At 40.3% G+C, this 243,793-nt stretch overlaps 1 protein-coding gene across 1 annotated transcript; it reads left to right on the top strand.

Moving 5' to 3' along the window:
* Positions 1-538: 538 nt before the first annotated feature.
* ABCC4 (ATP binding cassette subfamily C member 4 (PEL blood group)) lies at positions 539-152,168 on the top strand. The gene is made up of 31 exons (XM_034072049.1): positions 539-685; positions 13,793-13,903; positions 16,055-16,175; positions 16,840-17,064; positions 21,354-21,443; positions 21,865-22,028; positions 25,637-25,762; positions 30,252-30,501; positions 31,862-31,966; positions 36,213-36,302; positions 36,638-36,829; positions 38,432-38,526; positions 38,633-38,719; positions 48,542-48,638; positions 49,746-49,961; positions 51,806-51,946; positions 53,323-53,360; positions 53,698-53,798; positions 56,982-57,128; positions 85,963-86,042; positions 104,638-104,788; positions 105,421-105,540; positions 109,169-109,279; positions 110,798-110,898; positions 113,149-113,340; positions 117,622-117,777; positions 121,032-121,121; positions 121,595-121,767; positions 127,950-128,055; positions 143,090-143,224; positions 148,013-152,168. Exons 1-31 carry the CDS (start codon positions 612-614, stop codon positions 148,118-148,120), a joined length of 3,993 nt encoding a protein of 1,330 aa, XP_033927940.1. The 5' UTR covers positions 539-611; the 3' UTR covers positions 148,121-152,168.
* Positions 152,169-243,793: the final 91,625 nt, after the last annotated feature.

Raw genomic sequence — 243,793 nt, 5'->3', positions numbered from 1 at the left:
AGTGACACCTTCCCCTAGACCAGGCTGCTCAAAGTCCCATCCAACCTAGCCTTGAACACTGCTAGGGATGGGGCAATAGAACCATCTGCAACACCTGGGAAGGAGAAGTGACAGCAAGCATTGCTGGTGACGTTTGGTCCTATTACGTGACTCACCCCTGACCCTCTGTTTTTCTACCCCAAAAGGCGCTTGGCACGTGCTCTTTGAGGAGATGCATTCCACCTGGAAAGGACACAGACAGAGGCGAGAAAGCAGGGGCCGAAGAGCGGCGTACCCTCGGCCTGAGGCTGGCACCACGCTGAGCTGCCCCCACACCGCCCGGCGCCGCTGCGGCCCTCGTCCCCCGCCGGTGGAAACCCGGCTGGTCTCAGGGGCGGTGCCGGCCGGGCGCGGCCTCCGGGGCTGCCCGGCGCCTCAGCTCCGCGCTGCGGCGGGAGCCGCGGGCGAGCCGGGCCGGCAGGAGGCGTCCTGCGGCGGAGGGAGGGCCGAGGCGGGGGTGCCAGAGCTCCCGGAAACAGCGCCGGCCGGCGGCACAGCGGCGGGGGCTGCCGCGGTGGGAAGTCGCTTCTGGTCCTGCGCCCTCGCCGGGGCGGGTTGGCGCGGCGGGCGGCATGGAAGCGGTGCCACGCGAGGAGAAGCCCAACCCGCTGCGGGATGCCAACCTCTGCTCCCGGCTCTTCTTCTGGTGAGCGCCCGGTCTAAGGCGGGGGGAAGGCGGCGGTGCCGTGCCGAGGCTTAGCGCCGCTCGGCTCACTTCACCTCACTTCACCTCACTTCACCTGGTCGCTCGGCTGCGGGGCCCAGCCCGCGGGGACGGGGTGTATGTGCTGAGCTTCGGGTGAGGGCAGCTCGGGAGGGTCCGGGCGCCCCGGCGGCGGGCTGGGGGATGGGAGGTGTCTGCCGGCGCGGGTAGTGCCGGCTGCCGGTAGTGACTGTGCAGTCGCGGCTCGGTGCCGGCGGGGCAGCCGTGCCTGCCGGCAGCCGCTCGCACGCAGGTGGCTGCTGGAGCGCGGCGAAGTCTCCTGAGGTGAAGCCGGCAGCCCACGGCGGGCGGTAATCCCCGGCGGCAGTGAGGGGACAGCGCAGCCCGCGGCCTGCCCGCCTCGGGCGGCCCGGGCGCCCCGCTGCAGCACGTGTTCGATTCCCTGGGGAGCTGCGGGAGCGTCCTTCGCCGCTCTCCGCCTCCTTGCCCGGGTCTCCCCGGCCGGGTAGGGGGTGCAGGGCTGCTCCCTGGCACTGCTCCTCTTCCCCGCTTTCATAACGGATCGCGGCCAGGTATTGCTCATCTCGTCAGAGTTTGCTGATCTTGATTTCCGTGTGGGGCTTTCCCCCGCTTGAATGAGGTGGTTTCTGAGCTGAATAGCGGCGTGGGAGTTTCCCGGTGTAAGGAATGGTGGGGCAGCAGCCTCGCTGCTCCCATCCCCACTTCAGCTGCAGTCAGTCTGCTGCCTTGGCTCTAGAGAGGCTTGGGGCGTAGCAGAGCGAAGGCAGGGTCTGCAGAAGTGCTCCACAAACTTCCATGAGACCAGATGACTGCTAGTCCAAAGTTAGTGCTTGTGCTCTTCTTAGTGGAGACCTTGGCATGGGTATGTATAACTCAGAGCAGTGGAGAATTAACAGCTCAACAGTGTAGTTGCTTAGAAATATAACTGGAAAAGAGGTGCAAAGTGAAATGGGAGAACTTCGAGCTTGTCAGTCTTAGCAGATCCTCTTTGGAAGAGAGCAGTTACAGAGGCAGTGTTGATTCTGCATCACCTACATTAGCAGGAGTCAGGGTCATGCTGTGCTCTGTGGTAGAGGAAGATGGAAGAGGTGCATGGCACCTGGGGCTCTTGCAAGCCTCTGAAACACAAGTGAAAACCACTTTGATCCTATAAGTAACTCAGAGCAGGTGCAGAAATCCCTTTTGAAAGGCAGGGAGATTTTAAAAGCTAAATTTTAGCTAAATACATTTTCAGTCGTGAAGATGTCCTTAGAGGTGCTCTGTGCAGAAAGGGGAGGGGGGGGGGAAAGGAAGTTGTAGGTTTGTGCAGAACTCTGTGTTCAGTATTTTGACTTGTAGTTTCTTCTTTGATGCTGGGGTGACAGTGTTGGAAATAGCTTTGCTAGGAATCCTAGGCAGAAGGGGATGGGATGAACCTCAGTTTGCCATGTAGCATTCCAATGCTCCTTCTATTCAGTACCCTTTCCTTTGCTGGAATCTTGTGGTGGTACTGGTTGTTTTGCCAGAAACAGCCCAGCTGGAAGCGAAAAAGGAGGTGTGCAGTGCTCATAGCTAGTTTTCTGACTGATTATATCATCATTTTTTAGTCCTTCTCTATCAGTCTGTATGTTTCGCAGTGAAGTGTTCAACAGCAACAACAAAGTACCTTAAAATTCCCACTTTTTAGGTGGGCACCTGAGAGGTTCCTTTTACTCCAGACATGTTTGTATGTTCTCACTGGGCAAAGGGGAGGGTAGGTGGAAGTCTGTGCTTGCAGGATGACAGGCCTGCTGAAAGTCCAGAGATTGACTGTGACTTGCAGTCGAATGGTAGTCTGTAACTTTAGGGCTTGTGCTTTGAAAAAGAGTTTAGTGGGGTATGAAAACCTTTAAAATGCTCTATGTACTGGTTTCAGGCTTTCACAGCTGTATAATTCATGAGAGTAGAAAAACCCTTTTAAAATCTCTTTTACCTGTGTTGCATGTCAAAATTAAGAATACCTGTATATCCTTGATGTTTACTAGCCAGAAAGCATTAGTATTTTCTTAATGAAAGTTTCAGCTGAAGTGTTGTCTGAAGTGGCTAAAATTGAGTAAGCAGAGGCTGTCACTTTTCTGCAGGTTGACACTGTTTTATATAAAATCAAGGAAGCATTGAAACACCCTGCATGAGCTATAAATCTCACTTTAGGGATACCTTCAGGAATTGCTCTTAATTTCTCCAAAGTATATAGCATCTGACAGCGGTATGAGTACTGCTTTGGTGCTGCTTCATTTTAACTGCTATCTCACACAGGATGTTCAAAAATTTTTTTTTCTGGAGAACTGGAAAAACAGTGCTTGAGGAAGGCTGGCCTGGCACTAGCCACAACCACCATGTGGTTGCTTAAGTGTGCCTGCTCTGCTCTCCCAAATCCCAGGTGTTGGCTGCTTGTTATTAATGAGGGTAGAAAGTAGGGCATTGCAGGTAGCTAGGCAAGGGTTCTTGCGTTTATTTATATTCTGCTTCAGAAGTGCAATTTCGCCATTGTAAGAAAGCACACTCTCATTTGTTGCCAGTGGTGCAGAAGGAAAGCTAAAGTTATTGCCTGGCAGAAACAGGATCAAGCTCACAGAAGAAAAGAAGTCATGTTTTCATTGAATTATAAAACGAAGGTAATGAGTGTGTAGGCTGAAGACACATTCTTCTCCCATTGTTCAAAGCTTGTCTTCTTGCTTTTGGGTTGTGACTTTGACAAGTATGAGCTTGATGAACATTAAACGCTCTAGTAGTACATTCATGGGAAAGAGGAGCATCTGGATTGTGTGTGAATATTGTTATTTTTATAATGCATCCCTTGCATAATATTAGTCTGCATGTCTCAAGAATAAAAAGCTATTTCTGATGGTAATATGAAGATCAGGGCAGTCTCAAAATATTGTTTTCCCTGTATCACACTGAGTTGTCTGTATTAATGCAGGATTATCAAGCTCAGATTGTTGTTCTGGATATTCCAGATATGACTCTGAAGGTCAGTAGTTACTGTAATAAGTTCCCATGCTCACCAGACGTTTTTAAGCTTGGGATAGTAGTTCAGTTATAAAGTTAGCAGAGCTGGGGTATATTTCTGGTTTACTTAACCTATATTTTGTTGTGGGTTGTTTTTTTTTAGTTTTTTAATATATTTTACTTTTTTATTGCTGGCTCAGCTTGCTGGTAAGAATGAGGCTTTGAAGGGTGCATAGGAGTATTTTCTTTTTTTTTTTTTAGGTATGTCCAAGAAAGAGAAGAATTCGATCCAGTGTTTTTCATGTTCAGACAGTTATTCTGTTGTAGAAAGTGTTTTGAGTGCAAAAAGCTCCAAATACTCCAAAAATACTCTATACTTTTTGTTGAGAACAGCATTTTCACATTTTTTTTCTGCTGGGGATGGTGATGGGGGAGTATTAATAACTATACTACTAAATCAATAATAAAAGTATTTATATTTTTTAAACATTAACACATCTTTGATTTTGCTTGTTCATTAAGTAGCAGTTGTATTTTTATTTGCTTATAGCATTTGCTCCCTTGGGTTATCAGAGGTACTCTAACCATACAGCAGTTGAATTTTTATGCACTCTGTTGTTCAGGCTTCAAGTCCACTTCCGTGGAGAGTTACAAAACATGGGCTGTAATTAAATTTTTAGAAGACTTTTGGCCTGTTAATAACATGAGAAGGAGGACAAGCTTGAACACCCTGGAAAGGGTATCCAGTGGTTTTGCTCAGGAAAAGAAATTAAAGTCCTGCTATATTTCAGACATTATATTTTTTTTTAATAATAATTACTTACCCATCACAGACTTGCTGTGACTATGGCATGTGCTTGGCTCCTTTGGAGCACTGAATACTATCAGCATCCTGAAGCTGGGTGCCTTTTACATCATCACTTGACATGTGGCAACTGCCATTAAAGTAGCCGCATTAAAACGTGAACTGAAAACTTACCCCAAGGCATCCATGCAGTTAATGATCCCAAGGAAGAAACGATTGGTTTATCATTACCTGTTGGTGTCAGACAGCGTTGTTCTTGGCTTACTAAGCATGTGTTTTAGGGAAATGACAAAAGCACTAAGTATTCTTCACATCTCTGACTTGGAGTGTAGTGGGAGAAGAGTGAAAAAAATCTTTACCTTTGGATTGAAATGTGAACTGAATGAGGTAAGCACAGGCATACGATTCCAGGGATTTTCAGTGATGGCAGCGCAGTACGTAGCTGTCTGACCAAATGCAGTCATGTCACATACCTCCTGTGTAGCAGAACTGCATACTTCCCTTAACTTCTTCCTCCTCTCTCACTGTATAGCTTAGAACCAGAAGGGCCACTGACTGATTTAGCTGGGCTTCTGAGTAAGCCAAAGTATCACCTGCATTTTAGTCCTGTAGTGTTTCTCTCTTCAAAAGCATGTCTTGCCTTTCACCGAATGAAGTTAGGGAGAGAATTATTCACGTTGCTTGGAAGTTCCAGCCTGAGTCCAGCAGTGCCACCGTTAAAACTTATCCACGTGCCTTACTTTGTCAGTGAATAGATTTGCCTGTGAGATTTTTGGTGTTACATGTTCTTCAGGTAGCAAATGCATATATCAGTAGCATCAGACATTGCAATTTGCCATCCCACCAGTTCTCTGAAACTGGTGATGGTGGTGACTCTGAACATATGACACTTTGTAAAGATCTCTATTGACTTACTGGTGCAGGACGGTTGTGGTACTGTAAGAAACTCTAAAGAAATATGTAAGCATCTTCAGTATAGGTAAACAGAAAACACATTTTCAATACCTAAAGAATGAAATGGCACTTTTTCTCGATTGAAAAAAGACTGAGGATCATCATACAACTTTGTTTAAAGATGATGCCTTGTTTGCTCATTTGTCAGATACTTAGTATCCTATACTAAAATTTGAATCATTCAATCTCTTGAACTGAGATGTTTTTTATTTGTAAGTTTTGCTTGTTTAATTGCAAGGTAGCTGTATTATGCAGAAGAAGACACTGTTGAAAATCATTGTTTATGAGCTAGTGACGTTAAAATACGTGGGTAAAGAGTGCTAAATAGATTATATCATGTACAGTAGGTGTGTATAAACTCATAATGTTAGCACTTGCTATCCACAGTAAATATCTGTGCTCAGATACACAATCTGATCAGCTGTTTTGGGTACAACACCAAACCTGTTTGCCTTTGGAATGCCCTAAGTAAAGCATGGTGTAGCATTTAGGAGAAGAAATGTCCCTCTTAATTCTTGCAAAATTTAAAAATTAGGAGTATGTTGTGCATTGGGGTTTTTTCCCTTTTTTCCAGAAATCTTTTTTTGTCCCCACTTCTAGAAAATTGTTCAAGGCTTTAAGTAGAGTGGAGAAGGAGGTAACACGATTAGATTCTGGGAACAGAAGCTTAAAAAGACCAGTCGTCTGGGTTTTGGGGGTTGTTTTTTGTATCTCTGATTCTAGACCACTTTTAATACCAGTGTGAGTTCACAGGTGATTTTAAATCTCCCATTACTTATCAGAAAGGAAGTTAATACAGAAATTGCTACCCTTAGGTTTTAGTAGTTGTATTTTCTTTTAGATATTGAAATCTGAGACCATTATGCTGAACTAAACTTTCTGCATAACTCTGGTTTCAGGGTCTGAGCCTTTTTCTTGTTGGTTGTTGCTTTTTGCTATTAAACATGTATGGAAGCTGTAACAGTTTTTAGGTGCATTTTTCAAAGGATGAAGCATCTGCCTACTCTGGCTCAGTTGTTTCAGTAGTATCTGCTTTTTTTCCCCCTTTCCTCTTTCCTTGCTCTGTTTGTACTTTTTCTTGCCATCTGGAACATCCGGAAGTACATTAGAGTAATGAAGTATCTCATACCTGGCTGATGCAGGGTAGCTGAACAGCATGAAAATAGCTTGCAGTAAATGCAGTTAAGTACCAATTGAGTTACTGTCAGCACCAGAAAGTGGATGTTCAGCAACTTAGTTGCTTACCCCATGTTGTGAAAAAGCACCAGCCCAGAAGGCGAGATGAAGCTGAGTATCAAAGGTTAATACAGTCTGGCATTGCAACTGGAAGCCTGAAGGGTGTTTTTGAGTTAACATGGCTTTGAAGTAATTTCATTGTATTCCTATTTTTTCTTACTGTAAGCAATGAGAAAATCTACTGTTTAAGCTGCAGTAAGCCAAGGAGGGAAGTTGCAACAAAAGCACCAATTGAAAAACATCTCAAGAAATACCAGAGCTGGTGCTGTTTATTAGTTGTAGGTGACTGTGCTGATAAGGGACATGGGAAAAGACAGCTTACTGAAGAGAGTGAGTGAGCGTGAAACACAGATGGGTTTTAAAAAAATAATGACATGATGATTACAAACTATTGTAGTGATAATTATGATTGTTTGCAAAATAACACTGGAGACTGTCAGTGTGTTTCCTTCTATCTCTACATCCCCCCCCAGCAGTGCTCCCATGGACTGAAAGCAAGTACACAGCAATGTTGGATTTGCACTGCTGGTGTAGAACTTCATGTCACGAAGGTGGGTAATGAGCAGTACAACAAAGCAGGTGGACAGCTGAAGTAAGCCATGGAGGATAATCGATATGGATTTATAATCAAAAGGTCCCATGAGGAAACCCCATTTATTAAAAAAAATAAATAAATCTAACAAACAAACTCCAAAGTAGGTGATGAAAGAGAACAAAATATGTGTTACTCTGCAGATTAATAGTTAAAGTAGTGCTTCCAAGCTGCTTAGAGAAATGAAATCCCAGTAGAGGAATTTGAGTAAAGAAAGACTCTCCTGTGCAACTGTTGAGAAATACCTGCAAATTGAATGATGATGCTTGTAATGTAATGTACAAATAGGCTTAAGAGAGGGATGGGGAAAATGGAGTTCTTAAGCTACTTCCTTAAGGAATTAGTTGATGAGAGTATAAAGGATGTGGCTTCGTCTGGGTGCTGTAAAATTACCCAGAAGTTAAACTTGTGTCTACAATTACAAATAAAGAAGGGCAAAAAGAAACGATTTTCTAATTAGAAAAGTAGCCCATGTAGATTGATTTTTCTGACTTAGCCTGTGATAAAGCAAAGGCTTTTGGGAAACTGGTGAGAGCAACATTTTGCACTTGTGCAGTGGAAGGTACTGAAATGTGTACGTGACTGACTATGGTGATACTGTTGTGTGGCTGGTCAGGGCCATGGAAGCTAGTGGGTCTCTGTCTGCCCAACAAACACATCCTTTGATCTTGGGATGTTTTTTTATTTGTGTCAGCTTTGTGACATAATTCCAAATTTGCGTCTTGGCTGATGTTCTGTGACAAACTTTCTCAAACTTGCAATATATGCCTGCATTTCTGGAAAGCTCTGCAAGCCTGCTCTGCAGTGCAAGAATGGTGCTTTTTTGAGCATTTGCAAGCAGAATGTGATATAAATCCAGAGGTGCAGCAGGTCCTGTCCCTGGGTTAATGAAACAGTTCAGCTGGACACTGCTTTTAGTTTAATGAACTTATGTGTAATGTATATTGGCTGAAAAGAAATTCATTTGGGTTACTAGGAAACCTGATTTCAAAGTTTTCTCATTTAGGAAGTTGTATTTCATGTATGAAACAGAGTAGCGTGACTGTCCTGATTGCATAATGACTGTGCCTTTCGGATAGGGCGTGAGTCTCCCACATGCTATCTCTGTGAGGAAGGGGGTGACTTGAGACCTCCCCTTGATGTCTCATTTCTCTTACAAGGGTATGGAAACACTGAGCTTTTTCTGAAGATCTTAGTGTGGTTCTGAAATTCTTATGGAGTTGCTCTAATTGCAGCTGGTAAAAAATTGCACTTTCCTGAACAACTACGTAAATTGTGGCTGGTTGACTGTGTTGTAATATTACAGGGTGTGTAATCCAGGAGTAAGGAACTGCAGGAAGTGAATGTTTATATTGTGGTCTTTGTGTATCTGCTGGTTCAGAAATGAATCACTTTCCTTTTTTATCAGTGCCTAAGGTACTGCTGTAAAGGTGAAAAGCTTTTTGGGGTCAGAGCAGTGAGTTTTGCAGCTGGCTGTCTCTTGGGTTTGCACCAGGTTACAGGGGGATATTTTAAATTTGTTTTTTAATGTATTCCTAGTGACATCAATATTCTGGCAGTAACAGGGACTAATTCTGGGCTTCTTTCCAAACTGATGTCTTTGATCAGCTAATCATCTTGATAGAGCAGAGGCATTCCCAAGTAGAACAGAAGGTACTCAGGATTCTCCCAGGTACTCAGATTTTTATGTGTAGTTTGTGCTATGAAAAATACGGGCTAAGCTCTTTGAAAAGCATCAGGTGAACCCTGTGTTTTGAAAGAGTGTCTAAAATGAGGTGATGTGTAAAGAACCAAATAATCATGCAAAATTCTTAGCAAACACGAAGATACCTGGGAAAAGAGAAGACACTGGCTAATCGGTCCCATTTTTATTTGGGTTGAACAGCTTCTTCAGAGGGAAACATGGAAATGTGGGACTGAGTTGTGAGTCTTTCCTCTCCGTCATGTTGTTTTTCTTCAGGCAAAAGATTGCTAGCAAGTCTGTTTTATACCCTGTCATTGGGATAAGAGGAGTAGTTTGCATCGCTGTCAATATATTCTCTCAATTTCTCTATGTCATCTTTAATTTTGTTTATTGTTTTAGCTTTTTTATTAAAGAATAATGAAGCTTGCACAGGTTTTGTGTTCATAGCAAGTTCTACTTTTCATGTGGGCTTCCTCCCCCACCTCCCCCTTGAAGAGATCAGTGTTATCTGATGTCTGTTTGGACAAAAGACCACTCTAACAAGTAGTCTTACTTCATGGATAAGTTGAGGTTTCAGGGATATTCTTTATGTAGACAATTGTGTTACTTGCTGGCTTCCTTTAACAGTCCTCTTACAGCACTCTTTAATTTAACTGAGCCTTAAGGCAAGAGAAGGGCTTGGTTCGTTTGCTTGTTAGGAGTGACTCCAGTAACAGCAGACTGTGTGAAATAGGTTGGTCTCAATTCTGCTCTAAGTGCAGAGAATTCCACTGGGTGTAATCTAGATGTAGCATCCTGGTGGAAATTGTTCACTTTAGTGACTGAATATGACCATTTGCTAAGTCTTCTGTCTGAAAGCAGACCTACTGGTGTGAAGTTCAGCGTGCATCAGTGAGATGTGAAACTTGAGATGCTCTTGCCTTACTAAGAATTTGCAATGGACAGATAGAAGACCTCGTTCTTGGACTAAAAGCTCTTCAAGGATTAAGTGCAATTTCAAAAGAAAACTTTTTAACCACCTTCTAAAGATCTTTTTGTATAGTCTACAGTAACACAACATGCTGTTAAAAGCTTTTGTACTCTCAAGACCTCCATAGTAGTAGTACTCTTGAAGATGGGTGTTTTGGGGGAGAGTAGTCAGAAAGCTCAACAATGGGTGATTATTATTGGTTCTTTTTGATTCCCCCCCCCTCACCCCTGCAGAAACGTATGGACTTGTGCTGAGTCTTCGCCATGGTGTCCATTATAATAAATGAGTCACAAAATTAATTACTATGGTTCTCTGCATAATCTACATTCCTTGCCTTCTTTAATATTAACATAGGGGTTATAGTGCAATGTATTACTGTTTTCAAAATTATGGATTAAACTAATGGAAAAATGTGAGAAGCCCTGAATTTGCACTAGGTCTCACTGGAATTAATAGTCTGAAAACCTTCAGATATTTGTCAGTTTTTACCCTGCACTGTTATCTCCACCTACTACTTCATTTGGAAAATCAATCTCATGGTACGTACAGTGCTTAATTGGTGTGGAGATGAGGGGACAGAAGGAATTTGGTACAAATTGTAAGATCTCAATGGAAGTGGGTAAATTATCAGTAAATATTTTAGAGAGTCAAGGCCAAAGGGTTAGATTATTCTAGGAATTCTGTAGACTTGAGGCCATTCAGTTGGCTTCCACCTTCTTGCTTTGCACATGGACTACACTATGGCTGTGGTCAGCACTTCCTGCTGCTGTTGGCGGCAGTGCTGTTTAAAACTGGTATTAGGAGCAGTTGCGCTCAACAGAAGCATTGTTCCTCTTGTGGCTCAGTTTTGTTTTTTTGAAAAGCGAAAGTAAAGGAATGGTGTTCTACTGAGTAATATTAAGAGCATTGGTTTGTTTCTTCAAAGTGTATGCTAAAATGTATTTTTAAGTGTCTTATTCTCCTCTGTGCATTCTCCTACATGCCAGTAATGGACAGCACAATTCAGCACTGATGAGGCCACACAGTTCTGGGCTCCCCAGTACAAGAGAGACATGACATACTTGAGAGAGTCAAAGTATGATGCAGGGACTGGAGCATCTCTCCTATGAGGAAAAGCTGGGAGAACTGGGACTGTTCAGCCTGGAGAAGAAGAGGATCAGGGGGATCTCATCAATGTATTTAAATACCTGAAGGGAGGGTGCAAGATGGGCAGAGGAAAGCTCTTTTTAGTAGTGCCCAGTGGCAGTTCAAGAGGCAATGGGCACAACCTGAAACACAGGAGGTTCCCTCTGAACATCAGGAAATACTTTTTCACTGCGAGTGTGAGCGAGCACTGGCACAGGTTGCCAAGGGAGGTTGTGGAGCCTCCATCCTTGGTCATACTCAAAAGCTGTGTGGACTTGGTCCTGGGTGGCCAGCTCTAGGTGGCCCTGTTTGAGCAGGGGGGTTGGACCAGATAAGTTAGAGAGGTCCCTTCTAACGAACCCCACCCATTTTGTGATTCTGTAATAAATATTTATGCTCCTTGTTAAATGTCAACGATTTTTGTTTTCACCACTCTGGCAACATTAGCTGGTGTAATCTTGTAACCGTTTCTATAGATGTGAGAAGGATTTATGCCTATATTTTCCTGAAGGAGCTGCCTCATCCTGATTTTCATGGTAAAGGAGTTGGGGAGGAGAACTTGGTCTCTATTCTTCTCTGTCAGACACACCTGTGACTTGTTTATGGAGTAACTCTTTAATATTGATGTTGCAAGAGGAGGAACACTTGGTATCAGCCACATGAGTCCACTGAAGTCTATAGATCTTTCCCATAACTGTCTGTCCTGGAGCACACAGGACCTCTTTTGTCCAGCAGGCAGAAATTGTTTGAATGGCCTTGAGGTTATTTGCACCATGTCTACTTTCTACCTGTGGTTGGCTGCAGGAACTGTGGCTGAAGAAGTATTTCAGCGGAGCAGAGTCATTGTGTCTAACTGGGCAGAAGCTCTTCTGCTGGTTGGAGCTGTTGGTCTTTGAGAGACTTTGTCAGGACCTGCAATTGTGGCAGCTGTTTGGGCCCTGGTGCTATTTGACCGTACAGTCCAAGCACCAGACTTGTCTGACAAGTACTTTCTGTTTCTAACTGTGCCTTTAACATACATTTAGGATTTAACAGCTCACATACGCAAATCTTTAGTACTCACTCCAAGAGTTTAAAAAGGGCTGTTAGGCATCAAAGATGCTACTCTAAGGATAGACTCTTAATCTTTGAATGAGTCACACAAACACTGTGTTAACATGCTAATCAGTGAAGGAAAAACACTATCAAATCCCATTTGTTATAAGCGGTTGTGCCATGGAGACTGTGAGAAAGGTTTATGCAACAGTTCTGTCTTCAGAGAAACTCTCTGAGCCTCCTCTTCTAGGATTCAGCCTGCCCCTCCACCCCAGAACTAATCAACAAACTTTTTATAAGCCAGTATACACAAAATGTAATTGGAACATGCCTGAGCAAGAAATGCAAAGCTAGTTGATGAGTATTCATAACCACTGTTGTGGTTGTGAATAAAGAAATGTCCTCATTGTAAACCATCCCGGTTTTGAATTCTCACATGTAGGCTTTCCAGAAAATAATACACTTCACCTAGTGCACCAGGTGCTCTTTTAAAAATTATGTTGATGGAGTCAGGGGATAATTAAGCATCAGATATTAAACAGCAGTTATGAGCTTTCACAGGCAACTGAAATTGCACAAACACCTTGTGGTGAGTGCTAGAATATCTTTCCCTAAACAGGTCCATTCCTGACCTCTTGGTTCTGATCATGTTGACCAGCTGAGAATGTACTTTCAGTAAACAGGCCTGACACCCAAATCTACATTTCTCCTGGAAACCAGCCCATTATGGATTTGGTAGAGAGACAGACTAAGCGGCAAACTGCAAGTTCCCTAATGAGTTGATCCCACTTGACAGAGATGTCATTCTCTTTTGTTCCATCTCGTGAGCAGCTTGGTCAGTTTTGTGCTTTCTGCCATGCATCCATCTGCTTTGTTGAGTGCAACTGAAACTGGATGTTCTTGACCTGTGTTTCAGGCTTGAAGAAGGATCTAGATGCATAAAAGCTAGTCTGACAGTATTATTTGACCTATCAAAATACTGCATCTTCCAGCAAATCTACAGTAGCATCATTACAGTTTGTCTTCAAAGCACTCTCATAAAAATACTGAGCTTTTAAAAATCTGTCCACTAAGGAAACTGAGCTGTTAGACAACATTTTCCTTTTTGGAACCTACACACTCTTCCAAACATGGCTAATATCACTTCTAATAATAATCCATTATTTCCCATGAGTAAGGAAATGTAAAAATCCATTATTTTTACATGAGTAGTTGTCTTTAAGTTGCTGACCTAATGACTGTCAAGATGGCAGTTGAGCAGCAGTTAGTTTTTTTCCTCATGTAAATTAATAGTCATGCTAGTTACAAAAATGTCTTTTAATGTGTATCACTATTTTATTTACAACTCTCAATATTTTAATAGTTGGATTAGGTTCTGTTTTTTTTTCTTGAATATTTAAAGGAATGCTAATTTTCCTTAAACATAAGGAAACACTGTAAGAAAACAGTTGCCTTAAGGCCAAGAAGAATTGTACTGGCTGTCAAATAGGGTGCTATAGGCATAAACAGCTTTAGGAGATGGAAAACATTTTCCCATTTGTGAAAAGGAGGTGACTTAATTCCTAGGTAAGAGAAAAGTGCAGTAAAACATGGATGTTGGGTGATGCAGAAGAAGAGGAGGTAGGAAAGGGGTAAAAGAATATGTAAAGAAACTACTCTTGGTTTGCTGATCAGTTTATTAATAATTTGTATGTAAATAGGTGGTTGAATCCCATATTTATCATTGGCCATAAACGGAAGCTTGAAGAAGATGATATGTATAAAGTGCTGCCAGAAGATTCCTCAGAGAAGCTTGGAGAAGAATTACAGTGGTAAGGAGGAAAATAACTGTTCCCTTTTATTGAGTTTCTGCTGGTGAAAGCAAGAGTTTTATTTCTGTACTAAAATTAGAAGAGGTGGTTGTAAAGTTTAACAAGGTCTGCATTCAAAAATGCTGAAGAACTAACGGCAATATTTAGAACTTGTTTACCATGGAAGCATTTTAATGTTTTTTCAAGTTACACGTAATGAAAATGCATTAGAGTCTTTCAGTTATGTCATTTATAATTAATCTGACACTTCGCAGGATGCTTGGAAAAGAAGACTTTTCATCAGCTGTTACTGCCGTAATCCGTAATAAATTAATGTGAGCCTTCTGTCCATGGGCACAATAACTGTGGAAACTTTTGAAATTTCTCTCTATGAAAGTGGGGGAAAATCATAGGTTTTTTTCTTTGTTGTTTTTGTCTTTGAGCACAAACTGAACTAAGTGACAGCTGTCTACCCTTTATGTATGTGTGTATATAAATGTATGTGTGTTGAAAATATGCCCCTCTTTAGTGAGGTGGATAGGATGCCTTGGACATCTGAAAGCTTGTGTCTAGGAGGTGTTTTTAGTTTGTTATAAATACTCTTTCATGGACGGTGTCCCAGTCATGTTGTTATGAACCCAGGAAGATCTCTCTCTTTTTTAATAGTGAAATATCTTCCAAGAATAACAGTTTGCTGATTGTCTTGAAACTTGCAATAGCTAACATATTTGTCCTCAAATAATCTTTTGTTAAATATAATTGGAGGAAGTGGTGTCTCCTGGTGAAAGGTGGCCTCTGTATTAGGGAATTTCTTGCCTTTACACTGAAGGTAAAGCAAATCAAGTTTCCTGATAGTTTGGTTGGGGTGAGAGACTCTTCAACAAGTAAAAAGAATCTGGGAATGAATGATTATGACAGGTCATGCATCATCCTGCTCTGGATGAGTTAACTGAAGAAAAAGAGTAGGTGATAACCTCACAGGAGTGCAGCTTTTAACATCTCTGTAGCTGGAGAGCTTTGCCAAGTTCCACGGCTGTGTCTTGAAGTTCAAGGAGTTAGCTGTGGAGGAAGATGGACTCTTTCCAGTGATTCTTACAGTAAAAGCACACACTTTCCATGAGTCAGGAAATGGTAGAAAATACAGCATGCCAAAAAAAAAAAAAAAAGAAGAGTGGTTTTTAATTCTGTAATGTACCTGGCCAAGAAGCACACAATGTAATTCATAAATAGCCACCTAAGGAAGTAGCCTTTTCTTTTGGGCCAGCAAACACAACGGAATCTACACAGTTTCAATTTTGATTCCGAAGTATTTAGACAATAACTCTGTAACCCTTCAAGGGGGTTAAAAAAAAAGAAAGTTTTATTATCCATAGTGTATGCCTCAAACTTGTGTGCTGTGTTGCAAAATAATTTGGCTTTCATGCCTTAGAATCATTTCAGCTCTCAAACTAACAAGGTCAGAGGGTCTGGCCTCCAGAAGAAACCTGTCTGGTAACAGCATGCTTTAAGAAGTCTGCTTAAGTTGTGATACTTTCTTCTTAAAATTGTGCTTGTTGTTACTGTCTTTGATTTTAATGTGAACAGATTGTTCCCTCCTTGTGGGTAGACACGTGTTAATGCAGAGGTCTTTGCCACTCTGCTGCTGTAATCCTTGCCTTCAGAGAGACATGTGGAGTGTTAGGTGACAAAACTGCTGCAGAGAGTTGCATTTGTGCTGTATCTGCTTGTCCTCATCAAAGCATGTGGTAGAAAAAAAGAAAGATCCAGGCATGAGAAGGGGTTGTTCATCACAGCCTCCCTTGGGAAGTGCAGTGCTTATGCTTCCTCAGTTTAGTCCATAGTCCGGAGATCATATGGTATTAGGCTCTTAACTAAGTTAAGTGTCTGTCTGAACTGAGAGAAGAAGAAAAAAAGGGTTCCTCATCAGCACGTATGTCAAAGGCAATAGTAGCCAACAGCGATGGATTGTTTGTGGTTGTACAAGGACAAATAGGCCTATAATATACTATGGGCACTACGTGTTTATGTGAATGAGAAAACATGACTATCAATTTTGTGTTGTATAAAAAGTGATTACAGCAATCTGTTTGTATATCTGAAAGTATTTTATTCCAGGTAATTGTCTTGTGATTTTACTTCTGCCCTCCATCTTGTTTGTGTTCTGTTTATCAGGTACTGGGATAAGGAGGTGCAAAAAGCAAAGAAGAGAGGAAAAATGCCACATTTGACAAAAGCCATTATTCTTTGTTACTGGAAATCCTATTTAGTTTTTGGAATTTTCACAATGATTGAGGTAAGTGGAGTAAAATGTCATACAACACACTTCTTAGCTAAGAGCAATGTGAAACTTGGCCTCTTAGATTGCATGATACATCCTGGTGACTTCATGCTGCGCTGTTCATAGAACCTGTAACGTTCATGTACTCTCAGAAAAGTAAAACTCTGTTACTCTCAGAAAAGTGAAAAAGCCATAGTTGGATAGAGAATGAAAAAATTGAGTCATAACTGCAGGGTTATGGATGTGGAACAAAGAGCTGATTTCAGTGCAATATTTTTGAGACGTTACAAGCCCTTGACTTGTACTGTAAGGCTCAGCAGTGTTTTATGTATGTGAGTGGGGTGTGAAATAGAAAAGGGTTTTTCTTGTTATACGTAGATGGCTGTAAAGGACACACTATAATCAGTTTAGTGCGTTCTCATTTTTATAACATAAGTTTCTATTGGCAATTGAGAGTTCTTTTTAAAGAATTTTTAAAGAATCAGCTAATTTTTAATGTGGAACATAGTTCTTTTGAATTACGTGATGATAAAAATTGTCATTTTTGAGCGCAATAAAGATAAAATAATACGGGATGTGACTTGCAGCAGTACTTGGCTCTTGTTTGCCTGGTTACAAACTTGGGTAGCATGGTATGATATCAAATTGTTTATACTTTTTTCCCTTCTTTTTCTTTCAGGAAACCCTCAAAACAATTCAGCCAATATTTTTGGGAAAAATTATTAATTATTTTGAAAACTGTGATCTCTCAGATGAGGTAGCTTTGAATTTTGCATATTGCTACGCAGCTGCTCTGTCTGTGTGCACACTTATTCTAGCTATAATGCACCACTTATACTTCTACCATGTACAGCGGGCTGGCATGAAGCTGAGGGTAGCTATGTGTCATATGATTTATCGGAAGGTAAGCAAACGTGTTTACAGGTATATTTGACATTTGACAGCTTTTTCATTAGGGGAGTTTAAAAATACAGTTATTTGTTATGTTCGTGGTTGCATTTCTGTTGAAGCTACTCATTTGCAAAAATATAATGTATGCCAATATGTATCAGACCTTAAACGTACATATGTGCTCTTGCTCTCTCTTTGGTCATATGGTGTTTGAATGACAGCTTCAGTCCTCCTAGAGAAGGTGAATTAAATAGGCCTAAAGACTAGGAAGAGGTGTTGACTTTTGCCTGCTGGTGCTGTTGGAAAGGGGCACTGCCATTGCTGATTTGTGTGCTGGAGCTGTCAGAAGCAGTTAGGATACAGCAGAAGAGGGGCAGAGTTCTCCCAGGGAATGCTGGCAGTTACTCAGCCCTGTAGGTTCATCCCCGAGGAGGATGTTACACTTGGTGGTCGCCACCTGCTTCAGTTCTCTCAGTTCTCTGGGAATCTCTTCACTGTACAATTTTCCCTGTGGCACTTTTTGTGGTTAGTGGTGGGATTTGTTTGTATTGTTTTTTCAGCAGTGCTGTAGAACTGGTGAGTTGCCTCCTTTGCGGGTCAGAGAGGCTGCCCCCATCTCGAGGCATACATCAGGTTAGTCTGGGGACAGGCAACAGTACTGCTGCTGCCCCCTCCAGTCTGGACCAGATGATCTATTAATTATGCCCTTAGTATCCCTTCTGCTTTGGTATGAGGAAAGAGGGGTGTGGGCACAGGAGACACAGTTCAGAACCATGCTGAATTCTAAAGGCAGGTTAGAGCCATTTTTTTAGTATCAGTTACTGGTTTTACTGTGGGAGCAGTGGAGTCCTTCATTAAAGCCAATGAAGTGCAGGGATCTACATTTAGTAAGCTGTGATTTCTTTGCTCTCTGTGTGTCCTGATCAAAAAATAGCTGTCCTTGACTACAGATCGAGCTGAGGCCACTCTGAGATGGATAAGAGAAGTTACAGGTATTACTTCCAGGAAGGAGTTGAGTGACATCCAGGATGATATGTAGGCCTTTGTGTGCTCTGAGGAGCAGGCAACCCAAGTGTATATATAGGCTTTCCTCTTCTGAAGCTGTTGGCAGTATCCAAACGATTGAGCTGATTTCCACCTCCAAGTGGGAAGTCCCTGTTGGGGATGTTGGAGGGGAAAATGCTCTATTTTTTTTTTTAGCTTTAGTGCTGCTAGAATAGTGACCTGCCAGTTCTAACCTCAGCAAAGATGTTTAATTGAAGGATCAGGACTGCAAAGTTTCTTTAGAATGTGAAGAAATTCATACTGATTTAACCATTCAACATAGCTACCATACAGTTAAGGCAAACTCTTCTACTACTGGTATGGTCATGCAAAGTTTTTGGACAAAGCAGTAAAGTGAGGAGAGTAAAATTGTCCCCATTGTAAGTGGTGATTTCTTTTCATGCATATATTTATTCTCCTCCCTCTTCTGATACTTTGGAAATTATCCTCTGGGAACTCATCTCTAACATGGCACACTGCTTTCTTGTACATAAACATCTCTCTCTAAGGTATTAATTTGCTAAACTGATTATCATAACAGAGTTTGAAGTTCATGAAATATGTATACAGCGCAGTATTGATATTAGCTTAGAAGCTTGGAAAAGAAATGTTCATAATATGCACCCTTATTTCTAGAGATGTGATTAAATAGAAAATTAATCTCCTCTCATCTCATAAGTGTTTACTCCTGAGGGTGGAGGCTGAGGTCACATCAGAACATTGATAAACTTTTCTAATCATTTGTCCTTATTATCTGAGGCTTATAGATAGGTCATACTTACTCTTTATCCTCATATAGACCTTTGAAAGAATCTGGATTTTCAATTTACTAATACTTTTGCAGTGTGTGTTAATTGCTGTAGTAAACACAAACTTGGATTTGCAAGGGTGAATGGTTGGGTGAGAGCATCCTTAACGGAGAACTTATGCTCGTAATTCTTAAGTTTTAAACCCTTTTTCATTTCCTGGAAAGTTAAAATCTCATTTGTAAAACTCCTGTATTTGAGCACTAAGGTGTTTTGTGATCAGTAAGAAGTATTAGTGATGCACACAAGAAGCTTGTAACAAAAACAAAAAACGAATCTGTCTCGTGACTCAGTCTCGTGTGTTAAAACCAAAAGCTGCTTATGGAAGGCTGACTTTTATATATATATATATATATTTTTTTTTTTTTCTGAAGACTTACATTTTAGAAGTTCTCTGAGGCTCAGAATAAACATTGAAGCAGTTTAAAGTGTGGAGTAGTTGGTTGAGACTGAAAGCTGCCAAGAAAGTGTCAGCAGTTATTTGATCAAGCAATTATATTATTCTTTTCTATGGTCAGTTTTCCCTTTTTAATGTACTTTTGAATTAATTTTTTGGGACAGAGAAAGGTTAAAACACTAAGATGGGAGTATGGGAGGCAAAAAAATTGTTAAAAAATTGAAATTAGACCACTGCAATTACCTCTTGGGGGTAAAAAAGGGAAAAGAATAACCTAAGACATCAAGCGTACAAACCAATGTCATTAGTCCATATAACTAAAACCTGTTTTTCTTGAGAGAGGGTGCTTGCTGGGAAATATGTCTGTACAGAAAATTTATAGACAGAAAGTCAAGTAGATCTTTCTGCTGAAAACAGGCAGATAATTGGTAAATGTAAAATAAAATTAAATTCAAACTGCAGTTGCTTTTTAAAAAGGTGCGTGGCTCTAGATTAGTATGTCTTACCTTCAGAGTGAATTTATAAATGTTAAGGTCAAAAGAGTACTTACAGTCACAGTATACTGACTTTGGCTGGGATAGAGTTAATTTTCTTTATAGCAGCTCCTGTGGTACGTGGTACATGTTTCAGATGTAGTAGAAATGGAAAGTACCAAAACAGAACTTTGGGGAGAAATTGGTTATATCAGTAAAACTGCTGCTTTGTGTCTGATGTTTCCATTTCCTTCTGCATCTTTTGCAGTCTAGACAGGTCCATTCAGCCAGGAAAATGTAAGGCTTATTTCACTTAAAAAAAAATAAAAAACATTAAAACCCAGTGCTACTTGAGAAGTGGTTTTGAAGCAGGAAGGGAAGAAAAGACTGAAATTGCATTACCACCTGACAATGGGAAAGGCTGTCTTTTCTCCGAGAAGACAAATCGGTCACAGATGAGCTACCTCCTTTTGGCTCAGGTGCTTGCTGTCTTGGTCAGAATGAACTGGGACAATACATTTTGAAACTGTTTTTGCTGTGTCTGAAATAGCTAGGAAGAAGTCAAAAAGGTGACCCAGGTGATGGGGCCCAGATGGACCCAGGCTGTGGACCACTAGCAGGACACTGGTGCAGCGTTCTCCTGGGGTGACTGGGGCGGACTTGAAACTATTTTGTTACGGGAAAACATGTAACATATTTTTATATTGTTTTTATAATTTTTTTTACTTGTGCTGCAAAACTGTGTTCTCTTTCCAGCAGGAGTAGAAGGAAGCAGGGTCTGTAATCTTTATCTTTGAGCTATTTCAGTTTGGATCTTTGCAGCCATGTTCAGACTGCATATTTCCAGATGCTGTTTTTAGGGGGTATTGTGATCACATACTATTTTCTGTTAATCAACTTATTTATTAATCTATAGAAATATTTGTATTTCCGCTTTTTGCTTTTCATAGCATGTGCTAAACTTCATTTAATGTTCTTTAGAAATCTTACGATTTTACAAGAGTTATTAAGAAGGGAAAATTTTAAAGGGATATTAACTCTCATTTGCAAAGACAGAAAGCACTGTTTGCAGTGTTAGCAAGAACTGATAGTGTAAAAGGAATAACTTGAGATTTTTGTTTCTGTCAAGAATCTCATTCAAAACAAAATTCTTTCAGTTGGTCAAACATTGTCCTGATCTTAATTTGGTCTTCAGGTGGAGTATTCTGCTTCTGTTTTGAACAGATGCTTGTAGTGTAGGGGAGAGCAATGGAAATGAAAAGTTACAGGCTCTTTTGTTTAGTTTTGATAACTTGATATGTTGGTATTTACCCATTTTTAATCTCTTCAGACATGAAAATAGTTACAGCACTTCTGTTTTCCACAGTCCTTCCCTAAACTTTATTTTATACTCTCTTCTTCAGAATATTTAACCTAACCCATGTGTTATCTAAGGTTCTTGAACTGTGCCCAGGTATTCACAGGCAAAAGCTGAGATATGCCTTCAGCTTTTGCCTTGGTATTGTATTTGTGTATCGAGCCTTCTGTGTATAGGTGTACTGTGCTCTATGAGCTGTGACAGTTTTGACTGTTCTTTTTTTAGGCACTTCGTCTCAGTAGTGTAGCTATGGCAAAAACTACCACTGGTCAAATAGTAAATCTTCTGTCAAATGATGTGAACAAGTTTGACCAGGTAAGAATATTACAGGTCTTTCCAAGGGGCTGTAGAAATTGTGGAGTTAAGAAGTTTTTGTTTACAACTGGTGATTGTGTCCTATGAACATTTCCTTTATATGTTTCTTAAACATCATAGAAAGAGAAATACTCTCTTAAAAGACCGACGGAAAACATACTTTTTTCCCCCCTCCTTAAGTATTTTCCCAAGCTCAGAGAAATACTGGTGCATGAAGATAAAACCAAATCAGCGTGGTAATTTTCTGCTTTTCTGGAGGTTAGGCACCTCCATGTACATTAAGGTCTCTGGGGCAGAATTCTCACTGGATGCCTCAGTACCTGTTGCAGGCAAGGGTGTTTCTTCAACTTTGTGTTATTAAGGTTTAATTTTTTTATGTAAGACCAAAAGCTTATTTTTTTTTTCTTAACTGTTTGCCTAGGTAACAATTTTCTTGCACTTCTTGTGGGCTGGACCAATTCAAGCTGTAGCAGTAACAGTACTTCTCTGGATGGAGATAGGCCCATCATGTCTTGCAGGAATGGCAGTTCTAATTATTCTTCTTCCTGTCCAGACATGCATTGGGAGGCTTTTTTCTTCCCTAAGGTAAGGTTGCATGTGTTGGGTTGTAGGTATTTTTTGTCCTGAGTTTTAAAATGGGCATAGTTGATGGAGGCAGGGTACTGCTTCTGTCTGGTGTGGGGTTTTTTTGTGTTGTCTTTCATCTTTGCTTGTGTTTTTTGTAGTTGATAATGTGAGAATTCTGAATTCCTATTTAGGGATTTGAAGTGGACACGCAGAAAATATCTGCTACTCATTAGCTGTTCAGTATACTAGAAGAGCTGGGCTACTTCTGTAGCTTACTTGCTGTAGATGTGGCATAGAATTTTATAACTCCTTGGGCTTTGCCCTCCTGCATTGATACTTAAGGAGTGGTTACTACAAAGGCAGTACTGTCAGTCCTACTGTAGGTTAGATTTAATGGGGCTGTACAGGTGTTGCAAGAGAAAGCTTTGAAAGTTTCATGTTCAAAGGTCTTGCTCTCTCACCCCTCCATGACAGGCAAGATGCAGAGAGGAAAAAGGGGAAGGAACTGAGAGAGAAAGGAAGAATTATGATGATGGTTTTGATGTCAGCTATGAGGTTTCTAACTGTAAGGTTCTAGGCTGTGGAGATACAAAATGAGTTTGCAGTAATTATCCATTATCTGGCAAATTTAATTTGTTTTTTTCTGACTTCCTCCTAAAAGAAATACTTGCCTCAAGTGAGGTTATTGAATTGCTTTCAATGTTCTGGCTTTCAGACTTTCTTGTGTACTTAATCATGCTCTACTTACATCATCAGCTTGTAAATAGCCTTTACATCTAGATGGGAATATGTTTATGTTTGCTGTTTACACACATGTGTAATAGCCTTATTCATCCCTGTTGTGTTTGTATTCAGGATGAACTGGTTCCTTCTAGCTCTTTCAAAAAGTGAAACTTTTTTATGAGTTACGTGTTGTTTTCACGTTGTATTTTAAGGCTGATTTTCCAGAAGTACTGAGACTGGCATTGCTGTTGCATGGCTAGGTATGAAGAGAGAGCTGAGAATTATGAAAGGAGACTAACTTGTAGATTTCCTTCTATTTGTAATCACTGTGATAGTCTTCAGTTACGGGCTATTTCTCAAATAATGAGCCATTCAGTGTTCTCTGTCAAATTCTTCGTGCTTTTTTTATGACAAAATCTGTTTGTGGAACACTTCCAATAAATTCTTACATGTGCATTTTCACTGCATGTGTGATATGCGTGCATAAGTATCGAGCTACTTCATTGTTGGGATTTTTTGAGTTTTAAGTTTTTGAGGTTTTGGGCTTTGAGTCAATAGTTAAAATACTTAGTACTTAACCAGTGCCTTGTCCATGGTGGTAAGCATTATTATCCCCATTTTACAGATGGGAAACTGAGGCACAAAGAGATTAAGGGACTTGTCCAGGGTCAGACAACAAGGTGACAAAAATCTCTTCTTGAAGGTATGTATTTTTAAAGTTAAGCAGTGGCAGTGTAATGTTGTTTGGGGTTTTCCCCCATTCATTAACAGACACTTGTTTGGATGCAGTGCAAGGGAAAGAATCTTAACTAGAAAAGCTTTTGCTTGTCTACACGTGCATAAAAATGTGCAGTGAACAGAAGGAGTTAATGGAAAAGCTGAAGTGGATTCCAGCTCTGTAATGATGAGTGTGTTCACATGGCAGTTGCTGGGAATCTGCATGGATTTAAGGAAATCAGCCTATAAAGAAGTAATTTAAGGATTAAAGCTTTTGCTAAAATCCAGACACACTCAGTGTGGCAGTTAATTTGTGCTATTATTCAGCATTATACTTGTGACCCAGTCCTGTAAATACGTACGTACATACCAGCGTATGATGCAGGCATGAGTTTCAGTGCTGTAGGAATTTGCAGAAACAGACTCAGTATCCTATAGAATGGTATGCAGTGTATTATGCAGTGTTGCTTTTACCTGAAGAGGTACTAGAAATTTTACAAAATACATGACCTAATACATTATTTGAGAAATAGTTCAATTATTGGACTGAAGACCATTGTATGTATATTTTGTCACAAGAACTCAATCCTTTCAGTGCTTAGCCATGCAATTGTAATATTCTCATTTAAAGCCGTTTTAATTTTTGTAAGGTAAAATCTGTCCCTTGTGACAGACATGATTAAAACTGACCAAATATGCCTTGTAAAAGTGAAAAATTGTGCACTTGCTTAATTTAGAATGGTCATGAGTGTCGTAAAGGGAATTTCTCAGGCACGTGCTGAAGTGTGAACAGCATATGTTAAGTTTTGCCTTTTGCAGTGATGGTGAGTGTATGGGAAGGAAAGAATGAGCGCTCTCAGTCTTTGAACAGTTGTTTTTCTTACTGCTGTCCCTTTTTCAAAAAGGGAAAGAGGATTTAGCGAAGATAATCTTGTTCATGTCAGTACAGTTGGTGCAGGCAAAGCTGTCTTCTTCAGTCTTAATAAGAAATCTTGATTGTATTGGGGCCAAGTTTCTACATTGCTTTTGTTAGTTTTCTTGTATAAATATTTCTTCTTGCATAAATACCCTGCTTCAGCCATCCCAACGTTTACGCAATGCTGGATTTCAGAAGTTGTTTTTCGTAGATGGTGAGCAGGTGTCTGAAATTCTTTCTACTTAAGTGTTTTAAACATTGCTATTTCTTCCAGAGCGTTAGAGAAATCTGACAGCCAGGCAGGTTAAGCTGACAAAACCCAGCTCACCCCTTCTGAAGAGCTTTTTGAAAGTTTATTAGTTTATTTTTATTTTAAATATGATTTCTGAATCTTAATTTTTGTTGCTATATACAAAAATAAGAAATCCAGCAGGGGGAGGTGTGTTTTATCAAAATAAGGCCTACCTTAGCTCACTATATGCGAAGTAAGTTTATCTACATGAGTGAATTCAGAATTGTAATAGGCTTTATTAGCATGGTTTGTACATTCATTATGTGGCATCTAACTTTCAATGCTTTTTCCTAATTAAAACTGTGACTTTATTATTTAATTATGTATTTTTTTCCCATTTGTTCATCAGTGCAAACATAATGTGGAACTAAAATAGATTATTTACTTTAGTGATAATTGCGATTAATGCTTAAATAATATTAATTTGTTAAAGCCATATCTAGATTAGCTCTCCTAAATTATAGCTCATGTACTGTTACTAAGTAATCTTTGCTTTTGAGTTAATCTCAAAAAGATACACAGAGAGGCCAAGTTTCTTTAACAACATCAAAAGAGTCTTGTGAGAAGGATTGTTGTTCTGGCTTTTCAAAACAATTTTTAGAAGTAATTCTCTGATTTTTGCTTAGTCCTAAATTCTATAATTGTAATTTTTTTCTTTTGAGGGTTGTTTTGTTTTGTTTTTTTTTATATAAAAATATGTAGTTCAAAGAATACTGTGTATTTGTGCAAGCTGACATATAACCAAGCATTAGATCAACTTAGTTCCCTGAGAACAGGGGATACCAGGAATACAGATACACCAAGTCTCTCTGCTGTGTGTCAGCTTTAAGATGCTGTTTTAGGAAGACTCTCAGTGCAGTTACAATTACATGAATCCTCTATACAAGTCAAAGCTGAGACTTCATTAATATGAATATGTTATGCCATTGTAAATACTCTTTTCAGAATGTGAGAATTTTTACTTTGTGCTATTTACAGAAGCAAGACAGCTGCCTTAACAGATGTCAGAATTAGGACCATGAATGAAGTCATAAGTGGCATGAAGATAATAAAGATGTATGCTTGGGAAAAATCGTTTGCCGAAGTTGTGAATGGTTTAAGAAGGTAATCCTAGAAAGATACAGCTTGGTATATGATCAATATCTGTTTCCATTTTTTTACATGTCAGTAATTGTGTTATTTTGTACTTCAAAGTGCAGTTTATTTGAACTTCTTTGGCTTTTTTTTAATTTTATTTTAGAACTTTCTATAGTTTTAGAGTGGAGTAATAAAAATATGATCTAATGGGACAGAAAAAAAAAGCCTCTGATATTTATAAATTGTGTGTGTTTTTATGCTTCCTTTTATGGCTGTGTTTAAAACCAGCAACTGATAAACTGTAGTAGTTGTAATTAAACAATTTCATCCCCAGTTGTGTAAACTAGTAACAAGTAGCCAAGAAGCAAGACATTTCCCTCCTGAGAAATATATGAAGTCTGACTTTCTGTCCTAAATGATAGCATCTGCAGGTGGTACTCTGCTTCTCTTTCTGTGTTTCGAAGTATTGCTCGAGCTGTCTGGGAAGGTAGAGGGGAGAAAGACAGCAGCTCAGAAATTCCCTAGTTGTTCAACTGGCAAGGACAGCTGAGTTGGTGTCCTAAGACATTTAGTTTCTGACGTCCATCGATATCTGATGAAAATTAATTCATTAAATTCCATTTTCAGTCAATATTTGCACTTTTACTTATCAGTATAAGAGCATACAGTACTGAAGAATAAGTAGTTCAGGTGAATATTTCTCATCATTTAATTTTCATGTTATGTCTGACATGAGTGGAAGATTGTTATCCTGCTGTAGATTCTGCTTTTTTCCTTTTTTTCAATTTGTTTTACTTGGAATTCCTCTTTTTTTAAAGGTTTTTTTTTTCCTTTACATCCGCGTACAGGCTTGCAAACTTGCTAATGTTGCCTGAGACATTTCTTCCCATGCACATAATCCTTTCCACCTTCAGGTATTAGGATCATGTGCTGATTGAATGTTCTTTGTTGATTGAAAGCTTTGCTGTCTTGCGTGGAGCCAGAGAGGATATTTATTGAAAGCTTCCTCAGTGGGCATATTCACATCATTCAAGTTCAACGTCTCATTAGGGTTAGAGGCTCCTTTTTAATGATGGAGAGAAAGAAGCTCTTCCAAAATGTGTCTTGAGCCCTCTTTCTTTTCTTTAACTGTGCTGTGGAAAACTGTAATTAAAAGTCTTCAGCCAGGTGATTTATTGCCCAGTATTACTACAGTGGCCGTTGACAGTTGCTGAAGTGACATCTGAGCACCTCCATTGCTCTTTCTCCTGTGGCTGTCCATATTGGTTTTGCGTTTGTGCCTTAAGGGAGTGTAGTGTATTATATACAGCCTGCAGGTAGGCTGTAATTTATCTGATTTTTATGGAAAGTAGCACAAAGAACTTACTGATTATTTGCAGATAGTAGAGAGGATTATTAAGGATTATTAAAGGGTGGGAAAAGTGTTTCATCCAGGATTGTTGAAGTAATTGAATTAGACCCAATTCAAATAGTTGGCATACAAGTGTTCTTTCACTGTACTCTGGAGATCAGAGATTGTGAGCCCTTAAGCTGAAAAAATGTCTTTGAAACTCTGAAAGTGTGTCAATTCAGCCAGTTTGGCAAGTAGAGTTGGAAAGTTGCTTAACTAGTTTTCCAGTAGAGCATCTTGCATCCTTCTCTCTCTTAAGTAAAAATTTACTTCAAATTGTATCATCATAACTTGAGTTTCTAATCTTACTGTATAGTTCCAAGTGGAAGGTAATCAAAATGATGAAGAATTTCCTTGAGAATTGCCAGAATATTTGGGAAAAGAAATTAGGAATTGTTACAGAATTTTGTATTCAATATTATTTCAAGCACATAAAGTCACAGAATCGTAGAATAGTTAGGGTTGGAAAGGACCTTAAGATCATCTAGTTCCAACCCCCTTGCCGTGGGCAGGGATAACTCACACTAAACCATATCACCCAAGGCTTCGTCCGACCTGGCCTTGGACACTGCCAGGGATGGAGCATTCACAACTTCCCTGGGCAGCCCATTCCTGTGGGCAGCCCACCCTCACAGTAGAGATCTTCTTCCTTATATCCAATCTAAACTTCCCCTGTTTAAGTTTGAACCCGTTACCCCTTGTCCTGTCACTACAGTCCCTAATGAAGAGTCCTCCCCACCATCTTTATACACCCCCTTCAGATACTGGAAGGCTGCTGTGAGGTCTCCACGCAGCCTTCTCTTCTCCAGGCTCAACAGCCCCAACTTTCTCAGCCTGTCTTCATATGGGAGGTGCTCCAGTCCCCTGATCATCCTCGTGGCCCTCCTCTGGACTTGTTCTAACAGTTCCATGTCCTTTTTATGTTGAGGACACCAGAACTGCACACAATACTCCAAGTGAGGTCTCACAAGAGCAGAGTAGAGGGGCAGGATCACCTCCTTTGACCTGCTGGTCACACTCCTTTTGATGCAGCCCAGGATAAGGTTGGCTTTCTGGGCTGCAAGTGCACACTGAAGCCGGCTCATGTTCATTTTCTTATCAACCAACACCCCCAAGTCCTTCTCCTCAGGGCTGCTCTGAATCTCTTCTCTGCCCAACCTGTAGCTGTGCCTGGGATTGCTCCGACCCAGGTGTAGGACCTTGCACTTGTCATGGTTAAACTTCATGAGGTTGGCATCAGCCCACCTCACAAGTGTGTCAAGGTCCCTCTGGATGGCATTCCTTCCCTCCAGTGTATCAACCGAACCATGCAGCTTGGTGTCATCTGCAAACTTGCTGAGGGCGCACTCAATCCCACTGTCCACGTCACTGACAAAGGTGTTGAGCAAGACCGGTCCCAACACAGATCCCTGAGCAATATCTCTCGTTACTGGTCTGGACATTGAACCATTGACCACAACACTTTGCATGTGGCCATCTAACCATTTCTTTATCCGCTGAATGGTCCACCTATCAAACTGATGTCTCTCCAGTTTAGAGACAAGAATGTCGTGTGGGACAGTGTCAAACACTTTGCACAAGTCCAGGTAAATGACATCAACTGCTCTACCCCTGACCATCAGTTCCATAGCCCTGTCATAGAAGGCCACCAAATTGGTCAGGCAGGATTTCCCCTTAGTGAAGCCATGCTGGCTGTCACCAAGCACCTTGTTGTTTTTCATGTGACTTAGCATGCCTTCCAGGAGAATCTGCTTAAAGCTTTTGCCAGGCACAGAGGTGAGACTGACTGGTCTGTAATTCCTAGGTCATTCATTTTCCCCTTCTTGAAGACGGGGGTTATATTTCTCTTTTTCCAGTCATTGGGAACTTCACCTGACTGCCATGGTTTTTCAGATATGATGTCCAGTGGCTTTGCAACTTCATTTGCCAGCTCCTTCAAGACTCACAGATGAATTTTGTTAGGTCCCACGAACTTCTGCTCGTTAAGGTTCTTAAGATGGTATTGAACCAGATCCTCTCCTACAGTGGGCCTAAGGTCTTCATTCTCACAGTCCCTGCATCTGCCTTCCAAGACTTGGGCAGCATGGTCAGAGCATTTGCCAGGGAAGACTGAGGCAGAGAAGTCATCAAAGAATCTCAGCCTTCTCCAAATCCAGGGTAGTCAGGATACTGTGGGAAGGAGTAAGTTGTTACGGTTTTCTTGATAAAGGAAAACTTACTGTAATATGAAGTTAAGACTGATGGCATCCACATTGTAGATAATGCAGTAACATTTTGAGGGTTGGACTTGGTGAGTCATTTCAGGGTGAAAACTGAAATTAACTGAAGTGGAAACAGAGAACGTACACATCAACAGCTTTTCAGTTGCTGGAGGGAGACTCATGCGTCTGTGCAGTACTTCAGTCACATTTAGGGTAATGGTTGGCAGAACAATTGTCCTCACAGATCAGTGTTTCTTGAATTATGATCCTGAATTCCTAGAGAAAAAAAAGCCAGGAGCATGCTGCAAATACTGTGATCCAGTTTGAGGAGCAGCAGCTGAATAATAGCAGATTATTTTTATGGAGAGTAGTACAAGTTAGTGTGTGAAAATCATAACCACACCTGGGCCGTAGGTGAATTCTTGATCCTTTGGAAGTTGCCCTGTTTTTTCAACTCCTGCATATGTGTTGATCTTAACAGTTTTGTGACTGAGCTGCACTGGATTTTGGTACTGAAATAATAAAGAGTTTGTGGGTGCTTGGCTTTTATACAGAGTTTTTTTCCTCTTTGCTCTTACATGCAACCCAGGAAGATTCAGAGCAACATAGAATCAGAATTAAATACTGGTTTGACCAAAGCAGAAGAAAAAAAAAAGAGCATTTTGGTTTTCTGTCTCCAAAAAATAACTATTTTCTATAGCTACTAAAATATTAAATGTCATAATTTCCCCCATTGGTTTCTAAGCCTTTAAAATTGGCTTTGTTATTTACCATATAATATACTTAACAGTTCTTTAGATGTGAGTTGGGGGGGTCCAATGGGAAGAGAAAGGATATGGAAGTAAAATCCTGAGTTTTCCCTCATCCAGTTGTTAAGGGCAACTCTAACGAGAAAGTTTGATGTGACTGTATTTTTCATTTTTAGGAAGGAGATTGCCATGATTATGAAAAGCTCCTACCTTCGAGGACTGAACTTAGCCTCCTTCTTTGTGGCAAGCAAAATCACAGTGTTCATGACTTTCATGGCATATGTACTACTTGGCAATGTTATCTCTGCAAATCGGGTGTTTGTTGCGGTGTCCCTGTATGGCGCAGTAAGACTGACAGTAACGCTGTTCTTCCCTGCGGCTGTTGAGAGAGTGTCTGAGGCAGTGGTTAGCATACGGCGAATCAAGGTACGGTTATCGATTTGGATGGTATGTGGGTTTCTTCTTGTAGTCTAACATTGTTTTAATGTCACAGACAACAGCAGCCTTTAGTTTTACAGTTGGATTTCTAATGAAACAGCTTATTTTGAAAGCTGAGTGTGTTGCTGTGTACGTGTGTGCAAAAACGTGACGTGCACTCTGGGTCTGTCTGAAATGTAGGAGAGAAGTGTACTTGGAAAAAGGTGTTGTAGGCATTTTTGAAGGAAGAGGAACATGTGTACAGATAGTTATATATCCCTGCTCACTGCCAGGGATTGAACTACATGACCTTTGAAGGTCCCTTCCAACCCAAACTATTTTATGATTCTGCTTCCTCTTAGGTAGTGAATGTAGGACTTCGGCAGCTATCTCATGTCTGCAAACTGTTAGCTCAGTTAACTTCTTAACTAAGCTGAGTTAGTTAACTTGTTAAGTCTTGGCTGCTAAGATCAAGATCTTCCTTCTTTTCTCAAAATATTGCCTGCTAGAGCCCGTTTAAGGTCTTTGTGCTTTGTGATTCAAAGCATGATAGATTTTTTCTGGTTTTGGCTTAAAATTGCGTTAACTCTTACCCTTGAAAGTCTTTAGAATTTACCCCCTTCCTTTCTAAATGTCTTTGAGCTGTTTATAAATGAGGCATCAGGAAAGTGTGCCAGGACTGTGGCTGTGGGACAAAAGTGCATGTTCATGCAACTTGAAGCAAAGGTTCTCTGGCTGGGCTAGAATGCAGAAGTACAGTAGTGAAAGTGCAATGAATCAGTTATGCAGATAAAAGCAATTTTTATTTTTTTTTTTATTAATGCTCTGGACTTTGAACTGAGAGGTTGGGTGAGCTGCAGCCACCTTTGTCACTTGGAGAATGCTTAATAAGGGCAGTTAACAGCTTCATACCATGTCCTCATTGTTCTTCTGAGCAAAACAACATAAGGGTTTATCATCAAAGCAGTGGAATGCTAAAGTGTTGCAGTGAAGTTTTCACTTCTTGCATGGAAAGATGGAATCAAGTAATTTTAAGATTTGTCAGTGTTTCAAGGAGAAGACAGGGTGGGTTCTTGTGGCCCGTTTGCTTCAGGAATTCTGTTTTATTGAGTGGGTGGTTTTTACAGTCCTGTAGTACTTCAGTGCTACTAAATCTACAGTTTTGGGGTTTGTGGAGGGGACAGTTAGTTAGAGGTACACTGTTGAAGGAGTTGTGCACTGTTTTGGAAATGCAGTTCCTTGATCAGTTTGTGGTTGGTTCCCCGACTCCCTTAGTGTTTGTATGCTGCTTAGGTTCCCTTTCCTTCCTTAGTCTCACAATAGGCTTTTCTCTGTTCTTTTTTTTTTCCCTGTTTCTCTTTTATTGCAGAACTTTCTGATACTTGATGAGGTCTCACACTTCAAACCACAACTGCATGGTAATAATGAGAATGCCATCCTTCATGTTCAGGATTTGACTTGCTATTGGGATAAGGTAAATTTACTTCGACTAAATGTAAAATATATTGGCACTGCAGTCATTCTAAGTCTAAAACATTATGTCTGTGTATATGTATCGTGTGCTAATATTTTGTATTCCATTTTTTGTATATGAGAATCTATTTAGTGTGTTAAACTAACTCTGTAGAATAGTACTGAAAACACTACCAAGTGCATTTAAAATTAGCTATTCCTGAATATTATACTTAATGAGTATCTGTGTGTTTCTTTGTGAAACTATCTCTTAACAGCGCTGTAATTTAACTGAGGTACTTAAATTGCAATTAAGCACAGTAAGGTGGACCTTAGCGTGTGGTGTTTAGTTTTTTTTTTCTGTAAACTGAATATTGCTCAGTCCATTGGTCTTGAATCAGTTCAATATTATACTACTTAGAATGGAAAGCTTTAGATACTAGACTGCATGTGTTTGTTACTCTGTGTATTTTGAGACTGTTCAGCTACAAATTTTTCTCTGCTTAAAATGCACCAAACCCGTGAAAATGGCTAGAAAAAGGAAAAACACAGAGCTGATAAATCTGTTCTGTATCCTTAAAGGCAAAGGTTGACTGTTGTCTCTGTTTTAAAACTGCAATTTGCTATGGTAAGCAGCAATTTGTGATGAATTATTTTACGTCTTATAAGCTGCCAATATCCTTGCACAAGACAGGCTTGAGTCTCCATAACAAATGCTGGAATCTCTAAAAAAGAATTTTGTATGTAAATGTAATGCAAATAAGACACATATTGCCCTTTATATACTTTCTTCCCATACGTGTGCTGTGTCCCAAGGAAGATAAAGTGTGAAAACATGAGAATCTACCTAATACTGCTGCTCAGCTACAAAAAAAAAAAAAAAAAGAATTGCTGTATTATTGAGCTTTGCTTTCTCAGAGTTGTCTCTTCGACATAAATCTTCGAGACATTGAACGAATTCTTACAAAGTAATTGATATTAAACTTAATGGTGAATACATTCTAATGCAAAATGGAATGTATCTCTTAGTCTCTGTTTTCTTCTCCAACCAACACAGGTAACACTGTTAACAATTTATAGGAAATGGTTGCATAATATGCCCATAAAACTCCTTCTTTTTTTCCAAAACTTGTTTATATTGCATAAGGCAGGGCAGTGCAACTAGAATTACTGGTTGCCTGTAGATTTTAAAAGCGCCAAACCAACAAACCACCCACAAACCTGTTACTGTAACTTTAATTTTGTATTTAATGCCCTGTGCATGGGAGAACAGTTCTCCCGGAACTATTAAGAGCTGCTCAGAAAGTTTCTCCTACATACTCTTACAGTGATGCAAAGTAATTTTATAGAGTTTCTCACCGAAAAGATGATGAGCTCTGAGAGAGAGGAGCTAGTAAAGGAGTAATAAAAATACTCCATCCTTTCTCAAGTAAGTGACTTAGATTGCTACCCTGGCAAGGTTTCTCAAGACTTCTTGGATCTCTGTGCAGCTGCATGGTAATTTTTTCACTTTAAGGATTGTGTGCTAAAAGAGATACTAAAAATAACTCCCCAAAACACAGCATATGAAACCAAAATCACTGGAAGTAAAAAAAAGGATTGTTAGCTAGACTTGTAGGAAAACAAGCTAACATAGTGTATTGCAGTTTATCAAAAGATAAAGAAAACCAATTAATTAATGGTTACACTCTTGTTTTAATAAGACAAGCGTTATCTCGAGTCCCACAGGCTAGTCTGGTACCAGCATGGAACTAGGGATTCTTCAGTAAGGCTTTTTTACTGTTGTGCCTTAAGTTTACAGAACTGTGTCTGCTCAACTGAGCCACTTCAGATTTAAAATTAAAGCATTTGAACAGAGGCCAAATTTATCCCTTGTAATTTTAGTCACTTAAATGTGGAGCCTCAGCCGTATAGGACTTCTGTGCAACAAATGATCTCTTAGATGGAATGAATTGTTCTGTCTCTCTTCAGTTGGATATGTATGATTTGCCCAGGCTCACCTAAGGAGTTGCTGGCCATCAGGGGATCATTCTTGTGTCCTGTCCTCACACTTTGTGTATCTGTCTGTTCCCCCCCTTGTGCTGCTGCTAATGCATGTATTTGCAGTCCTGTGGTGAATCAGTTCAGAGGGAAAATGCAATAGAAAATGAATCACTTCCAACATGATATATTTTCTGATAACTGAGTGCCATGACCAACCTGTCTGCAAGATCAGGCAAGAACAAGTGGCAGAAGGGAAGTGAAAGACGCAGATAGTTGACAGGGCACACGGGAGCTGGGACATTTGTGGTAATGAGCTGTCAGATAACTTGGTTGGAAGTTTTGCTCTAATTTAAGTGCCTCAGTTTAGTGTCTAAAAATAAGTGTGATGAATTCAGGACAAATTTCCTTTAATTATAAAGAATGCTATTTTGCAAAAAATACTGTGCCCCTTGGGTGTTTGCTTTACTTTTGTATAGGGTGTTTGACATCTTGCAATCCCACTTTCATATTTGGGTAATAGTTTAAAAACTTGCTGAAAAATTCTATAATGCCTTTGGGCTCTTAGGATCTGTATTTAAAAAAAAAAAAACCTGAGCATGACAGAAAATATATTTGCACTTTGATGAATACAGAAGCACAACCTCAAGAGTTCTGAAGAAAGACTTGTGTCTGAAAGCTTATTTACTTTTTCCGTATAGACTAACTGATGTAGTTAAGAGATGTTTTTCTCTTCCTACAAGCTTTGCATTGGAAAAAAAAACCCAGCCAAACCCCAAGAACATTCAGCTGTCATAAGCTGGTAATGTTTCCCTGATCTTAGCACTAGCTGAGCACCTCAACTGTGTACTCTGGAGGGAGAAATCAGATTGATGGTAAAATGCTGACTGGGAGGAGGGTCGAGAAAAGGAAAAAAGCCCCGTTGTTGCCACCTTGTGGGCCTTAGTAGTAGCAGCAGAAGTAGTTCTGCAGAGTTGCACAATGTGCGCAAGTTTGGGTTCTCAATGTGACTCATCTGTGAACCCTGTGGTGCTTCTGCGAGGTGGGACCTGTGGTGGGCGACGTGCTCGGGGCAGGATGCTGCTTAACTGAGTATCTATCCTGGCACAGGTGGGCATGTGTTCTAGCCCAGCTGTCCCAGCCATCCTGTGTGTGGTTGGATACTCTCCCTGTGTCTCTCCCAAATAATTTGAAATGAGTTACAAGCTTCCCTTTTTTTGCATTTCTAGACCTCAGTCGTGCAACATCATTCATGGGGGGTTAGGTGGTGGCCTCTTCAGCCTTGACCTGTAAAAGGTGGCTGGAGATTTTAAGCAGTCTGCAAGCTGTTAAGTACACTGAGTATTCTTCACCGTGCTCTCCTTTCTTGGAGCTTAAGACTGAGGTTTGTTTGGAATATTTGTGGCAATAGAAATGCTACTTCATTTATTTTTTTTAATGCATACATTTTCCTGTTTGCATTTTAATGTCAGTCATGCTTAGTGTGGTCTAAGATGCATGTAAAGGCGTATCCTGTTAGAAGGGTGTTTTGCTTTAACAAGAGGGAGCTGCACCAGCCCCTTAGCTATTAAAGACATGAGCATCCTTTTTTTCCACAAGAAAAAGGCATTTTTACAACCTTGATAAGAGAGGTGCAAAATATGTTGGGAAATAAGCTCTTATCAGTAGTGTAACATAAAGGATAAGCATGCTAAAAAAGGAATGTTAAACAGACAATCCTAAGGTAGTATGTATTCACACAAATAACCCACTATGTTGTCCATGAAAAGTCCCTGAGAATCCATGATATACAAGATGAAGTTATGTAAAATCAAACAGCATTTTACTGTTTTCACTTTGGATAGAGCCTTGACCTAGAGCAGGTGCAGACCTGGCTTTCCTAGGGCTCCAGAAGCACTTCAGCCCTCCTCTTTTCCAGCTACTCAGTGTTGCCAGATGTGCCATTCTGGAGCTGTGAATGCCGGTGTGGTGGCCAGCACAGAGCTCTTGTTTCTGAGGCTCCTGCCCGAGCCTTGTGCTGAGCTGCGGCAGGGATGTGTGGGCTTTGAGAAACCACTAGTTCTGCTGCCTGGGGTGCCTTATTCCTTGAACCCTGTTTTATCTGCATTACTTTTTTGTGGTGAAGGATCGGGGTCTTTTGAAAGTGTGAATTACTGAAGAGGCAGAATATGCCTGGAAATATGGTGGGTTGCTAATTCATAATGATTTGTGTGCATTGTGTTATAAAGATTGTTTCGATGGTGTGTATTTCATTACTGAGGAAGCCTAATTTTTTCTCAAATCTATAGAACTTAGAAAGCCCAGCACTTCAACAAATTTCTTTTACTGTCAGACGAGGGGAATTACTGGCTGTGATTGGTCCTGTAGGAGCTGGAAAAGTAAGTCTTAATGTTTAATCCGTTCTGTAGCAGTTTTATGAGTGTTAAACATGACTAGAAACTTGAAAATGCATGGTTCTTTTCTTTGTATAATCACACACTTCAAGATACTGGCATTCAAGGAAGGCAGATGTTCTTATGGGAGTGGGAAGGAGATGGTTCAGAGTTAAACAGTACTTTGTGCGTTGCTTCTAGCCTGCGTATAAAGGGGACAAGTGCTTTTCTGCTAACAATAGTTTGAGTGACACAGTGGAATAGGCCATCGTATCAATAAACACTGCTCAATCTCTGTGATGCCTTTAATGCAAGCTTTTTACTTTTTTAATCTTTTCCAGTCTTCACTCTTAAGTGCTGTGCTTGGTGAGCTGCCTAAAGACAAAGGTTTGATAAATGTTACTGGAAGAATTGCATATGTTTCTCAGCAGCCTTGGGTGTTTTCTGGTACAGTAAGAAGTAATATACTGTTTGACAAGGAATATGAGAAAGAAAAATACGAAAAGGTTTTAAAAGTCTGTGCTCTTAAAAAGGTATGGGTTTCTCTTGGTATGTTTTATTTTCACAAGCTTTATTTTTATCTTGGTGTCCTTTCAGACTTGTGGTACATGCTGGAATATGTAATATATACAATTGCTTATTATGAGTATAATGTGAAATAAATCCTGTCGCTTAACAAATACATGTGTAATTATTTAGGACAACAGTGTGAAAGCAAGGTTTTGTAATTCCTGAAATGTCCATTAGAGGGAGATGTAGCTTGTGTGAAGCACGGATACATTCGGTAAAAGCTATTCCCAATTATTTAATTTCATAATCATGTTTAGCGCTTTTTGCTGGTATTAAGGTAGGTCTGTGTGTAAATGCAATGGAAGGTGGAAAACAAATGATCAGGCTACCACTATTCATGACTGCCTTTCTGTAAATAACCTGTATGTTGTTTAGGGTTTTTTTATGTAAATGTAATGTATGTCATGTATTATGCATTGCTAACAGCTATCAAAAGAACCTTAGTGCTATATATTGGAGAACTTGCTGAGCCATAGTAGTTCTATGGAAAAATATTTTTGAAAGGTCTGTGTGCAAAGGAGTTTGTGACATGAGATATAGAAGAGGATTAAGCCAGATTTGTCAAGAAACAGACATTTTGTTGGCAGCTAAAATGGTTTTATGCAGCATGTTACGATATTCCTGTCAGCAGCTACACAGGTGAAAAGCAGATGGTTACTCTGATGAAAATTCTTTTGCAAGGTTTTCACACATGGTAGGTAGAGTTTTAATATCTCCTGCTGATAGTTACTCGTATGTTGTTGTCTAAACTTAAGGTTTCAGTGAGTTTAAAAGACAGCAAACTGCTTTTAAAACACCCCACTTCATATTTGATAGTAGTTTTGCTTTCATAGTTTTCTTTCAAATTTATGTATCTTAGAAAAGCTGTGAAAAAACTTTCAGAATATGTTTTGTAGCTTGATATAAAAAAACTAGTGTATTTCCTGAATAGGAAATACAATAATATACTATGCCTGCAGCAGGGGGGTGGAACTCAATGATCTTAAGGTCCTTTCCAGCCCAAACCATTCTGAATCTATGACATGGAACAATGTATAATTTTGTTCTGTTACTCATAGTTCTAAGCCCTGGAAATTAACCAAATCAGTGTGATGAATGTTGTGGTTATTTCTCTTGTATACATTGCAGTAAGAATAAATGATACATTGCAGTTCTTAGGGACACTGGCAGAAAATATACTGATAGTAATTAGTTCAGTTTTATTTATTGTGACAGCTTATTCTGTTCTAGCAAAAAAATAACTAATATTCTGTTGTGCATCATAATTATGCCTTCTAACACTGAGAATTAAGTAGTGCACTTCCCTTTGGTAAAGCTGTAGAAAAAGTGAACTTTTAAGATCTCACCTGGTTTTCCTGCTTTCTTAATTATCTTTTGCTGAAGATCCAAAGTCATAAATTAACTGCAGATACTTGATTTAGTATAAATCCTTGTATTTTAATGTGAGATGATAAGTTAATGCATTTCAAATAGGAAAAGGCTATGTTGAAGCAGCTTTTTCAGTCTTTGAAGTTAAAATCAGTAAGAAAAAAAGTATCTTGATATCTGTTCTTTCACATCCACAGGACTTGGAATTATTAGCAAATGGGGACTTAACAGTAATAGGAGATCGTGGAGCTACACTGAGTGGGGGACAGAAAGCCCGTGTAAATCTGGCCAGGTTAGTGCTTTCTGCTGTTTCTAAAACTTACAAACTGTTAGACTTTAGTCACTGAAGTAAACAAATGTGAGACTTCATGATACTGACTTTTCCTTAAACCTTTTAGAGCTGTGTATCAGGATGCAGACATCTATCTTTTGGATGATCCACTAAGTGCAGTCGATGCTGAAGTTGGAAGACATTTGTTTGAAAAGTATGTTACTGCTTCATTTTAATTTAAAATACAACTGTTATGTTCTAATTCCTCATAGAAAACCTTGAGAAAGCATTCCTGGGGAGATGGATCTCTTCACAAAACTTAATGTGTTCACTTTCTGCATTTATTTTTCCTCAGTTTTATGTATTTGTAAGATCTATAGCTTTTAATGTCTTTCATTTTTTCTTTCTTTTTAAAAATCCCGTAAAAGTCTGTTTTGCAGATACAATTAGAATTATTCTTAAGGGAATGTATGCCATATTCTTGAGGAAAACGTCAGATTTCATAAATGAGAGTAAGGGTTTATGAATATTAGTACTGGATGAAGAATAATATTGGGTGGGATTTTAAATCACTTATTAGTTTGCAGCTTTATTTGCATAATAATAAGCACTTAATTCAAGTGGCTAAAGAAAAAGATAGAACGATCTTAGATTCTTGAGTGATTTTTCAGTTTGGTTCTTGAGTGGTTGATACTTCTTTCGGGTAGGTGAAACAGGGAACTGTGGCCTGCAGAGAGTGACTGTGGATAGCAGAAATAGAGGAAAAGAGAATGTATAAACTTGTTATACATGGAAGACAGAGATACTGGACCTTCCTCCATTCCTGAAGAAATAGGGTAGTGTTCATTAAAAGTCAAGTTCCCTTCTCAATGAATTTCCTCTTCTCTGTCTCTTCTTTCAAACTGCCTAGTCTATGGCACATAGTGGGTATGAGAATAATCCAGTTATTCGCAGCCAGTGTTTTGTCCTTGCTCTTCCTAGCCTGCAGCTCTTGATATCCAAAGGTATAATCTGGAATTTATTAGGAGTAGAAGGAAAAACTTCCATTGACTGAATTCAGTGAGGTTTTGTTGAAACCTTAAGTGAGAGCATTTTCTTGAGCATACTTACATCCTTTGAATTCCACGGTCCAAATACATGAATTAATTTGGTTTTACTGTTGTTCCCTCCTCTCCACCCCTAGAGAATCATAAAAACTTGTCTTGCAGAAATGGTTGTAGAGTTTGCACTGACTAGCAGTGCATTTGTGTTCTTTTTCCCCATGCAGGGAGGCTTTTAGTGTCTAAATTTGAAAATAGTACATCCTACTGATGTTTGCAATTTCAACTTTAGCGATCCCTCTGAAACTCTATCCACGTTTTGTTTTATTTTATTGATTTCTTCAAATGGCTGCTGTTTGTTTCCATCAGCCACTATGGAGTAAGAATTTTATGATGCATAGGCTTCATGTTCATTATTCTGTGCAGGATCGTTTTCACCTGCCACAACTGATGGATGAAGTTTATTCTGTAGTTCACATACTCTATCAACTTCCTTTAATGCCTATTGAGGCTATCTTAGGCTTTAGCTGCTGCTTTTCTGTTTCTGCACAAGATCGCTCTACAACTCCAATGTTTGACTGTATCAGTGCCCGAGTTCTTGAAAGTTCACCCACCTGAGATGTTAACCTGTCTCTCCCTTAAGTCTTAAGGTCTTTTCACCTTAAGGAGGAAAACAGGAAAGTACAGTAGTGCCTTGGAAAGGGGGTAGGGTTGCCTTCTCAATTTATTCTATGTTTTATGTGGGCTGTGACTGTGACATCTACATCCTACTGTGGAACTGGAAGTCCGGATTTTTGTATGTGCAGAACCATAGAAGAGCAGAGAAATCATTGCTTTACGAACACATTGTATGTTTTGCTAGTAAATGTATGGAGATGGAGAGGAATAAGGAGATCTTGAAGGATTTGAAACTCTGAAAACTATCTGGGCTTTCACTTTTGTTTACTTTTCCTGACCAACCTTAGATCAGTTTGAGCAAAACAGATAAAAGCATTTTGTGGAGAAAACAGATGGGGTATGTTGGCAAGGGAAACTGAGCAATGCCTCCCTCTTCAAGATCTTAAGGGAGGGCTTTTTTACAAATAGATGTTGTCTTCTGAGGCCTTTGTGGCAGCTACAAAAGGTGCTGGGAGTAGTAGGGAGAGTGTTATGTTCAGTAGCTCACTTTGAAAAGCCGGGCAGGGCATGTTCTTTAATGCTTTCTGAATAGTGCTAGACACATCGAGAAGAGAGAAAACTTGGGCAAGAATGATTTCTTAGAACATGCTGCTGAGGAATGTCCGAGACACCACTTCATGCAAGCCTCCCCCAGGAGTCCAAACCACGAGGCATAGAACAATGGACAAGATGGAAGAAATGGGGGTTTGTTTAATGAGAATCTGAACTGGATATTGTTCAGTTCAATCTCTTTTTTTTTCTTTTTCTTTCCCTTGTTATTTTATATTAATGTTTAATGATTTTAGAAGTGTCTCGTCTGCGTGTTTACATCAAAGATAGGTATGTTCCTAGTAATTTCCTGAGGCTGTGGTCTGTGGATGGCTGGTTTATTACATGTGTTGCTTCTCCCCATTCTGTTTGGCTACTGCAGTAAACATTTTACAGTAAGTGGATACTTTTCAAATGAGAGAGAATGCGAGAGCACAGCTTCAGTAGGAAAGCAGTCCATGGTACTTTTAAGGGGCTGTGTCTTGTGAGAATTTCTTCATAGCACAGACAAGTTGTACTGTGGATGATGAAGCACATAAAGCCAGCTTTCCAATGACTTCCTGTATCCTGTATGGGTGTTCTAAGGTATGAACTGGAGATTCCCTATTTCTGTGTTATTTTTAGCCTCTTTTCTTGTGAGTTCCCTTGATGAGTTAACAGTAGGCATGCTACAGCCTTTGCTCAGTGTGGAGCCACCAGTATAGTTCTATGTTTTTGTATCTATTTATGTGTGTATAGGGAAATATGCATATATATACATATAAATAAAAATTGCTTTTCGTTGACTTTTAAGGTGGGACCTTAAATTTTGAAATGCAGGACAGTCATACAGATACAGAAGTACTTTTCTTTGTATGACAAAGCTTGGCACAGCCTGTGATGTTCTAAGAAAATCATTCAGTTTTGCTTGGTTAGCAGACAAAGAAGTAGAAACAGCGTAGTAGAAGTAGGTGTGGATTTTCCTGTGTCTGGCAGACCAAGAAATTTCCTGCTCTCCCTGTGTATCTTTGTAAACATATGTCTATTAATTATATGGTTTCACGTAATTTTTGGATAGAAATTAAATTGTGTCCCATTATCAGTGATACTGACTCAAAAATGTTGTTTTTAAGAGTGAGATTTGTATTCTCTAAGTCTGTTGAGTCCGATGCTCTTCTCTAGTTACTGTTCTTGTATCTTCTCCGATGACAGGAGCTGTGTGGCAGTCTCAGCTGACGGTCAGCCTGATTTCTTTCTCTTCCTCCTCTGTGCTTGTGAGAGTTGCAGGAGAGTTCAGGAATCCTTTGGAATCAGGCCTAAATTTGTGATGGTACTTGGGAGTGGTCTGCACAGGTGTGTCATTTCTACTGTCAAACAGGATTCTCCAAATTTATACTTGTTTTTATGCAGGAGGCTGTTTTGAATGTGTGGTCATTTGTCTTTCCTTTCTCACTCTTGCCTCTGGAACCAGATAAAAGCTGCAGAAGAAATCACTGTATTTTTCACAGCACAGTAGTGAACTTTATCATCTGTCAGATGGAGCACCTTAGTAATAAGGTGGTGGCTTCCTGTAGGAACTCAAAGGACATGTAACTGGGGAATGGGTCATGAGGTAACCATTGAGGCTGACTGGAGAGTCACCTAGGAAATTGATCAGGTGTCCTGGTACATAAAGTCTCTCTATTGCCATCTGCGGTAACTGAGCATCCTTCTGCAAGAAGGGGAAGGACATGGTTTTGTAGCAACGGTGTTCTTCATAATTGCAGAAAAATGTGAGGAAGAATTGAACTGACATCACAGGAGAGTGACAAATGGTGTCATGAGAAGTTAATGACTTAAGAGGTACTGAATTCCTCAGTGGACTCTTACCTAAGCCCTAAAAATGCTTGAGGGGAGGAGCAAAGTGAAGTAGGGAATATGAGTAAAAGAATTCTTTAATTTTGTTTTTCTTTTTAATTAGATAACACAGATCTGAACATTTACTTTGTCTGTTTAAAGTAATTTGTTCTTTGGAACTCTTACAAGTTCATGAATGCTTCCAGTCTTGTATCTCAAAGAAGGGTATGCTTATAGATCATAGAATCATATAATGGTTTGGGTTGGAAGGGACTATAAAGATCATCTGGTTCCAACTCCCCTGCCATGGGCAGGGACACTTTCCACTAGACCAGGTTGCTCAAAGCCCCATCCATCCTGTCCTTCAATACCTCCAGGGATGGGGCATCTAATGTAAAGCTGCATCTCTAATCATGTTGCTCTTTTTTAGTATCGGAACTTTGAGGAAAAAGTACTATTACAGTGGTGTAGGTGATTAAAAGAAAGCAGAGCTCCTCAGTCCTGTAAAACTAGCAGATAAAACCTAGCATGTCTAGTTTCTGTAGAGGGATTACAGACACAATCAGCGTGTCAAAGGAACCAAGCAAAAGTAACTCTGGCATTTACTTGCTGGTGCCGTGTTTAAAGGTATAGATGTATTACATGCGTCTATGACATACTCTGTCCTCTGATGACAAGTGTACAGGGGAGTTGGTGTGTAAAATTAAGGATTTCACTCTGTTCCCCTTCAGGTAGGATCTCTCTAAATCTGGGGTATCTCTAAGGCTTCCCACTTTGTGTTTCCCACCTGGTCCATGCCCATTATGCCTCTTGATACCACTGCAGTGGTTACAGCCCTAATGCGAAGTATTGGGTAAACTTGCATGCCCTGTACATCTCTTCTTTTGTATTACAGGTGTTGCTCTTAAATACGTATTAGTCATACCTTTAGATTTATATGATACAATTGAAATTCCATGAGCTTTATTGTATATATTGTAGGGAATTAGTATGTTGTAGTAATGTTGCTTAGGGTTGTAGCAATTGTTGTAGTAATGTTGGGGGGGTTGGGCTTTTTGCTGTTATTTTTTTTGCATGGTTTTGGGGTTTTTTTTGCTTTTTGTTTTTTTTTTCAGGAAGTGAAAAGCATAATGGTGATCACTGCTCATGACGTGTTTTCCAAAACCTAAAGTTTTAGGTTTTATCTCACCAAAATGTTTTGAGGTTGTGTGAGGCTTTTTGGTGGGTTTTTTTTTTGTTTGTTTGTTTTGTTTGATTTGGGTCTTTTTTGTTTGTTTGTTTTATTTTAAATACCACAAAGTCAAGCAAAAAAAAACAATAACACCCAAACCCACCTGCAGAACCCATTGTAGTTGTGTGCTTTAATGGTGTGTGAGTGCAGTTGCAAAACAGAATTATGAATACTAAACCAGAAATGGGCTCAAGAGGGAGGTATGCACGTTCCTGTAGGAAAAGTTCACAAAGAGCAACTTAAACACCAAGGTCTCTGGATCAAAAAGTCCCTAATAGATGGACTCTGGAAGCTGGAAATGTATACCAAAGGAAGCATCACTGTATGTTTACATGTATACTTTCTCCAGGTATCCACTGCTGACTGGTGCCTGGCACAGGGTAATGGATTTTGTGGACCAGTTGTCCTGTACATTAGCCCAGAGGAGGCAGGGACTTCTCACATGATGGAGTTAAATGGCTAGTGGGCATAGAAATAGAAACAGCACAGTAGAAGTAGGTTTCTTTGTCTCTAGCAAATATATCACACTCTTTTTTGTAAACTTCAGAATGTTCAAGACTAACTGAGGGATTCTTTTCCCTAAGCCACTTAAATTTAAGGGGAAAGGAGAGGAAAGGAAATGTGGTAAGTATATTAATATAGCAAAGGCTTTATGCCTGTGAGCACTTCTGTGTGCTTTAATTTCGTTTCAGTGGTTACTTCTATTGAAATAAAGTTAACTAAAGTTAAACTGGGATGTGGACTTCCAAAAAGGAGAGGAAAAAAGAATGGCAAGGAAGAAATTAGAATCATTAAAGAGGAGACACTTTGCAGAGGTGAAAGAAAGCTGGTTCTTGAAGATAAAAACTTAAAAAAGATTAAAGAACAACTTGTCTCAAATAAAAGAAAACCTGGTAGGGAAGGAAGAACGAATGAGGATTTATATGCAGGAAAGCACCAAGATGCTGCCTTTGCATAGGAGCACTGTGTTGTTGAAGGCCCCCTTCCGAGAAAGTGTCTTCTGCTGCATGTTCTGCAGTAGCAAAGCTCAAGCTAATTGATGTTTTCTTTCTAATTATAGAGAAGTTTGTTGTCAAAGAGCAATGTTTTTTTTAAATGGGCGATAGTGCAACATGCAGAAAATCCCATCCAGCATCTGTCCGGAACACTTGCGAGTTTAAATTGTTTCTAGCTTGGGGAAGAGGATGCAACTTTCATAGTCCCTTCATTCCCCTTTTTTTTATACTGAAGAGGCTGAAGGACCTTTTGGTCTTCTCTGTCTGGATCTCTTCTGTCTGTGTGCACACTCATGTATGTGTTTGGGTATTTAATAAGTGTGGCAATGGCGACTACAATTTATGTAGTAGCTTGTCCTGTTATGCATTGAATGTGCTGGCAGTCTAACAGTATGCCTCTCGAGAGTAACAGAGAAGTACAAAGAAGGTGAACTTTGTGGAGTTTTAGACAGCAAGTAAAAAGGTGGTGTCAGTCTGGGTATACTCCAGCAGATGTTGGAACCCTTGGACCAGGTATGTAGCCTGCTAAGGCAGGCTTTCCCTGGATTCCCTGTATCCCTGAGGAAAGGTGACACTGTCAGATGGCGTTTCACCTGCAACTGAGTGCTTCACCTAGAATTGATGGTTGCTTTTCTTCAGCTACACAGAGCAGTATTTCTAAAAGTAGATGTATTATGAGCCTAAACCTTAGTGAACCAGTTAAAAATATAAATATTGATGGATTGTTTTGTTTTACCTTTTTTTTCTTTCTCAGTTCTAAGACAATATCAGGTTCTGATAGAATTCATTGATTTCTCTGGGTTTTATGCCATCCCTTTTATCACACTCAGTTTTGCTGAGCCTTTCTTTGAAGTCTGGCTTCAACCGTCGATGGAAGCCAAGGCACTGTACAAACTAAATGCTTACTGTAAACTGCAAAGTGGATGTTGTCAAGTGGGAGGGAGGATATTTAAAAAAAGGAAATAATTAAAAAGGTTTTGAACATAAAACGCAAATAATTCAATGTTTTGAAACAGATGTTAAGTATCTACTTAGTATTTTACTGGATTTGCAACTTCTGTGCTTCATGATGATACAGTATTTTAAATGGCAAAATTTTCTACTGAGCTGTCTGAGCAGTGAGTTGTTTAACTTGGTAATAGATCTGAGTATACTCTCTTTGTTGCGATTCTTCCTTCCTTTGCTCATGCCATTGAATTGTGACAACAATTTTTCTACTCCCCTGTTATCAACACCCTATTCAGGTAGCTGCTTTCTACCCAGGTAGACATGAAATCGAGAGGTGTTGTTTTTTTAAAAGTCTCACTTGAGTGAACTGATGTATCAGTGGAAGTATAAATTTCCACAGAGGTAATTTTTGCCTTCTCTCCTGAGATCAGGATCATGCAGGATGCTGTGCTGACAGCTCTCACAGTTCTGAGTGGTTTGCTCTGATGCTGTGATAACGCACTCTTTCTCTTTTCTATCCCCCCCCTCCAAATGCACACGTAAAGTGCAGTGGACTCACTGTGATTCAGGATCGAGGTTTAAAGGTTTTCAGCCATCAGATTTTCTAGTGGCTAACTTGCATGTCCTAACAGCTTATAGGACACGTGGCACACAGAAAATTCAGTGATGAAAGTAGTATATAGGCTTTGGGACTATGTAACAGAAAGATAGATCTCTTCATGGTGAATACCTGATATATTCTGTTTTGGCAGCTTTCCTGCTAGGCCTTTCCTGTAGCCTCTCTGATCTTTGCCCACTTCTCTGGGTAGGTTTCATTGAAGACTGTTTTGTTGTGTGCCTTTAGCTGGTGCTATAGTCACCATGTGGCTTGTTTCAGTGACTGCTAAGAAGGTGGACAGTAAGCACACCAGAATAATACTCCCTCAAAGGGCTTGGTGTATGAATAGTTGCAGCTGCTGAAATAGTTATGCAGCTGCATATACCTTGATTAATTGTTATCTTGGTTGGCCACCTGAGAATGACATAATGATCTTTATAATTTCTTTTTGAATGCTGCGTAGCCAGCATATAACTTTCTCATGAAGAATGTTGCCTTTAACTTCATTTTACCATGGAGTTTATTTGGAACACTATAATATACTTTCTGCATGTAATTATACTGCCTAGTACTAGTATTGACCACTTTACAATACTCTTATTTCCTACAGTCTTTGTAGGAGTGATAAAATAGATGTTAAAAGCTGTGTGTGGAGTTAATTGGATGTATATGAATGAATGAAACCCAGTAAGCAATATGATATCATTGCTGTCAAGATAATGTTCTTTTTCTGCCTTGCTCCCCTTACTGCTTATTTGCATTTCTGCATTGAATGTCTGGTATTGGATTGCTGTGGTTTTCCTTTTGGTGTTTTTTGAGAACACCAGAAGGGAGAAGATTTGGGAGTGGGTGTTTGCTTTTCCATTGTGGTGAGTGCCACCCTCCTCTGTCATGTTAGCAAATGGAAGTTAGCGTGTTAGCAAAAATAAGCCAACAGGATAGATCTGTGGAGAAAAACGTGGTGCGAAGGACCCTGTGCAGTTCAGAAGATTCTGCTTTGAGCAGGCTGCAGCCTGGCCTTTCAGGCTTCATATCTTGTTGGCTGAATACTGATTAGGGATGCTATTGAAGTGTGTGTTTCCACTTGGTTTTGTCTAGAAGTCCGGCTCATGAGCTCCAATACTACTGAACAGTATGAGCAATGGCAGATTGAGTTGAGACAACTGGGAGATGATCTTCAAAAGGCACTCCTGGTCCAAATAGAAAATGCTAACATGTAAGCTTTGACTGGACAGTTAAGTTGTACACAATATCACTTTTCCATGTTTTCTTAAGAGAGCGAGTAGTTGAGAAAGGGAGCCAAATCTCTCAGAGGGTTCTGTGGGGTGAAGGCAGTGCTGGTAGGTGTAGATGTCAGTTGTGTCTATGCTATTCCTGTTATACATGAAGAGTGTGTTTGCAGGCCTTTGCACTTGTAAACCATTGCTCCACTGCTATGGTTTTGGGTTGGGTTTGTTTTTTTTTGGCTCTGGGAGCCTTTCGAAGCTCTGCTGAAAAGATACACCAAGTATATTTTCTGCTAAAACTGTACTGGATTGAACTGCACTTGCCAACTGGTTCTGCTGTGCCCAGTCCTTATTTATTGCTCTCCTCAAATCCTAGACTTCTGGGGAAGCCTCTAGGCTAAGCAGGTGAGGTATTTGAGAAGGGAGGTAAGCCCTCATTCCATGAGAAAAGGTCAGAGATGACTGAAGGATTTTGCTCCTTTTCCTCAATACATACCTGGGTGTATTTTAAATCAGTAGTACTGTATGCTCCTCCAGAACTCTCAGTGCCTCTCAGTTAACTCTCAGTTAGAGCTGCTCTGAAAGCTCATCTCAAATAAGTTACTTTTATTTCCTGTATTTTTCCATAACTGCCCACAGTGTGCTACCCTGCTTTCTCTATTAGTTTAATTTTTGTTAAATACCGTCTTTGCAATTCAGCTTATGACATGTGCTTTTATTAGGAGGATGTTAAAGACAATTTTAATGAAATTTCTATAAGGTATTTCCTCCTCTTCCATCCAGACCATATGATTATATTTTTTCTGCCTTAAGAGCTTACAAAGTTAAATAAGGAACATGTTTGTTAAGTGTAACTTTTACAAATCTCATGTATATGGGCTTTTTTTCTTATTTTAAACACTGTATAACTGAAGTCAGATGTAGTTAAAATGTTTTAGGGAACTTCATTTTTAATTAATTTTTTCATTTCTTTGCAGATGTATTTGTCAAGCCTTACATCAAAAGATCTCTGTGTTAGTCACTCACCAGTTACAATACCTCCGTGCTGCAAATCAGATTCTAATTCTAAAAGATGTAAGTGATTTCAGTGTCTATACTTTTATATCTCACATACTTTCTAACTACCCTTTTTAATCTAAGAATGAAAAAATCCAATGGTTAAAGGTTTTTGTTTTACTTTGTAAAATGTATTTTCTATCTACTAATGATCATAAATGTTCTTAAATATTTGTAATTATTAAGAAGTTGGTTTTTCTTAGAATACCTTCCCTGAGAAATGTTGCTGAATTCTCATATATATAAGTGTAATCTTATATACTGATTTTTATCTTACATATGTATAATATACTGTGAGAGAATCACTTATTTTGAGACGATGTTAATGCTTTGATTTTATTCTTGTTTCTTAATACTTCTGTGTGAAATAAGAACTATGTTGATTTTGCAGCCAGTCCCTTTTTTAAATTAAGGCTGAGAAATGGTCATAGATACCTTTTGAGAATGCACCGAGAACTGTTTCATTCCAAACTTTGTTGTACCAGATGTTCACAGGCAGGGGGGGAATGCAAGAGCTTTAGCTAGGGTTCTTTTCCTTTTTTTTTTAAGTTTGGTTAATGAAGTGTGTGAAATTACTTCTGGTCCATCACAGTGTTGCAAAAAAGGACACTAGCAGTCTTTTTCCACCCATTAAGTTCTCTTTAAAAGTTACAGTACTTTCTGGAAATGAGTTTGTGATAGAGCTGTAAGAGGTGTGTAAATGTCCTGTGTTGTTCCTTGTAGATATGTGAGGACTGAAAATTAAGTTGCTGTTTCCCCCTAGCCTGGGTTAATATAAAAAGACTGATAGTTATGTATGTAGCCCAACAGTTTGTACTAAAGCTGCATGGCTGTCTCCTGCAGCTTCTCCAAGAAGGTAATTCTGACCTGGCTGGGACTTCTGTCATCCCGTTTATATGCTCCTTAGCCTGGTTAGTTGCCAGAAAGGGACTGATTTAGAGGCTGAAGAGCTTGTTTCTGTGCTTCTAAATGAAAAACTGGTAGGTAGAGGGTTCAGCTCAGTTACTGAAGCAGGATGCATGGCTCAGCAACTGCAGAACCCCAGAGGCAGCAAGGCTAGATAGGAAAAATTGTCATTTATGGAAAGTATATAATGAAGATAATCAAAGCTTATATTAATTGTAGGGTAAAATGGTGGGGAAAGGTACCTATTCAGAGTTCCTGAGATCTGGCATCGACTTTGCTTCCCTTTTGAAAAAAGATGAAGAGGTAGAACAGCCATCGGTTCCAGGAACCCCCAACCTGAAGTCTGCCCGGAGCCGAACCTTCTCGGAGTCCTCTGTCTGGTCCCAGGATTCTTCTGTCCACTCACAGAAAGATGGGGCAGTGGAACAACAACCTGTGAGTGGTCAAAGGATAGATGTGTCTCAATTCCTGGTTGTCTGATTTTTAATGTAAGCTTCAATAAGGACTTTCCTTGCTGCATTTGAGTTTCAGGGACTGTTGGATTGCACTAGCAGGTGAGAGCTTGCCCATGGTGGATCTGCCCCAGCACTGTGTGGCTGGCAGTCCTGTCCCCTGGGCTGCAGAGGGCAGGCATCCCTCAGCAATGCACTGTTCTGTTCAAACCCAGCACAGTGAGATTGTTCAGATTCAGCATCAGCTCTGCCGATTGTTCAAAGACACCATGTTGTGCTTCCTTCATCCTGTCCTCCAGAAGTGGTGCTTTAAAATACCACATATTGGATGGCTTCTGTGTGTTTGCACAGTGCTGGACTCAAATTGACATTTTCCATGAAATCTGGAGCTCTAGAAAGTGGTGGCTTTATGCAAAACCTACATTTGCATGGCTGGCATTAACATACACACATCTTGAGCTGGCTCTCAGGGTGTAACCTTGGAACACCCCTGCATTGCCATCCCAGCCTTTCTGATGGTGAAAACAGAACACTTTGTGTGGTGCCAGCTTGAATTCCAGGTGCCTTGTTTTCTCCTGTGCTGCACAGTGCAAAAAGAGATGTGAAGTTTCTGTACCAGAGATGGCCTTCTGCCGGTGTGTTTACATTTACATAAACCAGTGCAGGAGCCCTGTGACCCTGCTGGGCTTGTGCTAGCATTGCAGCCATGGAACAAATGGAACAAGTAATACTTGTGTCCTCCTGACAACTTTATGCAACAACTTTAAGACTTAATAAAAACAGCAACAAAAAAGGGTGCTACGGACTTTCTGTTACCTTTTTTGAGGAATATATTTATCCCAAAAGCAGTAAACTTAGCTGGCATTATTAATGTCCTAGTGGTGACTCCACTAGTAAATCCACAGAGATGTGACATGCTTTTTAGCAGCATTGGAGCTGTTGGATGGGGGTGGGGGCCGGAGAAACAAGTAACTGAGTTAGGCTTCTCTTTTATGGATGTGTAGGTGGGATTTCTCCTTTCACATATGAGTCAGGTGTGCAAATACTACCACTCTTGTGTCTGCTGAAAACAAAATCAAGTGTTATGTGTCCACTGAATTAGCACTAGTTTTTCTATCACATGTACTGTAAAAAAAAAAAGAATTTTCTGAATTAGAATAATTCTTTTACATTCTTTATGCCTGTCTCATTTTTTCCTTTTGTCTTTCAGTGAACCCCATCTGTTGTTTGCTTAATATGATTTGTCATTTTACTTGTTTTCTCTGTTAATGGATGCATTGTTGGTACTTGTGAGGGTATGGTTAAAGCTTTATGGGTAATTTGTATATTTTGAGTATGTGTTGATTGATTTTAGTGCACACTTAAAGAAGAGTATTTGAATACTTTTCTGAGAAGGAAAGGTTACACACACTTGCATTCTGAAAACAGAATCTTCCCCAGATCAAGGCTTGAGCTTCCAGTGCTGTTATGTCTGAAGGTAGCGAAGAAATAGAAATACCATAAGAAAATAAATGCCTGGTTTAGCAGCCAGTTGATGTAAATGTTTCTGGCTGTAAACGAAGCCATGTTACGTTCTGTGATGCAAGGCAAAATAAAATCCTCACAGTGTCTTTTGCAGAGTAGATTTTTCAGTATTACTGAGACTAATTCTTTTTGTCAAAGCTATAATTCCGATATTCAAAGTTTTTAAATGCATAATCACTTTATCTCCTTATTTAATTGTTTGCTAATTCTGAACCCTGATGTTCCAAGTGGCTTAGTTTGAGTCTGTAACTGGGAGGTTGATGGGTTTTATTCTGAGGTGGTTTGTTTTGTTTTGTTTTTCAGGCTGAAAATGCACTTGCTGCAGTGCCAGAGGAGAGTCGCTCTGAGGGAAAAATAACCTTTAAGATATACAGAAAATATTTTACTGCAGGAGCAAACTACTTTGTGATCTTTATACTCATAGTATTCAATATTTTGGCACAGGTGAGTTGTCAGGAGCCACAAATAGTATTAAATGTATTTGGAGTTTGTATTCTTCCCCCCCCCCCCTTTTTTTAACATACTGTATGCTTGTTACTGTGATGTTTCATCTAAAATGTTTGGGAGCATGGTGTTCTTCCATGGTTTTGTAGTGTATTTGATCAAACTTTCTGTATCAGCATGGAGTTTTGGTACAGCATTGAGAGGTCTTGCACTGGTAGTTAATTCAACAATTTTAATACTTGAATAAAATAATTATTTGACTGGCAGCATAGCACAGAAATTATAAGCCAGTCTAATTTTTGCAGATAGAGGATGAAACCACAAGGTTTCTAAAGTAGTGTTTAACAAACCTGAACATTTAGTGTATTTCCAGTTGAGGGTAGAGAGGCTGCGTATGGGAGGACAGAGTCTGACAAAAGTGTTAGAAGAAAAGCTCATCTGCTGATAGATACAGGTTATGAGAAGGGTTAGAAGGAGAGTCGCTGTTTACCAGAATAAGAAGGATGAGGAAGAAGATAAGCAAGTACTGTGTGTACTATAAACTGCAGCAGGTAGGTAAAAGAATTTTAAAAAGGAAAATGATTTTGAAACTTACTGAAAGAAGTGGTGAGCTGAGGAAGCTGTGAGAAGATAGCTTATTGCCTTTTTCTCTGTTTCCTGCTGGGAAAGCTTAAAATAATTTCATGGAAATGATTGGTCTTGGCTGTAAAATACATTCTGTATATTTAGACACGTTACTTCCTTTTTGCTTGTCTGTGATTTGAGTCTGTTGGAAAGATAGCAGAGCAAGATCATATCTCTGCAGTAGACCGCCCAGCACTTCAAATTCACGTGAACAGAGGTGTATTTTGAGATAAATGACCCTGTTACAAGTTTGTAGTCACCTCTCAGCACAGAAGGAAGGTGGCAGTAGGAGTTTTCCCCTCCCTCTCTTCTCTCATCCTCCTTCAACCTTCTTTCTGGTAATTATCTCCTGTAAACACAAATTTCTGGACTGGTAACATCAGGAACTTTGTTAATCAAAAAGCATTTTGGAATATCTCTAGTGGTAAATTTAGGAACTGAAAAAAATTAGTTCTTTAATGTGCAATTAACATACATTAGGAAGAGCTACTGTATTTTGTTTGCTTAAGTGTAATGCCTTCCTTTAGTTTGCTATCATGCAAGGGAATTTAAGGTAACTTGTTTCTTTGTAGAGGGATCTAATGCATCTTCTAATGTGCTTTGCAAATTGCTGCTGGTCTTGAAAGACTGGATGGCATGCTTTCCTGAATGAGTGATGTTTTCCCAGAGAACATAAAAGAATAGCAAGGAAATTTAATTTTCTATTTTTTTTTCCATGTTGTTAAATGATTCTTGTACTTCTTTTACTCAAGGTGACATACGTGCTTCAGGACTGGTGGCTTTCTTACTGGTGAGTTGATGACAAGAACTGGTCAGTCAAATGCTGTTTGTCTAATAAAAATCAATGTTGTATAGGTGGTCTGTGTGTGTGTAATCTCTTTTAGGGAACTTCAGAGCATGCTTGATCGTTTTATGAACCTCACTCATTTTGTGTGTGTGGGGGGGGAATCTTAAATTTCATGCCTGTGATTGTTTCTGCTTATGGTGTGATGCATGATGGCATCTGTACATGGGATCTTTTGAACTCAAGATTTCAGCAGAGTTGAATCTAGAAACAGTTTAATGTACGCAGGAATATTTGCATCATATGATTTGATGATTCTTATCTTCTGTATGCATTTCCACAGGGCATATCATCAAGAAAAGTTGAATGTCACAACAAATGGAAATAATGGAGCAAATGAGACTGAATATCTAGACCTTAACTTTTATTTGGGAATTTATGCAGGTAATCTTATATGCATGTTTGCGTGTCTGAAGAACTATTTATTGTCTGACGTATCATAACAGTTTTGAGAGGTGTGAAGCAACGGCAGTGTGGGGAAGTGTGATTTCTAGCAGTACTGAGTAATGCTTTAACAGATCAGGAGCCCGAGTCTTGTTTCCTGACTAAATTAATTGGAATAGATAAGGGAAAAATCAAACAGAAGAAATAGGTTGAATGGAGACTGCTTTGTCTGGATTGTGGGAAGTAAACTTCGAACTGAGCATTCAGAAAGTTAGTCACTGTAAGGTTGTGGTTATTGTCTATACTAATAGGTCATTTGAGCTAAATCTTCAGTCATTATATGGATGGGCAAGAGGGATTAGAAATGGATCTTCATTCTGTGCTGTTCTAAAACTTGGCGTGGCTACATTCCTTTTGACATGCCATAGCAAAAGAACCAGTTTTTGAAAAGCATCCTAGATGGGTATGCAAAGCAGGATGTTAAAAAACATTTCAATATATTTCATGAGGTAGCCATATGCTTCTGAATATCCCAAAAAGGACATTGATCCTTGCATGCAGGCATCCAGACATCTTGAAATACTGCTCTGAAATGTAGTAAACATTGGCATAGAAAAAATTGTGTGTAAAGAAACATGCTGTCAGACTTTGCTGTTTAGCACTTCTGGTGATGTACAGTTTTGTATGGCATGGTAATTTCCTGATGGAGATGTAAATAATAGATCTGAGAAAACAGGTGGAATACCAGAAGTTTATGCATTGAATATATTCAGAAACATCTCTCATAGGTGAAAGGATAAGCGAAGAATATTTTTTGTTTGGTTTTGGTTTTTTTGTGGGGGGGGGGAATCCATGTGATCTAATTGCTTGACAGAAAACATTGTGCTTAGCCTGGGAAACAACAATTAAGGAGCCAAACAAACTTGGCTCTTATTTTCTCTGTGTAATGTCTTATTTCATGAGGTGTTCCAGTGGACTTCACAGTATGATTAACTGTGGCAGAGTTGGCTTTCTTTGGACATATAACCTGAAACACCTTATGGAAAGATTTGTCCTTTAAGGCAAACGTTGTTCTAGATAGCAGAACAGCAAAAGTTATCTTTAGATTGAAATGTTCAGGTGGCTTAGTGAGATATTTGCAGTAGTTGAACAGATAGCATTGACTTACCAGCACAGAATTGTAAGTGAAGTTGATAAAGTTATGAAAAGATAGTACATTTCATATGAAGTACATCAGAATCTAACTTACTTTTTTCTATAACCTCTGAAACTGTACAAAATAATTTCGTATTTTTATTTCTGATTATCAGTGTTTGGAAAAAGAAAAATGTCACAATAGTTAGATGAGATATGAGGAAGAAATTCCTTGCTGTGAAGGTGGTGAGACACTGGCACAGGCTGCCCAAGGAAGTTGTGGCTGCCCCATCCCTGGCAGTGTTCAAGGCCAGGTTGGATGGGTCTTTGAGCACCCTGCTGTAGTGGAAGGTGTCCCTGCCTGTGGCAAGGAGGTTGGAACTGGTTGATCTTTAAGATCCCTTCTGAACTATTCTGTGGTTCTGTAGTTCCTTATAGAACATTCTATAGTTCCTTATGAGTCCTTGTTATTTCTAAATGGCAAGGATTTAAAAGAGTAAAATTTCTGTTAATGGGAAACCTTGTCGGCCAGAACTGAGTGAGCACGCAGAGTGCTTGTCTTTCTCATGCTGAGATGGTAAACTTGTAAATGGGGAAAACAAAAACTTTCAGCATGAGACATACTGGATTAAGGACCTTGAAAATAGGTCCCATTCCTCCCCCTCTTCCCTAGCCACTAGGTCTTTTCAAGTGATTTGTTTGGTGACAGTCATGCCAGCAGCTTCCAATGGCTTCTAAGCCTGAGCAAAGTTGTTACAGAAATCTGGGCTTCTTGGGACATGCTCTGTTCCTCCCGTTGCTCCAACAGACTGCTGTTAGGTAGAAGCTCTGCTTAGTATCTCTTCTTCTCCTTTTTTATATGACTCAGCTTTTCTGTTGGGTACATGCAGTCATTCTTGGAAAAATTGTTTTCTTCTCCATGCCCCAGAATGTAGCATTCTGGACAAGGCAAACAAACTCTCATCCTTTTCTTAAAATCTGCACTGTGCAGAACATGGGCAATAAACTGCAGGCAGACAAAGGAAATATTGATACCTTTTCTTGTACCGTGGGAGGATATAGCAGTGAGCAGAATAACTGATTGCCTTAGCCATATCATATGATTTAAAACCTCACTCTTTCCCACTGCTACTATAGTTGTACCTGAATTGCATCCAGTTTTAACCTGTCCTTAGAATAGGTAATGTTAGGGTCTAACTTCAGGGTATCCTCAAGGCCTGAGCATCTGGGCTTGCAGTGCCTATGCTTAGTTTCTGGAGCAGATCACCTAAAGCCTTGGAAGCACTGCCAAATGTAAGGTTGACACCTTCACTGTTCACCTTCATCGACTAGGAATCTGGGGAGCCACACTGGAGATTACACACAGCAAACAGGGCAGCAGCAATCTCATCTTGTTTTCATCTTTTGCTCTATAGCACCCTTGTGTTATAAGTGGAGATGTGCCTACAAGAAAGACAAACAGTGTGCAGACTAATTCCCTAGAAGGGCTCTATTTCACATGGTATAAGTGATGCATCTTATACTGTGTTAAAGAAATACACATAATTTAAATGACTTGATGTGGCTTACAAGGGGAAGAATGGCATGAGTGGTTTGGGCTGATTGAGAGTAACTCAAGGTTGTCTCTAAATAGCCTTGTGTATATTACTTGGTTAATACCTGCTGGCAAGTGTTGAATCTTCACAGTGACCTCTGCAAGCCACAATTATACACAACGCTGTGAAATGAATTTCTTAGCAGAGCTCTTATGCAGAAGGTTTCAAAACAGATTTATTTCATGGGCTAATAGGCATTTCCTGCATTTCTGTAAAGTACCAATTCTGTCAAACTGAAAAGGAGAAATTGTTTCAGTGATATGATAGTAAGTGAAGCTAGAGTCAAATATAAGATATATATGTTCTGTGCTCAGTCTGAGTCCCTAGACTTAAGTTTGGATTCTTGCTATATACAGAAGTTGTCAAAATTTGTTTATAATTTTTTTTTTAATTCTTTTCCTTGTGAAAGATCCACGTTTTTATGTATGCTCTGTCCATCTTGTTCTCATTTCAGGTTTAACAGTGGCTACAATACTGTTTGGCATAATAAGAAGTCTTCTGGTCTTTCAAGTTCTTGTTAATTCTGGTCAGACCTTGCATAACAAAATGTTTCAATCCATTTTGAGAGCTCCTGTCTTGTTCTTTGACAGAAATCCTATAGGTAAGTATAATAGTAAAAAAATCCCTGAATATTTAATGTACCTCATTGATACTTTAACTATACAGTTTCTGGGCAGTTATTTTCTTACAGTACTTTTACACATTTGTGGGTTTGGTTTGGTTTTGTTTGTTGGGTTTTTTTTACTTCTTTTATTTAAAATCTTTAAATTTAACAATGCGGTCTTTTTAGAAGTCAGAATGTTGGCTGCTTGCTGATGGTTGATCTTACCTCTTCAAATACAGCCTACAGAAATATGAATTACCTGTGGCTTTGGTGTTATACATTGACCTGCCAGTTGCGTTGCTGCTCTGATTTAGTTACACGGCAGTGTCTTCTATATACTGAATATATATGCGTGTATTTTGTGGTGATGCCTTTCTTGTGTTTTTCCTTGAAAGCTTAACCTCAACTATTTTAAAAAATAACCTAACCGTAACCCTTTTAAAAAATAGTTGTAGGCATGTGTGCTATTTCAGTTTATAGAAACACTGTAGCTTACTATCCTTCTGGAATGCACAGAAACATGGAACATGCAAGTTAAAACTGCAATCCATATCCAATCCATACCCATATTAACAAATTTTCTTCTTTCAAAAGAAAAAAGAGAGAAGCTGGAGCAGGGTGAAGAAGGTGCTAGGTTGGGGTGGGTGGTACTGATTTACTAGCTAGTTTTACATGAGAAACAGAAATCTGGTGGTCTTCTCTCACTTAAAGAAAAGGAATGTAGGCTTGTTCTCATAGTTTCAGAAGCCATTGAATAATTGTAAGATCATATACTGTTTAATGATGTAAGATAGCGATGGCTTTATTGTTCAAAGAAATCAGTAACATTCTCAGGAAAAAAGTGCTCGTGGAGAAAAGATTCATGTTCGTAATATGGTGAATGAAACACGTATAGTTTCCCTTTAAAAAAACCCTTGAGAATCTAGAACTTCAGAAGTTTAAAGCTGTGTTATTTGGTCTGCTGGTACTATGAGTCTGCTGCAGTGTAAATTCAAGGCCACTGTAAAGCATTATAAGTGAAGCCATAAGCTCAAGAGACAGGTTAGCAAAGAGCTAGTGAGAGCACATGCATCAAAAGAAATCGTAGTACTGATGAGATTTGTTGTCAGATAGTCAGGGATTTTCCTCCTCTATCCCTTTATTTTTTGCATGTGTGTGTGCAGCATATGCAGTTACTGTATTTTTGAGAGAATGCATACTCATCTTGTAAGAATACCCATAAATCTGGCTCATCATAACAAACTACGAACTCCAGAGTAAACATCAGGGGCGATGTGGAGTAATAAATAGTAGGTTGCTTTGTAACATACTGTGAAGCTCAAATTAGCAGTGCTTTCTGAAAGTGACATTCATAAAACCTCCCTGTCACTGGTATTCATACGCTGTTGTGACTTACAGATGTGTTTCTGTTTATCAGCAGATATGTTATAATAGAAGATTAACTTCAGTGTGCATATATTTCTTGTCCTTCATCTTTCTTTTGATCATGGTAGCATGCAAAGGTACTGCTGTTCTGATCTATACATCTTTTGAAAAGGGAAAAGATGACATGCGAGATGGTGGTCTTGTTCAGCTCTGCAGCATGTAGCAGTTTTTAAATTCTGGTTTTAGCATCTGTGTTTCATCGTCTCCATTACACATGGTTTTACTGTGCATTTATCTCCTGGAACTTCAGATGCTATTTTTTTTTACTGGGGTGAAATTTTTTTAAGTAGAAGTATTTTTATTTTTTTCCCTATCTTAGTATGAAAGACATACTAAAAAGAAATTGAAATTATTAAAGGCTCTTTCTTTCTAGGGTTATTCTTGTAATAGTCAAGACAAAATATTAGTTGTTATATCTCATGTTTAGCAAAGCTGGTGTTGCAGTGTCAGATCTGTCATTTAAGCATCCAGCATGTTCTCAGTATTTGCATGAGATTTCTAAGACCTTAGCAGAAGCAGTTGCTGAACTGACTTAGGCTGTTTTATTTACCCCAGAATAATCAGCAATTTAGAAAATGGCATGGCGAGTATTTTGAACACACGGTGTTCCGTATCCCAAAGTTGAGGAAGGAAACTTCAATAAATAGCTATCCCAAGCTCTCAATAGTTCTTTTTGGGGAAGCAGGCTAATGAGCAGCATCAGGGAGTCGACATTAGGAAATGGAAATATGTGGTGAATCATGACATGTCTGTCAGCTCCCCGCAGTGAAGATCCAATCAGTCGTGGTGAATAAATGAGATGACTTATTTCTAAAAGAATTATGCTTTGTGAATCAGTTTAGGCATGAACCCAAGATCTCTCTTTACAGATTACATGAGCAATATATAGGGAGGGGAGGGTTGTAAAAGGAACAGTAACAAGCATTTTGCCCAGATGATACAAGAATTTGAATGTATTTTTGGAACCTGGATTATATAGCAGAGAAGAGGAATATGAGGACCCCTCTCCTTTCTCCCTTCCCACTCTAAAATACTTGTATGCACACAGATTTCAGTTTTCTGTAGTTTGGCACAGGTTTAAAAATAATTAGTATGTTTTGCATTAAGAACCTTATTAATAAATGACTGTCACTTAAGCACTTAACCTAAGCCTATTGATCTGATAATCCTGAGTGACTAAAGCTTACTGTGTCATTCAGCATTCAAAAAGAATGATCAGATATTTATGACTGAAACTCAAATCTTATCAGCAAACAACTATACAGTGTCACTTAAATGGCTGTAGTGAAAGCTAGATGGGAAGTTAGAGATGAAGTGGTTGTATTTTGGCTTTATCACATCTGACTTGTCTGTGTTGTTTATTTTTTGGAGTGTGGAATTTGACTCTCTTAACACTTCCTTTGCTCCTCTATCCATATGCAAGTAAGAGAATTGCATATATATCAAGGTATCTGTGAGGAGGAAAATGTGGATGTTTTCTGCTTCCTAGGGAATGCTTTATGTATTTCTGTTCAAGTGTCACTTGCAGCAATAAAAGAGTTGGTTCCTGTGCATATCTGGCACAAGAGGGCAGCATGACCTGTTTTATCCCAGTCTAGCATTACAACAGCTTGTTAGAAGCATAAGAAAATTTATCTGTTATGTTTTTAGAGGTGATATTTGAGGAATGAATTTTCAACCTCTCCATTGAGCAATAATAATATCATTCTGTTCAGTAGTCCTCATTATCTGCAAGTATAATATTTTCTCTTGATCTTTTTTACACAGTAAGCTTTTCAGCTTCATGTAATGTTGAGTTCAGGAACTTTGTTGGCCTTGTAATTAGGGTTATCTGACTTTTGGCCAATATAGAGTTTGATGCTTTGGTCCCGTCAAGGAGACCTTCTTCTATTATTATTGCTTTTAATTTCTCTTTCAAGATGTTTGTAAGATTTCAAAGCAAATTTGTTAGAAAGCTAGATAAAAGGGACTTCAGCAGCAATGACTTGAATTGGGAGTTCCCTGTTTTGAAATTAGTTTCTTCTTGATGGCTAGTTTTGACAAGCTTCAGGATTTGATTCAAGATTACTTGCTTAGCTTGTAAATGAAGTGTTATTTTCAGGGATCTGGGGACAGATTTCTTAGAGAAGGGATGCTAATGTGTAACTGCATTGCTTTCGGTAATGGTAGTTTTAGTGGAGATAGTGTGTAATTTTGAATTGCATTGAGTTTAGGAAACCGAACCCTGCTGCTGCTGTGTTGCTGGGTGCTGTGAGAGTGAATGAATGAGATGCATTAATTTGTTCAGATAAAATAGGAATCTTCCCCCTCCAGAGATCTGTCTAAAATTCAAATTGAACCCGAACCGCTACAGAAATGCATATGAAAATCTAGCTTTTCTTTTTTTGTATCTCTCCAAACTCTAGGTTCTGACAGTTCATAGAAGGAGGAGATAGATTTTGGCAGACATTACAGCATTTCTGGCCTTCCTAGAAACAGAAAGCGCTGAGTTGTGTCATGATTGTCCTCTATTTGTTAAATTAGCAGATTTTCTTTTGTTTTTCCCCACAAATGCTTCATGGAAGCATTAAATAAATATTGATCCCTTTGGGTGTTTACCTAGATTTTGAGATTTGTCCAGGTTATAAGGAGAAATATTTTCCTGTCTGGTAGCCAGTAATGACATGCTGAACTAGCTAATAGCAGTACATAAAAGCAAACTCCAAATATTAAAAGATAAAAATGTGAAAGAAAGCTGTTGTTATAATGAAGAGTTTGTTTTTCTTTAAGGCATAAGGATTTTAATTATGGTGTTCATAAATCAAGTGTTGAAATGCCTCTAATTTGACAGAGAAAGTTTCTTTATAGGATTCAAAGCATGTTCATCAATGCACAAGTGCCTATCTACATTTTATCTGACAGAAGCTTCAAATGGGCGATGTTGTTGAAGTGTTTAAACCATATAATATTTGCAACAAGTATGATATTTCAGCAGTCTGAAAATTACAATGCTGATAATGAGGTTGTTAAATTATACTCTATCAGTTGGATAGTGAGACTGCTCTAGTTAGTGTACATAAATGTATGCTTGTTCACACAAGTGATTCTGCTGAACAAGTAGCATGTTTAAACAAGAAATACTGGTCTTAAACCCTGTGATTTACAGTAGGTGGTGTTTTGGCATATCATGCAGTTAACAAGGCAAAGCTTCATGTTAAAATATTTTGTTTGTAGTCTCATTCATCACTGATATAAATATTCAGTAGTGATGCCAGAAAATGCATTGTATTCCTATTTGACTCAATGACTCAATTGCTTCCCTTTTTGTTTTGTTTTTGGAAACAAGATCTGTGCTCTCTTTTTGATGAAGTTTTCAGATACTTCCTTGTGGTCAAGGTGAATTCTGCAGGATTGTGAAAAACTATACCAGCTCTTTTGACAGGTTTCGTGTTCTCTTAAGCTAATACAAGAAAATATGTTGTCCTTAAAGCAGTAGAGGCTTTGTTTTTGACTGCCTGTGCCAAGCTCTAAAGCACATTCACGTGTGCGCAGGTTTGTTAGTTTGTGTTGAAAAGAAGTCCCTATAGGACAGCCTTTTGTTGTAAAATAAAAACACACATTCTCTCTTCTGTGTTGGTAATCACTTGCAGTTGTTGTTATTAAGATGGCAACACAATAGATTCCATCAATCATCGAGATCCTTAACAACCGCACAGCATTGTCAATATTATGTTTGGGTGTTTGAGTGGAGCAACTCCTCACTGAAGTAGGTGTGATAATTAAAACCTGTTAGGTTGCCCCATGTGTTTAAAAAAAAATACCCAAACTAAACCAGCTTTAATGTTTTTTTTTTCATGTAACAATGGCGATATGTGCTTTAAACCTTATCAGGCTGTGATTATTATATGATATTTTGTGGGAGTTGCTCATTTACTGTTTGTATTATCGTGGCTTTTGTTAAGAGTTTAAATAGTCTTATGCTTCCACATGTTTTATCACCATTATGATTCTGTCAGGAACCTTATAAAGTTGATTGCTATAGGAGTAGTCTTTAAAGTTAGTAAATAGTACTCTGGAGTTATGTTTACATTTATTATCTATTAGCATAACTCAATTCAACTCTATCCTATTTTTCTCAGCAATAATAATGGAATGAAACTTGGCCGTAAACTGATGAGACAAGCCTATTACATTTTCAGTTCACCGAGTCAGTGCTCACCCTATTTACGCTTAATACGTGAGATAAAATTAAAAGGTTTATGGAAAGGCTGTTTGTGGGAGGGGACAGGATATTATTTGATAGGGAAATAGCGTGAAGCTTGTACTGACAACCACTTCCAAGTGCAGTCCCCTGCCTTGCCGGCACAAGGTTTCGCGTCCCTTCTGAGAGATTTTCTATCTCCTTCACATTAATATCCCCTGGTGGGGAAAAGGGCCTGCTGTGAAACTCATTTCTGACCGTATGCTGACCTGCCCAGATACTGCAAAGTCTAGTTTTTTCATTTGCTAAAGCCACTGCAGAGAGAGCTGCCCCCACCGCACTTCAGCCAAGCAAAAAGGAGGCACGAAGCAGTTGACCAAGACAGAGAAACCTAATTAAAAGTACGGGCTTTAGAAGACTGCACAGAAGCTGTTCAGAGGCATATCTTCCCTTCAGGTGTAGAGGGAGAGTAAAAATTGAGTTATATTTTAGTCTTGCATAGATGGCAGACTTATTTTGATGAGATTTGTGGACGAAGAGGGAAGGAAATACTGTTTGGAGACACTTGAAAACAGAGGGAGAGACCGCAATAATATAAATGGAAAAACCGCAAGGGGCTTAAAGAGGGCCTAGCTGAGGCGATGCAGCTGAAAATAAGCTTTTGGAGATAATCCAAAATGGAAGAGTGTTTTTGGTTTTGATAATAACTATTTTAAATATATGGGGTTGGAGGGTCTTCTATTTCTAATCTGCTTAAAATTTGCTGGATGCTGTAGTGACTGTTGTGGATAGCTGGGGATTGGAGGTACCACATGGATAGGACCTCCTCTCTTGCTGTTCATGGATGCCTGTTCTGGGTGGGAAATGAGCGTTTATGAGAAATGCAGAAAAACTTAATCAAAACCCCACTTCTATTCCACCTTGGAACAAGGCAGAAGCATTTCCATGAGAAGTATTTTGAGGAAGAGCAGGGCAGGTGTAATGAATAGCCAGGTGGTGAGAGCATGTATGTGGAACATAGGGAAGGCCGCACAGATCTTCTCACTTCCTGATTTAATATGGGCCTTGAATATGTGGCTCCCCCATCCCAGGTGAAATCCTTTCACATCAGGCTCTTGGCAACTTTGGGTCCTTCCCTGTGCTGTAACCTTACATCGTGTGTGTGTCTCTTCTGGACACACAGACACAGTTGGACCACTGTGGTGTTTGCAGAAAAAGCAGCCCATTTTGGTGGTTTTGTGTGAGTTTTTTTTTAATCTAAATGGCTGTAATGGAAACAACATAAATACTATCACAGTGCAGACTCATTTCATTAGCACTGTTCTGCTGTATACTGCACAGAAATCTTTCTCCCAGATGATCCTAGGTAATTTGCACTGCAGCATCTGGGTGAATTAATTAGTCATTTATTTATTTATTTATTTAGATTGCCAGCATGTTGCAGATTATGCAACAACTGAAGATTAGTTTGTGCCTGTGGTGATCTTGGAGAGTGTTTGGAAACAAAAGGCACTTCTTGATCCAAAATTAAAATTTTAGCGTAGAAAAGAATGGATATTGTATGTGACTCTGCCTGTTCTGGCATTCCAGAATGAAAACCAAAGGATACAAATTAACAGGGAAGTGAAGGTATTGAATGGAGCTCAACTTTAGTGTGCTGCTCAGTTTGAAAAATACAAACTCTCACAGTTAATTACTAAGCTATTTGTGAATAGTACAGATCATACTTGCTTGCTTCCACCCTGTCGTCCCTAGGTGTTTCCTGGGTTTTTCTTGTCAGAATCAGTAGTTATTTTGTTAGATGCTTTCAGGTTTTGATTTCTGTTGTCATTTTATGCAAGGTAGTGTTACGTTTGGAGGAGAAGCCATTATGACAAACTGCATATGTTGACAGCTACCAGTCTGAAGAGAGCTTTACAAAGTGCTTTAAAATAGCATCAAGCATATAAACAACATTTTTCTTTATTAGTTACTGGACAATAGTCCTGTAATTTTAATAGGAGTATGTAATAGATGTTAATTATTACTTGTGACAATACCAGCCTCGAGGTAGCTAGCTTGAAACTGGAAACTGCAGGTTTGTGGAACTTTGTTATAATGGTCATTTAAATGATGTTGTTGAGAGCATTTGCCATAGCTTTTGATTGCAGCTTGAACAGAATATTTAGTTGTGGTCCCCAGTGAAAGGTTATGGAGTGAGGAGATTTCTGAAATGCCTGGGGATGCTGAGGCTGCTTCAGCTGTTACTCACCTAATACTGGATAGAAAATTGTATTACGGAGCCAGCAGGCGAAGCGAGCTGGCTGGTGTATGGGAGAAGCGTGTCAAAGTCTTCATTCTCAAGTGTTAGGTTCACAATAGCAGTGTATTGTATACTAAGGAAGTAGCTTTGGTTTTGTTGGACTTTTCACTGCTATAAAAATACTCATGAACAACTACTGACCTGCTTGCTTTCTAGTTGTAGTATCCTCTCATCCTTCCTTATTTGCTAGTTAAAAAACATAGGGTTCACTAATACTCCTCAATCTTGAGCTTTTATTACATGCTACTTATGCAACGTTTATGACATTCATAAGCTCAAAGGAAGTTTAAACTCCTCATAAGTTCATGGTTTTTGTCTTCTCTGGCAGGGTCCTTGTCAGTTTTCACCCACCATGTACCTGAATTTGTCCTCTGCTTTCTGTGTCTGGGTACTTTTCCATCTCTTCCAACCCCTTTACCCTGTCTTCTGCACACATCCTGCCCTTTTTCAAGCATAAATCTTCACTAGGCTATGTTAATGTTGAGGCACAGAGTGCAAAGTGATCTGAAGGTGCATGGAAAACTGAGAAGGTGAAGATTTGGATCATGGACATCAGTGCTGGCAATTACAAGGTATAATGGATGGAGGATAGACAGCTTAACTCAGTTTTCTTTTTATCAGATGTCATGAGTTCTCTGTGTGTGGTAAACCTGCTTTTTCTCAATGAAGTTATTGTCTGTTTAATATGCAAATGGTGCAATGCAGAATATTGCTTATTCGTGCGTAGGCAAGAAAAAGCCCTCTGCTTTGTGGTAAGCTTTCCTTCATTGGGAATACATGTTCCTTTGTCCCTGCGTTTATTAATTTCTCAGCATAATTTCGCGTTCTTCAGTTTGTATGTTCACAACCCCAAATACACATAATTCAGTTTAAATTTTCAGATAGTTTCCTACATCTGTTTTTAAGATGTCATAAGTAATTTCTCATACAGGAATACTGTTCCTGCCCCATCCTATCTAGGGCATGCCCAGAGGACAGTAGGTGGTTAGATGCTGAGGCATTTGCTCTGTGTTGGTTTGGTTTTTTTCCCCCTCTTTCCTTTTTAATATGAGCATTTAAAGCTGTAAATAAACTTTATACTAGCTCATTCATCTCTTCTTCCACTGCACTTATTTTATGTTTAGAAACTGTCATGTTAGTCTATAGAGAGAAGGTGGTGAATGTCTCACATAGTGAGATTTGGTTTAGAATGCTGAATGTTTTATATGCAGCGATCTTCTCATTACATGGGATAATGAACAGTTTCAGAAGTACTGTTGCTGTCTGTCACTGGTGTTTGCTTTCTCTTCCCTCCCACTGAAATAGGGGAATATATCCTTAATGCTAGGCAACTTAATGAAAAATCTTCTACTTTTGTTATGATCTGTAAGCATGAGTAAATCTGTGCATTGCCTAATGAGATAGGAGCTGAACTTTCTTTCCTTTTACAGAAGGAGAAACTAAAAGCAAACTGAAGTACTGGGGTTCCTAGGCCTGTTTTCAGACCAAATTTGCTGTATGGCATTTACTTGGTTTAGTTATTGTAAAGTACGAAGTACAAATGGCATCTTTGTTATGGTAAGATTATCCTTTCAGAAATAGAGGTTAAGGGTTCAGTGAGTAAAATAAACCATTTTCTGGCATATAATAATAGAACTTCTTCAAATCCATTATTATTTCTAGTTTGTAGCCATTTAGGATTCCACTTTGAAGAGTATTTATGTTGAGGAATGGCCAAGTAAAGATGGGTATTCATAAAGGTTAACATTAGCCTGGGTTTACCAGGTACATGATAGAGAGAAAGGCTCTTCCAGGGCATTACTGAGAGCACAATGTTAGGTTTTTGCTCTGAGTTTCATTGGGGAAGAGCTGTCTTTCCTACCAGCTACAGTGTAGGAGTTCAGGGTACCTAGCTGTCTGTGTAATTAAACATGGGTATCTTAAAATCTTTAGTGTTCCAAATTAACCACTAAACTAAGAGAAAGGAGTGAGCCATGATATTAAAATTTATTTTTACTTATACAAAACCACACACATGCATAGGAGAAGATCAGGTTTGAGACCATTGAAAGGACCTGAAGATGGACAAGTCCATGGGACCTGATGAGATGCATCCATGGTCCTGAGGGAAGTGGTGGATGAAGTGGCTAAGCCACTGTCCCATCATGTCCAGTGAAATTTCCCCTTTTCCAGTCTAATGACTGGAGAAGTCCCATTTCCAGTCTAATTACTGGAAATGAGGAAACATAACCTTCATTTCTAAAAGGGGGAAAAGGAAGACCCAGAGAGTGTCACCGTGTTGCTTGGCATGATCACGGAGCAGATACTTCTGGAAACTATGCTAAGGCACATAGAAAATAAGGAGATGATTGGTCATGGCCAACATGGCCTCACTAAATGCAAATCATACCTGACATATTTGGTGGCCTTCTATGTCAGGGTTACAGCCATGGTGGACAAGGGAAGAGGCACAGATGCCATGTACCAGGACTTGTGCAAGGCATTTGATGCTGTCCTGAATGATAGATATCCTTGTCTGGAGGGGCATGGATTTGTTGGGTGGACCACCTGGTGGATAAGGAATCAGCTGGATGGTTGCACTTAAACAGTTGTGGTCAAATGCTTGCATCCAAATGGAGACCAGTGATAAGTGATGTTCCTCAGGGGTTGGTATTGGGACCTGTGCTGTCTTTGTCAGTGACATGGACACTGAGATTGAGTGTGCTATCAGCAAGTATGCCAACAACACCATGCTGTTGTGCAGTCAACACACTGGGGGGAAGAAATACGACCCACAGGGACCTTTGACAGTCTTGAGGAGTGGGCCTGTGTGAACCTCATGAAGTTCGGTAAGGCCAAGTGCAAGGTCCTCCTGTGTGTGGGTCACGGCAATCCCAAGCACAAGTACAGGTTGTACAGAGAGTGGATTGAGAGCAGCTCTGAGCAGATGGACTCGGGGATGTTGGTTGACTTAAAGCTCATCATGACCAGGCAACAGGCACTTGCAGCCCAGAAAGACAACTGCATGCTGGGCTGCATCAAAAGAACTGTGAGCAGCAGGTCAAGGGAGGGGATTTCCCCCTCTGCTCTTCTCTGGTGAGACCTCACCTGCAGTGCTGTGTCCAGCTCTGGGGCCCTCAATGTAAGGATGTGGACCTGTTGGAGCAAGTCCAGAGGAGGCCCATGAAGATGTTCAGAGGGCTGGAGCACCTCTCCAATGAGTACAGGCTGAGAGAGCTGGGCTTGTTCAGCCTGGAGAAGAGAAGGCTGCATGGAGACCTTAGAGCAGCTTCCAGTACCTAAAGTTGCCTACAAGAAATTCAGAGAGGGGCTTTTTACAAAGGCATGTAATAACAGGGCAAGGGGGGATGGCTTTAAACTAGAGGAGGGTAGATTTAGATTAGGAAAAAAGTTCTTTACTGTGAGGTTGGTAAGACGCTGGCACAGGTTGCCCGGGGAAGCTGTGGCTGCCCCATTCCTGGCAGTGTTCAAGGCCAGGTTGGATGTGGCTTTGAGCATCCTGGTCTAGTGGAAGATATCCCTGCCTGTGACAGGGGCATTGGAAATAGATGATCTTTTAGGTCACTTTCAACCCAAACTATCCTATGTATTATTATATTATTCTTTCATTATTTTGATTCTATTCTATGATATAAAAATATATACTACAATACATATATATGTATTTTTTTTTAAACCCCATATGCTTTGCCTGATGTTAGTATAACACTTCTTCCTTTTTCCCTTTCCTTCATTCCCGCATCTTCTCTTAGAAGAACAATTCTGCTGCCCCCCAGTCTCAACAACTGTCCAGAACTAAACAACTACTGTTAGTCTTCCAGAATATTTGTGGTGTTTCCTGACTGAAAAATGGTAAAATGGTTTAAGGAAGAGTTAGTAAGCAGTTATCTTTAGTCAGTTGATGTTCTTTATGCTTGGAGAAAAAACGTATTTGATGCTCATTTAGGACAAAAAGTATCTGTGGAAACCTCTGCAGGTTGAAAGCGCCAGAACTGTGAAACATAGTTGGTTTTAGCTTTAGAATCTTTTTTTCTACTGAACTAACAACATAGTGGGAACATTTTGTCCCCAATATTTTCAACAGAAAACTAGTTACAGTAGACTTATTCTAATATTAAGAAATCTTATCTAAGAAGTGCTTTGAAAATAAAACCAAATTGCAGACAAAAAAATGCCTTGAGCTTTTTTGTAAAGCTGACAAGTTTTAATATTCCAAATATCTAGTGACAGTGATCTTTTTTCATAATCAAGCTTCAAGTATGATTTAATATTGAATTCAAACCCATTCACTAAATGCCACTTACATTTAAGCTCCTAAAAATCCCTAACAGAAAAATGGGAAAAACAATCCAAACACTTTTTTTTAAAATGGAGATAAGAAAAAATAAACTCTGCTGCACCTCAGTTTAATAACCAGTTTTGCTCAGACACTACCGAAGGCTTAAGAAACAGTGTTTAAAAGTGATTGTTCAGAAATAAGTGTTTCTCAAAGATTATGAAGGCTTATACAGTTGATTTTGTTCATCTGCTGAGTGTTTGAGTAGAAATGTCCAATCTGACACTTTCCAGAAATGTTTGCTTAAAAAGAAGAAACATTCCTGTGGAAAAATAGAATTTCATTAATTGATTTCCCATCTTAGCAATGCAATAAAGCAATATTAATATGTAATTCCAATAGGGACATGAACAGTTAGTGAAATGCAAAATCCCAAGTTTCTGAAATGGTCTGTTTTTAGCTTAAAATATAGTGCTGTGAGCACTGCTTAATTTGCTAATACCCCTGCTTCTGTTGTTTATGGTTCTTATGAGATACAAGTCATTCAAATGCTTTTGTGACTGCTTTTTTATTCATTATAAAGTAGGCATGGAAGAGTTTTGAATAGAAATCTTACGTATTTTTCAATTAAATGGGCAGCAGAAGAACAAGTTAGTATTATGGTTCCTGGAAAACCAGAAGAATATGTTCTGTCTTTGACTCCATGAGGAGTCAATACAAGAATATTATCACAGCCAGTGACTTACAGCACTGGAATAGAACAGAATTTGCAGACTCTTTGGGTTGTATCTGAATTCCTACAGAGTAAATGTGATTACTTTTAGCATGGAAGAAAAAGGCTTAGAAGGCCCTTTTCACAACTTATGTTTGGTGTACAGCAATGATTAATACTTGTCTTCCATGTCATCTTTAAAGGGATGGTGGTTCCTCATAATGGAGCTTCACCAGCAGGATAGACAAAGTATGCCGTTAGTGTAAGAGGAAGCACGATGGGTGTAACATTCGCTCCTTAGACCAAACTTGCCTCTTACTATGCGCGTTTCTGCTGTAATACCGAAGTAGTTCAGAGAGGAAGCAGAGGAAGGAAGGCAGTTATTTTAATTAGTGGATCTAGACTACCCTCAAAGGCTCTGATACTTCGATCTAATTCAGTCTTCTGATTTTCTGTTGATTCTTCCAAATGCTTCAGACTTACTCAGACAAAAGCCTCTTTCTTCACAATTGTCAAATTTCATTGAATTTCAAGTCTTGGTGATAGAGCTTAATTGTCAGCAAAATAAGTCTTGGTTTCTGTAAATTGTTTGATCCTCAATTGGTTTAGAAGTGACAATATACTTTCTTTTACAGGGTTTAGATATTGTTTCTATGTGGCATATGGAGCAAAGTTGGACCAACTAAAGAAATTATTTCAATTGTTTTCTGTCAGGAGGGCTTAGACAAAGAGCTTAGTCTCACATCCTTTAAAGTTCAAGCATCTGCCACTAGGGGCAAAAAATTATTTTCCTGTAGGCATTCATCTTTTATTGTAGATTTACTGTGCTGCTTCACTTGCTTGTTAATCTAATTTAAACCTCAGAGATGAGTCATACCTCCTCAGTGGGATTCACAGCTAGTTTAAATTCTCCGATGTCAGAAGTTTTCAGTTCTTCCAGGATCTCTTTTCTGAACTCAGTGGTCCTTTGGGTGTCTGAATGTACCAAGGAGGAGCAAATGTGACCCATGCAAGTGGTGACACTTTGGTGATACTGTTTTACTACATACCTCAGAGTTTTGTTTTTTTTTTTTTTCAATATTTATTTGGGGTTTTAGTTCAGGGAATTTGGGATGTCTTGACTTAGTTTAGGTTGTAATTGTACCAAGTGGTGCCTGTGAGGAGATTTCTGTAGGTATGAGGGTGGTACCCCACTGAAGTAAGGAACCTTCTGGAAGGTGAAATAGATCTCACCATATGGATCATGTGTTGTACTAGAGACTTTTGTGAGACCAGCACCTCCTATACCAACGGTGGTATGACAGTTTTCCAGAAAAACACATTTCAGTCTCCTTTCTTTGGAAAAAACAACCAACCAACCAGCCCCCCCATTGTCCAGAAGGCTCTACAACATATTAGAGTGATCCAAACACTTCAGCTTGTCATGACCTCTTCCTGAAAGCATGAACACTGCTTAGCTGACCACTAAGAACTTCAAGGATTGAACTTTCATATTTGGAATGTGAATTGCTATTTAAGGACTTCCATCCCAGAGTCAGTCAAGGACAGAATAGACATACAGAAAGTTAAGAGGCGTTGGAAATACCATTCAGCTGTGATGGAAAGTTTATTGGATGCTTTTCATATGCTTTTGAAAGTTAAGCTACATTTTAAAAACCAACAGAGCCAACATTTGTTCTTTAAGTATTGTATCTACAATGCTGATTGTTACTAATTAATACTCAATAATATTAGTAGTGGTAGGGCTATTGACACAATTTTGCGTTCAATGGTTGTTTTTTTTTTTGCTCGAAGTTACACTTTTGCTTTGTGTATTTTTAACAAGGTATCCACAAATGGATCCAGAATCGAGTCCTGTGCTTATGCTGTTTTGTGAAGAGGGAAGGAAAGCCACAATCTTTCCTCATTTAATTTCATTATTATATGTGTATTTTTCCATTTTAATCCTGAATGCTGTCTTATCAGAGATTTGGTTAATGCCTTTTTTTCACACAGAATAATGGCAGAGCAGTTGTTTTGAAACAGCCTTTCCCAAAATGTCTGGAACCAGATTATCATCAGTGATTATTTGCAAAATTTGTAGTGTTTATTCCAAAATTATAAATTGTGCTTTAGATCCATGAGAAGATTTTATAGATGTCTGTATATTGGATATGAATACCTGAAAGGTATGTATTTTTGTTATAGACTTTGCACTGCTCTTCTAGTTGTCCAGTTCCCTGCAGTCCTGGAACTTCCTTCATTCTGATCTGCCTGATGCAGTTTTAGCAGAGAAGCTGCTGGTTTAAAAAAAAACCCAAAACAACAACAAAAAAATTATGTTGAAAATGGATGTCAGAGAAAGATGAAAGCACAAATAGGTGAACTGTAAAGACTCGCAGTTCTGTAGTTAGAGGAGTGAAATACGCTCCTGTAAGAGTAGTTTAAAGCAAGGAGTAACTGAAATCCTCTGAATTGTTCTCTAAAGGCATGTCTCAATATATAGTTAGTCTTGCCTCATCTGTCTTAAGTATAATCTTGTAAACAACTTGTGAACAACTTACACTTGCATCAAACACGGCTGTGCAGTATGTGCTGGGTGCACTTTGCAATCTCCCTCCAGGCAACAGTGGCCTTTTGATTTCCACAGTTCTAATTTGGGAAATATTTCAGAACATGATCTCTCATTTGCTGTAAGAATTTCCCATGGTTTTCAATGTAAAGCACCCTTCCTGTGGCCTGTATGGCTCATGTGTAGTTATTGTAGTTCCACAATCTGGCTCTTTTTGTCCCTCTGTGTTTCCAAAACATTAATTCAGACACTCTTATGGTTGAAGTGTGGCAAGTGTTGCAGCCATCTTTTGTTCACCTTATGTTCTCACTTGCTTTATCCGAAACTCTTCTACGCTTCCCAGCCTGTGCCTCGTCACATCAGGCTTCATATCTTGGTTGTGTGTGCAATTACATTCTCTCCCCTTTTTCAAGTGTGCTTATTTGTATCCAGAACTTGTGTCTTTCTATGGTGAAAGGGAATGGAAGAAGCAATGTTGAAGGAAGAGGGAGGAGAGGAAGCGGGGAACGGATATGCAGTGAATGAATCAGAGGGTGAAAGAGAGGGCACGTGCAAGCAGCCAGTTTGCACAGGGCAAAAATTCAAGTCAATATGTACAAAGCTCTCTCGATATCCAAACATCCCAAGTTTGCCAACTTCTGCGACTGTTTCTACAAGCTAGCCTTTTGACAGTTCTGTCTTGCAGCTCCTCCCATGGGCCAGATGGAGAAGAGGCTTTTCCTTACGTTATGACCCCAGTATACTTTGAGGCAGTCTACCAAGAGGTGTTGGAAGGAGTGTGGCTTCATTTGAGCATTAGCCTTTTTCCCATGCAAAGCTTTTACTATTTCTGCACCTGGTAACTGGAGCTGTTGGCACATTCCTGTGTTTTTTCCTCCTTCCATCATCATTTTGCTGCCTTATCTCTCATGCTCACATCTTTGTAACTTCCTGCTCTCTGTACAGTAAAGTTCATCCACAAGCTGCCTCTTCCTCATCTTAAAATCATCTCTCAAGATACACCAGTATCATTGTAACCGCAGTATAACTATATGTTGTCAGTAGTTAAACATATGGGTGGAGAAACTCATTAATTCTGTGACCTCTTTGTTTTCCTGTACTTTAAAAAAAAAGGTAAAAAGGCACACATCTTGTCCTGCAACTTTCTGTTCCAACTTACTGCTGCTACATCTTCCCTTTGCTCATTGTTCCTTTTATAGTCAGTTGTCCTGGTTTCTCGTAACTAACACAGCAAACACTTCAGGGCAGAGCATGCTGCTGGCTACGTGATGGTACAGTGTGCATCCTAGTGAGGCTCTGCCTCGCACTTCAGATATATTAATCCACTTTGAGGTGTAATGAATATAACAAATGGCAGTGTTCTCAGGAGTCCCTGGTCATGGGCAGCACTTTCATATTTTTGCCTATTTATTTGTTTAGGAGTTCATAGTGCTGGACAGCTGTAAATCATAGCTTCGCAGTGATGTCTGTCTTTGAATTGAACAAAGACAAAATAGATTGTAAATTGTATTCACTTTTGCTTGAGTTCAGTGAACCCATTTTTTCCTACTGGCTCTGTGTGTTTGGGTTTTTTTTTCTGGTTACAGAAATGTGAAATGTTGCTGTTAACATACTTATCATTCCATGCTTCTTTCTTATTATTTAAAAGCCATGAAAATTAGGAAGTTACAGGGCTATGTTACATTTTTCTTTCATTTTAAGCAGTGTTTATATACTGTGTTTTTAAAATAATTTGACATACAGCATTCAGCTGTCAAAAAGTCTAGGGGTATGAATTTAAGGTATATCTCTGCATGAACATTAAAGGTTCTTTAGCTTCTATTTATACAGTATGAGAGCTTTAGTATGGTCAGCAGCTGCAGCTACTACTGTTTTTTGTTTTTGAGTTAAAGCTTTGTAATAGTTGCCCAGTAGAGGGGGTACAGTGAAATCAGATCCTGTGCAATGACTTTTAAAAATATTCAGCATTTAATAATTATTAAAATTTCTTTCTTTTAATGTACTGAATATAACACACAGTAGAGAAGAGGTCATATTTGGGTTTTTTTATCATTTAAATATATATTATACCCCACATTTCCACTTCAGTGTTGATAATTATAATTTCAATTGTAAAGAAGTTTACATTATAGTAGTATTCTTTTCCCCAGAAGCTGATGCCCCAAAAAAAATGTGTTGTCAGACTATATCTGGATTCTTTTGGATAGCTGTTCTTGCTAGAAGATAATACTTGGGATGTGGTTGCCTTCATCTTTTCTGAGACAAAGGATTGTTAGTTGTTTCTCAGACAAGATTTGCAAGTGGAATTTGGTGCCAGTCACAAAAGCGAAGAGGAGGTGAAGTCATTCCCCCTTATACCCTACAGCCCACTCTGCAGGGAAGGATCCATTCCAGGCCTTAAATCAGGAAAAAAAAAAATAAATAACAACAAGAAAAAGGGGGGTGGGGGGTGTTGAATCCAGCTATCCAGCTGTAGTTTCTCCCATGCTGGTTGCCGTAGCCTTCAGGCACACACTCATTTGCCTTCTTCCGGTGCCGTACTTACTTACTGATTCATCCAAAAGGCAAGCAGCAGAGACTGAAAGAGGCCTACCACAGAATTGCCTCTAGTAGAGCAATTAACACTTTCCTGGAGAGATGGGCGACCCGCATCCAGGGCATGATCAGTGACTGGTAAAAATAACACGTTGCCTTCCATCTCTGCCCAGCCTTCGCCTCTCATGTAACTGTCCTGGCCCATGGGCTTGTCCAAACCTTTGTAAACAATACAGCAGGTTTGCCAATAGCGTATTTTGCAAGCAAATGCTTTGATTATTTTCACAGCAAACTAAGAGATGCAGTTCTAATTTTGTGATGTTTATACTAGAATTTCTCATGAGTTCAGTAGTAATGGCATTTCGTAGGAGACAGGAAAAGTCCCCTCTGAAAATTATACAGTGTCATCCACTGGAAATTCTGGATAGCTAAAATTGTGTTGATGCAGCAGCTTTTTTTTTTATGGTATGACCAGTTAAAAAGGAAAAAGTATTCCAGGAATCATTCTATGGGTACATAATGAATGAACTTTAGAGAGTTCTCCTTGCCAAACAATTCACATTTTCCAGAAGAGAAGAGAAAGAAAAAGAAACTGAAGCTAAAGAAAGAGGAGTGATTGAACGAAAGGGGCATGCCAAGCAGAAGACAAGGGTTTACAAAGTCAGATGAAGACATGAAATGCCTCTGCTATTTGAGCTGCCCAGAGGCTTTATCCTCAGAATGGATGGGCTTAGGTAGAGGCCAGAAGTCTTGGCTTGGCTTTCACAGGAACAGTCTGTATAGAATTCCTTTTCATGGTTTCAGAAAAGGAAGAAAATCGATGGACTACATCAGAATCATGCTCTTCAGTGTGTAGGAGGAGATCTGAATATATATGATCAGTAAAATACGGGATAATAGTTGTTTTCTGAATGATAACTGCTTCAGCCAGATAGCAGTTTCAGCTGCAGAGCTCAGGAGGCAAAGCTTCATATTCAGTAATGTGCTATTTGGTTATTTTCGTCTTAGACTGGAGTGATGATTGAGTCTTTCTAACATCAAAAATAAAGAAGGTAAGAAAAATGTTAGAAGAAAATTAAGATTATTATTCAATGAGTTATTTGGTGAATTATCTTTAGGTGATAGACTGGTAAGAAAATCAGTAAATATGAGTGGATTTGCCAGAGCTGTGTGATATCCTGCCCCCCAGTATTTTCTGAAATACAGTATTTAAAGGCTATTCTGTATCTAGTCTTGATAATATAAATAGCACAGGAAAACTCCTTTTGCTGTTGGAAAAACCTTACAAGAAAGGTGACATATATATATTTTTGTTTTAATCCTTGTATTGAAGTAAAATTATAGATGCCCCCAAATCTGAATGTAGCTCTAAAAGATGGTTTTCTCCTCTCATGTAATAATTCCAGCAACAGAATACTCTTCAGGTAATACAGCCCATCCTGATTTGTAGTATTCAATTTAATTCATTGTTAGCCCCCCCTCCAGCAAAACAACGCTTGGGACGTATTTCCAATCCAAATCGGATTTATAGCAGAAAGGAGAACTAGACTGCACAAATGCTCTTTCAGAAGTGGGCATGTTTGTGGTTAAATAGTTTAGCAAAAAATGAAATTCATAATCTTGCTAGTAAAAGACCAATATGAGATTGTATTTCTTACTTACTATTCTATGTCTCTATTATAGTGATGCTTTGTATTGTGGTAAGGAGTTGAAGCAGGTAACTTTACATCTGGAATAGAAAAAGAAGGTGGTGTAAATCAACAGAAAAATCTGTACATAGTGTACAATTTGACAACTTTCTAAAGGCCAGTTGATAAGAAACTGCAAGTGGTTACTATTTTTTATTTATTTTTTCCCCTTCAGGAGGGGGAAGGGAGCCAGTGTGAACTCTTTATGTACCTCCTCCTTTGTATAAATACTTCTTTTCTTTGGTTCAGTTGCATTATGTGCCTTAAAATCTCTTTACAGCTTATGTTGTAGTATGCAGCAGAAATTAAGTTGTGATGTATTTTAGCACTGCATTACACTTGGTGGCTTGGTTTTAGTTTTTATTTGTTTCAGTATGTTTAAGTGTTTATTAAGCGCAGGATAACTTAAAATAGCTCCAGCGAATAAAAATTAGTTTGAAAAAACAGCAGAAAGGATAACTAGAGGTTAACTTCTGGAGTTGTTAGAGCTTTGTTCTGGCATCTTCATCACAGAATTACTTATCAAAGGTTTAATATTACTCCAGGGGTTGGGGAGGGGGCAGGTGTGTGTTTTCAGTGTCATTCTAATTATAAAGCAGAAAAGTAGCTTTGTACTCAGGTTATGGAGTAGAAAGTTGTTTTATAGCCAGGAGTTTGTTCTTCTGAATTATGCTAATTACTTACATTCACAATAAAGAAAAAAGACTGTGAATGTTAGTTATTAGGGTGGGAGGTAACATTGTGGACACCAGGAATTTGAAAGTTGCTAATGAATATCTCAGATCTATCGTGCTTCTGTGGAAGAGATCTTTTTGTTACCAAGTAGAATACAGCACCAAAGCTAAATTCTGTTTGCAAATTCTATTACAGCTGAAATCGTAGCCAATTTAGTTACTTGGTAATGATATATAATACAAAAAGCATTTACAATGCAGAAGGTATTTCAAGATTTCTCATGAAAGCAGTTTGAGAAAAAAGGAAAGCTATACTTCTTTTTTTTTTCCCCTCTCAATCAAGATGTTTTTCTTTGTGTGCTTCAGTTTTTAACAAAGGCTTTATATAATCCTTCCTATATTGTATCGTAAATGAGGAGATAAACTTTTGTTGGTGATAACTGGTGTTAATACATACACCCTTTTGAGCACACCCAGGGAAAAAAAAGACTAATCAACTGTACCACATAATTTAGCAAAGAGTTAAGTCAGCTTGCATGGAGGATTATCCTGTTTTGATTTTCTACAAGCAGGGTTAATTCGAATCATTAAAATAGGTGCCATAAAAATATGTGTGTTTCTAGTGGACTGTAAAGTTCAAGAAACAACTGTACAGTTAGGACCAATGTATTTGTGCTAGGTAATGTAGACAGTAGAGAGTTTACTAACATCAGTAGTAAAAATAGAAATTAATTTCCAAAGAAGCCTTTTTTCAGTTCTTATCATTGTCAGAGTTATCCTTCTTTCTTTAAACCCTACACTTAAAAATAAGATCAGACACAGTGTTCACATTTTCTTCTCATTCCCTAACTGTTTTCCTGTTTGACAGCATTTGTGTAAAAAGTCCTTTTCAAGTAGTAAATTAATGTGGATAGAAGGCATCCCACCTGAATTCATTACATGCTGGCAGTTTAGATAAATGGATATTATGATCTCAGCATATTTTTGCCAGCACCACTGTGCCCATTTGCAAATGTCTAAGGAAGCAATAATATTCCTGTCAGTTTCAGACGGCTAAGTTAAAAAAACCAGGGTAGATTTTCTTATTTATATTTATAGGATGCCTGTGGGGAAGACAGTAATGCTGTATATGGCAGTTTGTGTGGACTTGTGGTGCTAAACATATATTAAAAAAAGATAACAGACCTATTGACATTTCTTTGTAGAAACATGGAAGAAAAGCCAGAATAGATCAGTAATTGACAGCTATGCAAGAGATGCATTTCCAGATTTCTTTCTGAATAAATATTTCACAAACTACAATTCCTTTCAAAGTTGGTAATCCATCTTTAATTATTTTGTTGATTTCATAGTTGTATTTTACAAGGTTGATGTAATGTCTGCTTCCTGCCAACATTTGATATGGACAATCCACTTTGTTGCTGCTTTGATGAAATAGAAGGCTGCTTGTAGTTGCAGCACTTTTTCCTTTTTTCTATTTTTTTTCAGTATATGTGTGTGAACTGAGCACGGCTGAAGACTTATCAGTTACTGAATGCCATAGCTTAACAGCACAATGTGTGGGGAGCTGTCAATTTATACCACTGAGAGAATGGGAAACATATTTTAGTGTAGTTAAATTGATGGGCATGTAAACGTTCCCAGTTCTGTGTGGCTATTTCTTTTATTCCTACCTTTGAGTATGCTTGTACCACCACATACATGCTTCTGAGCATTATTTTACTACTGTGTGTGCATTTAAAATGTGTTTGGTTTAATAAACTGTAATTCAGAGTGCTAAATTACATGCCCCATCCCTGGAAGTGTTCTAGGCCAGCCTGGATGGGGCTTTGGGCAGCAACCATGTAGGGGGTTAGAACTAGGTGATCTTTAAGGTCCCTTCCAACCCAACTATTCTATGATTCTATTCTGTTCTGTGATTTCTCTCTTTCAGGTAAGTTAATACCTCTGCATATATGCAAAGTAAGGTCTGTTGTAACACATCTCCCTAGGATGGGATGCGGTGATGGCACCATGCTGCTGTGGCCACCTTTGTGCTGATGCTGTGCCTCCATCATGCAGGTTGTACCTCGGTGCGTGGTGTTGGCAGAGTGTGGTGCCCTGGGTGCCTTTCCTCCTTGCCGAGTAAAGTAGGTGGCCATGAGGTGTGTGCTTTTGACTAACTTAACATGAAGCCCTCTAAATTAGAAGAGCATCTCTGTGGCATGACTGCCTTCAAGAAAGTCTGCAATCCCAGTTGGGGTTGCTTACATGTATGACTGACTACCTTCTTGAATTGATTCCTAGGAGTACAAGTAGCTTTCAGATGGGTTTCTGTAGGTTTGCAGCAAGGGGTGGAAGATCACAGAACTGTTAGGGCTGGAAGGAACCCCCCTGCCAAAGCAGGGCCACCTAGAACAGGTTATACAGGAACACGTCCAGGCGGGTTTTGAATGTCTTCAGAGAGGGAGACTCCACAACCCTCCTGGCAGCCTGTTACAGTGCTCTGCCACCCTTAATGTAAAGTTGTGCTTCCTTATTTTGGGATGTAACTTCTTGTGTTTTAGTTTATGGCCATTGCTCCTCAATCTGTTGCTGGGCACCACTGAAAAGAGTCTGGCACCATCCTCCTGGCACCCACCTCTGAGTGGCACGTTAATGAGATCATCGTATTTAATTTATTACCCTTCCTTCATGGAGGCTGGGGAGTGTTCCTGGCTTCACTGTTGCAGAGTAGGTAGGGAGATTTGGAACACTTCCACCCTGGTAAATGCAATGTACTTGTGAAAATTGGTATTTAGGCTAATTGCCACAGAGGAGTTTAGGTTACTATGCAAAGCAGTATTTATTAATAACATTTACGTATTGAACTAAAGTGCGATGCAGTTAGAATTCTGTGTTGAGGATTAGCCTTATCTCAGAGGAGAAAAAGACTCCAGGAGCATGCACCCATGCACACAGAAGTGGCAAAAGCTTTCTATCCCTGGAAGGTACTTCGATCAAACCATTCTTCTTTTCCAAAGAAGCGAATCGGAGAACTAGAGAAGTAGCAACAAAGTATTTCGGCAATGTGTGATGAAGCAAGTGGGTACAAAGGCTTTGTAAGCTCTTTGCGTGGTATATAAAATCAGTCTGCCCACTCTGTTGTGTTAACACGGAAGTATTTCAGTGAATGCACTGACCAACAGAGTATACTAGAAATGCCAAATACATTTAGAAATAATATACTGCTGCTCTTAGGGTCCTTGGAATTTAGGTTGCACAACACTGAATGCTATGGGTGGCATTTGGCTGTTCCACTGGAGGATCCTAGTTTCTTGTTTAAAAAAAAAAAAAACAAACCCAAACCTTTTCTTTTCTGGTGTTTACATCCCAAGTGTTGATTCAATTTGGATTATATTTCTTTCATCATGAAGTATGTATAAACATTTTAAATAGGTGTGGCACACTGTCAAGTGTTTTCATTATTTGGATGACAGGTTAGAACATCTATTCCGAAGTATCAGTAGGCACCTGCAGAAGCAAAGTGGGTATAAAGCACCTGAACACATTCTGATTCATGCAATTAAAGCAGTTTACAGAGTGGGGAAGAAAAGAATATCACATACTGAAGTTTGATGTCTTTTTCGTGGAGAACAAAAGAGGTTTGATTCTTTCACTTCAAGTTTAGCCTAACTATTGTGTAGTGGAGGAGGTTTAATGAATCATTGTTTAACTTTCATACTGCCAAGTATTTGACCATTAAATAGTCTGAAATGTGTACATAGCACTTTGGTGACAGACCCTTATTTAACTGTGATTAATTGGCATTGAATAGTTATTTAATTACTTCGGAAGAAATCTAACAACAGTGTGTGTTCTGATTAAGTTATTTGATATAAAAACAAACACAGGACTGTTGAAGAGAGCACGTTCCCTTTTGCAGCTTGCTACTGACGCTGCACACCACATGGAAGCCTGAGTGATTAAAAAGGCAGATACTATTCACGAGTTCGGATGCTGTTGTAACATCGGCATGCTTAGTTCTTGGTTTCTTAAAAGACTTTTTTGTTAGTGCTTTCTCAAAATCTCCTTTGCCTTACAAGTTTTTGTGTTTTCTTTTTGCTTTTGAAGCCCAGAGTGAAACTCACTGGGATAAGTAAAGGATGCAAGTATTAAGTGAGCCTGAAGAGTTGTGTAAATTGAAAATACTAGACTAGATCTAAGAGTTGCTGTCTTTTGGAATATATCCATACCACAGAATGCTTACTTAAGGAATTTGGGGGGTTTGGAAGTATGAAGTATTGTGAGAAGGTGATGTTGTTTAGTTTCAGAGAGAAGGATATTAAAAGTTCTGGAGATGAAAATATTTTTTCTTGGTGGGGGAATGAGTTGTGCAGGTGTAATGGTTTCTTTAATCTGAAGAACCATTCCCAAAAGTTAGGTTTGCAAATCCTAGTAGAAGCTATAGTCATAACTGTAAGCATTTTGAGTCCTGACTCAAAATGGCTACTTGAACTTTTCTATCTGGAATGTTTTCTCTTGCTTGCATGTTTAATAATGCATAAGCAAGCTTCTGATTTTACTGTGCTTCCAGTACGTGGAAACAGTTGTTTCTTCGTGCCTTGCGAAACCTACTTGTAGACATCCTTACAAATGTAGCAATCATTCTGGATGCAATATCACAATGGCTATGGTGCATTTTGCAGATATTTCCAAAGCACAGCACTTGTACTTGGAGTTGCACACTCTGGTATATGGTGAGTGAACTTACTTTTATAGGTTACCATGGCTTGCTTCTGTGTAGGACAAATGCTGACTTAAATGCCAGTTCAGTTATATCCATATGAACAGGATCTGAAGTACATCTCTCTATACAGTCACTGGGGTAGTATCGTTGAAAACCAGCAATAACAAAAATAGGGCTAAGGCTTGTGGCTCTGTCACTTGCTTTAATGTTATTAATGTTACAAGATGGAGATGTGGACCTCTTAGTGAGAAGTGAGGTATTTTTCTAGGCTAGGCTTCATGACTTCAGGCAATGTTTTCCAGAATTACTATGTGCAAACGCTAAATAGATCGTAAGTACCTTTTTTCAGTAACTTGAAAATCAAAAAAAAACCAAACAAGTTCTGCTACCAGCGATTCACCTGAATGTTTATTTGGGAAGCAGCTGGTTGACGTCACCACTGTTTACATTGCTTTAGTTATATCAGGTAGTGTGTAAAAGGCTCCAGCTGTCAAGGTCTGTTTTTTCATGTATTGTTTCTTTTGCTCACCCATATTTTAGTCTATATCATTTTACAGAATTACTGTATTTACATGTTAAAGAGGATTAGCCAGATTAAAATATGTTTTCATGTTTTATTGATAATGTCAGATTAACTTCCACTTTCCTAGTGGCAGCTCACAGCTCGGTCACAACACAGTCTGTAGAAACACTGTCATACTTAACCATTTAATAAGGTGATTGCCAAAAATACAGTTTTGGCAATTGATTAGCAGCTTGATTAACAATGGGAATTGGAGTCGTTGGTGATTAGTGGAAACACAGAAGAGATAGTAAAACTAGAGGACTACGGAGGCCAGCTCAGGTGAGCTAAGCTTTTCTTTCAGACCATGTTCCTCAAAGAACTTCACTGGAAGAGGTGTTGCTGTGGAGGGAAATACTACTGCAGTCACTCTTGGTGTGCAGCATGAAAGCAAGTATTCAGCAGCTCTCATTTATATCTATACCAGCTTTTTACCCCTGAAAGCACAAGGACAGATTTGTATGGTGCTTGCAGCGTAGAGCTCTTGTTGCAGCACAAACTTTCTCAGGAAATGGTTGGAAGTTGTCACAGCCTTCCCCTAAGCTTTTGTCCTAAGCTCTTCTCCTTGATATCCAGTCATAGAATGTGTGGGAATGGTTCAAAGCTGAACCACATGAAATTTAAACTGGACATTAGAAAGCATTTCCGACACTGGAATAGGCTTCCTAGCGAGGTGGTCAATGCCCCAAGCCTGTTAGTGTTTAAGAGGCATTTGAATAAACTTTTGGTCAGCCTTGAGCTGGTTAGGCAGTTGGACTTAGGTGATTGCTGTAGTTCCCTTCCAACTGAAATGTCGTGTCCTGTCATATCCACAGTTGCTGAAAAATCCCAAACCAAAACCCAGACTCAAAATCAGTAAAATCCTCCTTGAGCAGCTTTGCCAGGTGATTCTTCAATAGAAATCTCAGGGGAGGGAAATAAGAGCTGAATTCTGAGATACTGGTGGAACTGAAACAACCCAAGAGATAAATCTGTTTTCACAGCAAGCAACATTACACGGACTTTGTAATGGCTTCTCTAGCCCTTCAGGCCTTGTCTGTACTGCACAAAATGAGAGTAAGCACAGTGCTTTTCCAGGAACAAGGTTGCATGTGCTCTCCCACCTCTGGGATGATGATGATCGTAAATGCATTGCTTGATTCCTGGAGGTGCTGACATTGACCTGACTTGTGCTATGGCTATGGAGAGTAGCCAGCTTGAGTGACCTTGCTGCCTCCCTGTAGTGTTTCAGATAGTTTGTGCAATAGCTTCTTACATCAGTCTGAAAACACTGCAAATAAAACTTATTTGGGGTTAAGGGATGAAGGGAGAGTCTAAGGCTGAAGAAAGGTGGGATTTGCTCACTATGGGAATCATCTTTTGCCCTTGTGTACAGCTTGCAATTGGTGGGTCTCAGAGCATTTCACAGAGGGGCCTGGCACTGTCGTCTTCCTTGCTCTGCTCTTCAGTCTGTAAAATAAAGTGAAGTCACTCAGGCAAGTAACTACTCTATGATTCCATGATACAGACTGTTAATACTTCGACCCAGTCCAGTGTGCCATTTTGTTTTCCTCCTGGACAAGCTGCTAAGAAAAGTTCTGTCAGAGGGAAGCATTTAACCTCTTTGAAGGATCTTCTGTTTTTCCTGGTGAAGTCTTGGTTCATTTGAAAATAACCTGAATGGGATATTTAGGGATATGCTTACAGCATGCGTGCCGTATGTGCTAGATCACTTGTCCACAGCCAGTTTCTGTGTAAGGAAATCAGAGGAAAAGGAAACATGAAAAAAAAAATTGCCTTGGAGTTCCTTCTGATGTGTGGCTACCCCGACAGGAAATAAGTAAAAAGGAGCATCCACAGCTGCCATTCCCAGTAAAACACATGAAGGAGATGCTGTCTTGTGCTGTTATATACCCTTCCTCTTCCTTGTGCAAAGCCTAAAAATATGGGTAAATTCTACTGTTGTCTGCCTTAAGTAACTGCTTTTGGTGTTAAAGTACTGCAGAACAAGCTGTTAGTCATCGGTATCTCTCTTTGGACCCTTGTCTCAGACCTTAGCAGAGCATGTTTTATATATTGCTTGGTGTGGAACAGAAATTCCCTTAAAAGAATAAGTCTGTATTACGCAACAAAATCCATAATCCTGAGGCAGCCGTGAACAGAAAACTAAAATGATGATTGCTACAGAAGTTACTTCAGTATCTTTTATCTTTGACTTACATCTCCAACACACTCCTTGGAAACTTTAAACTGAACTACTTTCAGTTTAATGAGCTCCTTTGAAAAGAAAGAAAAGTCTTTTGTTGCCAATGCAGTGAATGTTAGTACCAGTTAGAAGTAATAACTGAATCAAGATATATGTAGATAAAAAAAGCAACATGAATGCATGTACAGGCATTACACACCTTAGAAAAGGCCAGATTCCCATCCTTAGCTTAGTTTCTTTCCTGGTGAGTAGTGATATCGATTAATAGAGAAAGACACTAATCCACTTACAGGTGGCAGCATTGTGACTTTAATTGTTACAGAACTCTTGCTATAACTGAATTTTTCACTCAAGTAGAACTTGGGAAAATAGAGAAGCATAAATGCTTCACTGACAGCAGATTAAAAATTGTTTTATTAGCTTTAATAAAGATCAGTATTGTCAGGGTTTTGAATGAGTATAAAAGTAAGGCTGCATGAAATCTCTCTCAAATTTAATTTCAGAAATGCCTGAAATTTGAACCCACATATAAAGGTGGAGGCGTGGGAACAGAAATGCTAAAAAGGATCAGTTAGATCAACTATGATCTATCTGGGACATGTGAGCACTAGTGAGTTTCTGGATAGGAGCAAATTCTGGCTGATGTTACTTGATGAAACTTGCACTAAGTTGTCCGAACTGTAAACCTTTACCTGCACATGCTGATCATATAAAGCATGTTTCACGTGTTAAATTCTATTGAACTATTATCTTCAAAGCCCATTTAATTTTTTTTCCATAGCATTTTAAGCACAGAGTTTATATCTGGGTAGAAGACATTTGTAAAAAAAAGTATTCTTCAAAATGCATTGCAGTGGTTGTAAAAGATTCCCTTCATGGTGGTTTCAGAAATTGTCTTTTTATCTTTAGATTCCAGCTGTTTCCTTTTAACTGTTACTAAAATGGTAAAATGTGGTGTGTTTGAGATATTTTGATCTTTTCTGGAATTATATTTACTTTCTTTTCCTTTTCTTCTCCAACTCTGTCTCTGTAGGAAGAATCTTAAATCGTTTCTCCAAAGATATTGGCCACCTGGATGACTTGCTTCCATTGACATTTTTGGACTTCGTGCAGGTAATTTCGGTTGCTGCTGTCAAAGCCTTCTGCACTGCATTCTGAATTTAGATTCCTGTACGCTTTGGTGAAGATCAGCTATTTGTCACAGATGTAGCTGAGTTAAAAGAAAGTACTTGTTTGTGAAAGAAAGGTGTGGTTGAAATTTAATGTGTCGGTAAAAGCTAACATGAGTAATAACTGGCAGGTAGGAGTGGCTATACACAGCTTGCTATTATGTCAAGATTTCAGTTCATAGTAGCTACATGCTTGGTAAATTGCTCCTGATTTGCCTCCAAGCGATCTGGCAAGCTTATTGCTGTTACAAGAAATATGTCCATAGTAAAGAAACAATCAACTTGCATGAAAAGATAGCACAGATTAACCTAATTAAATGTCTACTTCCACAAAGAATCAAATGCTTACCACACCATTTTGGATTAAAATAGGTGTGGCTATTTACAAAGAAAAGATTAGTAGTAATAGGGTGAATATAATAGCCTTAATAGGAACAAGTGAAATAAGTTGCTGCAGACAAGAAAGATGGACAAAGCACTGAGATTTTGGTGACGATGAAAGGATAAGGGATTATATATGACATCAAGGTAATTTTTCTGTTGCAGTTGCTGTTTAATCCTCCTTATAAAAATGTGGAAGGATAAAGCTGAAAAAAAATTGAGTGTGCTGTACAAAAATAACATGAATCACACACAATCATGGAGGCTAGAGAAAGCAGTGACTTGGATCCACTTAGTGGATCAGAGCTGTCATGCTCAGATCAGAAAGGTTTCTTAAGGCGCTGTTGCTAACTTCTCTTTGTCTCTTAGAGATAACTTATTCAGGATCTAAACCTTGTTCTGACTTCTTTAAAACTAAACCGAAGACACTATGGGTTGAGCAGTTTAATTATGTTAGTGCTGAACTCTTGAAAATCAGAAAGAAAAAGGTGTGTTCCAAGGAGCGAGTTAAAACCACTTTTTAAAATAAAGTTTTTCCTACTTCATTTAAGTTATTAAAGTTGTGTGTTTATTTTGCAGAGCATTACAGTGCCACATGTAATTTTTGGGGAAGAAAGGAAGGTGATGTGTTTTACCTGTCACTTAAAGTCATTGGGTTTTTTTGGGAGTTAGGGAGTGAATTTCAAGATTTTGAGCTCATGGGCTTTTAAGGCCCTGACAAACTCTTTCCTGAAAGTACAATATAAACATATTTCTGTAATATACCACTTGTTTTCTACTGGTTATACAGATTTAACATGTTCTTCAGTCTCTGTCTTATTGGACAGACTATTTTACTTTTTCAGGTCTCCTGGGACAATATATATTTCTTTTTTTTTGGCTAGAAGCTCAGGCTGTCCTGCAATTATTATCCTCTTCTCTTAGCATAGGATTTAACATCTGCAAAGTCAAAACCATCTCTTTTGCACAGTGCTCCTTGACCGTTAGACCAAGCAGTGCAGAGGGATTTGTCCCGTTTACAGCAGACTGCACTATGTATGTTCATACCACGCATGGCCAGAGCATCCTTTGTATGCTGTGGTTTAGAGATAAAATGATTAACCCTTGTCCTTAGTTCTGTGCACTTTCAGTAATGTAAGAGTTGTGTTGCAGCCCACTTGCATGGCGTTTTCTTAGCAAGAAACTGAGTGGGTGTTCTGCATGCCCTGGCATGTGGTTTAAAGGCATGTGGGGTTGTCTGAGGATGCAAAATTTGCTGGGAAAGTATTAGAGAAGTCTGCATAAGCAGAGGGAGACAAAATTGGTGTGGTCTTGTCCATACTTCACTTCTGGAGCAGACCCTGAAGCAAACTGTTTTGAGAATTACACTGTTCTCTTTTTCTGAGGGAATCAACTGTTTTGCTTCAAAAGAAAACTAAGGAAGGAGATGACCTGTATGCATGGCACATACAAAGGACTGAATCATCTACTAGCAGACTGGAAAACTTAGTTATTTGACCAGTATATAAATACTTTAGGCCGTATATGCTTACCAAAACTTAACTAGTTTGGGATGAAAGAATGAAGGCTGTTGCTCTCTGTGTGACTGTTTTCTCCTTTCAGGCTCCTACTGTAATCTGCATTTTTGTAAACATTTATCCTCATGTTGATTAGTTTTTGCATTTCTTTTAAATTGGCTTTGGAATTATTTCTCAATTCCAAACTTTGAATTCTGAGTGAGAAGTTTTCCTTCTTAAAAAAAATAAGTAGATGTTACCTGTCCAGTACACTTAAAAAGATACTATGCTTCAAAGTTTACCTGTTTGGCATCAGAAAAGAAAATTTGTTGACTGATAATATGCTGCTATCCATAAGACAAAAGCACTTCCTTCTTGGCAGGTTTCCTCAAACTTAACTGTTCTTGATCAGCAGGCTTGTTGGTTAGTGGATGCCTTTTGAAATTCAATAGCAAAGATATATTTATTTCTGAAGAAGCATAGGTTTTTACACAGGATAACTGTTATCAATTATGATAGAGATCTTTTGTCACTTGTTTTGTTTGCAGGTGTCTTTTATAAGACTTTATAATCCCTTCAGGAAGAAATATTTTCTCCTTTCTAAAAACAGTATTAGCTAAATATAAAAGCCCTGATCCCAGCCATTGTTGCTGATTCTTTGAGAGACATTTCCCAACATTCGTTGTTTAAATGGTTGTCAGGAGAAATCAAGTGAAACTTAATAAACAATGCAGTAACTGGTTCATCTTACTTTGTGTGTAGAGGCTTTTCTTGAGCGGATTTGCATTGAAGAAGTGGTCGTTTTTCTGAGTTACTGCTAAGATCATTGTGAAGCATTCCACCCTTTTACTATATTGGCAAGTGAGTGTATAATTTCTGCACAGGTAAACACAGTGTGATTGGACACCCAAAACCTACAAGATCAGCCCATTTAAATACCTACAGATAAATAAATAAAATCCTGTAGTTTTAAAATTTTATAGTTGCACTGAGTAGAGATTTTAAGGCAATGCTAAAAATTGATAGTGTTCTTTTTAGCGTGCCTAACAAGATTTAAACACTGCACTGCAGTCATAATGAGCATGATGAGTCTAGACAGCTACACTGGATGTTCTTTCAGCTAAAAGACTTGAACTTTTTGCATCTTCCATTGGGTCAATGAAGAAGAAACAGTTGGTTCTCTTCAAGATAGTAGATGGTTACTGTACACTTACTTGTTAAAAGGCAAAAATAAAGGATACGTGGCAAGCACAAAAATACATAATAGACCTTGTGTATTCTGAAAGTCTGTCTAAAGTTTGCAAAACTGTTGCTTTGCAATAACTCCCAAAGCAGCAGCTCTCACTGCCTTTAAATTTGAATGCCATCCTTTCCTTTTTGGCTTTTAAGTGCACTAAAATATAGCACACCTACTTTGAAGAGACTTGGGGCAGGAGGGGCAGTCCTCACTAGAACAAGGCAGTAATTTTTTAACTTGTGAATTTCAGCAGTGTATATGAGACATGCCAATGTTAGTGCAGTTGACTGTCTTTTTTGTAGAAATTGCTGCTGTAGCCACAAGATTTATAAATAAAAAGTAAGTCTCTTTTATGAGAACACATGTATGGCTATGTTAGACTACATGGCTTTTGAACAGGGCTCTGTGGGTAGATCTAAAGGATAGAAACTGAAAAGAAACCAAAGTTAGGTAATGCAACTGAGATTATCTTTAGTTGTATGTGTACAGTCCAGTTCAAAGGTCACTGAAATAAAAATCTGCACTTTACAGTCCACAGCTTAAGCCTGGGCCTTGTCTTCTGTAATGGAGCATTGCTAGCTGTAAAGTTCCATACCAGATCTCCTAAAAAATAAAAATCAATGCTATGTTAATTTCTTTAACCAAACATGGCACTCAGTATGTTTGTAAATCAGGTAGTAATTAATGTTTATGGGTTGATTCAGATAATCAGAAAGCTGAATGAACTTGTTTGGTGAAGATGGTGTTTAGGTTTCTTTGTGAACTAACATTTTTAGTTACTTGCCATAGTACTGTTAACCTCAGTTCTGCATCTTGCTTTCTTTTTTCTGAGTTAAGGATTTGTGGCAGGTGTTTTCCAACTAAGTTGCCCTCTCCTCAGGTGAAGGAAGGGTCACATGTGTGAAGGCCATCACAGTGCTTTAGAACTTTCTAAGAGGACTTAAAAATCTACTTCATGTAGATACGTGTGCTTTATTAATGTATTTGTTAGCTTAATCAGAGGGCGGATCTGACAGCATCCTCAAAGAACTACCCAAATAATTGCAGAAATGCTCCTTTACTTGTTACAAATTTGATCATCCTGTAAGTCTAAAGGAAGTTAAGGAACTCAGGGGCCATATAAGACAACTGGGATTTTGTTACTTAATTTTCTTAGGCTTCTCTGAAAATACCAGCTGATTTACTCAGTGTTATAACCAACTGTTGTTCCTCCTCCTGCCTTAAACTCTGTGGGAGTACAAGGTTCTGTTGATGTGGACTTTACTGGTAGGTGTGTGGCTTGTAGTTTAAAATATCCTGGTTAAAATGCATAGCAATGTCTAGCTCAAAGCAGCACTAATAAAACACACTATATAAATTCAGGAAAAGGTCAGCTGAGGAACAGAATAAAAGAATTTAACAGGGAAGTATTGGGAATTAAAAATACAGTATCCTTAATAGTGCTTTATGTACATTAGCCCAGATGTTCGTAAGTGACCAGTATTTTAGATGTCCTGGTTTTGAGAACTTATCAGAATGAGGCTTATTTTTAGTCCCTGAATCTCACTTTGACTTGAGATAGATCTGCAGAGGCTTAACATCTTTAAATAGTGGTCTTGGGTGATGCAGGATGAGTACCCAAACTGATAAAACTATTGGTTGAAAATTATGTGTGTAAACTGATTGAATGTATAGGACAGTGAAATATATTTCAGACTTCTTTTTGGTTTTGTTAATTACTATGGTAAATTTTAAAGGGATGGTTTTTTCTCTAGTTTCTTGCCCTTTTTAATTCTTCAGTGATATTATTACTTGCTAACAGAGTTGATTTTCTGCTTTTGTTTCCAGTGAGATTGAGTAACTTAATGTGATGGCCCCTTCATTTTGATTTCTTACCCTATGCTGGACTGAGGGGGGGGAAAAATCATGATCTGTTTTGTTTCTGGAGAACACTGTGAACATGTGAACTATCTTGAAAAAGGGCAGTGATTTATTGAGGAAAACTGAATTGCAAAACCTTTTTCCTCCCCAAAATCAACAGCTTGACTGAGCTTAAATAACTGACTTTTCATATCCTTTCATCACACACAAAGACCTAATCCTGAGACTACTTGAACCACCAATGTAGGCTGCGGCTGAGACCACCACTGAATGTGCCATTCGCTTCTCACTACACACAAAACACATTGACTGCAGCTTTATGAAGTGAAAATGCTGAAGAAAAGGAAAATGTGAAGGAGGTGTCCACAGTCATTTCTTTTTTCAAGGGGAAAAAAAAGAAAAGAAAGGAAAATAAAAGCTGCTGCATCTGGATATTAGGAACAAAAAGTGCCTCAGACTGGAATAATAGCTTGGGTCACTTGCTTTCGTATGTGCACAAGAGTGGAACTGCCGTCCCTTGTTTCAGTACCACTGACCCCTGCATTTTATTGTGTGAAGATGTCAGGGAAAGTGTGTAGAAGGAATTCCAGGATCTTTTAGTTTAACAGTGACGTTGTTATTTTGTGATTTCTGTGAGAGGTGGGGTTCTGGAGGTTTGTTGTGTTGTTTGTTCTACTTTAGCCAGGTTTTGTATGTATGCGTGCATGTGTGAGTTTTAAGAGAGATTTCTGTTCATTTAATAGTAGCTTGTTCTGTGTGTTTGCTTGGGTGCATCTAAAATATGATCATAAATATGCTGTCAGAAAATAACAGCTGTGAGATTTGTGTGGGATCCATGTTCGGTGTCAGCATATTCTCTTTAGCCTGCTACATAGAGCAGACCTGTATCTTGGAGACACCTTTTGGTTTCACTTCTGCTGAATCCTGGTAATTTTATTTGATGGTTAGATCACAAGATTCTGCAGCTGTGCTGAGGTTTAAATAAAAAATAAAATAATAAAAAAACCCTAACAGTTGCCTGGTGGCATTTAACTACTGAAATCTCATGTAACATTCTGTCTGTGGAACTGATGTTCTAACTGCACATCCACAAGAAGCATGGTACAGGGCATTTTGCTAGTGCGTAATGAGAGACCAGTTAAAATGTAAAGAAACATAATGTGGTATATATTTTTCATTGGTTACTTTTGAATTTTGATTTTCAAAAGGTTAAAATTATTATTATTACTAATTTTTAGTATAGTCATTTGATATATTCTGTATGTGCTTACATACAGAAGGTTTTACATGTTATTGTTAAATGAACGAAGTAAAGGCTGTCCATCCTGCCTTCCTGGTTATTACTATCATCCTTCTCCCCCTTCCCTCTCCTTTCCCTCTCCCCAGAAAAAAAAGGGGTAGGAGGTTGAGGAGGAATAGGAGGCTTGGTTTGTGCTTGTGTCTCCCAGACCAACATGTGGAGCTGTGAGTTTAGCAGTCAGTTGTCTAAATAATGCAGTTCTTTATTGACCTTTCATTCCACTGTCCCTGAATGCCTTGATTGTTAAGTCCCAGTGGCCAATTAGTCTTGTTGATGGTGACCAGCAGTGGAGATAATCTGTGCCAAAGCTATTGCTGGTGTTTATACTGTACCTGTCATCGATTCCTTTGAATGTAAGGATCAGTGTCTTGCATCATATGAACTGCATATTTACTCTGATGGTATGTGCATGGGATAAAACACATAAAGTCTAGAGTTGCTGCTGATAGTTGGATTCCTGTTTATATACAGACCTTCATTTTCTAGGGAAGGCTAAAGATCTGTTCTCACTATAGCAGTCATATGTAATCAAGCTCAATCCTTTCCCTCAGACCATTTTTTCCCCCCATTATATTTGTGTGTAGAATTTTTGTAAGAACAAGTATGCATGCCATTCTCCAAGTATTAATGTCAAGGCCATAGGTATCATTTCAGTAACAAAAAGTAAATGTGTAACTTTCTTAGGTTTTGTATTTTCTTAGTATTAATAAGGTTTTAACATGCAACCCCATATCTAACATGGGAAAGCAGATACAGTAATACTGGAAAATGTGGTTTTATTACCTTTTGTCATCTTGCTTCCTTATGTTTCCTTTCCCACTTTTCTGCTTTTCTTGTTTTTCTTGTCTATTTTCCTTTTTGTTTCCATACTTCTCCATTTATAAGGTAAATGTAGATAATACTTTTGTAATTAGGCTATTCCTTCTGTTTTCTCAATGATATGTGGAATACTGGTGTTTTGAATTTAGTACTTGGGGAAAAATAAAGCTAGCTTTCACCTACTGGAATTCTGTCTTCTCTATTTCTTTTTCTAGAGCACATGAGCATTTTGAGGTGCAGCCTTCCTTGTCATTTCTCCAACATTTTAAGCAGATTGTGGCTTAGTAGTAGGAAGACAAAAATGTAGTTGTTCTTGCAGTAGTTTGGTACATTGGCTTGAAACCTGTAAATAACAAATTTCAGTCAGGTTTCAATAGTCTCTTCTCCAAATTGGCTTCTCTGTTTTCTTTTATCAGATTACTCTCAAGATATTTTCAGCTACTAGAAAGCAGGATAGTTGTGTGGAGGTCCAGTGATGTGCCCCCATTCTTTGTGGTTTGGAAATTTTCCCCCTTTTGATTACAGTGGAGAAGTTCCAGAGAGGGACTCCATTTGTCTGGGGCTCTTTGTATCTGTTGGAAGGTATTTTCTCGTTGCCTTTCTTATTCTGAAAGAGGACGAAGAAATAACTCTGATGTCAGTGAACTTTGGTTCTGCTGTTTTCTCCTTTTCTTTTTGGTCCATGTCTCTATATTCTGTTAGTTCCGCTTTTGGTGCCAAAGTGGAAATTTTCTTTACTATTATTGTTAGGTACTTACCTGAGTTTTTTTAGGTGTTATTGCAGCCTTCTATATCTGTAGCTCAAACTGATAATTATTCTTAAGAGTTCTGAAAATCATTAACATTTCTAACACTTCACAGTAACTAGAAATCTTTTAATTCTGCTGTCAGTCATAACAGTGTAACAATCCTGTTACAAATGATGATAAGTACAAATCTAGATTGCCTTAAACTGCTGATATGCTATAGATAGGACAACGTGTGCTTGCAAATTAGGATTTCACTGTTCGGCAAAAGGACTTCCAGAGATTTCACTTTTGATTCAAGAAGGAGGGAGAAACTTGAAGGTAATTTGAATTACTAAGTGATATAGCTGCTCTGTGTGTGTGTGTGTTAAATCATTATGAATATTTATGCTCAAAACAAACATGTGGAACAAGGAATTATTGTTAGCAAAAAAAGGACTGCATCTCATAGGAATGTGCTGCCAGGGTTATGTGTGCATCTCATGCAGAACATAAGAATTTTTTTCTTGCTGAAACTGATACCATGGCTGTCTGGTGAACTCTGCAGCTCATCTGAAAACTCCAGATGAGGCACTGGAACAGGCTGCCCAAGGAACTTGTGGCTGCCCCATCCCTGGCAGTGTTCAAGGCCAGTTTGGACAGGGCTTTGAGCAACCTGGTCTTGTAGTAGGTGTCCCTGCCCATGACAGGGGTGTTGGAACTGGATGACCTTTAAGGTCCTTTCCAGCCCGAACCATTCTGTGATTCTGTGACTTTGTTCTTCAAAAGGTAGAGGCTGCACTGTGAGCAATTTTATACAGCAAAAGATGAAAGTTCAGCTGGGAACTGAATGTCCCATGTCTTTCGGAAGCTGCATTACAGGGTATTTTGTATAATTTAAAAAAAATATATTCACTTTGATTGCATTCTTGAAATAGTAAAAGTTTGTGTGTTAAGAAAGGAAGGATCTTTCACAGGCTCTATAGTAATTGTTCCTGCACTGTAGAAGAACAGGATGCTGAGTGAATCCATTTTCTTCCACAGTTATATCCCTAAATCTTTTTTTTTCTTTCTGTTTTTCTTAATTGGGTTTTGAAATCAGTCTAATGTTTAAATAAGCAGAGGTCTCTTACTATGAAAGCAACTCATGTGCTAAAATAATGGGGTTAGATTTTCCCTTTTAAATGTGCTCACTTTGGTACCTGATGCAGTTGTCCGCCCTCCTCTTAAACATAATACTGGGAAAATATCTTAATACTGAGAAAAATAATTTTTCAGTTTCTCACTGATAGTTTGGATTTTGGGGTCAGACCTGATGTCAGTTACTACTTTGGTGTGTCTTTGTTGATTGTTGGTGTAAAGGAAGGTCTTCCTAATGACTTATTGAAAGTCTTCCTGATGGTCCATGGAGCAAATTTGTAACACATTACCAATATACATGTGCTTGCCACAGTAAATTATGTTTGTTCTCCACCGAGGAAGTTTCTTTTTACTTCTTGAGATGGCACTGGGTTTGGTACCTGCAGACCATGGCTGAACAGGGTGAAACCTGATGGTGGTGGTGAGAAGCTGGTGCTGGTTAGTTACAATCTGACTGCTGAAAGCGTCAGGTGCTGAGTGATCACTGAGCAGAATGTAGTACTGAAGAATTACCAGCTGGGAACTTATTTTGACTAGGAAAGTAGTGTTTTGTAGCCCTATCAGAGTGGCAAAGCTCAGGGGAAGTTAGGGAAAAAACCCAAAGACAGGCTAAAAAGCTTTTTTTGCATATCTGCTATGAAAGAGTATGACCAGAAAAGAACAGAAGGTAGTTTTATTTTTCAGGATAGCTGGTGCTGTAGTCCTTCATTTTTCATAGTTTTTATTTTACTGGGGCAGGAGGGCTGCTGTGGACCTTACAGAAATATGACCATTACTTCATTCCACCTAAAAATAAATATGTGAATAGTGTATTTTAAATAGCAAGAACGAATACTAAAATGCTTAAAAGATTCTAATTGCTGTAAGACTGAAGAGCTGTGTTACTGAAGAGCTGATACTCTTTTTAACAGAAGAGCCCACAGTTCAAATGCAGAACAAAGTTTTTAAAGTTGCTGAAAGACCCAGAATTGACTTCTGGAAAAACAATTAGATTTGGCTGAGCAGAAAAGGTCATGCAGTTGAAAATGAGGTATTCCTGGGGAGGATGCAGGGTTGCTCCAGCATTATGGCCATGGAGGACTAGAGGCCTGGGGCAGGAAAGTGCAAAACTGCAACATATGGGGCAGCAGAATCTGTGGTAAGCAAGATTCTGCCAAACATTTAGAAAAAATGGGAAAAAAATGGGCACAGCGTGAATGAAAAGGTTAAGATATCATCATGAGCTGTAGAGAATCCCTCACAGCAACAGTGAACAGTATTTTAGCAAATAAGTTAATAGGTTAGACCATAAGAACACTGAATAATGTCATGCAGGGTCACAGCAGTATTCTGTCTAGGCCAGTGGTCTTTCTCCAGCAGTAGCAATAGGAGATGCTGTTTGGGGAGAATGTGAGAACCTGGCTGCTTTTTGTGGTCCATTCCCTGTTTGGTACTCCAACATTCACAGTTTTGTATTGGGGGTGTCAAAAGTCCTATCCCTTTCCAGTCCTTTTACTACCCATTTTTAGTGTCATTTTGTATCAGCTTGTAAAATCTCCTGCAATCTAATAGCCTGAAACCAGTGAGATATTTGTTGATTTTTGTTTTGTTCTATGTCTATGTGCCCCTTCTATGGGGGAAAAAAAAACCCAAAATGAAACAAGAATTACCACAGAGAGAAAAACTGCTTTTAGAAGGATTGTCAGTGGGTTAAGACCAAGGACAAATATTGGTGAATTGGCATCTGCTGATAAAGTGCTAAGCGTATGAGCAAAGAACTAAGTAGAGAAGAAACCATTTGTAGTAGTACTAAAGAGAAAAGTACCCATTGTTGAATCAAATGTTTTGATTTCATCAGGGTCTCTGCGCAGTGGGGATGTCTTGGGTTTATGTAGCCTGGGAAGAGTTTTGGAAATGACTTCTAAGAGGTAGGAGGGGAGCAGAAATTGCCAAGCCATTCTTTATTTTCCTTTAAAACGATCAGTTATTTGGCAGTAGGGATTGATAGAGGAGATAAAAAAATGCATTGCTTTGGGAATCTTAAAGCAAGTGGAACAGCCAACGAAGTGGCCACACTTGGCAGTGGTGTGGGGGTTACTGGAGTCGCAAACCCGCTAAATTACTATAATGAAAAGGGATGCTTTCCGCTACCTGAGAAGCAGTTTCTGGGAGGGTTGGGTGGTGCCAGACATTTTTCTGTACTGTTTCAGGCAGGTTCTGGCAGGAGTTGTGCAGAAAGCAGAGCATGTGTGTGTGCATGTTCTACACTCTCTGATTAATGCTGTTTCCTCAAGCAACCATGTAAAATTGTGCTTGGCATCTGAGGTGTTCCACATGTCATGGTACAAAAAGCACTATAGTTTATATGAATAGTTTGTGCATGTGTGCTTTTTTTTCCTTGGGAAAAGAACAGTGTCAGGATATAGCTATAAGAATATAGGGACTACATATATTTACAAGAGCTGACAACAAACTTAGCACTGGTGAACAACAAAAATGTATTAACTTTTTACATTATTTATATAGGCAGATCAGAATAAAGGTATAGCTAACTTCCTACAACCTTAAGAAGAGGAACTCTCACTTTTATATAGATCCTCATTGGAAAGTTGGGCCTTGCTGCCCAAATCACTGAGAACACTTGTGCAGAAGTGCCTAGTGGGCACAAGGTGCAACAGGAGAAAAGCATTTGAGAAAATCAAATTAAAGGTCCTTTTCAGGTTTTTATTGCTCATAAATAGAAAAATAGATTTTCCACAGACATCCATGAGACAGTTGGCACTGTCCTTTTTTGTGTGACAGTATTGGTTTCTATGTACAGTGAGTATATGAACAGGAGCTGCAAGCAGAGATGTGTAAGTATAGGCCATAGCTTTGGTTCTGCTAAAAGCTTGATTTTTCTTGGAAAATCTGTATTAGCTGCAAGTAACTTTTTACCATAACCAAAGGGCTCTGGCAACTAATTTCTTACATGAGTGAAAATAATTCATGATAAAAAAGAAAATAACCTCAATATGATGTAGGAACATAATGCAGAGTTTTAAAGGACAAGTATTTTGAGTGTCTGGCAGCATTAGGAAGTCCTGGGCTTCATTTCTAAAGCATCAATTATCTGGAAGTCTCGGACAACGTATGGGCTGTGAGTTTTGAGAACTGCTATTGGGATTGAGACCTGCATAAGCTAGTTAAGCCTCTTGGCCCAGGGTGCCCAGGAGGCCTATTTCTAGCCTTTGTTGTAGACTTAGATGCTGTTTAAATACAACAGAATAGTGGCAGTGCCAATGTATTAAAGAAAACACCCTTTTTAATATAAGGTCACTTGTTAAAGAACAGTTGGACACAGTTCGCCACAAAACTCAAAACAAATATTAAGGCTTCTAACTTAATGGCAGAATGCATGCCAAGTCAATGAATGAGCATGTTGGTGGCACTGAAAACATTTGCCCTGAGGAGCTAAGTATATGCTTGTTTGCTTGGAAAAACAATGATAGAGAAAGACTATCTTAAAGAGACAAGAGCAAATAGAAGGTACCAGCATTAAAGATGTGATTGGGAATTTCAGATACATTTCTGTGATATATCTGACATGCATTCAGGCCATTTGCAGTGACATATGGATTTAGTTAGGTAACCTCTTGCCAACTAATTGCAAATAGCAGGATGCAGAAGAGGAGAGGGTGTCTTATAGGAGATAAGACAAGCTTGCTGGTTTTGAAGCTTTTAGAGCTGGCAGCATTTAGTTCTTACTTTTTTTCTTTCACTCAGTTTATCTGGAATTACAGTTTTCATTTCTTTCCCAGCTGTGCCTTTTTTTCCTCTTTCAGTTCGTTGGTTGTCTTTTCTCTGTACTCCTAGTTTTCTTGTGGATGCACATTTTCCTAAAGCTGAATTAGCACTGGCTGAGAGCTGCCATTCCTGTCAAAGATTGCTGTCCCTGCTTGCTTCAGAAAAGGACAACATCCTAGATGTCTTTTAAATATTGGAGTTATGTGCAGCATTTCTTCTCTAGTACTCCTGAGTCATTATTGCTTTTTCTCAAGCCAAATCTGTTCCTGCCAGTGTGAGGCAAGCAATAGTACAAACAGCCATATGTCCTTTTTTTTTAACCAGTTCCAAAAGAAAACCCATAAATTTCATTAAAAAGGTAATTTAAAGACAAGACTACATGCATCAACTCAGGCACTTGAAGTGAATAAAATGAAGTAGAGCTGTTTATGTCCAAGGATTGCGGTACAAAGGTAAATGGTTTCTATTTGGGTGTTTGCTGGGTTTTTTTGTAATCAAGGACAAAACCAGCAAAAAATGTCTAGTGTGGTTCGATATGCTGCTCTGGATGCAGCTGGCCCAAGTGAAATGTTTATCCCTCTGATCTGCTCATTGCAATGAAGCTTCTCCCCAGGGGAGCTTGTCCTCTGGTGTGCCAGTGTAACCCACAGCCTGTGCAGTTGTGCTTTAACAGAGCTGCAGGACTGTTAGTCCAGACAGTCCAGTTTGCAGAAGCATGTTAGAAAATACAGTAAAATGTTCAAGGAAAAGGGGAATGTCAGAACTGGATTAGGGATTGATTGTGCATGCAGTTATTTGGCACAGCCAACGAGGAAATAGTTTTAGTAAGGGGGAGGGGAGGAGGAGGAAAGGTTATGCCAAGCAAGTATGAACAAAGTGGGGTTTTGTAGTTTCTTGACCTGGCTTTGCTTCAGACAGCACAGCCTGACAGAGAGTTCCCTAAGTTAACGCAGTTAAGGTTGCAAACTTGAAATCCAGGGTATGCGCTGTTGCTGTTATTAAATCCATATGGCTTCATGCAGTGTCCATGGGCTAATAAGACTTGGGAGTGCATATTGAGGTCCAAGGACTAGGAGCTGGGGGTGGGAGCAGGATTGGTGTATTTGACTTCTGATTAAATACTGGTAAAACCAGTCATGGTACACTGCAGTTCTTGGGTGGGATTTGGCTGCAGACTCAGTCATCAAAATTCAGGTATCTCCTTGTTGGGCTTTAGATCCTTACTTTGCTGTAGTCAGAGTACCTGCTCAATACAATTAGTGGACTCTTGACAGCCATAGGGTCACCAGATATCCACTTAAAGTTTAGATGAATCACTTTCTAAGCTAAACTAGGAGTTTCACTGTGTAAGTCACATGTAGACTCCTATATTCAGGTTTTTGAGTCTCAAATCCCATCCCTTAGCATCTACTTGTTCATTAGAGATCCTACCAGGTCACTGGCTGCAAGTCCAGAATGGTGTGGTTCCTCTGGTAGTAGGTCTTATGTCATAGCTGTCAAACCCATGTGGATGACAAAGCACACCAGGAACTTATAGACACACAACTGTGTTGTACCTTTTATGTGTATATTTTACAATAGATGCTGAAATACACTGTAAAGTCCATTTAAAAAACAGACAAAAAAAAACCCCACAAAACTCCTTTCTTAATTATGGAAGAAGATGGAAGACCTCAAGTATCTGATTACATGGAGCTCATTAGAGAGAAGACAGAGAGCTGTTTCCTGGGTACTTCCATGAGGACATAAAGGACTCTTAAGTACACAGTGGACCAAAATGTCAGCAAACCTGAGGAGTTCAGAATGGGGTTGTACATGAAGGCCAGGTGCCTTTTTCAAAGACTTACTTAAGCCAAATCTGAAATACTGAGCTCAGGGTATAACTGGTACAGAGGGGCAGTGATCTGTGGGATGGAAGGGCAGACATTCTGATGAGACGTCTTGAACTCTAGATCTTGCTTTTGCATTTTTCTGCTGTCAACTTTATTAAATGACTTCAAATGTCTTACAGTTTGTCATAAGATTTTTAACATATGAATGTTAACAGTTTCTGCAAACAAAGGGAAGGGCTTACAGTTTTTGAAATATGTAAGCTTGTGATAAGTGTGTAGCTTACAGCTTTTAATTTCCATGGTTTTCCAGGTTTTTTGTTTGTTTTTTGTTTGTTTTTTTTTTCCTTGCATTAAACGGTTTTCAGTTCTGTGTTTGTGGTACAGGAATACCTTGTTCTCCTAGATCAAGACCTGTTTGAGGCAGAAACTCCAGGATGTCACTCAGCACTTATAAGAATGAGGAATATGTAGGTCATCAGAAGATAAAGGGAAAACACATGTTTCACAACCAAATGTGCTGATCAGAGCATTCACTTCCCCAGAGATTATAAGAGGGTATGTTTGCTCCAGTAAGACAGGAGATTTCCTGAGGAAGATCAAGAACAAAGTGACTGACCAAAGCAGGAGGGAAATCTCTTGGCATTTTTTCCAGCAAGAGGAGGACTTCCAACAGAAACAGCACACGTGTTCTTTTGTACTCTAGGGTATGTGCAGTCTGTGAGTGGGAGAGGATAGTTTCTTCAGGGACACAAAAGCAAATATGAAGGTGGACAATCTGGCTCCATTGGGAAGCAAATTAGGTTTCTCCATCCAGGTCTTTTCAGTCTCAGTACTGTGTGCATCTGTTGTCTTTTGTGTAAGGTGGCCTTGGTTCCAATACTGTGCAGATATCAAATGTAATTAATTGGCTCCCTTTAAAAAAATCTTTGGCTATTAGTTTCTGCACAGTCATTACAGAAGAAGAAAGGTGGAAATGAAGCAATACAGTAAAAGGTGCTCATTCTGTAGGCTGTATGTCTTTTATGTAGGGAATTTTTGCCTGCTTAGCCTTTGGATGCAACTTTTAATTGTAAGCTGATTCTGCTAGACAAGGTCTAGATGCCCAGTCCTGAGCTTTTCTTGCAGTGCAAATTGAATACCTAGCTCACTGCTTGTCTCCTGAGAGAAGAGCAGTCAAACTACTTGTGTGATCATTATCATCAGCCTGCTGATTACCTCGGGTCTTCCAGTTTGCGCACGGGGAACCTGCTCACAGCTGGGGCAGTCTCCAGCTGAAGAGGTTAGCTGTCTCTTGTGAAACTCGGGAGCTAGAACCTTTGCCTTACCTCACACCATAACTACATGATTACAGTCTGCAAATGGTTGTGTCTGGCTTTCAGACTACTTCATTAGGAGTTAATTTGTATGCACGTTTGGTTTTCAAAAAAAACAACCCACATGACTGATCCACCCTATCATAAATTTTTATAATGATAAGGTGGTGCGGGCTCATCTAAAATTCCTTCCAAAGGCGGTGTCAGATTTTTACTTTAGTCATCCTAACCATCTTTTCCTTTCCTGTATTTTTGCTGTAGCAAGGCTTTGTTTACATGAGCTGGATCTTAATACTTCTACTCCCACTCCCACCCCCACCAGCTCTTTGCAACATATTGTAGATTATCATTACTAAAAGTTCAGATTGGCTTCTTTATTTTTTTGTTAAGGAGTATTTATTCTCCTTGAATTCTTCTTAAAGCACCTTCCTCAATGCTTCACTGCAGGTTTGCGGCTGATGGTATGAGGAGTCAGAAGTAATTCAGTGTGACTGTCTAGGATGAAATGGAGGGAGAAGGGGAAGGCAGCAGGTGTATCAATCTGACTGGGGAGTAAGTTGTCAGAAGGAAGGAACAGACTTCAGTCTCCATTTGCTGATGAGGATGAAGGTGAGGGAGTCTTTAGAAATTAGCTAGTGTGTGGATGGTTGACAGGGTTGGTGGAAACAACAGCTAGGGAAAACAGTGATCTAGACAGGAGAAAATTTGGAGGAGGTCAGGAATCGTTATTTCCTTTCTCCTCATCCCACAGTGAAAATTCAATGTTTACAAGGTTTTAAGGAGCGTGGGAGAAGTAGAAGGTAGAAGAGGGCTGACAGCAGTGCTGGTGAGGAGTCAAGGTGCTTTGTTTTGCTTTGTGCTGACATAAGCATGTGCATAATTGATGCAAGTGAAATACCGTGCACTCTTGCTGCTACCTTACCTCCTCATTAAGCAATCTAGGTAAAATGTTCACAATCTACTGCATGTATCTAGAAGGTCAGACAGCATGATGCCATCAGCACCTTAACCCACAGATGAGCAGTGTAGTGGTAATGCAGCTTCCTTGAGAGCTCCTATCCTGTGCCTACTCTATAGCTACTTTCCATAATAGATTTATGAGACCCTATAAAGTGCATTCAGGATCTATGAAATGCAGGGCTTTACACTGATAAATCCTCTATCATGAGCCAAGATCTTGCCTAGAGCCGAAGACTAAATTGTGCTGAGTCATGCAGTTGTAATGGTTAAGGTGTATGGGTTTGCTGTTTTGTCAGGTGAAACTAGGGTAAAGTCAAAGAAGCCTCAAGAAGACTAAAAGGATGTAAACAGATGTAAGGAAAAGAGTTGTGCTCTGGTTTGGCTTTAGGACATGGGGAGGGGGCTGAGGGTGGCTACCAGAAGCACAACAGGAAATGCAGTGTTTCGTAGGTGCTACCACTGAAAGTGTTTGGAAGTCCAGGTAGCTCTCCAGTATCTGACCTTAGCTGACATACAGCTTAACTTCTCCAACTTGATGCACAGAGAAAGGGATGGAAACCTTTTTGCTGTAATACATGCATTCTTGGACCCAGTGGCCACTAGTGAATTTTTGGGATCCAGAAATCAGGCGACCCCAAAATTCACCTGGAATCTACTTATACGTCGTAAGGGATGGTGAAGAAGGTGGCTCCTTTACAGTCCATAAAATGCAGACCCTTTAGAAAATACTGTCATTTCTAAGGAATTTGTTAATGAAAATCATACAGAAACATAGTGTTGAGCTAAAATTTCAGTTGGCTGGGTTTTGTATGGGGAGGGGTTTGTGTGTATGCCTCTTAAAGGGGCAAAAGGCTGGTGTTCTGAAAGAAATCTGTGTGCAGATAATGCTTTTCATAGCGTATTCAAACTGGAAGTTGGATGTACAGGATGTCAAGTGGTCTGCAGGGAATGGGAGATTTAATTCAGGAGAATGGGCCAGGATCCAATGTCTTAAGCCACAAAGCTTCATTCCACATTATATCTAGTTTTCTAAGAGTAAATTCAGGTTTACCCCAGCCTGAATCTCACATGCTAAAGTAAACCTGGCAAAACTAGCTTCTTGTGATGCTTTTTGCAGTGTTTAACACTTTCTGATTTGTAACATTTCCCAGTGCAGGCCTTTGGGATGAAAAAGCCCACTTTCTCCGATACTGGGTTTTCTTTCTAAATGGGATATAGTTTTTTGTACGCAAATTACAAGTCTGTGTTGAAAGCTCTTCCAACTGTCAAGTCTTTCAACTGAAAGTCAGTCTTTGAACAGTTTCTTTCTACTTGGAATGAAAAGCATATCCCTGATTCACTGGATGGCTTGGGTCCATTAAAGATTAGTTGCACGTTAATCATCTATTACTTTGTTACAGCAGTCACAGAGTAGTCCACAAAGACACACGCTAATGTTCAGCCCACTGGTTTTGTAAGGATGTTTCTTAAAGAACAAGTAATGCAGAAGAAAACCATAAACTGCACAATTAGTCAGATTTGGTATTACTGTAAATTCTTCAAGTTGCTTAAAAGTAGATGTTGCTTATATGTTATACAATGTATCAGCTCTTAAATTTGGTTGTTATGTTTAAATATTTAAGTGTTTCAATAGTGTTAAATAGTTTTATACTTGTTCTAAATTAAGTTCTTCTGGCAAAGAGTTTTTTATTTTGTTTCTATTGTGCTCCAGACTCTCCTACAGATTTTTGGTGTGGTGGCTGTGGCTGTGGCAGTGATTCCTTGGATACTCATCCCCTTAATTCCACTATTTATTCTTTTCATTTTTCTTCGGCGATATTTCTTAGACACTTCAAGAGATATTAAACGTCTAGAATCCACAAGTATGTAGTTTGGCGGGACATAATGTTAGCTCGAAGCCTGCTTATTATTATGTGAAATGCTAGTATTTTATAGACAATCCATCAAGGATTTTTTTCTTTTCTATGCAAATAACTTCCTTATTGCTTTGGTTCAACTAGTGAATTACATGCTTAGCTCCTGTTTTGCATAATGATAAACTTTGGGTATGTCAGTTTTACTATCTGTAAGTAAAGCTAGTTCAAAACATGCTAAGTTGCTGGTCATTCAGACCTTGCATGCACATACTAATGGTGTTTCTGACCTAATCTGGCTCTTGTGCTTGACTGTAGCTTCACTATGATATGAAATATTAAGCATTATGAATAACAAACATGGGTGCCTTATATCATTAATACAGCTCATAGAGTTTCTTCAGTGACAGCTATTGTTAAAGGCCTAAGACATTTTTGTATAAATTAATATGCCTGTCTGACTGGTTCTAATTGAGTAAGAGGACTATGGTTAAAAATACTGCATATTTATTCTAAGTGGATGCAGTACAGTAACTTGTGTGGTTAAATAGAAAGTAGTAGGATTAAAGATTAGTGTGGTATAAAAAGAATTAAATGTTGTCCTTCAGCTATTGCTAAGTTATTCTTATTTCCCTTTGTAGCTAGAAGTCCAGTGTTCTCCCACTTGTCGTCATCCCTCCAGGGACTTTGGACTATTCGGGCTTTGAAAGCAGAGGAAAGATTTCAAAAACTATTTGATGCACACCAAGACCTCCACTCAGGTTTGTGATGAGTTGACGTGAAAAATCGAATCTTTGCTCTGCAGGAGGGAAATATCTTATGCCCTCAGCGACATGTATGTAATGTGCATTAAACTCAGTAGGAGCTGTGCATTTGTCTCTTTAGGGTAAAATTCCTCTATTAGAACAAAAATGTTCCTATCTGTGTAGATTTTGAGAGTTTACTTTGGGCTGTAATACGATTTGAGATAGCCACGCACATGTTTTAACAGTGTGTAAGATAAACAATTTAAAGTATGCCTGATAAGAATATTTAAAGAATAATTTTTGACATTTTCTTGGATTCCATCTTTAAAAAGAGAGGGGGTAGGGTGAAGAAACAAGCGCTATTGTGGAGCATTTAATATTAAGTAGAGTGCTAGAAGGAGGCAGAGATGATTATTATAAATCATCTTGGGAAAGTTTCATAAATCTCACTTCTTTTTTACTTTGAGGAGCTTTCAGGGCTCAAATCTAATATATGGTATTAACATGAATAGAAGGTGTAAAATATTAGTATACTGCAAGCATAAGTTATACAATTCAGGTTTGCATTTTGATTCTTTGCCTTCTGTCAATGAGATGTTCTCTCTTACAGTGTTTTTCAAGATGCAGTAGAATTAAAGTTTGCAATAGTGCGTTTGTTAACTAAGATCTTATATTTCCTTTGTCATAAGGCATACAAGTATGTTCTGTGGCTTTTTTTAAATTTATAGATTTCTAAGGTTTCAGACCAGTTGATCTGTTCTGAAGCACAGCTTACCACAGGCTGTAGAATTGCACACACTGAGCTCTGGGTAGAGCTCTGTCTAGAGCTCAGTAAGTTGTGACTGGGGAAGCATATCTTCCAAACAGGCAGCCCTAGCTTTGCATTCCCCATTGCTTATTATGTTCAAGTCACTAGTTATCTGACTAGATCAGTGTTACAGCAGCTGATAGTGAGGGAACACAAAGCTGTTTCTTAAGCTTTTTAATAAAAGTCATCTTTAGTCAATAAACTGTGTATAAAAGCTTCTCTATAAAAAGAGGGCTGTAACCTTTAGAATAAATATTTTCTTGTATTTTAAGGTCAGATCTGAGGAACACAAATGCACTATTTTTTGGTCGATTGTATGTATCTCTCTAATAAAACTGTCAGTATCTCCCCTCCTGTGCAGTTCAGGAACCTGCTTTTGAGATCAAGCTTCAGTGCTTAGAGTTACATTCTTTTGTCTATCAGCTTGCTTCATCTTGGTGTCTTTTCCACCAGGGTATTTGAGATATAATAGCTTGTTTAGCATGTATGTAGTTTATGGTCCTTTGAGGGAATATTGAGCCAGCAGTGTGCCTGGGTAGAAAAAGCAGACAGCAGCATCTGTGCTGAATTAACAGGACCACAGCCAGTGGAAGGAGGAAAGTGATTATCCCCCTCAGCACTTGTTACCCCACATCCGGAGTACTGCATCTAGTTTTGGACCCCCAGATGCAGGAAACACTCTAACAGACTGAAGTGTGTTCAGTGGAGGGGCTACTAAGATGGTCAGGGACTAACAGGAGACATGTCCCCATGAGGAGAGACTGAGGAAACTGAGTTTGTTTAACTCGCAGAAGAGAAGGCTTATGGAGGATTTAATAGCTGCCATCCAGTACCTGCAAGGATGTCACCAAGAAGATAGGCTCTTCACAGTGCTGCATGGTGGGAGTATGGCCTATGACTGTCCATAGACCATATAAAATGACTTGTTTAATTAAACCAACTCCTAAATGTGTGGTTGAGCATATCCAGCCAGAGCTGGTGTAGATTTGACTAAGAGGATACCAGCTCTGGACCTTACGCATCTTGTCATCCTCTCTTCCCCACAGCTGTCCTCCAGAACTTACATGTAGTTCCATTGGCTGATTTGATCAGTCCATTATCTGGTTATCCAAAATGATCTGTCTTAAAATCAGACTTACCTCCTCCATTTATATGTAAAAGGAAGATTACTTTACTTTGAATCTTTCCCGGCACTGGGATAAGAAACATTGAAAGAGTTGAAATAGCACTGATCTTTAGCATGGAGTGTATGACAAGCAATTGTAGAATCACAGAGTGTCTTGGGTTTGAAGGGACCTTAAAGATCATCCAGTTCCAACCCCATCACCACAGGCAGGGACACCTTCCACTAGACCAGGGTGCTCAAAGCCACGTCCAGCCTGGCCTTGAGCACTGTCAGGGATGGGGCAGCCACAGCTTCTCTGGGCAACCTGTGCCAGTGCCTCACCACCTTCACAGTAAAGAACTTCCTCCTAATATCTGATCTAAATTTATCCGGTTTTAAAGCCATTCCCCCTTGTCCTGTCACTACATGCCCTTTTATAAAGTCCCTCTGCAGATTTCTTTTAGGGACCCCTTTAGGTACTGGAAGGCTGCTGTAAGGTCTCCCCTAGCCTGTCTCCATAGGAGAGGTGCTCCAGCCCTCTGATCATCTTCATGGTCCTCCTCTGGACTTGTTCCAACAGGTCCACATCCTTCTTGGCCCCAGAGCTGTACACAGCACTGCAGGTGGGCTGGGTGTAGCCTAGTCATTTTATCATTTGGCTTTTTGCAAACCAACACCTCCAAGTCTTTCTGCTCAGGGCTGCTCTCAATCCATTCTCTGCCCAGCCTGTATTTGGGATTGCCCTGACCACGGTGCAGGGCCTTGAGCTTGGCCTTATTGAACCTCATGAGGTTCACACTGGCCCTTCTCTCAAGCATGTCAAGGTTTCCTCCCTCCAGTGTGTCAACCGCACCACACAGCATGGTTTTTTGGCTAACTTGCTGAGAGTGGACTCAGTCATACTGTCCATGGCGCCAACATGAACAATGAAGAAAGGGTTGTAATGGTAACCTTCTGCTGTGACTAAGTAGCAGCTGGAACAGTTCATCCAGCTGCAGCCTAAGCAATAAATAATGCCATATTTTGTTATGGCTACTTCTGGTTTTGGCCTTGAATCAAGCATTTTGCCTTCTGTATTGCAGTGTCCTTTCCTGCTGTCTCCTGTATCTTGTACTGTAGCATGTTGGTCTGAACTGGAATTTAGCACCAGATTTGGACACCTGGATGTGAATGCCCAATGGGGATGTCCGCGTGTGAGCTTCATTGAGAGTGAATACATGCATTTAGTCACTTGCATAGCTCTGTAGCTCCTCTGGCTGTACAAAGTAGCTCTTACGGGAGCTTAACCAGCTGCAGCTGCCTTCTAAACACTTAGCTCTGATGGTTGTGTTGTGATATGTTTTAGCTAAAAGCCTGTGGACTGTAGTCCAGCTACACCAAATGTAATTGTACTTATGCTTTTGTATGAGGTTCCTGAATCCACTAGAGTTTAAAAAAAGGCTTTCACATCAAATAAATGGACCATACTTCAGGCTGTATTTTTTTTTCCTTATTACTGTATGTTCTACTAGCTGTGGTTGCTATTGTGATTGGAAATAGTGTGAAAACTAGATGAGGCCATTTCAGGAAAACTGAACAATGTTCTGATCACCAGCAGTCCATGGTGATTATGCACTTGAAGATGACAGTGTTGGAGGGTTTTTAACAACTTATATTAACATTAATGATAATTATACAGCTCAGTTTTCTAATAATCCACTGGTTTTATGTCTTTGTAAAATACGCTTTAGAGGCCTGGTTTCTATTTTTGACAACCTCGAGGTGGTTTGCTGTACGTCTGGATGCCATCTGTGCCATTTTTGTAATAGTGGTTGCTTTTGGTTCCCTGATTCTCGCCAAAAGTAAGTACAGATGTTAGCAAAAGTTCATCCAGTAATTGCCATGTATAGTAATGTCTAATTCTTTTTCATAATTTGCCATTTCCAATTGTTTAAGGGCTGTAATTAAGTTAAATGTTTCTTTCTAGATCATGATCTCTTCCTTGGTCTAGGGCACTTGTGCTGTATGTGCTTCCCTGCAAATACTGGGAGGCAGTTCAGACATCTTCTGGGGTTAGGCATACATCTATCATCATCCCCCAAATGTGCAAACAACCTAGCAGATCTGTAGTCTTCACTTCTGAGATTCAGACCAATAAGAACAAATAAGTCTTTTTCCCACCTTTGGTTTGTTGTTATTTTGGGGGGGGGGGGGGGAATTAGGGTTAGGGGGGAGAGAGAGGGGAGGGGCATACAGGGCTTTGCTTTACATACTGAAACACCCACGGAGCTGCTTCTTAACAGCTTTCTTCCTTTCTACACATGGCACAGTAGGCCAAAAGGCAAGCTAAAATTCCTAGGGATATTCTTATGATATCTTGGATCAGCAGGATAGGCCAGTTCCAGAAAGAAAATCGCCTCGTAAAAATGCATTTTATATTCACTGTCACTCATGAACTGTCATTAGTGTATGCATCATCCAGGATGTAATTGGGCTAGATGTACTAGAATGAGATAGTCATCTAAAATATGAAGGAAGACGTAATTATCTTGGACATGAAAATTAGTACTAATTTGCTGGTTTTGTTTCTTTTTCTTTTGGATAAGTTCTGTAAATGCATGTGTGTTTTAAAATCTGAACACTCTGTGCTGCTCAGCACTGCAAATCTTAAAATGGGTTTGATGTTATTAGAATGCAAAAAGACAAGTCAGAACAATGGTCCTGAATCTTTCTTTGCCTCTGAATAAGGAGTAGCTCTCTTTAAGTCAATAGAGCTGTGCCAGGATAAAGTTCAAGTAAGTCAGAGAACAGCCGTGCTTAATATTGGGCCAGACAGAATTCATTTATTTTGGGAGAGTAGACCCACTGAACACAATGGATGCTTATATAAACAAGGGAAGAAATATCCTGTCCTGTTATTTTATCTGATCACTTACAAGAGTGCAAAGTGATGTAAAAATGTTCGTAACTTTGAAATTATTTTACACTAACTTTTTGCTTAAATTTAGGGACTGATCTAATTCTCTTAGAAAAAAAAAGTGAAAAGTTACCAATGTTCAGCCAGGTAGGGACGACTGTAATAAGCTGCGTAAGTATGGTCTTGAGACTGAACCTCAGTTTCTAGGTAAAATGATAGGCCAAGGAGAATTTGGACAATCTTTTCAAATACAGACAATTTCCAAAACGTACCTAAAAAAATGCAGGAAGTAGCTGTTCTGCCTGGAGCTACTCATTGTGCAGATGGCAAGTATGGTGTAACCAAACAGAATCCTGGCTGTGATGCTTCCACCCAGTAAGCAACCTCATGAAAGTGAAGTTAACTAGGATTTTGTGTAATTACCCATGTACTTATTTGATTCTCTTCTTTCCTTGTTGTGCAGCTTTGAATGCGGGGCAGGTTGGTTTGGCGCTATCCTATGCAATCACCCTCATGGGAACATTCCAGTGGGGTGTTAGACAAAGTGCTGAAGTTGAAAACCTGGTAATGTTTATTTCTTTCTTTTCACCTCTTGGTTCATTTTCATGGCTGTGACATGAGGCCTTAAGGGTGGGATTCTTCTTAATTATCTTAAGACATTAATACCTTAGCAAGCAATTGGAGCACTACTTACAGTCCATAAAGAAAAATAGCCTCTTCAGGGGTATAATTTGTCTGGATGAATTTGAATGTCTGTTGAGATGAATTGTGCCTAGTGAGTTTCCCTCTCTATTCATAGTAAGGGAGGTTTTATAATCTCCCTTTACAACAGCAAAACTAGAGACTGTCTAGTTACAGTGTAGACAATTGCATTATGACTTGCTAAAATTACAAGAAATAAATCCCTCTCTATAAATAAGATTTTACATTTAATTTTTCTTTTAGATTGGGGTTTAAATGTATTAAAAATTTATTTATATCCCTCCTGGCATTTTTAGGATCCTGTTAATTCATTGTAAATTCACAACTCTTAATTTGTTGTGAGTTAACAGATACTTGAAAGTGTTTATATTCTGCTGAGAGGACTGTGTGTTTTCCAAACTTTAGCAAGTAAAATGCCTTCCACCAATTTACACTATTTACTAGCATGTTTCAGTTGCCTATTTACTTTCTTAAGTTAATATATAAAAAGACTAAAAAAAGAACATACTAAGCATAAACTGGAGGGGTTTTGTGTTGCTTTGAAAACTCAAGGTTACTTGTAATTATCAGTTGCTGACCATAATCTAGGAAATACATGTAGTCCTTTTGTAGAAGCTACAAAGCCATGTTTAATAACAGATAAAATTCTTAATAATGATAAATTAGTATTTTTTGTTGTCTAGCTCATTACTTCTTCAGAGCATTTGTCAGACATGAGTGAATTAGTGATGACAGACTTTGTTGAGAAATGGGAAGAATGCTTTCGATTTTTTCTTACCAGTTGGGAAGTTTTGGAAGTGTCAGTCTCTGGGACTCTCTTATGTAGTGAGTTGCTCTCTTGGAGGCTGTGATTCAGAAATACTTTGAAGGAGAAAGGCTTGCCATTCACTAAACTGACTTTGATGTGGTATGATGATCATTATATGGAGCTGTGATTAGCAGCAACTTCTTTCACAGGTGGATGTCCACCAAAAAACCCTTGTTATTAAAGTCTGATTACATCTGGGGGAGGCAGGAGCATTACCTCTCTATTCTACTCTGTCATTCCTTCCTTACATGCTTTTCCTTGGAGCTTATTTTGTAGAATGGAAGGGGTAGATGGCAACAAGGTCAGAGAACTTGCTGCCTGGTGACCTCTGCCTTCAAAGCTACTCCAGGCAAAATATGCCTACTGAATATCTTTATGATGGTTCTTTTTTTTTTTCAGTATCCATCTGTGGATGGATACCATTAAAGACAATTAGTAGCATTGAGAAGATGTATGGATGAGGATGCACATCAGAGCCTAAACAGAACTTTTATTGTTTGCCCAATGGGAAAAAAATGTCTAGATAGCTCAACTTCTGTTTCTGTTCCTTCCTGTAAGATTAGAGGCATCAGCAAATCCTCAAATCAGAATAGTTAGGGTTGGAAATGACCTTATGATCATCTAGTTACTGTAATTTCTTTTGTATCTGGCATAAAATACATGGGAGAACAAGTTCTATTGCATATAAGTCACTAACAATATGGTGACAGCAGTCTTGGATTGTGGAGTTGCTTTTGACAAATATTTAGATTTTCTAGGGCTGAGTACAGTGGTAATGGAGAAGACAAAACTGGGATGATGAAACCAGTAACTTGATTCTAGTACCTATTGTGCGTCTGCATGTAGCTTATACAGCAGTTTTATTTCTAGCCTTTGTTTTCCTAGCACACAATAAAATGGTGTTGTCTTGGTCAAGACTGACAGACAACTCATAGCTTGGATTTCTTAATACTTGTGGGTGTACTTAGGTTTGTAAGTAATCCCACTGGTTAGACATGAATGCTTATGTTGATTTATGCATCACGATAGATCTCAGTCTGTAGTAGGCCATGAGATGCATTCTTTCCACTTTTTCAGTTGTATAAAGTATGCATAGGATGCTACCAAATAATCTTATCTGTGATCAAAAAAAAAATCCTCTGTAATAATTTGCATTGAATCTTTATAGTAAAAAATATACACAAACATAATTATATGCATGTAATATTTGCAATATATGCAATAAGCTGAAATTTACATAATATCTGAATATATGAAATTTATTGTGTAATTTATGAAATATATGTTGTCTTTCCTCCCTTTAGATGATATCAGCAGAAAGAGTTATGGAATACACAGAACTTGAAAAAGAAGCTCCTTGGGAGACCAACAAGCATCCACCACCTGAATGGCCAAGCCAAGGAATGATAGCATTTGAAAATGTTAACTTCACTTACAGTCTGGATGGACCTTTGGTGTTAAGACATTTGTCTGTTTTAATTAAACCAAAAGAAAAGGTATGTATATGGCTGTCTGTGGGCATGCACAGAAATTAAGCAAAGATGATAAACTGACATGAGGCTGTGTGATAAAAATGCATTATAAAATACACGGATGTTAGGAAATTAATAAGTGTTCTTTTAAAGAATAAGCCTTAGTCATATTTAAAAACAAAAGTTGGAGCCTATTTATTTCCTGTAAGTGTAGCATGCATGCATCTGGGAGCATGACATTTCTGTGTGTCAAAAAAAAAAAAAGGTTTATTTGATAATATTCTAAAAAAAATGGGTTTCATTGGGAAGTGGCAGACATTCAGAATGCTGACTCAGGCCAAAATGTTTGTTCAAATCCAAAGCAAATGGAGCTGTGCTAGGAAATGGTGGATTCAGTAGAGGAAACATAAATGGAACGATTGATGTCAGCAGACAAAGGTGAGCAGAGACAATTGAAAATAGGGAATGTACATGCTCTTGCACAGAGCCTCATATGGAAGAGAGAAGAAAGAAATATAAATCAGTTGTGTAACTTTAAAATTGGGGATTTTATTTCGATTCCTTTCGGCTACCAATCCAATTAGCTGTTACCATTAATTAGATTGGTAGCCAAAAGAAACATAGAAATAAAACTCTTCTTCCTCTGCAAATTTGACTCTTCCTCCCCAATTTTGACACTATCGCAATTGAAAGAGTGCTGCAGGGAAGGTCTCCCCCACAGATAAAATTAAATTAGAACCTTGCAGTGTTAATTCATGCTTTGCTACGTTTCAAACACGCATGTACTTTTTTGATTAGGATATCTTCCCTAGGAGGCTAGTCCAACTCTCTACAATCATTGCCCTGGCCTCATTTGTAACATGCTTTTCCATTCAGTCCCAAAACTGTTTCATTCCTCAAGTGGACCTTTTAATAGCATGCATGTTACAGCCCAACTTTGCTGCATGGAGATGATCTTATGGAATTGGGTGTGGGTGAGTTAAAAATGGTGTTTAAGAAAAGCAGCAAAGGGTATGTTTTATCTGCTCTCTACTTTTATTGCCTGTGGGCCATCTCTAGCTGTTATATATCATTCCAATGTAATGGCAGACAAGAACATTTGCATTTTTTAGTGAGAGACAGAAACAAAGTAAAATAAAAAATGAAAGCAAGAAATATTAGCAATGTATGACTCAGTCTTTGGTGGGGGCAGAAGGAGGAGGGATGACGGGGGAGGGGAGAGTATTTATTTTTGCTGGGTGGTTATGCTGTGGTTTTGTCACCCTGAACTGAATTGTCCAGTTTGAAACTGTTGCTAAAAACTTCATGTTCGCATTCTGTGATGTTGTGCGTAATACTGCAGTAGACTGCCACTGTGTAAAATAAATCTCCCATGCTTCTGTGCTCCTTATATTGGTTTTAATTACTGAGAAGTGTCTCTTCAGAACCAGGTTTCCAGATGCTCTAGGGATTCTGTCCATACGCCTTTCTTTGAGAGCTCTTATGCATGCTCAGACTCCTGGCTCATACAGACTTCTGGTGGCTGCAGTACCACTGGCAATTTGATTGAGTTTAAGCTTCTGCGGTGCTTGTAGTTGTACCCATCCAGTGCCCACTTTGGGAATCCGTAGATACAGTAAGAACAGAGGAGGTGATTACTAGCAGGACACTTGTGGGTTAGGGTCTCTTTTGTCTCAGCATTCAGGATTTCCCTGCCATCAAAGCAGGCTAGGAATGATCCTCTGTTTTAACCATCTTTGCTCATGTAGCATAGTCTGCCAGGGACAGACTGAGGAGTGTTCACATAAGGAGCACTGTCAGCAGCCGACTGTGATTAACCTCTTCAGCTACTATAGCTGCAGCAGGAAAAGGTTAGCCTTAGGTTTTAAACACCACTATCTTTGTTTCAGGGTGCTTATGAGTACTTATTGACTAAATCATTGTTAAATGCACCTTGTCCTGACAGATCCTAAATCTGAGGGTCTGGCTTCATGAAAAAGTTAGGAGGGTGAGAGTCCAGATTTACGGCATGGCAGCTGTTCGTGTAAATACTGTCACAGCATAGCACGAAAGGGAGGTTGCCTGAGGGATAACAAAGACATGGGCAGTTTCAGTGGAGTAGCTGACGTGCTGTAAATCTCACTCCTGTTTGCTGTGCAGCTCTACTTTGAAGTATAAGTGACGCTTGAGTAATGATAAGGCCAGCATAGCAGGTGTACTTCTGGGTATGCACATGGCTCACAGCAGCCCACAAAATCCTGGCCATGTGATTCCTGTTAGGTAGCTGGGACTTCCATTTCCAGACCATCACTTTATTTGCACTGGCTGTGAACACAGGCCTCTGAAGAATACAATGTATTGAAAAACAAGTAAATATGTATAGTGAGAGCTGTTTCACATTCATGTCAATTTTCAGCAGCCTGTAGTCAATTGGACCAAAAATGCATAGACTCCTCTAAATACTGAAGAACAAAGTCCTTTCATTTGATGCCAAACTGAAAGTGGGATTTTGACAATATGCAGAGCAGCTGCATTTTTATTTTAAGTATCAAATATATTTTTTGTGTTTTTTTCTTTATATCCTTAATACAATACTTTATATTACTGACATTTATAGAGGAACAATTGAACTTTTGTTTTCACAACTGTGGGTGTCTGTGTTCTCCATTCAGCATTTTCTTTCTGAGCTGTAGTGTATCTGTTCAGAACTATTTTTCCTTTGTTTCACTGATAGAATTTAGAATGCTAGACATTTTATCATTTATTGTAGCAGATTTGCTTAAATTAGGCTGTATCTTTAATAATAAGCACTGTATAAATGTTAATTAGTTTATATACAATAGTAAAATAATGAATTGTTGGATGAAATTGTTGAATTGGAAAATGGAAGTGTAAAATGCCTTTTAGATTATGCAGTATAAGTTGCTCCTTGCAGTATACTTTTTATAGTGTTTTGTGAAGTTTTGATGAAATGTGGGCACTGCTGCTTTGTCTGAGCTTAGTGTCTTTGACTGTTAGCAAGTTTCTCCTTGCTGTTCCATGTAGTTTCCTGTGCTTAATTTCATTCTAGCAGTTACATGTCTGAGTCTCAGGCAGTGGGTAGTTGCCCTCTGGTGTCTGTACGTATACTCATGAAGGTCTTCACATTTCTTCCTGCCTTCTGCACCCCAGTCACTTCACCAGGCTGTACTGTACATGCTTAATCCTCATAAATCCTTCCTCATCAAATCAGTATCTCCAACCCATACTAAGTTGCACTTCTCTGAACTCTTTCCAGTGTGTTGATTTCTTTCTGGAAATGTACCGATTAGAAGTGAGCGCAGGAAGTAACAAATCCTGCCAGATCAGATCTGTGTGCAGGGTTACACCCATCACCTTCTCTGGTACAGCTGATTGCTGTACATTGTTTTCTCTAAGAATCCTTTACCTGAAGACAACATTTAAATAAAAAAGTTTGCTGTTCAAGTAGCATTTAATCACCACTAATTATGGGCCTCCTTTCTTCCAAGGGTTGGTTTCAGATGAAGTATTTGTAGGTCTTAACCCCTTGTTCATTAAAGTTAGTAATCCCATATTTTGCATTGTCTCTACATCTTTTTTCTGGAAATCATTATTTGTTCACATTGCATACAGCTTCTGATTTTAATTTGGGAACATACAGAAGCCTGAATCACTGTGAATTTATTATTTACTTTTCCTACAGTTTGTAAAGGAATTGCAGCTTCCTCAGATGGCCTTGTAGCTTCAATACTTATGTCCTCTCTGTTGAAGCTGTCTGAAGCATGAATACAGTTTACAGTCATGCTGGTTTTGGCTTTAGAGTTTGGCTGCTTTAAAGTACTTCACCTTAGTCATGCTCATGAAAATCAGTCTTAGTTATTTAAATTGGAGTTACTGCTCATACATTGTTCCCAAAGTGCTTTATGGGAGTCAGTCCTTTTTTGAGTTGAAAAGTAGATGTATCCTTGACTTTATTTGCCTAACATCACCCAGAAAACCAGGCTTAGTATAAAAACTAGTAGCCTTGAATAGCATTACTCTATATACCAAGCCACTTTATCTTTTTTTCCACGATAAGACACCACACTTCAAGGGAAGACCTTTTAGCTTTTCCTATGTCCAGGAAACTGTTGGGTATCCAAATGTCACCTGAATCCAGACTGATTTTGTGGGGAGATTTTTTCCTCTTGAAAAGAAATGTTAATTATAAAGTTTTATTTGGTGCTTGTTCTACTGTAAATCCTGTGATGTAAGCCTGTTTCTTGACACATTAATTTGTCCTGAAAAATTCGTGGTTTAATTGTACAAGCTTGGCTTGCTCTGTAGGTTGGAATAGTGGGAAGAACTGGAGCTGGGAAAAGCTCCCTGATAGCAGCCCTCTTTCGCTTAGCGGAACCTGAAGGAAGGATTTGGATTGATAAGTACTTGACATCAGAGCTAGGACTCCATGACTTGCGGAAGAAAATCTCAATTATACCTCAGGTAAGAGCATGACGTGGTCTACCCTAAGCATTTTCACCACAGTATTTAGAATGCTTTGTAAGGGTATGTTCCCCCTGCACCCCTCTGTGCAGTAGATATAGAAACTTCAGCGAGGCATTATTCTTACTCGAGTAAGGTTTTGGTTATTTTAAGATAAGCTGGATCAGTACAGGGGACCGTGGCATTTTCTCCCTAATTTTGTCCCCGTGTGTTCCTCTGGAATACCTGTGCATAGATGTTAGCAGCATGCTGTCCTATAGTCTGGGAAAAAGCAGACAAAGTCTGACAAGAATGTACCAGTCTTCAGCAGTCCTCTGGGGTTACTTGATCCTTTGGCAGCAGTTCCCACTTGATGTGTTGCTTGAAGCTTCCTTACTGAGGGACTCTGAGGGCCATCTGGTAAAAATGGTAATGGACAGTGGTTCTAAGCCTCTCTTACCTGCAGCTTTTCTTAATTTTTCCATTCCCAAGAATGAGAGTCAGAGAACAGAAGCAGGTATGCTATTATCAAAACAAAGGTACTCCCCCAGCAACTGGATTGTTGCCTAATGCAGGATGTCTTTTGTTTCTGCAGGCTGAAGGCTTTGTTCTTACACAGTGAAGGTACTCACTGGAACTAGGCATCTTTTGTATATAAAGAGGACTTTATGTGGATTTAAGTTTTATTTTTTGTTTGTGCGCAGTGTTCTTTTCTCCTGAAAGCAGATGATCATCAGTTCATTCAAGGTCTATAGCTTTTTAAAAGCTTTGCCTGTAGCTATTGCGAGTGGTTTCTACATTCAGAAGAATTCAACACAGTTGAATAAAATAAGAGTACTGAGACAGGAAAACTGCTAGTGTAATATACTTTCTACATTTTGAGTGATACAGAATGCTCAAAGTTCACTGCATTTAATTATACATGTTGGGGTTGGGTTGTTTTTTTTTCATATATTGGTCTGTTGCCATAGCTATAAAACTTTTTTAATCCAGTTGAATTTTGTGATTTTTTTCAAGTTTATATACATGATAGGGCTTTCATTATAGTCCCAAAGGGTTTTAAGTGTCTGAAGGCTAGCAGGTAGCATTTCTTTTCCACATAAGGGAAGACTTGTTTCCACTAAAAATAAGCTAAACTATGAAGTGATGGTAATAAGAAGGAGGGTTTGAAATAAGGTTTATACTGTAGTAAATTGAGTGATAGGTATTGTCTTGTACTGCATTAATAGTAATGTCAATGATAGAAATAGTAATGTAACATCAAGTAGTTATTTTGCAGCACATACCTTCATAATTATGTAGGAAGCTAAGAAACCAGAGGGAGAGATGCTTATTAAAATTATAACATCAAACAAGCTAAACAGAACCATTCCTAGAGAGTGATGAGGCAAGACTGAAGTTTTCTTATATGTTAAGTTTAAATACCTACCTGGAGAAATAAAAATGTGCTTAGGCTTCTAATTGCTTGTTTGGATGGAGCTCTCTGTGAAGGCTGTGTTTGTAAATCTTTCCTATGCAAATGTTGTCTGCCTCCCTGACTGCAAGCATTTTTACAACAATTATTTACAGGTTTGTCTTATTACTTTCCTCTCATAAACCAGTCTATTTTAAATAATAATCTGTGTCAGAAATGATAATTAAAAAATATCCTTATCTTCTGTTGCAGTATGTCTGTTGTTAGGACTTTTATAGTAGTTATGAACCCTTTATAAATTCAGCCAACCTATAAAAATAGATTGAAAAGGAAAATAAACATAATAATACCTTCAAAACACCCCAAATGGTGTATTACAATATGTATTGGTAAACAAATTAGTTCCTAGGTGTTTTTGAAGAAAAAATTTCTTTAACCTGTTACTGTTTTTTTTAAATCCTTTGTTCATTCAAGCAGGCTTTTTAGTGACATGTTGCTAGTGCAGCAGATACCATCAAGTAATTGGCATGCTATGTCAAGATACGCACATGTTCTTTTACACTGCTTGTGGCATGTTCTCTCTTTGTTAATCATTTTATACCACTCAGAGTGGTTTAGAAATTAGGACACAATGAAAGGGTTAAGGTCTAAATTCTGTTCCAGTTTGCTGCAGCCCTTTGGAGCTGAGCACCACTATGGTTAGATGGGGCTAAGTCACAACAGAGGTTGATCTCAGAGTGAGCTGCAGTTACCCAGTGTAAGTTAGACTTTATTTCCTTGGGGAGGTAAAAAAGAAAACATTTTGTAAAGATCTCTTCAGTTTAAAGAAGACTGACAGCATGATGTTTGATCTCCATTTATGATTTAGCACTATTACAGCATTTGACTTGTTACTTTCTCTGTAGTACTAAGGAGAGTTTAGCCCTAAAGTAGTGTCAGTGCATTACTCTCAGGTCTGGCAACTCACATTTGTGAGTATTGATCTGTTGCTTAAGTTCTGCACCAAAAATTGTCTTCCTGCTTCTCAAACACTACATTTTCCAATTTGAATGCCAGTTTGATTAATGATGTTATTGGTCTGTTTGGGAACTGAAGTAGAACAAGCTTACTTCAACCACAGGTAAACCCACATTGGTACCTGAATAGGAGAAAGTACTGATTTGACTCCCTGATGTATTTTGAGTGAGAAATTTGCCCAGCAGTGCTCCAGTTCTAAGTAAGTTTGCTTTGATGCTGTGGCAATATAGATTAACTTTTGTGTGTATAGGTTTAAAAGTTATATTGAAATGGTGAAACCTTAATTCCTCTTAGGCTCTGATGGTAAAATTGAAGGGCGTTTATGGTATGAAATGAAAAAAAACACCCACAACCAGCTAGAGAAGGAAAACTAGAAAGGCATTATGAGCTCTTTTATTCCTCTCTGCTTTATGTACTTCAGATTTTCAGAACTGCCCAAATGTAATTTAGGAGTGTAAGCTCATTGACAGTGGTAGTTGCTGGTTTTCATTAACAATACCAGGAGGACAGCAGTGATTTCATGTAAGTATATATATAGCTTGTGGCATCAAAACAGTGGCATGTAAATACCCATTTGAGTGCCAACATAACTGTGTACAGCAATTTACAAACAGACATGTCCTGTTTGGTAAATTATCTTCATATAGACTGTTTGAACACTTGCCTCCCCCTCCTCCTTTAAGTAAGCTATTGTGAAATACTCCTTTGCATTTCATAAAAGATAGCTGCTTGTTGGACACTTATATATTTATATATTGGTTGATATAGGTTAGTTCTGTTTATATTACCTATTGCAATATAAAACCTGTGTTTGTAATGGAATGTTAATTTTACTGGGTTTTAGGAGCCTGTTTTATTCACCGGAACGATGAGGAAAAACTTGGATCCTTTCAACGAATACACCGATGAAGAGCTGTGGAGTGCCTTGGAAGAGGTGACTTACTAAATCTAATAATATACATCTGATTTTACAAGCCAGATAACACTACAGTGCATGTGTGCATTTGGTTTTAGATGGTTTCATCATGTTTGATTAAGGGCATAGCTGTTGATGGGGAAAGGTAGACCGTTGTGTGTGTGTTTGCATGTGTGTGTTTGTGCACGTGTTTGTAGACATGTGTATTGTTATGTAAGTCTTTTATGAAAAAATTATCCTTTGGGATGATGCTTTGGTTACGTTTTGATTCATATCTTACTTTTAATGAACATTAATAGATTCTTAACAATGTGCTTTAATGTTTCTAGAGTTCTAATAGCTGACACACTGTGTAATCCAAGTTGGCACTTACTCATTTTGTGTCAGAATATAAAAGGTAAACCCTGCATACTTATTGTTGTGTCATCAGGCACACAATAGCTGATTTAAAAGAGAGTTACTCATCCTACAGTATGTTGACATGTCAACAGGTGCAACTGAAAGAGGCCGTGGAAGATCTACCTAATAAAATGGAGACGCAGCTGGCAGAATCTGGGTCTAATTTTAGTGTTGGTCAGAGACAGCTGGTGTGTCTTGCCAGAGCGGTTCTAAAAAAAAACCGGATCCTTATCATCGATGAAGCAACAGCAAATGTGGACCCAAGGTAAAAACAAAATCTGTCATGTTAAGATGGGCTGGTTTTCTTCTAGTATGATCATCTGTACTATAGAGGTGAACTTAATGTGTTGCATTTCTTGTAGTTTGTATTGCTATTTTACATTTTTAATGATAGCATCATAAATTGTCTATTCAAAGAGGGGCGGTCGAGCTTTGGCTAGAGAGCAGATACTAAGCCTTCAAAATAATGCCTAATTTCAGTGCATTCCACAGAGCATGGAAATTAGTATTCAAAGTTTGTTTGTCCTGCAGCCATAGACAAGAAGACAAAGAACCTCCTTGGAAATGCACATCCGTAACATCAGAATAGCCATAAAACAAGTTGAGTTCTGTTGGTTTCTCAAAGAAATGTCTCTTGGAAATGAAGATGTAAAAAATAATTAATAAATAAATTAATTAATTACTCTCACCACCACCCCCCCCTAAAAAAAATGAACAACAGAAAATAGAAAGGTGAAAAATGGCTGTAAGCAAAACTGGATACTTCTGGTTATGAGATGCTGTGCCTTCAGATGGATCATATGCCGGTTTAATAAGTTACAGATAAAATGGGGGTGAGGGAGGAAAGGTAAGCTGTCCTAAACACCAGAGGAATTGCAAAACAGATTTGGAGATGTTTAAAGCTACAGGAGGGGCTCATTCATCATTCATTATTTTGTCTTGTATAATGCAGGCAGGGAGAACTTTCCTGAATTCATTCCTGTTTGAACTAGAGTTGTACTTCTAGAAGAACATCCAACCTCAATAGAGAAAACAATTTAATGACAACCCTTGTTAAACTGTTCCAATAGCTAAGTACCCCCACTGTTAATTTTTGAAACATCTGAAACGCTGGTGGAAATATTTTAGAAACAATGCTGCAAACGTACTGCATCAATTAGTTTGAGCTGAATATATAGTTCCAACAAACTATGGCTTGAGGGAGAACTCAAGAGGACAATAACACAGCAAGTCCCTCAAACAGATGCATTAAGGATTTTGTATGTCATCTGGGCGTGACTCATTTTTATAACATCTTCTTGGGGGAGAAGTGGTGCCATTAGGGTAGCTTTGCAGTTCAGCTGACAGTGTATTTCTAAAACCTTTAGAGAAGTGCATTCACTTCCCAGAGGTTCTCTTTTTCCTTTGATTTTTTTTTTCTTTTTGGACTATTAGTTTATTTTTGACTGAGCTCTGATAGACTAACTGTGATTAATCATAGCTCTGGAAATTTAATACCATCTTACTCATCCTCCCTATCTCACATGTGTGTGTTCTCAACTTGCACTATCCATTTAATTGATCTTGATTAATGTGTGCTGCAATATATATTATAATAAGGTAAATGTTTGTTTGTATCAACTCTAGGCATAACAATACAAATAATAACTTGGAACTTCTTTGAATTCAGTTTGCATTACAGTCATTATTACCTTTTCCTTAATGTGTTGCTATAACTAGAGCCAAGTATTTTTCAGCTGTGCAATCTGATAGGACGCTCATCAGGAAATGCTGATGTGGGTTGCTTAACTGAGTAGTCAGGGAGGCATTTTTGGCATGTAAGGGAAACCTTCTCTTCTGATGCACAACCCCCATTCCTGGCACCCTTGTCTCTAGCCTGGCGGCAAGCACACATCACATCAAGCACCTGGGATAGGAAACCATGGGGAGCAGCCGCTGGCTGTGGAGATATAATTTCTTTTTTTTGTTGTTTTTCTGGCTCTTGATCTCTTTGCTTCAAGTGCTGCTGCAACTGTGTCCCTTCTCCAATTCAGCCTAGAAGCACATGTGAGAAAGGCAAAGTTTAGTGTGGGAGAAGGAGAAGGAAGGGTGAGGTGACATGAGGCAGTAGATACTACAGCAGGGTGAGAGTTCATTCTTCTCCTTCCTTTTTGCAGCTTCCAGCTCCCATACGTACCCTTATTTTCCCTCTTGCTCTTCATAGCTACCAGCAGTTATGCAGCAGGGGTGTCAGTGCTGTCGTGAGGGAAAGGAGGAGCTTGCCATAAAGAAGGTTGCCCTAAGTCAGACTACTTGCATGTTTTACGTGATGACTGAGTGACATTTAATTTGATCTTATCTTCTTGGTCCTGAAGCTGTCATTCTCACCCTGAAGAGAGGAGTCATTTGAAAGCAGTTGAACCATTCTGGAAAGCTGTATGAAATATGGAGCAGAAGAGCTGAAAATCTTTCTGTGGTTGCTTTAGTGAGATATTGAAACAAAATCTTTAGTAACTGAGACTTTTTTCAACTACTCAGTAAGTTGAACTTACAAAGCTTTCTGCACACTGGTTACAATATGACGCATTAGCTCATATTTTTACCACTTATATAAGACAAAAATTACTGGAACCACTCCACTGCCACCTTTTTACATTGGTTGTTTATTAAGTCTGATGAAAACAGCCACTGCACATAGTTCAGTTCCTTAATCACCTTAAATCAGCTTAACCTCGTCAGGTTTAACCTTTTGTTTCATCTTACTGCTGTCTGTATTTGTTTCTCTTTTGGACAAATTATCTAAAGCCACTCATGAATTGTGTAGTGTGAGATACACTTCCAGGACAATCCCAAGAGAACATTAGACTGAAGATAATGGCTTGTCCAATGTTCCTTTCAGCAGCTTGATTGCCTCTCATTCAGGTTGTATTTATTCTTGCTCTTTAGATAGTTTTCTTTTTATTCAGTCAGTGACTTCAGGTTCTACCAGCTCTGGGGTTGCTGTGAAACTTGGTGTTAGGATCCTCAACCCATGATGACAGTGGGACAGCTGTACCACCATTTTGTGTTTTCTTATTGTGCTGCTTCTTGTGATGGGGAGTATTGTGGTTCCTATTTTCATATGATCAGATTACAGTTGAGCTTTTGTCATCCAGCAGCCTGGTTTTGGTATTCAGGTTGCATCTTTGGTTTCTAATGTGCTTGAAAGATGATGGGGTTTGATCCACTGAGGTAGCTGATGGAATCACTTGGCACTTGCCTAGCCACTTTCTCAATGTGGTAGGTTCCACAAAGGGTCCATTTATATCCTGGAAAAACAGCAGCAATGCTGCTTCCTTTGGCACTTTTCTAGAGGGTAGACTGCTCTACATATAGTCTCTGCATTCTGTTAGCAAGTAATTCTGTACACAGATCCTTTTCTTAGTCTTAGATTTTCTTGCCTTTCCTACCTTCTTCCCAAGATTCTCCTAGAGGTTACTGGTGGTGCTTCTGCCTGCCACCCAAAAAAAAAACTGTACTACAAGATCTACCATGAGCTGTAGAGAGGATCTGTCGAGTTCCTGTCAGTGAACATGTCTACATGAGATTTCATACTGTGGTATTTAAAGATGGAGCTATTAGATCTGTTCCTGATTACTTTGTAGTCCCATTTTTGCAACATTTGTCACACCCACAATATGGTCAGTAGTTTCTTATTACAGAAAAGCTTATATTCAAGAAATACCTGTTTAAGATAATAGTTTGATAGTATCTATCTGAGAATGAGAAATAGGTTTTATTGTAAATGTAGGAAAAGGTGGTGCTCTAAGGAATGCATGTAATAAAGGGAGATACAGTAAATGAATGCAGAGGACAGGGATGTTCAAGGATGAGGCATTCTTCTCAGATAACAATAGGAATAACCTGAGAGTTAAAAATCATTTTGAGCCCTTTAAAAAGTTGTTTCTAAAATCTCTGAGCAAGCTGTGATTCTCTGTGCTTCTTAGTAGCTCTGCATGAAACCTCACCTTGAGCTTGGATATAAGAAAAGAAAAAAGCTTTTTTTACATACTTCTAAGGAGTATTGAGGCTTTTGTTTCTGTTTTGCCATTCTAACCATTACAGAGAACACATCCTGCCATCTATGTATGCCTGTCACCTACTGAGTGTTCTCATGTGTGGCCATGGTTTTTCCCTTTAGAAAGGGAAAGCAGTCAAGTCATTGAGGCATTGCTGCGAAGATAGCAAAACCAGATACATGCATTAACACTGAAAGCTGTGGTATTGCTGTGATGTGGGATATTAATGATGAATGACTTCTTTTCTCAAGAAAGCTGTTAACACAAGGATAAAGAGCATGGCTCTGTCCTGATTTCTCCTCCTGTCTCTTTCCTTGACGGCATACTAGCCTTGGTTCAAAAAGAGATGTTGAGAAACACCTGCTTCCCACCATGTTCTTCATCTGCTTTTAGGAAGCAGAAGGACTAAGTCTTCTCAGACTGTGACCCAGAACCTGGTTCGGTTAAGCTCATGACATGTTTCTGGCCCCAGATGAAGATGACAGTCACCATGCGTGGGAACAGTTACTTAACTGTTTATGTCTTCCTCCTCTATGATCATTCTGTCATCAGAAGGCATCTATTCCTTTGTCATGCTGATTGCTTAAACTGTTTGTAACAGAACTTATGTTCAGTCAGCCCTTCAGCACATGAGCTTGTGCTTTCTACTATGGAAACTTAGAGGTTAATCCATTCTTCTAAGTCATCCTGTTCTTCCGAAGTTGCTTTGTCTGCCTTTTATTGTTAGTGCGTCCTGACATGGTGGCATCAGAACAATTCTTTCTGCTTAATTTATGAACTGATACTAAATACTTATCATGTGCAGACGGATTCAATGTAGAAAATATTGTACTTCTGTCTAAAAAAGAATTTGTCAGAGGAAGATGTGTATTGCATGGATCTTTATTGTATTTGATTTTTCCACTTACTTTTAACAATTTGAAGAAATGAGGCTTTGTAAGCAACTGGTTGAAGCCAACATGGCTGCCTAAATATACCGGTTTATCCAGATATCTTCTTTGTCTTGTTTTAACCCTTTCTACAGCATTTATTATTCTCCAGTCATTATATATAAAAGTACCATTTAATGTTTTAATAGAAATCCTGGAAATCAGAACCTCTAAAACTTCTAGGCTAGAGCTTCCTAACTGCAGCTGGAGCTAACTAACCCCAGTATACTTTGAGTTCTTTGTGTCTCCCTTCTATCTCGCATGCAAATTTTAATTCCTGTACCTTTTTCTCCATTGTCATCGCTCATTGGTTTTTGGTTTTTTTTTTGAAGGCTAATAGTCAATATGTGAGTATTCACATGGCCTGGCTTTGTGCCAGGGTTGGAAACCCATGCAATGTGGGCTGCCTCTAGAGGGCATTCATCACCTGATGGCTGCCTAATTCAAGGGCTCCTTCCAGCCATGCCTTTCCCCTTTCATTGACTAAAGAGAGGACTATATAGATTTCCACATGTACGCCTGACTAGTATGCTCTATGTTAAGTGGTGTCAGTGCTTCTCTTGTACAGTTTGTTACTGGAATACTCTCCAGTTTTCTGACTATTGCACCTCTTTTACCATAATGCTTACTTATACAGCTAAAGAATTTTTGTGTTTTATATATCCTTTAGTATAATTTTATTTCCTTTTCACTGTTCTCAGCTTTGTGACAGTTATCACTTTAACCCTATGCTTCAGTGTCTGTGCTCTAGCTTAGTTTTCATTCTTTGTAAATCTTATATTTCCTCCTGTTATTCTTTTCTTAGGTGGTTGATTAATGTAGTAGAATGAGGCTCCTAACTTAGAAGCTCGTATTTCTTTCCTTGGATTACATGTTCCAGTTAACACTTTTGATTAATGAAGTATGCCAGATTTTCATTTTTGTGTATTCAGGTTCTTGAGCTACTCCAGGCCTACTTTAGTTTACCAACAACCTTCTCTGTGTAACCATCTTTTGCAGTTGAGATCAAGAACCTTGATTATAGTCTGTCTTGTGTTTGTTCTTCAGTTGATTTATTGCAATGAAGGATATTTACTTTCACCAACTTTTCTTCCCTGCTTATGCAAACCAATGCTTGAAAGAAAATGGCAGTTACTTTTTTTTTCCACGTAAAAATCCCTAGGAATATCTGATGGCAGGATTTTTCTCTTTCTGTAATCAAAGCCTGGGAAATTAGTCTCCTGAAATGAAATCTATTGGTCCACTTGCAAGAAGAAACTCTTTCGTCCTCAGGTATTTAGAGGTTACATTTTTAGAGTATGTTTCATGATATGCCCCCAAGTCATCTAACGTAATGAGAGGAAGAAGTACTATAACGACCTCATAAGCATATTTCCTGCTATACAGTCATGTTTCATGAAGTCATAAAATCTGCCTGCCAATCAGTTATCCATGCAAGCATCTTATTTTTGTCTGTATGTATTGCTCTTGCTGTGTTTCAGAACAGATGAGTTCATTCAGAAGACGATCCGTGAAAAGTTTGCTCACTGCACAGTGCTGACCATTGCACACCGCTTGAACACCATTATTGACAGTGACCGAATTATGGTAAGACAGTTAACTAGTTAACTTTTTTTTTTCATTTTCTTTTCCCTGAAGAAGAATGTTGTTATTGACTCTTTCTTCTTAATTTATACCCAAAAGTGGTCGGAAGCTGAAGTTGTTCTTCAGGCTTAATCCTAGCTAACCTAGTTACCCTAGTTACTGTGATTTGCAACTCAGAAAACCATAGAAATAATGACCTGAAAAGACTTCTTACGTTGTCTGGCCCTGTGGTTTCCTACCTGTGAGGCATGAACCCATTGCAGGTGAGGTGCAGCAGCAGACCTGAGCAAATAAACTTTGCCAGCACTAGGAGACTATGAAGACACACCCAAGAGGCTCTGGAAAGAGTCAGCTGGATTCGGTCAGGTCTATTAATTCAGTCTCGGTGGGCTGAGGGAGGCAGTGACAATAGTTAGTGGTGTGGGATGTGTGAGGAGGAAATGGTAGAGGTTCTGGGGCAGGAGACATGGAGCTAGGGAGGCAGCAGCTGCCCTGGGGCAAGGGTGGTGGTGAGAGAAGTGGAACTAGATTGGTAAGGTAATGAACATGGCCAGCTTTCTAAAGCAAGTTTCAAACAGAAAAGATGAAGCATCACCAGTGCAACAGTCTCTGACACCTTTGTTTCCAACAAAGCACCAATAGTCTTTGCCACTGTGAAGTACTTTCTGTGCTATTTTGTCTGCTCCACAGTGTGTTGCACACACATAGAAATTGAGAAGTACTTGCAGATTATTTTCATAAAGGCAGTGGTCTTCCCTAGGCTCTCAGGAGATCAGGCTGGTCTGTGTCCTTGAAATGATGTGCAGCCTGCAGGTTTGCAATTTTCTGCAGTAGGAACAGGAGCCCTTTGCAAGCATTTCCTTCACACCCAGTTAATGAAGTAGCTGACAGTGGGCAAACCGTGTTCATGAGTGGAACTCAAATTTAACTGGGCTTCAGTCAGAAATTACCCTTCACATCCTGATGGTAACTTTGAAAAATTACTTCCTTCAGCTTTTCCTTTGTGAAAATGAAGCATGTTAATTCTTTCAGGTGTTTTAGTGGATACTCAAAACATATTAAAATTTGTGATTGAATTACAGTTGTTGTCTGAAGTACACAAAATGAAACAATTTGGTCTACTGAGGTGAGTGGTGTTCTGAGCAGTAGAACAGATTGTGAACTGAGTGATTATAGTTTACTTACAAAGAGAGAAACCAGCAGAACTGCCATAAGTAGTCATATAATTGCAAGCATTTAACGTATAATAAATAAATATTTTCTTCACAGGTGAATACCTCCCCACAGGTCTAATGGATATGTTGGTGTTTTCTACAACTAAAGTGAACAAAAGATTTGTGAGGAAACAACTGTGACCTAATTAATAGCTGTGTGTGCTTGTTAGCTGTCCAAAGGGATTTCTGTGGGTTTTGGTTCATTAACTGCCATTAGCATGTTATGCACAGAATGCTCTTTCCATGAAGATGTTTTCATGGGTTTACCTTTAATGCACAGTTGCAATGAAAACAAAATGTTTTGTTTACTTTTTTGCAAAAAACATTGTAACAAAGCATAGAAATCACCCTTCTCCCCAAATTGCTCAGTGTTATTACCAACTATATAGCTACTCTACTGCATTTTTAGTCTGTACATTATTCTTAAGCTTATGTGGTTTCACTTTAGCCACAATTCAGATTTTGTTTCCTAAAAGTGCATTTATGTTCATACATTGTCTGATACAGTCTCTTTTGAATGCCTTTGACCCCTTCAGAGCATAGAAGAACAGATTTGCAAGATGATGTATCTTTTTGTCCACAGTTATTAGTAACTCTTAAAATATTTTTTACCTTTTTACGTTGCTCTACTTTGATCTTACAGATTTCTGTAATTTTCAAGGGAAAAAGGAGGGTGATAAGGGAGAAAGGGCTGAAAGGTGCTAGTGATACTGTTTCTAGACAAATCAGAAATATGATCACATATTTAGAACGATCAGAGTTATGGCACATGTGCTTTTGTTACACTTTTAATTACTTGAGTTTACTCAGGCATGTAACACCTAGTGGGAATATAGCAGAATTTTAGAAGAGTAAGCAAAGTACATGTTAAAAATGCAAGGAAAAATAATATAAGACTTAACTGTTACTGAGTGTCTTAACAATAAAAAGAGCATTCATAGAAAAATTAATTATTTACTCAAATATCACAGAAGTTGAGAAGACTCAGCTGAGGAAAGCTTTCAGTGTATTTTAAAATTTGGTTAGTCAGTAATGTGTTTTAGTAATTCACAAATCTAAAAGGATGCAGATTCTTTTGTAAGAGTAAAAATGCACAAACCAAAATACATTGTTCTTCATTACTTGGTATTATTTAAACCCTGGGTTTGTTTCTTCTTCAGCTGAGACCTCTAGTGCATTAATGCCTTCATTATATATTATTATTCATTATAAGGCATCCCAAATCTCAGTTGTTTGCTATTGTGGTAAATTTGTTAGGAAGCTAGGGATGGAGATGGAACCTGGCAGTTGAAATATTAACAATTGTCTTTTGAAAAATAATGACAAAAGTTATTTTTCAAAGAATTGTGAACAAACTTGTTTGACTCTCTTAACCCAGTCTCTGAAGTCCAAGCCAATTCCTGAATAAGCATATGTAACCTGAACATAAACTAGGGTTTCTCTCCCTCCCCATAAAATCAGTTTGAAAGGAACCTCAGGAGGTCTCTAGTCTAACCTCCTGCTCAATGCAAGGTCAGCACTAATTTCAGATCAGGTTGCTTGCAGGTTTTTCCAGTTGGGTCTTGAAGACATTGAAAGTTTGTGATTCCACAGTCTTTCTGGGCAGTCTGCCCCAGTGTTTAGTTATTTGCCATGAAATCTGTTTTTTTTCCTTATATCCAGTTGAAGCCTCCCTTCAGTTTAGGGCAGTTGCTTCTCATTTTCCACTGTGTATCTCACTAAAGACCTTGCTTCTGTACTTGTAAGTAACTTCCTTGTAGGTATAGGAAGATAGTCCCCTGAAGCCATCTGTTCTCCAGGGTGAACAAGCACTGCGCCATCAGCCTCTCCTCATAGGTCAAGTGCTCCAGTCCATGCTGGTGACACTATTTCAAACTTGCTCCAATTTACCCTCATCTTTCTTGTATTGAGGGATCAAAACTGGTCACCATATTCCAGATCTGATATGATGAGCACTGAATACAGCTATTCCCTTGATGTGCCCTCTTGTTAATACTTTTGGCATGCTGCTTGACTCCTGTTAACTTACTCAACACCAGGATCCCACTACCTTTTCAGCACAGCTGATGCCCAGGCAGTTACTCCCCAGCTGGTATTGGTGCAGAGGCTCAGTCCATTCCAGATTCAGAACTTTACATCTGTGTGTCATTGTTGAGAGTCATGAAGTTCATGCTGACCTATTCTTTTAGCCTGTCAAAATAGCTTTGAATGTCATGGGATCCATAGGATAGTTAGGGTTGGAAAGGACCTTAAGATCATCTAGTTCCAAACACCTTGCCATGGGCAGAGGCACCTCACACTAGACCATGTAACATGTCAACCCTGTGTTAAGGTTATTGACTGTAATCTCAGGTTTGGCATTGTCCAAAAGCTTTTGATTTAGTTCATTTTAATTCCTGGTTAAAGCAGAACTTTCCAAAAAGAAAATATTCACATTTATAGTTAATCCAAACATTAAAAAAAACCAAAAACAACCAAACAAAAAAAAACCACAGAAAATAATTTTGAGAAAGTCATGAGAAAATGTCAAGTTGGATGAGTATGGAAATAGGAACTGAACGTGAACTGTTGCATGTCTGCTCACACCCATCGTAATAACCGGTTCTATTTTAGAAGAGAAGAAAAGCCTACTGGAATAGGAAAAAAAGGAAGAACAGAATACATTTTATACAACTGTAGACAAGTCTGGCCTCAGGAGTTGTTTTAATTCTCGTTTGTTCCATTCCCAAAACCATACCTCTGGTTTCATAATCCAGGTCACACCTTAAGAGTATTTCCATTATATCTGTCTTAGTGATAAACACATTTTATCAGAACTTCAAACGCTTAAAATCATTGAGGGAAGAGCTGTATTGTGTAACGTGATACTCTCTAACCCAATCACCTCAATGAGTAATACTACATTGCACTTGCATAGGACCTTTCATCTGGAAATTGTAACGCTCTTTATAAACATTAATTAATTAAACTTCAAACACCTGGGTGAGATAGGGAAGTATCCATACAATCTTTGGAACCAAAGTTGGAAAGACTTGTTAAGTCAGACCATCAAATAATACTACCATAAAATTATAATCCAGCGGTTTTCAAACTCCTTCCCCCTCTCCCCCGTGCCTTCCCTCACTGCTGCTCCAGTGTCTCACAGGACATCTTCTCATTCCTTTTCATTAGTTTGAGAACTCAGTTTATAACTCCTCCCATAAGGTACAAGCAGTACCCGTTTTTAGCTCTTTGGCACAAGCAGCCACACTGGTCCTTAGCAGAAGGGGAGGATGGTATAAATGAGTATGCCTCTTTTGTGATGGCAAATCCTGGCAGAACCTCATCTCTGGCTTGCTCCACTGGCCCCTCATTCCACATAACTTCCCTGCCACCACAACAGCTGCTTCCCTATCCTGTCCTCACTTTAGAGGTCAGGGGCCTTTTACATAAAGTGTATCTGCAGCCAGGAGGCACCACTCCCAAGACTTCCAGTGGTATCTCTTAAAATCCCTGTAACCCACTCCTCCTCCTCCTATCTGCTTCCTTCTTCAGCTTGAGAAATACTTCTTAGAAACTGTTTTTACAGAGGGGAAAACTGAAGCATACAGAAGTTGAGGCTCATCCAGGGACATAGTGGATCAGTAGCAAATTAAGTACATGGCAGGGGGGTTGGAACTAGATGATCTTGAGGTCCTTTCCAATCCTAACTATTCTATGATTCTATGATATGCATCTGGCAAGAGCCTGATGGCAATTGTGTGCTCTATATGTTATGCCATGGTATTTCTGTAGGAAAGCCACAGAGCAGTCAAAACTTGTGTGTTTTCCAATGACAAGGATGTTTCTCCACAGACTTTTCATATCAATGCAGTACTTCTTTGAAATGGAAACTCTTTATGCAAGCAGAACTTGATCTAGTAATTAAAATCTGTCATTCAAATAGGAAGTTTTTGATGAAGAGAATCACGGGAAGAGATTTGATTTATTTATAGGAAAACCTGTTGTGGTTGCATTCTGAAATTAGTAATATTCAGAGTAACAATACAATGTATTTCACAGCTAGACTTGAGTTGTTTTTTTGGTCAATAGAAAATGACTTCCCACATCTCCCCCGTTCAGTGGTTCTCATATTTCCGGCATTATGTTTACCATGATGGAACATCTAAGCCTCATAAATCAGGTACTGTGTTTCATGCACTGTAGACATCTAACCTCATCAGGGCAATCAGTCCAGCAAGAGTAGGTGTGAACATCTTGAAAGCAAATGGAAAACTCTGGGGAGAGATAGAGGCATTTTGCATGGTGAAAGGGGAGTCACCTACAGCTGGACAAAAATTGCTATGCAGTAGACAGGATCTGAGTGGTTGTCTATGAAGTTCTGGTGTCTGACCCAGTATTACGCATTAATATCCATTCATCCCGTTCAAGATGGGACAGTGGTGTTATTAGACACCTAAGCAGCATCATGATAGTGATGGTAGTGCTGCCCCTCCTTAGCTTCGGGATGGCAGCATTCTTCCAGGAATTATGGAAATCTGTGTTCTGCGTTGTCCTCTGTCTGAGGTTGTCTGGATGCAATGCTCCCTGTTCCCTGGAAAGTGCTGTACCCACCAGTGTACACACGGCAGTCAGGTTAAGGCCAGTCTCCACCCTTCCTTTCAAAGCCTTATGCTGCCAGAAATGTCAGAGTCATGGAGCTAGAGGGAGAATAAGCTTGAAGGAGTCAAAATGCAGCCCAGTGAGAAGCAAAGCTTTTGAAGGAGTCGGGAGCCCTAGCTGACCTACTGTTACATTCATGTGAGCTTTTGCTGCTATGGCCCAGCTTCAGATGAAGTTGTGGAGAATGTAGGAAGGTGGTGGTGGTACACTTAAATTAGTAATACAGACTTAAAGCTTTAAGTGCTGTGGTCTATTGGCTCTTCCTTTAGTAGCTCTTTTTATTGCTGCTGGAAAATGAATGTATTTTACAGTAAATCTTACACATTCTGTTTAGGGGGAATTATGTAAGTCACAACATACAGAAATGTGTAGTCCTAGTTGTTGACCAGTTCCTTGTGAAAACCGTGCATGTTACTTTTGGTGTTGACTCTCACATCTTAATTATGTATGTGTAGGGTTGTTTTCTTGATGGAGAGCTACCTGTTGACAGATACAGTCCATCAAGTGCATAAGATAGCTAAGAGAGATGAGTTGACAAGACCATAAATTTTCCTGGAACCTGGAATGGTAAAACATGAAGTGTTATGAAAAGCAGAAGTAATTAGGTCCACATTCAGAACTGCTTTTCAGACCTTCAAAACTCTGAAGTAGGAGAACTCCAAGGGTATAAAATGGGTTTGGTTTTGGTTTTTTTTGTTCTGTAACACAGAGCTGAAAGGGATTTTGACCTTGTATTAGTGCAGTATTCAGTGTAGTAAAATATTACCATGTTTTATACTTGTGCTCTTGAAGTCTGTTCTGTTAACAGAATTTTAAGGAACTTAGTGGATTGTAGTAGCTTGAATCATAGAATAGTTAGGGTTGGAAAGGACCTTAAGATCATCTAGTTCCAACCCCCCTGCCATGGGCAGGGACACCTCACACTAAACCATGCCACCCAAGGCTCTGTCCAGCCTGGCCTTGAGCACTGCCAGGGATGGAGCATTCACAACTTCTTTGGGCAACCCATTCCAGTGCCTCACCACCCTTACAGTAAAGAACTTTATTTTTATCCAACCTGAAGTTCTCTTGTTTAAGTTTGAACTCATTATCCCTTGTCCTATCATTACAATCCTTGATGATTAGTCCCTCTCCAGTATCCAAATGAAAGACAGATTTTTGAAACTAGGTACCTAATTCTTCACAGGAACCTTAAAGTACCTGTGGATCTGGAGCCAGTAATCTGTAGTAAAGTAGCTAAATTCATATTTATGCACCTGCTGTCATTATTCAAAAGGAACAAGCACCAGTAAAACTTCCTTTTTTTACTAAGCCTCTGTCTTGAAAATATGGAGTATTAGAACTAAATTTATTTCTTTTTATTCAACCTGAATCACACCTGGCCCAGGTGCAATGAGTCAAAATCACAATGAGCTTGAAAAGATACTAGGATTGTTGATTCTCTTTGCCAGTTTTAAGCCACATTTCTCCAAAACATTGGCATCTTTGAGTTCTTTAAAGCTGCTCCCATCTCAGTAGGTCTTCCCAATAAGATTCAGCTGAGAGCATGCGAATGAAGAGCTGGATTACTGCAGGGTGTAAAGCCAATGTTTGATGAACCTTGCTCTCTCATTCTGTCAGTCATTAGTGTGTGAATGTGTTTCCATCAGTGCAAGGACAAGACAGTTGGATATGGACCTGCTTGAGTGAGTCCAGAGGAGGGCCGCAAAGATGATCAGAGGAGTGGAGCACCTCTGCTATGGAGACAGACTGAGAGAGTTTGGCTTGTTCAGCATGGAGAAGGCTCCAGGGAGGCCTTACAAGCAGCCTTCCACTACCTAAAGGGGGCCTCCAGAAATTTGGAAAGGGACTTTTTACAAAGGCCTGTAGTGACAGGGCAAAGGGGAATGGCTCTAAACTGAAAGGGGGTGGATTTAGATTAGATATTAGGAAGAAATTCTTCCCTGTGAGGGTGGTGAGGCACTGGCACAAGTTGCCCAGAGGAGCTGTGGCTGCCCCATCCCTGGAAGAGTTCAAGGCCAGTTTGGATGGGGCTTTGCGCACTCTGGTCTAGTGGAAGGTGTCCCTGCCTATGGCAGGGGGGGTTGAGCTGAGTGAGCTTTAAGGTCCCTTCCAACCCAAACCATTCTACTAACACATCTGTGGAGAATGATGATTTCCCCTCCCCCCCCCAGAAATACTATATTATTGTTTGAAAAAGAATTAGCACAGGACATGCTGGTGTTTCTGATAAGGTGAAACTGTGTGCATGGCAGCTGAGCCACAAGTTCATTGACATCCAAAACTGATAAAACAAAAGACATGCCCAGTCATCTGCAACAATATTCCTTAACCTCTTGAAAAGTATAATATCCTTGTAGTTCATCTAACTTTGTAAGACCCTCAAAAGCTTTATTAGAGAGTAGGATTTCTGAAACCGAAGTGCATCTTTCGCCACATCAGGGCCACATTTGAGCCATTCTGCAATCCCAGTTGAGAAATGTGGCTTTACTGTGATGGAAACAGTCATTACTGATTGACCAAGTGAGAGTTTTGTCAGCATTTACTGCTGCTGGTAAGAGCTGGCATGAGGTCCCTTTATACTGTCTAAGGCAAAGGTTGAACTTGCACTGGTATATCAGATGTTTTGAGGTGAGGAAACTGAACAATACAAGAGATACCTGCAGTGGCTGGTTAACAGGCTTCTTCCCTCCAACAAGATACAGGAGGAGTTAATATATAGTGATTATCAGTAGAATAAGACTCATTACTACATACATAATTGATATTTTTCCCCACAACATTCCAGACAGCTTACAGTGGTATGCCATCAGATGGAGGAAAAGAAGATAGAATTTTAAACCCTTGCAAGAAAAGTTAAGATAACTCATATGTGAAACAATTTATCAGGCAGTGTTGCATGCTCAATTTTCCCTGAGTTGTAACTCAAGAATAATTTCATTTTAAAGAAATCCTCTGTTTCTGGTTACGGAACAAAATGACTGAAGTTGCCTTTCCTGTGAAGCAGGGGAAGGTGAGCAGGGGGTACATGGCAAATCCCAGGAACCAGTGGCAGGTTTGGCATTGTTACAACAAAGTTAAGCTCTGCTGAGATGAGATATTTCGAAAGACTGAAAATTATCATTCAGATTATACAAAGGTAAATGCCCAAGTGTACTCTGCTTTGTTTGTACATGTGATATATGAAAAGTACATTATTTGTCACCAAATTTGTCTGGAATTACTGGTAGGGTAATTTGCATAGAAACCCTGAAGAAGCTTGGGGAATGCTTAGGTTAAACCTGAGGAATGAAAAAAATCAAAACAAAAATCCAGAGGACAGCCAAACAAAGCCCCACTACTAAAAAGGAAAAACCAAAAGGGAGAGGGAGAGACACCTTTAAAATGATTCCTGAGTTATGTTTGCAGCCTTTTTAGTGTTCTTCAGTGTGGTGGATATTTATAAATGACTCTTCAGAGAAGTAGGTACATGTTTCTGAGCTGTTTGGACAAACCATGGTGAGATAGGAGACAGAAGAGTCATGCCTGTATGTGAGCTCAATGCCAACTGGAGCACAGGCTGTTGACTCTTTCCCACAAATATGTATTGTCTTGTGTAAATATATTTCTTATAATATGATGTAACCAGAAGCATCTCCTGAATATTCTCCTCTTCCCAGGACTTTATTGGAGATCATCTTGATGTATGCTCTCTGAGGAAAACATTGTTCAAAGTTGTATTCCTAGCAGAGTTTTGAACTTTAATAATAATTTTTCTGTTTGGTGACGTCTTCTCCAAGTCTAAATTAAATCAGATGTATTCCCTAGGAGATAATTTGCTTGAATTATTTTCCTTTTGAATAGGAAATAAAAACATTTATGATCAACTCTTAAATGTCCTGTTTTCCCTCTGGCTTTATGGTGAAAATGAACGTGAATAGGAATACTAGTCATTCCTCGATAATAATTGAAATAAATTCCCATGTTCCCCTCCTCTGTTGCTGGACACGTCCAACCTTGGACTGTTTTTTTTTTCTCAGAATGTTTTATAACTATTGTTCTCTTGGTTTGTCTGCTTTTGTTGCTGAAAGTTAGAAAATGCAGGATTTAGAACTTTCTTTTTTGTGTCTATGGATAGCCATAAATACATGGTATTTGTTACAGCATTTTTAAGGGTACATGTTCTTTCTGTAGGCAATGACATCTATTTTGCTTATATTAATCTACAAAGAAGACTTTTAATTCACTTAATGAATTAATGTGTGCTTTGCCAAAGTCCTGTGCAACAGACCCATGTAGATTAGTTGCAGAAATCATCAGGGCAAAGAGGTGCTGCTTCTGAAGTTTCTGCTGGAAACTGGGCAATTTTGATGTATTATCCTCATCATTCATTGTCTCGTTTCTCTCTTTTCTTTGTGAAATGGATCTCTGATTTATTTTTCACCGTTTTATGTTTTCCTTTTTGTCTTCTCTCCACTGCTTTTTTTTGTCATGGTTGATACATTATAGACTATGAGGCTATGGAATGAAATGCTGCAAAATTTTTTTTTTTGGGGGGTTGGGTGGAGAAGCCTAGGCATATGGCATGAAGATAGATACCCTGGTAGGGTACACATGGGGCAAAACGGACAACTATTTTATAGCTGCCGAATCTTACACAAATTTAGTTCAGCAACACTTTTCTGGCATAGGCAAGTAGTCTTTGTGTGCTAGCTAGAGTTAACATAAACATTTAAATGGCTAATACTCCATTTTCACATTTGCCTTTGCAGGTTAGACAAATTCAAATGCTTCTTTTCTGTTTCTATGTCCTTCCCTGACATGTTTTTAATCTCACTCTTTCTATGGTATTTTGTGCCTCTGTGTCTAACAAAGTGCTGTTCAAAACTGTTGCCTTCTACGCAATGCGGTGCTTATGCTTCTGAAAAGATCACAGCTGGGATAAGCAGGCACTGCCTCAGCCTATTCAACCAGGATGAAACATCAGGTGGAGTGGAATTAGGTGGCAGGAGAGGATTTTGCTCAAGAACATAGTACCTGAGCCCTGTTTGAACTTAAGATGTATGAATAGTTCTGCTTGAGTAAGGATAATGTGGATAGCTGTAAGTAAAGAGCAGTTTCACCTTACACACGGATGTGAGCAGTTGCCATTGAATAAGGATTTTTCTGTGTGCCTTTTTATTTTTTTGCCAATTTTGTAGATTTCGTACTGTTAAAATTATTCTTTGACTTGAGAAAATCCTGTTGAAGTCACAAGGATGTGGTACAAAGGCAACAACAGTTCAGGAGAGGTGAAACAATCTGCCACTGCAAGACGGTGGCAAATCTGGCCCTGGTTTATGTATGACTGAGTACTTTGGCTTTATATTGCTTTTTTGTGTTTGTTTTTATTTTACTCTGGGCTGTCTAAGTATTTCACAGGCAGTTAACTCCCACAGAATGATTACAAGTCTTTATTTGGTGTGTTTTACAAAGAGTCAGACCAAGTAGCTGAAAAGTTGAATGATTTGTCCAAAATCCCCTTCTCAGTATCTGTGTTAAAGCCTATGACGAAGTCCCAGTCTGATTCAGAGTCACGTGCTCCTGCGTGTGTCCTCAGTTAATCACCCTGCCGATCTGATTTCGCCAGCTACAAGCTTCTCTGGCTTTTCTGTATCAAGTTCCACTGGTACAACTGCCTTGGAATACATCTGGGTTCAATTCGGTCATATTGTGCAGTGATAAGCATTGCATGCAGGTTGATCAGAAAATATGTGGCTGGTAAACACCAGATTCCACCTTTCCTGAATGATTAGCTGGCTTTTTGAAGTCCTAATGATTTTAATTTGGCTTGGAGTCAGTGAGTAAGAGTATGCAAAGCCTTAGCCAAAGTACCTATTTATTTATTTAAATTTTATCAGCACATATTTCTTCAAAGAAGAGTACCTATCTCTTTGTCTAAGCGCTTTTAATAAATGCATAAGTATATAAACGTATAACTACCAAGTAAATCAGCTTGCATTTTCTCCATTGTCTCATAGATGACAGCAGTTAATAGAAACAGTGTTTTTCCATGGTGAGTAGGGTTTATGGAGTGTTCCTGACTTGTAGCAATGATGTCTGTTCAGTTTCATTCTTTTTCATTTCAGATTTTTTTAGAAAAAAAGATCCACAGTTTGTTTTCCCTGTGTTTTGTTCTGTCTGCTTTCATAACACAAGTTTGGTTTTATTCACCAAGAAAGGATATGAACAAATTAATGATTTGTTTAAATGTGAATAGAATTTTTCTCCCTCTATCTGTTCATCTTCTGCACTTGGCTGTTTAAAACTTGTCAAGGAAAAGTGAATTTTCCTTCTTTCCCCCAGGTTCTCTGGAGCAGAAAGATTGTCCATGTTTGTGGTTGTTCCAGATAGTTGCAAAATGAATGTTAAAATTCTAATACCACAGTAATATAAATTTTAAAAGCCCCTTTGCTTTTTCTGTTGTAGTTCTTTGCTTGTGAGCGAGACATTTAATGAAGATGCTTTTTGTTTTCTTTCTTAAAGGGTGGTTACATAATCTACTGCTATGCTGAAAAATACTTATTCAAAGCACCAGAAATATCCTGTTTCATTCTTAGGTTGAACTGTGTACCGTAAATTAATTTATTGCATTTTTAAGGAAGCTGTCCTTAACTGTGACATATTGGAGTATTTAAAAGATTGAAATTAAAGTTGCCATTAATTCTTGAATGTTCAGATTAAATATAATAGGAGTAAGTACACTGAAAAATGAACATGTGTGCAAGTATACCTTTGCAGGTGAAAAACTGCCTCTGTTGTGTATTGTGAGGCACTAGCACAGGCTGCCCAGGAAGCTGTGGCTGCTCTGTCCCTGGCAGTGCTCAATGCCAGGTTGGACAGGGCTTTGAGCAACCTGGTCTAGTGGAAGGTGTCCCTGCCTGTGGCAGAGGGGTTGGAACTAGACGATCTTTAAAGTCCCTTCCAAACCAAACCATTCTATGATTCTGTGATTATATTTTAAAATTTTTCCATGAACATTTTCCTCAGCTATATACCAAACAGCACTGGAAATGGCTTTCAAAGGAAAATCGTAGTATAACTTGGGTGCTCTAAGATACAAGCTTTTGAAAATAGAAAACAACTCCTCGTAGATTTCTGTGCATCCAATTTATAAAATGAGATGTAATTATGCTGCTGTTGTTGGTTGAGTTATTTTCCATTCAAATGAAATGTACTTAAGTGAACCGGAAGAGAAGGAGTGGGTGCCTTTCCCCTAGTGCTGGGTCCCTGGTGTCAAACTTGAGTCAAATGAGATCGTGTGTGTGATTTCACACCAGTGCAGGTGAAGGGATCAGCTCAGATGTCCTGCTTCTCTGCCGGTTTCCTCATTAATGAGGGTCCAGGCCACCTGGAGATCCCCTGGCCATGTGCTTTAAGGACTTAACACAGGCAAAGTGCAAGATCGATACTTTCCTCACAGGGCTTTGAATTTGTCTCCAAGCTTATTGGAGTTTCTTTTTCAAACAGATATTTGCAAACTAGTTTTGTTATTTTGGAAGTTTTCCTTGTAACACCTTTTATTCATTTCTCTCCTGAAATCAACAGCTCCAGATTTTTAGATCCTTTTTTTCCTACAAGTGTGTACACCACTATTATGGCTGGGGTTATGAGTCCTTGAAGTCCCTCTGTTGCGGCAGTATCTTTTTCAATAGCGTGCCATGTGCATTCAGTTTTTCATTTATATAAGAACAAAACTGAGCTACTTTGTTTTCTCACATTGATTCCTTTTTTGTTTTTTTTACTTGACTGCTCCAATGCATGGACTAAAGTACTGAACTTGTAGACTGATACCTAAATCTCTTTCTTGAGTCAATACCATTAATTTATAAGCCAGTTAAGTACCTGAGTGCATTGCATTTGTCAATATTGACTTTTTCCTGCTATAGTGTTTCTTATTCTCTTAGGTTACTTAAATGTATCTGAATCTCCTCTGGTCTAGACTTACCTGCACATTTTTTGTGTCATTTGCTGATTTGTCACTTTTCTGATAACTCCTTTTTCTGATGACTAATGTAGATGTAGCTACCACGTATGCCAGAACAATGTGGTTCCCACCCGTTCCTACCTGTTCAGCTTTCCATGGAGGAAAATGCAGTTTAGTTCTAATTGCTGTTTTCTGTCCAGGTTCTTGAGAAATTTTTATCCCTTGTGGCACAGCCATTAAGTTACACCAGATACCTTTCTGGAAGTGCATATAAACCATTTCTCCTTTAGTTTTCTTCTGGTGCATTAAGAATTGTATCAGATTTGTGAGACACAATTTACTTTTTCTAAAACTGCAGAGAACAAATTCTACCTGTGATCTGTGTGTCTTCTCGTGTTTTAATGACTACTTAAACTGAATTGCTGTCTTATCGCAAAATATATATGCTAGTCTAAGAGTTCCCTAAATGAATCCTGTGAGGCTTTTCAATATCCAAGTGCAGTATTTGTTACCATGCAGTCCTTAAATAGTCGCTAGTATAAGAATATTTTCTTAGCAGTTCAGTCAGCTTATTCTTATTTTTTCTAATATTTTTGACTACATATGTGCCCTGTGCCTTACTGACTTAATGCCTTTTTAATTTCTCTGTTGGTTTTTTCCTTCTCCCTTACTCTCTTTTGGGTATCTATGTCCTTAGTGGCATCTCATCTTTTTTATGTAGAAAGAATAGGTTCAGGGTATCTTCCTAATACGTAGTTGGCAAAAACTTATGCAATAAATTGTTTATCTTTTCAGCAGCACCCTCATTTTCTTTAATTACATCTTCACCTCCTCTAATCCAAAAGACCTATTTATTCGTCCTTAACCGTCTTGGTGGTTATTGCGTGGTTTTTACCCACAGGTGTTTACTTCAGAGCCCATTTTAGGCCTTTGTTTCTTTCTTACACAATGAATCTTATAATCTGCTTTGTTGGCTTCACAAACATTGTATTTCCATATTCTGCATAACTTTGCATTGGATTCCTATAGGTGGAATGGCTGTAGGGCACTCTAAAATCCTACAACAGGTCTATAAACTGAGAAAGTGCTATGCTAGTTTGAAGAGGACATGTTTAATTTTCAGGATGCAAAATTCACCTTAGCACTTAAAGTGCATACATTCCCCCCCTGCTTGTAGTCTCTAACATTTGGTTTTGAATTTCTTATGTTAATACATTGGTTTCTTCTGATTTAACAGGTTTTAGATGCAGGAAGACTGAAAGAATATGGTGAACCTTACATTTTGCTGCAAGAACAAGATGGTTTGTTTTACAAAATGGTGCAACAAGTGGGCAAGACTGAAGCAGCTTCTCTGATTGAAACAGCAAAACGGGTAATTTTAGAAGAAGGGATAATGAAGTTTGTCTCTGCAGATTGTTTATCTGAAGTTAGCATGTTCAGTGCTGTAATAAGCCTTACACCAAGGAATCTGTTGGCATTGATAGCCAAAGCCGTCATTTTCCATGCTTTTTTTAGTGGGATATACACAGACTTCCAAAGGATAAGTGTATTTATCTACCCTGAGTTTACAGTCTGTTTGGATTTCTTGCATCCTTCTGTATGTACACAAAACCATAAGTGTAAATAATGTATGACATACTCACCTGTGCTGGGCATTGATCTTAGAAAAACTTGCCCTAAAAACATGTTAGTGCTGCAGAGTCCAGTATTTATCTGCTATTTCTGTATTATTTAAAAAAAAACATCAAATTTTAGTTCGAGGTTCTGTATGTGCATTATATTATGGCTTCTGGGGGTTGGAACACGTTCTTACTTTTGTGCTTTCTCTTACATCGTTCTTGTACTCTTGCTCTGTTGTGCACACAAGATGGGCAGAGCTCAGTTAAGAAACAGCTGTGAATGTTTTGTTGCCTCCTTGTTCCCTACAAGGATCTGTGCCTGATTTACTGCTTACTATTCAAATCCTACTCTTGAGTACAGAATTATTAATGTAATTGTGAGCATTCCTCTGGCAATCGAAGTGTTTAAGACACATCGATGGATTAACTTTCATAATATGCCTTAGAGGTCTCATATCATCTCTACTTTTCAGATGGAAAGCTGAAGCAGAGATAAGATGATAAAAAAAAAAATGACCTGTGATTGATGACTAGCTGTTGGCTTGATTTCTTTTTTTTCTTGCTAACTTACCACACAGGATGTCTGGAGCAAGGTTTTACTTATCGGTGTCAGAGAAGTTTCAGCATTGCTTTAGTTGAGATTGCCAGTGACTGGCTTCATAGTCATGTAACTTGACTTTCAGCATGCTAGAGAGGCATGAGGCAACTTAAGAGAGCCTTTTCAAGACAAGAGGCACAGATCTTACCTCTAGTCTTTCTGCTTTCCTCAATGTGTGCAGCAGAGCTAGTGGAATACAAACTCAAAACTGAGGAGACCAACAGATGGGAAACAAAACATATAAAGACAGGAAACAAAATATCAGTTGACTGACTATTTCCTAGTAAAAATAGACACATTTCCAGTAAGTTGGAGGAAAGTGAAAAATGGTGCTGTCAGGGAGGCTGTGTGCTTGTGTCTGGATGCTATTCTACTGGACTTTTTGAAGATTAGGGAAGAGATTTCTGTGTCTGTTCATATTCTTAGAGATTTGTTAGAGTTGCTGAAAACTTTTTTTTGGGGGGTAGTTTTTCAAGTGAAGCTTTGTGGCTAAGAGCGTACACTATAAATTAATGTGTGGCACTAATTGCAAAACTGAGGAAACAGCTTTGTGCTTAACTAGACTGTAATGAGTCCTGCTGTCATCTTGCATCGCTGCGATGTAACTTCTTATATTTTATTACTAGAAAAGAGTGGGTTGGTCATGTTTTTTATGGTATGTGTATGGCAATTTGGACCTTATATAAATAATGTTTAAAAGGATAACTTCAAATTCATTGACCAGTGTTTGTGAAGGGCAGCTTCTTAAGGCTTGATCCTTGGACTGGCAAGAGGGGAAGCTGTCCAGCTGTCATCTGTGGAGACTTAGCCATGTCGTGCTGTCTCTTCTTCCTTCCCTGCAGCCCTTCTCAATTGCACAATTGCATTCAAAGATAATTCAAAATATATAAAAATAATTGCCTGATGTTACTTGCCCATATAGTCATCTGCAGTTACCACATCAATGTTATGTGATTTTGTACAGGAAGGGAAGAGATCCAGGAACCAGTCCCTGCTGAAATGTGGTTTGATGAAAAGCTTTGCTAACTCCCAGGCTAGAAGGCAGATACAAGCTTTAGCATCTGCCAAGAATGCAAAGCATGGTTCTTATCCACACTCAGCCCAAAAATACGGGAATCAAGAGACTGTATCTCCAGTCAGCAGCTACCCAGAAGCACAGACAGTTCTTTCTGTTTGAAGGACTTGGATGTTATTTGAGGTTGTTGTTATTGCTGTCCCTTGTGCTTCATACATACTTTCAGAGAAGTTGCTTAGTCAGAAGAGCTAATTCCAATGGCTTTTCTTTTTATGCTAGTAAGTCTGTTACATGTATTGCTTTTGGTCTCATACATTCCTCCTGTGGTTACTAAGAATTGTTTTTATGAAGAACAGCTTTTTTTCTGTTGTTGAAAAACAGCATATTGTACATAAAAAGAAATGGTAATATGACATATATACATATTTTTCAAAAGGCATTACAGTGGTTGCTAAGTATAATGGTTTGGAATATGGCCATGCTTTGGCAATGATTATTTGATTTATTGCAATTTGAGCCTGAATCTTGTGCAGAATGAACTTGTACCAAAAGCTGCTTTCAGTAAGGTGAGACTTTAAATGCATTTTCTGGAACAGTGTGGATTCTGCATTTATCCTTTAAATACAAATGAAGGGGGGCTGCACATCTTAAACTGGAAGACTAAAGTGGACATGTTGGAGGAAACCTAACTTTCACAAAAATCTTGTGGCCATCTTAGCTAAGATTGAAGCTATTGCTGGAACATCAATTTAGGCTTCTGCATTGATCCAACGCTGCTGTTTGTATGTCTGTCTTGGTCACTCGGTATCCCCATTTTTTGTGCAAATGTCAAAGAAAGCAACATAGGCATAGCTCAAATTGGAGACTAACGAGTACATATTAAATAGCCTGTGAGCCTGACTGCAATGGAGTTGTGTTTGACATTGTGAGACCCTGTTTCTATCTTTGCTCAGTTTACAAGAAGCTGCTAACAAAAAATCCCATGGGAAAGTGAGAAACAGTCATCAAACAGTTAAAAAGGAAAAAAAAAAAACCATGCCCAATTATTCAGGTAAACAAAAGTTGGTGTGTTCTCTCTGCTCTTGGCAGCATTGAGAGAGGCTTTTCCACAAGCTTCAGTGGCATCACGATAGGGCTGGTTTTTTGTCAATCAGTTTTTGAGTACTTTGGGGGAAAATTAAGGGAAAAATAAAATAGTAAAAATTATTTTATTTTATTTTAAAGCTATAACAGGTGTGTAAATATTAAAATACTAGGTGTTAGCTCACCTCAGTGATTACTTTTAAAAAGGCTGCAGCTCTGTTGGCAGTGGAAGAGACTTGTATAAAGGCTTGGGCATTTAATATCTTGAGGGATTGGGCTCGGGGGAGGAATTGCAATGAGACAGTTGAAAAGCAGCTGCCGTTTCATTACATCTCTAGTAATGTGCCAAGGTTTTCTATTAACTTTCCATTAAAAAAAATCCCATTCAAAAGCTGCACTAAAAGTATGCCAAAGTTTTATGTTTTAAACCAGGAACAGTATGCGAATACACAACTGAGGCTGCCGTCTCTGCAGTATATGTGCGGGCAGGCGCCTGATTAACTTTCCTCAGTTGCATCCGATCATGGCTGGTTACTGAGGAATGCCTTTTAACAGGACTTCCAGTTCCTTTGTTGATTCAAATCAGACCTTAATATTCTTAGAGAGTTGTAGCAATGCATATATCCTGTGCTAGCACGTGTGCACAGAAGATGACAGTGGTATTTACAAGAATGTGTTTATAGAATGACTTATTTCTGTTTTATCCCACGTGTCTTAGACATGTATTCATACATATGAAAAGGACAGTATTATCAAACTAACTGAATTTTGTTGACAACACTCTCAACTATAAATTGTAGAAATGTTTCATAAGCCATAGTCAAAGCAGTCTGACTGAGAGACCTAACTCGTGACACGTGTCAGCTTCAGAAAGATAGTGTATTTTCTGTTTTTAAAGACTCAAACAAAACTTTTCACATTCCTCTTTGAAAAAATTGCATTTGAAGTCCTTTTTCACCCAAACACATTTTTAGATAAGAGCACAGAAGTCTTGACATTATTTCATTTTGTTATGCGCATCTGTCAAGGAACAGAGATATGATACAGCTACTAAAAACTGATGATTGTGGAACAGTGAAACTTGACAGCATTTCATTTCCTTTATGTTCTGATTATACATTTATCAGGAAACCTGTATCTCTTCTAGTTGAGCTAGAAATTGGTAGAATTCAGGAACTCAAAGGCTTGGCAAAGAACTGTCCTATTATTTGGTATCATCTTACATTTTAGAGAAGTTGCTTGGTTGAGTCATTGTTAAAGCTTTTGCTTCTCCTTTCATTATTGTGGTTCACTATCCAGAGATCACATTTCTATAGGCCCTATAACTGCTCTGCAGCACAAATTAAACGCTGGGATATTTCATACATATACCTTGAAGTTTCAATGGTTGTCAATCATAGTTTGTAAAATATAGGGATTACAACCTGATATTAACATCCAAATCCATTGTGTTCATTTTATGTGTGAAAATGAGAAACCCTTGTGCAGACGCAAGATTTCACAGCTTCTTTGTCATCCTGTTTTTAATTTATCTCCATGTTTTGAGCTAGTAAAATGATTTTACTTATCAGTTTAATGTAAAGTGATAAAACGTATCTATTTATCTGAATTACCAGAATTTGAGCAGATCTACAGGTTGTGTAGGATTTTTCTCACGCTTTGTTATAATGGAAGATCATACCACAATTTTACTAATTCTCCAGTGACGCGGAGTTACTGAATGCCGCCAACCTGAAGTTCCTGATGGGATTCCTTAAGGAAATGCATTTATCTCCAGAAATTTTATTTGAAACTAAAAAGTTGTTTGATGCATAGTTACTTACAGGATCTCATCTTTTTTCCTAGGTTTACTTCAGTAAGAATTACCCTGAAGTTGTTCAGAATGGTCAGCTTGGCACTGACTCCTCCTTGGATCCTTCCTCAGGATTATGCATAACCGAAACTGCACTGTGATTCCCAATATCTGAAACTGTTTTCCATAGAATGTAAACCTGAGACCACCTAAACTCAGTGTCAGTGGGAGAGGAAAAGGAAGGGGGCGATTCTTTGCACTGGACATCCTTCCTATTTAATACTGAGAAGAACATTTTTACTTTCCCTCTTTAATTTCAGTGCAATATGTTTTCCTTTCCAACTAATTCTGTTTGTATTGCAAAGGAAATTAGGCAGACTTGGTTTTTATTTGAAAGTTACGTGGTAGAGATCTCTTTTATTTAAACAGGTGCAGGACACCTGACAGGTCTAGGGTGTGTATTTGGAGCTTATTATAAAATAGGAATGTGTCCTTTTTCTCTTTCAGTAATATTTGGAGAGCAAGCAAAACGCAGTTTTTTTCAGTGTCACTTTAGCATGACAGCTATGTCTAAACAGCAGATTTGGTAGCCTGCAGCTTAGTTGTCTAGTGCAGCTGTCTTTCTACCTGTCATAAGTAGCTATGCAGGTTGGTAGGAAAAAAGGATTGAACAAGCCAAAAATATTTTTCCTTTTGATAGCAAAAATTACTTTATACTTATTTTTTGATAAATGATTCAAATAATGCTGTTCGAGATGAATGTAAATATTAAGTTCTATTTTGCTAAAATCCATATGTTGAAAAATCAAATCCCAATCTTCTGTACTTTAGAAGAAAATCACCACGTTTGCACTGAAACGATATTTAAATAATTTAACATACATTCCTCTTTTTATCCAGGTTATCAAAGAAAAAAAGGTATTAAAATAACTTGAGGAAATGTTTGAATGACATGTCATTATACCTAAATACCGTGTAGTACAAAGTTATCTTCAACACAACACATTGAAATGTATACATTATTTGCATTTATTGTGCCTTAATATTTGTGCCTTCAAGCCAAAGCTGTAACTGCAGGGTACACAACAAATTCATTAACTCTATGGTAAAAATATGTAACCTTAGTATATTTAAAGTTTTGCATCAGGGGTTCTGTTGAACTTGAGCTGTTTGAAGTTGCCATCCTACCAGAAGAGGTAGGAAAGTGCAACCTGTAGTTTTGAATGGCTGTTGCTGATAGCGAGAGGAATGCAGTGGGAGAGGGAGGTTTGGTATTCATAAGTTACATCCTGATTCAGCAAACAAAGGCACTGTTCCCATGTTTAAAGAGAAAAACAGGAACTGCTGTGCTGCTTCAGATTTTTTTCATGTTTAGTGAAATCATAGAATCACAGAATAGGGTTGGGAAGGACCTTAAGATCATCCAGTTCCAACCCCCCTGCCATGGGCAGGGACATCTCACACTAAACCATATCACCTATACTGGAGATGCTTGCTGTTATCTTTGTAAGACAAACATTATTTACTCATTGTTCACCTGGTGGTCTGAAAGTAAGGCAAACACAAATGTTTCTCATTTCAAGCAGTTCTGCTGGCAAATAACTGATTCAAATACAGAATTACTCTCCTTGTTGAGAAGTAAATTGAGGCCAAAGTCGTGTGTGCCTCAATACAAGGGCTCATCTAGAAGAACTTTGTCCTGCTCAGGAATCAGCCCAGTGGCAAAAGGCAGAACCCTCGTTCCCCTGGTGCAGCATCTTCCCTTTGGTGAGACTTGCTGTCCTGCTATGAGAGATGGGAATACCTTACTACCTGCAGTGCTTCCCCTCGTGGGTGGGGGAAACAAACATCAGACATCTGGTTTGGCTGATTACATCCTCTTCTGTTAGCAGGAAGTTATAAAATGAAAGGCTCTTGTCCCTAGTCTTGCAGGTTCTGTGTAGTACCTTATGTTACAGTAAATCACGCCGACATCAGTGGAACTGAACTTCATGCAGAGATGTGCAGCATGAGGCTTGTACTACATGTGGTGCTAATTAGCAGATGGTGAGGGACAGTAACATGTCCCCAGAGCCACATAGCACAGATTGCCTCATGTGAGCAGTGCTTATGGCTGATCCTTCTTGGAACACACCAGCCATATCCACTTTTTCTGTATCACTTGGCCCTTGGTCTTCTCCAGGTTCATGCTGTCCACTTACTGGGCTTATCTAGTTGTGTTTCATTGTGGTTTCTTTTTTGATTCAAATTGTCTGCCATAAGGATAGAGCTATTCTGCAGCTCAATAGAGTGATGTTTGTATTGCAGAGTTATGTGAAGATGTGGACAAGTGTTTCTAGTGCATAGAGTCGCATAGGATAATGCTGGGAGACTGTGTAGCATGAGGAAAGTTTAACCTTGCATGGTCTTGTCTGTAGCTGCCTTTTTGGAAGGATCCATGGAACCATGTCCAAAATCAAGCTTTTCCATGGAGAGACCTGGCTGGAGTGGTCCAAAAGAGAGCTAAGGTGGAGTCTGGTGCTTGAGCTGAATTGTTTACCTTTTTTTATTGAGCACTGTGGACATATCCAGAGTCTAATTACATTTTGCAGTAGTGAATTCTTTTTATTTTAAGTAGTTAGTTCTAACAAGAGAGTATGATGTATAATATGCTGAGACTTCTAAATACTCTGAGAGAACAGTGCATTCTCCTGGCCATATACCTTGATTTTATATTTTTATATCAGAACCAAGGAGATATGCATGCGTAAACCAAGGGTATAATTGCAGTTTTAGTTCATTTCAGCTCTGAAATGAATCTGTGGTAAGTTATATTTCAGAGCAGAGCTCCAAAACGCTGGCTGCTGCAGACTCACTGGTATGAGACCCTGACAGATCTAGCTGTCAGTCTCTAAGCTAGAATTAATTTCATCCTGTAGCTTTTTGAATGTGCACAAAAATGTTAGGTATCTCTGAAAATTCTGATTCTGCTCCTTCACATGTCTTGGCAGGACATTACTAGCTGTAGGTATCAAATATCAGTATGAGAGAAAACAAAATCACACTTGAAACCCATAAATCGCTGGATAGGACAACTGATGGTGAGTCATTTGTGTCTGTCCTTGGCATTATACCACCTTCTTAGTTTAACAAAAATATCTTAATCAGGAAATTGCTTTTTGGGTTCTTTGTTGGGTTTGCTGTTGATAGTTGCTTTGTTTAGGTGGCTGTTGGGTCACCTTTTAGAGAAAAGTTCAAATAGTTCTGAATTTCCACTCTGAAAATTTTCATGTTTCATTTGAAAATGGCAAAGCTGGTTACTATAAACTACATTGCTTCCTGGGAATCTTGGAAAAAGAGCTGTCTTCTGAGTTATTCAAGCCTTTAAAATACTTCTTCACCATGAGGTGCCTTAAAGTATTCCAGAGTCTATTTCTAATAAATATAATTTTATACAGTAATACTGAAAATCATCAGTTTCAGAACTGTTGTTTATTTGGTGTAAAAGACCAGGAACAGCCACTACTTCTGATCTCAAGGATTTTCTTCAGACATTCATTTTGGTGTATCTTTCCTCCACCTGTCCTCAAAAGACCACTGGGAGAGTCAAAACAGTTCTCAAGGATGGGACATCTTGTGTTTTGCATATTTTAAGGGCAGAATCCTCTTTAGTGAACTGAACCAGAGCTCATTTGCCAGAGAGGCTGGTCTTCTGAGATGCTCTTCACACTGCCCTTTGGAAGAGGGAGGACCTTCTTCTGACCATTATCAGTAATGCTGGCTGTTGAAGTGCTGTTGACTGTTTCTTTTAACCTTCCCAATACACATTTAAAATAGGATTGCAGAAACAATCAGAAGAGGGCAAAAGTTCCAAATGTTACAGAAACTCCTGAAAATGCTGCTTTTTGTGTTGTCTGACACTTTGAAATATCTCACTTTAAAGTTTGCCTCTTTGGAGGGGGGAGGGAGACAAAAAGTTGAAAACACTTATCTCCTGTGATGGTGATGAGCATCTGATACTTTAGGAGAAGAATGTGGCTTTTTGTTGTGTATGTTTTACATTGTGTAACAGCACACTGCTTTTTCATCATTTTAACTTGGGTTTCATTTTGGTTTGGTTTTTGCATTTGTGTAATAATTTGATTTTGGTATTGCTATGGAATGATTTCTTTTGTTGATGTCCATGTGACAACTCCTGTCCTACAATAAAAGGCATTTCTCAGAAGTGTGCAGGAGTCTCTCGTCATTGTGAATGTGCATCTGGAGGCAGAAATGCTGGGCTGAGCTCAATCAGATCATGCCAGGAATCTCCAAACACCTCTTGGTGGCATCACTAACTCCAAGAGCTGATAATCCTCCATTTGGAGGTAAAACACAGAGTGACACGTTCCAGCTTGGTTTTACCAGGTATCTGCAATCTTGAGATCTCTTAGATCACAATAGCAGGCTTTTTGCTTCAATGACAAGGGCTAAAAACTAATCCAAATAGAGTTTTAAAAACTGCAGTGGAAGAACCACTACAGTTGAGCAACTGCAGATCAGGTTCAGCCTCTGCCTCAAGCAGCTGGCAGGTGCAATGGACTGGACAGCCAAAAGGTGGAAGGTTAATGGATACAGCAGTGAAGTAGGTTAGCAGCACAACTCCAAAATATGGTGCCATCTCTCAATCCTGTACTACTATGGGATGAGTTTGTTGCTTAATTTAACAAGACACTCTAAAACTGCTCATTCCTGCATGAAGTTTCTTCCTATGTCTACGGACTCTTAGGCTTTTGAATCTACTACTTTGATGCAGGGTTTTAGTACATTTCAACATGAGGAAGTACGGAAGAACTTCTTTACGTGGAGGGTAGCAGAGCACTGGAACCAGGAGGGTTGTGGAGTCTCCCTCTCTGGAGACATTCAGTCCTACCTGGATGTGTTCCTGTGTAACCTTCTCTGAGTGACCCTGCCTTGGCATGGGGGTTGGACAGATGATCTCCAGAGGTCCCTCCCAACCCTAACAATTCTGTGATTCATGTTACTACCAAAAGTTTGCCACATGACCACCATGCAGCTGACTTAATTGCCTGTAAGTGAATTTGGCTTAGGTTGTCACAGCACAAGTCACTTGGGTTATGTGCAATATCCTAGAGCATGCACTTGCCGAAGTCATGTGCTCCCATGTTCATGCAATTAGCTAATAGAAATGGGTGAGGCAAAGTTATTTGCTTGCCAGTAGGAGAGCTGCTGATACATAGCAAAGCCAAAGTTTTATGAATTTACCCACTAAAGAAGCATGAATTTCATAAACTCAGTGTACAAAGCTGGGTCATAGATTCGGAGCAATACTGATTTAGAAAAAAATAGGGCTGAACTCTGACCTCTGAAATCAGGTTTCCACTGCCTGCACCTTGGCACCACTTGTCTCCCAGAACTGCCTGGAATCAGTAGCCTCATCCATTTTGAGACAAAATTCCCTGTGGATGTTAGCCACAGATCCAGCATGTGCTCAAAAGTACAATAACCTTGAGAAGGAACTGGAGGTTGTCCCAGAGCTGTTCAGGAGCCAGGGCACATCCTACTCTTAAGTTACAGTGCAGGCTCCTTGAATGATACCTACTTTCTTCAAACAGCTGAATTAAAAGCTGCACCAGAGCCCTTGTCCCTCTCCTGTGTGGGATACTGTGGTATTTTAGAGCATGCATTCAGGAAGCAGGAGATAGGGGTTGCAGGCTTTCCTTAGTCTGAGCCACTTGGGTCTTTATGCCCTCTGCATCACCAAAACATAATATTCAGGATGTTGTTGATAGGCATATTCACCATGAGAGAATTATGTGGGGGATTATTTCTTTCCGGACAAAGGGAACCCCACGTTCAGGTCCCAGTTCCAGGGAGTATTTATGCATTTTATTCAACGATTGTCAGCAGGAGGAGCTCGGGATTCTACTCCAGTCAGCATAGCTGGGGTCTCACTGGGCAGTAGGATCCATGTGCTTGTGTTCACCCCTGCTGTCCTGTCCCAGCTGGGCAGGAGTGGCCAAGATCATCCCTCCTGCAGTGCAGAATCCTGCTGGGTTTTGTTGTTGCTTTACCTGCTGGACAGATCTACAAAAGCAAACGTCCTTCTCCTGCTCCCCAAGGATGCTGTTGCCCACAGTGCTGCCATTGCTGTGTGGACCTCTGCTCTGGATGGGATGCTATCTGTACCTGGCTGTTCTGCTGCCGCTGCTCCTCATGCCATGTATGAGCAGTGAGTCGCCCTATAGACCAAGGTTGTCCTTGGAATCAATAAAGCTACTAACATGAGAGCTCTGAAATACTAGCTGAAGCCTCTGCGCTGACTGTACCTGCGGAATAAGCTCCCAGTTTATGCTATTTCAATTACTCTTGCAGCCAAGGGGATGTGTATCACCTGGTCACCAACACCCAGATTCAATGCCCGAAGTGTGGCTGGTGGACTGTGTCAGGCACAGGAAACTTACAAAGGAGCCAAGACCTTTTTCTTCCTTTTTTTTGTACCCTTATTTTTCTTTTTTGCTTTTTTTTTCCCTTTTTTGCCTTTTGTTTTAGTTTTGCAGACTTGCTGTGGGGAATTAAAGTGGGGTGGAACTGTGAAAAATTGTTCCCTTTATTTAATTCCAGTAAGCTTTGTACCTCACAACTGAAGCACAGATAGCAAATAAAGGAAGGAGTTATTTATCCTGAGAGTAGCCTGAAGAGAAAATCATGCTAGTTGACATTCTTCCTGGAGCTCTGGCTTTTGCAGGAAAGGCCCATAATTACCTTGTAGTATTAAATGGAGTTGGGTGGGAAACACAGCCTCAGATTTATTAGTCAAAGTTTCATTGTCAACAAGAGCTTGCTCTTGAATATTACAGGCCCAGATTTTCTTTTTAACATAAATGCCAGGCATGAATAGGGCCAGTGAGTGCTGTCAAACTGTTTCTTGAAAACATTGCTGGGATACCAAAAAAGAGGATTTTTCCCCTCTTCCTGCCCAGCTGAGAGGAATGTTCTTCATTCTGTACCGGCAAGAAGACAGCATTGTACCAAGAATATGGACCGCTCTCTGTTTTGGTTGATTTAACATGTATGCACTTTTGCAGAGTAGTGATTTCCGTGAGTGGAGTTATGCAAGTAATTCACTGTGAGTCATTCATGCAGTGAATTAAGCGCCTCTTCCCACAACCAGGTCGTCTCCTGACAATCATTCCTTTTTTTTTTTCCTCTTTGTGTGTGTGGGGAGAATTACTCAACAAATCCTTTTGCAATTACTGGTAAGCATTCTGTGTAGATCACACATTCGTGTATGGGGTTAATGTTTATTGATCTTTTTGAGTTGCTTTCACAATAGAGCACAGAAACTACATACCTTTTATTGTCTCTCAATTGGTTGGTGCAAATAGCCATACCTGTGAATTTAAAGTTTGGTTTGGGGCATGCACTTGTTAGTTCATTTCTGTCAGTATCCACATCGCTAAAGCTAGGTTTACCTGAATGGCGTGTCACATCATGCATGCACATCGACACAGAAGGGAAGAGAATCTGCATTTTTCAAATAGTTTCATGGAAAAGCCTCTGCTGCCACTTCCAGCAGCAACAGAGAGACCACCGCAGCCTGGGGACAACTCTGCTCATGCCAAGAGAACATAGAGAGCAACGCGTTGCCTGCAGTCCGCTGGGACGAACAGGGCTGGAAGGAGTCTCCCTGCACTGGTTTTACTTGCTGAGGTTTGTTGTTCATTTCTGTGCTTGCAAGAAGTTGCAACAGATGCTGTGCAGAACCAGTTCTCATTGCTGAAAGCAGAAAGTGAAAGGCCAAGTGTTGCCGGTAAGCAGGAGTAGATGTTTATCCTGTGCCAGGCATGGCTGCAGCCTGTTCCCCTCAGGTGTTGTCCCTGAGAGTGCACTGGATGATTCTGCCTCTGCCCGTTTTGAGTAATCAGGCTTAGCTTGGAGGAGGAGCCCTCCAAAAAGGGGAAACTTCTAGGGAGAGCTTCCTAGAGTGTGATGGAAGCAACAGCAAGGCTCCTCTTGGAGGTCTCTGCCTTGCCGGCAAGAGTCATAGAATCACAGAACAGTTTGGGTTGGAAGGGACCTTCAAAAGTCATCTAGTCCAATCCCCTGCAATGAGCAGGGACATCTTCAACAAAAGGACATGAAACTGTTAGAACAAGTCCAGAGGAGGGCCATGAGGATGATCAGGGGACTGGAGCACCTTCCATATGAAGACAGGCTGAGAAAGTTGGGGCTGTTCAGCCTGGACAAGAGAAGGCTGCGTGGAGACCTCACAGCAGCCTTCCAGTATCTGAAGGGGGCCTACAGGGATGCTGGGGAGGGACTCTTCATTAGAGACTGTAGTGATAGGACAAGGGGTAATGGGTTGAAACTTAAACAGCAGAGGTTTAGTTTGGATATAAGGAAGAAATTCTTTACTGTTAGGGTGGTGAGGCACTGGAATGGGTTGCCCAGGGAGGTAGTGAATGCTCCATCCCTGGCAGTGTTCAAGGCCAGGCTGGACAGAGCCTAGGGTGATATGGTTTAATGTGAGGTGTCCCTGCCCATGGCAGGGGGGTTGGAACTAGATGATCTTAAGGTTCTTTCCAATAACTATACTAAATCAGGTTGCTCAGAACCACATCCAGCCTGGCCTTGAGTGTTCATCCACCACCTCTCTGGGCAACCTGTGCCGGTGTTTTACCATCCTCACTGTAAAACATTTCTTCTTCACACCCAGCCTGAATCTCGCCTCTTTTAGTTTAAAACCATCACCCTTTGTCCTATCAAGTTGCTCTTTTCTCTTTCAAGGTGCAGGCTGTGACCCTGGGTGATCTGTGAGGAAGGTATGACAGCCCACAGTGCTTAGGAGGACCCCCTAATGGCTCAGTGAATTGGCTAATGGGAAAGCCTTTGCTGCAGCCTGATGAATGCGAGTGCAATGGTTACTTAACAGAGAGACATGTAGATCTCTGGGAGATGATTTTGCTGGGCTGCCAGAGGACTGGGCAATAAACCAGTCGGAGCTGCTGATGCTGTTGTCACAGATTTACCAGAAAGGCTGCTTGTCCTTCCAACTTTTCTTTTATTCTTTTGGTTTCATTTTGTTCTCAAGAAGCAATTATCGGTTCATCCTTTCCCTGGAACCAATACTGTGGCAAGCTTCTATCAGATAGTGCTACGTGTAATGTGCCTTTTCATACTGCTCCTCGGTGGATGAGAGCTGCCAAGCTCACATGATATTTAAGCCCTGTGTAACTGTGGCTACTGTTCTTGGGAGCTGTTCAGGGCTTTCATTCGTCCATCCTGAGGGGACTGTAATAAAGACTGGCCCCTGCTGTTAAATTGTTTGCATAATTCCTTTTTTCTTTTTTCTTTTCTTTTCTTTTCTTTTTTTTTTCCTCGACTGGGTAAGTTGATCTTACACTGGGAGAAATATCAGCCGTGCTAAAGTTTTGACACCTAATAATATCATAACTGAGTAAATCAAGCTGAGTGTGTCCCTCTTCTCTAATCCATTGCCTTGAAGTTGAGGAAAGCGCTTGATTTCCCACTTTGATTTATCTGGACAGCCCTTAATCCCAAGTTTTAGCGAGGAGCTGATTTATTGTCTATTGGCAGGGAGGGGACATTAATTCCCCATCTGCCATTCAGTGTGCCTGTTTGAAAAGAAAGAGACCCCCTCTGCTGTAGGTAGGATCAAAACCAAAGGGTACAAACTGCACTGAAATCTGTGTGTTCAGGCAACTTGTTTGGAAAACTCAGCTCTGCTGGTGCTTAACCCTGCATCTGCCTGGAAACACTGGAGACACCTGACTGTTTAGCTTGGAGCTTACCCAGGTACCACACTCCATGGGTCTGCAGAACTGCCAACACCAGGCAGCATGGTGCCCCATGCCCACCTGGCAGGAGGCAAGTAGAGGCTGTTTAGGGGCTTAGAGGGCCCTGATACACACACACGGCACCTCCACATGCAATGCCGTGGCAGCTCCAGCTCCAAAGGATAGCTCATATGTGGGCATCCACAGAGCAAGTGGGAGCGGGGCAAAGGAGGACCCTGCCTGCAGCCTCCTAATGCGGTGACTTCAGGGGCAGGGATGCTCAGGGGGCCTGCAGACAAACCCTTGCCAGTACCACCTTGCCAGAAGCCTTCCCTAGAGTCACGGTGCCAGTGAGGTATAACGCCATAACCTGCTGCCAGTGCAAGCCTGCTTGGGGCATGAGGGGAGCGAGGAGGGAGCCTGCTCCCTGGTGACAGCCTCAGAGCCGGGTTTCGGCACCAGCCACACTCTCCCTCCTCCTTCGCTCCCTCCCCGCCCTCCTCCATGTCTGGAATTCCTCGCTGCGGAGCGTGGCAGTTTCAAAGCAGGGGTGGAGGAGGATCCTCCGCCCAAGGTAGCCTCCAGCCTAGTTGTTGGGCCGCTCTCATGGGGTGCGGGAGACGTGGGTTTGGGCCCCTCGGGCTGAGGCGGGAGAGGAGCCCAGGCCTCCCACTTCCTCAGCATATACTTTGAATACGGAGGCATTGTATAATAAAAGCTATCACCACCTTTTCTTCTTCCTGCTTTGTTTTTAAAAGACTGATCTGTGTGGAGTCTCTTGAAAGGAAGGGCGTAGGTACCAATCTCCAGGAGAAGATTTCAGACAATGCATCCCAAGCAGACAGGATTGCCTCACTCCAGCCTCAAGGGGCTTTTAGTGCAAGGGAGGATTGCAGATACACCCTTGTCCTCCACTTTTCCTATTGCTTGGATGTAAGCAGCTTTGTGCTCCCTTCAAGAAGGTCCCACTGTGTCCTGCCAGCTCTCTTGGGTTCAACTCTGAAGCACCCAGCTTTCACCATCAACCACGTAGGGAGTGCAGTTCACAAGATGCTGGAAGCCAGATCACCTTGAAGTCAGGGATTTCAGCACCCAGACTTCTCCTGAATTTAACCTTCATTTCTCTACTTAACTCAGCTTGCCTTTTTGACAAAACACTGGGGATGGAAGCTAGATAGAGCAGGATGTGCTTGTGTAAGTGCATGAACAGGTAAGGCAATTTTTGTTGCTTTGAAAACTTGAGAAGACTTTAGACTAGAAACAAACCTCCACAAGTAACCTTAATCATTACACTCTGTGAAGACTCATTTGAAATTGTCTGGGCAATCAATTCTGATGTAGCTCTTTGGCTGGAAAAGCCCAGACAGTCCCAAATGTCTCTTTGATGCAGAATCATACAAAGATTCAAGTTTCAATTGGTCTGATCAAGCAAAATGTTCCCTGCCCTAACTGAGCATGGAGAAGTCTCTGTGTCCCAAAGCATAAATGTGTTGCACATGGTGCCTATTAGTCAATGGAGTCAAAGCTGGATCACTATCAACTTGTAACTTGCACTCAGTGGTGAGATTATATAAATCCATATATATGTCTCTATGTATCCATATATCTCTCCAGGATATTTGAAAAGTCACGACTGTCAGGTAGAGGCCCTGGTGACTGGAAAAAAGGAAATATTGTATCCATTTCTAAAAGGGTAGAGAGGAGGACCCTGAGAGGCTCGACAAAGCCAAGTGCAGCGTCCTGCACTTGGGTCAGAGCAATCCCAGGCACAGCTGCACGTTGGGCAGAGAAGAGAATTCAGAGCAGCCCTGAGGAGAAGGACTTGGGGGTGTTGGTCAATGAGAAATGAACATGAGCCAGCTTCAGTGTAGACTGGCAGCCCAGAAAGCCAACTGTATCCTGGGCTGCATCAAAAGGAGCGTGACCAGCAGGTCAAAGGAGGTGATCCTGCCCCTCTACTCTGCTCTCGTGAGACCTCACTTGGAGCATTGTGTGCAGTTCTGGTGTCCTCAACATAAGAAGGACATGGAACTGTTGGAACAAGTCCAGAGGAGGGCCACGAGGATGATCAGGGGACTGGAACACCTCCCATATGAAGACAGGCTGAGAAAGTGGGGGGTGTTCAGCCTGGAGAAGAGAAGGCTGCGTGGAGACCTTTTAGCAGGACCTGTTTTGTTAGGACAATGGGTAATGGTTTTAAACTAAAAGATGGAAGATTTAAACTAGTTATAGGGAAGAAATTCTTTACTGTGAGGGTGGTGAAGCGCTGGCACAGGTTGCCCAGAGAAGCTGTGGCTGCCCCATCCCTGGCAGTGTTCAAGGCCAGGTTGGACAGGGCTTTGAGCAACCTGGTCTAGTGGAAGTTGTCCCTGCCCATGTCAGGGGGATTGGAACTTGATGATCTTTAAAAGTCCCTTCCAAACCAAACTGTTCTGTGATTCTATAAAATAAAGCTTGTGAAAATGTGGTCTTGCAACTTTGAAAATTTTATGTCTAACCTGTTTTTAAAGCATTCCAGCTATGAAAATCTAGTATTTCCCCCTCATTTTCTAGGCGGAAACCTCACTCCAGAGGGGAGAAGGCCAGCTCAGCAGTGGGGTCTTCATGGAACATCGACGTTTTTGTCTTACTGCAGCAGATACCGCAGATGAAAGGAGATCAGGCAACAATATGAAGAAAGGATGTCACTGTCCTTGCCATACTTCTGTCCAGAGAAGTCCCTAAAGGGGTGCAAGGATGCCCCTAGAACCCCTTTATCTGATTAGGTTCATTTTCATCCACGTTGATTCCCTTCACTCTTCTCTGTAGGCCTTTTGCAGTGTTAATCACTACTACATGATAGACACCAGCTCTGATAGAGGGGATTGAGGCTTTCTTCACCCTTGGAGACAGTCAAAAAAGCTGAAAGGCTTTAAACAGAGGCCTTTCCTGCGATGTCCTGAAAGGCTAGTGTACATTTGAGGAAATTCAACCATAATAGAAATGACTAGTTACCCTGAGTCTGTACTGACTGCCCAAATACGATGCTTCACAGTCCCTTGGGTAGTTTTTGCCAGGTATTGTGATGAGAGGCTGCTCTGATACCATCAGGAGATGCTCATCACAGTGAAATAAAAGAAAGAAGGTATTATAGAGGATCATTTCAATACCTGACACTCTTACACTTGGCTAATTGTATTTGTTCATTAAGATAAGGATCAGCATTCAGCTTCTCCTACATTTAGGTCAGCCTTCCAGCACATTTGCACTTGCAAGGGTGAGCTGCTTTAATGAGGGATAATGAAACTTGCTACGCATTGCATCATGACTTCTGTGTTAATATCATTTACACATGATAAGATGCAAATAGTATTGACTGTCAGTGCACAATCATGCTTAATCCTCTAAGCCCACACATACACATGTGCTAAAACTAATCTTCCTAACAGTAAACAAAATATACATCTGTGCCTCTCTCCAGCCTCTTGAGAATGCTCATTTTGCCTAAACTACAAGGTGCACCGGCTCTACCCACACAGCCAAGCAAACAGGTTGCCAGTGGCTCAAAAGGGCTCTGACTCCTGTCCTCATTCCCTGCTTGCAGTTCACAGAGACATGACAGTGCCACGAGACCTTACTGTAAACAACCCTATATTAGGCAGACCCAGAATGTTCTGTTTGACAGTTGTTCAGAGGGCATTTCTGATACGTAACTCCAGTTCTCTCTCCCAATGCACTTTGGGTGTCCAAGGACTGCTTGTCCATCTTCTGTAGGCACTCTGTATTTTGAAATGCGCAGCTCAGCTAAATGGCAGTCAGTAGACATGCATAAACTCTGCTTCATTCTTTAAGCTTCTTTAAGTTGCAAGAAGGTAGATTTAGATTAAATATTAGGAAGAAGTTCTATACTGTGAAGGTGGTGAGGCACTGGCAGAGGTTGTCCAGAGAAGCTGTGGCTGCCCCATCCCTGGCTGTGTTCAAGGCCAGTTTGGATAGGGCTTGAGCAACCTGGTCTAATGGAAGGTGCGCCTGCCCAAACAAGATATTAAGCTGAAGTGGGATCAGTTAGTGACTAGCCATCTTCAGTGAATAAATGTTCCCTGGAGGTTAAATAGGCCCGCATGTATTTTAAGAAATGCAGATTAATCATGTAGTGAAAATTAAACGTATTTAATTGTAATTCTGTTGTGGGAAGCTCGGTTCACATCAGAATAACTGAACCCCTTTCAGGTATCTTAATAACATGTGGGTGTTCATATTTCTGAGAGTAAATAATCTGCAGGTTGTACTGCTTTTTGAGAGTGCTGTCTCTGAACTGTATGATTTTAGGGACTTTCTGCACCTTTGGTTCCCTGAGAGGTGCAATCCTTTTTTAATCAACTTTTCTTACTCTTTGAATGTAAAGAAACTTGCATTACTTCAAGACTGATGAAGAATTGTCTTTGGAAATTTCTCCCCAGCCTGATGAAATGCAGGGTTGCAGCAACTATTTCCTATTTCTCAGTGCTATCGGCAAAACACTGCCTTGGGTTTTAATGATCCAGAAAAATGCAACAGGCAGCAGCTGTCAGGAGAAACCATAGAGCTGTGTAGGACATGATCTCTGGGGAGGTGTCCCACTGGTGAGGAAACCCTGGGGAGCAGCTGAACAAGTTCAGTGTCTTTCGAAGGTGCTTTTCTCCTGTGATTACATATGCTCTTCTTTCAAGCTACTAAGACTTATCTTCCCAGTGCCTACCAGCATATTCCCACCATGGACAAGCAAAGACTTAGCAGACAAGGCTTGCTCTCTGGAGAAATGTCCCAGCTTTTGACACTAGCTAAGCCTGATGTGCTCAAAGTTGATCAGAGAGTGCTCAGTGCTGAACATGAATGTGCTCTTTAGACACTTCTTTGCCCATTCAAAACTTGGGAGTACATTCCTGTGCCTACCTGCAATCATATTATATTCCTACAGCAGCCATAAAGTGAAAAACGTTTTTATTTAACATCTGTGAAAGCAGATATTGTTCATCATTTATTGTGTTAGCAGTGTGATTAGAAAGCAGAGGCTGTATGTACACCCAAGGTGAAAAAGTACGCAAGTCATCTGAGCAGATCAAGGTGCCCACTGCCTAAGTCAAAGAGCTAAAGGGACATGGCCTTCTCAGAGCAGCCAAATGCAGTTCTTGCCACCTGGACAGCATACTCAATATGAGGATTATGCATGCTAGATCCTTGCTATGATAACTTCACCTGGGGAAAACCTTGGCTTCGTTCACTCCGGTGAACTGAAACTTGGGTGAATCAGCCTCCCTCAGACCATGCAGCCTGATTCACGTGCTAGGAATCCAGCCTCTCCTTACTGCAGAACAGCAAACATAAGCTCCAGCAGTGGAGTTGCCTTTAGTATCAGCTCTGAAAGCGTTTTCGTACACGAGCCACAGGGGTGAAATCATGGCCCTTTTGAACCCTGGCTGGTGGTGGGAGTGTGTCCTGGATTACTCCGACTCACAGGATTTGTAAGAATGAGGCTGTGGACATAGGGGGTGAGCCTGTGCTCCTAAAAAGAGGGTGTGGAGGTTTTGTTCTCTACCACTAAGTTAGAGGGTTTGAGCTCTGTGCTGTAACCAGGCATGCTTTGAAGTGGGTGTACCCCTTGGCATGGCTCTGGCCCATGACAGCTAACACCCTCCTAGGCAGCACAGGGTGTAGCACTGCTCAGGCTCTGTTCTTCTTGGGCCCTATGGATGAGGCCAAGTGTTTTGGGGGGCAGGTGTTTACCCATTGATCTGCAAGTCCTGCTGACACAGAAAGGCTTTGCCATGTGGGTGCTAGAAACTTCTTTCACAGCCAGTAGTGTGTGTGTGAACATACACTGAACTGGGAGGTACGGGTGTGTGGTACATACATGCACATATATACATAGGCACATATATACATAGGCACATATATACATATGCATGCACTGCAATTTATGCAATACCCAATTTTAGTGCTATAGTCACCTATATTGTAGACTAAGAACTGTGGCCTGTTTTCTTTTTTTGGAGAAGGTAGGCCAATCCCCCCTAATTTTAATGGGTCTCCCTTTTTGAGCATCAGTACAAAACCATCATGAGCTGTTTTTTCTCCCCCAAGGATGATGGCACTGGGGTGAATAATCATAGTGCTACAGCCCCTATACATTTTGTTTCTGACTAGAGCAGAGTTGCTAAAGCCTATCTTCAACTTCTCTCCCATCGTCATACCATCATCTCCCAGGCACCCAATTTTGCTACCTCCCTTTTGTGTAATTCTCTGGACTCCTCTCCAGCAAAGACCCACTTACAGACAAAGAATGCTAACGTACTATTTGCTGAAATTCTCATGGATGAGAAAATTAACACCACCCCCCTCCTTTTTTGTTGTTGCCATGGTCACAGGAAAGGAATTAAAGCATCAAAGCTTTCCATTTCCTGATGATGGATTAAGGAAATTATTAATTTGTCTTATAAAAAGGCAGGTTCTGTCTCTGCAATTAATGTTAGAGGGCCCTTCATGAGGGGAATTTCAGCCTCCTGGGCGGAGAAGGCTAAAGCATCTGCTTATTCACCAGCTTAGATAGATGGGGCTGCTTTGGGGGTCTGTGTTTTACCTCCTGCCTTCATTAAGTCACTGCAGATAGGATTTGGCTGCCTAGGCAGTGGTTTCTTTGGGGCACAGGATTAAAAATTCAAGCTCCCCTATAAATTAAGCTCTCTCATTTATCCATTTTTTTATGTTCCATCCATGATCTCTTAGGATTTTTCCTTTGCAGGATACAGAAGAGAAAACTTTAGGAAAAAAATGTACTTACACGTAACTGTCTGATATGTTCCTACTCATCCCCTACCCTGCTTTTCTGGCTCCCTGGCACTCAGTGACTACCTACTGGTGAGGTAGCTGTTTATATGAGAGCTCTTTACAAAGGGTGGTTCTACAGTGGGGTGCTTGCAGGACACAATGGGGAGGAAAACACATTACTCTGCTTCTGTTATAGAAAACCCTTTTTCTTCACCTTTTTTTCACCATTCCCCTTTTTTTTTTCCTAAACAATTGCAGAAAATATGGGTTTGATTCCCAGTGTTTGCCTTTGAAATTAGGCAAGGAGAAAAAGAGAGCACCAAAACACGGAGACTTTGATCTTCAGACTCATCAAAGCCCACTTGGCTCCACAGAGAGTCTCATTGTCTCAGGCTTCATTTCAGCAGACTGCCTGAGCAGAAAGGTGCTGCTTCAGCCTTCCACTGCTGGCAGCAGTGCTGTCTGATGACAGAACATAGCACGCCATGCAGACTCTTTCAAATTCATCCTTTCATATTTCTTCTTGGTGCGTTCAGGTAATTTGGCCCTTTTATTTACCTGAGCCCTTTTTCTTCTTCCTGAAAGGGAATGTCTTAATGCTTCCTATTGAAACCTGTGGAAGTAAATTGTTGCAAGAGAATACCTGGTGAACTAGTGCCGGATGGGGTAAAGGGAGGCCGAGCAGTGTTTGTGACATGGAGCAGTGCCTCATGCTAACCTTGTGGCTCATCCCTTTGATATGGTGTCTCTCAGGTGCTGTGCTTTGCCTGCCTTGCCGCAGGAAATGCAAGAACTTGTTTGTCACTTTTCCCTATGCTGAAAGGGCACGAAGGAGGAATGGATCTTTCCTCTGAGGGGTAAGCTCCCCTTTGCCTTTGATCTGCTTTATGGGAGTCTCTTTCCTCTCTGAATGAAAAAACAACCCAAAGCCAGGACTACTTCTTGGAAAAGCTTAATGCAATTTGGGAACTCAAAAGGAGTTTGCATACTCGCCATATTTCTATGAATAATGCAGTGCTGTGTTCCCAGTGGCCACATTCAGACCACACTCAGCCCTGATATCTTTCTTGAAGACACTGCCGCAGTCAGGAAGGCTCCTTTAGTTGATTGAAAGATATGAAATGCTTGTTTCTGGGCTTGATGGGCATGTAATTAAGATCTTTAAAATCAATGTTGCAACTCCACGAAGGACGTTTCTTTGGCACTAAATAGGCCAAATGACCTACCGTTCTCAGCAGACACTGAGCTGTAGTCCTTAAGGTCTCAGTCGCTGGAGATAAAACCCTATTCGTCTCTGTATTTGTGCAATGATCCTTTTCATATTGGTGTTATAACAGCACTTTAGCATGCAAATAGACTGACTTGTAAACAACAGAAACCTACAAAGTCTTAAAAAGTTAAATGTTTCACCATGTGTACCCTGGGTGTGTTTATACAGTAGTTAAGCTCACCTGGAAGTGTTCCATAGTGTGTCAGTGTCATTTATTTTTCTTTTGGCCAACAATGTGTGCACAATGTACAGGGTTGAAAATGGACCTCAATAAACTTCACCTTCTCCACAGATAGCCCTTGAGGACTCAGAAACACTGATCCAATCTTCTCTGCCATGCCTTTTCTCTCCAGCTCTGTTGAGTAATCAACTTGGTAGCCCTGGTGGCACCTCAACACTTCCACAGCCCTTGATATGGAGCTCTTTTGGGCCAGCCTACAGCAAGTGCGAATTGCGCTATCCTGTCAATCTTTAATTTCTTCATATTCCATACCAGAAAGTCATAATGCTCACCATAATCTCTTCTTATGTTGTTGTGAGTGACCAGACGCCAGTGGCCATGAGCAGATAATACATGGTGTTCAACATCAGGAGCATGGGGAAAGAAAGGTTTATCTACCAAAGGAGAGGGAAGAAGGACAAGGAGACATCATGCAAGAAACCTTTACCTAGGCCACAGCAAATCTCATCTGTCTTCTGATTTCCTTCCTCACACACTCTAGAAAGACCCAACGTAAGTCCCCAAGGGAAGTTTGCAAATATCTTCTGAACCATGACAGTCCTGCTGTGAGCATGCTAGAAACTGTTTGGTTACATAGAAAGGAAGGCAGGTTACACGGGAAAGCATGGCTGGTGTACTGAGGAAGGATAATTTTTTTGTTTTGTAGAGACAACCATTGAAAAATTTGTTTTAAAGCCTGCAGAAAATGCCAAAAAAAAAGTTGTAGCCTGATGAAATGGATTAAATATATTGGAGGAGAATAATGCAATTTCCTGCTCAATTTACTACCAAGAAGTCAGCTGGCAAAATAATGGCAAAACCTATAAAACTCTGCAGAAAGACCTACTGTGGCACATGGGATGCTACTGCCAAGGAATGCTGGGCTTTCAGAAGCAAAACCAACAGGAGAGTGAATCTGGTTCCTCTCCTGCACCATGGTAGCATGAAGGATATTATCACAAGCTGCTGTAGGTACCTGAGCAAGGACCATGACAGGGTCATCTTCAACTAGATCAGGTTGCCCAGAATCACGTTCAGCCTGACCTTGAATGTCTACAGGGATGGATCATTCACCACCTCTCTGGGCAACCAGTGCCAGTGTTTTACCACCCTCACTGTAAAACATTTCTTCTTCACATCCAGCCTGAATCTCTCCTCTTTTAGTTTAAAACCATCACCCCTCATCCTATCGCAACAGGCCCTGCTAAAGAGTCTCTCCCCATCTTCCTCATAGGCCCCTTTTAAGAACTGAAAGGCCACAAAAAGGTCTCCCTGGAGCCTTCTCTTCTCCAGGCTGAACAAGCCCAACTCTCTCAGCCTGTCTTCATAGGAGAGGTGCTCCCCAGTCTTATCACTCTTATGGGCCTCCTCTGGACCCTCTCCAACAGGTCGATGTCTTTCCTGTACTGAGGACTCCAGATCTGGACACTATACTCCAGGTGGGGTCTCACAAGAGCAGAGTAGAGGAGCAAAATAATTGCAGTGCTGAGCAGTAGACAGAGGAGTCCAAAGCAGGCAGAAGCATGTCACTGTGCAAGGGGACCTCCCCTCAGCCACCTACACATAGATTTAAAGGTAAGTGTTTGAGAAGGTGTAGTAGGAAAGGGCATCTTGGGAGAGACTGCTGCTTAGGGAAGGGTAGAGGCAAATCACTCCTGGAGGATGGGAGACTAAATAAAAATATGCATGCTGCGGACACAGATAGTGCTGCAGACTGTGAGACTGGGATAGCCAGTTTAGAAATATTCATCTTGTGCAAGACGGATAGAAATATAATCTGGTTAACACCCTGGGTAGTGGGGAGAGACTGAAGATGAAGCTGGATATAGGATCACCATCACACAGTGACTGTCATCCTGCTTTGTCAGTATTAAAAAATCCATCAGTGGCATTACACTAATGCAGTTGCTGGTGTCACTGAAGATTTAGAACTTCAGAAAGATGGAAAAAGCCAGGACTGAGGCTGAGTATCTGTGTAGTAGTAAGAGGGAGATGTCCAGCACTGCAGAAGAGGAAAAAGCCAGTGAAATTGAGCTAGTCTGAAGCTGGAGTATCATAGAATCAACTAGGTTAGAAAAGACTTTAAGATCACAAAGTCCAACCATTATGCTAGGAGTAGTGCTGCCCTGCCTCTGCCCAGTACTTAAATACATGGCCCAGTTCAATCCAGGTGCATCCCTATACTGGGATGTCTCTTGGAGGAGTTTTGCCACCTCAGGCGCCTTCAGTGGGGTGAGGGCTTGCGCTTGCACCTCTCCACAGATCTCAGCCAGACACCTCAAGTGAGGCGGGATGACTAGTGATGCAGCTATGTGAAATATTCAAGGAGAGGATCGCTGGATCCCGGGGAACATGAGTCACCGTTTCATATTTGGCACCCTGGGTCCCACCACAAGAGCGTGCTTCAGCACATAGCAGAGAAGCTTTCATGTCTTGGGTTGTGGCAGAGGGTTGCAAAAGACTGTCATGGATATTATCTCAATAGCAATTCCTGGCCACACCAAAGTGGTTGGGTTTTTTAAAATGGTTATGGTAATAGTTTACCGGGTTACTAATTAGTCTATTAATTTTGGAATGGTTCAGAACAAGGTTGAAAAATGATGATTCATATGTATTGTTTGTCAAGAAATATTTCAGACAGGACAACTACTCGTTACAGGTACATCACATCATTAAATCAACAGAAGAACTAAAAAGAAGAAAAAACACACAGAAAAGAATAAAAAACCCGAGGAACACTATTCACTTACCAGGAAAGGAAAAAACCAGACCACATTTTATGTTCATGAAATTCATATGGAAGATATGAAAATAAAATGTATCTGTTGCATTCTCTAAGTGTTGTAAGAAGAAATAAACTTATGCCTCTCACCTTCTGCTCTTACCGTCAATTACATTTCTTTTGTTTCCTGGTGCATCATTATACACAACTGCTTTTAAAAAAGAGGGTCATCCCCCTTGTTCACTACTCTCCAATCCTAGTCCTACAGTCAGGTGTAATGCCATTTCTCCATCAGATTTCTCAGTGATTAGAATACTCCCCCAAAGGCAAACTCACTGACAGACTCCAGGAATTGGAACAATGGAAGCAATTCCACTTGTTCTCAATAAAGTGTAGCCTGTTGATGCTGGAAATCTGAACATGAGGCTTTTTTAACACCTCCTGTTGTGCTTTTATGATATTAAGGGCTCCTTTTTGTGATCCTTTTTGAGAAATATGATACTAAATATTACTTTAATGAACAGACTTTCTGATGCAGAGGAAAGGCATGCAGAGGTGGCTTCTCAGCCCTGGTAAATGCAGCTTTTTTATGGCTTCAGAAAATGTTCAGAACAAGGGAACAGATTGCTTCTGGTTTCCAAAGGGCCTCCATCCAGGCAGCAGGATAACGAAAAGATGGAAAAGTACCTGCCTGAAGTTTTGTGGGTTGGCCAATCACTGGCCACCATTACAAACTCTCTGAGCAGCACTTTCCCAGTCTGCAACAGGCTTGTGTGTAGTCTGGCCCTTCTCCTTACCCTGGGCACTCAGCAGCCACTAACCCCAGGGCATTTGCTCAGGTCCTTCTTCAAGGTACCCATACAGCTGCCTTTTAGCCACCACTGGGCTCTGTGTTCACTATGCTGTTACTGACTGCACCTCCCCTTCATATTGCTCCTGTTGCTGGAAAATGCCTGCTGTGCCTCTGTGCAGAGCTGCTAGGGTAGGTGCCCTCCCCAGCTGGAAAACCTGACTCCATCCCAGGCTTCCCTGCCTGGTAAGTGCACTCTAATTTACATTCCTCCTGAGTTACTAAGCTCAAGCTTAGCCTTGAATCCTTCTTGAGAATCCTGGACTGATTCATTTTCCCCCTGAAGAAGCTCCTCATAAACTCTGGCTCACCCCACACACATACATTTCATTTTAATTAAAAAATACCTTGCTGGCATGACAAGCTATACAAGTTTTGCTAAAATATCAAATAATAATAAAAAAAAGACCTCAGAACCCTCAGGTCTCTGTCACAGAGAGATACAATACATCAAACATCTGTCCAGAACAGAACTAAGGATAGTCACAGCACTTGGAGGTTTAACTTCTTTCCATTTATCATCGTGACGCATTTCAGATTTGGAGGCAAGTTGCTCTGCAGCATGATCATAGGCCACCTTTTTCTTTTCTTTTTCTTTGCTCCCATGCCTATGCAAACACTTCCCTCACCATTTTTTTAAATGAAAAGTCTTTTACTACTTGTAATTTTTAATATTTTTTTTTCTTTAAGAAAATCTCCTCCTCACATTTCCACCTCTTTTGGGCACAGAAATAGGATGTGTTTCTCCATTTCATTTCCTCCCCTATCACATTAGTTGCTTGGTGATTTCTTTTCAGTTCTGCACTGTGCTTTGCCTCTTCCAATTTCCACTCCTAGCTTACAGTCATTGATTCTTTATATGCTGAGGATCTGCTCCAAGCTGGCACATTTCACCCTGTGAAGCTATCCATTAGTCTCAAAGAGCTATTTAAAACTCTTCAGCAAGTCCATCTCTGGGGCTTTAATATATCAGTGAGAGTGACCTATATGGTTTTGCTGTAGTGTTAGGCCTGGGGATGGAAACATGCATCTGCTCCTCATACTCCAGAGTCCAGCTCCCTGTCCCAGTGCTGGGGAGGAGGTATAATTCACAGAAAATTGTGTGAAGTATTGAGAGCTGTGTAAGCAAGCCCATAGAAATGCAGAGCAATGAGGTGGAGCATAGGTATCACCCCTGGTATGCAGTCAGGCAACTCCAGCTGCTGGGGTTCTTAGCCAGCATCTTTTTGGGGTGTTGAGAGAGAGCAAGTGAGAGCAAGCAGTCAGGGAAACCCCATCCTGGAAGTGCTCAAGGCCAGGTTGGATGGGGCTTTGAGCAACCTGGTCTAGTGGAAGGTGTCCCTGCCCACGGTTGGGAGATTGGAACTCCAACTCAAACCATTCTATTTTTATATGAAAGGCATTCTGTAATGTAATCCAGCACAGAGACACTTCTGAACGGCTGCTGCAGAGGTGTGTTAAAAAGGGTGCTTCATCTGCATGGTTAGCCCTGATGTTGTAACCCCTATCTGAAGATATTACCAGGACAATCTTGGTGGTGTGCTGTGCAAGCACATCAGCTGCATCCCACAGTCCACAGTCTGAGCATTTGGGCACCCAGCAGAGGAACAAGGGACCTAGGTGAGAATTCCTAGTTAGCAACTTCTGATGCCAAGAGAGTACCTTCATCACAAAGTGCTGAGTGCACCTTGGAGCATAGAATCATAGAATAGTTAGGGTTGGAAAGGACCTTAAGATTATCTAGTTTGAATCACCCTGCCATGGGCAGGGACACCTCACACTAAACAATGTCACCCAAGGCTCTGTCCAACCTGGCCTTGAACACTGCCAGGGATGGAGTATTCACAACATCCCTGGGCAACCCATTCCAGTGCCTCACCCCCTTCAGATACTGGAAGGCTGCTGTGAGGTCTCCATGCAGCCTTCTCTTCTCCAGGCTGAACAGACCCAACTTTCTCAGCCTGTCTTCATACAGGAGGTGCTCCAGTCCCCTGATCATCCTCGTGGCCCTCCTCTGGACTTGTTCTAACAGTTCCATGTCCTTTTTATGTTGAGGACACCAGAACTGCACACAATACTCCAAGTGGGGTCGCACAAGAACAAAGTAGAGGGGCAGGATCACCTCCTTTGACCTGCTGGTCACGCTCCTTTTGATGAAGCCCAGGATACAGTTGGCTTTATGGGCTGCGAGTTTACACTGAAGCTGGCTCATGTTCATTTTCTCATTGACTAACACCCCCAAGTCCTTCGCAGGGCTGCTCTGAATCTCTTCTCTGCCCAACCTGTAGCTGTGCCTGGGATTGCTCCGACCCAGGTGTAGGACCTTGCACTTGTCATGGTTAAACTTCATGAGGTTGGCATCAGCCCACCTCACAAGTGTGTCAAGGTCCCTCTGGATGACATTCCTTCCCTCCAGCGCATCAACTGAACCGCACAGTCCTCTTGAAATTAAGGGCATGGATGAAGAGCAAAGGAATTTACATGGTCAAGAAACACACTCCAGAAGACTGTCAGTGCAAGAGACCTTCCAAAACAGATTAAAACATTAGTTTGGATGATAGGAAGTTATACTAACATGCACCTGCATGGCAGAGGCATTCCACCTCTGAGCCATGTTGCTGAGGTTTCCAAAAGTGTGGTCTAGTATATTTAATATTTATTGTTATTTGTACAGCATTTAATACTTATTTCTTGCCTGTACAGCAATAAACATGTTTGAAGCATGCAGTAGCTCAACTAAACAAAGTGCTATCAACTAAACAAAGTCCAGATAGACAGCATTAACAGACTGCATACAAAGAGGTGGAAAGGCAGCAAGGCAATGTCACCAAGCCATGACATTTTTGTAGCGAAAAAAACAGAAACAGCATCTGCAGGTAGTCCTAGGCACTGACTGAGATGGTGGCCAGCACTGTAAATGGTGGAGAAGGAGGTAAAAAACTGTATTGTGGAGAATTACAGTGTTAGTTGTTCTTTAGGGAAATACTGTCCAGCATGGCCCTAAGCACTGTCAGGGATGGGGCAGCCACACTGTTCCAATGTCTCACCACCCTCACAGTAAAATGCTTTGGGACCTTAGTTTAACATTCTGTAGACCCTCGGCCGTAAGTGCTCACCTGGAGCCTTTTGAGTGCCTAGAGAGGAGGTGGGAAGGCAGGTCTCTGAAAGGTCAGTGCCTTACAGTGAGCTGGCCATAGGCACGAGCCCTTGTGGATGTGCACAGCCCATGCTGCTGAGGAAAGCCTCTGTACCAGCCTGCTCTTCAAGGCAGCATCCCCCTTGGCTCCTCCTCAGAGGCCTCTTCAACCACAAGACATACTGCAAAATGCAGTTTCCTTTACCACTAGCCTCCTTGTGCTGGAATGTGTCCTGGGTTTTATTCTAGCTATTGCACCATGACTCTCAATATTTATGCCATCCATACAAATACTAGCCCGTTTTTAAATCCTCTTTTTCTAGCCTCAGTGGTATCTGTGGCTTGAGGTCCCACGTGTTAATTATACCCTGTGTAATAAAGTATTTCCTTTAGCATCTCCCTAATTCATACAGCATAAAATGTCTACTAGGTCACATTTCATTTGCCTTGCCCACATTTCCTATTATTCATTTCTTCTCAAAACTTGCGCCCCAGTTTTTCAGTCAAGCATTCATCCTCTCCCTTCTTGTCCATTTTGACGCCAAAGATTAGCCCTGAACACACACATTTCAGTGTGTGCTTCTAGGTTACAGCTTCAACATTATTTCCTAGATAGTTTTGAAACTGTCAAACCACAACCTGCTTCCAAGTTTCTTGGGTTCCTGTTCCACTCCCCTCTGCCATGGGCCTTTCCCTTCTCCTCCCTCAGGGGTTTCCCATGCCCAACCCATGCAGAAAGGCTCTATTTTTTGTCTTCTGAGATGGCTCAATTCCCCCACAACCAACAATGATTATGAGATATGAGGTTTCTGGAGAAACTGCAAGTCAAACCAGGGGTCTCTCAGGAAGCTGGAATGAAGCAAGGACACCCTTGACAAAGATTTGGGGGGTTACCAAGTGGTGGCTTCCTCTCTCTTCACAATATTTGGGGTTTAGGCTATGACAGAAAGTTTCACAGCTTCTGTTTCACTGCATGATTAGACAAAGCTTGTCAAGAAAACAGAGGGAAACACACGCTCCTCACTTTTTCTAGGGCAGGTGCAAGGAATTTGCCTCACTTCCCACTTTACACTCCTAAGAAGGAAAAGGTTACACCGTTATCAGTGGAGTGGCAAGTAATGAGGCGTGCTGGTAAAGTCTTTAGACCTAGAAGAGCTCTGCTTGGGATTGGCTGGCAAAAAGACAGCGTGGTGGACCCAGGAGTACATCTGGCTGTGTAAGCCCTCACAGAAACATAGGCTGGAGCTGTTTTCTTCTACGGTATAATTTTCATTCTTTTACCTTTAAACGTCTGTAGGTGTTTCCAATTGGACCAATTTTGCGGAGACTTAGGATAGCTGTACAAATGTGCCAGCTCTGCAGATATTTAAGCTGTGAGGTTCCCATCCAGATGGGAGTTTTAAAATGAAACTTTGTACAACTGTCAGTGCAGGATTCCTTTTTTTCCCTGGGCTTTCTTTGTATTGAGAAGTTTGAGCGTGTGATTCTGTGTGTGTACATGTGCATCTGTGGTCTCTGCTGATTCGAAACTAGAGTGCTGAAGATGCCTTAAAGATTAAAGTTAATGGATAGGGTTTCTTGGAACACAAAATTAAGAATACTTTGTCTCTCTTTCAGAATTTCATTTTATCTATGTGCACAGTTTTAACAGCTTCACTCCCACTGTAAATAAATAAATACATAAACGAGCAAATGCTGGGGTTTAGTGTGCTGGGAGGCAGGTACTGAAGCTGGATTTGTGTGGCTGAGGCTCCACGCACTGAACTGAACATAATTGCCTCTAGTTCCTATGCACAGCATCTAATTTTTGTGGATTTAAAAGTCCATAAGTGCTCATTGTCATGATGGATCGTAACAGCTTTTGAGGCAGTTTGCAGCACCAACGTGGTAAAGCATATTCATTTACAACTACTCTGCATACATGCATTTTTTCTCCAACTGAGACAGACCATCAGTACTGGCCACTGTAATGAAGGGGATCCATTGCAGACACTCTTGTGTTCCCAGAAGAGAAGTCTTGTAAGAAAGACAAATAAAGGGAGCTATCTGCACACAGACACACATTTTTCCTATTACACACTGAAAGTCTTCAGCTGAAACAAGACAAGAACAAGGTAGCCTGGTACCTCATCTAGGCTAAGAGGTTACAGTGTGGGAGCTTTAACCTAAACCGGTGCTGCCTGTCATCTCCATCAATCCTGTTTTATGCAGTGTGAGGCAGAGGCACCGAGGGCTTTCATAAGCCTGCTCTTAATCACTACATCTGCGTCTAGGTACTGCAGATGGTAGGAACTTCCATCAGGGGTCTCTGGCTAGCAGATGATCTTTACACATCATGTGAGCAATACATGGGAATTCAGAGAAGCCTGAGGAAGGAGTCTGAGCTTCTTCATTCTATATGGGGCAAATCTGGGGCCACAGGGGACATGGGCCTTTGAACGCTGTGCACATATGTCTGTACAGGAATCCCCTGCATGGATATCCTGATTCACCACAGTGCCGAGACTCCCTGGAGTGATCCCACCTGTGCATGCAGAGCATAAAAGCACCACCTCGAAACACAAAGAAGCACAGACCAGTGGCTAGACCTAGACTTTGACCAAGCTGATAAAATCATGGTTGCTGGATGCTGTAAAAATCACAGGATCACATCTGGAAGCAGGGAACGGGAGGTGTCAGGAAGTCACCTTCCCCATGTTCCGTATTATGGCTGCTGCTGGGTGAGCACTCCATGTCTGCAAGGGGTTTTGCTCAGAGGGTCATGGCTGCCTCTTGCCTGGACAAGCTTTGGTAAGTCAGATGAAGAACAGATACATCTGGAAAGCACAAATCTACTCACTTTATTTTTGGAGACTCTGGAGCGTGGCAGCCAATAAGGTAAGGAAAGGACTCCTGAGGAGGCACAAAATCCATGGCACAAAAAGCTAAGCCCTGCTCTGAGGAGGATCTGCCTTCTGCTGCACATGGGCACAAAAATCCTGGAGAGATGGAGTCGCTTGAGGGCCCATTTCAGCAGCAGGCTTCTTTCTGCCAGAAAATCAGGTCTTCTCATCTGCTGGTGAAAGCTGCTCACAGCCCTCTCCTTGTCTGCATGGGGGTCCTTTCTGTACAACATCAAACAAGGGGGAAGGCAAAACCCAGTTTTAGCTTTTACTAAATTCCCAGGGTATGTGTGCAATATATGTAGCACGTGTTCAACGTAGAACATGGTACTGACACCTGTGACAGAAATAGGCGTGTACAGCATATTTGTAGTACATGTTGCACAGCTCAACATTTGTCTCTCACAGATACATATGGAATTATCTATGCATTTATCACGTGCATGTGTGCTTACATACTTACAGATCTATAGTTTTCTATAGAAAAAAAGACCATTTTTTATATTTCTGTGTTGTAGCTATGTAGCACATACAGATCAGAGGATTATTTTGGTAATTTTACAGGGATTTTTTGATTAAATTAGAAATATGTAAATTGCCTGGAGCCTGAGAAGCCTAAGTATAATTTTCAGAGTGATTTAGGAAGAGAGTTACCCTCATGCAAATGAATTTTGTACTGGCTTTTCTGAACTGAACCTGATTATTTATATACCCATATATATATATGTATAAAATTTAAGTACTTCAAAATGCTTATTTATGGTCTCTGTCTGAATGCAATGATTTGAATTTTTGTGGCACACAGATACCAGCTCTAGTGGGAGCCAACGTGCCAGCCCCACTTCTTGAAGAATGAAAAAAAGACACACTTGGCAACCATGGTATAAAACTGCTCAAAATGCCCATAAATCTTAAGCGTCGGGTGCCTCTGATTCTGTGTAAGTGTTTGTGGTAGGAGAACAAGGGTGCGTAAGGGCTGTGTAGTGTTAGGCAGGCTTGCAGTGCGTGCAGGCTTCCAGTGCGGCTACCTTTCCACGAAATACTCTCTGTGTGGTATGGGTTTTTTCACTCATGCTTTGGGTCATAAGGCATTGGTTAATGCATCCTTTCCCAAACACGTGCCAGAAAAACCTTTATACTCTGCCCCAACGCAGATTATTCTGTGTACGCTACCTTTTATTAAAGAAATATTTTGGAACACTCGCAGAGAGTTTTTAATAACGTTATTGGCACTCCAGCCTCTGCCTCTAAAGCCAGATGACTTGGGGCTCTGTAAACACCGGCAACACTTTCTTCAAGTCAGTAGCCTTATTGACTTCAACTCTGTACAGTACCTGTAGCAAAACCAAGAGTGCAACTCAACCACATGAATAGGGTTTGGGTTTTTTTCCACTTTAAAACCTTTCACCATACATCATACTGTCATAATTCTGTGTTACAAGAAAGCTCAGGAATTTCCAGGATGACAAGCAAGCATCACACTGGAAAGCTAAAATTCCCCCCTCACTTGGTGAACATCTCTCCACCCTCCATTTACCACACAGAAAATCTTCAAGCTGGTCACAAGCAAACCTTGTGTTGAGCCTTGACTATTGCATTGCTGGAGAAGCTGGAAGGCCTAATACAAGGATTTAGCCCAACAGGCTTGGCAAGTTTCGGTAGCTTTCTGTATAGGATTCCCAATCTAATGCCTGCTGCAGCCAGGATCCGTATGCCAGCTGATGGCAGGAGACATGGTGGTGGTGGTAGTGGTTACCTCTTGGGCTAGCTGAGGACATAAAGTACTTTAGACCTTTAACCACCTGCAGAATCAGGGATTTGGTAGGAAAGGAGGGAATTTTTACCTGGTGAATCGAATTTAAATGGAAAAAAATAAATAAATGGCAGCTGCTGTGAGCTTGGGAATAGGAGAGTAGAGAAGTGTGTGAGATGGGACAGAAAATGCAGGTGACTATGCCTGGAAGGCATAAAAACTTAATTTAATATACAGCTTTGCAATTTATCACATACCAATCATCCTTGCATGTATTGTGCATGAGTGTGTGCAAACAGACAGGAAGATGCGGAGGGCATGTGGATACATGCGGACCCGCATGCACACAGCAGGGCCATGGGGAAGCTGCTGCAGTACCTTGAGTACCATCACCATCACAACCGCATCTCTGGGGCTGGAGGCAGCCAAGCACTCCTGGGTGTTTTTACACCAGCACGGTGACAGGAGCAGGGAACTTGGGAGCTTGCTCCCAAGCAAGGGAGCTTTTTCCTCCCAAGGGAGGGAGCACAGTGGGTGCTGGCTTTTCCCGCTTGCTGGGTTGAAATAGGGCATTGCCATCCCCTATTGCCTCCGGGCTCCCTCCATGCAGCACCTGGGAGGCAGAGCCCGTCCTTCCCCTTACTTGACATGCTGCTGTTGTAGAGAAAATAGATGTTGCCAACCTCTCCGACCTGGCAGGGCTCCCTGGCAGCTGCACAGCTCCATCTGAAAACAGTGGGGCCATGCAGATTCGGGGGTGTCTGTGGAGGGAGGGCAGGGCAGCCAGCAATTTCAGGTGGGTGCCATGGCAAAAGCCCCCAGTCCCCACGTGTTTTTGGCTGATCTGTTTTGCAGAGGGAGGGCTAAGACCAGGACTGAGAATGGGGGCCACCTTCAGCCTTCTTGTTGTGGCTGTCCACAATGCTGTGAGTTAGCAAGAGATGTGGTTTGGGGTGCAGTCCTTCACCCCCTCCACTTGTTGCACTGTGAAGGAGAGAGCATCCTGCATCCTGTGTTCTGCATCCCATGCCCCTCATCCTGCATCCTACACCCCATGTGGGACACAGTGACGGAAGGAGGGGGATCCCTGCCCTGTTGCAAGGGGTGCACTTCCTTGGTGCTGAGAAAACTAGAGGGCTCCTGAGATGCTTTAATGACAGACTGCCCTGTGTGCTCAGCTCAGTTACAACAGAAGGCACAGTCACCAGTGTCAAGGGAAGGATGTGGTGCTGCTGGTTCCCAGCTGGGTGCCAGCTCTGAGGAAAACAACCTTGAGCATTTGGAGAGGGCAGCATCCCAGGGCGAAGCCTGCCCATCCCAGCGAGCCTGGGACAGGGACATGCCACCTTTGGGAGCCAGGGTGTAAACAAGCACCTGACCGTGTGTCTGACCTGAGTCAGCCCCTGCCTTCCCTCCCTGCTGCCAAGGAAATCTGGGAGGCAAAGTCCCTCCCCAGGCTGCCAGTCCCTTTGCTGGGAGCTGGGAAGAAAACCCGTCAAAGTTGAGGAGGAGGAAAGGTGTGCCGAAAACTGAATTGCAAAGTAGGAAAGCAATTTCGGCTGAGCCAAAGTGTCCTGAATTCCCTACTTGGGAAAATAAAAATCAGGGTGTGAATCTGCAGCCTAAGAGCATTCCTAAAAGTGTCAATAATTTCCATATACAAAGAATTTATTTTAGCCTGGGATTTCAATGTGAAGTGATTCGACTACGGGAAGTAGGACCACTTTATTGCTGTTCACAAATTCACATGCATTTATTCTGCTGAAAATTTGATATAGGGCATTTTTTGTATTCCCATTTATCGCTTGCCAAGAAATAATTAAGAATAGGAGCTAGAAGATTAATTTTAAATAAAAAATCTTCTCAAATGAAAATGTCAGGTCATAAAAATTCCTTTTAAATCGTAACAGCATATAAATCTTTGAAATTAACCATGTAATTACAATGTCTATCAACTTTTACCTTGAGCTTTGAGCCTCTCTTTTTAATCTCCCATTCTTTTTTAATGAATAGCTATTTTGAAATTAAAAAGTACTGTTCATTACACATGCCCCACTATAATAGGGTTTTTATCATATTTGCTCTATTTAAAAATACTTGCTACTTTGTAATTATTCACACGCCGATCCCTTCCTATATTGAGTAGAAAATAAAAAATGAAATAGAAGTCAAAGGTGCTTTAGAGCTGAATGATTTACACAATTCATTAAGGACGGTGATTTTTCAGTTAGCATCAGATTAAATGGTTACTTACTCTCAAATAGCCCTTGGGGAGTTGAATTGCTGGGTAGCAAACAGATTAAAGTTTGCATTGAAAGAAAAATTGAATTCAGAGGTAATCAATAGCATAATAGGGGCAGTGAGTGGTGCCTGCTGCCTGAAATGAAATTACCATATTTTTAATCTTAATTTTCCACTCTGTTTATCTGACAGTGTGGATGTGCAATCCAAACAGATAATGAGAGAGTGGGATATTGACACTGCTGTCCTCTGGAGTGCTTGTTTTCAGTGATTAAATGCTGTGATCTGTGATTACTTTGTGCAGGGATGTCAGAGCTGCTGGCCAGGACTATGGGAGGGACACTAGCTCAGCAGCTGTAGCTCTCTGGTCTCTTAGGTCCTAATGTCTGAAATTCATTTTCTGCTGGCTATATGGTGGGGGGGGTGGAAATTGCCTATTTATGTATATACTTCTGCTGCACAAATTACAATAATTAATCCCATTACTATTGTTGTCCTGATTCAGAAACATTTAATTAGATCAATATGTAGTGCTTACAGAGTTACCCTCTCTGTAAGCACTATATTAATGAGCCACCAAATTTGTGAGGGGTAGTAAGAAGTGAGTTATTATACAAAGCATGACTAGCAAAGTTGGGAGGTAAAGTGAATTATCTTTGTAGCTGAAGAAGACGGATAATGGAAAGCATGATTGTATCAGAGATCCAGCAAAGCCAGTTGGTGCAGATATATGGAAATCTGAAATGTAAATAATACCCATTGTAAGTATAACATCCGCAGTCTTTTAAAATGCAAATGTAATGATAGAGATGTTTTTGTAAAAAACATAGAAGGATTTGGGAACAAAGCATGATTTAAAAATTGTAATATATTAACATAGCAAACACAACCAGAACACAGAAAAATCTAATGATGCAACCTCCTCTTGACAAACATCCCCTAAGATTTCTTAATTCCACGGAATATGAAATCTCAAAATATTCCTGGTGTTTGTTGCTTAACCCAAACACAGCGTCAACCATTTGCATTTTGATGAGAACCAGTGAGATGGTATGTGCAGTATCAGGGCCTGATCCTGCCTGATAGTCAGATTGTTGGCATGTAGAAAGATTATTTCTGTCCCCAGCCTTGCAGGGATCAGGCCCTGGAAACAGAATTTAGGAAGCTTTTAAGTGGGTGCACATGTGCCTATGTGATGGATGGGTGCGTTACTTGAACCAGAGTATGTCAGGCCTTGGCGGTGTATTTATCGGTGACAACTATCATGTTCTCTGGAGAATCAGCGTCTCTCTATGATACAATTTCCACATTTGATTACAGTCTGAATCGGACACTGCGCTTTTCTAACATCACCACTGGGAGCCTCTCCTTGTGCTTCTCCCCAAACCTTTGTATCAAGAATTACTTTGGCCTCACAGGAGAGATTACCATTTTAACCAGTCATTAGCTATTTAAAATAGCTCTTCAGTTATTTCTATTTTTTAAAATAGCTCTTTAGCTATTTTTAGGTATTTTCAGGTTTTGGTTTGGGGAGTTGTTTTTGTTTGATTGGTTTCTGGTTGAGTTTTTGTTTGCTTGTTTGTTTAATCTTTTACTACAATACAACATAGAAGGCAAGGCTTTATTTTCACAAATGCTGGGTTCCCACAGATACTGTTGCAGCTCTTGCTGTCTGCAAGATTTTGCTCCTCCTGAGAACTAGGAGCATATAAAGAGCTGAAGGACTGCTGAGCAATAGGCACAAGACCCTCCCTCTCTGTGAGTATCTGAATTTTGATGGGGATCACATTTATTGATCTCTAGCTAGACAGAGGACAAGGAGGGTACACCTCACAGCAGATAGTTCAAAACCACCCCTAAGTCAGATCCTTCTTTCCTTGCATGTACACATGCATGCATGCACCAATGAATAGCACATTGATTTACAGGGATGAAAGCTGTGGTCCACAAGCATCCACAAACTTTTCCCTTCCAGAGTGATTTCCACAAGTTGGAGCAGGGATATAACGCATAGCTGTTGCCTGATCAGGTGTTCTTCACCAGATATAGCTCTTTTTGCCCTTCCCCTCAAAAACTAAATCAAACAGATCTAATAACATGCTGAGTCACTCTTAATTTTAACTTCCGCTCTTTGAACACAGTTTGGATGCTTAAGTGGAAACAACACAAAAAAGCTTCTTCGCCTAGAGAAATCAAACCTTGGGAGCTCTATAAGCTCAAATCCCCGAAGGCTCAGAGAAAGCCCTGAGTTGCTTGCAAGGAGCAAAAACAGTAAAACTGCTGCTACAAGAATTAATAAAGTGGAAATTGCCACAGAAATACCAAACAAAACTTTAAACATGGCAAACAAAAGGAATGCCTGTAGAGATAAAATACTGAAATTGATGTCATGAGATTTCCTCTGTTGCCTTCCTTAAAGAAGTACTCTTTTGTAGGGGTACTTTTTAGGGAGCTTGTTCTTACTCCAGAGAAGCTGGTAACAAAAAAGAACTTCAGAGGGAAATGAAAAAGGATGGTAAGTTAAAAAAAATACTTCAGACATGGGTATTGTCCTGTATCCCCACCCCCAAGTATGGGGGCAAGATCACACACCGTGTAATGCCCAAAGGGACAGATCTGGAATATCCCAATTTAGTTCCTACACATGGCAAGAGTTTCGGATTTGATACAAAGAAATATAATGTAGTTCAGTGCATGCTACCAGAGAAATCTGCAATTATTTGTTAACTCCTGTTAATACTTTTCTTCTAAGTTGTGATTTATCACGTATCTTGCATGGTGCTGTTCTTCTTCCCTTAATGTTTACACGGACGAAGGCTCTGACGCAGCACTACGGGAATTGATGACAGTTTATCATTGACTTCTGTGGGAGCAAGACCAGGATCAAAATGCACACAGAGATTTCTCCAGTATAATTCCCAGTTAGTGTTTGACCCAATGACAGGATGGGTGAGACTATGACAATACCATGAAAGCAATTGCTTTTGTAAGGGCACTCTCCTCTTTTTCTGATTTCAAGCCTTGATGATGGCTCAAACGCTGTAATTATACAACTATTTCTAAAATGAATTGTTGTAGAATCATAAAATCATAGAATAGTTAGGGTTGGAAAGCACCTTAAGATCATCTAGTTCCAGCCCCCTGCCATGTGCAGGGACACCTCACACTAAACCATGTCACCCAAGGCTTTGTCCAGCTTGGCCTTGAACACCGCCAGGGATGGAGCATTCACAACCTCCCTGGGCAACCCATTCCAGTACCTCACCACCCCAACAGTAAAGAATTTCTTCCTTACATCCAATCTAAACTTCCCCTGTTTTGTCCTATCACTACAGTCCCTAACGAATAATCCCTCCCCAACATCCCTATAGCCCCCCTTCAGATACTGGAAGGCTGCTATGAGGTCTCCACGCAGCCTTCTCTTCTCCAGGCTGAACAGACCCAACTTTCTCAGCCTATCTTCATATGGGAGGTGCTCCAGCCCCTGATGATCCTCATGGCCCTCCTCTGGACTTGTTCCAACAGTTCCATGTCCTGTCCATCATTTCCGTAGCCCCATCAGAGAAGGCCACCAAATTGGTCAGGCAGGATTTCCCCTTACTGAAGCCATGCTGGCTGTCACCAAGCACCTTGTTGTTTTTCATGTGTCTTAGCATGCCTTCCAGGAGAATCTGCTCCAAGCTTTTGCAAGGCACAGAGGTGAGACTGACTGGTCTGTAATTCCCTGGGTAAATAGTCATGCATGCTAAATTATAATGCCTTTTCAATGAATAGTTAAATATAGGATGTTGAAATTTGCTCCTTTTTTTTTTGCAAATGCTTTTGTTAATAAAATTAAAATATACTGCAATGCTTGGAAAGAGAATGTAAAAGAGGTGTGATTGTGGCAGGAGCAATTCTACTGTGATCAAACATTCATGACAGTATGCACCCACCTTTAGTAAGAAGACAGTATCCAAAATATTCACATAATTATAACCCATGCTTTCAGCAGACATTTAAGATGACATTATTCTCATATTAATCTTTGAACAGTGCATTGAGGTGATGCTTTGTCACCTCCATATGGTCAATGACATGAGTTCCCCTCAGAATTGCCAATATCTCACTGAGTCACTTGCTTTACCATATTTCTTTGAAACTGTTTTCTCCTGAAATCACTGTATCTGCTGTGTTTGTCACATCCATTAATATAAAATAGAATTAATTCATATTAGCAGTATTTTTTAAAATTGCTAAAAAGTCTTGACATGAGAAACGCCTTTGATTCATGATGTGAGTTTCAGATTTACTCTCCTTATTCTGCAAACTTTCAGCTAAAGATGACATAGAAATATAGGTAATAAAAGAGTTTTCCACAGTTATGGAGAGTCTACAAACCTGCTGATGTTGAGGAGCTTGTTTGGGGCTAGTGAAATAAGAGACTATCTAGAAGAGATGTCAGTGGGAGAAGCAATATGGTTGCATTTGTTTCCCCTATGTTAACACCCAGCTACCATTTGAGGAATATTATAAACTCTGATGTGAGGAACACTTAGTTATTTAGCTTTCTTTAAAGAAAGGGAGGTCTGTAGTTGCAACTGCTCTTTGCATTGTGCTATCTGTGCGTTCATCAAACTCCTTATCACCACTTTAAAGTGCTGATCTCTGAGACTTGGTGATATTGCTAATAAACATCTATTGAAATGGAAAGTGGCTAAAAAACTGTTTGAACTTCTTTCCTGTCTTCTGACTATAGAGGTATAGTCCAAGCGAACGCTGGGGTTTATAAGAGCACAAAAGCTTTCTTCTGCCCATGTACCTGCAGTCACCACTTTAAGTATATTGAGTTTCAGAGCACACAAAGGAAAGGCAGAAAATCCAAAACAATCTCTTCCCTTTCACTTCTTAAATCCTGACATGCTCCATCACCTCTTCAAAATAGTGAGCTGCCCTTCCCTAAAATGGAGAAAAGAAACAAAATCAAATGCAAAACAGTGAAGAAAGGATAATCTGATCTTTAAATAAGGAGACATGTTGCTTGGGGCTTAAGCAGGGTAAAGTTTCACAATGATGTCACCTTCTTCTGAGAACATGACCCCCGTGAGAGGCGAAGAATGAAATATAAATACCACTAATCCATTGTGTTTGTATATCTCTTAAATATGTGCAAGTTTGGCATGGCTGAGCCCACCAACTCTCTGGCAAACTAGGAAGTCTTCACTACAGGTTTTGAATGGGCAGTATTCACAGAAATCAAATGACTGCTCTTCTGACTGAAGTACAGCTCATTGATGCATTTTCTTTAAAATAAGACCTCTTTTTTCGTCTCATTTCTAACAAAGCTAAGTTTGATTTTCACATATGAAACCATTGCTTTTCGCACAGACAGCAACATCCTCCACATGTAGTGGTTTCCACAGTCCTAAGTTAAAAATCATGCGTGTAAAGTTCATTGTTTGTTTGTTTTAAGTATCTGCTCCAATCCAAACAGGAATACATTCAGGAAAGTCCTGTGCTAGAGGGTCTTGGAGTAGATAACACAGTAGTCTCTCTTTGTCTGGTTATCTGTGTGTTGGTAAGGTGGAAGAGAGCTACAATAGCACAGATTTGTATTCTTAGGAGACATTCATCAAATATATCAAGACTAGAAAAGCTTTAAGGTTTTTGAGGATATCTGTGGAAAAACTTTGTTATTGGAATATCCTTGGAGAGACCCCTATGTCAGTGTAGTGGGAACAGAAATGGAAACTGATTAAGAAAACACTGTCCAAGCTCTTTCTGTTGTCCACATGAAGCCCGTTTACTTTTAAGACCAGCAACATATGAAGAACAAATATGGATTACATTTTAAAATTATATTTATCTAAAAGCAAAAGTGCTTCTAGGTGTAACATCAGGTAAGAGGACCAGAAGCTGCTGCCCCATCTCACAGAACTGGAAGGAGATGACTGCTTTGCCACTTGGGCCAGGGAATTAATTTAATCCAGCATTCCTCTGCAGACAGCTTTACTGAGGGGGACACAGAGAGAAGGAGGATGAAGGAAAAACAACCTTTGGCAAAAATGCAGTACCCCATGAGGCACGGCTTTTCCATGCAAGGGTAGATCCTGCAAAATCCTTTTCTGTGAACTTGAGTAATGCTTTTTTGCCCAGCTCCCACCTGGCCAAGTCTGCAGGCATTTTTGTTTCTCTCCCACTTATTCTCTCTTTTTTACTGCATTAAGAAAGGTTTCTTATTTTTGTTGGTAATCACTTTCACAACCTGATATTATCCATCCTTTCATCTCTATTTTTAGTAGGTCCCCGCTAATTTTGGCTTGGCAAAATATTCTCTTTCCGATGTTAAAGTTGTGCATAGGTACTCTTGGACTTTTTTAGTGCCTGGGAAGAGTTTCCTGTGATGATCTCAAGATTATCAGTCAATGCTGATTCCTTCTACTGCTCCAAGCTCTGCATTTTCCTTGGAGTAGACACTGCTAGTACCCATCATGAGCAAATCCTAACAGAAGGCTGAGGCTCCTGGTTGGTCCAATAGCACCAATTAATTAATACATAAAGCAGGAAAGGCTAAATATTTGTACATCACATTGATCTGGTTCTCACATTTGTTCATGAAGACTGAAGTCTCTGAAGAGCAGGAAATGTCTTACTGTCCACCTATGTAGGGAGGTGGGTAATGTCTTATAGCAACTCAGGTGTCGGAACACGTGTCTAGCATGATTTTAGATGTCTAAAGGATCAAAGACATCCATGTGGGCTGGGAGGTATGACACAGGACTGACAGGACCTGTGGAGAGACCATGGAGGCCAGGTAAGATACGCTAAAGCAGCTGACATGACCCTGTGCACCTCTCTTTAGGCTGCGAACCCCATCAGAGCAACCTTCCATGAGCCATGTTAGAGGGCCATGTCTGGCTGGAGCGTGTCAGTGCATGGGTGCTCCTCTGCAGAGGCTGGAAAATGTGCCAGCAAACAACAAAAGTACTCAAGGAACTTTAAAGTTTCAGCCTAACTTTTATTCAGCTGTTAATTAATCCACTGGCTGCGTCTAGACTGTGGGACCTGGGAATGCTGCCAAATGCCTGTACACAGCCTGTACCCACCCTGCTGCATCCTGACTCCAGCCTGGGATGTGATGCCCATGTTTGCTACCCGTGATGCCTAGCACCAACAGGAGCCCCAGCACATGCTCATCAGTGCTGAATTTGACCACCACTCCAGGGAGCCTCACAATGTACAGCCAAAGGTTTGTTAGGACATGGCCTCAGTCATCAAAATAGAAGATGATTTTACATTCCAAATAGTTTTATAATCCCCTCAAATGATAGGTTGAAAATGTTCAAAACCAGTCTTCTCGCCATGCTAATGAAATGCTAATAAAGTAGCACAGCCAAGTCCCACTAGCTTTAAGAAATTAAGCAGGCAGCTGAACTCAGCCTCATGGTAAAGTGAAGTGATATTTAGTGACTCTCAACAGACACCAATTATCTGCATTAACAGAAGGTAAAGCCAAACGTTGTTACTCAGTGTGCTGAACAAAAGATATGGATCAAGCCAACACAAGAGCTTCTCATTAGGCAAAATGAAGAAGTTGTGTCACTACTTCAAAGTCAACAATTTTCATCTGACTCAAAATTTTCATTTTCTCTGACTCAAGGTGCAGATCTAACTTGCTACAAAATTGTGTTTTCAGTCTTGATTTGGATTTATACACGTTTAAGGATATCTCCTGGAATGGCTTCAGTATCTGAAGTACGATCTAGATAACTTCATGGTGTGGGGTTCACTCTGTACATAGTACAGGAGAACTGTGAGAAAGAGAAAGAAAATCTTTTCTGGGAAGCAATGGGAAATACAAGAACTGGAAGGAGGGTTTAACAGCAGTCTGAGGACAAGGACAGTGCAAGCAGCATAAGTCAAGAAATTTATGTTGCTTGAGTAAATCACCTCCTGTTTACTTCATCTCATGAAACTTCTACAAGGTTGGTGGATAGTCTCAATTTAGAAGTGGATGGCAAAAAAAAAGTGCAAGTTCATGATGTTAGAGTCACTTTACCCCTGAAATGTACGTGCCAACTAGAGGTAGCATTTACCCAGATATCGGAGAGAAACAGGAGAAGCAGTCTGAGAAGAGATTCATCTCATCATAAGAGATACACCTAAATGAACTTTTCCCTACAAATCATTCATTTTTCTCCCTTGACTGAGATGGAACTTCAGAGGAGTCAGCTCATGCGCAGCCATCTAAAGGTTGGGAGAGAGAAAGGCGGTGCAGATATTCCCTGCCAAGCATAGGGAAGCTGCCCATAAGCCTCTGCAGCTCTCCTTATGGTCAGGTATACCACTGAGGAGAAGCCACGTACTACACCAACATCTCTGCTTCCTGAGGACATACAAACACTCCAGCTGAGACCTTTGCTTTAGCAGCAGGTCCAGACCCTGTGTTTGTTTTGTGAAACAGAGACTACCATGTGGTCAGAAAGCCACTGAGATAGCATAGACAAAAGCACATCCATTCTTGTTTGTGGTTATTTTTGTGATAACATCAACCTGGGTCTTTGCAGGGCAGCATCCAAAGGAGACCAAATCAGCAACATTAGAAGTTACTCCAAACACAAGCAATCTGCCCCTGTTTTGGGGTAGGCAAGAAAGTGGCTGTCTCTAAGGATTGCCACCTAATTTAAACAGAGGAGATACAGGTTAGATGTAAGGAAGAAATTCTTTACAAGAAGGGTGGTGAGGCACTGCTGCAGGCTGCCCAAAGAAGCTGTGGCTGCCCCATCCCTGGCAACGTTCAAGGCCAGGTTGGACGGGGCTTTGAGCAACCTGGTCTAGGGGAAGGTGTCCCTGCCCATGGCGGTGGGGTTGGAACTTGATGATCTTTAAGTCTTTTCCAACCCAAACCATTCTATGGTTCTGTGATTCTATTTCTAGTACTGAAGAGCAGCTATACTTCAGAGACAGACCCATTTTAGCGATCAAAGGAGAAAGCAAATTCCCTCACTGCCCGTACAGCTGTTCTACCAAAAACCTTGTGTAATAATGAATTACTGGCAAGACAGACTTTTTTTTCCAGAAGAATCTTGCTATCAATCTAAGAAAAACAATCTGGAACTGAGACACCTGCCATAATATTGTTTTTATTTGATGCTGTATTTCATTTGAGCTTGACTTGAAAAGGAAATGTGTGCTTGTGTGTGTTAGAAAAACGGTATATTTAACTGTGGAAAGCGGAGTCAGTGGTCATGAAAACTTTTACCATGTGGCAAGTGTATAATCTCCTTGTAACACCAGACCATAATATATAATATATAGCTGGGAACTGAGCAGAAAGGAGAAAATCAGTCATTTACAAGTAGTCCCTTGTGCCATACCTTTATTACAGAAAGGCTTTGCATACAGTCTGTCTTGCCAGGTTTTAGTGTGCCACTCTGCAAATGAAAGGGAGGAGAATTGCATAGGCAGAGGCTTCCTGGACAGAGGTTATAATTTCTCTCCCTGTTAATGATGAGTCCTGTGAAAAAGAAAATAATTCACACAGTATGGGGCACATAACCTACTGTATATATAGGTTAGCAGTGATATAAAGCCCTGACGGTGCTAGTAAATGAGTTATAGCAACTACCGGATGGCTGCAGGTCTTACAGGTATCACTCACATTTGGATCAATACATAACAGCAATTCACATGCATTTGCCAGACCAGGATCTTTAAAATTTTAGTGACTATGGTTGTACAGCTATTCAGGATAATTCTTCCTAGGTACTAGCAGTGGTAGTAAATATTTATATTTATATTATGGTGGTGTCCAAAGGATCCATAGGAGAGCATTATGCATAGAACTCTATAAAAAAGAGAAAATATAATCCCTTCCCTGTGGAGTTAACCATCTAGAGGACACAAATAAAAGGTTGAAGAATGGGAATAAAATGTACATGCAAATGAGTATAGCAATGAATTGGGGCAGCTTTGTGAGTTGTAAGATTTTTCTTTATTATTCTTTTAAGGAAGCTATAAAGATACACAGTGGTTGCTATCAAGTCATTGGGAAACGCCAACTCATTTTTGTTTCATAAAAGTGGGTTTATTTAAACTTTTACTTATTTTTGATGTTTTTTTAAGAGAAAGGTGATAACACAAGATATCTGGAGAGGGACTTGTTACAAGGGCATAGAGTGAGAGGCCAAGGAGTGGCTTTAAGCTGACAGCAAGGAGGTTTAGATTAGATATTTGGAAAATTTCTTCCCTGTGAGGGTGGTGAGGCCCTGGCACAGGGTGCCCAGAGAAGCTGTGCCTGCCCCATCCTTGGCAGTATCCAAGGTCATGTTGAATGGAGCTTTGAGCACCTTGGTCTGGTAGGAGGTGTCCCTGTCTGTGGCAGGAGGTTGGAACTGGATGAGCTTTAAGGTCTCTTCCAACCCTAACCATTCTGTGCCTCTATGATAAACCACAGCAATTTCTGTTTCTTCAGAAGGGTAAACACTGGACCACAGTTTTATTATCTATAATATACCAAGGAATGGGCCATGATTTGCAAGTCATGTGCATATATGTTCACGCCATGTAAGAGAGAGATCCAGCTCTCTGGGCACTGTCACACCTGGTTTTAGTACAGAGCTCATGCAGACAGCTCATGCATCAGCTGCATCCCCTGACATCCACCCCTCTCCTCTCCTCATGGGGCTGTTGTAGAAAGCAAACCTCTCACAAGTGAGCATACACACCTGATGATCTATTCCTGCTCCTTAAAGGAAAATAAGTTAAAAAATCAGGGTTAAGGTATGCATCTCCCCTTTCCAAGCCCTGGTGGAAGAAGGGGAGGTTGTAGGGCCTTTGGAGAGGTTGTAGGGCCGATGGCCATTGCTCCTGGCCTGCCACCTCTGTGGTGCTGATGTGCAGCTGAGAGGGACAAGCAGGGACGGGGGCTGCCCCTGCTCCAGAGCCATCCTTGCTGCCCAGAGGAGCAGCTCTGGTGGTGGGCAAGCCCCAGCAGGAAAGAAGAGCATTCATATTTGGTATTTAGCTCCTGAGTTTAGCTTCCTGATTTGTTGGTTGTTTACCAGTTAAAGTGGAGTTCTTGGGGTGGATATTAGCAAAGAAGGAATTAATTAGGCAACTTCTGTAATCCTGTCAACACTTCTCTGGCTTGCTAGCACAAGCTGAGGCATTTTCACATTTTATTCTTCTTTATTCTGAGCATTTCCCAGGTAACAGGGAAAGCAAAGAAAACCACAACCTTTTAAAACTGCCTCCCCATAACTTACCTTGACACTGAAATAAAACTGCTTTTTCTCACGTTTTGTTGGTACAACTCCTTCTCACATTTTTAATTCATTTCAGGGCATCCTGCAATCCTGGAGCTGATCTAAAGAGGCCTTGCTTTGCATGTATCTGTGTCTTATAAAACATATCAGCCTCCAGGAAATAAGATGTCCTAAGACACTGGAGCAAAGCAGGGCTTCAAGCGACGCAGTAACATTTTCATTGTTTAACTTAAATAATGAAGGCTTTGTTTCGTTCTGGTTTTTATTTTTAAATGCTGGAAGTGAAATATGGTAGTGATGTTCAAATTATGAACAATGTCACTTATTCTTTTTCTTCTTAAGAGTCAATACAGTGATGTTCTGGGCTACAGTGTTTCTAGCTGTATGATGATTAGCTAGATTTGGGGCATAAACAGGTAAAAAGAAGGATGGCCAAGAACACTGATGCTTTTTTTGTGTTCTACTTTCTGGAAAATTTGATTCTTGTTTATTGTAGTTTGCCCTTTTCCTACATCACAAGAGTAAGAGTTAATTAAAGAAACAAAGAGCATACACAAGCATAATATAAAGTTGGCAACTTAAATTTACATAACATGAATTCTTCATGCAAGAGACATAAATAAAGAAAAAAATTCCCCCCAGGAATTCATCAAACAAAAGTTCTTTGGATTTTGTCTTTTTAACATTGCAGACAAAATCCTCATTGCCCAAAAGCAGAAGGAAACCTGAGAGACTATAGCTGCAGGAAGGGAAAGAAGGAGGTTTAAGTAATCTGAGACATATTAGAATTTCATTCTAAAATTAGAGGGACAGACATTATTACCTGTTCTGTCCCTAAATGGCTTTGTCTGAATGTCTGTTTCTTTGGGAAGGCTACAGAGAGCTACTCCTTTGGAGAAGGCTGTTTGGTAACTGTCGGTGTCTCCTGCTAAATGACCCAACAAGGGCAGTCTTCTGGCGAAGTCAGGCTAGGAATGGGACTCCTCATCATTCCCATTCTTGGTGTTCTTTTTGTTTCTCTGTTTTTCACTGCTGTTTCTGCTAATGGCGTAAACCACATCTCCCTCCCCTGCAAGAGATTTTCATTATATCTGGCTTTGGTGCTGTATATTTGAAGTTCCTTTTCTTCTTGCAGTTTCTTGTTTGGTCTGTGCTCAGAAACAGAAACCCGTCCTCACAGATGAAAATATTACACTGAACCAAAGAGCTTTCTCTTTTCTAGCTCAGAAATGAAATACTACAGGTGTGTCTGCAAGTGTCAAGTGGAAAAAAAGAAAACCAACAAAGAAACCAAAACCAAACCCCCAAAACACAACATAATAACATGGAAATGACAAAAACAATAGCAGCATTAGAAAGGTTTGTTTATTCATATGATAATGGGCAGCTTTAATGTGAACTTTTTACATAGTTGAGCCAGTGAGATCAATTTAATCCCGGGTGGGTTATTCTTCTCTTAGTGTAAAAGACCATTGATTCCTTCTATTGGCTCAGTGAGGGAGCTCTTCAGCACAGTGGCACGCTGAGGAAGCTGGTTGAAAGCCACTGAAATCAGCAGGAGCCTTTTAATTGACTCTGAATCAGGCCCCAACACTGTACATAACTGCTCTCCTTTCGCAAAACTTTCTGTTTCTCAAAGACAATTGGATTACCTAAATAAAACTCAGTTTTCCCATTCAAATTTTCTGTGTGGATCAACTCTTCATGGAGAAAATACTTTGCTTGCACTACATCTTCTGTGTGTTTAAATTCTGTAAGTCTTGCCATTTACAATCGTTTCATCATCCTTTGTTCAGGTGACTAATTATAATAAAATGTATTTCATGCATAAAACAGTATGAGACTCGTTTTTATACATTTCATTTAATTCTTTTTTACTGTGACAAATCACATTGTTAGAAATGCACTAACAGATGGGGTGGTTTTTAAAGTCAGTATAAATTATTACTCCTTAATTTTTGCAAGTGTTGAAGAATTTAATTGTCTCCATTCAAATTTTTGGCTTTACTCCTGTGGTTTGACTTGTTAGGATTCCAGACATGCAACACAAGGAGCAGGGAATTTCTGGACTGTGCAGTGTCTTGGGAAAAAAAAAAAAAAAGAAAAAAGGAAAGAAAAAAAGAAAAGAAAAAAAAGAAAAACAAAAGAAAATCCTAAGGAGGAAAGGAAGTTAAGACAAATGGGACAAATGGAAGGTCTGAACAGAAATGCTCAAAATGGCCTGTCCCAGAGCAACAGTTGGGATGTTGAAGGGCTCTTGTTGAATAGCCTTGCTTGTTAGGAGCAGCAGAAGCAGGGCTCTCTTGTGTTGCCCACATACCATTTACAATGAAATAAAGACTCTGAGTGTGACCCTGGTCCAGGAGTGGGGGAAACTCTTATCCAAGTATAAAACACAGATTGGGTGGCTCCAGTTAGCAGCTAAACAGTGTTTCAGGGTGTATTTTTTTCCTTTCCTCTCCTTTCCTCTCCTTTCTTCTCCTTTCCTCCCCTCCCCTCTCCTCTCCTTCCCTTCCCTTTCCTTTACATTTTCTCTGTCCTCTCCTCTCCTTTCATTTCCTTCTCTTCTCTTCCCTTCCCTTTCCTTTCCATTTTCTCTGTCCTCTCCTCTCCTCCCCTCTCTTTTGATCACCCATTGCTCAAAACCTGTCACCATTCTTCTCAAATTCTCCTCCCACACACTTTGATATATATTACTCCAAACCCTGCTCCTGATGCTCCTGGAAAAGCCATCACCAACAAATCTCTGTTTATGACCTTTTCACAATTCCCTTTCTCCACGCTTTGTTTCATCACAGTTGTTTTGCAGACTCTGCCTGTTTACACCCACCTGGCCTTGGGCTATACTGAAAGGGAAAGCTCTATGCAGCTGTCTTGGAGACAGTCAGATGTCTAAAATCACTCTGAAGTTTGTGTTTGGTCAGCTAGGTACAACCCCATGTCAATGAGCTTTTGCTGCCCTTAGTGACTGAAAAACTACACCAAGTGTCCACCTCTTGGGCATCTGAAGCATCTTGCAGTTCTCATGATGGTCTTCATGCTGCCCAAGCTTAACCTGCCTGAATAGCTCACTTCATCAGGCAACATCAGGGCTCTTTGAGAAAAGTCTCCTTGATCAGGCAATGATCATAAAAATTTGTTAGTGGGAAACAGAGAAATGGAGAGGTTTCACAGAGGAGCAGACTGAGCATGACTGACCCTCCTGTCCCATAACCCCTGGAGTGATGCCCTGCAACAACATTGGCTTTCCTGATAGGCTTGGCACACGCATTCCATTTTTGGATCCACAATTCCCTTGTAGTACTCCTCAGATGTCTCCTCATGCCCCCGCCTGAACAAAGGCTTATTCCCACATTCTTGAGGGGGTGGAGGACTATGCCTGTGCTCCATATGAAGTAGAGATATTATTTACATTGGCACTTGCTGTTTTCAGTGCCGCTAATATCTGCCCATGAAGCTTCATTCATATACAGAACACACATGACACAAAGCAAGCATACAGGTGTGTGGAATAAATTCCATTATGTGTGCTATTCTACTTCTGAAGATAAAAACCACATTAAATTAATGAGGAATGTCATCAAGTCCTAGCAAGTGATTAAGTGCATAGATCTGTGGCCATAACGCTGCAGTGTTGACTAGCAGGCTGCTGTTTTTGACATGCCTGCCAGTTTTGAACTGGTATTAGAGAATTTGGAAACTCTGGATTTAGAGTTTGGTTTTGAAAGATCAGCTGATTCGGAGATTAGGAAGCATTAGTACAGCTTCTGTACCCATTATCTCATGTTTTAAATGTTCTCTGTTTTACATCAGCTAATGATTTAAGTGCCATTAGATGTCTTTGTATGACATCCAACATGAAATAATCAACTAGCTTAGTGTAACATTGGTCCCATCAATCAAACTCCCTATTCCTCCCAGAGCATTGTTAATGAAAGGTTAGTAAGAAAGCCCACAGACCCTAGTATAGAATTAGAATTAAGGGGGTGAGAGGTGACATTTCATTACTCAGTTTTCTGTCTTGGAGTCTCATTTCATTTCAACAAAGAGTCTGGAAGGGACATTTGCTCAGAAAAAAATATTTCATAACTCCTATGTTATCTGTCCTAACTCTTATTTGTGTTTAAGCCTGACTTGCTGATAATATGGCAACATTAAATGGACAAGAAAGGCATCTTTTAAAACCATACCTGATCCTGAAGCTCGACATGACTCCTTTGAGGAAGGATCCTGGTAAGTCTTTATGTCCTTGTGTTCTTTGTGGGGAGATGGGTGCCAACCCAAAAAGCAGTATAAAAATAATCTCTGTTGTTACAATAGAGCTAAATACAGAAGTTGCTCCTCATGGTTCTGCCTGACTGATTTGTGGGTGAGGGTGAAAATGTGTGGATATGAAATAAAACGTTGTCACGCGCAGGACCACAGAGTTGCTCCCAGGCATTTCAGTGGAGTCTTCGTTGAAAGATAACTTACCAGTAAATTAAATACAGAACCGGCATCACTGCACACTCGTCACGGGACAAAACAAGGGGAAGTGAGCAACATGGGAGGGACCTAGACCATATAGTTATCCTCCTCTCCAATGGTTGAAGCCTCCAGAGAGACAGTGGAGATCTGCTGAAGTGGAAACTGATCAAGCAACAAGGAGAGACCTTTGGAGAGGGACAGAAATAGGAGCTGGGTTAGGGTTAGGGTTAGGGTTAGGAAGAGCCACAGCAATCTAAGGAGCAGTCAGGCAAGAAGGGGCCAGGGTTTGTTTTGTGGAGTTATGTCTTGTGAAGTTAATAATAAAGGCAAACCCCAGGAAATGTGCAAAGTTGGAAAGCAAACCTGTCTGCACGTCTTCTGTTCAAAGCAGAGCAGGGGCTCCAGCTGCCTGGGGAGCCACCTTTCTTTGAAGCAATTTTGAGGTGAAAATTTCAGCCTTTTGTGCAACCCATTAAAGCTTTTCTAATTCCCCTTTAATTTGGGAGTACTCAGAAAGCTCTCAGCATTTTTGCAGGTAATGGGCAAGCTCTTTGACATTCTTCAGTGAGTTCTTTTCTTCTGCTGAGAGATCAGGATTGAATTTTTGTTAATATACACGGAAGAGGGACATTCACTTGTTCTGAGGAAAAGATGATCAGGAATCATAGAATGGCAAAGATCTGAAGGGACCTTTTTAAGATCATCTGATTCCATACCCCCTGCCATGGTCAGGGACACCTTCCACTAGACCAGGTTGCTCCAAGCCCCATCTAACCTGGCCTTAAACACTGCCAGGGATGGGGCATCCACAGCTTCTCTGGACAACCTCTGCCAGTGCCTGACCACCCTCATAGTGAATAATTTCTTCCTATTATCTAATGTAAGTCTCCCTTCTGTCAGCTTAAAGCCATTCCCTCTTGTCCTCTCACTACATTCCCTTGTAAAGTCCCTCTCCAGCTTTCTTGTAGGCCCCCTTTAGGTACTGGAAGGCTGCTGTGATGTTTAACCTCTTCTTACAATTATTACCTAAAGTTCATAAACCCTCAGACAGGAATGGTTTCTTTTAAGACTCTTTGTGGTAATTATGAAGTCTTTTTCAATCAGGCATAAGCTCCGTTCGATGCTGCACAAAAAGCTGAAGTCTCCACTCTACTGCATTGTCCCAGTGCACAGGAAACTTCATCCAGGCAGCTGTAGTGGAAAGGCTTGAGATAGATTGCTGTTATTTTTTGAAGATTTATGTGGCATTAAATAGGCAAAAAATATGCCCTTCTGCTTGTGAAGAAGAGGGACACTATAATAGGTTCAGACTTTTGTGTGGAGGAGTCGAAATGTGGCACCAAAGTCTGAAAAGGGTTTAATTAACAGCTTGGTTTTGCCAGACTTTTCTAGTGAAGAACTAACTTAGCTTATGGACTATAACTCCAAAAAAGAACTATTGATATGTTAATTGTATATGATTATGAATGGTTATTTATGGCATTGGATCTCTCTGCTAAACCAATTATGCTCTATTTGTGAGATTTGCATTATACTGCATCCATGGCATTTAATTAAACTTCTATTTCTCTTCTTTCTTTTTGTTTCTTTTTGTTTTTCTTTCCCGGCCTTAAATGTATGATGAACTACACTAGTCACTCAGTGGTTAAAGCTGAAATCAGCTATTCATTCGATCATCCTCACATACATCATACTTGGTTTGTGCTGCCCAGAAAATCTTAGTTGTGTCCCCTTAAACATTAACTCACCAAGTCACCAGCTCAAGCTCCATGAATTTTTATAATCATATTTTACGTATTTCTAGAACTAGATGGATCAGTCACTCTGACCCTAAAGGTTAAAATCGTCTTCTCTATTTTAATGTATGTTTAAATATATTTATATAAATAGAAAGGGAATGTTTAAAAACAGCGTAATGGCACAGCATGCTATAATCTGAGTGTTTCTTTTGGTCTCCTTCTGCCAGTTAATAAACAGTGTATAAAGTCAGCTGCATAACCAATGCTCTAATTCAGAACATATCAAAAGGTTTGCGTGGGTGAGGTAAATTGGGCTGATAGTGAGTCAGGAGCTGGCTGGATCCCTCATTTGCTCATTCAGAGAATTTTTAATGTAGAACTAATTTTCAAGTAGTTGAATTTTTGTAAAGAAAATGAAATCCTTAAGGGGGCAATTTAGCTGGAATCCTCTGAAACACAGTTCAACATGAATTGCCTTTTTGCAGCTGTTTCATGTGGAAAAGGATCTTAGGTTTTCATTCCCTTGACACCTGCTTTCTGTTTCTTTTCTTACAAGTGTATTACAGTGCACCTATTGAAAGGACTGATAGTGGTTAGTGGAGAAGTGGATTAAATCATGATATAGGATATGCTCCTTTGTTACTCGAAACTTGCTTTGCTTCCTACTCACAGTGTCAGTGCCAAAAATGGTGGTTTGGGGATTTTTGTAGCTGAAGTGTCCAGAAGTGGGAGTAAAGAGGTACATATCCATCCTCCCTGCAGCACCGCATGTGCACCGGTTCCTGTACTATTAGGGCAGAGTGCTAAGAAATCGAGAGTACAGGAGCTGACCCTCCAGCTGACGCATGTACATATACATGTGTGTATGTATACATATATATATATAATCCCACTGCTCAGGCAGTGACAAACAACATAGAGCCAGTTCTTCAGTTTCAGAACGTAATAATAACATCCTCTTCCTGGCCACAATGCTAGTCATCACAGCCTTTTGCCAAATAACAGGCCTAAGTGGCCTGGAGGTCTTTCTGTGGACACTATTCCAGATTCAGTTTCCCAAAGAACATTTTGAAACATGCCAGTGCTAAAATATTTTCAGTCTTACTCAGAAAAACTCTCGCTAACAAAATGTGACTTGGGGACCTCTGTTCTTACAGAACCTGAGTCCCTTCTCTCAGCTGAAGTCTCGACAGAAACAAGTGTTAGCATCTTGCTTGCATCTGAAGCGCATGATTCAAAAGGTTCAAAACACAAAGCAGGAACAATTTGAAACCATTTTCTATTATGTGTCATCATAGGAATGGTAGAACATAGTTGGAATAATTGTATCAGAAGGGAATCTATTTAATTAGGTTCCTTCTACTGTTACAAATTAGCAGACAAAGTAGGACCAGTGCAAGAGCATTTATTTAGCCTGATTGTTGGGGCAAGTACAAAAGTGTTTATCGTCATGACATTACTGAGGAAGCCATTGCTAGAATCTAGTTTGAGATAGCTGAGGGAAAAAAAAAAGACATAGCTCTTATTTCAATTGGGGCAATTTGCAGATACCCAAATCTTCTATTGTTTGAAGGGTTTATTTTACAACACAGAACCTGTGGTTATTGCACCCCAAAAGTTCTTTTTTATGATTAGCTGAAGCACAGACAAATCATGTAAGAGACAATTGTACACTTTCTTGTGTTGCTTTATGGGCTCTAAGTGCCTACAAAAAAGGATTCCTTATGCTTTAATTTCTCTTTATTTTTTTGACTGTAAAGACCCATGGGGTAAATGCCAGTCCCACAATCCTGCAGTTATATGGTTACTGTCAGCCTGCTCAAATGATGCTTCCTGTTCATTAGGCGTCCTTTCATCTGACAACAATGTACTGGCTTTGCTGCAATTCTTAGTCAACGCCCATCTCTTCAATAGCCTGTGAATAGTATTAAATAGTGTTTATGCTAGCTATTGTTGCCTTTTGTGTGGTTTGTCTAATTCACAGAGAAAAGTCTGCTTTTGTGGTCTAAGGCTGGCTACGTCATGGCACGCCATGTGCCTTCTGATGGGATCCATTCCTGCTGAGTGATAACATTACAGGCCTGAACTCCTTTGCAATACAATCCAGCATTCTTAACACAGTCAATACACTCACAGGCAATCTAGTTTACTCTTTATATTAAGAGGTTTAGGGAGACAAAGCTCATTTAAATACCTGCTAGTGAAACAAATAAGATGAATTCAACTGATTCGAGAATTACTCCCCAGCTCCCACACCACTGCACAATGAGCACTGAAATCAAAAATTAAAAGAAAAAAACACTGAAGCTGTGCAAAGAATGCCCAGATATCCCAGGTAGTCATTCTGCTTACACACACGCACGGAACGCATTTCAGCAAATAAGGTGGCGTTGCTGTTCCTGGTTATTGTTCAAGATGAGGCTCAATACTAGAGCCAAAGCGGCTGCTTTTCTTTGCTTAAACTACTCACAAAAGAGAAAGGATATTGTATGGATGATTACATTATCCCGTAGCTCAGGAGTCTTTGCAGGGCAGGTATGTTGCTGTGTTTTGAAAGGGCTTTTGATGTAAGCAGATCATTAGAGGCTCAATGTGTAACTGATCCTTAGCTGTCTCTGGCTTTTGGTGTGTACGGGTTATTCTTGTCTAACCATATGCTCCCTGTTCTAGGTATCTAAAATCTTATTGTTCTCCGTTCCTCCCTTCCTCCCTCAATCCCTCCCTCCAACCTCGTCACAGCACAGCCAGAGTTGGTTTCCAGCTTGCCTTGGGAAGCATACAAATACATACAAATGCAACTGGAAAGAGGCTTACACTGCTAAACAGTGCTATTTGTTTGTCCCAGGAGTTGTTATCCTCAATGCGTCACGCTTTGAACAAGATCAAGAGTAGCTTCTAAAAAAATATGGCAATGAAAAGAATGCACACAAATAAATAGTAATTATTACTGTGTAGCTGCTCAAGGTATAATACCCTCCATGGCCAGAAGCAAGCAGGGAGGCAGGGGACAGGGTGGGGCTGGGAGTAGGTGGAGGCTGAACTTTGTTGTCTGTGCATCATAAGAGAACATTGCAGATTGCCCTCCTGATCAACATAACAAAGGAGGTCCATCATACCTGCTCTTCTCTGAGGTATCATGGGCCAGATCCACAAAGGCATTTAGGACTATAAAGCTCCTGGCAAACAAGAGGTGCTGGAGTGAACAACCACAGACAACTTGCAGATACACTTCTCCACTTGAAGTGGCCACTTTTTAGAGTCAATTGGAAAAGACTACTTACTTCATCCTCGTGTTCACCTCTGACATCGGGTTATTGAAATGCACCCTACAAGTCCTCGTTTCTTGCCATTACTAGTAGAAAGCAGGATAACCAGCCCAGAAGTGGACACTTGTAGACATCTATCTGAGGTTTGGAAAGGTGAATCCCACCTGCACATATTTCAGTGCTTGTGTGGGTCTGGAGCTCCAGGTTCTCTTGTTCTCCTGGGCCTCGTAGCTGGTTTTTCCAGATAGATAGCATAGAAAAGACACAAAGTCCTTATTAATTCCTGGGTTTTTTTAAAGCTTCTGAGTGCCTCCAAGCTACACAGAAGGCAGTCATTCTTTCCATCTTAGCGTGAAAAATGAATAAGAAAAATCTGCCTGTCATAACAACATGAAAGCATTTCCTGAATTACAGCCCTGACTTCTGAATGAGGGTGTTTGCCTGAAATGAGTCAGTGCAAGTGGAAAAGCACGTTGCCAAAAACCAAAGAGGAACCTGGCAGTCTAGAGCAGTTGCTAGATAAGAGCTTTTTCCCCTGTATTCAGATCACCTTCCTATGGAAACAAGTGGATCAAATGCTCACCCAGAGTCGATGAAAGAGAACCTATGCCCTGCACAAATGCATTGCCTTATTTTGCTCCTGAGAATGAAGGAGGTGGGCTTTGACTAAAGCTTTCAGCAGAAGGCATTGGAAATGAACTAGGGTTGTCAGGAAAGCTCATTGATTTTGCAGGACCCATCCAAGCTGTACATTATAGTTTAGAAGAAGAGCACTCCCCTTTTAAAAGACAATTTTTCAATGTACTGCCCATGTTTGTGCTTTTGTGCAAGTGATAATGGTTTCATAAACGTTTTATGTGATCAGTGTTTAGCAATATATCGGAAGTTGGCAATTCTGACTAGATTTTACAGATACCAACTTTTTTTTTGCCATTAATACTTTTTTCCTTTCTGTTTATGTTCCCAGATTGATTTCCAATAGTTAAAATTTAAACAATAAAGGCAACTTCAGTTTTGAAGTCTGAAAATAGGACAGGCAATGTATGCAACCTCCTCATTGATTGAGTCTTCTGTTTTTATAGATTCACCCTCTTGAAAGAATCATTAAACACCAGAGAAAATGATTTGTTGCCATTGATTACATGACATACTGCTCTGACATACACAGTTTTTATATCTAAGTTATTAATTATGTTGTTAATGTAATTTGCAGACCATGAGATAAATCATTCAGCTTCTGACTGTATATTACTGGATATGTTGCATATATAAATACATCCTTGGGTGGGAAGGGAACTGTTACCAAGAATAATAGATTAGAAGGCTACTAGTTTGCTTTATAAATCATTATGAGCTAAGGAAAACTTCCTCTGCCCATTTATTTTATTACCTTGGAAATACTGAGTTTCTCAACATCTCTGTCATTTATGTTCTGTGGCAGTACACATAAACACTTCATTTCAATAATACAGAGGAAACTCCTGCAATTGTTCTGTTCATACTCTATCTTCATTCTCTCAAGGATTTCACAGTTTAAGGTTAATAAGTTACAGGACATAGAAATCAAAGCTTAATTTCGGTCTTCCCAAAGGCTCTTTCTCCTCTTCTGGTGGTGCTAGCTTAATTCTCTGTAACTTTCTTTTCCCAGAAATGATTGCCAAGAAATTAATTATGACAGCCAGTGTCGTGAATGCATGCCGCAGTAATCTGCTGCCACTACTGATGGACTCATGCACTGCAAAGTTGAGGCCTCCGCATTTGTACCAACAAATTGTTTTTTAAAGTTCCCCCTGGTTTGTACTTCATTTCCACAGGTCTAGCTCTTTCCTTAGTTTCAGAAGGGTTTAACAGCAACTATTCAGCAGTTACCCTGGGAGCACACTGCAGATTATGCATGCTTGCCTGACATTTGACAGATGCCCTTAGAAGAATCAGTTTCCTTTTCATGGACTCTGAGGGGTTGAGGAGGGTGGAGGGCTAGAAACATTTTTGAAGTGAGTGACATATGTTTAAATGTCAAGGCGGTCTTACTGAATCGCTAAGTACAACCCTTGTACATCGAAACAGGAGCTAGGTGAGAAATGTCCTTTTTAGTTAAAGCTAAGAATTCACATCTTTCCATATTCTTGAACCCAGAGATGACATAGTCCGTCATTTGGAGGGGAAGCTGAATGCCGAAGACTAGATTTTGTTGCTAGTATATACTAAGACTCCTTTGAAAGTCTTTCCACATGTGAATAGTGAATATAACGTGGGGTTTAACAGGTATTGCCAAAAGTGCAAAACTCAAGGAGGTAAACTTTCTCCCCTCCCTGCTCAGCTCTGTCCACGCAGAGTTTGACATTGAGTGCTGGCACAGGAATGATGAGCAGAGCCACAGTTACAGCTGGGATATGGTCTGAGTGTAAAGAAAAAAAGTATTCATCTTACCTCTTAGAAAACCAGAAAATTCTACAGCCTGAGATGAGCCCAAAACACTTTGTTGTTCGTTTTAGCAGCTTTTCTAATTCAGGAAATGTTCAGCATCTCAATGACAGGGCTTGATAAAAAGGAGTTCAATATCATGAGTGAAATTTAGCCTACAGTCATTCCCAAATTGAAACAGCAAGGTGGCCCTGAAGAAGGGAGGTGCTCCTGGTTTCAGAGCTGGGCCTACATCCTGGAGGAGTCCTGCCTGCAGAAAAAGGCGCACACACACACATGCACCTCTTCCCCTACCTTTGCCCTGAGGCCCACCAAGAAGAAAGTTGTGTGCTCAGACTACATGCAAGTCCACCTTCAAATGTGTCTTCAGATCCTGGTGGAGATGACTAGGGAACCGAGGTCAGGAGCATGCTCCCACGCTTTTCAGCAGGTAAAATCTGTAAACCTTAAAAGTTGGTAGGTTGTTCTGGAAAATGGCTGGCTTAAATGTAACCATTACTGGGTGTCCAGATCTCTCTTAAAACCAACAGAAGATTTCCTCTTGTCAATGCTGATGCAGGCGTGAACCCCTCTAGCAGACATTGTGCCTGGTTTTAATGAATCCATTATTTGAAGTACTGTATATTAATTTCATATTCATACAGAACTTGCAGTATCAGTCAGAGTAAGGAATGGGGCAGGCAGCCCAGGTTCAAGGTCCAGAGCCCAGCAGTCTTTATCAATCTCACACCTGATTTGTCCTGAGAACATACTGCCAATTATGTCATGGTAGCTGGAGGTAGATAGATATCTCCTAGAGAGGAAAAAAATGGCCACCATCACTTCGACTTGTCATCTAAATTGAATTTGAACTCAACTCTCTAGAGAAACATGTCCACTGCATTAAACAACTGGAGGAATTAATGTTCTCGTCGATCCTGCTCGTCATTACAGATGTGTATGCTTGCATCTGCATCTGACTTCTTCATCTTAGGGAGTCAAAAACGTGGCCCTGAAAGGGCGGAGGGTGCTGGTCTCCCCGGCTGTGCAAAACAGTGCTAACCCTGCTGCTGGTTTCACAGCGCCTCTGGGTTCATACTGATGTGAATAAATGGAAGCAGAGGTTGGTGATGGATGAGTTGCAGGGGGAATTTCCCCTTATTAGCTTCAGTGTCTCCTTTTGCATACAAATAGAAAGAGGAAAATTAAAACAACAGTGTCAGTTAATGTTGATGAACAAGCTTAAAATTCAAGTTTGCATTATAAAATACACCTCAGAAATTTATGGTTTGCTATACATTTGTATGATTCGAAGTTTCTAAGAAGAGTGTCTGTAATAAGAAAATAGTTCCTATCTATCAGATGATAGCTGCATGTTTTGCAGGGGCCACAGCTATAGTACAGTGCAAGCTACAGTCAAATATGCATTCGATGCATCTGGACTTCCCTACTCAGACAATCTGGAATGAAGGCCCTTAATTGATATATGTTGTATTTACTCCCAGAGGAGCCCTTTTTTAATCATTATTTTCTCCAAAGTTTATTTGAAGACCATTTGAAGATAGAGGATGGAACACATGGGACTTCAGGGAGATCACGTTTTTACTCTTGCTGCTTTGAAATTTTAAAAGTTTTTTGAAAGGTCTCTATGATTGTCTGGCCAACCAAATATATTGATATGTAAAAGATTTATCTGCTAAAGACAACTTCTTTCTCTTTCATTTTGCTCTCCTTATACAGAATAGCACTTTTTTTGTAAGAGGATTAAAGTAGACATTGATTAAAATGTATAAAAAAATTTGTTCCAGAAAACTGAGAGCAACCTTTTTACGATAACAGTTTATACACACAATTGCCTTTCTGACTGATAAGGAGGGCAGAAGGTAGATGAGCAGGGAGGAAGGAACAGCATCCTAGGAGTGATGACAAAAGGTGCTGGAAGGATCCCAGATTATCAGCACAATGTAGGAATGGGGTGGAGGACAGCATGCAAATGTTCTCTGCTGTGTGCAGCTTGTGTGAGGGCTCTGATGGATGTGGGGAATTAGGCTAGGCGAACACAATACTGACAAGATGTAAAAAGGGGAGGGAAATCACCAAAAAAGCCCAGGAGACTAGGGAAGGGAAACAGTATCACACAATCATACAAGCATAGAGGCATAGAATCACAGAATGGCTTGGGTTGGAAGAGACCTTAAAGATCATCCAGTTCCAGCCCTCCTGCCATGGGCAGGGACGCCTTCCAATAGACCAGGTTGCTCCAAGCCCTGTCCAACCTGGCCTTGAACACTTGCAGGGATGGAGCATCCACAGCTCCTCTGGGCAACCTGTGCCAGTGTCTCACACACCCATAGTAAAAAATTTCTTCTTACTATCTAATGTAAAACTACTCTCTTGCAGTTTAAAGTCATTCCCCTTTGTCCTATCACCGTAAGCCTTTGTAAATAGTCACTCTCCAGATTTTTTGTAGGACCCTTTTTGGTACTGGAAGGCCACTATAAGGTCTCCTCAGAGCCAGGATGAACAAACCCAGCTCTCTCAGCCTTTCTTCATAGGAGAGGTGCTCCAGCCCTTTGATCATCTTTGTGGTTCTCCACTGGATTTGCTCCAGTAGGTCTGTGTCCTTCTTATGCTGGGGGCCCCAGAGCAGAATACAGATCCATCTGGGATCTCACAGGAAGGAGCCGAGGGAGAGAATCACCTCTCTCAAGGTTTTCCTGCTGGTCACGCTCCTTTTGATGCAGCCCAGGATACAGTTGGCTTTCTGGGTTGCAAGGACACTCTACTGGCTCATGTCAAGTTTCTCATCGACCAACACCCCCAAGTCCTTCTCCTCAGGGCTGCTCTGAATCTCTTCTCTGCCCAACCTGTAGCTGTGCTTGGGACTGCTCAGACCCAGGTGCAGGACCTTGCACTTGGCATGGTTAAACTTCATGAGGTTGGCATCAGCCCACCTCACAAGCGTGTCAGTGTCCCTCTGGATGGCATTCCTTCCCTCCAGTGCGTCAACCACATATCAGCAAACTTGTCCATGTTGCTGACATGATGTTAAAGAGTCTCAGTACCAACACCAGCCCCTGAGGAACACCACTCATCACTGGTCTCCACTGGGGACATTGAGCTGTTGACTGCAACTCTTTGAGTTCAACCATCCAGCCAACTCCTTATTCACCAAGTGGTCCCTCTGTAAAATCTACATCTCTCCAACTCAGAAACAAGGATATTATGAGGGACAGTGTCAAATACTTTGCAAAAGTCCAGGTAGATGGCATCAGTCACTCATCCCTTGTCCACCATGGCTGTAAGCCTGGTGTAGAAGGCCACCAAGTTGGTCAGACACAATTTGCCCTTAATAAAGCCATGTTGCCTGTTACTAGTCACCTCCTTATTTTCCATGTACCTTAGCATAGTTTCCAGATATACCTCCTCCATAATCTTGCCAGGCAACAAGGTGAGACTGACTGTCCTATTTTTTCCTTTTTAAAAATGGGGGTTATATTTTCCCTTTTTCAGTCACTGGGAACTTCACTGGACTGCCACAACTTCTCAGATATGATAGGTAGTGTCTTAGCCACTTCACCTGCCAGTTTGCTCAGGATCCTCAGATGCATCTCATCAGGTCCCATCGGTGTGCGCACATTCAGGTTCCCTAGATGGTCTTCTACAGTGGGCATTTCTTCATTCTTTCAGTGCTTGCCTTTGACTTCTGCAACTTCAGCAGTGTGACTGGAGCACTTGTTAGTGAAGACCAAGGTAAAAACATTGTTGAGCACCTCAGCCTTCTCCATATGAAGAAAGGCTGAGCTGGGTTTGTTCAGCCTTGAGGAAAGAAGGCTCGGGGAGACCTTATCACCATGTTCCAGTATTTAAAGGGTAGCTACAAAGAAGGTGGAGACCTTTTTTACAAGGAGTCACATGGAAAAGATGAATGCTAAGGGGTACAAGTTACACCCAGGGAAATTCCAGCTGAACACTAGAGGAAATTGTTTTCACAATGAGATTAACCAAGCACTGGAATAATCTCTGCATGGAAGTTGGGATTCCCCAGAGTTGGACACTTTCAAGACACATCTAGTCTAGGCCATGCTTTGCCGAGAAAGGTTGGACCAGATGGTCTTTGGGGTACCTTCCAGCTGGCTGGAATGGCAGGAATTCCTTTGTGCTGCTCTTCAAGTGCCCTTCTGACCTACAATCCTTCTCCAGGCTATGGGCACCTCTTGTTGGCACTGGCATCAAACTGGTAGAGGTGGGATGGAGTGAGGTTCCCCACCACAGCAACTTTAAAGCCCTCTTCATCTGCTTGGCAAGCCTATGACCAAAGATTCTCTTTCCCTCCTCTGACAGGTGGACTTATCAGCTCCCAGTAGACCATGCAAGTCCAATATTGTTTAAGACCACTATTGTTTAGGTAAGTCCATCTTAAAACTGGTTAAATTGTTTATTTCTGTTCTTTCTCCTTGTTGGATGATTTCAGATCTTCACTCTCAGCCTGCAAAACTTACTTCGAACATCCAGGGTAAATCTATTCACAACCTATTATCTAATACACCTTGAATAATAGCTAAGAAATTAAATCAACCTCTAAACTGCCCATAGCTTTCTTTTCTTCCCTCACCATGCACTCCTCACTGAGGAAGTTGTGAGGCAAACATAGTGTTGTCTGTTAATAAAATGCACATAGATAAAGATGTAAAATTAACATATCACAAGATTAAGAAATCACAAATTCTATTCAGTCTTCTGTTCCAGTAGCCTCCCTGTCAGTTATTAATTTGACCTTTGCAAATACTCTTTGCAGTACGTCACATGGTTATAAATCAGAGATGCCTTCAAAACTGCACACAAATCTCCGAAATACTAAAACAGCCTCATAGTGTAAAGTCAAGTGTTCAGCCTCTGGTAATGCAATTTAAAGTGCATTGGTCTCCATAGGCTTGGAGAATAGTTTTGCCTAAGGTTGCATGGCAAGCGTGGAGTGCAGCTGGAGCAGGGACCCAGTTTACAGGACTTGTAAGTTCCTCACCTCTAGAGACACCTTCTATCTTCTTGACACTCATTGCTATGTTCTCTTTCATGACTGATTTATAACCTCAAGCTTGTCTATGGTAACATTTGTAAATTTTAGGTCTTAAAAACTGCAAGTCAAAAAAGGGATAGGGAATGTTTTTAAGAACTGCATAGCTCACTCTTTCTAGACTTTCCTATCCACAAGACAGACCATTAATATTTTAGGTAAGAGAAAGTAACCAACAGAAATAAAATTTGTTCTTTTTTTATCACCCAGACATGCAGAAAGAGGAAAAAACTCCAGCGTTAGTAGTATGCCATCTACTATCTGCTAGGCCTGCAAACTTGATCCATGGGTATTATTTGTGACTCTGCCAGTGTGTTCAGCCTGGGAGATACAGACATGTCGTCTGGCATACCTGTACTGAAAAGAAGCAATCCACCCCTGGCAGTGTTCAAGGCCAGGCTGGATGGGGCTTTGAGCAATTTGATCTAGTAGAAGATGTCCTTGTTCATGGCAAGGGGGTTGGAACTAGATGATCCTTTAGGTCTCTTCCAACCCAAATGGTTCTGTCTGTGATACAGAGTGGGTGACTCCTGGGTGTGTCAAAACAGAGACAAAATTGTAGGTTTTGTTCCCTTTAATCTGATGTCAACTAGTACACAAACACCAACAATGACATCAGTTTAATGATTTGCTGCCTCTCAAACAAGCCACCATAAATGACATGGGGTGTACTCTCAGCCTGCAGAAGACACAAGGAATGGTGTTTCTGGGAAAACCTCAGTGAAAGCAAACTGCTTAAGAAGCAGCTTATTAAGACCCAGTAAATCAATCCCATTCCAGCACCTGCCCTTAGCACTGCCATCGGACAGCTCTTTATGGCACAAGGAAAGGCTCTGCCAAGTCCCCAGGATCCATAAAATTAGTGCAAAAAGTAGCTTTGCTTTTCACCTTGCAAATCACTCCCAGCATATGCATTACCCTCTTTTTGTGTTTCACCTAAATCCAAGGACCTGGGGTATTTAGGCACCTAAAGCTGTAGATAGGCATCTGCAGGCAGTGATGTGTCTCTCCAGATCTGCCCAGAGGCCTGCTGCCTAGATGCTGTTACTAATTTTCTGAACCACATCCCTCTTTGCCAGCACATTAGCCCATTTATCTTCATTTAAAAATATGTTGCAGAGCAGTTAGCAGCTTCATGAGGAACTGTTGACATTGCTAATGTTTACGGATTAGAAAATGTTAGTTCCGTGCAAATTATACTTAATTACTGTTGTAGGATAATAATTATTTTTTATTAATAGAGTCCTAAATCTTTTAAAGCCTTAAAGACTGTATATCTCATTATGTTACACAGTACAAAACCAGTGAAACCCTTTCATTAATTCATTAATGATTAGTTAGAAAAGCAATGTGACAGATTATTATACATGCTACCAAGTACTATGAGTACACTCATACACACAGCTTAATTTAGAACTTTAATATTAGAGTTTTAGTTCTTCAACCATGGAAATTGAGTAGAAAATGGCTATGAAGATAAATTTTCATTTAATATTTTCTCTTCAACTGCATTTTCTACAATGTACTCCTTTCTTACAATTCAAACAATAAGAAAAAAGTTTCTTTAAGATGGAAAACTACTTTTTTTTTTCTAAAGTTAGGTACCATTTAGTTAATGGACTTCCAGTTAGGCAAAATGTTAAAATCAGCAGCGCCATACCTTTTGAAAGTGATGAACCCTCTCTCAGCCCCCGTGAGAGACCACACAAAGCATTTCAGCAACTAAATTGAGCCTTCACTTTGGGGCTTCACCACTCTCCCAGCATACAAATGCCAGAAAAATAAAGTTAAAGTTAAAGGGAGTTAACAAACATCATCTTATGAAAGAGAATGAGAGAGAGCACGAGTCTTGTTCTCTACACTCTTATGTCTCAAGTGGAGACAAGGGGGTACACCTAGCATATAATGTGTAGTTGGGATGGAGGCAGGCAGATAGCACTCTAAAAGTTCCTTTATCATCCCCTATGACTCTACCCTGCAGATCTACTCCTCAGGCACAAACAGCTGCTTCTTTGGGTAGGAAAGCTGAGACCATGTGCTGGGTGGTAAGCTCTTCCTGAGTCAGGTTTTATTGTTACTCCTGTGTGCACAAGCCACACCATTGAGGTGGCACTGGTAATATCTGTTGGCAAAGATGTTTTGTGGGACATTCTGGAGTAGCTTCTGCTTGGTGGACAGGACTCTTTTTCTACTCTTAAAATGGAAGGATCACACAGACCAACTCCTCTGCATAGAGTATTATGGAGAAATGCACTATAACAACCCTTGGAGGATACCTGTCAGCCACCAGTCATTTTCTTCCTTTCCTATCACTGCATGGTGGTGGGTGGTCTTTGGTGGTTACAGGACTCTGCTCACATGTACCTACATTAAATAGAGAGATCCAATATTCAAGGAAAATTTGCCAAAATGTAGGCTTTCTGTTCTACAGGAAATTCCAACCTTTTGAAATGTGCTTGGATCCTTTGATCACACTGCAACATCAAGTCATGGAAGTATTATTACACCTGTGCCAATTAAAAAAAAAAACAATTAAAAAAATACTTTAAGAATAATTGTTCCATTCAAAATTTTTAATGTCAAACTGTAATGCAGAAAATCACTGAAAAAATTAAATCAGGACTTGGTGACTTAAACAAGTTGAAGTCAAAGTTTCAACACTTTCATTCAGAAAACATTGTTAATGTTGTGTGATTGCAGAACTTTTGATATTTTCTGGAGTGCACTGTTCAGAAAGTTCTTCCATCAGAAATGTTTTGTACTTGTGAAGTTATTTAGAGCAAATAGTTTCACATGCTCTAATGAGCTGTATGAAGACAGAAGACATGCATTTAACCAGCAGTGTTTTTTTCCATCCCATGCTTAACAGAATGCTAAATAAATGCCATTATTTGCTTCATTTGCATCTTCTGGGGACTGTAACACATGGTAAACATTATTAGTGCTTCATGTTGACATCTCTCTGTGGAAGAAGGACTCAGCATGAGCTGGGAGTGTGTGCTCTCACAGCCCAGAAAGCCAACCATAGCCTGGGCTGCATCAAAACGAGCGTGACCAGCAGGTCGAAGGAGGTGATCCTGCCCCTCTACTCTGCTCTCATCAGACCTCACTTGGAGCATTGTGTGCAGTTCTGGTGTCCTCAACATAAAAAGGACATGGAACTGTTGGAACAAGTCCAGAGGAGGGCCACGAGGATGATCAGGGGACTGGAGCACCTCCTGTATGAAGGCAGGCTGAGAAAGTTGGGGCTGTTCAGCCTGGAGAAGAGAAGGCTGCGTGGAGACCTCATAGCAGCCTTCCAGTATCTGAAGGGGGCCTATAAGGATGCTGGGGAGGGACTCTTCATCAGGGACTGTAGTGATAGGACAAGGGGTAATGGGTTCAAACTTAATCAGGGGAAGTTTAGATTGGATGTAAAGAAGAAGTTCTTTACTGTGAGGGTGGTGAGGCACTGGAATGGGTTGCCCAGAGAAGCTGTGGCTGCCCCATCCCTGGCAGTGTTCAAGGGCAGGTTGGAAAAAGCTTTGGTTTAGCGTGAGGTTTCCCTGCCCATGGCAGGGGGGTTGGAACTAGATGATCTTAAGGTCCTTTCCAGCCCTAACTATTCTATGATTCTTACCACAGGGTGTAAATTATCTCTGACCTTCTGGAAAGTGAGTCCCAGACTGTGGCTGGTGGCTGGGAACATCAGGAGCGGGGATGTCCCTGCAGGCCAGCAAGTGTTTGGGAATCTTTTTTAATGCACATTGTAAACCCTGAAGATGTACAGAAAACTTTGGTTTCTGTGATGCTTTCTAAACCACATGAATATATTTAACACATTAATAAAAGGGGAAAAAAGGCAAACAAACACTAGAAATAATCCAGTTCCTGTCATCTCTCTTGATTTTTCACTTAGTAGACTTCTTTATGGATTAAAAAACTTTTTTTCTTCTTCTTCTTGTAAAGAGTGTTCATTGAAGCTTGTCCAATAGATGGTATCACCCTTTCCAAAGTCTATGCTATGGGAGGCCTATGGAAGCATATCTGCTCAAGGCATTCATGCAAATTATTACTTACTGCCCTATATGCTCATAAATTAATAGCTTCTCTGTGGATGAAAAACAGAAATTAGACAACCATTAAGGTTGAACAATGTATAAAGAATATTAAATATTAATATATGAAATGAAAAAATATTGCAAGAGATATGAATAGATATGCCAGGAGCATAACAAGCCAAACCTAGGAATGTAAATAATAAAAACATGTTTTCAGCTAGATATTCTGGATGGTTTAGTATTCAAATTAAAGTTTGTTTTCCCATTCAATAAAAACAAAACAAAAACTATTTACCGTTGTTGCCTTATTTGCATGGGAGTTCATTTTCCTCCTGTGAACAGAAACGGATCTTAAGCAGAGGGAAACCAGGATGGAAAGGCCACTTTCTAATCGGTGTCTTTTTCAAAGAGCATTTCAGTGAGGTGTGGACTTCAGCCCTGCAAGTTCAAGAGCAAGAATACCCCTTACAATTTTAAGCCTTATTTGAATGAATAATTGTGGAGCTAGCTTGTGCATTTTAATGACTTGTGTCGGCAGCAACAATAAAATTGAAATGGAAATTGGAGGAAGAGTTTACTTAGTAGTAGGATAAGGTTGCCTTTTTATAAAGTATTGTGGCTTTGACACGGCAGTACAACTGCATGTATCACTTGTCCCTGGCAACGATGACACTCATCAGAGCCCCCTCGGAGCTACAGGACCTACCATTTCATACAGTGTAGCAGCTGTGAAAAATCATGTTAAAAAGACCTGATTTCTTTGTGGATCCAATTCCGTTCTTTAAATCCATTACACTCTATCCAGCTTCAGCTTATTTCTGCTAATTCTGAATTAAATAGTACAGCTCTGTGTACCTGTGAGAATTATTACATAGGCGCTCTGTATGGATTTTGACGTTGATTGTAGATGGCTTCAGCCAGACCTTGATTCAGCCTCCTGTTAGGTCCCTAACAGTGACAACTGCTCCCATTACAAATATACATTTAGTGAAACACTGAATGGAGCATGTCATTGGTCTCATAGACTCAATTTTACACAGTTTCATTTAGCCATTATTGTGTTCATTTCCAAGAGCTCAGGCAGGACTGCATCATGGTATACCTCCCAAGAACTCTACATACACTCCTGCCTAAATCCCCATGCAAATCCCACCAAGATACAAGAGCACCTCACTTCTAAATTGTATACACACGGGCTTTGCCCTGGTTAGGGTACTGAATCATGGCTGTTGCCATGCGGTGGGTTGTTTTGTGGGGTTCACGGGAATGAGAAAACAGCAGGAAGTAACCTGGTATATCTGAATCTTGACCATGCTTCAGTGCTGGTAGGAAAAATGTTTCAAAATGACTGCTGTATTTCTATAAAACACAGTAAGCACACAAGGCAAGATACCAGTCCTTCTAAGGGCACAGGAGAGGAAAGTCTAGCTGCCATAGTGCTTGGGGCTGCATCCAACATCGAGAAAATCCAAAATAACATTGCGCAACTGTACTATCAGACATAAGGTCAATCAGGTTCAGCTCCAAAGGAGGTGGCATCTGCTACCTACCTCATGTTTTAGTAAATAGTCTGGCTTTTATGTGACAAGTGCAAACACAGATACAAATTAATGGGAAAAGAAAAGCCCCAATTGTCCATTTGTGTCACACTGCAAACTGCTGGGTGAAAAACAGTCCAGCATCATTTAATCATCCTGTTTTCCCTATCCTTTTTCACTCATTACATTCATTACTGGTCACAAAAGACTGCTCACAAAACAGCTAGTGATTTTAATTTAATGCACCCTTTCTAAAACCTGCAGGGAAATTAAAGGAGGGAGCAACCTGGGGAGGGCTGGGGAGCAGGAGGGGGAAATGGGGCTTGGCACATCTGAGGCTTTAAATGCTAACAGTCAAATATTTCCCAAATAGATCTGAGCTGACCCTAAACACATTGGGAGGGCTTAACTCATCAGTTTGCAAATTGAGTCAAATTGACACAAGGAGTTTCCTCACAGTGCTTTTAAATCTCTGATGGAGGCTGGTGAGTGACCTCTCAATCTGACAGGCTAACAGTTGCCAAACGATCGCAATATCACAAAATCCAGTAAAACAAACTACCCAGGCAGATCATCAGGGGCTGGTGCAGGGTTTTTTTTCCCCACATTATACAAAAGGTTATTGTTGCCACCTCCACCTAAATTTACAGGCAGTATTGGTTTACGAAAGGATAACTGAGAGCCGCAACCAACAAATCCAATTAGGACAGGGTGTAATATTCAGGAAACATGATAATATTTGGCTGGGGCTATAGAAAGCCCACAGATCACCTGGGGAGCATTGCTCTAGCAAACAGTACCTTTCCAAATTGTTCCATGCTAGCCAGTACAGGCATTTTGCTGGTTGTTTCCTCATCTGATGAAATCAATAGAAAGGCTCCCATTGACATTAATTAGCAGGGTGAGAAGAGAGAAATATGCATTATGAGGGAGGCTGAAAGGGGCTTTGCTGCATGAGCATGACCTGGGGATGAGGCACAGCTCACCACAGCTGGAGGAATGGGATTTACTGCCTGAGCAAGGAGTTCACACTGGGGTGTCTACCCAGGAGCCTGGCGCCGATGCTGGCAAAGTCTGAGGAGCTGTTGCTCTGCCCAGACAGAGGTGCCTGGCTCCCTCTGAGCGACCTCAACCTAAGATCTCCAGCAGCTGCCATGGGAGCCTCAGCATCCAGCTCACCCCAGGCTCCCGCAAGCTCTTTTGCCTGAACCCAGACATCCTGAGTGTCTTTTGCTTCGCCTGTTATTTGCCTCCTCTTGTAGAAGGGTGTTGCAATCACTAGATGCCCGTTTCTGGCCAGAAATGATGCAGGAAAAGTCCTGCTCCCACAGACAAGCTCCAAAGGACCTGGATGGCTCCACTATCTACCACTAAGAAAAGCTCTTGGTGGCTGGTTTTGACAGCAGGTTGTCAAGGATGCATCACAGCTACTTAGTTTTCAGAAATATCACAGCGACCTGGGGTGGGGTAATATTACAGAACTCTGAAAAGGCTGTTTAATTATGAGTTTATGAGTTTGACAAGGCAGATTTGTCCAAAGCATACAGTGTAAAAGTCCTCCAACACACTGCTGTATGCATCTTCCTTAGGATGCCGTCCAAAGTCTATTGGTCTTGACTCAACTTCCAAGGCTTGGAAGTTGGTCTCAGTTCTTATTTTTCTCTTTTTTATATTCAAAGTGTGTTTTTGGTATTTTACTCAAGGCTCTCCAGAAGATTTCCTCTGTATTGTCACACCTTGTACTCCCTCCTGCCAGAAACGAGTCTGCAGTGATGCTCTAGTCAAGTAACTCACGAGTTACCAGTTAAATGCTCACTTGTGACAATAACCAAAGAATGAAGGCAAACAGCCTTGGGAGACCAATTAAGCCATGTGGTTCTTTTGACAGTCCATGTCCTGAAGTACAGCCTGTTGAATACAAAAGGGAAAAATCTGTCCTTAGAAATACTTCTCTGCATCCTAGCAATAAGGATATGGATATGGGAACTAATTACTCCCTGCTAGTAAAGTCTGAATGTGACTCAAAGCTGACTGGCTTTAATTGCTCTTCTCCCCACAGTAAATTCTCCCCTTCTAGGCTGGCTGTTTACCCCTCATTTACCTGCTGAGGAGGAAAGTCTCCTGCATGTATCCCACATTAAGAACTAGTGCACTGGCAGTTATTGCAGGGCAGCTGACTTACACTAAGCTATGCTGGACAGAGCCATATATATATGAACAGAGCCTTAGGGAGCATGGTTTAGTGGGAGGTGTCCCTGCTCATGGGAGGTGGGTTGGAACTAAATGATCTTAAGGTCCTTTCCAACCCTAACTATTCTATGATTCTAAGTTTACGTCTTCTCCTCCGTCAGAGTAACTTGTTTGTGTGACTATCCCATAAGCCTAGAAAATTAATTTAGGAGCCAAAATAGCAGTGAGCTAGGTCTAATAAAGGACTTCAACACTTCCACACCTAACTGTCTGCCCAGTGCAGAGATCGGAGCCCAGCCTAGGGGTCCAAAATCTCAGCGCAGTGTCACCATCACATCCAACAATAGGTACTAAAGCTTGACATGTAGATAGCTCAGTACTGCCTCATGGCTGACTGCAAATCATTTCTTTGGTGCTGTAGCATGAATTGTGTCCCCTTTAGCTTAACTCTTTACCTGACAGAATTATTCTACAATATGGTCTGGTTTTGTTAATCCTGGCTGGAGTGCCTGTTTCCCCCTAAAAACTGATTTTGATAAATAGCTGTACACAACTTGTCTTTTTTTTGGGGGGAAGGGAGAAGAAGGCCATAGTAAATTACATGTTGAACTTCAGTGTGCTCTGCCTCATCATTTATTTGTTCTCCTTGCCTTTTATTAATTAGTATTATACTTCCCATTATACTCCTTTTATTTCTGTTGTGTTGAAGAACTTTTGGTCGCCTCTTATGTCCCTTGCTAATTGAAACATATTTTGTATCTTAGCTTTTTGATTTTATCTCTGCCATGTAGCCCCCAGTTTGGTGGGAGAATTTTAACAAGGGGGTTTTCAAGAGGCTTTGCAGATTCTCCTGCCAATGCAGCAAGCCATTGTGTTGTAAACATATCCAGGACTGCCTGATGATTGTGGGTTACTCTCATGCTAATTACCTATAGGAAAAGAGCATGCAGAAATATTGTGAAAACCTTGTCTTCTCTTCCTTCACCTCCCTGTTCTATTCTCGTATCCTTGGTGTCTAGCTTTTTGCCACTTCTCAGTATCTCATTGCACAGTTCTTTTTGTCTGGCTCCTCTCTTGCAATGAATGCAGCATCTGCTCTCTTAGCCTCCCTTCCCTGCTGAAACACCTGAGGCCTTCTCTCATACTTGTTGCTCTTCTCTGCTCTGTTTCTCCTGCTCTGATGCCCATCTTGTAAAACAGCACCTGGCATAAACACACCATTTCAGGTGTGGTCTTACACTTTCCCAGCTGCTGCCAGGCAAGAACTTGATTTCCAAGTTCAAATCTGCTCCCCTCTCATCTTGGAATGTATTCAATGGTGCAGCAGCCCCATCAGGATCCTTACCCTGGTCATCTGGGAAAAATCCTCTTGTCTGTGCAAACGTGCTTTGTCACCAATTGCTGCAACAAGGTACCCTTTGCACACAGGTATTGCTATTTGCCTTTTTAGACTCTAGTCATGTTAGGGTAAGACCTATTCACCCAGTCTTTCTGCCGCAGCACCACGCACATCATGGCTGCTGCCCTGAGATATAATAATAACTGTTAATCAGCTGAGTGTTTGAACCAGAAGAGCTTTCTTACTTGTGCGGCTGAGAGAAGCTCTCTCAGTGTAGGAAAACCCACTTCTCCACAGGGATAAAATGAAACCTGTGGGAAGAAGCTTTTGTATGAGCTTTAAAAATTTTAGATCTCTGAGATAAATCAACGGCTCAGCCCTCAAATCTCTTTTTGAGATAACCCCCCACTAATTTGACAAGACAGTAATCCATACTAAATTCTACAGATGAAATCCCATCTACTCTTTAATGGCTCCTTTGCTGGCATTGCCCAGCACCCAGGTACATCAATGTGCCCAAATGGTGGCCTGGTGCCATCCCAACCAAGACCTGGTCATTTCTCCACATCCTACCCTCCTCTTTTCCTCCCCTCTGTGGCTCTGGGAAAGGGCCTTCACAGCACCCACTGCAGCAAAAAGGCAACACAACTGGGGTGAGTTGATGCCTGGAGCTATATTTAAAGTAGGATGAACACAAATGTCCCCACTGCAGAACATTTTTGACTCCCCAGCCTGAATCACAGGCTCTGGGATCACATGAGTTTGGTGTCTGCCTTGCTAGAGAGTAGTCAACTTCATAAAGAGTTTGAATGGTGGAGTTTGGAGGTGAAATACCCTGCTGAATGATGACAGGGATACCTGATTTGTAATTGTTTGGAAACTGCAAATACAGCAAGCAAGAACACCTGCTGTATTTCATTGTTTGTTAGAGGTGTTAAAAATCAATGAAACTTAAAAAATATCTGTACACATTTAACATCTGTTACTTCTTTTCTAATCCTTTAAATCCCTTAATTTACTCTAAAGTAGTTTAAACTGTTATCAACCTCTTTTGAGGGCTCTACATCTTAATCACAACTATATGGCAAATATTAAATGATACAGTAAGCATTTAGCAAATACATAGGACTCAAATGATAATACCGAAATAGAGGTTTCATATGATTGCAGAGACTAAAGGATTAGAAATCAGATTTAAATGGGTCCAAAGGGCAAATTCAAAGACTTCAAACAGCTTTTTAAAAACAAGATGCTGTAGTTTGAAAAAATAAATCTAAAATAAATTTGCTGATGATCTCTCCTCCAGAAAAATTCTATCACTTCATCAAGCTTATTTATTTATTTAAACTGCCTTTGAAGCTCTTTTATTTCAAGGGAAAAAGAAAAAATATTTCAACTGCATACATTACACAAGGGGGAAAATAACACCCATGTAAAACCTCAGTGGGAACTTTCTCTTTTTCTGTTTCATGAAGAGTAAACATTTCCCCAGAGCTGCTTTTGAGTTTTGTGGTAAGTTGAGCCTCCAGGTAAATCCTTCTGAGAGGGAATGAAGTGCTGAGAAATTACACACACTGACAAGGGGGGGATTTGATCTCCATGTTGAGGAAGTGTGCTTGAGGAGCATCCAGTGGAGCATCCACAGGGCGACTGGTTCTCAGCAGCAGCTAATCCCAGTGGAGGTTCAGTGCTCAGTGTGGTTGCCCACACATGGATGAGCAGTTCTATCCAAAGCGTTCAGCATGTCCAACATGTCCCCACAGGGCTGGCAAGTACACAATCCCTCAGGGAGACCTGTGACATGGCATAGCCTTGGCTGGCCAGCTAGTGCCAGGCTAGAGGTACACACTTGATCACCCCTCAGCAGGAACATCAAGCTAAGGCACTGTGCTAATGTGACCATACCACCACTAGAGCTGCTCTTCGTGGAGCTGACTTGAGCACCCCTGCACCATGCTGAAGGATTCACTGTGGACTCACCAAAGTGTGGAGTTACTGTTCCAGGCCAGCACATCTCCTCATCTCCATTTTCTCCAAGATGAGATGAGGTTGGGTCTGAACCTGGGGGATGCTTGTTATATCCAAGAGCTGCTAAGCACATTTAGGATTAGGTTCTACCACAGTTTTAAGTTTCCATTTGTTTGGGTTTTTTTAAAATCCTGAGTTAGATTTTGGCTAGTCTCCTGGCTGGAGCTAGCTCGCTAAATGTTCAGATAAGCACTGGTGCCAGAAGAAGGGAGGAGAAAGGAATGCACAGCCCAGAGTAGGGAGGGAGGGTGGATCTACTCATCCTCAGCCACCCTACAGCAGCACCTTCTGAAGATGAGCATGGCTTTATTTTATTCATGACACTGATCCTTAAATCAAGCCCATAACCAAACATAGCCAGCTACAATGTAAGTTACACTGTTCCTCTCCTACAAAGGATCCCAGAGAGAAAATGCTGACATAGGGGCAGAGACCACACCACTGCTTTATTCCTTTGGAAGGAGGGTTAGTAGCTGAACAGGAGCAAAACCCATGTCTTCCAGTATCTGTGGATAGGATGCAATGGGAGGCAGGAGGCCAAGACAGGGGGACTACTGCTGCAGATGCTAAGCCTGCAAGTGATGTGCTGGGCCTCAGTACTGATGGCTACTTTTCTTCCTTGCTCCAGATTTCACTGTGTTGCTGTTAGCTCCAAAACAGTATCAGTGATCAACACTCATGGATCCCAGATCCAACAGAAATCCTGCAGAGGGATGGGGGAACCAAGGAATGGAATTAGCACACCAGGTGGATTTCTGCTTGGACTGGGACAAGAGGTGAGTATGGCCTATGTCCTTGACCCATCTCTTCCTACTATGCCTTTTTCCAACCCAAAAGTCTCATAATGTAATCCCTACTTAAAGGGATTTACATACTTGGTGGCTACTACTTGCTAGGACTTTTACTGGGGATGGTTCTCTCCTTTTCTGTTTCCATCTCCCTCCACAAAACCTTGAAATGGAGAGTCATCACATAATAAATACCAACAACACAAGGAATACCACTGCCTGTAGATGAAATTGTGTTTAATTTAACAGTGGTCTGAAAGAGTGTATTTAAATTACATTTTACCAGCATTGAAACTTCTTTCTTACAAAAAGGTAAAACCAGTCTTTGTTAGGTGTGTGCTCTGAATGGGAAAGTCAGGAGTTTATGGATTCGAGAGGCTCTTTTGCTAATGCTTTGACTGACGCTTAGAATACTATAAAGAAGAAAAGTCTTGTGAACAAAAGACTGGTTGTGTCTTTCATTCCTGCTCACACATCTTCCATCCTCTCCAAACAAACTCAGCTCAGGTGTTTTAGGCTCCTATAAACTTCACAGGCAAAGTTTAAGAAACAAGATGAATTCAAAAGAGTTTGTGTTGTCAGCTACAAGGGTAAAAAAAATGTTATCGGCTGTTTAAGCACTGCTGACTAATGTATATTCAAAAGCAAATCAACACAGTCGCACCCACTCTTCAAGCATCAAGGAAACCAGATGAGACCAGTGTCTCAGAGATATGGTGTCAAAAGACTTGGGTTTGTTTTTTTCAGGCAGTGGATGGCAGGGGAGAATCACATTAAAATGTAATGTTTGTCAATGGCAGTGATAAAAAAAGAAAACTTCCCTGGCCGTTGCTGGCTGCCGCATGCAGCAATCTGAATATATTGGTAATGTGAGGGACTGATTAGTCCTGTAAGGCTGCCTACAGGTTAGCAGGCCTCATTTCAAATCTCTGACAGCAATATGTGTCGTTTCATGCTTCATCCTCATTCCCCATGTTCAACACAAACCGGGGTCACTCTATATATGGAAATCACTGTCTTCAGGGCAAAAAAATTAAAAAAGGTGAGATTGCCGCTTTAACCTCACTGGCCTCAGAAAATATGTTTTAGTCTGATACATTATACTAGCAGGAATTATTTATCAAGAAGATACAAGCTCGATATTTCAGAAATAATGAGATGTTCTGGTTTTGCAGCTGAAATTTTATGGTCCAGAGAGCATCAGCTATGAATCCAGAGAATGAAGTAAACTCGCAATGAATGATACACAGCATGCAGCTGAAATAAAATGGCTGTGCAAAGGGTAATATGAAAGTTATAACACAGTGCAAAGCTCACTATGTCTAAAGTGCCTTTGTTGCCAGAGACAGATATCTTGAAGACAGTGAAGGCACAAGATGGTCACAGCATTTATCGAGGGAAGTTTTGCCCAGGAAAGGAATTACCAGATGAGAAACTTTAGTCATTAGCCCTCAAATCCTGCAGCTTAGAATACCCACTGAAGAATTCATGGCAAGATAATTCAGTATCAGAAATGCAATGTTTGAGTACTGAGTGTGGAATGATCAGATAGGCTGTAGCAAAGGCTGGAGGTTCTCTCCCAGTATGGGGTGGATTTTCACTGATACCCTCTTTTCACTAGAACAAAAGCAGGTATATAAATCAATGCCATTTTACACCACTTGTTTCCTAGCAAAAGTGCATGATTTGAGCAAGATGGTGAGGGAGCTATGTCTGACCTCAATATACTTTTGTCTGACTTTATTTAGTTTCTTGTCTGACCAAACAAGCCGAGAAAAGAGGTTCCATTTTGTGTTTTATTAGTCTTGGGTTAGGGTTCAGCAGGAGTATTTAAATGTCAGGCACAGAATCAGTTACCACATGCATACCGCTATCCAAAGTAATTAATGTGTTTGACATGGCCTGTGGGGATTAAAACTCCATGTGACCTAATGAGGACAGGAGCACAGCCATGAAGAGCAGCAGTCAGCCTTCACAGCTTCTCATATCCCTCCAAGGCCAACATGAAGTTGCTTTGCAGCTACCAAAGATAAAAGGGCTTAGACATGGGACTCAACCCCTGGCAGCAACATAGAGTCCTGTCCTTGCATCACCCAGCCCTCTCCCACACCTGCTTCCCTGTCTACTGGCACAGGCTGGTGGCAGTTTATGATCTTCTTTCTAGTGTTTTCATAGAATCATAGAATGGTTTGGGTTGGAAAGCACCTTAAGATCACCTAGTTCCAACCCTCCTGCTGTGGGCTGTAAAGTTTATACCTGTAAAACTTCCAAAAAGAGTCACAGAGTTTCATAGGATGAGACCTATTGTTGTTGAAGTCAGTTTTAACTTGGCAGTGCTGGGGAGCTGAACTGAAAATGAGCAGGGATATCAAGGGGCTTACAAGAAAGCTGGAGAAGGACTTTTTACAAAGGCATGTAGAGATATGACAAGGGGAAATGGTTTTAAACTGAAAGAAGGGAGAGAAATTCTTCACTATGAGGGTGGTGATGCCTTGGCACAGGTTGCTCAGAGAAGCTGCAGCTGCCCCATCCCAGGCAGTGTTCAAGGCCAGCTTGGACACAGGGCCTTGATTCACCTGGTCTAGTGGAAGATGCCCCTGCCCATGGCAGGGGAGTTGGAACTAGATGATCTTTAACGTCCCTTCCAACCATTCTGTGATTCTATGATCATACCAAAAACTTAGATCATTGCAGTCTGCACCCTGGTGACCTTAGGAAGATACACAGTGAGTGTCTCCTTTTTCCATTTCAGGCTGTTCAAAATCACTTCCAAGCATCTCCTGAGTGAAGGAAAATGCTTTTACTTCCTCTGGTGATGGGAAAATAAGTAGGTCTCTGAGCGCCTGGTACTGTCTCAGCCCCCAGTAGTTTTAGGCTACTGAACCTGCACTGAACATGCTGGTGAACACACAGGAGCAAGGCTACCTGCACAGCACATCCCACTCCCAGTGGCAGTGGACCTCAGGATGAGGTCCACCACAGGTATTTTGGAAAAGGATGGTGAGGAGAGGGTGATGATGAAGAGGGTGATGAAAATCGATGCTGCCTAAAACTCAGACTTCATCTAGATTGCTATCCCCTACAGGGATGCTGGGGAGGGACTATTCATTAGGGACTGTAGTGATAGGACAAGGGGTAATGGGTTGAAACTTAAACAGCAGAGGTTTAGACTGGATATAAGGAAGAAATTCTTTACTGTTAGGGTGGTGAGGTACTGGAATGGGTTGCCCAAGGAGGTAGTGAATGCTCCATCCCTGGCAGTGTTCAAGACCAGATTGGATGAAGCCTTGGGTGATATGGTTTAGTGTGGTGTGTCCCTGCCCATGGCAGGGGGGTTGGAACTAGATGATCCTGAGGTCCTTTCCAATCCTAACTATTCTATGATTCTATGATTCTATCATCAGCCACCAAAAATACAAATACTTTGCGCTACAAAATGTGTTCAGTCTGTCAATTTTAACCGATCTAACCCACCAGGAAGGCTCCCCTTTGCTGACACAGGACAGGTCCATGATACAGCACTGAAAAGGAGCTGGGCACTCTGTTATATTGAAGCAATGATGTTACTTTGGGCACCATGAAGTGTCCCGCTGGCCTCCAGCCATGTCTTCAGAAGAGCATGGGTCTCTAGTCCTGTGCTGTCTCCTTCAGACCACGCATAAATGTGGGATACCCAGTGTATGTCACAGCCATTAAATCCTTTGCTGGTGAAACCATGTGCTATGGCTAACCCTCTTATATTTTCAAGCATTTTTATTCAACATAACTATTCAGCAGCTCTTAAATCTGTGCAAAGATCATAAGACAGCACGTAACAGACACAGGCCAATGTAAACGTGGTGTGTATTCTAACCTGTTTAGTTAAAGTCCAAATCCTGCACAGGTCTGAGCTACTACTACAGCTGCTCATACCCAGACCATTCCCAAATTAGTTCCTAGCCTCTGGCATCCATTTCTGAGTGGCCTTTAGACCCACTCAACATCTACAGCGCCTCCAAGCCAGATTCCTCTTCACAGAACCCTGAAATCAGAGAAGTAAGGCCTGGATGTGGAAGCTTTTCCAAGAGAGTACAGGGTGTTGGAGCTGAGACCTTTAAAAATGGAGGGTTTTTTAAGTTTAGTTGCACTACATGTATAACCAGAAGAACACAGCTCCTTGGAGCTGTTCTGGAAGATCTTCTCATCAACATAGAGCTTGGACTGAGAGATACTAGTGAATAAGAAAGAACAGAACTTAGTTCAATATCAAATTATTCTAAAGTATAATTCAAAGCTGCTTCATGTGATTTAATCCATTGTAAAACAGATCAAGAAAATAATCTCCGCTTTGTTTCCATTGTCAATACGCTCATAGCCAGCGGCTATGTAAATCTTAGGTGCCAGGTGAAACTCTGTAAGGTGACATTCTTATTGCTGGTAAGCATGCTGGAGTTTGGTTCTAACAGTTAATACAAAGAAGCACAAAGTTGATTTTGACACTGGAAGAATTGAAAAGAAAAATCATGTACAAAATTGTGTCAAGAGGAAGGAAAAAAGAAGAAAAGTTCATCTGAAGGTGACTGTTTCAGAGCTGTTGCTTGTTCTTTGGATCAGACTCATGTATTACTTAATATGATTGATTTTCCTTCTTCTTTACTTTTTATTTTCTTATTTTGAGTCTGGAATCTGTGCAATCTGCTTCTGCAGGAAAAAAATGCATTTTTGAAATGCTGATTTTCTGCAATTAGTTTCTGATTTTTCAAATTTGTCCTTCACTCCAAGGCTTTTGAGCCTCCATCAAGCAGCATTTTTGAGACACTATGGGAAAAAAAAATCCTGACAAAACAAAAACAGTATTTTCAGAATTCCACTCTACTGCTTTCAGACTATTTCCATCAACCCTCTTATTCATTTTGATTTATTTCCATCCATAAGCAGACTAACGCTTTTCTATGCTTTTATTGTTCTTCAAGAATAGGCCTTCTATTGGAGAAAAATAATGTCTCTACGACCACCACTTTGCTCAATGCAGATCTTCATTAATCTGCAGCCACAGTACAGGCTTTTAGCAGCAAGCACTTTTGATGGGAATTGAATTTGATACTGCATTATGGTTGTAGGGCTTCTCACAATAGACTGTGTTCTTTTCTGTGTCTGTGCACAATCAGAGAGACCCAATTAAATAATTTGGTGCAATAATGGAGAACAAAAGAGTATGAGGGCTTAAAGTGAGGGCTTCAGCATTTGTATTCTCCCTTTTCTGTATCATGTTAATTAATTTGCCTGAAAACCAAAAGAAAGAACATAATGTGAAAAGCATAGCTCATCTACAACATGGAGGCACTTTAAATGCAGATACCATACCAAATCAACATGTAACAAAGGAACATTCTTTGTATTTCCATAAGAAAAAAATAAATAAAGTTTCCAGCTAATGTTGAGTGGTCCTGGCTGTGGCCACTGGAAATAACAGTAGCTATTTGGGGAGAAAAAAAAACCCAAGTATTAAGAGTGGGAAAATGCTTTGTGCCCCTGTGATAACATCTACAAATAAATATGCAGCTTTGCAGCCTACTTGGTGGGCAGAAAATGACTGGACCCAACAGAAACAGAGATCTCAGTCTTTCTGGGCCTTTAACTATTTTCATCTTCTGGGTTTGATTATAGCCTATTCTTCCCATAAAATAGCTCAAATCAGATGCTTACAGCCCCTGCTCCTGTGCTTGATACAGAAACTCCAACAGTATTTCAGTGGGCACTAGGGCAGTCTCTGCTCCACTGTCATTCCAGTCTGCAACTCTGTTTATCCATCAGAAAAGATCCATTTACCTCCTGCTGGAATAAATACTGTGGCCCAGTGGTCAGGCAGTCCTTATTTACTCCTTGGAGCCTGGAAGTTGATGTCAGTGAGCTGAGATCATTTGCAGCTCAGATGACAGGAGCTACACTGCACTCTGCAGTGCTGTCTCCTGCCCTGTCCTCTCCAAAGGCGAACCCTAAACATGGCAGTTGTATGTTTTTCTTGTAATAGATCATTTATGCTATTAATTGTTTGAAGTCCTGAAAGATACAATCCCAAGGCTTATTCTATTGTCTCTTGTTTGTTAGCAAATAAAAAAAGAATGTTTGCAGAGCTGTGATTGAATTGCATTCATTATTATTACCTATTAAACACTTCTTTAGGGATATTAGGGGAAACAATTAACCTAAAGGTTATGAATCTTATTTCACAACATATTAATAAAAAGCATCTCATCTGCATAAAAATATGATCACAAATTGGGACATCAATTTGGTTTAGAAATTTACACAATTGTGTCTTCTTGAAAAAGAAAGGTACATGTCTTAGCTAGCACAATCTTCATTCTAGCTAGAAAAGCTAGAAAGCTTCCTAGTATCAGCCCTGTTGTATCTCCCCACCTCTACAGAAAACTGTTTAGTTTTGGGTTTGAGCTACACAGCAGTTTCACAACTGCAGCTGTCAGGCTACCTTCATATCACACATCCTACTAGAAGTACTGCAAATGATCACCACATCACCTCTCATCAAGGTATATTACATACCTTTGCTGCTACAGTGCCCTACTTCCCAGCAGAGGTGTCTTTTTATATCAGCATTCCTCCTGAATATTACTTGTGTTGACAAGTTACTAGAATGAAACCTGGGTGGGAGGATCTGGAGATATCACAAATGGCTAAGATATTTGTGGCTTTTAATCATTGCAATTACTTGTGCATTTACAAACAACTTTCTTTTTTTACAAGCTAGGGGTCTTATCTTCCTCCCTTCTCCTTAAACTTATTAAATATATCACAACAACAGCATGCTGCTTTATTCATCGCTTTGTTCATTCTCAACATCAACTTTACTGGGAAACACCACCACCAGCAATCCTGGATCAGCACGGAGGCTGAAGCCCTACTTATCAGCCTGTTTGTGTGTGCTATCATGACAAGTGCTGTTCATTTCAGTAGGTCTTCAGCCCATAATTAAAATATATGAGGCTTACAGTTGTTATGTTTCTACTTCCAGCATGGAGATGTGAAAACAGAATGTCCTCCTTGGATCTTAGCAAGTTACTTCTGATCCAACACTAAAAAAAAAAAAAAAAGAAAAAAAAAAAAAGGCATTTCTTCACATTCTCAGTTAATTCAGTCTAAAAGTGTCACACTTATTCAGCAGCAGTTAAAATAGGCTGTGATGAGAGCATGACAATTTCCAGCTAAACTAGAGGATAATTAGAAATGCCCTGTAGCAGGCAAGTCAGTGCTTCAATTTATTTGCTGTTTATTACCAAGTCCCTGCCCCTTGGGTGTAATGACTGTAAAGCAGCACCTGCAGCTTCCCAGTGTTTGATTTAGTGCTGTAAATGGTGCTCAGAGAGTAGATTAAGCTGGAATGTGATCAAACCTTATTTGCAATCCGATTATACAAACTGCTCCTTGCACTGACCAGATTGAAGTAATTTCCCTATAGAAACGTTACACTCACTTTGGTGTAAAAATGATTAACATTTGCTGACTGTAGGTCAGCCTTTCACTTCCAGTGTAATTCTTTATCAGGCAGGATGCCCATCTTTTTCTTGTGTTTGCCACATTTGTGTGCCATGCAGTATTTAACCAATGGATATAATCAAACCCCTTTTTTTGGGTCTTGTTGATGAATGATTGTAATAAATAAGCACTCCAGCATAAGCAGATTAAACCATTTTTTCCCCCGTTTGATTGTTCAGCAGTATTGACATGCTTAATGATCTAACAGAGAGCAGCTACAGAATGAAGGAATTTCCATATTTTACTGAAAATGGCTATTGAGGTATTTATAAACAAACAGCAGAGTACACACGTGGTGCTTCAACTTCAGTGCTGGGCAGGATTGCTGGGCACCCACATCAATCCGAGAACTAACCTACATTTCTTTCAAGAAGTGCCTAAATACTGACTGCCACTACTAATCCTTCACTCCTAAATAATCAGCAACATAAGGTTTCTTGGTTCCCAGTAGCCTTTCTGGGTTGGGCTTTTTTTTCACACCGTATCAGGAATTCTGGAAGTGAAAACTGTTTCTCAGACAATTAGCCTCTGGTAATGAAATGCAACCAAATATATTCTACACACTGAACGCAAACACTTGGCTCTCCACATATTTTTGTGACAATCAAAGAAATATTTTAGCCTGAAATGCATTATCAAGCCTGACTCAAATACCAGCAATAACATGTTTTGTTGTATAACATTTTTAAGCTGATTTTCTACAGACATTTTAGCTGTAACCCTTTAGAGACCATGGTCCTGAAGGTTTCACACATCATCACATTCACACACAGTCCCGAGCTGAGAGATGGGAGAATATGGCTCCTGCCCTTCTCAACAGTCTTTGGAAAGAGATTTCTGCATCAGTTTGCAATATGTACCAGGTACAGTCATGCAAGGTACATACATGCCATCCAGGAATCCCTAAATATGCTGTTGTTAAATATGTCGCTGTCAAATAGCCATGCTCGCTTGGTGACAGCCAGCAATTCACTCCCACTTGGCTCCCATGCAAAGGCAGGGCTAAGGCAGCACCGTGTTTGTGCCAGCACAGCTCAGAGGGGCCACACATGGGTTTCTCTGATGTATATATCTGGTTTTTATGATACCTGAAAGATTAAGAATTAAGTCATGCCAAAAATATCCATTTAACTTCAGCATTTTTAAGTCTCCTGAAACAAAAAGTGTTGAGGAAATTAGCATCTGCAGGACACTGGACTGAGTTATGGGTTTACTTATATGCCTTTAATTTTACTCTCTGATTGGAAAGAGAGAAAATTGGGTCTTGATGGATCTCTTCATCAAAGTCAATTTAATCCTAGTCCCACTGGAAAGAAGTCAGATCCTTCTACCCATTGCAAAGGACATCAGATCAGCCTTTTACCCTGCAAACAGGAGGCTTTTATGAAGATCACAGCAATCACCTATAACAGAACACAAGACCTGATTTTCATGAGAACAACTGGTCACAACAAAACAATTCATAATATGGCTTTTCTTTGTTTTACAGCAGCAATTCACTTTCATTTGGACAGAGGTAATGATATCCAGGAGAATGCTATATAGGTATGTGGGGATGCTGCACCATTCCCACTTGGTTCATAATGATAGGTCTTCACTATAAAGCTGAGGAGAAATATTTTAATGGCCCTGATAGGAAATTACATGGCTTAGTGTTTCACAAATGAAGCTCCTTTCTTCCTGGCCCTGTGCAATGTCAAAAAGAAATAATGAATAGTTGCTTTGCACTCTTACAGTGGCCAAACCAGAGACCCAATGGCACTCTGATTCCCCAGGTCTCACTAAATGGGCAGGCAACATAAAGCTTGTCCACATGGACAGCAGGACTCAGGTGACAGGGCTTTTGCCCAGAGCAGCACAACGGGACCAGTATCAAGGAAGGCAGAAAATAGCTTGGTATTTAAATGCCTGTAGCAAAAATATGGAACTAAGTGACTACAGCCTCTTGTACCTCAAATAGATTGGAAAAAAATCAGAGACTCCTGCAGTCTGTTTATAGGCTGAATGACTCCCTAAACATAGGAGATGTTTTCTGCTTTTGCTGTTTCTTTATCTTAATTCTTTCACTGACAGTTTATTTCAGTTAATAAATCAATATACAGCTGCTTTACCCTGATACATACGACACTTTGAGTTACTATTGATGGGAAGTTTAGACCAGTTTGAAAATTATCATGCTGGGAGCTGTTTGTTGTCAATAGGAACTTGTCTGTGTGGGGATGGAAAGTAAGATTCCAAGCATCTGGACCCATCAGCCTTCACTTTGGGGAAAATGAGACTTCTGTTTCAGTGGGAAAAGATCTGAAGAGGTATCTCAGAAACTGTCCAACTGTGCCCAGTTCTGGCAAATTATTCCCCTTTTTTAAGTGAGGAAAGGGGAAGGTGGGCCATCCTTGGGAATGCTAGGGTTTTTGAAGTTTGACATCTGTTGCGGAAAAGATCCTGTGCTCAAGTAGCATGGCAATCCTAACTGCCATGTTAGATTTTCCTGTTGTGCTTTTCCACATGTTATGCTGGCTGTCTCCCAACATCCCGCTCTTGCAGTCATTTTCTATGTGCTTTTTCTTTATTTATTTAGGCCAGCAGAAGAGATTTTGCAGCACTAACAACAATCCCCAGGGCCTGGTTATGGCTGAGGAAAAGCTTGTCTTTAATTTGTACCTACCCTTCCAAGGGGGTTCAGGAAAGCCTCTGGAGGTTATATCGGGGGGAGGGAGCTGCTTTTCATAAAGGACTGCCTCTTGCATTAGCCTCTTGCTCACTCCAGTAGCCAGCAAGGGTGGGAGGGGAAATGGCAGCCTAACAGCCCCTGCAATGATTTCAAATAAGGCAACAGTCTGTTGTTCTGTTGGTGGTGAGTCAAATACACCAAGTTACATGTTTAACATACAGGGTGGTTGGTTGTACACCAGTTGTCCTTATATCTGCAGTCATTATCTTGCCCCTGCCTCTTTTTTTTCCAAGCTAATTGGAGGTTGCCCTGTGTTTACAGTGGATCATACAGTGAGTGCTGAGGTGTTTCAATACTTCAGATAAATGAAGACAAATGTCCTGATTAATGTTTTCAGGTGTGGCTGGAGGCCGAGCAGACATAGGATCACTCTTGGGATGTGCTAGTCTTCTATCTTCCAAAAATTAGTCCTACCTGAAGCTATTCATATCAGGCACCTTGAAAGTAATTTAATAGACCAAATTAAATCTTACTTTGCAAAGCTGAAAGTTCATATTAGTTACTAAGCACCACTAGGCTTTATTGTCCCTGATGGAACCAGCATTCCCCTGCCTGCTGTGGTGCCATGGCTGGCCCGGGGTCTCTACAGCACCTTGTTCCTCTTCATGGGGCACCTCCATTGCTCCTGTGCCCTCACAGTGAGCCTAGGTACTCATAGGCAGGGCTGTGGGTGAGTGTCCCAGGAAAAGTCTGTCCCATGGGTGCTCTCAGAACCCCGACAACAGCAACAGCTCACACAGCACTTCTGCTGTGGGCAAACTGTTATTTCACACCCTTTTGTTAGATTTTGGGGTCTGAACCTGCTGTGTGTGGATGGTTAGGAAGTCCAGGTAAGGACAAAACTGTATGGTTTCACATGTGCAGACCTGCCTACAAAACCTGTGCTGGCCATGCTTCCTCACTGGCTCACAAACCATGTTGTACATTTTGGCATGAACAAAACACAGAGAGGTCCTTACAGTGTGAAAACAGGAGGTGGGCACTGCCAAATTCATTTCTGATTCTCGTTACAGGCAAGCTTTGTGCCCAGATGGAAAGAGTTCTTGAAATACAACCAACATGTATAACACATACATTGGAAATATACTCTGCATGTCTTACATGCACTGAGGTCAATGTTATTTGACTGAGAAGGACGCTGGTTGTATTTTAACACTTGTCCTTTCTTCTCATAGCCAACATTTGGATACTTACAGCTACACATGGCCATGGCTGATGAGTAGTCACCTGCTCCCATGACAAAAATTAAAGCACTTTAAAGCATGATAGCAATGTCACAGCCACTGACAACTCAAATGTTGCAATCCCTCTGTCACTTAGCTCATATAAACAAGCAGTTTTGTATCAGCTCCATTATTACTACTGCCCTTGGTTGAGTCCAAAGGCTGGTTGAGAGGTAGTTATCAGTTGCAAATATAGTATTTAGAGTTGCAACCTGATATAGATTAATGGCAGAGAGACCTCCAGAGCTTCTGTCTCACTGCAAAATCCAGTGGGAAATTCAAGAGAATGAAAAGCCACCTTATAATTCACCACTAACCTAGAGAATCTGGCCTTCTGCATCTGCTCACAACCTCTCCTTCCCTCCTATGGAAAAACCTGGAATGCAGGAGTTGTGGTCCCAGGAGGTTGTTTGCTTTTGCTTTCTTTTAAATCCAGGACTGAGTTTTCCAGCTCTGTGAACCCCAGGACCCAGAAGAAGAAGGAACACCTGCCCTGGGGTGCAGATAGACCTTCAAGGAAGGCTGACGTACTTCTTCCTCACCTTCCCAGGGCAGGCCCAGGCTGCCACACACACCCAGCTGTGCAAAAAGCAGAAAAGATTAATCTTGAAGGAAATAAATTATTGCAGAAATGACATTAGCTCAGCACCATCAGAAGCTAATTGCTGGCCTCATTAGGCAACATCATTAATACTCAGGGATGAATGAGATATCCTGCTGTCCTGGTTTAGGGTGGGACAGAGTTAATACTCTTCCTAGTAGCTGGTGCAGTGCTGTGTTTCGGCTTTAGCTCCAGAACAATGCTAATAGCACACCAATGTTTTAGTTGTTGCTAAGTAATGCTTACTCCAATCAAGAACTTTTCAGTCTCCCATGTTCTGCCAGTGAGGAGGTGCACAGGAAGCCACAAAGAAGCAGAGACAGGACACCTGACCCAAGCTATCCAAAGGGGTATTCCATACTACAGCATGCCATGCCCAGTATATAAACCAGGGGCAGTAACCCAGAAAGCCCAGATTGCTGCTCAGGTCTGGCTGGGTATCGGTCAGAGGGTGGTGAGCAGTTGTGTTTACAGGGTTATATTCCTCTCATCTTTTTACCTCTCTTTTCATCATCATCATAATTATCTACTTTATTTCAATTATTAAACTGTTCTTATCTCAACCCATGGGTTTTACCTTTTTCTGATTCTATCACACCGGGTAGGGGGTATGAGTGAGTAAGTGTGGTTGTGTGGTACTTAATTGCTGGCTGGGGTTAAAGCGCAACACCTGCAAAACAAAATGAGTGGCATGGTGCAGAAGTCTGATGAAACATGCAATAGAAAATGCCATGGTGGGAGGTGGGGGGATTACTCACAAGAAATTCTATTGTCAGCTTGGAGAGTCCCATTTGGAAGAAAGTGAGAAGGCGAAAGACTTGAGTATGTCAGCTGGTCAGAGCTTCACAACTGAGCTGCCAGCTGTGAAGCAGCCAAGAAAAAAGCAGGGGAAAAAAGGCCAAAAAAAAAAGAAAAACCTCAAAGGCACCAGCCAAGGTATTGCCTGTAAATGCAGGGAAAAGCTAAAGCCAGAACAGTGAGGGAAGAGGTGCCAAACTGGGACAAATAAGCCCATGATGCTGCAGCTGCTGCCATTGCTGAGATGCAGACAGTGGAGCTGCTGGTCTCCTGGACCGTGGACAGAGGGGCTGGGGAGAAGGGGGCATCAGCGGGCAGAAACAAGTACAGAGGAAGGTTCCTTGGATCACTGGTTAAAAGGAGATCCTCTGTTAAAAGAAGATATTGCAAGTACTTGTCCTGCTTGTTCCAGCAAATCAAAGCTGAAGCAGGATACAGCTGCTCTTTACACCAGGGGAGTAATGCACATGGTGGGAGAAAAGCGATTTGAAGGGCAATGCTGTCACAAGAATAAATAGAGTTGAGCTGATCCTAGCTAAGTTTCAGCTGAAAGTCAGATGATTTTGAGAGTCACGAAGTTCTGGAATAGCAATTGGATATGGAAAAATGAGACACTTTTTAAGAAGGAGCAGAATAGTTTTATGAAACAAACTGATGCTTGAGGCAGAGAAAGCTCCTGTACCTCTTGTTTTCCAAGGGACCCTGGCATGCAGAGTGGGGTCTTTGTAGCCCATTCTTTCCCCCCTTGAAACACATTAGCCCAAACACACGATGGTGAGTGCCTGAGGGTCCCTGTCCAAGCAGGGGAACAGCAGGTGCCCAAGAGAGGACAGATGAAACACGGTATTTCTTAAGTACTATCCTCCAGCTAGAAGCAAAAGCTTGAAGCAAATGGAGAGTGGAGTTTCTTAGATTGCTTTCTTAATGTTTTTGGGTGGAGGTTTTCTTTTTCAGCAAAGTTTTAAAACTTGAACAAAGGAAATTTAGGTTAGATATTAGAAATAAGTTCTTTACCGTGAGGATGGTGAGGCACTGGAACAGGTTGACCAGAGAAGCTGTGAATACTGCATCCCTGGAAGTGTTCAAGGCCAGGTTGCATAGAGTTTTGAGCAACCTGGTCTAGTGGAACGTAGATTGAAATTAGATGATTTTAAAGTCCTTTCCAACACGAATCATTCTATGATTCTGCAAGTCTATAAAATGGTCCCTGGGCTGTAACAGCAATGTGGAATTTTAAGTAAGCAGTGTGCAATAACATGGATTTTCATACTGTGAACTTAAGAGAAGCACCCAACATTAATTATGCTTTAGAGTACTAAAAAGCCTCTGTAACTGAGGCAGACATGAACTGCTGGCTTACAGATGTTTCCACCACCTAACTATTCTCCTGCACTGCCAAAGTCCTGTTCCACCATGCACAGCACCTAACTGGGGAAACACAATCTTGGAACAGCCTGTTCTTCCAGTGTTCCCAAGTTGTAGTTAGCAGTCTGGAGGGCTTCCCAGGATGACACAGTGTTAACAAGGCAAGTTAAAGACAGGTGGTAGCACCATAAATAAGAAATATAAGAAAAGGTGGAGCACAAGATTGGTTTCTAGTAGCTACAATGCTGAATAATTACTTGCTCAGCCCATTTGAGCGTTTCAAACCAAAGCTAAAACATTTTACTCTAACATATCCGAAAAACTGCATCTTTTGAGCTCAGCAAGGCAAGTTTATAGAGACTAATACAATCCTTGTCCAGATGAGTTTACAGGCTAAGAAACTGTTGTTAAACCAGCTAATTATTGTATTATCATCAGCAAATTTGTAAATAGGATTAAAGCATGTTGACTGATCTCTAACCTAATGCACTCAGAGATGTCACTACAACCCTGCAAAAGCTTCAAATGGCTTTTAACACAATCTCAATATGTCTCTAATATCTGTCATTGTATGTTTTCCTCATCAAAACACTGAAATGACTTCATGGTGAAAAAGATATAGAGTATCATCCCCATCTTAAGAAACAGGTCACCCTTGAGCACTAAGGTGGGTGGTAATAAGCCAGTGCCAACCCTTGTACTACCTAGTAGGAGGCTATCTTGCAGTATAAATATAGACAATTGGAGTAGCCTCATCTAGCTGTCTCTCCCAGTGTCCAGTAATGCTAGTCGTACCTACCAGCACTATGAAGATATCACAGATACCTTATGGAAGGTTCAAAGGACAGTAAAGGTTTATGTCTCTGCAGTGATATCTCATCATGATCTTCTTTGATTAGAACGGAGACCTGAAATACCCAGCTTACGCTAGACATCAACACGGTAGACTTTTAAATCTGAACGCCAATGATCTGGAGCTAAATTTCACTTTAGATAGTTGTAGCTAGTTGAGATGAAGGGACTGAGCAGCACTACCTTCTACATGCAGAACTGTAAAGATGATTGCCTTAAAATCTGCTTTAGAAATACAAAATAGTATGAAAAAGGATAAATGCCGTCAATTTTTTTTTTTGTGACAAACAGAGACCAGTTTGGGGCTGGACTGATGCTTGGCCAACCTGTTCCCTTTCATCTCTAACTCATAATATTGTTATCTGAAATCTGCTATGATGTATGCCTTTTCAAATCCTGATTTATGAATTTCACAGTTTGAAGCAAGTGTGACAACTCTGGCATGTACTCATAAATGAGATACTTTAAGATTTGTGGTGTGGGGGGTTATTTGTTAGAGGATTGTTGATTTCAGGGCAGTTCCTATTCAATAGGTGTCTAGAGTCCAAATGCTAAGTGGTAACTTGATTGTTTTATCTTTCCTGGTGAACTGGTTCAGGTGATTACTCAGTTGTCTGGAGCTTTTGATGCCTATGATGAAGACAGGTGAGTGAATCTAGATAGGAATATATCTTCTTGCCGTCTCATGTCACAGACATGCTCTATGCCATCACAAATGACAAAAAAGGAGGCACCCAAAGTACATTCCGTTGATTGAATACAGTGTCTAGATACTTGCAATGCCATAGCTAACTGAGGAACATTGCTGGCTGCTTGCTTAGATCCCTGGACACTGACAAAATCATGTATCATCCATCAACATTTCCTTGTTTCTCCTCTAAATTGCCTATCTTCTTACAAGCAAGAGTGAGAAAAAGTAAGAAGAAAATAAACCACAGAAAACAGGAACAAGGAAGGTGATAAAAAATAAGGGAATATAGGACAGGTAGGGACCTGTCATTCAGTTTAGTCATCTGCTATTGCAAGCACACAGGCCACAATCTATTTAATAAGCCACAGGGCTCCATCTCAGGTGCTGTTAGCATTCTGCCCACCTTCCTCCAAATAAAAGGTTGCTCTAAACCTTCTGCCTTCTGACAGCAGAGAACCCCCTTTCCCAGGCAAAGTTTACCCATGGACAGTTTGTATCTATTTGTTCTTTTGCCAGCATTATTTTTAGGTGAAGCAACTCTACTTTGTAAATATGTCAGAGAGGTAAACATCAACAGTGGAGATCAATCACATCTTATAAGCAGCTAATGAAGACAGACTCTTCTAGATCCTTATATGAGAACAGATTCACTTTTCTTGCTAATGATTCTGACTGCGTGGGATTGAACTTTCATGATTGCTATGCCTAAAACCATACATTCGAACTGAGGTGTTATCAAAGTCCTGTACAGTGGTACAGATACTTTTTTTCCCCACTGCTGGGAATACCTTGGCTTACTTGACACTGTTAGTGAGTGAGTTGGTATCAGAATCTGCAACCAACCTAAAGATCTGGAAAACCTTTAGCTTAAATTATCTGCAAGTCTTTCTTGTCTGGGGTTCTCCTACAAAAGTGTGATTTGCAAGTGTTGCTCCTGTTGAAACTCTCTTTTTTTTTTTTGCTTTATTTTCTTAGAATCAGAATCACAGAATGGTTTGAGTTGGAAAAGACCTTAAGATCATCCAGTTCCAGCCCCACTGCCATGGGCATGGACACCTCACACTAGACCAGATTGCTCAAAGCCCCATCCAGCCTGGCCCTGAGCACTGACAGGGATGGAGCATTCACAACTTCCTTGGGCAGCTTGTTCCTGTGCCTCACCACCCTCACAGTAAATAACTTCTTAAAATCTAACCTAAATCTCCCCAGGTTAAATGGTTTTAAGTTTGAACCCATAACCCCTATTTTGACTGTCTTCCTCCTGATTGTTTCTCCATTACCAGGTCCCATAAAGCACCCATAATTTAGCTGAAGGGTTTTTACAGGCAATCTAATAAGGAACCAACTACTAAGGCAGACAAGACACATTATGAAACATGTCACACCTGCTGTATCATCAGCAAATGTTTCTGAAACTGAAGAGTCATCTGCTTTACACCATGTGAAAGTCATGATAACTTACAAGAAAAGATGGTGTTTTATTAAAGACATATAAATGTTATAGATAAATATTCTGTCTTTACCATTATTTTCTTAGTTCACACTTTACTCAGTTTATTAATTATTAAAAAAAATGGAGGCAGCCATTTGTATAAGTGGAAATTAGAATAGACCCTCTTTTCTAAAGTGCAGTCCTGTCATTTCACACCTCCTCTGTGAGCGACCCTTAAAACTCTAATGAAAATACTGAATATATATATAGATACAGGCCATGGACTTGAGGTACCGTCAAAGAAAAGTTGTAGAAATCCATTATGCAAAGAGGCAAATTATGACTTTTTCTGCTTCTCAGTAGCAGCATCTTGAACTAAAAGGGAAAGCTAAAAATACAGATAGCTCAGCAAAACTGCAACTACCCTTCATAATAAAAAATATCTTTTTGATATTGATCATTCAAAATTTTGGGGTTTTTATAGGTTTTTTTTCTGTATCAGGAGACATAAGTTTCTTAATGTACAGATGTACAGATTGCCAACACAACAAACCACTTGCTTTTTCTCTCATTGGTGGGGCTGTGCTGGATAATACAGCATTCTCTCAAGCCCTGTAAGTGAAATTATTGTGTTAAAGGACTTTATATAAATTCATTTGGAAAAATAGCTAGATCTTGTCAAGATGCAGACACATGCAAGAAAGATTGTAATGTTCTTAAGGATCACTATCGTTGGTAAATACAAACTTCAGAAAGAAAACTAACTGAAAGACATAGTTTGGGCTAGTAAAACCTGTAATGTTTCCCCTTACAAAACTAAAACAAGTGTCTTACCATAACTATCTTGCCACCTGTATTCCACAGGAGGACAGAATTGTTTTCCCTTCATCTCAGATGTTATCTTTTCAAAGAGAAGTGGAATGACTGAGACAACCAGGCTATTTTATTTAGGTGGTGTGTATCAAATGGAATGGAATTTCCTCACTGAATAATGAGCATAAGGAAGTGTGTTAGAGCATACTTACAAATAGCTACAGGTCACTTTTAATTTGGGCATATATGGACTTTTCACACACATTTTTATAACTGTAAAATTTTCCCTACATAACTTAATTGTAATGAAAATCCGTAAGAGAAATACAATAGCATATAACTGGCCTGTTATGGCCAGTTTATATATGTTTCTTAATGGAACATATAAAAAATCCAAAGTAAAATTCCCATAGGATCATAGAATCATAGAATAGTTAGGGTTGGAAAGGACCTTAAGATCACCTAGTTCCAACCCCCCTGCCATGGGCAGGGACACCTCATACTAAACTATGTCACCCAAGGCTCTGTCCAACCTGGTCATATAACAGGCTGCACACCTTGATCAAAAAAAACCCACAAAAAAGCATTACAGAAGTGCAAACATCCCGTTTGCATCATCACATAGAGGAGTCATTTGGCTTCATGTACCATTTGTAGTAAAGCGCATGTAGCCTCCTGAGCCACATACATGGATCTCCTAGTGTTCTCTCCTGTTGCTGTAGCACTTGTAACCAAAAGCTTTGTAATGGGGAGTCAGTTCCCTACACGCTCATCACCTATTAATGTTCCCCACTCTTTCCAGCTGGGGAGATGTTCATTTTCAATGAATAAAGACAAGTTTCATCTCCCTGTGTGTGGCTATATGGTAAAATGGGAAGTTAATTATTTGGCTTCTCAATGGTTTGGGGTTTTTTTGGTTTTTTTTGTTAATGCTAAGCATATATATGTTTTCTGGTAAATTTGCATGAGACAGTACAGAAATAGATTCTACCTGATGCAAATCATCAGACTACAATCCATGGACATTAAAAGTACATTCTCTTAAGGGTATGCATTTAATGTTCCTAGTTGTCAAAATGTTTTCCCTGTGACACTTTATTAGATAATATCTGAGCAACAATACATTCCACATGAAACTCCAGCTCCATTGTGGTTTGCCTCCACAGCTAACCTCTAAAAAGGTAGAATAGATTATTCTTCTTATAGGTTTCATTTAAATCAAAGGGATAATGGTGTAGGACAGAGGAGAGAGAAAAAGGGATAGAGGAATTTAGCTGGACTATGGCTGAATATGGAATAGCTTGACTTCCATGAAATGAATAGCCACCATTCAGGCACAGATTACATGGTACAATTGACTACATTGAGGTTAGATGACATATCACCAGGTTTTTTGAGTGTTACAAACCCTTGACTGTGGCATTGTTGTGGTCTTATTCATGGTATTCTTATTTCTCCCTTTCCAAACACCAAGAACACCATCACATAGCACAGCAACAGGCAAAGCAAAATTGCCACACCGAACCTGCCCTAAGCTTCACCCTGTCCAGCTCAGATCTCTGACAACAGCAGGCACTCAAAACGCCAAAGACATGTGAACAATCCCCAGTGGGCAAATACAGAATATAGTCCTTTGCACTGAGTCTCATTCCCTCCTTTAATAGTTAGAGATGGGCTTAAGACCCAACACATGACATTTAAGTTAGTTAAGGATTAATAAACAGTGGAAGTATAAGCTCTGGATATTCCTTGTATTTCTTGGAGAACACCCAGCACATGATCATGCAGACTGGGCTGATCCCAGCACCACTCATATCGGGGAGGGTCTTTCCATTTCTGTCCACAGGCTCAGGATCAGCTTCAACATTAATGTTTTGGATATACAGAGCAGCATCCAAGCCAGTGTGCAAGAAAGGGGGATAGACTGCCAGCTATGCTCTGCTTCTGTGTGTGCACGTGTCAGAGTGCTCTATTTAGAGGTGTGTTGTAACTGTAAATTAATGCAGCTGACCAATGACTCAAGGAGGTATAAGTGATGAAAAAGGGAAATTTATTAGTATTTACATATTCAAATCCCTTCACTCGGTTGGATTTATAATCAGAAGTGCCTGGACAACTACTGTGGTTTCATTCATCTATGCAAGGTATTTACAGTATATTTACAGTAACCATTTATAGTTCATGAGCTTTTTTCTTTGCAAACTTTAATTTAATAACTCCTAATATCCTCAGCTGCTTTCACACACAGTGTGCTTACTGAACTAAAGCCTTCTATTTCCTTCTGAATAGAAACCACTCCTGCCCAGACCTTGTGCAGCTAGGGATTTGAGTGCAGTAGACAATTTCAAAGACTGCTCTTTCTATTTAACAATCAGTGCATTAGGCTAAAATATTCACACAGATGCACTAGCAATTGAAAGGGTGTGCGCTGTAGTGACAAGGTCCTTCTGTTACCTGGAACTGTAGAATGATGAATGAGCATTAGTGGAATATTCTTTTGGCCTTTAGGTTTACCTTGATCTTCTCACAGAATACAAATTGACATTATACCCACATTTCTATAGTATTTATTACTGTGGTCATGATGTGAGGGCTTTTTTCAATATGAATAGTGTAAAAGGGGAAACATATTACTGCAAAGAGGCATTATTGTGCTGGGAATGTATAAACAGCTGAGAAGAATAGAGCGACATGCTCATAATGGAAACTGAAAGCTCTTCATTTTGTCCTGATTGTCTACCCTTCCTTTTTAAACAACCTTCCTTTTTCCTAGCTATCAATACAAAGTTCTTTTTGGTAAAATGAAGTGCATTCATGCTGCCTGAAAGAAGCTTTTAAAGTTGATCTGTGCCCACACAAAAGGGAGGCAGTGTTTGAGCACATCAAGTTGAGGAAGCAAACTTGGTCAATGTTCATTACTCATGGCTTGACACTCTGAGCCTCCATATCATTTTGTAAAGAATCAGATAAACTTTCCTTGTGATAAACAACTGAAATAATTTTTCTTAGCTGTCAAGTCCTTTTCTCCCATTTCCAGCCTGTTCTCACACTCTTCCCAGCTCGTAAAAGCAACTGAGCACAGCTCTTTGGACTGATAAATGGGCTCCTTTCAATTGGTGGCAGGCTTCAGGAAAAAGAGATAATCCTGGATAATGTGGACACAGTTTTCATTTCATGTCACCCAATTAAACTGCAATTATCCGGAGTGCAACAGCAGAAAAACTGGAAAGAATGGTTGGAGAATGAGGAGCCCTGGCTCCCTGGGACTCTTTATACTACACACATTAGCCTAGATTTGTTCTATTCTGATAATAAAGTGCCAGTCTAAGCACTTAGCAGCACACAGTGAGAGACAGACCAGCTGCAACCTGTAGCTCAGAATTAAATACTATTGCAAGTGCTCTGGGAAACATCAGTTCGATCCAGAGTAACTTTCTGGGAGATTATTTGCATCAAGAATCCAAAGCCCTGTGCTGTGGTTAATTACATCCAGAGCAATGTGGTCAGGAGGCGTTCTGAACAATGCGGCAAGGTTCAGATTACAGGTAAAACAAGGACAAAAAAAGCCTTTTCTTAACATGACTCACAGTAGCACTGCAAGCCAAAATAAAGCAGATATCAACCATTTTATTATGAAGGCATGCTGCAGTAACATATCTTATCTCTTCAGCATTTTGGCTGAGATCTAGGGCAGGATGAATTTAATATGTTAATATGTCTTATTAAGTTACCGCTCTTGCAGTAAAATAAACTGGATAATCTAACAGATCTGTTTTATCTCTAATTACCATGATCCTGGTAAACTGCAATTAAATAAACAGATGGAGGTTTCAAGCTTGTGGCCTGGTGCATGGGAACATTTTGGTAATTGAAATGCATGTATTTGTTATTATTGCTTTACTTCATTTACCTGGTACTGCGAATGTACGATGTTTGTGCTGTAGGCATGGGCTGCAAGTACAAGGGTGACATCTAAAGTGCTTCTTACAACTAAAAAGCTTTTTTCCTGGATTTCCTGGCTTTTGCCCTCAGATTGTTTTATTTGGTTTACTCCTATGAGAAGGACCAGACAGGGCTATCCCAGGCTGTGAGAAAAGCTAGTCAATTTAGCCTATGTTCCTTTTCTGAGAGGTAAGATGGACTTTAGGGTGTCAGATCACAATACATTATGAATATACAGAGAACCACTTCTGCCTGGAGTTCCTTCACACGCTGTGAAGCAGCAGCAGAATGGAGAACCACCGTCTTCAGTGGCAACACCTGAGGCTGTGAGCAAGTTCCTGTGCCTGGTGGTATATCTCAGACAAGTCCCACACACAGGGGCCATCAGCCTTGATGCAGTTAATCAGAGGCATCTGCCCTATATAACAGGCAACAAGGGGACAGCAATTCCTTGGTCACACTCAGATTTCTGCACCACGACTGTGGGACACTCTTGGGTATCGCTTAAGCCTACATCAGGCACCAGATTTTATGTTTTTGGGTAAGCTGATATCAAGCGATAAACTGTTTTTGCATTTTTTTTTTTTGTTAGCAAGTCAGGTAGCAAAAAAGCATCCAACACTTTTGCAGGAAGGACAAGTCAAAATCTCAAGGTTCCTGAATGGAGCACAGCTATTTCAAAAGCAGACAGTTTTCGGACTGAAATACTCTGTTTTACCTGAATTTTTAGTTTGGCCCTATATCCAGGTATTTATCAAATGGAAAAACACATTTCCCCATCCCACCTGGGAAAACCCCAGGTGCAGAAACATTTGGATTCTCAAGAGATGTTAATAAAATTGGGATTTCCCTGTTTCCAAAATAATACCATGCCTCCCACGCTCTTTATTCCATCCCTTCACATTCCTACCTGAAGCAGGTTCTGGGCTGCTTTGAAGATTGCTTTTCTGTTTAAAACTTGAAAGCTACCTTGTTCCTCATGGAGCCTATTTAAATAGCAAAAAGCTGCACCTTGATGTGAGCAGGAACTGCAGAGTGGAAAGAGGGGCTGTGGAAGGGGTACGGGCACTCACACCTGCAGCTGGTGTTAATGGAGCAGTTCAGGTCCTCTGCAAAAGTGAGGGCAGGATTTGTACCAATAGACATACACATTTTAAAGTGTAGCAACTTCCTTTGAACTATTTAGGAGCCTGTAAACCTGTAGGAGCTGTCCTACAAAGAAGGGCAGTCAGAAGAGCCCTACTGGCAGCAACAGAGGTAGCATCATTTTAAGGAGCAAATGCATTTTCTTTTTGGAAGCTCCCTCTTGGGGACAAGGTCAGTTGACAGTGATTTGCTCCTCTGAGAAGCAGGGCTAGAAGCTGACACCCATTTTTCAAAGCCAATCCTAGCAATTCAAAGATGACTAAGACTGAAGAAGCATGGGGAACCTACAGGAGGTGCCAAAGACAGATATGCATATGTAGGTAAAGAAAAGTGATCATATTTGATTTAAAGAACAAAGGTTGGGCAACAAAGCAAAATAAATCAATCTCTGATGGTTTTAAGAAGAAGAAGGTCAAGTACCTGAGCAATGTTAGTCACTTGTCATCCCTGAGATCTGTCCTGATGGGAATGTCAAGACATTGATCTTACTAAGTGACATTTATCTATGTAAAAACAGAAATTAGGTCCTGCATATAACACAGTATAGTACATAAGTCTGTTAGCAGTTAGCAGAATGCAGAGAGTGTACAGAGTGTATTAATATTATGCATTATGAGCATATAGTGCAATATAATGGGGAATGACATTACATAGTCTTGTTACACTGCTAATGCCAAGCAATGTACCCATAAAGAAGGTCCCTTCCCAAGCAGATCTGCAGTCCAAATAGGCAATGGACACAAACTCAAGCCCAACACCTTGACCTGCTGGGCACAGAACCTGGTCTCTCCAGCTCTTAGCTATTACCTCCCAGGAACTAGACAGTGCTGGGTAAGAGATCTTCATATCAGTCATATAACTGTTTTATCATCTATTTTTTTATCTTGGAAATACAACAAGAATGTAAGAATAACCAAGCCAGATGCTGACTTCATTTACACCTAGGGAGAAAG

Source organism: Melopsittacus undulatus, chromosome 2 (assembly GCF_012275295.1).
Source record: "Melopsittacus undulatus isolate bMelUnd1 chromosome 2, bMelUnd1.mat.Z, whole genome shotgun sequence".
In the NCBI taxonomy this organism is placed as follows: domain Eukaryota; kingdom Metazoa; phylum Chordata; class Aves; order Psittaciformes; family Psittaculidae; genus Melopsittacus; species Melopsittacus undulatus.
The sequence above is the reverse complement of the archived record's forward strand: the minus strand, read 5'-3'. Positions and strand labels throughout refer to the sequence as shown.

Excerpts from the sequence above, each read along its gene's own strand:
- ABCC4 (XM_034072049.1), top strand. The coding sequence starts at position 612 with ATGGAAGCGGTGCCACGCGAGGAGAAGCCCAACCCGCTGCGGGATGCC. Across the intron at positions 53,799-56,981 it reads TTATTTGGGAATTTATGCAG|GTTTAACAGTGGCTACAATA; the intron begins GTAATCTTATAT and ends TTCTCATTTCAG. Across the intron at positions 109,280-110,797 it reads TTCCCTGATTCTCGCCAAAA|CTTTGAATGCGGGGCAGGTT; the intron begins GTAAGTACAGAT and ends CTTGTTGTGCAG.